This window comes from Heptranchias perlo, chromosome 20 (genome assembly GCF_035084215.1).
Source record: "Heptranchias perlo isolate sHepPer1 chromosome 20, sHepPer1.hap1, whole genome shotgun sequence".
NCBI lineage: Eukaryota > Metazoa > Chordata > Chondrichthyes > Hexanchiformes > Hexanchidae > Heptranchias > Heptranchias perlo.
The window spans coordinates 46,397,554-46,685,911 of record NC_090344.1 but is presented as its reverse complement, the minus strand read 5'-3'; the positions used below and the strand labels follow the sequence as shown (position 1 = coordinate 46,685,911).

General features: G+C 47.0%; 1 protein-coding gene across 19 annotated transcripts; it reads left to right on the top strand.

The window, feature by feature from the left end:
• The first annotated feature begins 51,081 nt into the window (after window positions 1-51,081).
• Window positions 51,082-284,821, top strand: LOC137335801 (ankyrin-1-like). 19 transcript variants are annotated; one of them, XM_068001226.1, is made up of 45 exons: window positions 51,082-51,239; window positions 100,797-100,898; window positions 143,321-143,419; window positions 144,533-144,631; window positions 155,305-155,403; window positions 158,437-158,622; window positions 161,554-161,652; window positions 174,772-174,870; window positions 176,393-176,491; window positions 194,034-194,231; window positions 196,454-196,552; window positions 197,342-197,440; window positions 199,466-199,564; window positions 201,906-202,103; window positions 203,153-203,251; window positions 205,133-205,234; window positions 207,396-207,593; window positions 208,282-208,380; window positions 209,704-209,802; window positions 212,087-212,185; window positions 213,086-213,178; window positions 214,991-215,063; window positions 218,502-218,607; window positions 219,054-219,141; window positions 221,209-221,324; window positions 221,525-221,605; window positions 221,807-221,881; window positions 227,948-228,172; window positions 229,391-229,545; window positions 232,122-232,333; window positions 234,441-234,645; window positions 236,373-236,469; window positions 236,880-237,108; window positions 239,779-239,904; window positions 241,385-241,504; window positions 242,214-242,298; window positions 243,430-243,504; window positions 245,767-245,898; window positions 247,390-247,533; window positions 258,209-258,770; window positions 259,878-260,289; window positions 268,289-268,381; window positions 271,597-271,680; window positions 272,534-272,683; window positions 282,589-284,821. In XM_068001226.1, the coding sequence occupies exons 1-45, from the start codon at window positions 51,216-51,218 to the stop codon at window positions 282,613-282,615; spliced, it is 6,060 nt and encodes a 2,019-aa protein (XP_067857327.1). In that variant the 5' UTR covers window positions 51,082-51,215; the 3' UTR covers window positions 282,616-284,821. The 19 variants fall into 19 exon arrangements, with proteins under 19 accessions (XP_067857327.1, XP_067857335.1, XP_067857336.1 ...); XM_068001234.1 differs by lacking the exon at window positions 51,082-51,239 and adding an exon at window positions 73,416-73,588 and having other exon boundaries at window positions 258,680-258,770; XM_068001224.1 differs by lacking the exon at window positions 51,082-51,239 and adding an exon at window positions 73,425-73,588 and having other exon boundaries at window positions 221,212-221,324.
• The last annotated feature ends 3,537 nt before the right edge of the window (window positions 284,822-288,358 follow it).

The window sequence follows — 288,358 nt, the reverse complement described above, 5'->3', positions numbered from 1 at the left end:
AGGGTCCATCGGGTGTGGTCGCCCAAAACGGACCCTGAACCAATTTTTCCCCCGAAATGTATAAAACACACAGTGTGAAGGTTGCATTCTTATTCAGTGAAGAAAGTAGGAGATTGGAAGAAAATCCGGTGTTGGTTTCTGTGCCTCATTAAGCACTACAGTTCTAATGAACTTCTTAATGATGACTGCACCCATGAATCGCGAGTTACTAAATGATTGGAGCAGGATTAGATTAATGTATTCCATTAACTGTTGATGGCTGAGCTTCACATCTCCAGTGAAAGGAGACCACTGTAGTGTTTATAACCTGGGTGCAGAAACTTATCCTATCTTGCTTGGTTTTGTACATAAAGTGCAGTTAACTTTAGGGACTTGGCAGTGCAGTGGGTGGTACACTGCCCTTTAACCTCTTGGACCTCGGTTCAAATCCAGCCAAGACTGTTGGGATGAAAGTTTCCTGTTATCTGGAAAGCTGCGACACTGAATGAGCTCGTGCAGTCTGAATCCATTTCATAATGGCCCGTGCCCATCACAAAGTGGATTGAGGTTGCACAAAGTGTATCTCTGATGCTTCAGCAGCAGCTAAAGCAAGTTCTGTAGTAGTTAAGAGTGTGCAACTCTGAGAGGAAAGGAATTAACCAAGTCTTCCTCCCTTTCAATGATTTGTTGCCACATTTTTTTTGCCTTTGATTCAATTTTCTGCCCTTGAGTCCTCTCCTCACCCGCAGATGATGGGGTCCAGTTCCGCAGCTGTGAACAGGCCTCTGTGCCTCAGTCAAGTGGTCATTCTGCATGTACGGGCTTGGACAATGTGCGTTGGCAGCTAATTGAACCCAGAGCTGTTAATATTGGGTAAACCCTATGTGTGAGATATTCAAACCCCTCTCATCAGTCACACACCTGAGGCTTCACTTTGGGGCTGGATCATTTATCCCACTCCCACGGTTGACTGAAATACCCAAATGAGAGGCCATTGAAAAGCAAAACAATCCAAACATTCAGGAGAATGGAAAATCCTGTTCCTTCACTGTGGGAGTTTGTTGAGCTTTGAGGGAGATTTTTGCTGCCAACATATCTTTAAATATAACAACTGTTACACAAGAATATTTGTAATTGTTTACGACTCTGCTAGTTTATTGAGAAATGGACTGGAGTTGATTCCCAGAAAATTCACTGTTCACTGTCAAATCGTATTCTCCATCATGCTGGATTCAAATCACTGAAACCTGAGGAAAGGCCACGCCTTCGTGATCTGTACTGTGTAATAACATGTGACAGCCCTGAGTTGGTTTATGTCTGTGCAAAGAAAGTACAAAGAGATACACTCTGATATTCATCTTTTAGAGGCGTTGGTCCAAATCCCTATTCTCCCATTAAAAGGTCATTCAGCAGATGGGGGAACAGACAAATGAACATTTCAGGTGTCGGCCTCTTGTCAGAACTGGCAGTTTTGATGGAGGGTTTCGGTTAACTTGTTTAATTAAAAGGGATAATTGGACTGGGACATGCAGATGTCATTCAGTTCCTATTTTATAGACACACATTCTGTCCTTATTTCTATTTTTCCATTTTAAATCCCTCCTCCCATATTTATAATGGAAGTTGCCTTTGTCAATTTGTCACGCTGCAGTGACACCCTCCTCCCAGTGGTCATGCTGCAGTGCCTCCACTGGGAGGAGGGTGGAATTCCAGCTTGAGAAGCTCACATCGGCTCAATTTATCGGAATTTCTAATTGGAAAAAGTTGACAGGAAGTGCTTCAGATTTGTAATATAGCAATAGATAATTTTGTTTTTGCAATAAAATTTCTTGTCTGTTCTTTGTCATCTCCATCAGGACCATTGTGCCTGTCTGCCACTTTTCCTCATCCTCATTGGTTCAGTCCACCTTCCTCTGGGTATTTTCTCCTTTCATTCATCACCACTCAGATTGCTCAAAATCTTTCTCCTCAATTTCAATTTTCTTACCAATCAAATTCCACCAGGAAATAATTCTCCTGGATAAGGCAGCCACTCACTCCACCATTTACCCTGAAAAATAAAATTAATCACAGAGCATTCACGGACAACAAAATTAAACAATTCAGCAAGAAATCCGAAACTGAAATGCTGACATCAATCCTTCGATGTGAAGTTACCTTTAGATGCCTCCGCTTAACAGTCGGAGTGAGATCAGAAAATCGATCCATTAAACTATCGCCCCCTCGATTTGCTGACAGTTTGAATGCCACATTGGGTCCTGTTTAATGCTGGTCGAGTTCTTTGCTCAGACAGATTTACCACAGGGCAGATTGCCATGTACCCCGAGCTAATAACTTGGAAGGGGCGTGCTTATGACCGCAGGTTACTGAAGAAGTGTCTGACTTGGAAACTGTTGCGTTGTCATTCCATGCCTTCGTCTGAGCAAGGTGAATATTTTGTGGAAGACAGAAAAAAAGGGTTCAAGACTGATGAGAATTCTCTCCCATGATGGGTGATCTTCTGCATACTGTGCAGAGCGATTGTGTTGCACCTTCGAGCTTCCTTTGGTGTCAACAAACAGTCGGCAGGAGGTTTCCGTGTCCTTCCAGTCGAGGGTTTGTTCACCAGGGAGAAGGAATTAGTCTGAGGTGAAACATGAAAAATAAATTGCGATTAAAAAGAGCCTGTTTATGAAAAAGGCACGGATTTGATGAGCAACAGCAGAAGCTTGTTTCTATTCAGATTCGTTGACGAGCCGTATCTGAGACTCGTGAGTTTCCCCTGGCAATGAATCGTCCCCTTCTGTACGTTATGCTTGTGATGTTGAACATGTGGCTGCAGCATTTATGAATGAGAGTATTACTACAGCCTCTGCACTGGGCGGGATGGACAGTATTACGCTGTTAGATTTACCTCTTCACTGCAGGGACCTCTCTCAGTTATTTGTATGCTTACTATCATTATCATTGACATTGAGAAGGACTTCAGGGGCACAGGGATTTGCCGTGTTTGCCTGCCGAAGAGGGACTGCTCTGAAGGGTTTTGCGATGTCCTGAGAGGCTAAATATAAATGCCAGTTATTTCTTTCTTCTGTCACGGTGCTGGTGAATTTATTGATCCTTGGACAGGTGCTAATAATTTAAATGGAGATGGTTTTTATTTCACGAATGTTCTGATGAATCGGAGTGAATTATTCCTATCTGAGCATGTCAGAAAAGTTCAATGGTTTCAGCCCCTCTCACCAGTGAGTTCCTGGACAGGTTCTCATGGGACCCACAGCACTCAACGTTAACAAAACGTGAGCAGAAAGGGCAGAAGGAAATACAACAATGTCAGAACGAATATTTTTCTACCTATTAGTTTTATGATGAAAAGAGTATTGATGCGGCCACTCAGTGTTCAAGCCAGATCTTTTACCAGATCATTTGATGTGCTCGAGTGTCAGAAAGTCAAGCAGACAGGGTTGGAAATCCAGATTTCACTCAACTTCCGCAACTTGTAGAAGATCCGAAACAAAAACACCCATACGGTTAGACACAAGATAGGTACAGATGAGGAAGGCCATTTCTCCCATCTTAGTGCATCCATCAGGAAAGATCCTTTGGCTCCCCCCCCCCCCGAATGGTGGTAAACTGGTCTTTAACCGAGTCCAAGGCTTTTGCTTCCACTAACCCATCCTGAAGTTCTTTCCATATGTCGGTCATTCTGTTGTGTGAAGAACCACTTCCCAACATCGATGCAAAGTTTGCCTTGATCCTGAGTTCTCTTGACCTACTGCTTGGTTGGAAGCAGTGTTCAGCATCTACCTTTTGTATATTCTTTCCTGTTGTTCTCTTTTAGAAGATCTCAATTGTCTCTTTCCAAGGCTGAAAAGCCCAAGTTTCTTCAATCTTTTGTCATTAACTCCATCTTTTCTTAAAATTTGTTCTCAGGGTGTACGCATGGCGGGCGAGGCTGCATTTATTGTCCATCCCCACTTGCCCTGAGAGGGTGGTCGTGGGCCCACTCCTTGAACTGTTGTTTGTGGGGCTGGTGCTCCAACAATGCTTTTCGGTAGGGAATTCCTGATTCCTAATAATAATGACTCAATGACGACAAAGGATCAGCAATGTATGCCCAAGTCAGGATGGCGTGTGACTTGGGGGGATCTTGGAAGTGGTGGAGTTCTGACAATATAGCTGCATTTGTCCTTCTTGCAGTTCGAGGTCACATTGAGGGCGTTGCTGTTGACATATCCTTCTTCAGTTGCTTCACTGCATCCTGTAGATTGTGCATAATGCAGCTACAGTATGCCAGTGATGGAGGGGGTGAATATTGAGTGCAGTGGCAGGAACACCGATCAAGCAAACTGTTCTGTTCTGTGTGGTGTTGAGTGTGAGCCACTCATGCGAGCAGAGTACCCAGACTCTGTCCTGCTCCTGCTCTTGCAGCCATGGTGTTGAGAAGGCTGTTGCAGTGCGGCTGATGTTGATGGAGGGGACTGTGCAATGGTGGCACCTTTGGAGGTCAAAGGAAGATGGGTCAACTTTCTCTTGTTCGAGGTGACCACTTATTTGGCACGAATGTTACTTGCCACTTGTCAGCCCAAATCAGGATGTTATCCAGGTCCTGCAGTTGGCTGGCAGGGGCTGCTTTATTATCGGGGGAGATGTAAATGGAGCTGAACAATGTGGAATTGTCAGCGAACAGTCCCACTTCTGACCTTAAGGTGAAGCAGCTGAAGTTGGTTGGGCTGAGGGCACCTTCCTGACTAGTTCCTGCAGTGATGCCCAGGAGCTGTGATAAATGGCCTCCCATACTGAAAACCATCTTCCTTTGTGTCAGGTATGAGTGCAACGAATGAAGGTTTTGCTTTTGACCTCCATTGTTCTCAGTTTTGCTCGGACTCCTTGGTGTCCTATTTGGTCGAATGTTGTCTTGAAGCTCTCGCCTCTCCTCTGGCATTAGTGATCAGTCTTGCTCATACCTTATCTCTTGCCAAATAAATAGCAGGCAATGCATTACACAATGTCTAACGTTAACTTGCTGAGTAAACATCAACTTTGTAAGGTTACACAATGAAAAACCCTGACCCTGCTGAGTAAACAGCAACCATTGAATGTTACATTGTACATAACACTCAACCTATTGAACAAACCAGCAACTTTGTAAGGTGACACGATGTATATCTCCCACCCTGTTGTAGTAAATCACTGCATCCCCTGCCTTGTAATCAATATTAAGGTAGTCATTGTTCTATCTGTATAATTAGCTGAGCTCATTCACTCATATCTACCCTTGGGATGTATTTTTCTCTGTTTGTTTAATGGGAAAGTAGGCAAACGTAAATAAATCAGCTTTATATGGAAGTCGACTTTTTTTGCTGAAATTAATGAAAAGAGGAAAATATCCCCTCATGATCACTCTCAGTATCCATTATTGCCGACACAATAAATATTTAATTTTCTAAGTGCTTGCTGCAAAAGATGGACTTTCCAAAAGTTTTATCCTGTAAATTATTCTGTCTATTATTCTGTAATTTTTGTAAGGTTGTGACATGAGACCTCTTGTGCCCATTCCGAGAATTTGGCCCTTTACTTACTCCTAAGTGCTTGTAATTACTTGCTAAATTTAAAGCTTTCACCATTTGACATGCAAGTTATTTTTATTCCTGATTGTTTTTAGATTAATTGTGTCTCTGGAGAGCTGCCTGTCGTGGTGGAGTTTGGAAACACATCACTTGCCAGCAGATGCAGTGCAATTGAAGTGTGGCCTCTCCTCAACTGATAGCTGCAGAGAACTCCACTATGTTCCGAGCAGACGAGGGTTGCCAACTCTCCAGGATTGGCCTGGAGTCTCCAGGAATTTAAGATTAATCTCCAATACACTGCTGCGAACAAACCTGGAGTAACAACATGGGGCAGTAAAAAAAAAATTGTGTTTTTTTTTCATTTTCTTTGAACACTTCTGTTTATTAGTTATAAAACTATTGGAGATGGGGAAAAAGACTGTTTGGCATCATCTAATTGGGTAATGAAGAATCTTTTCACTTTCCAATTGGCCATGGGAAGGCGGGACACTGCGAGGATGGACGTGTTGGGCGACCGAGGGTGGGAGTGTGGGGGCGGGAGGTCATGTGATGAAACCTCCAGGAATACATTCAACCAGAGTTGGCAACCCTATACAGACATAAGGATTTTTAAAAAAATAGGATTTCCCACTTAAGGAGTGCTGTTCTTCCAGACTCAGTCATTTTACTTCACAGTGCAAAATACTCTGGCTCCTGTCTCTAATGTCTGTGTGTGCGTTCCATACAGCTGTATCAATAAATGATACACAGAGAGAAGTTGTGGAGGTTGGACCTTTCATTCCATGCTTCTCTGCACTCACTGCACCCTGGTTTGAATTTGTTCCCTTTTGCTTATCCATTTAAAGAAAGTATGTAGATTACTGATGCACCATCCAGAGCTGGGTCAAAATCCTGGAACTCCCTTCCTAACAGCACTGTGGGAGAACCGTCACCACACGGACTGCAGCGGTTCAAGAAGGCGGCTCACCACCACCTTCTCAAGGGCCATTAGGGATGGGCAATAAATGCCGGCCTCGCCAGCGACGCCCACATCCCGTGAACGAATAAAAAAAAAACCATTCGGGTTGCCAGCCCTCCAGGATTGCCCTGGATTCTCCAGGAATTAAAGACTACGATCCAGGACACTGCCGTGAGCAACCGGGAGAAAACTAATAGGGACATTAACATTTAAAAAAAAAAATTCTTTAAGTACTTTTGCTTATCAGTTCTAAAAAATATTGGCTGTGGAAAAAAAGACTGTTTGACTGACGGTCAAGAATCATCCAATTGGGTAATGAAGAGTCTATTCACATTCCGATTGGCGTAGGAAGGTGATGCGCCACGAGGATGGACATGTCGGGCGACCAATGGCGAGAGCGTGGGGTGGGGGCGGGGCCGGGGCAGGTGGAGGCAGGAGATCATGTGATGAAACCCCCAGGAATACTTCCAACCAGGGTCGGCAACCCTGCAGCACAGGGAGTTCCCAATCCCAGCTGTGTTATTGAGGGAAGGAGCAGAGGAGAGTTGAAGTGCTTGCAGAACTTGAGGAAGGAAAGCCCACCATCCTGGATTTGGGTAGATTTCAGTGTCTGCTGAAAGCATTGCCCGAGAGCAAGGCCTGTTGTGTTGCCCAGTTTTCCTGAATTGCTGTGCTGAAGCAGTTCGATGTGGAGTGCTGGAAGAGCACCATCTGTTGTACAGGTGCAGCATTTCTTTTCTCGTTCTGAATATACAAGGTCAAGGATCAAGCAAGACACTGTCGTTATTTTCCAACCTTAAACAATTTAATTTGACATGCAACACGACAGTTTTTACCAGAAAGAAAGTAGTAACTTTTCTTGCAACCTTTTTTCTAACGAGTGCAACTCAGGGCGAAGAATTGATCAAATTCTTTGTCTTGGGAGAAATCGAAGGTTCTTTCTTGTCCTGACATTGCCTGTGGTGAAAACCCTTGTAGAATGGGGTCTTTTATCTGGTTTTCTTTCAAATCTGCTGTCTGATTAATCATATATTACATGGGTTGATTTAAACACCAAAGAACCTGATCAGATTGCAGGCTTTGCGTCCCGATGTCAGCATTGTTTCTTATTATCAGTTACTCAGGTTTTATCGCTATCGAAAGCTTTCTCCAGTCTTGCTGACATTTTCGTTTCTCTCCCCAAGCTTCCGAGACAATAAGCAAAGACCATCATGCATCCTGATTTTGGTCAAGCTGTTAGTTTTCTGTTCTTTTACCAAGAAATCGAGGGTTTCAAGTCCATTATTTTAGTCGTCTTCAAAACAAGTATCAAAAGTCCCGAATGAAAAGTCCAAAATGCTTGACAGGTTGAGGAATTACCTGTAGCGTTCCATGTATATGGCCTCAGTCATACTGTGAGCTGGATGCAATACCTCAGCCAACAGAGGATCTTGTCAATGATATGTTCTTGTTTGGACCTCAGCCTCGAACTTTTCGTTGATGATTTAAAGAACTGGTAAAAAAACTGGAAATGGTGTTTGGTACCAAGAGACTTAAAGAGGTGTCATGGAGCAAGAAAACCATCTCTCATCAGTTAAATGGGTAGGAAAGTGCAGAGAAAGTATTTTCTGTTCAAAACCCCCCCCACCTCCCCACTCCTATTTCTCTCTTAAAAGATACAGTAAGAAAGATATTTATCACCTCCTAAAACATCAGATTTGCTGCCGGAAGAGACCCTCTCATTGGGGAGGTCTCCTTTTTATCTTTAGCTGCTGAGTTCGAGCAGTGCATCTTTCCAGGGTCTGTCCAGAACACTATAGTGGTTGAGGAAGAAAGATTCCAGAATTGGAGGGGGGGATCACTTCATGAGTGAGCAGAAGAGGAGCTGGTGATCCTTTCAGAATAGATTGAAGGGGGGGAGGTGGACGTTACTCTCTGGAAACCTTGCTTCCACTCTCATTGTTAATGATCTTGCACCATTTAATAGTGTCCTTTGTCTGTGTACCTTTGGGTTTCAAACAGAGTATTATTTGAGCACGCCCTTAAAAGGGTGCAGTGACAGTTTGACTTTTCTTACTCTGCCTCACATTGGGAAGGTGATAGATAGAGACTGACTGACTGGAAATAATCTGATAAGCCTGTTCAAAGCTTTACCCCTGCCATATACCGAGCGACTTCTGACTCCAATCATACCTCAGTGCTGGCGTGTAGCTGGATGCCTTTCACAGCACAACTTATGTGCGATTGTGCAGCTTAATCATGCTGCCTGAAACTCCACCACGTTCTACATGATCTTCCTTTGAGCAGTGTGTTCCTCGTTGCTCGTTGACCCTCCCCACGTTTGTGTTCAAGGCTGCAACCCGAAGCACGCGATGGGTTTCTTTCTGTTTCTCAATTCCCAGTCCCTTATTGATCGGGGGATACAGTTGACCCACTGACACTGCTGTGGACCTGCCCACTGGGAGGTGTGGAGAACGGGCCCTTCGGGTGTTCTCTCTTCCCTACGATATGCCTGGGATGGGGAACTTAACGTACGAGGCAAACACTCGGGTTCGAATTCCACCACTTTGTCACGAGCATGCAAGAGAGATAAAATGGGTTGTAGATCGTTCGTTGCAGAATTATTTGCAAGAGGGAATAAAAAAGTTAAAAAGAGAAATGATAAAAAAGAGAAAACTTAGCATTTCACATTTGGATGAGTTGCAGTTTACGGGTGGGAGGCCAGCCAAGAGAACATTGAAAGAGTTGAGTCTGGAGGTGATTAAGGCATGGATGATGGTTTCAGCAGCATTCAGACTGAGGTAGGGGAAGAGACAGGGGATGTGTGGAGGTAGAAAGTAGATGGAGAGGATATGGGCAAAGCCTGGGCTGGGTGGGGGGTGTGGGATCTCCAAAATCCGACGTAGAGCACAAATAAATTGCTTGATGAATTTCATGGATTACTCTAAACTTCACAAGAATTAGATCCCACGAATGGTTACTTGTGGGACTGTTCCACTAGTGTCCCAGATGCCAGCAAAGAGTTAGGCCCATCGGGAAAGGATGAGGAAAAATTGGGAAAATAAATCTGTAAGCCTCTCTCATTCTTTTTGCTTCTGCCTTCCATCCTCTGAAAATGCAATACAGTGAGTCTTTCAGGTCTTGGGCGGTTTAAGCATGGATTTTCTTTTTTTGGCTGCTGTTGTTCAGTGAGGAACAAGACTCTGTCTGAGGTACAAATCTAATTCAAGGCAACGAGTCAGCAATAATCTCCCTGAAAACAATGTTCCCAGGTCCCTATTGACTGAGATGGTGCGGCAAGCTGCAAAACACCCACATCAGCATCATTTACATGTTGCCTTAAAGGGTGGTGACAGGAAAATCAATTTGCAACTATTGAAATTTTATTTTGACACAGACATATCTTTTCTTTCTGTCGAGTATGGCCAGGGACTTGGAATGAAAATAATACCGTCTTCGATTTGTCTTTTCTCAGCTGCGTTCCAGCGGGTGCTTCATGTTTTTCATTTCAGCGGTGTCTGCCCTTCCCTGTCTGCTCCTCCCTGTGTACAGGATGTGTCTGATGGAGGGTTAATATCTTGAGTGCTTGCTCCTAGCAGGGAGACTCAGCTCCCAGCCAAACATATCGGGAAATCAGAGGTGTAATGCCCATAATTTCCTGTCCGTGGCAGGTTGTTCAGTGGCGCAAACTCAGAAAAATGACACGAGCTTGTACAGGATCTGCTATAACCCATAATATGTGCAGGGTCTGAGATTACCAAACAATATATAAAATGTGTCCTGTCATCCTACAATGTATTCAGGGTTTGATATTTCCAATGATGTCTACAGTGTCTACGGTTACCAAATTATACAGACAGTGTCGTTGATGCCCTCTGATGCATGCAGTGCCTGCTGTTGCCTATAACGTATCCAGTGCCTGCTGTTGCCGATAACATATCCAGTGGTTCCTGTTGCCTATAATGTATCCAGTGCCTGCTATTGCCTATAACGTATCCAGTGGTTCCTGTTGCCTATAATATATCCAGTGATGCTGTTACCTGTAATGTATCCAGTGATTCCTGTTGCCTATAATGTATCCAGTGGTGCTGTTGCCTGTGATGTATCCAGTGGTGCTGTTGCCTGTGATGTATCCAGTGGTGCTGTTGCCTGTGATGTATCCAGTGGTGCTGTTGCCTGTGATGTATCCAGTGGTGCTGTTGCCTGTGATGTATCCAGTGGTGCTGTTGCCTGTGATGTATCCAGTGGTGCTGTTGCCTGTAATGTATCCAGTGATTTCTGTTGCCTATCATGTAGCCAGAACCTTTGTTGCCTATAATGCAGCCAGTGCCTGCTGTTGCCTATAATGTATCCAGTGCCTGCTGTCGCCTATAATGCAGCCAGTGCCTGCTGTTGCCTATAATGTATCCAGTGCCTGCTGTCGCCTATAATGCAGCCAGTGCCTGCTGTTGCCTATAATGGATCCAGTGCCTGCTGTCGCCTATAATGCAGCCAGTGCCTGCTGTCGCCTATAATGCAGCCAGTGCCTGCTGTCGCCTATAATGTAGCCAGTGCCTGCTGTCGCCTATAATGTAGCCAGTGCCTGCTGTCGCCTATAATGTAGCCAGTGCCTGCTGCTGCCTATAATGGATCCAGTGCCTGCTGTTGCCGATAATGTATCCAGTGGATGCTGTTGCCTATAATGTAGCCAGTGCCTGCTGTCGCCTATAATGCAGCCAGTGCCTGCTGTCGCCTATAATGTAGCCAGTGCCTGCTGTCGCCTATAATGTATCCAGTGGATGCTGTTGCCTATAATGTAGCCAGTGCCTGCTGTTGCCTATAATGTAGCCAGTGCCTGCTGTCGCCTATAATGCAGCCAGTGCCTGCTGTCGCCTATAATGTAGCCAGTGCCTGCTGTTGCCTATAATGCAGCCAGTGCCTGCTGTCGCCTATAATGCAGCCAGTGCCTGCTGTCGCCTATAATGCAGCCAGTGCCTGCTGTCGCCTATAATGTAGCCAGTGCCTGCTGTCGCCTATAATGTAGCCAGTGCCTGCTGTCGCCTATAATGTAGCCAGTGCCTGCTGCTGCCTATAATGGATCCAGTGCCTGCTGTTGCCTATAATGTATCCAGTGGATGCTGTTGCCTATAATGTAGCCAGTGCCTGCTGTCGCCTATAATGTAGCCAGTGCCTGCTGTCGCCTATAATGCAGCCAGTGCCTGCTGTCGCCTATAATGCAGCCAGTGCCTGCTGTCGCCTATAATGCAGCCAGTGCCTGCTGTCGCCTATAATGCAGCCAGTGCCTGCTGTCGCCTATAATGTATCCAGTGGATGCTGTTGCCTATAATGTAGCCAGTGCCTGCTGTCGACTATAATGTAGCCAGTGCCTGCTGTCGCCTATAATGTAGCCAGTGCCTGCTGACGCCTATAATGTAGCCAGTGCCTGCTGCTGCCTATAATGGATCCAGTGCCTGCTGTTGCCTATAATGTATCCAGTGGATGCTGTTGCCTATAATGTAGCCAGTGCCTGCTGTCGCCTATAATGTAGCCAGTGCCTGCTGTCGCCTATAATGTAGCCAGTGCCTGCTGTCGCCTATAATGCAGCCAGTGCCTGCTGTCGCCTATAATGTATCCAGTGGATGCTGTTGCCTATAATGCAGCCAGTGCCTGCTGTCGCCTATAATGTATCCAGTGGATGCTGTTGCCTATAATGTAGCCAGTGCCTGCTGTCGCCTATAATGCAGCCAGTGCCTGCTGTCGCCTATAATGCAGCCAGTGCCTGCTGTCGCCTATAATGCAGCCAGTGCCTGCTGTCGCCTATAATGCAGCCAGTGCCTGCTGTCGCCTATAATGCAGCCAGTGCCTGCTGTCGCCTATAATGCAGCCAGTGCCTGCTGTCGCCTATAATGCAGCCAGTGCCTGCTGTCGCCTATAATGCAGCCAGTGCCTGCTGTCGCCTATGATGCAGCCAGTGCCTGCTGTCGCCTATAATGCAGCCAGTGCCTGCTGTCGCCTATAATGCAGCCAGTGCCTGCTGTCGCCTATAATGCAGCCAGTGCCTGCTGTCGCCTATAATGCAGCCAGTGGATGCTGTTGCCTATAATGTAGCCAGTGCCTGCTGTCGCCTATAATGCAGCCAGTGCCTGCTGTCGCCTATAATGCAGCCAGTGCCTGCTGTCGCCTATAATGTAGCCAGTGCCTGCTGTCGCCTATAATGTATCCAGTGGATGCTGTTGCCTATAATGTAGCCAGTGCCTGCTGTCGCCTATAATGCAGCCAGTGCCTGCTGTCGCCTATAATGTATCCAGTGCCTGCTGTCGCCTATAATGTAGCCAGTGCCTGCTGTCGCCTATAATGCAGCCAGTGCCTGCTGTCGCCTATAATGCAGCCAGTGCCTGCTGTCGCCTATAATGCAGCCAGTGCCTGCTGTCGCCTATAATGCAGCCAGTGCCTGCTGTCGCCTATAATGTAGCCAGTGCCTGCTGTCGCCTATAATGTAGCCAGTGCCTGCTGCTGCCTATAATGGATCCAGTGCCTGCTGTTGCCTATAATGTATCCAGTGGATGCTGTAGCCTATAATGTAGCCAGTGCCTGCTGTCGCCTATAATGTAGCCAGTGCCTGCTGTCGCCTATAATGCAGCCAGTGCCTGCTGTCGCCTATAATGCAGCCAGTGCCTGCTGTCGCCTATAATGCAGCCAGTGCCTGCTGTCGCCTATAATGCAGCCAGTGCCTGCTGTCGCCTATAATGCAGCCAGTGCCTGCTGTCGCCTATAATGCAGCCAGTGCCTGCTGTCGCCTATAATGCAGCCAGTGCCTGCTGTCGCCTATAATGTATCCAGTGGATGCTGTTGCCTATAATGTAGCCAGTGCCTGCTGTCGCCTATAATGTAGCCAGTGCCTGCTGTCGCCTATAATGTAGCCAGTGCCTGCTGTCGCCTATAATGTAGCCAGTGCCTGCTGCTGCCTATAATGGATCCAGTGCCTGCTGTTGCCTATAATGTATCCAAGGATGCTGTTGCCTATAATGTAGCCAGTGCCTGCTGTCGCCTATAATGTAGCCAGTGCCTGCTGTCGCCTATAATGTAGCCAGTGCCTGCTGTCGCCTATAATGCAGCCAGTGCCTGCTGTCGCCTATAATGTATCCAGTGGATGCTGTTGCCTATAATGCAGCCAGTGCCTGCTGTCGCCTATAATGTATCCAGTGGATGCTGTTGCCTATAATGCAGCCAGTGCCTGCTGTCGCCTATAATGCAGCCAGTGCCTGCTGTCGCCTATAATGTAGCCAGTGCCTGCTGTTGTCTTTTACATATCCAGTGGTTGCTGTTGGCTATAACCTATCCAGTGGTGTTTTTGCCTATAATGTATCCAGCGGATGCTGTTGCCTATCACGTATCCAGCGGATGCTGTTGCCTGTAATGTATCCAGTGGGTTGCAGTTGCCTGTAATGTATCCAGTGGTTGCTGTTGCCTGTAACGTATCCAGTGGTTGCTGTTGCCTATAACGTATCCAGTGGTTGTTGTTGCCTATAATGTATCCAGTGGTTGCTGTTGCCTGTAACGTATCCAGTGGTTGCTGTTGCCTATAACGTATCCAGTGGTTGTTGTTGCCTATAATGTATCCAGTGGGTTGCTGTTGCCTATAACGTATCCAGTGCCTGCGGTTGCCTATAACGTATCCAGTGCCTGCGGTTGCCGATAACGTATCCAGTGGATCTATTACCTATAATGTATCCAGTGATGCTGTTGCCTGTAATATATCCAGTGCCTGCTGTTGCCTATAATATGTCCAGTGGATGCTGTTGCCTATAACGTGTCCAGTGATTTCTGTTGCCTATAATGTATCCAGTGGATGCTGTTGCTCATAATGTAACCAGTGGTTGCTGTTGCCTATAATGTATCCAGTGCCTGTTGTTGCCTGTAAAGTATCCAGTGGTTGCTGTTGCCGATAATGTATCCAGCGGATGCTGTTGCCGATAATGTATCCAGTGCCTGCTGTTGCCTGTAAAGTATCCAGTGGTTGCTGTTGCCTATAACGTATCCAGTGGGTTGCTGTTGTCCATAATGTATCCAGTGCCTGCTGTTGCCTATAATGTATCCAGTGCCTGCTGCTGCCTATAATGTAGCCAGTACCTGCTGTTGCTAATAACGTATCCAGTGGTTGCTGTTGCCTATAATGTAGCCAGTGGATGCTGTTGCCTATAATGTAGCCAGTGGATGCTGTTGCCTATAACGTGTCCAGTGATGTCTGTTGCCAAAAAGGTAGCCAGAACCTGCTGCTGCCTATGATGTATCCAGTGGTTGTTGTCGCCTATAATGTAGCCAGTGGATGCTGTTGCCTATAATGTAGCCAGTGGATGCTGTTGCCTATAACGTGTCCAGTGATGTCTGTTGCCAAAAAGGTAGCCAGAACCTGCTGCTGCCTATGATGTATCCAGTGGTTGTTGTCGCCTATAATGTAGCCAGTGCCTGCTGTTGTCTATAACAAATCCAGTGGTTGCTGTTGGCTATAACCTATCCGGTGGTGTTGTTGCCTATAATGTATCCAGTGGTGCTGTTGCCTATCACGTATCCAGTGGTACTGTTGCTGAGAATGTATCCAGTGGATGTTGTTGCCTATCACGTGTCCAGTGGTTGCTGTTGCCTATAACGTATCCAGTGGTTGTTGTCGCCTATAATGTATCCAGGGGGTTGCTGTTGCCTATAATGTATCCAGTGATTCAATTGCCTGTAATGTAGCCAGTGGTTGCTGTTGCCGACAATGTCGGCAGTGGATGCTGTTGCCTATAACGTATCCAGTGGTGCTGTTGCCCAAAATGTATCCAGTGGTTGCTGTTGTCTACAATGTCGGCAGTGGATGCTGTTGCCCATAACGTATCCAGTGGTGCTGTTGCCTATAACGTATCCAGTGGTGCTGTTGCCTATAACGTATCCAGTGGTGCTGTTGCCTATAACGTATCCAGTGGTGCTGTTGCCTATAATGTATCCAGTGGTGCTGTTGCCTATAACGTATCCAGTGGTGCTGTTGCCCAAAATGTATCCAGTGGTGCTGTTGCCCAAAATGTATCCAGTGGTGCTGTTGCCGATAACGTATCCAGTGGTGCTGTTGCCCAAAATGTATCCAGTGGTGCTGTTGCCTATAACGTATCCAGTGGTGCTGTTGCCCATAACATATCCAGTGGATGCTGTTGCCGAAGAAAACCCGGCCAAATTTTTTTTTTCACTGGAACATGAAGCGGCTGTAGTTCCCTTCTGCAAGATACAGGGTGTGCTGTTCATCACTAATGTGGAAGGTTTCATATTATCTCGGGGCTTGTGGAGAACCTACCCTTTCATCTGGGCCACATGCCAGCTGTCACCATTTGCCTCGGCTGACTGCTGGGTGTGGTCATTCCCTTGGGGCTGAGGTCGAGCTCTCAATGCGTACAGGGATAGCTTGTTATCTGTACTGGGCAATGAAATAAATGCTGACATCACTGCTGTTTAGATCACATGTTAAATACCTTTGCAGTTTAAGTCGTGTTGTTTTGATTGTAAAAGCTGCTGCCCCCGGTGTCTGATGGGTCCTTACTGTCAACAATTAACTGGCAAAAATACGGTAAATCCACTCCCCTAACCCCCACCCTCACCCCACCACTCACCAACACACATGCACTGACACACGTCCCCTTCAAAACCACTCACATTCTCACAACCACTCTCACACCAATAGATAAGTGTGAAAGGGAAACATCTGGGTTGAAGACTCAGCTAATTGCCCAAGGTATGAGATGCAACCAGATTGACTGGGAATCCAGAGACAGCTTCAGACTGCCACAAGACTTGGGCTGTCACAAATCCTTGAATTATTCTGTTTGATACAGCAACCTAAGTGATGAGATAAATATAAATGTCACTCAGTTTATCATCCTTTGATATCTAGCAGCCTGTGGCCTCTTCTCTCTGTGATACAGCAGCTGATCGCTTATCCTCTGTGTGACACACTGCAAACTCTGACCTACCCTCTGTGTGACACACTGCGACCTCTGACCTACCCTCTGTGTGACACACTGCGACCTGTGACCTACCCCCTGTGACACACTGCGACCTCTGACCTACCATCTGTGTGACACACTGCGACCTCTGACCTACCCTCTGTGTGACACACTGCGACCTGTGACCTACCCCTGTGACACACTGCAAACTCTGACCTACCCTCTGTGTGACACACTGCGACCTCTGACCTACCCCCTGTGACACACTGCGACCTCTGACCTACCATCTGTGTGACACACTCGACCTGTGACCTACCCTCTGTGTGACACACTGCGACATCTGACCTACAATCTGTGTGAAACACTGCGACCTGTGACCTACCCCTGTGACACACTGCAAACTCTGACCTACCCTCTGTGTGACACACTGCGACCTCTGACCTACCCCCTGTGACACACTGCGACCTCTGACCTACCATCTGTGTGACACACTGCGACCTGTGACCTACCCTCTGTGTGACACACTGCGACCTCTGACCTACCCTCTGTGTGACACACTGCGAACTGTGACCTGCCCTCTGTGTGACACACTGCGACCTGTGACCTACCCTGTGTGTGACACACTGCGACCTGTGACCTAACCTCTGTGTGACACACTGCGACCTGTGACCTACCCTGTGTGTGACACACTGCGACCTGTAACCTACCCTCTGTGTGACACACTGCGACCTGTGACCTGCCCTCTGTGTGACACACTGCGACCTGTGACCTGCCCTCTGTGTGACACACTGCGACCTGTGACCTACCCTCTGTGTGACACACTGCGACCTGTGACCTGCCTTCTGTGTGACACACTGCGACCTGTGACATGCCCTCTGTGTGACACACTGCAACCTGTGACCTGCCCTCTGTGTGACACACTGCGACCTGTGACCTACTCTCTGTGTGACACACTGCGACCTGTGACCTACCCTCTGCGTGACACACTGCGACCTGTGACCTACCCTCTGTGTGACACACTGCGACCTGTGACCTACAGTCTGTGTGACACACTGCGACCTGTGACATGCCCTCTGTGTGACACACTGCAACCTGTGACCTGCCCTCTGCGTGACACACTGCGACCTGTGACCTACTCTCTGTGTGACACACTGCGACCTGTGACCTACCCTCTGCGTGACACACTGCGACCTGTGACCTACTCCCTGTGTGACACACTGCGACCTGTGACCTACCCTCTGTGTGACACACTGCGACCTGTGACCTACCCTCTGTGTGACACACTGCGACCTGTGACCTACCCTCTGTGTGACACACTGCGACCTGCGACCTACCCTCTGTGTGACACACTCCGACCTGTGACCTACAGTCTGTGTGACACACTCCGACCTGTGACCTACAGTCTGTGTGACACACTGCGACCTGTGACCTACTCCCTGTGTGACACACTGCGACCTGTGACCTACCCTCTGTGTGACACACTGCGACCTGTGACCTACCCTCTGTGTGACACACTGCGACCTGTGACCTGCCCTCTGTGTGACACACTGCGACCTGTGACCGACCCTCTGTGTGACACACTGCGACCTGTGACCTACCCTCTGTGTGACACCCTGCGACCTGTGACCTACCCTCTGTGTGACACATTGCGACCTGTGACCTACCCTCTGTGTGACACACTGCGACCTGTGACCTACCCTCTGTGTGACACACTGCGACCTGTGACCTACCCTCTGTGTGACACACTGCGACCTGTGACCGACCCTCTGTGTGACACACTGCGACCTGTGACCTACCCTCTGTGTGACACCCTGCGACCTGTGACCTACCCTCTGTGTGACACATTGCGACCTGTGACCTACCCTCTGTGTGACACACTGCGACCTGTGACCTACCCTCTGTGTGACACACTGCGACCTGTGACCTACCCTCTGTGTGACACACTGCGACTTGTGACCTGCCCTCTGTGTGACACACTGCGACCTGTGACCGACCCTCTGTGTGACACACTGCGACCTGTGACCTGCCCTCTGTGTGGCACACTGCGACCTGTGACCTGCCCTCTGTGTGACACACTGCGACCTGTGACCTGCCCTCTGTGTGACACAGTGCGACCTGTGACCTGCCCTCTGTGTGACACACTGCGACCTGTGACCTGCCCTCTGTGTGACACACTGCGACCTGTGACCGGCCCTCTGTGTGACACACTGCGACCTGTGACCTGCCCTCTGTGTGACACACTGCGACCTGTGACCTGCCCTCTGTGTGACACACTGCGACCTGTGACCTACCCCTGTGACACACTGCAAACTCTGACCTACCCTCTGTGTGACACACTGCGACCTCTGACCTACCCCCTGTGACACACTGCGACCTCTGACCTACCATCTGTGTGACACACTCGACCTGTGACCTACCCTCTGTGTGACACACTGCGACCTCTGACCTACAATCTGTGTGACACACTGCGACCTGTGACCTGCCTTCTGTGTGACACACTGCGACCTGTGACCTACCCTCTGTATGACACACTGCGACCTGTGACCTTCCCTCTGTGTGACACACTGCGACCTGTGACCTTCCCTCTGTGTGACACACTGCGACCTGTGACCTGCCCTCTGTGTGATACACTGCGACCTGTGACCTACCCTCTGTGTGACACACTGCGACCTGTGACCTACCCTCTGTGTGATACACTGCGACCTGTGACCTGTCCTCTGTGTGACACACTGCGACCTGTGACCTACCCTCTGTGTGACACACTGCGACCTGTGACCTGCCCTCTGTGTGACACACTGCGACCTGTGACCTTCCCTCTGTGTGACACACTGCGACCTGTGACCTGCCTTCTGTGTGACACACTGCGACCTGTGACCTACCCTCTGTGTGACACACTGCGACCTGTGACCTTCCCTCTGTGTGACACCCTGCGACCTGTGACCTACCCTCTGTGTGACGCACTGCGACCTGTGACCTACCCTCTGTGTGACACCCTGCGACCTGTGACCTACCCTCTGTGTGACACACTGCGACCTGTGACCTACCCTCTGTGTGACACCCTGCGACCTGTGACCTACCCTCTGTGTGACACCCTGCGACCTGTGACCTACCCTCTGTGTGACACACTGCGACCTGTGACCTGCCCTCTGTGTGACACACTGCGACCTGTGACCTACCCTCGGTGTGACACACTGCGACCTGTGACCTACCCTCTGTGTGACACACTGTGACCTGTGACCTACCCTCTGTGTGACACACTGCGACCTGTGACCTACCCTCTGTGTGACACCCTGCGACCTGTGACCTACCCTCTGTGTGACACACTGCGACCTGTGACCTACCCTCTGTGTGACACACTGCGACCTGTGACCTGCCCTCTGTGTGACACACTGCGACCTGTGACCTACCCTCTGTGTGACACACTGTGACCTGTGACCTACCCTCTGTGTGACACACTGCGACCTGTGACCTACCCTCTGTTTGACACACTGCGACCTGTGACCTACCCTCTGTTTGACACACTGCATCTGTTGCTCACACCTTGTGTGAGATCCCACAGCCCATGGCTCATACCATATTTAAATTGCAGCCTCCTCTGTAAGTTGCATGCTTACATTAAAGAAAGAGAGATTGAAAATATCCATCTGTTTCTGCATACGCCGAATGTAACTTCAGTTTCCATAACTTTCGAAAGGACTGATGTAAAGGCCAGTAATTAGAATTGAAAGAGGGATCGCCTCACGTAAAGATAGGGTGAACTTGACCAAATGCCCAATGAGAAGGAAAGGTGAACTGGTGGAAGGGAGATTGGAGAAAAAGCAGACATCATTTCAGGAGCCGACAATGGAGGGGTCACATCGGGGCCTGGGGTCTTACTGGAGTCCACAGTACAGGATACAGATTATTTGGCTGAAATTTGAGGATGATCCTGATGCTTGAACAGAATGGAGCAATGAAGAGAGGTTCTTCACCAAGATCAACATCGCTTGAGTTAGAGGGGAAAAGTGAGCAAAGGAAATGACTTGCAGTTGAGGAGAACACCAACTGTCCCATTTAAAGAGGGTGGAAAGGTGGATTTGGATAAGTTAGAAGAGATTGTTTTGACAGGAAATTAGATGGACAGGTGATTGAAACCTTTTTTCCAATAAGGTTGGTTTTGTAACCTCTGATAATGGATTTACAGAATTTAACTGCAGGGGTAAAATTGGTTTGGACTCATCAGGGTGCCAGTTGTGATGGGCAGAATTTGTGGGAGGGTCAGCAGAATGGCAATTGCAATTGAATCAAAATATGGTGCCAGATATGATAAGAGGGGAAAGAATGAGATGTGAAACCTTCCATATTCTGGTGAGAACAATATCAGTTACTTACCTGAGTTGGAGAATCGGAGATCATGGAATTAACCCTTGCAGTTTCTTTAAATGAGGAGATCAACCGATGGTGATGGGGGAGAAGTCCATGACAGAATAATTAAAGAGGGACTCTGGGTCGATGAACCAAGCGAGCTCTTCTCGCTCCAGATTTGTTTTCATCTTCTTAAGTTAAGAGATAGTAAGAATGAGAATCCTTCTTCAAAAGGCACACCAATGACGAGACTCCCACTTCAATCCCTGCTGGTGAGCTGGGATTCAGACAGTTACCATATAGCAGGCACATCCAAAACGAAAAGTTCAGTTAACGATGGCTTTCAAAGAGATCGAATGGGTTTATCCACTTGCAGACAGCGTGATGGTTGATGCCTGGTGCTGAGATTCTCATTGATGAGGGCAGGTTTGGGTGCCCAAAGAGCCAGATGGTAATCTCGACTTTATGACTGAACCCAGAGAAAATGAGCAAAAGATCAATTGACTGCGAATTGATGAGAGTTTTAATGCACCTTTTGTGGATTGGCAGCTTCCCACCAGGCAGTGGAAGGTACAGTATAAGCAGCAATTAATTAGTCATTTGCCCTTGGTATATAGATTATGTCCACACTGCCTTTGGCTTTTCTCCAGACTCTGAAACTACACAAACAACTGGAGTCTGGGGCCAGGCCGCCAGCACAGTCTGAATTTGTTTCTCTGCCTGTAGTTCTAACCGCATCATTCTGAAATCCTACAGAGTGTATCATCATCCGACAATTCACCTGATTGTCATTCCAATGTAACAGCTATCATTCTGCTGCATGTTATTGCAGTTGAATATTATAGATGTCGCCAGGAGTGAGCTGCAGGGTTTGAACCCTTGAGGCTGAGCATTTGGGTGATATATCTCCCAGCGTGGAGCAAGAGCAGTTTTGACAGTTTTATGAGCCCCAGGAAGGTGTAAGGTGGAGTCTGACAGGAAGAGTGAATTTTACTGGGAATGAGCACGGTCTGTATTGCAGGAGTTAAAATGATGGTTATGTCTTGGAGATCCACTGTTATTTATTCTAATATAATGAAAGAAGAAAGAACTTGTGTTTCGATAGCGACCTTCATGACCTCAGAACATCCCAAAGCCCTTTACAGCCAACAAAGTACTTTTTGACATGTCGTCTCTGTTGCAATGTAGGAAATGTGGCAGTCAATTTACACACAGCAAGCTCCCGCAAACAGCAATGAAATAAATGACCAGACAACCTGTTTTTAGGTGTTGTTTGAGGGATAAATATTGGCCAGGACGCCGGGGAGAAACTCCCCTGCTCTTCTCCGAAGAGTACGATGGGATCTATTACATCCACCTCAGAGGGCAGACAGGGCCTCGGTTTAACATCTCATCTGAAAGGCGGCACCTCCGACCGTGCAGCACTCCCTCAGTACTGCAGTGGAGTGTCGGCCTAGATTTCGTGCTCAAGTTTGTGGAGTGGGACTCAAACCCACAACCTTGTGACTCAGAGGCGAGAGAGCTACCCACTGAACCAAGGCTGATAGCTTATCATATCAAAATAATAAAATCAGATTTTATATCATATTAGTCATCATTTTAATATATTGCTGCACTATTTTATTGAAGCATAAAGAATGATCTGATTCTGATCTCTTTGGGTACCTCTAATTTCCTGCTGTCCACCCTCCCACAACTCAGTATAAACGAGATCCACAACCTCAATGGACTGCTCCTTCCTCACCCCCAATGGAGATGAGGTTTCCAGTCTCACTGAACTATCCTTTATCCCACTGCTCCCCATATTACAATGTCAATGAGGTGGACAGTCTCAGTGGGCTTCCCCTCCCTCGATATTATAATGTACATGAAGTGCAAAGTCTCGCTGTGAGCTGGTCCTCCCACTGTCGTGGATTAACTCATCGGCTACCCCTTCCCCGTATCACAACAGAAATGAAGTGTACAATCTCACAGGGCTATTCCTCAGACCCGTTGTGTTCCCCTCCCCCCAACAGCACAACAACAACTTGCATTTATATAGCGCCTTTAACATAGTAAAAAGTCCCAAGGAACTCCACAGGATCGATCATCAAACAAAATTTGACACCGAGCCACATAAGGGGATATTAGGACAGGTGACTAAAAGCTTGGTCAAAGAGGTAGAGGTTTTAAGGAGCGTCTTTAAGGAGGAGAGAGAGTTAGAGAGGTGGAAAGATTTAGGGAGGGAATTCCAGAGCTTGGGGCCTCAGCAGCTGAAGGCACGGCCGCCAATGATGGAGCAATTTTATCACAAGGTAGATGAGGTGTAATGTTTTACTGGGCTCCCAATTGGAATAAATTTTGATTAAAAATGTCGAGTCACATCTCAATGTGACATCTGCCCTCGCCCACCTTCACCACCCCCATCCCCCATCGCCACTCCTCCCCATCAGTGACTCCAAGGCCAAATGTTTAGCCCCCTGTTCTTGTTGAACAAATTATGTCCCTGTTACAAAGATGGGCCGAAGGGCCTGTTTCCATGTTGTAAACTTCTATGTTTTTCATTTTTTAATTTAAAGTGGGAGCCTCCTGATCATTGAAAAATACAACAGCAAGGAAGAAGGCTCATCGAGTTGAGTGTCTCTGTGGGTGGTGCTCAAGCCATTTCTGTTGATTGTGAGTTGCAGCAACTTGAAACTGAAACCTTCCCTGGCTGATGTTCAACTCATACTTCAGCAGCCATTTCTCCTGAGCCCATTTTTGGTGCTCAAAGGGGAAAAAACATTGTTCAGGGGCAGGGCCAGGAGGAAAAGGTTCATTATCGTTCTTGGTACAGTTCAGTTTCTGGAAGAGCTTGCAGTATTTAATTATTCTTCGAGCTGCCCCTTGATGACTCAGTGGATTCATGTACCTCATCTGGCGCTGCAGTGCACAGGCCAGGGAGGCCACTGGTTCAATTCCTGATTGGTGCTGCTTTGCCCGAGTCCTGCTATATGGGTGATTTCATCAGCCTTCAGGACCCTGAGCTGGAATCACCAAATCTTGATCCCCCTTATGACTTTCAACAGAGCAATTGGGTACGGTAGCATCGTGGTTATGCTATTGGACGAGTAATCCAGAGGCCTGGACGAATCATCCAGAGTCATGAGTTCAGATCCCACCATGGCAGCTCGGGAATTTAAATTCAATTAATTAAATTTAAAAATTGTGGAATTTAACAAAAAAACCTGTATCAGTAATTGTGGCCATGAAATTGCCAGATTGTTGTGAAAACCCATCTGATTCACTGGTGTCCTTTAGGGATGGAAACCTGCCGTCCTTACCTGGTCTGGCCCACATGTGACTCCAGACCCACAGCAGTGTGGTTGATTCTTAATCACCCTCTGAAATGGCCTCTCACCACCACCTTCTCAAGGGCAATGAGGGATGGGCAGTAAATGCCGGCCTCGCCAGTGACGCCCACATCCCATGAACGAATAAAAAAAAATGAAAATTGCATTTCCTTCAATTCTTCAATGGTGAACCATTCTTCATGTTTCTCACTGTGACCTCTCACCTTCAATTCATCCACCTTTTAATCCTTTCGAATTCAGCATTTCCTACATTATAGCAGTGACTCCACGGAAAAGTACCTCATTGGCTGTAAAGCACTTTGGGACGTCCTGAGGTTGTGAAAGGTGCTATAGAAATGCAAGTCTTTCTTTATTTGTAGCGACACCACCTCCTCTGAACTTGAATGGAACTCACATATCTCATGCGTTATTAAAACTGATTCTCCGAGTCTCCAATCTTTCTCCCTCTATTTTGTTGATCATTGCTGCTCTGGTTCCTCCAAAGCCTCAAATACCATGTCCTGCACGCTTTTCCTCCTCCTCACATCATTACTGTGTTAAAATCAAGACTCAACGCCCCACTCCCTGCTCTCCATTCTCTCTTTCTCAGGACTTCAACACTTATCTCTCTGTCTTCCCTTCCTCATACAATCGATGCAGTTTAAACCCAAACTAATACGACTTAAATTCACCTGGCCTTAACTCAACAAAGTGAAATGGGGCAGAATTGGTGAGATTTTCCAAACCTGCACATTGAGACAGCACGTCAACAGAAGCTATTGTTAGCTGGGCAGCGTCAGAGGGCAGAGCATTGCATCCACACTGTCGCTGGATAATGAGCCACAGATGAAAAACGATCTTTGCCGTGTGCATTCGTCTTGCCAGATTGATATTTTGCCCCAAGGTGCCTGAGGCAGATTGTGCTTCTCGTTCAGTCTGTTTGTGTTTCTGCTTCGTACATGAGATAACACTGATTTCACTGTGTTCTGTGCTGCAGCCTCAGTACACTGCAAATCAGACCATGCACTCAGGCAATGAGAATAATGGAAGGGATTGAGAAGGGACTCTCACATGCACACATCCTTCCCTGAGATCATACTCGCTCACACAGAGTCCATCATTTTCACACACTCCATCTGGACTTCCCAGTCACCCATCCTCTGTTTTCTGTCTCTCCGGGCTCATTCTGACTTTGTGTGACGGTGTAAAACGGGTGGTGGCGAATCGGCAGCCCGTTTTGACATCTCTCCCGAGTTTTATTCCCACTGACTCGGTTGCTTCAAGATGTTAATGGAATGAGACAGGTTCACCCTGGATGGTGTGAGGTGCTGTCAAAGCATAGCCGCTGGGGAGGGACAACAGCTGATATTGTTCTGCAGTAACTTTTATCTGAGACACAAAAGCGTGTGCCATTGCTACACATGTTGATTTAAATTTTCTTTTAAAGCTGTGCAGGTTCTTCGGTGGGCCTCCGGCTGCTCCCTGTTTGCAGCCAGTGTAAAGGTGGTTTTGCTGTTTTGTTTCAGGACTTTGGTGAGTCCCACTACGGGCTGGCGCAGTGATCGACCACCAGCTTGTGTGGGCAGTGGGGGAAGCAGAAAATTCTGGGAAAATCTGCAGGACAGTGTGCCCTTATTCTCAAAAATAATCCAATTACACTTTCTGTCACAAAAAATACATTCGTCCTGTTGGTTGACCTTTTCTTTTTATTGAGACACTGGAACCTCTGTTATCTGCGTTACCTGTCGTTCTGATTATCCACCAGAATTATTGTGGGACACAGTCTTGCACAAAGTGCCAACACACTGCAAAACTCGGTAACACCAATAACCTCCTGGCTCACAGCACCCCCCCAAAAAAACATAAAATTCAACTCATGTGAGCGATATTGTACCTGCCTTCATTCCTGTGCCAGTGATGATGCTTCTCATACTGATGGAGAACAAGTCATCCTGCAGTGAAACCTTTCGGAACTGAAGGTTTCTGCAGGCATCGCGTGGCCACGGAACAAGGGACAAATTCCAGGTGTTACTTTGCCCAGTTGGCAAAGTGCGTCATGAGCACTCGTGCCTGCCTGGCTGACCAGGTGTGGGTCCTGAGAGAGCTGCCGTTAGTTTCTGTCACCAGTTTGTCTGAGAAGTGAAGGAGGATCCAGGACATGCAGTTGTGACCTCAACATTTAACAGACCTTGCAAAAATTTCTATTATTACAGCAGCACCAGCAGGTTCAGAGCTCGCAGCTGGGTTGGTATTTGTCCTGTTAACCACAAGATACTCATCCCAAGGTTGCTCTTTGTCAACCCTCTCACTGCAACACAATCTTTGACCAGTTCTCTCCCCTCCTTTCCTGAAGTCTCTGGCTCGTGCCAGGATACGGTTCTATGGGTGCTGGCTGCCAACTGGTATTTGGACTAAATGGCCATTTTTTCATCAGAGTACCTAGACACTGAGTGTCGGGCAATAGTTTAGTTGTGAAGGGGCCATCAAAGGCAAGCTTGATGCCATTGTCAGCTGACATCCATGCACTTTTCCGGCAGGGGTCACTGGGCAACAGTAAGATATGAAAACTCCAGCTCATCCCCTTCTTCAGCTTTTTTTTTTATTCGTTCATGGGATGTGGGCATCGCTGGCGAGGCCAGCATTTATTGCCCATCCCTAATTACTGGAACAGCTTGGCTAGAGGCGCGGCTAGTTCTGGAGCACAAGTCTTCAGCACTGCAGCTGGGATGTTGTCGAGGCCCATCGCTTTTGCTGTATCCAATGCACTCAGCCATTTCTTGATATCCCGTGGAGTGAATCGAATTGGCTGAAGACTGGCTTCTGTGATGGTGGGGATATCGGGAGGAGGCTGAGATGGATCATCCACTCGGCACTCCTGGCTGAAGATTGTTGCAAATGCTTCAGCCTTGTCTTTTGCACTCGCGTGCTGGACTCCGCCATCATTGAGGATGGGGATGTTTGCAGAGCCTCCTCCTCCCGTTAGTTGTTTAATTGTCTACCACCATTCACGACTGGATGTGGCAGGACTGCAGAGCTTTGATCTGATCCGTTGGTTGTGGAATCGCTTAGCTCTATGTATAGCATGTTGCTTCTGCTGTTAAGCATGCATGCATGAGTTGTAGCTTCACCAGGTTGGCACCTCATTTTTAGGTACGCCTGGTTCTGCTCCTGGCATGCTCTTCTACACTCCTCATTGAACCAGGGTTGATCCCATGGCTTGTTGGTAACAGTAGAGTGAGGAATATGCCGGGCCATGAGGTTACAGATTGTGCTGGAATACAACTCTGCTGCTGCTGATGGCCCACAGCACCTTATGGACGCCCAGTTTTTAGCTGATAGATCTGTTCTGAATCTATCCCATTTAGCACGGCGGGAGTGCCACACAACACGTTGGATAGTATCCTCAGTGCAAAGATGGGACTTCGTCTCCACGAAGACTGTGCGGTGGTCACTCCTACCAATACTGTCATGGACAGATGCATTTGCGACAGGTGGATTGGCGAGGACGAGGTCAAGTAAGTTTTTCCCTCGTGTTGGTTCGCTCACCACCTGCCGCAGGCCCAGTCTGGCAGCTATGTCCTTCAGGACTCGGCCAGCTCGGTCAGTAATGGTGCTACTGAGCCACTCTTGGTGATGGACATTGAAGTCCCCCACCCAGAGTACATTCTGTGCCCTTGCCACTCTCAGTGCTTCCTCCAAGTGGTGCTCAACATGGAGGAGGACTGATTCATCAGCTGAGGGAGGACGGTAGGTGGTAATCAGCAGGAGGTTTCCTTGCCCATGTTTGACCTGATGCCATGAGATTTCATGGGGTCCAGAGTCAATGTTGAGGACTCCCAGGGCCACTCCCTCCTGACTGTATATCACTGTACCGCCACCTCTGGTGGGTCTGTCCTGCCGGTGGGACAGGACAGACCCAGGGATGGTGATGGAAGAGTCTGGGACGTTGGCTGAAAGGTATGATTCTGTGAGTATGGCTATGTCAGGCTGTTGCTTGACGAGTCTGTGGGACAGCTCTCCCAATTTTGGCACAAGTCCCCAGGTGTTAGTGAGGAGGACTTTGCAGGGTCGACTGAGCTTGGTTTGCCTTTGTCGTGTCCGGTGCCTAGTGGTCCGATGCCGGGTGGTCCATCTGGTTTTATTCTTATTATGACTTTTTTTTAGCGAGATTTTACAACTGAGTGGCTTGCTCGGCCATTTCAGAGGGCAATTAAGGATCAACCACATTGCTGTGGGTCTGGTGTCACATATAGGCCAGACCGGGTAAGGACTGCAGGTTTCCTTCCCTAAAGGACATTAGGGGTCACTTGGAGGTCAAATGTGGTACCCCAACTGATGGTGTGACTGCGAACTCAGCACAGTCTGGGAATTGAACCTGGCACCTTTTGCCTGTGTCCTTTGCCCAAAGTGGGTCATGCAGTTACTAAATCTGTGATCTGTGAGGCATTGAGAGCTCACCAGGAGATTTCGAGGTCAAGCGAGGGTCATCTGTGGGTGTCATGTTTGAAGTGGGGCGGGGGGGTGGAATATTCGAACTTCCATTTCCCCAACCAGAAGGCTCATGGAATGCTGGCCTTTATATCTCGAGGACTAGAGTACAAGGGGGCAGAAGTTATGCTGCAGCTATACAAAACCCTGGTTGGACCGCACCTGGAGTACTGTGAGCAGTTCTGGGCACCGCACCTTCGGAAGGACATATTGGCCTTGGAGGGAGTGCAGCGTAGGTTTACTAGAATGATACCCGGACTTCAAGGATTAAGTTACGAGGAGAGATTACACAAATTGGGGTTGTATTCTCCAGAGTTTCGAAGGTTAAGGGGTGATCTGATTGAAGTTTATAAGATATTAAGGGGAACAGATAGGGTGGATAGAGAGAAACTATTTCCGCTGGTTGGGGATTCTAGGAGTAGGGGGCACAGTCTAAAAATTAGAGCCAGACCTTCCAGGAGTGAGATTAGAAAACATTTCTACACACAAAGGGTGGTAGAAGTTTGGAACTCTCTTCCGCAAACGGCAATTGATACTAGCTCAATTGCTAAATTTAAATCTGAGATAGATAGCTTTTTGGCAACCAAAGGTATTTAGGAATATGGGCCAAAGGCAGGTTTATGGAGTTAGATCACAGATCAGCCATGATCTTATCAAATGGCGGAGCAGGCACGAGGGGCTGAATGGTCTACTCCTGTTCCGATGTTCCTGTGTTCTTAACACTTCTCATGTAACAGAAATGTCTTTTAGCATTTAGCCGAGTGGAAAAGTAAACACTCAGCGGAAAGAAAATGAGGAAACATGGACAAAGGGTTTCGGAGACCTTGGAAACCAATGAGAGAAGAACTGTATCAAAGTATTTGTGGTAGAGAATTGCAGATATCACTGACTGAATGATCAGTCTTTAATGGCAGAGAGGAGGCAGCAAGGGAAAAAAAACATTCGTTCATGTACAGAGGAACAAAAGATGTGGGCAGGGTTGTATAGCTGGAGAAGATTATCGTAATAGGGTAGAGCACGAACGTGGAGGGATTTGAAAATGAGGACCAGGATCTTGCGGGAGGGAAGGTATGCTGCAGAAACCCATTCTGAAATCTCCATCTGTTTTGCATGCTCCCAATGCCTTTCTCTCTCTCTTTGCTCTGAAGATCTCTGGAGAGGAGGCTTGCAGGTGCGGTTTCCCTATGAGCTGTTCCTCAGCTGTTGGTGCCAGGGTGTATTTGCACTGCTGACATGCCGGTATCTCACAGAGGTATGAACAGCAAAAGCTCAAGTTCAAGCAGGCGTCTTTATCATATAACTTCACGACAGCGGTGTGATTATGACACTCCGTGTCTGTCGATGTGAAGGTTACATTCATCATATTGGACAGAAACTTCCATGGCTCTTTCTAAGATTAATGCGATGATCGCAAGGTGAGTTTGATAGCAATTTAAAGTTAAGGAGATAACAAATGTTGCAACGGGGATCATTTCAACATCTCTGTCCTTCTCATTTGTTACCTTTTGCACATTGTGCCCATTCCTTCAACATGTTTTCAGATTGCACTGAAATGTATGCATCAGACAGCAAAATATCAAGGCCAGACACAGACACAGACACAGAAAGAGTTGGTTATGGAGGAAGATGAAGTGCACGGCTGATGGAGGGAGAGCAAAACTGATTTAACCAGGCAATGATGTATACAATTGCGAACAAATTTATCTCAGGGTCACCTTGCTAGCGACAGGAAGGCACTGCTTCTTAATCACCATTTTGCTCAGAGCTGCAAGACATATGATGTTGCAAGGTTAGCACCTGTGCACTGGAACTGAAAACTCTCGGGGAGGGGGGGTGCGGTCGATAGTCATGGGGGGAGTGATGGAGTCTGTAAAACATAACTATTGCAATAATAATCAGTGAAGAATCTCAGAAAAGGCAGCACACAGAAGTGCCTGTGTTGGTATGAGCTCCATTTTAGAGTTATCTGCTTCCAATCTCATTTCCCTGTTTTTTCCATTTTAATATTGTTCTTCTTCAGGTTTTTATTTAATCCTCTCTTAATCTTTTTCTCTGATTGACTTGGCTTCAATAGCCATATTGCAGTTTTACTTCTGCATGAAAGAAAAACCTATTCTAACCTCTCCCTTTATGCTTTTAGCAGTAATCCCTTGTTACTGATTCATCATCCACTGGAAATAATGTTGAAGTATTTGCCCTTTCAAACTTTTTGATAATTGTAAATATTTCTATTAGATTCCCCTTAACCTTTCAGCTCCAGTGAACACAACCCGAGCTTTCCAAGTCTCTCATCGCAACTCTTATCCCTGGTGTCATCCTTTCCATGGATGCAATATCCTTTCTGCAATCGAGTGCCTAAAAATGGGGCTCAGTCCTCCAACTGTGTCAGCCGAGGCTCAATGGTAGCAGATCATGGGTTCAAACCCCACTCCAGAGACTTGAGCGCATAATCTAGGCTGACATGTTCAGTGCAGTACTTGAGGGAGTGCTGCACTGTCAGAGGTGCTGTCTCTCAGATGAGACATTATAAGAAATAGGAGCAGGAGTAGGCCAATCGGCCCCTCGAGCCTGCTCCGCCATTCAATAAGATCATGGCTGATCTGATCCTAACCTCAAATCTAAAGAACACAAGAAGTAGAAGCAGAACCCGGCCACTCAGCCCCTGGGCCCACTCCGCCACCCACAGGGCCTTGACCGATCCGAACTCAGCTTCATGTCCAATTTCCTGCCCGCTCCCCATAACCCCCAATTCCCTTTACTTCTAGGAAACTGTCTATTTCTGTTTTAAATTTATTTAATGATGTAGCTTCCACAGCTTCCTGGGGCAGCAAATTCCACAGACCTACTACCCTCTGAGTGAAGAAGTTTCTCCTCATCTCAGTTTTGAAAGAGCAGCCCCTTATTCTAAGATTATGCCCCCTAGTTCTAGTTTCACCCATCCTTGGGAACATCCTTACCGCATCCACCCGATCAAGCCCCTTCACAATCTTATATGTTTCAATAAGATCGCCTCTCATTCTTCTGAACTCCAACGAGTAGAGTCCCAATCTACTCAACCTCTCCTCATATGTCCACCCCCTCATCCCCGGGATTAACCGAGTGAACCTTCTTTGTACTGCCTCGAGAGCAAGTATGTCTTTTCTTAAGTATGGAGACCAAAACTGTATGCAGTATTCCAGGTGCGGTCTCACCAATGCCTTATACAACTGCAGCAATACCTCCCTGTTTTTAGATTCTATCCCCCTAGCAATAAAATCCAACATTCCATTGGCCTTCTTGATCACCTGCTGCACCTGCATACTAACTTTTTGATTTTCTTGCACTAGGACCCCCAGATCCCTTTGTACTGCAGTACTTTCCAGTTGCTCGCCATTAAGATAATAACTTGCTCTCTGATTTTTCCTGCCAAAGTGCATAACCTCACATTTTCCAATATTGTATTGCATCTGCCAAATCTCCGCCCACTCACCCAGCCTGTCTATATCCCCTTGTAGGTTTTTTATGTCCTTCTCACTCTCTACTTTCCCTCCAATCTTTGTATCATCTGCAAACTTTGATATGTTACACTCGGTCCCCTCCTCCAAATCGTTAATATAGATTGTAAAGAGTTGGGGACCCAGCACCGACCCCTGCGGAACACCACTGGCTACTGGTTGCCAGTCCGAGAATGAACCATTTATCCCAACTCTCTGCTTCCTGTTAGATAACCAATCCTCCACCCATGCCAGAATATTACCCCCAATCCAGTGATTCTTTATCTTGAGCAATAATCTTTTATGTGGCACCTTGTCGAATGCCTTCTGGAAGTCTAAATACACTACGTCCACTGGTTCCCCTTTATCCACCCTGTACTTTATGTCCTCAAAGAACTCAAGCAAATTTGTCAGACATGACTTCCCCTTCGTAAAGCCATGCTGACTTTGTCCTATTAAATTATGTTTATTTAAATGTTCCGTTACTGTCTCCTTAATAATAGACTCCAAAATTTTACCCACCACAGATGTTAGGCTAACTGGTCTATAATTTCCAGCCTTCTGCCGACTACCCTTTTTAAATAACGGTGTTACATTAGCAATTTTCCAATCTGCCGGGACCTTTGCTGAGTCCAGAGAAGTTTGGAAAATTATTACCAAAGCATCCACAATCCCTACTGCCACTTCCCTCAAGACCCTAGGATGTAAGCCATCAGGTCCAGGGGATTTATCCACCTTGAGTCCCATTAATTTACTGAGTACCAATTCCTTAGTGATTTTAATCATATTAAGCTCCTCCCCCCCAGAGCCCCCTGTTTGTCCAGTGTTGGGATATTCTTAGTGTCCTCTACTGTAAAGACTGAAACAAAATATTTGTTCAGCATTTTTGCCATCTCCATGTTTCCCACCATTAATTTCCCGGTCTCATCCTCTAAGGGACCTACGTTTGCCTTAGCCACCCTTTTTCTTTTTATATAACTGTAGAAACTCTTGCTATCTGTTTTTATATTTTTTGCCAATTTATTTTCATAATCTATCTTCCCTTTCTTAATCAATCCTTTAATTACTTTTTGCTGTCTTTTGAAGACTTCCCAATCTTCTATCCTCCCACTAGGTTTGGCTACCCTATATGTCCTTGTTTTTAGTCGGATACTATCCTTAATTTCTTTACTTAGCCACGGATGGCTGTCATTTCTTTTACACCCTTTTTTCCTCAGTGGAATATATTTTTTTTGAATGTTGTAAAATAACTCTTTGAATGAACACCACTGCTCAGGTACTGTCTTACCCTTTAATCTATTTTCCCAGTCCACTTTAATCAATTCCGCTCTCATACCATCATAGTCTCCTTTATTCAAGCTCAGTACGCTTGTTTGAGAACCAACCTTCTCACCCTCTAATTGGATATGGAATTCAACCATGTTATGGTCACTCATTCCAAGGGGATCCTTAACTAGGACGTTATTAATTAATCCTGGCTCATTACAAAGGACCAGGTCCAAGGTTGCTTGCCCCCTTGTAGGATCAGTTACATACTGCTCAAGAAATCCATCCCTAATACACTCAATAAACTCTTCCTCAAGGCTGCCCTGCCCAATTTGATTTGCCCAGTTAATATGATAGTTAAAATCCCCCATAATTATAGCTGTTCCCTTATTACATGCCCCGACTATTTCCTGATTAATACTTCTTCCAGCAGAGTTGCAACTATTAGGAGGCCTATATACTACGCCCACTAGTGTTTTTTTCCCCTTATTATTCCTCATCTCCACCCAAACTGTTTCATTATCCTGAACCTTTGTCCCATTATCGTTTCTCTGTATTACAGTGATTCCTTCCTTTATTAACATAGCCACCCCACTTCCCCTTCCTTCCTGCCTGTCCTTCCTGATTGTTAAATACCCTGGCATATTTAATTCCCAGTCGTTGTCACCCTGCAGCCATGTTTCTGTAATGGCCACAAGATCATACCCATACGTAGTTATTTGTGCGGTTAACTCATCCATTTTGTTACGAATGCTACGTGCATTCAGATAAAGAACTTTCAAATATGTTTTGTGACACTTAGTTCCTGCTTTTTCCTTTTTTAACCCTTTACCTTTTACTCCATACCTTCTGTCCCTTCCTGACACGCTTTCCTCTGTCTCCCTGCTTCGGTTCCCAACCCCCTGCCACTTCAGTTTAAACCCTCCCCAACAGCATTAAACCAAAAGCATCTGCCCTCTTAGGTGGACATAAAAGATCCCATGATATTTTTCGAAGAAAACCAGAGGAGTTCTCCTGGTATCCCAGCAACATTCATCCCTCACCGAGTGCCACCAAAAACAGATTATCTGGCTATTTATCGCGCTGCTGTTATTGGGACTTTGTTGCACATAACAGCAGTGGGGCTTGAATCCATGACCTGCTGCCATTGAACCTCGGCTGACATCGTTGGAGGACTGAGCTAACTTCAAAAGTAATGAATTAGTTGTGAAACACTTTGGGATGTCCTGACGACCTGAAAGGCAAGGTCTTTCATTCTTAACTGTTCGAATGCAATGTCTTGTCGAGACTCATTATCACCTCCTTGTTTTTGTATTCAGTGTCCATCATAGAACATCAGCATTTATATCGTGCCTTACACAATAAATTGCTTCTTTTGTTTTGGAGAGCAGTGCTGTTGTTATGCAGGGTAATTTGTAAGCTGCCCCTGGGATCTAACTTCCCGAGAATGGTGCAACATCAAAATCAAAAATAAATGAGCGTATACTTAAGAAAAGAATTCCCAGCATGTTATGAATTAAATATTTCTCTAATTTCACTTCAAAACATTCCTTCCTTGATTTGCAGCTGAGTCGAGAGGAGAAGTGATGCATTCCAGAAAATTTTTTAGCAAATATCCCTCAGCACTCTTTCGGGAAATGCAACAAATAAGACGTGTTTCAATGATTTTAAATTGTTTCACAAACCGTTTTGCCGCTGCTTTTGAACGGATCATTTTCATGTATTTTTTAAAACTCCAAATGTGTTGAGGATGTAAAAATCTAGGTCTCTGATCTATGGTAAAATGACTGAAAGTGGAAGTTACATTGGAACTCATTAGTTCGCTCAACGCCTGCTGGCCATTAAAACACAATGCAGGCTGTATAGTTTTTGTGGGGCTGGAGTGGTCCATTGGGTGCACAGGAACAGGAGTCGGCCACTCAGCCCCTCGAACCTGCTCCGCCATTCAATTAGATCGTGGCTGATCTGTACCTCAACTCCATTTACCTGCTTTAGGTCCATATCCCTTGATATCCTTACCCCATAAAAATCTATCGATCTCAGTCTTGAAAGTTTCAACCAGCATCCACAGCCTTTTCGAGGAAGAGAGTTCCAGATTTCTAATACCCTTTGTGTAAAAAAAAAATCCTTTCTGATTTCCCTCCAAAATGGCCTCGCTCTAATTTTAACATTATGTCCCCTCGTTCTTGATTTCTCCCATCAGAGGAAATTGTTTCTCTGCATCTCCCCTATCAAATCTTTTTAACATTTTAAACACCTCGATCAGATCACCCTCGACACTCAAGGGAATACATTGTGCAAAGCAGAAAGCTATGGTATCTGCAGAGTGATTGGACACGGTCTGGTGCTGGGAATCCCTCATTGATAGTCTTTTATGTCAGTTCCGTCTTATGGAAGGTGCCAAATAAAGAGGGGGAATTTCTCCATTCGGGGGAAAGTAAAATAACAAGGAACGGTTACTCTGGGCTGCTGGCCCATGCCTCCCATAAGCATGGTCTAGAACTGTGTGCCTGATTACTTGTCCTCCTTTTCTTCTGTCGATGTCCACTTGTTTTCTCCTCTCCTTCTCTACTTCAAAGTCATGAACTTCTGGCCACTCACCCAAGTGACCATTCTCCTCAAGACAGGGGGTCAGCCACATGGTCGTTGCAGCTCAGCCCAATGTCCAGACAGTTGCATTTCCAGCAGGGATTGCCGGATAGTAATCAGGAGCAGGGATGCTGGTTCATTGTCCACCCCATCACTCAGGGAAATAGAGACCAAATGTCGTGCCTCAACTGAGTCGCATTCAGCACCAGAAATCAATCCTGCTTCCATCACACAATGCCTTTTCCAACTGAGCCATTTTGAGGTGGGGGGGGGGGAAGCCTGCCCTTTTTAACCAGTGAATGATGTGGGTGACCTTAATGGAAAACATTGTGAATGAAACATTTTTTAAAATTCTAGTGGTCCTGGACGTTAGGCACCAACATGTGATGCCCATTGAGAGCTGGGTTGAGGTTGCCACAAACTCATTCTGCTTCGAGCCAACTCTGAGAGCAGACTTGCAAGCTTTGAGTCAGAATTCAAACTCTGGTCCCAGAAATGTGAGGACCGTGTGTTCATCCAGTCTCCAAATCTCAGTGCATTCGATAAATTGTTGTTTTTTGGAATGCCTTTATATTGTGTAGTAACTGTGTAAATTGTTTTTTCACTCCAACAACAGCTTTTTATATCACACCTCTAATGTCGAAAATGTCCCAGGGCAACTTCACAACAGTGATACAAATGCTGAGCTGAGGAGAGGTGGCTGAAAGCAAGGCTCTGAGCAGACTTTTATAGGCAGGGCAAGAAGCAGCAAGACGGAGGTGTTTAGAAAAGGAATACCAGAGAGTGGGGCTGAGACAGCAGACGGCTGTGCCACTGCTGGTGGATGCACAGGAGGACAGAATTGGAGGACTCAAGAGTATGGCTAAGACTGGATGAATTTGCAGAGGAAGGGGAGGGTGAAGTCACAGAGGATTTTGTAATTAGATCATGGCTGATCTGCACCTCAACTCCATTTACCCGCCTTTGCTCCATATCCCTTAATATCCTCACCTAACAAAAATCTATCGAGTCGTTGAGTATATTCAAGGCTGAGATAGACAGATTTCTGGACTCTCGGGGAATCAAGGGATATGGGGATCGGGCAGGAAAGTGGAGTTGAGGTTGAAGATCAGCCATGATCTGATTGAATGGCGGAGCAGGTTCGAGGGGCCATGTGCCCTACTCCTGCTCCTATTTCTTATGTTCTTATGTATCGATCAATCTCAGCTTTGAAATTTTCAATTGACCCCCAGCCGCAACAGCTTTTTGGGGGAAGAGAGTTCCAGATTTCCACTCCCCTTTGTGTGAAGAAGTGCTTCCTGACATCACTCCTGAACGGACTGGCTCTAATTTTAAGGTTATGCCCCCGTGTTCTGGACTCTCCCACCAGAGGAAATAGTTTCTCTCTATCTACCCTATCTACTCCGTTAATCATCCTAAACACCTTTATTAGATCACCCTTTAATCTCCCATACTTGAGGGAATGCAAGCCTGGAATTCAAGAATACAAGTTGGACGCAAGGAAAACATGATGAAAGTTTCAGCAGTGATGGGGGTGAGGTGGCGGAAAGAAAGAATGTTGTGGAGGTGGAAGTAAGCAGTCCAGGTAATGGATAGGATGCAAGGTTCGAAGTTCAGCTTTGGGTCAAACAGGACACCGAGGCCGTGCAAGATCTGAGCCGGCCGGAGGTAACAGCTGGAGAGGAATATAGAGCTGGGGTCAGGGTATGGATATATTTGGCGGGAGATGGATAAGATGGCTTCAGTCTTCCCAATGTTTGTTTGGAGGTGGTCGTTGCTCATCGGACAAACACTCTGCAACACCGACGTGGCCATGGAGTCAAGGATTGTGATGGAGAGTTGGAACTGGGTGTCCTCAGCGTGGCCTTGTATCTGCAGGTGATGTTACTGAGCAACAACATCTAAATAAGTACATTTCGGAATAATGTCAAGTCAGCAAGCACTTCTTCGTCCCAAACGTCATGAGTTTTATTGTAAGCTTGTTTTGGTTGGATTTGAGCTCAGGCCTCCAATTTTGAAGGAATATTTTGAACACTGTAGATGTATTCTTGGCACTCTCTGGTTTTCCCCATCCTTGGAGAAAACTGATCCGGGGAAAATCTTCCCTGAATGACTCAGAATCATAGAATTCACAGCACAGAAGGAGGCCAGTCGGCCCATCGTGCCTGTGTCGGCTCTTTGAAAGAGCTACCCAATTCGTCCCACTCCCCAGCTCTTTCCCCATAGCCCTGCAATTTTCTCCCCTTCAAGTATTTATCCAATTCCTTTTTGAAAGTTACTATTGAATCTACTTCCACCACCTTTTCAGGCAGTGAATTCCATAACCACTCGCTGCATTAAAAAAAAAAATTCTCCTCATCTCCTCCTGGTTCTTTTGCCAATCACCTTAAATCTGCGTCCTCTGGTCACTGACCCTTTTGCCAGTGGAAACAGTTTCTGCTTATTTACTGTATCAAAACCCTTCATGATTTTGAACACCTGGATTAAATCTTCCCGCAAGCTTCCCTGCTCTAAGGCGAACGACCCCAGCTTCTCCAGTCTCTCCACAAAACTGAAATCCATTACTTTCCCTGCTGAGGTCAGTGTAACTATTGAGGTCTCCCACCTTTGGCCGGGTTGGTTGAATTTGTCTCAGATCCCTCCGACACCCCCACCGCCCCCCAGGATGAAATAGGCCTTTCACCACCTTTGGCTCATTCGAGTGATTTCGGACAAGGATCTCGGGCTTTGTAACGCACCAAATCCACTCTCCAATCACACAAAAAGTCCCAGCCATCTTCCTACGGCTCATATTTTGCACTCAGTTGCACCAATGCTGCTTGAGTCCTTGTTTAAATATATTATGTGAAATTCAGTGGCTTCTCAGCGCTCAAGGATTAAATCACCATCAGTCACCGAGAGTCGGACAGGATCAGCCACCGCAGTGTGTTGTCAATACGATAATAAAATTACCCCAATTGCTATGCAGAGTGCGTGGCTGCTTCTACTGCTTCCGATTGAAAATTGTTTTTGATTCTGAAGGCGATGATGGAAAGTGCTTTAACCCCTCGAGGGCTTCTGCAGCATTCCGGAGCCATGGTGGAGGTTTGGAGGGATTGGACCACACTTGGAATTTTTTTCTGCTTGGCTTCTCAACATTGTACTCTGCCTCCAAAAAGGCGCATTGGAAAGTGTAGAAATGTCTCCCAGCTACCCTCTGTGCAGGAGAGAAGCAGGTGAAATTAACATTCAAGTGAGAAACAGAGCCATATGCTGCAGTGATGAACAGAGGCAGTTTATTACAACAGATCCTTCAAACAGTCAGCTCGAGTCATATTGTACTTCACTGAAGCCCATGCTGCCCCAGTGCATCTGCACCAAATTTGATTGGTGGGGTCCAGGTGATTCTTTTGCATCTTGAAGCCTCTGTGCGCCCCTGCAGTCAGATCCCAGACACAATGCCATGTGGTGTCCTGCAGCTTCATTATATATTCTCCCAGAGGGCCGTGAATCTTTGGAATTCTTCACCCCAAAAAGCTGTGGAGGCTGAGTCATTGAATACATTCAAGGCTGAGTTAGACACAATTTTGATCAGCAAGGGAGTCAAAGGATATGGGGAAAGGGCGGGAAAGTGGAGTTGAGGTAAAAATCAGATCAGCCATGATCTCATTAAATGGCGGAGCAGGCTCGAGGGGCCGAATGGCCTAATCCTGCTCCTATCTCTTATGGTCTTATTTGGGGGGGGGGGGAAGAAGGTTGAATTGGGAAGCTAGTGAGTGATCACTTGTGGACTACAACCTCAGCCTCTGCAGTGAAACCAGTCTCTGGACAGCCCTGGTGCAGGCCTATAGTTCCCCTCCGGCAATTGCTGGCATAAAAACACAGTCAAGAGAGAAAACAGAACCAGAAGAAGGAAGTCATCCCATGCCCTCAGTTTCATCCCTCTCTCTGCTGTTTACGTGGAGGGGACGTTTGCTGATATGGTGAGCCCTGGAGAGGTCATGCAATGCCCAATGTTTTTGCAATCGGAGAGTCACCACACTTGATTTATCTGGAACGTGGAAGATTTCTTTGCTGGTTGGAAGCTAATTGAACCTGATGGAACAGAGTGGTTTGTTTAATTTATGTTTTGACCTTTCCCAGGAAAGTTACTGAGTCGTTCTATTCCCTGTGGATCTGTGGATTCAGGTTTTAAAGACAGATTACAGGGATCGTTCCATTTTATCATTGATGCTTCCTCAGCACCTGTTCTGATCCAGACTGTGTGTAGGTTCACATTTCACCTCAACAGATTGATTGTAACATGGAATTTATTTACCAACGGCCCTTTGGGAAAAGTGCACTTCACAAAGAAGGGAAACAAAGCTGGTTCTTCGGATATTGGACTGGAAAGAGAGGCCCCAGATACATCGGTGTGCTCCCATTTGAACAACGAATTGGGAACGCCAGTGGGAATTTATAACATACGTATACAAGCGATGAGAAAAAGTCACTTGTCCCAGGGAAGCTCATCCTTGTACTGTATTAACTCTTTCATTGTTTTGTAAATCGCTTCATTGTTTGATTTAAGTGTTGGTGTTTCTGAATTAATGAGGTGGAACCTAAAACGCTCTTTGTGTGGCCTTGGGAGCAGAGTGATGGAGATTATGAAATTATAAACCTCAGGACCCTCAGGCCAAAGAGTCTAATCCTCTGGAGCAATAGGAGTCTTCGCCCCAGTTTCTCCTTTGCTGTTATGCTGCTGCAATTCGGAAGGTATGGTGGAGGGAAATCGAGCCCACTTCTTGTAGAGTGTGTCAAAACCTTTCAAGGAGGAAATGGACCAACTCCTGGTTGGGAAGAACAGTCCTGGAGAAGTGTGGCAATCAAACATTGACCCATTATGTAGGCACTTAAGCTGGAGTGAGGGGGGTAGATCAAGCTGCCAACGTATGAACAGACGAAAACACCGGGCAGGAAAGGACCAGCAGGTCCATCAAGCCTGTTTTTTTCTTGTTTCTACAAGCATGCCTCTATATGGACTGCATTTTAAGAATCGTATGTCAGGGATCTCAGAGTTCCAATGACATTCATACTCGATTCAGCCGTCACTCTGGCAGGCATTGACATCATTTGAGCCCCACAACATCTCTTTCTCCCAATATTCATCTTCAAATGAAGCCGTCTCTTGGTCCAAACTGGTAAGTGAGTGCAGTATAGTTACAGAGCCAAATAGAGAGCCCATTGAAAGGTTACTGACTGTAAGAATCCAATGCGGTGCAGTGTTCCGTAGGATTGAACCAATTTGACAAAGTCTTATCTTCCAAACGTTAAAGCTTGGGAAATGACTGAACAAAACACATTCTTTCCAGGGAATGTCTTTAAAATATTGTTTAGAGTGAGTGCTGAAAAGGTCAGTTGTTGGAGTTCTGGACTCGGGGCCATTTTGAATCCCAGTCGGTCTGACTCAGTTTCTCATACTTTTGAGCTGCACAGAATGAGTGGCATGCCCTGGAATATGGGGAGGAAACAGAAGACTGCAGAGACTGAGTCGTGCCTACCACACTGTAACAAGTACTGTCGACACACATTCTTAGCTGTTCCCTAGCCACCGACTCCGTCTCGCACCCTGGTCACTGTCTGAGGCTGGACCAGACCGTTCACAACCTTGACGTCCTATTTGACCCCGAGATGAGCTTCTGACCACATATCCGCTCCATCACCAAGACTGCCTACTTCCATCTCCATAACATCACCTGTCTCCGCCCCTGTCTCAGTTCATCTGCTGCTGAAACTCTCATCCGTGCCTTTGTTACCCCGAGACTTAACTATTCCAATGCTCTCCTGGCTGGCCTCCCATCTTCCACCCTCCATAAACTTGAGCTCATCCAAAACTCTGCTGCCCGTATCCTAACTCCCGTTCTCCCATCACCCCTGTGCTCGCTGACCTACATTGGCTTCCAGTCCGGGAATGCCTCCATTTAAAAATTCTCATCCTTGCTTTCAAATCCCTCCGTGGCCTCGTCCCTCCCTATCTCTGAAACCTCCTCCAGCCCGACAACCCTTCGAGATCTCTGCTCTCCTCCAAATCTGGCCTCTTGCATACCCCCGATTTTAATCGCTCCACCATTGGCGGCCGTGCCTTCAGCTGCCTCGGACCGAAGCTCTGGAATTCTCTCCAAACCCTCTGCTCCTCTCTACCTTGCTCTCCTCCTTTAAGATGCTCCTTAAAACCTACCTCTTTGACCAAACTTTTGGTCACCCGTCCTAATATCTCCTTATGTGGCTCGGTGTCAAATTTTGTTTGAAAATTGCTCCAGTGAAGTGCCTTGGAACGTTTTACTATGTTAAAGGCGCTATATAAATGCATGTTGGTGTTAATAAGAGAAATAAATATCAGGAGCACCTCACAATGCTCTGCTCTATGGACCTCAATGTGTGTTACATTCTAGCTCCATTTTTGTTAGGCAAGATGTGGTCCATATCAGTGAAGACAAGCTGGTGATGAGACCATCACTAATTCAGTGGCCAGAACAACGGATATGTTCTAATGGTTTGTATCTCTTCCGATCTCTGTAACCCCCTACAACCCTCCGAGAACTCTGCATTCCACCAACTCTAGCCTCTTGTGTATCCCCAACTTCCTTCACCCCACCATTGGCGGCCGTGCTTTCAGCTGCCTGGGCCCCAAGCTCTGGAATTCCCTCCCTAAACCTCTCTGCCACTCTCCCTCTCTCTCCTCTGTTGAGACGCTCGTTAAAAGCGACCTCTTTGACCAAGCCTGTCCTAATGTCTCCTTCTTTAGCTCAGTGTCAATTTTTGTCTGATGATGCTTCTGTGAAGCACCTTGGGACAAGGTGTGATATAAATGCAAGTTGTTTTTGTCATTGGCATCTGGTCTTGGAGCACTCAAACTTGGCAGAACTGTGCAAAGACTGCACTTACATTATCTTCTTAACACTGGGATAAAAAATTACCAACTTGCAAGCCTTTCGAACACAGTCAATTGAGGCATTCATTTAGTAATTAAAACAAGAGGATGTATTTTTAAAACATTTTACAGAAAGTTAGCAATTAGATTCTGAAATCTAATTGTTTCGGGGTGAAAATTAGCAGCAGTTTGGCTGTAATTAATCTTTTGAGCACTGAATGATGGATAATTGGGGTCAGCACTTAATGGTTTTTATCTGTTAAAGCACCATCAATATTCTTGGATCAGTGTCACTTGTTTCATGGTTGTCTATATTGTGTACACCAGTTGCTTTCACTCATGCAAACTACTCTGTGTTGCTCAGAACAGTGCCTAGCAACACGTAGCTAGAATGGAACACACGTTTTGAGGATGCATGAAGCAGAGTGGAGGGGTTGGAAATGATGTGCAGGGCCAAACAGCAGAGCAAGCAGGTAAGATGGCCTCTGTTGCCCTCAGCATTGGATAGCTCTTTCAAAGAGCCGGCACGGGCTCGATGGGCCGAATGGCCTCCTTCTGTGCCGTATCAGTGTGTGATTCTGCAACGTGGACGGTTTTGTGTCACCTGGGAAATTGGAAGGTGCAATGTGCATGCTCTCGTCTTGCTTGGTCTGGGGTTGGCCGGAAGTGTTAAGGGGACTGAGGCTGGTCAAGAAGGCTATCCTTGGTTGAGGTCTATTACAGAGACAGAGCAGCAGCAACAACAACAACTTGCACTTATATCATGCCTTTAATGTCGTAAAACGTCCCACGGCACTTTACAGGAGCGATTATCAAACAAAATCTGACACCGAGCCACATGGGGAGAGATTAGGACAGGTGACCAAGAGCTTGGTCAAAGAGGTAGGTTCGAAGGAGAGTCTTAAAGAAGGAGAGAGAGGTAGAGAGGCAGAGAGGTTTCGGGAGGGAATTCCAGAGCTTAGGGCTGAGGCGGCTGAAGGCATGGCCGCCAATGGTGGAACGATGAAAATCGGGAATGCGCAAGAGGCCAGAATTGGAGGAGCGCAGAGATCTCAGAGGGCTGTCGGGCTGCAGGAGGTTACAGAGATAGGAAGGGGCGAGGTATGGAGGGATTTGAAAGCAAGGATGAGAATTTAAAATCGAGGCATTGCTGGACCAGGAGCCAGTGAGCACAGGGTTTTGGATGAGCTCAAGTTTATGGAGGAAGCAAGGTGGGAGGCCGGCCAGGAGATCATTGGAATATTCGAGTCTGGAGGTAACACAGGCATGGATGGGGGTTTGAGCAGCAGATGTGCTGAGGCAGGGGTGGAGGCGGATGATGTTACGGAGGTGGGAGTAGGCGGTCTTGGTGAAGAATGAGAGGCCCTGAGCTGATGTTGCTTCTTTGAGGAACGAAATGTGAGAGAAGAAGCATGCGATTCATGTTCTTGATTTATTTTTTGTTTGGTCGCTGCGCTGCTCTTTCTTATTGGTTGGAGCTTTGTGATAGCTCATTGGTGGATTGATCTGTCAATCAAGTATCTGGGACCAATCAGATCCCAGAAAAAGGACACTCTTGACATGCACAGACACCAAACGTGCTGTTCCGTGGACCGATCGACAGAAAAAGACCCACAAAGGCAGGAAACCTAAATTAATGACTAAAAAGATTGAAAGCACGCAACAATTTGGTCAGCATTGGAAAGAGAAAGACAAGTTCATGTTTTTTGGTTCTTCTCCACAAAAGATTGAACCTGAACCATTAAAGAAAGAAAGACTTGCATTTATATCGTGCTTTTCACAACTTCAGCATGTCCCAAAACGCTTTACAGCCAATGAAGTACTTTTGAAGTGTGGTCACTGTCGTAATGTGGGAAACGCGGCAGCAATTAACCTGTCTTTATCGTTCAGATGCAAACTAATCTGCTGTGTTGCTCTGGAATTTTCTGTTTTGTATTTTTATTTTTCAGTGACTTTTCTTTTTTTGCTTCATTTTGGGTGCTATTCGATTTGGCATTTTTCTGCCCCGAATTTTTCCAAGCTGCTGCCAAGATGTGTGTCAACTTTTATCATGTGACAGGAAGAAAGAATTTACCGTAAAAACAATCCCTCTTTTTCGAATAGAGAACATTTATTTACGGGAAGGATGTTAGAATCAAAGTTCCGATTGGGATATATTGGTGCACAAGGCCATTAAGTGCGAGACGATAGAAAAGTTGATTGCAGACCATTCTGATGAGATTTTCTGTGCTGTGTTTGCTCCCCAAACTTGTACTGATCCATTCTGAAATGTGCCATGAATCTCATTATATTAAAAAATTAATTTGCTCTCAAAGCCAATGTTTTGATGGCTGGTTGTAGGCCAGCACTCCAGTGACTGCTTTTGTCGATCAGGGTGCGCTGATTGAGCAGCAGGGCACAACTGCACCCTGCCAATAATTCAAAACTCGCTGTGTTTCTCATTCGGTTTGTGTGTTTATCTATTGATGTGTTTGCACTCTTTGTCACAGAGTAGCTGTACCATTGGACTCTTTAGGTTTGCTGTCACAGTGATTGATGAGACTGGTCAGTGAGTTTAAAAATGAAAATCTGCACCGGATACCTGTCAGCATCACCCAGCCAGATCACTCCTCCCACTTGATATCAGCTGTCTGCTTCCTGCTTGAAATGTTGCTCCATCTGGTGGCTCAGTAAGTAAATGTGACATCTGGTAAAACGATACTGAGTCAAACAGATGCGAAAGGTCCCAGGTTTGATCCCTGGTCTGTGCTGAATTAGTAGGAGTCAGGCTGGGGAGTTGAAAAAATGGGTGGGATTGCTACATCCCTGCTGGAGAGCGCACATGTTCAGGAACCTCAAGCAGAATAAATCAGGGTACATTTTCAGCTTGCCACCCGGGCTTAAAACGAGCATTGCAGATCAGCTGCCCATTATAGAAACCACCAGATTCTCATTTCCCATTGATAATGGATATCAAGCAATTTCGATAACAGGCAGACAATCTGCCACGCCAGTTTTAAACATACCTTATCAACTCTTTCTCGTTTTGGCTCAAAAATGTCCCGTATTCTGATGCCTCTCATTGTTAAAAATGAACCCAGTTCCATTTGTTTTTCAGTCTCACTCTTTTTAATCAGAAATCTCAATCCTAACAGTTCCTCGATGCTGAGAATCCTGGGACAGGACCTGGCTGGGTCGTGATGAGCACAGCTTCATGATCAATAAGGACGTGGGCAAAGTACAGAAGGACTGTTAATGCCACTGTTCATACCCCCCCTCCCTCTCCCCCCACAATAGGTAATTTTCCTTCAAGAGAGGAGAGGGAAAATTGCAGGGACCAGAATAAGATGTGCACCTGTGCAGGAATGGGGACCGTGTTTGATGTAGCTGATGGGTTACCACAAGAGGGTGATGTAACCATTCAGAATCAAGTTAATTTTGCTCCTCTATTTGAGCTTCAGTGTTGCTCAGTTTGGTTTGTCATAGTGTCTCCACTTTATACAGCAGCAGGGTAGCAGTCATGGACTGAGGCGCCATTCCCAGGACTGCTGAAGGAGCCGGTTACTAATCAATGTGGCTGAGGACCAGGCCATTTGGCTAAGCTCCAAGCTCCAGTCTGCCTGACGCTAATAACACTCTTCTCCTTGTGGATTTTTTTGGACGATGATAAACTGTACATCATTCCAAATGTGTGTTTCATCAACTTAATGATGCTGTACAGTTGAACTTCAGTGAAGATAGTGTTTTGTCCACAGTAACAGGAGCAGATCATACTGAAAGCTTCAACAAAGAGTTTTATTTCACCGTGTGAGGCAAGCCGGATCCCAAGGGAGAGAGAGCGAGAGTCCGGCGAAGGAAGGTGCATCACCGTGGGTGGATTATTTTGCCAATTCCACCGATTGAAAGTTGTTTTATTTCCATTTGTGGACTGCAGAACAGTAGAAGCAATGACCGTGTTTGAAGGACCTGCAACGCCTGGGATTGGGTGGTGCAGTGTGTTTAGGCTCAGGCCTTTCATCTCTGAAACCTGGGTTTAAATTCCGCTCAGACTGCTGGGTGAAAGCCTTGTTTATCTGCTGTCAGGTTTGCAATGTGTAACGAGTGTGGCGTCTCAATCCAGTCCTGACCGGGCGTGGGCACACAGCACAAAGTTAACTCTAATTCTGCACTGAACTACCAATCTCACTTGGAGACAGGTCAGGATGGCTTGCGCAGGAAATGGAAAATAGGTCAGATTGACGCAGTGAGGGGGTTCTGAGGTGGAAGTTAAGGCATATTGTTGAGATCCAGCGGAACAAACTTTACTCTGCGTCTAACCATTGCTTATCTGGTCTGGTATAACATGGTCAGCATGAAGAGTAAAGCTCTCGCTGGGTGTCCAAAAGGGAAGTCCCTTACCTTAATGAGGTCAGGGTAAAAGTCATTTCAAAAATTCGGCCGTCTGTCATCATGATGCATTTTGTGGTCATGGGTGCCAGCTCCACAGTCTCGTTGTCTGTTTATTATGTGATGACATTTTCCCGTGTGTTCTGTGGAAATCTCTGAGGTCGTGCCACATGCATGAAAGTTATTTTCATGTCCATGTCAATCTCTCCCAGCTCAGTTATAGCATGGGTCAAGTGATAGCTGAAACCTCGTCCTCTGCAGCAGCATGCCTTCACTCCAGTCTCAAACACCCCCTGTTACACCAGACAGAGCTCCCCCCTGCTCACAATAATCATTCTGTGGCCTCTCTGAATGAGGCAACCAACTTTGTGCCAAATGATGCTCACATGTGTACAGATTAGCACGGTGGGTTGTAGACTCTTTTATCTCAGACTCTTGAAGTTAGACAGAAGAGCCTTCCATTCTAGATTTCCATCCCGGATCCAAATGGTGAAAGGACTCTCTGCACCAGGCAACCCCCAGGGATCTTGTTTCAACAGCAAAGGATTGAACAAATCCCTTCTTTACGAACTTTATTCTTTTGCTTGGTTGCTCACAAACATAGAATCATCGAATTATACAGCACAGAAGGAGGCCATTTCACCCAGCGCAGCTGTGTTGCTGCTAGATCCATAAATGGGACAATTTAAACTCATTCTGCTTCCCTGTCCTTTATACTCTTATGCTGTTCCCCATATGTTCTCCGATGGAGTACACCTTACTGTGGATGTGTGGAGCTCTGGTTGCTCCAGCCTTCCTGTGCGTCTCCTGGTGAGCCAGTGATGGAAGGTTATTCTGTGTTTTGTGGTTTGCAGCTGTGACAGTGCGAGGCAGAATGTTGAGTAGCAAAAATGTAAACACTATTCTGAGCTCTATGGTATGCTCAGGGGACAGAAGAAATATATATCTATATCTATATCTATATCTATATCTATATAAAACCAGACATGAATATATCACATCATGGTGAGGAGCATGAATATACCAGGACTCTCTAGCCCAGTGCTGGCCCAGGATGTACCAGGACTCACTGCCCCAGTGCTGGCCCTGGATGTACCAGGACACACTGCCCCAGTGCTGGTCTTGGATGTACCAGGACTCACTGCCCCAGTCCTGGCCCTGGATTTACCAGGACTCACTGCCCCAGTGCTGGCCCTGGATGTACCAGGACTCACTGCCCCAATCCTGGCCCTGGATGTACCAGGACTCACTGCCCCAGTGCTGGCCCTGGATGTACCAGGACTCACTGCCCCAGTGCTGGCCCTGGATTTACCAGGACTCACTGCCTCAGCCCTGGCCCAGGATGTACCAGGACTCACTGCCCCAGTGCTGGCCCTGGATTTACCAGGACTCACTGCCCCAGTGCTGGCCCTGGATGTACCAGGACTCACTGCCCCAGTCCTGGCCTTGGATGTACCAGGACTCTCTAGCCCACTCCTGGCCCTGGATGTACCAGGACTCACTGCCCCAGTCCTGGCCCTGAATGTACCAGGTCTCACTGCCCCAGTCCTGGCCCTGGATGTACCAGGACTCACTGCCCCAGTCCTGGCCCTGAATGTACCAGGATTCACTGCCCCAGCACTGGCCCAGGATGTACCAGGACTCACTGCCCCAGTGCTGGCCCTGGATTTACCAGGACTCACTGCCCCAGTGCTGGCCCTGGATTTACCAGGACTCACTGCCCCAGTGCTGGCCCTGGATGTACCAGGACTCACTGCCCCAGTCCTGGCCTTGGATGTACCAGGACTCTCTAGCCCACTCCTGGCCCTGGATGTACCAGGACTCACTGCCTCAGTCCTGGCCCTGAATGTACCAGGACTCTCTAGCCCACTCCTGGCCCTGGATGTACAAGAACTCACTGCCCCAGTCCTGGCCCTGAATGTACCAGGACTCACTGCCCCAGTCCTGGCCCTGGATGTACCAGGACTCGCTGCCCCAGTCCTGGCCCTGAATGTACCAGGACTCACTGCCCCAGTCCTGGCCCTGGATGTACCAGGACTCACTGCTCCAGTCCTGGCCCTGGATGTACCAGGACTCACTGCCCCAGTCCTGGCCCTGGATGTACCAGGACTCACTGCCCCAGTCCTGGCCCTGGATGTACCAGGACTCACTGCCCCAGTCCTGGCCCTGGATGTACCAGGACTCACTGCCCCAGCCCTGGCCCTGAATGTACCAGGACTCACTGCCCCAGTCCTGGCCCTGGATTTACCAGGACTCACTGCCCCAGCCCTGGCCCTGGATGTACCAGGACTCACTGCCCCAGTGCTGGTCCTGGATTTACCAGGACTCTCTGCCCCAGTCCTGGCCCTGGATTTACCAGGACTCACTGCCCCAGTGCTGGCCCAGGATGTACCAGGACTCACTGCCCCAGTCCTGGCCCTGGATGTACCAGGACTCACTGCTCCAGTGCTGGCCCTGGATTTACCAATACTCACTGCCCCAGTGTTGGCCCTGGATTTACCAGGACTCACTGCCCCAGTGCTGGCCCTGGATGTACCAGGACTCACTGCCCCAGTCCTGAATGTGTGAGGAGCAGACCTGGCCCTGAATGTACCAAGCAAACTGTTACTCCGAATCCCTTCAGTGCATTTCGAGGCCTAACAGGGAGTTTGTTGCCCCCAGCAGCATATCACAGGTAAGTGAGTTTCAGTTCGTGTCGGATGTTGAGGTGAAGTTGTTTACATTTCGGAGATGACAGCATCAGACCCCCGTGTCAACGATAAAAAGGCAGCTTAACAACGGTGCCTGAAGACTGATACTGAGTCCTCACATGGTTTTTAAGTAAGAGAATATTAATACTGATGCCATCTTGTGAAGAATGAACAGATCTGATGCACTGGATGCTTTGCCAGTCCGGATCTGTGACAACACAAGGAGGGCTGCCCTGGCGTTACGCATGCACACCCATGTTTGGCAAGTTCAGGGTCTTTGCTGTTGTTGGGGGGGTGGAGGTACAGAACAGAGGGGAGCTGCCTGCCATGGCGGGGGGGGGGGGGTGCAGGGGACGGGAGTGAGGGGAAGCAGGCAAGGCATGCTGCAAGCAGGTCTCTCATGGAATGATTGGTGACTTGGATGGGGAAGGAAACAAATGGAAAAAAAAGAGGGGGCAGTTCCGTGAAAAAATTAATGTGAAGGAAGTTTATTCCAACAATCTCGTTATAGTTTCCTACAAATGACTGCTGACAATACTGTGTGAGGCTCGTGTGGAGCAGAAACCAGTTGGGTCGAATAGCCTGTATCTGTGCTGTAAATTGGATGTAACACCGGCAGACAGACGCTTAGTGCGTACGTCTGATACCCCTGTCCGCTATCTCAGCGCACGTGTTAACTCATTTCAAATAAACGGATTATATTTGCATTAAAATAGCGGATAGTGGAAGGTTTCTCGAACAGGCCAAGCATCATCCAATCATACCACCATCAGTAACCTCTCGGTGTGGATGACAGGCCTTGCTTCAGGGAACACCAGCCATGTTCGAAAACTCTTCCTGTCTGGTTAAGTACAGTGTGGTCCCTTACTCTGGGCACTGTCAGGGTACACGGCCTCTGTTCCGTTTGGTAAGTTTCCCATTCCCTCCCCTGCCCTCCCCTCCCCTCCCCGAATGAATTTGAGCAGCATCAGTTTCTGATTTGTACAGTTGAGGAAGGGAGGCCCACGTCCCACCAGCTGGGGAAAGGTGTGGCTGAGGTGGATCATTGCAGGGCTGCTGGGAGCATCAATTAGGAGAAGTTTGATTCAGTCTGCAGGAATTTCTGTTCCTTCGGACTGTTTTGGACATGTCAGTTTTTTTTTGTTCTACTTGCTTCTGCGTAGGGGAGGGGGCAGATGATAAGCCCACTCAAACAGGAGCCTCCCTGTCGTAGCATGTGTGTAGTGATAGGACAGCAGCCCTATCACACTGATAAAGCTGAGTGTGCCTTCACTGGGCCACTAGATAAGACGGAAAATGTACTGAGTCCCTCCGTGAGTCCGTCTGTGCTGTGATGCACTTGTCCCTGCAGAACGAAGCCCGGAATAATCCTGTTGCTGGCCAGCATGTCTTTCATACTCTTCAGAAAAGTGAGTATAAACGTTTGTTCTATTGAGTGGGGATGAAATCCTGTGCGTCCAGTGAAAGAGGATGGAGGATTCTGGCAGGAAGTAGCAACAGACACCAAAACCCACAGCTCGTGAGGCTTTGGACTTGTTCGGCCATAAAAAAAAAACAAGGGCAATTTTAGAATAAATCATTGTGGTGTTCCTCAAACATTGTTTATTTAAAAATGAAGTGTGTTTAGTGGATTTGACAACGGTGAAAGAAGAGATTTGTCCAGCTAACAGTCAGCACTGGGAGGGACTGTAGCTGAGGAAGAAGAGAAACGGGACGTTTCACGAAAGTGGTGCAAAGATGTTTCTTCCCAAAAACAATTGTGCATTCTGTCATGAATTGCACTGTCGCACTGTGAAATATAACGAAGCAATTAAAAGGAGATTCACTGTCTATTCTCCCATGATAACACACTCCTTTTAATTCAGGTGGGCGTTTACTGTACTTTGTTAACAAATAAACCTGAAACAAAGGCACCTGCAGATTCAAGGGGTGCAGCTGGCAGCTGGCAGCACACAGGCGAGCCTGGTTTTCCCCTTGGTGCCATACTAGGTGCCAGTCGTAACCCATTTATTCTAAATAACGACGAACATAAAAATCCAGGCTGCGGCTGTGGCTTAGCATCGAAATAAGCTGGCCTGGAAAGAGCCCACCGAGTCGTGGACTCAGGAGGATCCCTCTCTGTTGCAGTAAAGTCAACCTGCACGTTTACACTGTCCTTGGAATCTCCGCATTTCGAGGAGGGGTGCCTGGCGACTAATGGAAAGCACAAGGGTGGTGCATGGGAGTCACTTTCCTGCTCAAGTGAAGTCATCTCATATGTGGATGACTAAATTTGTGTGTCACTTCCCAGCTGTATACTTGGAGCAGTAAATGGGCTGGATGAGATAGTAAAGTGGGGGGGCCAGTGACAACTCCTTCAAAAAACTGTTGGAAGAATTCCTGATTTTTACTTGTAAAAAACAGTCTGCGGAGCAGGGCTATGGTGTGTGCCATTTCGAACTGATATAATCAATAATACTTATATATATGAGACCTTCCTAAACCAAAGACATTCTTTAACAGATCGTCTGGCCATTTATTTCATTGCTGTTTGTGGGATCTTGCTGTGCGCAAATTGGTGCCGTGTTTCCCTACATTACAACAGTGACTACACTTCAAGAAGTACTCCATTGGCTGTAAAATGCTTTGGGACGTCCTGAGGTCATGAAAGGCGCTGTATAAAATGAAAGTTCTTTATCTTCTTTATACATTGAAATGTTCCAAAGAGCTCCACGCATGGTGAATTATTTTTGAAGTGCATTAACTGTTGTTATGTAGACAAATGCAGCAGAAATTCTACCCCAGCGACGTCTGCAGGTGGCAGCGAGATTAATGACCAGCCAATCTGTTTCTTGGCTCATTTTCAGATGGATTTTGGAACCATTTCCAAATACGTGCAAACCAAATTGGAGGAGCAGCATTTCACCCAGGAGGGGGGGAATAGGAAATGATAAGTAGGCAAGACCCAGGGTCCAAAGTGTGGAGACACAAACATTGTCAGAGTGAGGAGCAGAGGAATGGAGAATGAGTATTGTAAAAAAAAATCAGCCATACCCAGACTTTGCATTTCTCTTCATCCAACACGGAAGAGGAAGAAAATGATTTGATTTTCTCTTGAACTTGGCTCAGTGGTCGCACTCTTGCATCGCAGGCTTAAGCATATAACCGTGGCTGGCACTTCAGTGCAGTACTGAGGGACTTCTGCATTGTCACAGGTGCCAATTTTTGGCTGCGACATTAAATCGAGGCCCTGAATCTGTCTGTGTAACAGAGCCCACGGCACAGTTCGAACAGAAGCTGGGGAGTTTTGACCAATATTTATCGTTCAACCAACAGAGCCAAAAACAGATTAACTGGGCACTTATCTCATTTGGTGTTTCTGGGACTTTGCTTTGTACTAAATTGGCTGCTGCATTTGCCTGTACAACAATAGTGACTGCACTTCAAAAGTAATTAATTGGCTGTGAAGACGTCGGGGGACATGAAGGGTGCGATATAATTGCTGTTTTTTTCTTTGCCATGATCCATTTAATTTGTACATTTTTTTTCAGCCTAAATACTATTCGTTTGATTTTTTTTTTCTTCTAACTTTCTATTTGATCCTGGGAGATGCAAGTCCGGAGCAATTGTGGAGAGTGAAATGCTTGTTGCTGGTCTGTGTGTACAGAGTTGGACAGGGCACTGTTTGGTTCAGTTGTAACCCTTTACGATGAAGGTTGACAGAGAGGGCCATTCATTAAGGGGGAATCAGCGTTTTTGCCATCAGTCCTGTTGGAAGAGTACTTTCCAAGATTGTTGTTTCAAAATGACACTGAAACACCTTGTTCCCTCTAATTGTCCACTAAAGTGGAGTGCTGCCATGCAGAGAAAACATGTCCAAGATTGAGGGGCGAGAACAAGCAGGATTGGATATCTCCAGCACGGGCATTTCTTTACAGTTTCAAACTATTCACAGTCCCAAGCCCAAAGTTGCCTCTGCCTTGATACATGTATTGCTCCTGGAATCATATACAGCATGGAGACCAAGTTAATGTGGCATCGAGCTCTCCTGCGAGCACCGTGCCTGTGGTCAGTCGCTGCACAAAATAACGTATGAAAAATTAATATTATTAAAAAGGGGTTGGAGCAAGCTTCTGTTGCCATGGGACATTTTACTACATTAAAGGCGCTATATTGTTGTTGAAAATATATCCTGACAGTGAAAAGCAGACAGTGCAGTGGAGAGCAATTCATTGCCAGGACCCTCAATTTTTAGAGAGATTTTCACTGCCGGGACCTTCTTTTAAGAGGGAGTCTACTGTCGAGACCTATTTTTAAAAACAATCTCGACTGACTTAGAATTTTACATTTGAACAGAAGTTTTTGGGACCTTCTGGGAGAAATCACTGCAATAAACTGTCAAGCTCAGGCTGGAGAATTTACACAGAAAAACCCTGAAGTTTCAAGTAGTGTGTAACTATTTAATATCGAAAAAGAGCCCTCCTAAAGAAATCCCTGTGACACAATCCACCTTATAAAGCAGCTCCCGCAGGGGTGCGGCTCCCTCTTTAAAGGAATATCGTATAGCAGCAGCTGACAGCTGAAACTCCAACTGAACCAATGGTACAACAGGCAAACATATCTGAGGATCAAGGGAGCGGCAGTTTTAGTTACACAGAATTACACAGAGTTTACGGCACAGAAAAGGGCCATTCGGCCCAACTGGTCTGTGCTTCACACGAGCCTCCCTCCCTCCCGACTTCATCTAACCCTATCATCGTATCCTTCTGGTCCTTTCTCTCCCATGTAATATATAACTGTGCCATTCGCCTCAACTACTCCTTGTGGGAGCGAGTTCCACAATCCAATAAACACGTTCTCTGGGTAAAGAAGTTTCTCCTGAATTCCCGATAGGATTTATTAGTGATTATCTTACATTTATGGCCTCTAGTTTTGGTCTCCCCCACAAGTTAGGCTAAGCACATTTACTTTACTTAACTTGTCTCCTGCACCTGCACTCTATTGAGCAGTCTTTAGAAATAAAAAACAATTGACAGCACAGAAGGAGGTCCTTCGGCCCATTGTGTCCGTGCCAGCTCTTTGACAGTACGTTCATTCTGCACAAGTTTAGTGTCGGTGTGAAGTGACTCTGAAGAGAAGTGGAATGAGAGTCAATTCTACAGGGGAGTCTCGCCCAGCTTCATTTGGGTGTCAGGTTGGGCCCTGACTCTGGATTCAGGCTGCATTTGCACTGTAACTGCACTGTCAGAGTGAAGATAGACTGCTTTAGACCCATGCTGCAGTTATCGTGAGGAGGAAGCTATCCACCTCGTCCCATTCCCCTGCCCTTTCCCCTTTTACTCTTCAAAACTTTTCTTTTTCAAAATTTATCCACGTCCCTTTTAAAAGTTATTCTGGATTCTGCTTCCACTGTTGTTTTTGGCAGGGCATCGCATGTCCGAACAAATTGCATCAAGAGAAATCCTCCTAACCTCTTCCTTTGTTCTTTTGATGCTGATTTGAAATTTATACCTTTCATTACTAACAATTAGATTTCCAACACTCCGCAGTGTAACTGGCTCGAAAGCAAAAAACTGTGGGTGCTGGAAATCTGAAATCGAAACAGAAAATGCTGGAAAAGCTCAGCAAGTCAGGCAGCATCTGTGGGGAAAGAAACAGAGTTAACTTCTCAGGGCGATGACCCTTTGTCAAAACTGGGAGAAGTTAAAGATTTAACAGTACACAGCCAGGCAAAGGGGAGGGGAGGAAAGAACAAGAGGGAAGGCCCGCGATAGGGTAGAGGGCATGAGTGATTAAATAACAAAAGGGATGATGGTGCAAGGCAAGGAGGGTGGTAATGGAACAAGTAAAGAAACGAAAGATGGATGTGGAGGAGCTGTAAATGGCAACAGCAGAACCATTACCAGCACCTTCTGTACGGAAAAAATGGGAGCAGTGGTTATGATCTGAAGTTATTAACTGCTGCCTGACTTGCTGAGTATTTCCAGCATTTGCAGTGCAACTGGCACCTAAATGAAGACTGATGGGGTGTTCGAACAGTGTCCCAGAGTTCATTCGCCCTGCACAGGGACAGTGGGGAAGAGGCTGTGTAAAATAATTTTTTTACGCTGCAAGTTATATTAACGGTTGCTATTTGCCTTGCAGCTGTGTTTTGACTGTGCTGTAAGCTTTGTTATTTTGTAAGTACTTTGCGCAGATTAAGGTTCTGCACAAGTTATCAAGAGGTTCCCCTGGGCCTCATTAACTTAACAACATCGCATTAAATGTAAACTTGACAATAAATCTGTGTGCAAACAAAACTAATTCCACATCTTAGGAGGCGTTTAGACGTTCGCTAATTAATTGTTGGAGAAACCTGCTGCATTCCATGTCGTTTGAAGGTGCCATCGTCGCTGCTTGTGATGATGCAGGATTGGAAATGGCGTTGCCTGTTAAACACTCTATGCTGCAGGGGGCTTGTTTAATTCATCTGCTGAGACAGTGTGATCGATGTGCGATGAACAGAGTTTTGTCGATTTTTTTTTACATGTTTGTGTATTTCAGACAAATCATCCTTGGGGTGCCACTGGACAGGGGTGTCTAAGCTTTTCATTTTAGTTGGCTGCATATCAAGTTTAAAATCTAAAATAAAGTCTTGCATTTATATAGTGTCTTTCACGACCTCAGGACGTACCAAAGCGCTTTTCAGTGAATGAAGTGTAGTCACTGTTGTAATGTAGGAAACGCGGCAGCCAATTTGCACACAGCAAGCTCCCACAAACAGCAATTAAATAAATGACCAGAGAATTTGTTTCAGGAGTTGTTTGAGGGATAAATGTTGGACAAGTCAAGAACTCCCCTGCTCTTCTTCGAAATAGTGTCATGGGATCTTTAACATCCACCTGAGAGGGCAGACGGGGCTTCGGTTTAACGCCCGAAAGGCGGCACTTCCGACAGTGCGGCACTCCCTCAGTACTGCACTGGAATGTCAGTCGAGATTTTGTGCTCAAACCTCTGGAGTGGGTCTTGAACCCACGAACTTCTAACTCAGATCCAAGAGTGCTTTGACTGAGCCACCGCTGCACTCTTTACCCATTGGTTTGTAAGTATCTCCAGCTGCTGTTCTGAACAGAACCTGATGTTTGAAAATAGAACTGTACCAGCCAGTCACCAGTACTTCACAGCACTTCCAGCCCGCTGGCCCCTTGTTGGAGTCTGCTGACAAAAATCAGCGTGGATCGCACCCCTCTCCCCTCAACACCACTTCCCCCTGAGTAATTGAGTCAGCCATCAAGGCAAAGTAAAAATAACTTACAAACTCAAACATCACCAAGATGGGTTAATCATAATGTAGTTGTGGGACCTCAGTCAGTTTATGGAATTTCACTGCACTCAATCCATGGGGTCAGCAGCCTGCCCTCAGCCCCACAACATGGTTTGCATGATTAACCCTGTGCTCATTGTGTTTGTCTACCTTTTAAATCTGCCAATGGCTATAGCTGGAACCACGGACTGCTCGCAGAGTGGGCCAGCACTCAGCGACGTACTCTGATGGTTCACTGGCAACTTGAAAGACAAGTTTATTTTTTTTTAAGAAACGATTTGTCTTCCTCAATGGAGTGAGTTTATCCAGTGAATAACTGAGCTGTACAAACCAGCAGGGCCCTTGATATTACCCTTGGTCTGCACTGAAGGATTGCAAATGGAGACAAATGGGCTGAACGGACCTCACTTCTGTAAATGCACTGAAAGTCTGGTGACTGCGGGTGAAAGATGCTGAAGTCTCGGGCTGAGGGGTTGGACTCTCGGAGGTTTAGGTCAGTTCAGCTACACAAAGGTCAGTGATTGGGTTGATTTTAAACTGATCTGAAAGCGACAGACAGATCACTAGAGAAGCAATAACACCGCATTAATCCCCTCAGTGAGAGGCTGTGTGCCTGCGATGAGACCCCATTATCAGCAAGCGCCCTGTCCGATTCACCAAACAATGGCGCTTTTATTTTATTTTGGGTCTGGCGAATAAAACGTATTGTTGTATACTCCTGATGCTACTTGGAACACTCAAGCGTGACCCAACAGAACAAAGAGAACGAGACAAAGCTGACAAACTCACTCTGACACATGGAGAACTACTGTCTGTGAGCAGGGTGCTCACAGGGTATGAGGAGACAGGGGTTTGAATGGGAGCTCAAATTCTGCAGTGCCACTGTTAACCCTTCACTCTCTGCATGCGGTACAACACTGAGTACCAGATACTGGGGCCTTCACTGAGAGTTTCAGGGAATTAACTGACAAGTCCTGTATTTATTTTGCAAAGTGATCACATTTGCTGATGAACCCAAATTAGGAACAGAGAAAGCAGCTCAGAAATTACAGAAAGAGTTGGCCAACTATGTAAGTGGCCAGAACAACGGCACATGAAATTTAACGCAGACAAATGTAAAGTCCCAAACATAGGAAGGAAGAATAGAGAGCAAGGGTACTTCATGAGTGGTGATCAAATAGCTAAGGATGAAATTAAAAGAGAAAAGCTTTTGTGGACTTGATAAACATGCCCAACCAATGTAAGCCTGTACATTCACCTGAGGAAGGAGGAAGCCTCCGAAAGCTTGTGATTTTCAAATAAAATTGTTGGACGATAACTTGATGTTGTAAAATTGTTTACAATTGTCAACCAATGTAAAGCAGCAACCAACAAAGCCAACAAACAGGATGCTGAGCTACGCAGCCAAAACAGAAGAATATAAGTCAGAGGAGGTCACGATCAAACTTTCTCGTGCCCCAGTCAGATCACAACTTGAATACTGCATCCAGTTCTGGGTTGCCAAGAAAGGAAAGAGACAATTTCAGCACTGGAGGCGGAGCAGAGAGGCACCAGAATGTTGATTCTCCAGTGTCAAGGTCTGGGCTATGAGGAATGACTGGAGAAACGTGAGCTTTTCAGTCCAGAAAGGAGGGGTCTGGGAGATAATCTTACAGAGGGATATTAGATTGTGAAGGGAATGGAAAAAGTTAACCCTGAACATTACTTTACATTAAACTGTGGGAGCAGATCAAGGGCATGCAGGTTAAAACTAGAGAAGGGTATCAGTCGGACATTTTTTCTTCACACAAAGAGTGGCAAGATGTGGAATAAACTTCCAGATAGAGTCGTGGAGGCAAAAAGCCTGGAATCATTTAAGAAACAATTGGATGCTACAATGGGAGATATTAGGATCTCTCTGGATGGATGAGTCAAATGTGCTGAATGGCTTTCCACATCGATTATTCTCTTGTGTAATACATCCTATATATTGAATAATATAATGTGACTATCCCCACCAGTGGTTGGAAATTTTCAACCGTCTCAGTCTATTCTCTGGATCGCCCTACCTGACACTCTCCACCCTCGACATCACTCCCTGCATCTTTAGAAAGCTCTGCAAAAACCCCTCTCCACAACCAAGCTTTCAGTCACCCCTTATTATCTCTGCCTTTCTGACTCAGTGCCAGGAAGGGATGCTGACAGCCCATGGAACTCACTGGCTCTCTGTGTTTACAGTTTCAGTCTTGTTCGATTCTTTAAGCAGTCGGCGTTCACTTATCATTTTGTGTTCTTGTTCCTGGGTAACTTTCCTGGGGTTCTAATGATTATTACTGGTATCATGTTATTTCAAGAGGGCTGATTCTTTACACAAGCCTCAGTGGGAATTGCTCATGGCTAGGAAGTGTTAATTGCCAACGGTCTTTTGTTTGCTTTTGCACCCCGGACAGACCTTAAGCACATTTACTACGCTTCAGAAGTACTTCATTGGCTGTAAAGTGCTTTGGGAAGTCTTTGAGATCATAAAAGGTGCAGTTTCAATACAAGTTCTTCTTACTTTATTCAGTTCAAAGTACATTGAACAGTATAAAGAATTAAATTGGAGTAAAATGTCAATAGTTCAGAAGATGTTCCCTGGTACTGTGAGTGAGATAACTCAATGCAATACATTCATTGATCAGTGGTAAACTGGAACAGATCCACCAAACAGCTGATCCTGATAAGAGACCTTACTGCTGCATTGGGAAGTTTGGAGGCAGACTCAGTTCCCTTAACAAAAATGGTGTGACAAATAGTCGAGTTGAGAAATGGAGTGCTTTCCCATTCAGAGGAACTCGTGTCAGCCAGCCCTTGTGATCCACTCAGGAATTTTTCCAATTTTTCTAAGCTCGTATTTCTTGCAGGAAATCTGCAGTTTCCCAGATGAATCGGGAACATTAAAATCAAAAAGTTTTGCAAATCGCGGAGCACAGGAATGAATTGTGAGAGTTGGCAACACTGTGCACTCGCAAGTCAGGCACAGTCCAGGTTAGGTGCAGGGTAAAGCTTCCTGCCCCCAGCCCCAGCAACGTGCCGAGACCCCAATCTCAATGCGGCTTTTCCCTTTTGCTGGTTTTGTGCTGTGGATACTTTAGTCCGAGGAACTGGGTGTGAGTGTCCAAACTGAGGACTGCAATTCAAAAGTTAATCGTTACGTGGAGAACCTTCAGACAGTTCAATGAGATCAGATGTGATATAAGTTCAAGTACATTATTCTAAACTCAATTCACACAAGGCCCTCGGAGGCAGCAGACAGAGCAAACTTTCATCCCAGTCGAGGCTGGAGATCTTGGCACATTTGGAACTGAAACTGCATGTCACCAGTCTGGCCCAACACAGCGAAGATATTCCATGTTCCATTGTGAAATAAGCACGGTCCTTTCTCTCCAGTTATGTCTCAGGACACGCTGCATTGTGCATGAACAAGGTTTGGGTGAGAAGGCAAAGGCATCCTACCAAGCTGGGATGCCAAGAACATTTTTGAATGCTTGAATTGCTCATTTGCAGAATAGATTTTGCAAGGGACAGACCGTGGAGGCGAGCAGTGGAAAAAAAAAACACAAACCGCTGGGCTGTTTTATTGTGTTTCTAGCTTGCTTGTGAGGTTCTGTTAGTTCTGATTGATGCGTTGTGACACACTGCAGCCTCATTACAATGGCCTCTTTGAGTTCACAAGCCTTATTCCTGCCACAGAACAATTATTTTGAATTACCACAGGATTCATTATTTTTTTCTTCCACTCGAGAAATGAAAATTCTGGCCTTGTAGAAGAATGCGGCTGACGGTCACCTCCGAGTCCCAGGGGGCTTGGTCTTTTGTTTTGCAACTTTGGGATCATTAATGACCCACTAATGGGTCCAGTTCCTGACAAAATCCTCCTGAGATTGCTGAATGCCACTCAGAGCAACCATCTTAATTTTCATTTCTTTAAAAAAAATTGTTTCCCAACACAGCGATTGATTTAATCGCAAATTTAGTTCCACAGCTAATAAAGGGTGAGAGCACAGTAGTGGGAGGGGGGGCTCCATCTGGACTGAAATGGGTCTCAAATTTATCAGACCAGCTCTAATAGAGTGTGCTGGGTTTATTTACCGCGAATGTATCTTGTGGGACTGAAACAGGGCACTGTTAAAGAGATACGGTCACTTTTTAGGAAGTTCCCGTCCACTCTGAAAACTTAACTTTGCAGTCACAATGTTGGCTGTGGGTTTTGTAGTACAGGAGATGTGATCCCCAACCCCGTAGTGATAATTGTGATGCAATTTTCATGGCTTGCTTCTATATTTCAATAATCTTTTCTAAAAGCAAATTTTTTTCAGTACAGACAGCAGTCAATGATGCACAGACAGGTTGGTGGCCGACTTGTACCCTTTCACATCTCTGGTTATAACCCCCCTGCCCCCCTCCCCCCCACACCAGGTGACATGGTATATCTGATGATAGTGCCCCTTTAAGGAAAGCCCTCATTTAAAGGGGAAATATTCTCAGGAAACAAGTGATTAAGAACAGGCATGTTCACTCGGTTAATCCCAGGGATGATGAGGTGGACATATGAGGAGAGGTTGAGTAGATTGGGACTCTACTCATTGGAGTTCAGAAGAATGAGAGGCGATCTTATTGAAACATATAAGATTGTTCCCAAGGATGGGTGAAACTAGAACTAGGGGGCATAATCTTAGAATAAGGGGCTGCTCTTTCAAAACTGAGATGAGGAGAAACTTCTTCACTCAGAGGGTAGTAGGTCTGTGGAATTTGCTGCCCCAGGAAGCTGTGGAAGCGACATCATTAAATAAATTTAAAACAGAAATCGACAGTTTCCTAGAAGTAAAGGGAATTAGGGGTTACGGGGAGCGGGCAGGAAATTGGACATGAATTTAGATTTGAGGTTAGGATCAGATCAGCCATGATCTTATTGAATGGCGGAGCAGGCTCGAGGGGCCGATTGGCCTACTCCTGCTCCTATACCTATGTTCCTATGTGCCCAGCTACCAGTGGAGCCCAGTGGTATGTGAAGTGTGCATTGACTCACCTCACCATTCCATCCCTCACACCAGGGAAGAGTGTCTGCTGTATTTCTACACTCCCTGTCAGGCCATGAATATCAGAGGGGAACCCACATACATCACTTCTCCTCAGTGGCTACCTCAGAGTTTGTCCCCCAGTCACAGCACACTGTCATTTGACACTGAGTGCAGTTTAGTGAGATCTATCAGTCCCATTCATCTTCCTGTTTTGAACAATGCAGTATTCTCATCTGCCATATCAGCAACAGAGGTTGATCTTTTTCAATGTTGCTGTGAAGAGTTTTCTGCTTGGACAACTTGATTTGTGGTCAATGGAACCCAAACGTATGAACAGCACTCCATGGATACTAAAGAAGAATTTGCAAAAAAATCGAGGTTCACACACGTTGAACAAATAAACTTCCAACCGTTCCGCTGAAGTTTAATGGAGGGTCAAAGGTAAACTGAAAACAACAGTGGGACCTGTAACTTGACTTTTCCATTGTATAGTGCTGCTGACATCATTCTGAACCTTGAGTTGTGATGTGGTCCCTATCCTTTGATTTTTCTCCTATAACTATATCGTACAACTTGAAGGGGGGTGCAGGATCAGAGAGGCCTGCGGGTGTATGTACACAAATCTTTGAAGGTGGCAGGACAGGTTGAGAAGGCTGCTAAAAAAGCATATGGGATCCTTGGCATTATTAATAGTGGCATAGAGTTCAAAAGCAAGGACGATATGCTAAACCTTTATAAAACACTGGTTGGGCCTCAGCTGGAGTGTTGTGTTCAGTTCTGGGCGCCATGCTTTGGGAGGGATGCCAAGGCCTCGGAGGGATTGAGAGGAGATTTGCTGGAGTGGTGCCAGGGAGGAGGGACTTCAGTTGTGTGGAGAGACTAGAGAAGCTGGAGTTGTTCTCCTTGGAGCAGGGAAGGTTGAGAGGAGATTTGATGGAGGTGTTCAGGGTCATGAGTGGTTTTGATAGAGTGGATGGGGAGAGACTGTTTCCAGTGGCAGAGGGGCGGTAGCCAGAAGACACAGATTTAGGGTGATTTGCAGAAGAACCAGAGGCTATTTGAGGAAACTTTTTTTTACGCGTCGAGTTGTTGTGATCTGGAATGCCCTGCCTGAAGGGATGGTGGAGGCAGATTTAACAATAACTTTCAAAAGGGAATTACAGGGCTATGAGGAAAGATTGAGGGGAATGGATAGCTCTTTCAAAAAGCCAGCACAGGCATGACGGGCAGAATGGCCTCCTTCTGTGCTGTATCATACTATGAAACGATGAAACTCACCTACGTTGTCGGATAACTTGCCGCCAGGTTAAGGACATGGCAGTCCAGTTTTTGAGTGGTCTCTGTGGAAATTTCTATTGTGTAAACCGAATCGCAAAATGCAGGCTTGTTTTTTTTCTGGTCCCAGCACCAGATAAAGGTGTCACATCATCATCCAGATCTGTGCTAATCCCCGGTGACGGTATGGCCTGTGGGCAGGCTTCTTTAGGGTTGAAAGTGTCAGCCTCTGGCATATTTTACAACATCCTGGTGACCTCTCCTGAAGCCGCCTTAAAGGAGAGGCATGCTCTGCAGTCTTGAAGAAGTCACATTTGGTTGCAGATACTGTTTAAGGTGTTGCCTCCCCTCATCAGTGCCTTGTGATCATTGACCCTGTTGCTGTGCAGATTATGGTGTTTGGCGGTAGTTTCCTTTTTTGTTATCAGCACTGTGCAGGGCCTGACTGCCCATGCTTCTGTTTGACATAAATGACTTCAAGGTACATTGGTTGCTGAGAAGTTTGCACGCAGCATGTTGTTGATGCACTGTTTTCCCTCCAGTTAACCCTGAAAAGTTTTCAGAAATATTGCAACAACACACCTCTCAAAAATAGAGCCAATACTGCCCCCCTCCCCCCACTTCATTTCTCCAGCAGTTCTGAGAGTTCGGTCACACCCCTGAAAACTGGCTGTTCCTCCATCCTTGCTTGTAGCTCTCCTCTTCAACAAAACAAATCAGCAATCCCAGTTTACAGAAGTTACACGTGCTTCTTTTGAAAGCTGAGCAAAGATCTTCAGCCATGACTAATGAGTTAAAAGTCTCCTTTCGGGGAGTTAGTGTTAATGTCCTACCTGAAATATATTTGAACTGTCCCAACATAGTTCTTATTAGGTATAAATCTAAGGCACAAAACTGGCATAATTTGGCACAAAATTGTCATTAATTTGAATGATTAAGGTGGCTGATGTGAGTGTTGAAAGTATACAGTGCTCTTCTTACGTTGGGATTGAGGTACATTGTTGAGCATGAAATGGAGAGGATAAAAGGTTGGTATGTTGCCAAGACTTACCAAGCAAATGTAAGATTCACATTTACACTAGAATTGGGGCTGACCAAAGGTATCTGGGTATCAGATCCACTTATTGAGCCAGATCGTAGGGAGTAAGCGGATTCTTATTGAGGCAGTCAGATTTGCTCCGTTGATTGTCTTCTGAAGGGCTCATTGAGTTTGGAAGTGGTTAAAAGTGAATAACACGTTGCTCTATATTTTTTAAAGGTTGAAAGCAGTGCACAATATAGATGTAGTCTCCAGGAGATCGGTCCTGGAAAGTCATATCTTCTGACTGAATAGTCTTACATCTGTGGGGAGGGATTTGGTAGATCTGTTTCCAGCGCTCTGTTTCCTTAAATTTGAAAGGGCATTCAGCCTGGAGAATTTCATTAAATGTGTGTTTTTAGGTGACTGTTTGGATACGTAAAGTTGAGGAATATTAGTGTAGAAGAATGGATACTTTTGCAGTTTTTGCCACATTGAGTGTTCCCAGCACAGGATGAACACTGGAAGCATGCAGAGTCGAGCTCCCTCTACACTGCCCCAACAATGGCCATGGACCACTGCCTCAGAAGTTCGCCCTTCACTGCACCAATATGAGATTTTCATTTCCCACACCAACCATTCTTTGGTCTGATACTTGCAACTTACCATTAATTTTGGCCCATGTTATGCCATGGTCTCAATGCCCATTCAAAACTTGATAGAATCTGCTCCAAGTCTGCTGAGGACTTTATATGATGTGGAGATGCCGGTGATGGACTGGGGTGGACAAATGTAAGGAATCTTACAACACCAGGTTATAGTCCAACAGTTTTATTTGAAAATCACAAGCTTTCGGAGGTTATCTCCTTCGTCAGGTGAGTGAGTGAATGAGAGGTTCTCGAATCACATATCTTATATTAGGCTGGGAATCAAAGGTGTCGTTGGTGTTCAGACAGGTTAGCCACGGAAAACAGTAGGTCCCAGTATGCTGAATACACGACTTTATAGCCAGCAGACAGAGGTGACATTTAGCCTGATTGAACCCAAATCCTAGAGGTGAAAGGTTAGTGTCCAAAGCACCAACTCGTTCCCCTAGAGTTATTCATGAACAGAAATGCGGTGCCAGGATGAGCTCAGCTGTTTGACCCTGAGGTGGGAGGCTGCCATCTTGTGATAAGATTTTTTAAAAGCCGAGACTTTTATGTTCACAACGAGTTTCTGCAATAGTTTGGGACATTCAATGGAATGCAATAAAAATCAAATTTAAGCTAAATAGAAAATTCCAGACATACACAGCAGATCCATCTGTATCTCCAAAGAGTCAAGCGAGGTTGGCATTTTAGGTGTAGAACTGAAAACTCGGCTGCAGAAATGCTCCTGTCGTCCTTAGATTGGTGAACACAACCAAAAAATGTCCTTGATGGGTCACATTTAATTTGTAGCGCATTTGGAAATTCTCTGAAACAAATAGTCTTCAAATGTTATCAGCAATGTGCAGGCCTGTGGGGACTGCTCCCAGGGTGTGGTGTTGCAGCCATTACTAGATGTGACCAACAAGCCATCCATCAGGGTAACTGCAACACATTAACCCATAAACTACTGAGCTGGGGGAAGTTGTTGGAAATTGAACTCTGAAGTGCACCTCCGATGCCTCAGCAGTTAAAGGTACAGCCTGGTGTGTTTCGCGGAACCCACATAGTCCACGATGATCCCTCGTTCCATTCTTGTTCTGTTCTCAGTTAGCTGATCTCAGACAGGACAGTGGGTTGTGGGTGCAATGGGCTACAGCCTCTCTGCACTTGGGAGAGGAAAAAAAAAATCAGCCAGGCCTTGTGTTCTTGACAACGATTGAATGAGCTGTGCTGGAAAGTGCATGAGTGGATATTGGGCGAGAACAGGATTGAGCATGGCTGAGATGCTCCCCATGGGTGGGGACACTCACAGTCTTGGCTTGTACGTCAAGGTTGTCCACTTGGGATAGGTACTGAAAATCAATTGTAAAGGAGACTTCCTAGCTGTCCCGCATTCGACAGCAAAGACTGCAGCCTCCTGGTCTCCCACCTGAGAATGCCCCATCGCACACCCATGCTGTGATGGTAAATATCAGCAGTTCTCTTGCTTTCTTGCACACACTGCAGCAAAAGATAAATATACTCATACCCATTCCCACCCACAGCCAGGCTTGTTTTAAACTGGATAGCCAGGTGGTGAAGGATGAAATACTAGAGCCTGATCTTCAGTTGCTTCCAAGCCTTTATTCACAGAGATCAACATTACTCACTCCACACCCCAGATAAGCTCTCTGACAAATGGATACAAGAGAGAGTCCCCAATTGATACCCACCACCTGAATACAATTTACACTAATTGATATAAATTACATGAATACAATTAACAAGGCTCAGTGTGAAGAGGGAACAAGTTAGAGGGGAAAAAGAGAGACAGAGAGGTAAGGACATCGATGCCACTTTGCGTCTGTATTGAAGCAGACAGTCATCGTTCCGTATCCACGGTGATATAAGCAGGAGCCATGCTTTTGCTGCCTGTGGATGTTGTTGTGAAGTTGGAAAGGCAGGGCTTCAAATACATGGTACACAAACACGTAAAGAGAGCTGCTGACTGGCCTTCCCACTGCCAGTGTGTTCATTAATGACTGAAGGTAACTGACAAGCAGGCCCCCAGAGTTTGTTTAATTTGAAAAAGTTACCCTTTCTTTTGACGAGGCTTCGCTTTATACCAGCTGCTGTTAGCCAATGCCCACCTTTCCCAATGTGGAATCACCTCTTTCTGGTGATTAGCTTAAAGTGGCCCCTAGTTACTGAGGGATATGGTTGGGTGGCTCCAACATAGGAACGTAGGCACAGGAGGAGGCTATTCAGCCCCTCGAGCCTGTTCCGCCATTCAGTGGCTGATCTGTATTCTAACTCCATCCACCCTCCTTGGCTCCATATCCCTTAATACCCTTGGCGAGCAAAAGTCCATCAATCTCAGATTTAAAATGATAAATTGAGCTGGCAGCTCCTGCTTTTTGTGGGAGAGAGTTGCACACTTCTCCCACCCTTTGAGTGAAGAAGTGTTTCCCAACTTCTCTCAATCAACAATCTAACAGCGAGGTGAGTTATTCAGAGCAGCTTCACGGACTGTCCCTGCACCTGGTGTGAATGAAGCCACGTTTGATCCGCTTTCTGATTTCAGTGTGAGATGATGACTTGCTGACGGACCTAACTTCTGACTGGAATGTCCAGGATATGATGAGTGTTGACAAGTCCTGTACAAGGACAGTGCTGAACTTGAGCATTTGGGGGTTTTTTTGTTGATTTTTATCTGTTCATTTAGGTTGAGCATTTTTGTTGGCACAGATGTTGTTTTGACATCACTGGGGAACACAGACCTTGAGGTACCTTTACAGATTTGGACAATTTGTAATTGGGAGGCACTTTACTGTAAAATGCACGGAGACACAGAGAGGCACTTTGTCTTTGTGCGATCGTGTAAAACGGGTGACAGTGAGGCAGCAGCCCATTTTACATCTCTCCCCATTTTTATTTCCATTGAAGTCAATGGGCCACCGACTCGCTATTGCCAGTTTCACACGATCGACAACGCCAAGGTTTACCACCTTCATTTCTATGCAGCTGCCATTTTCTCTCTCCAGCACAAAGTTCCCCTCCATCATCGTTAGGACCTGCTGTGCCAGTCAGCCCTCTGTAAAAAAAAAACAGGTCCCCAAAATGGTCTGATCCCTGAGCATTTATCTGCACTGACCATTCCTCTTTGTTATTTTAAAATAAATGAACACAGCTGGGTCTCGAGGAAGCGATGGCCCAATTGGGCTGCCTGCCTTGTGACATTTCTGAAATGTCGCATTAGGTGTGTTTATGGCTTTGCTCAACTCCCAGCACCCTCTGCTTTCAGTTGAGGATGCTGGGAGCCGACGCAAGGCTAAGACATGTGATGTTTCAATGTGGTTGAGATGGCAGCCATGTTTGGGAGGCCACCTGCGAATCACGCACAGGGAGGGTACCTCAGACGCCAATACCATTATAAGGTCCTATCCTGTCGCATTCCTTCGGTTGGTGTTGTGGGCCTGTTGGATTAATATTTTAGCTCCGAGCCATGGGAGCTTTGTGAGGCTATATCTACTGGCAGCTGGAAAAGGTCGATGCAGGAAATTACTTCTAACTCAACCATGAGATCAGGACAGAGGCTCAAACTAATAAAATGCAAATTTGGGACTGCTCCGAGGAAGTTCTTCACACAATGACTATTCAATTCATTGAATGGACTTTTGGGTGGGATACAGGAGGTTAAAAACCCTGACTAATTTCAGAAACAATTGGATGCCATATACGATCATTCTGAATGGATGAGCTAAGATAGGCTGGATGACTGTCCTCATTTGTATTGACCTTACAATAAGGTCCTGCTTGTTGCAAGGAAGGAAAATCACCCCTTTGATTTGCAGTGTTCTTGCCTTCTTTGTCAGATTGGGAGCTGGTCAGTCAACGTACCCATCAGAATCATTACCTCCGGCCACAATGCAATTGTGGGAGGCGGGAACAGAACCATCATCAAACCATCCCTGGCTCGACATTGTAGTTTCATCCCAATGTGCTGTCTTGTTCAGTTCTCATTGTTCGTTGGCACGATGTGTGGAACATGTTTGGCTTTCAATCAAGCTGAAGGAGTAGTGTCCACGTTTAATATTGATGTTTGAAAGAAACTTCAAAGGTATTCGAAAATATACAAAATAAAGTTCCAAAAATCACAATTTTCAGTGTTGGGGGTGGGCTGCTCTTCAGACTGCACCTCAGAAACTAAAGGTCACACTTTCAACCCCTTCGCCCCCGCCCCCTGCACAAATCTCGACATCCACAAGGGTTGTTCTGATACCGCCCATAAGCTGTTGCTGTGATTGAAGGGCCTGCATTGACTCCAACATGTACCTGGTTTTATTTTATGACTTCTCTTGAGTAGGCGGGATTTCTTTTTGATGCTGTGTTAGATTTTTGGAACCTGTTGGTCAGCTTTCATGGGTCTCCAGATCAAGGGCCATCAACATTCAGGAACTGTTAGAAATAACGTTTGTAAGAGTGAGACTGAGCACAAGCCTACTTAAATAGGCAGAGCTTTGCTTATATTTGTAATATACTGAAATAGTTAATACTTGAACTTATATAGGGCCCTGTCATGTGAAAACATATGAAAACACTTAACACAATGAAATACTTTTGAAACGAGCGTGGCAGCCATTTTGTACCAACATTGTTCCACAAACAATATTCAGGTGAATGACCAGTTAATCTGTTTCTGCTGGTACTGCCCAGGGACTCGGAGAACTCCCTGCTCTTCTTCAAATAGCTTTCAATGTCCACCTGATCCAAGGAACTCATCTCAAAGAACAGCTTTGACAATGCAGCACACCCTCACTGGTGTGTGTGCTCAAACCCTGGTATGGAGCTCAAATCCATAACCTTCTGACCCAGGGGAGAGAGTGCTACCGACTGTGTTCAGAAGATAGAATGACAGAGACCAATCTTTTAACAGTGAGGCTTGAGCACGTAATCTAGGCTGGCACTTAAGTGCAGTGCTGAGGGAGTGCTGCATTGTCGGAGGTGCCATTAAACTGAGGCCCCGTCTGCCCTCTCGGGTCGATGTAAAAGATCCCATGGCATTTTCAAAGAAGAGCAGGGGATTTCTCCTGGTGTCCTGGCCAACATTTATCCCCCAAACAACATCAGTAAAACAGATTATCTAGTTATTTACCTTATTGCTGTTTGTGGGGCCTTTGCTGTGCGTAAATTGACTGCTGCATTTCCTCACATTATAACAGTGACTACACTGAAAAGGTAATTTGTTGGCTGTGAAGGGCTTTGGAACATCCTGAGGGTGTGAAAGATGCTCATATATATGCAAGTTCTTTTGTTTGGTCGACCAGTCCTGCCTTGAAAGGTTGGCAGCTGAATGCTGTCCATCATGTTGGACAGTTTCCATGTTTAAGAAGGGGAGGGAGCGGAGAATGAGAAAAAGCCACCCACTCGATCATTGATCCGACCACACCCATTCAGTCTCCGGAGGGAGAGCTCTGCATTTATATTCCCTGTCCCCCCACAGGTAATCAAGAATATCCATCCTTCTGAGATCTCCACTGTTCAGCCTTGGCCTGTTCCCCTCCACCAACAATACCTCCTCCCTCCCACCAGCTTCAGCAGTGTGGGAAGTATTGTGCTCAGTCCAGTATTTGATCTTGTCCATCAGTCAGTATCTTTCTGCCCGCTGGAACTGCCTGCTCAGTTTCCTCATCTTGACACCTCTCCTTCCCCCATCCGCCTTATCGAAACCCCTTCTCTTTGATCCCACACCCTAACTCTCTCCATCTTTCCCTCTTGACCATGCCTTTTGGACCCACACCCTAACTCTCTCCATCTTTCCCTCTTGACCATGCCTTTTGGTCCCACACCCGAACTCTCTCCATCTTTCCCTCTTGACCATGCCTTTTGATCCCACACTCTAACTCTCTCCATCTTTCCCTCTTGACCATGCCTTTTGATCCCACACCCTAACTCTCTCCATCTTTCCCTCTTGACCATGCCTTTTGATCCCACACTCTAACTCTCTCCATCGTTCCCTCTTGACCATGCCTTTTGATCCCACACCCGAACTCTCTCCATCTTTCCCTCTTGACCATGCCTTTTGATCCCACACCCTAACTCTCTCCATCTTTCCCTCTTGACCATGCCTTTTGGACCCACACCCTAACTCTCTCCATCTTTCCCTCTTGACCATGCCTTTTGCACCCACACCCTAACTCTCTCCATCTTTCCCTCTTGACCATGCCTTTTGATCCCACACCCGAACTCTCTCCATCTTTCCCTCTTGACCATGCCTTTTGATCCCACACTCTAACTCTCTCCATCTTTCCCTCTTGACCATGCCTTTTGATCCCACACCTTAAGTCTCTCCATCTTTCCCTCTTGACCATGCCTTTTGGTCCCACACCCGAAATCTCTCCATCGTTCCCTCTTGACCATGCCTTTTGATCCCACACCCTAACTCTCTCCATCTTTCCCTCTTGACCATGCCTTTTGGTCCCACACCCGAACTCTCTCCATCTTTCCCTCTTGACCATGCCTTTTGGTCCCACACCCGAACTCTCTCCATCTTTCCCTCTTGACCATGCCTTTTGGTCCCACACCCGAACTCTCTCCATCTTTCCCTCTTGACCATGCCTTTTGGTCCCACACCCTAACTCTCTCCATCTTTCTCTCTTGACCATGCCTTTTGATCCCACACCTGAACTCTCTCCATCTTTCCCTGTTGACCATGCCTTTTGGTCCCACACCCGAACTCTCTCCATCTTTCCCTCTTGACCATGCCTTTTGGACCCACACCCTAACTCTCTCCATCTTTCCCTCTTGACCATGCCTTTTGGTCCCACACCCGAAATCTCTCCATCGTTCCCTCTTGACCATGCCTTTTGGACCCACACCCTAACTCTCTCCATCTTTCCCTCTTGACCATGCCTTTTGATCCCACACCCTAAATCTCTCCATCGTTCCCTCTTGACCATGCCTTTTGGACCCACACCCTAACTCTCTCCATCTTTCCCTCTTGACCATGCCTTTTGATCCCACACCCGAAATCTCTCCATCGTTCCCTCTTGACCATGCCTTTTGGACCCACACCCGAAATCTCTCCATCGTTCCCTCTTGACCATGCCTTTTGGACCCACACCCTAACTCTCTCCATCTTTCCCTCTTGACCATGCATTTTGGTCCCACACCCGAACTCTCTCCATCTTTCCCTCTTGACCATGCCTTTTGATCCCACACCCTAACTCTCTCCATCTTTCCCTCTTGACCATGCCTTTTGGACCCACACCCTAACTCTCTCCATCTTTTCCTCTTGACCATGCCTTTTGATCCCACACCCTAACTCTCTCCATCTTTCCCTCTTGACCATGCCTTTTGGACCCACACCCTAACTCTCTCCATCTTTCCCTCTTGACCATGCCTTTTGATCCCACACCCTAACTCTCTCCATCTTTCCCTCTTGACCATGCCTTTTGGTCCCACACCCGAACTCTCTCCATCTTTCCCTCTTGACCATGCCTTTTGGTCCCACACCCGAACTCTCTCCATCTTTCCCTCTTGACCATGCCTTTTGATCCCACACCCGAACTCTCTCCATCTTTCCCTCTTGACCATGCCTTTTGATCCCACACCCTAACTCTCTCCATCTTTCCCTGTTGACCATGCCTTTTGGTCCCACACCCGAACTCTCTCCATCTTTCCCTCTTGACCATGCCTTTTGATCCCACACCCGAACTCTCTCCATCTTTCCCTCTTGACCATGCCTTTTGATCCCACACCCTAACTCTCTCCATCTTTCCCTCTTGACCATGCCTTTTTGGTCCCACACCCTAACTCTCTCCATCTTTCCCTCTACCCTTCCTATTCCACATCCACTCTTTTGTCTCCCTTAATATAAAGCCCTTGAGACATCTTCCTGCACACGAGAATGCAGATGGTTGTTGGGTCTCAGTCGATTCGTACCAATTAGAGGAAAGTTTGATGCATTTGGGTGCTTTGGATTTTGTACTCACTGGGAACTGGATTAATAGTGGCTGAACCTGGTGTTTCATTTCTAATCCTTGACAGCTGTCAGAGAGATGTGACTCTTTCAGCGGATCTGTTTGGGCTCTTGCCAAGCAAGGGCTCAGAGGGTGAAAGGGCAGTGTTTTTGAAAGGCAGAACAGCCCAGACCTGCTGCAGGACGAGTGAAAGTTTCCCAGTCTGAACGGAGTACTCGACAGTGTTACATTGGAGTCGAGCCAGATACTAGTGTTCCAGCATAGACCAGCCTCTCTGAAGTGAAATGAGCAGACTCCGTTGAACACAGCAATGGGCAGCTCTCAGCCCTATCTGATACTGTCATCTTGTTGAAGCAGGCAGCAAGGAAAAGATGGGTTGCTCCGTGCTGGGGTCTGGCTTGTATTTTTAGCTGGATTGCAATGTGACTGATTGTCAGCCTGCTTTTTTGTTTAAAAAAAAACCTGGAGGCAGCAACCAAAGTGTCAGGTTTCACCTTAGACTGCAGGGAATGGCGTTACGGGCAGAATCTGGAATGGACAAACCACACAGAGTGAGTACCGGATGAATGAAGTACAGAGAAGCTTGTTAAACATTTCGCTGCATTGTATGTATTGTGCTGAAGAAATCCATTGCAGAGGGGGCTGTGCGGTGTTTTACATTTAAAAAAAAATCTGTTAACCATAGATTGGACCAATAGCTTTCAGTGTCCCTGCCCTGACTGTTTCATTTTCTGATAAATTCTCTTGCGTTATGAGGGAGAGGGGGCGATGTGTCTTTTGCACAAGATGTCCAAAATAGTATTCCTTCAAATATGAAATCTAAAATTTAAATAAAACCCCCTGAAAATACACAGCAAGTGCACCAGCACCTGAAAAGAGAAAAGAGAGGTTAATATTGAGGTTAGAGACCGTCAAAACTCTTACTCGTTTGAAAAATGACTCAGATACGAAAGATTCCTCGAGAATCAAAATCACATCTTGTTCTTCGAAGGGCCAGCCTCGACCCATACGAGCTTCAAAAAATCAATTTGTGACAAGTAGCGTTAATTATTCGTACTTCATTTATCTTTCATCATGCCAAAAGGCAACAATTTCTCAAAGCATTAAAAAAATTTTTTTTGAAGGCCTTGAAGAATGTTTGGTTTTAATGTTCGGAATGTCAGAGATATCCATTTTCATTCGAGGTGGGTGCCTGATGACAGGAATGAAAGTTCCTTGCAGATGTTTCTCCCCCTCCCCCCCCACCCCAGATGTTGTTCTGCGCAGGCGAGGGGCTCCTGGTGCTGGCGAGCGGGTGATGTTTTTTCAGAATGCTGTGCTCTATTCTGCGCAGGTCATGCCCCAAACAGGGGGAGTCGGATTTGTAACGATTGATTTGTTTATGTTGTTGGACTGTTATGGGAGGCAGGGCAGCCAACTCTGTCGGGCGTCTAACAGGAGGGAGGTGAGGGTGGGGAGAGAGGGGGGAGCGCGGCCAGTGTGCATTTGCCCCATTTTAATGCTTGTTTGGAAAGAGTCGACGAATCATCTCTGTGAAGAAGGGGTGGAATTTTGGCGGTGGATAGGAATTTTAATCTTAGAAAACCGTGACAAACCATTTCAAATAAGCCACTTGCAGCTGAAGTTGCTTAACGGAGACACATTTCATTGCACTGGAAGCTTGTGCTGGCTGCCCTGCCATGCCCTTCCCCCCCCTCCCCGACAAAGCACCCTTAGTGATCTGCACAGGTTTTGGAGTCAAGAACCTCGTTATTACAGAAAGTGTAACTTTACACAAGGTGCTTTCCCACCACTTGTTCTCGATCTGATGACTTTTCCATGCTCTAATTCACAATTGGAATGTACAGGGCTTAATCTCTGGATTTACCGATTTGGGGGAGCTTGAGGAGATCAGTCGATTTTTTTTTAAAAACCTATCTTCCTCTACTTTCCTGTATCAGTGACTTATTACAATTTGTCAGCTTTATTAAGTCTTCCGCACATTCTTCATGCTGATAGGAGGGACCAGTAAAATTCATGTGGCATCAAACTCACAAGCGTAAAGCTATCAAACCATAAATATGTCCCACTGGGGCCTCTCCAGCAAGAGCAGGTCCACTGATGGAGTCGATTCTGACCCAATAGTTGACGACTAACTACTTAGTAGCCTGCAGACAGTCTGTTTTGGGTAGGTATGGCACGTGCAGGCAGATTGTACCCCTCCTTGCATGCTCAGTGCCCCTGCTTTGTGTAAAACCTTCAAAAGATGATTGACTAACTATGGGGGCATAACCCTAAAATTAGAGCTCGGCCGGTCAGGGGCAATGTCAGGAAGCAATTCTTGACACAAAGGGGAGTGGAAATCTGGAGCTCTCTTCCCCCCCCCCCCCCCCGAAAAGCTGTTGAGGCTGGGGGTCAATTGAAAATTTCAAAACTGAGACTGATCGATTTTTGTTAGGCAAGAGGATTAAGGGTTAAGGAACCAATGCGGGTAGATGGATTTAGGATACAGATCAACCATGATCTAAGTGAATGGCGGAACAGGCTCAATGGGCTGAATGGCCTCCTCCTGTTCCGATGTTCCTATTTATTTATTTATGCCACTGTGTGAATGTGATTATCAGTGGCACTTCAAGTTTTCGAGGAGCCTGATGCATCCAATCATGTGGCTGGTGTGATCTGGCTGGTGTTAAGTGGGCCTCCCCGATCAGAACAAGTCTAGGAGTCCTGAGAAATTCACAACTGAAACTGATTTATCAAGAAGAGCATCGTCCCCTTTACACCAGCATCATGCAAACCCAACCAATGGCTCCCTCCGGTCAAATTATTTGGCAGCAAATGATAATTGGTGCCGTTTGTCCCATGATGGACTGAAAGTCTTCAACTTACGTCGTAACACAGAGTTTACATAAGCTCTCCCAGTGGTAAATGTATTACCTGGTGTTATCCTGCCATGTAAATCAAGAAGGTCCTGTGTTTGATTCCTGGTTTGTGTTGTGTTAGATGATCTGTGTCAGGGTATCAGTTGGGGTGTTCCAACCTCTGAGTACAGTGGAGAGGTAAAAAATAATTGGCTCGAGTTCCGACTTCTGATCCGTTAAAGTCTGGGAAGTGCTTGAAAGAACTGGGCTGGAATGTACTGGACTGTACTAATACTTAGCCAATGAGTTAGATAAAAGGGTTGGAGACACAAACAGGCAAATAACTGCGTGTGGCCGTTTGGGTTCGATATCAGAGGGCTGCTGCCGGCTGCACAAATGGACCCCAGTGTGAGTCAGGACAAGGGGGCACAGCGGACCCATCAATGAATCTCAAGCCTGCAGGCCAAATGAAGAGTTCAGACACAGTCATAAACAGTGAGAGCAAGACTCAGTGGAGTTATTTTCTGAAGCCTAACATTCACTGTGAGTGACCTGGTTAGAATGTGGCTGGTGTTGTTTATCCTGCAATTTGTGGAAAATATTTTTCAGTGAAAGTACCTTGTGAACCCAAAATAAGAAAAAGGAAAAGAAAGAATTTGCATTTATATAGCACCTGTCACAACCCAAAGCCCGTTTATAATCAATGAAGCATTTTTGAAGTTCCGTCGCTGTTGTAATGTAGGGAAGTATGATGAGTAAATAGCCCAAATACTGAATTGTGTTGATTGCAGTGGAGGAATTGCCTTGTCGAGTGATACTTGACTTCCATGCGATCTCCAGAATAATTCTGCTCCGTCAGTTTCATTCAGAGGGATTTCTGTTATCATGAGGCTACTGTGTGTGTCTCCAAGCCTTCTATATAACTCATTGGCGAAGTGCTAATGGGGGATATTTTTCTCTGTTCTTGAAAGCCGGTATCAGAATAAAAGAAGAAAGCCCTTCCCCCCCTCATCCCAATGCCAACTTTTTCACTAACCTCACGAAACGGAGAAAATGTACCCCAACATGTCGAATCCACGCAAAGTGAACTTGGTCAGTTTTAAACAAATGTGGTTTTATTCTCTGCAGTTGTGTTTTGCAGTGGCTATCCCCCATCCTGTCTTGTTTTTCCCAACACGGACAGGTTACAGTGTCAGCTTGGCTCAGTTGGTAGCACTCTCGCCTCTCAGACAGAAGGTTGTGGGTTCAAGTGAAATCAAAGTTGACATCCAAATGTCATGTGGAGGGAGTGTTGCATTGTGAGAGCTGCTGTCTTTCAGATCAAACTTGAAGCAAGATGCTTCAGATGGATGTAAGAGATCCCATGGGTCTATTCAAAGAAGATCACTGCCTGGCCAGCATTCTTCCCACAACCAACAGCAACAGATCATCTAGTTATCCATCTCATTCTTGTTCGTGGGACCTCGCAGTGTGCAAAATGGCTGGAGGTAGAATCTTGTAGTAGGTTTGCAGTGAATGTTGAACCTGTTACACGATTCCACAGCTGTTGCAGGGCAGCTGTTGGATCGTGAGATGTGGGATTGGGTCGTGTGCTTGTTAGTTTATTGAGTTGGCCAGTGCTGGATCTGCTGCAATTGATTGGCACTGAATTTGGCAGAGCAGAGTTTTGGGCAGCCCTGGAACTCACCCACACATCATGCATTGTGAAGTGAGAATCCACACGACTTCAAAATATGTTCCGCACTTCATTCTGTAAAATCTGTGATTGAAACAGTGCCTCCCTGCACCCCCCAGTTACAGACATGGGAGTGAAAACCTGGTGTTTACTTACCTCTAGAATTGGGCAGGATCGGCACCGGAGGATGTTATCAGACTGCAGTTTGCGATTGTCTCCATACCCAGACCATTAACCAGTTTTGAGCACACACAGAATAATTTACCCTTCGGGTTTTTAAAAGTAAAGAATATTTATTTTCATTGCCAGGTTCCATTAAAATTTCATGCCAGAAGGAGAACATGATTTTTCTTTTAATTTGCCAGATTACCATGAGATGGTAAAGCTTTAAGCAACACAACTGCAGAAAGCAAGGTGAAAGCTGAGTCACTGCACAAATAAATGTATTCTGGCTTTGAGAAGTAGGACTGCATCTTTATTTTATTCAGAAGACACAAGGCCCAGAGTGCAGAACATCTTTTTATTTTCTCCAGACGTCTGACATATATCGAAACTCGTCACCACACTTCAGAGTTTGCAAACAAATGACTGAGAAATCCACACGGGTCGATTTTCTCTTTGCCTGATACGCAATGATCCAGGCTGACACTCCAGTGCAGTACTGAGGGAGCGCTGCATTTCCTTCCAGTTGAGATGTTAAACCGAGGCCCCGTCTGCCCTCTCAAGTGGACGTGAAAGAAACTCATGACACTATTTCGAAGAAGTGCAGGGGAGTTCTCCCCGGTGTCTTGGCCAATATTCTGGTCATTTATCTCATTTCTGTTTGTGGGATCTTGCTGTGTGCAAATTGGCTGTCATATTTCCCACATTACAACAGTGACTACATTTCATAAAGTACTTCATTGGCTGTAAAGCGTTTTGGGACTGAGGTTGTGACAGGCGCGGTATACATACAAGTTCGTTCGTTCTTTCTTTCTTTAATGGACATTTGTTCCCTGAAGGGACACATCCCACTTACAGTTTAGGCGCCTTTCACGAGGAACAAGAGAGGAGCAGTACTTAAGCAGTACTGATATAAAAAAATACAAGGGCTGTGGCAGAGAGATGAGATCTGAGAGATGAGTTTCCATTTTATGAAAGTACCGTCACTGAGGGCTTCTTTGCCTCCTCCAGCAATCAATCCAGAGGATGGTGTCTCTACTGACTGCTGTCCAAGCTGCTTTGTGATAATTGGACAGGGAGCTTGCTTGCAGGTGCAAAGGTACTGATAGGATAGTGGAGGGAGTGCAGTGGGCAGAGACACCAGTTTTCTGTCCTCCAGCACCAAATGCTTTGGTATTGCAAGGCTCTCCACACAAGGTGAACCCATCACAGCTCTGACAAGGTGATCCGAATGACAGGCTGCTCTGGAAGTCAAATCTATCAGCTGTGGTTGTGTTCTTTTAAAGGGCAAGTGTAAGGATTTACACTGTGAAGAAACAGTCATTCTCTGTGTATAACATGTCTGTATGTACTTTGAGGCCAATTCAGTCATTCTCTGTTCAGCTGCCATTTGGTTTCTCTGAAGCCATTATTGGCTTTGTTGTGCTCACCTTAACAGGGTGGCAGGGCAGTCATACTGTGTTGCAACACATCCATGTTCCTTAATGTAGTATAGGGGTGTTGTATAATAAAATACTTTGACTGGGATGAGGTAAGCACCAACTGTGTCTTACTGGAATGAATTTTAAGTGGCTCTTGTATGTAATAGAATACAATGTTGAGTACTTCAGTGACTTTGCTACGCATAAAATGGCTGCCTTGTTCGCTGACAGCAAGTGACTGCACTTCAAAGTAATTCATTGTATGTGCAGCGCTTTGAGGTCTCCCAAAGGATGTGATAAAGTACTTTAGAAACTCAAGTTCTTTCTTCATCTTTCTTCAGTCCAGCATTCTTCACTCTTGGCCTCTGCCATCTGAAATATCTGAGTTCAGATGTCAGACGGAAAGACTTAGTTATTCCCATTTGAAGACACCCAATTCTTTTTAACAGCCGTGCTGCTCAAGCTCAGTGTGAGATGAAAGAGAGAGTGGGGTTATTGGAAGTTGAAAAGGGTGCCCCAGGTAAAAAAAAGTCCAGGTAAGCACGAGAAAATGCTTCACTTGTATATTGTGTGTGATTTCACAAATGTACTCAAACGACAGGATGTTTGTCTTCCAAGCGGATCAAATTTGTCACAATGCCTGGGAGACTGAGATCCACATATCTTCAGAGCTCTGTGTACTATAGCTAACTCCAGTTAATAATTATATTACTAAATGTTATTAGCTTACTGGCTGCATTTAATAAGTTTATCAAACCCTCACTACAAGCAATAATATTTCTGTCTTGATTTATTCATTTATAACTTCTGATCAGTGCAGGAGAGCAACTAATACTCTGTGCATCATAAATCCCAGAATCCCTAATAATCACCATGCAAGTTGGAGGGAGGAACATAACACAGCAAGATTTTTTTTTAATGTAAGGACTTGCACAACACCAGGTTATAGTCCAACAGTTTTATTTTAAATCACAAGCTTTCGGTGCTTTCCTCCTTCGTCAGGTGAGTGAAGGGTTCTAAAAATGCAGAGCATAAAAAGTCACAGAACAATGCCTGGTGATTACAGATAATCTTTCCAACTGCCCCCGATCACACCTCGGCTGGGAGACGATCACATCAATCAAAGGTGTAGTTGGTGTTCAGACAGGTTCGCCACGGAAAACATTACATCCCAGTATACTGAAGACACAATGGGTCAGATCACAAAGACAGAGAGAGAAAGAGACCCGAAAGGCAGAGAGAGAGAGAGAATGTCCAGTTGTATTAAAAACAGATAACTTTTTTTCGCTGGTGGGGTTACGTGTAGCGTGACATGAACCCAAGATCCCAGTTGAGGCCGTCCTCATGGGTGCGGAACTTGGCTATCAATTTCTGCTCGACGATTTTGCGTTGTCGTGTGTCTCGAAGGCCGCCTTGGAGAACGCTTACCCGAAGATCGGAGGCTGAATGTCCTTGACTGCTGAAGTGTTCCCCGACTGGGAGGGAACAAGACTAATGGCTGACAACAAGACTAGCCATTTGCAGAACATAAGAAAGAAAGTAAGAATTATACTTATGTAGCAGCTTTCACAACCTCAGGATGTCCCAAAGCACTTTACAGCCAATGAAATACTTTTTTTAAAAGTGTAGTCACTGTTGCAACGTAGGGTATGACACCAGGACAACTCTGCAGCTTCTCATAAAGTCCTTTGGGATGTTTCAATTCCACGTGAGAGGGCAGGTGGGGACTCGGTTTAATGCTTCATCTGAAAGACAGCATGTCTGACAATGCAGCACCCGCTCAGTACTGCATTGAAGTGTTAGCCCCTAGATTTATCTTTTCTATGGTTCTATTGTGTGTGGTGCAGATTCACCAGAACGATACCGGGGCTAAAACGGCTATGAGGACGGGTTGCACAGACTAGGCTTGTATTCCCTTGAATATAGAAGATTAAGGGGTGATCTCGCTGATTAAAGGAATTGATCGGGTAGATAGAGAGAAACCATTTCCTCTGGTGGGGGAGTCCAAAACAAGGGGACAGAACCTTAAAATTACAGCTCGGCCGTTCAGGGGTGATGTCAGGAAGCACTTTTTCACACAAAGGGGAGTGGAAATCTGGAACTCTCTCCCCCAAAAAGCTGTTGAGGCTGGGGGTCAATTGAAAATTTCAAAACTGAGATTGATCGATTTTTATTAGACAAGGGGATTAAGAGTTAAGGAACCAAGGCGGGTAGATGGAGTAAAGATACAGATCAGCCATGATCCAATTGAATGGTAGAACAGGCTTGATGGGCTGAATGGCCGACTCCTATGCTCAAATTTATGGAGTGGGGCTTGAACTCATTACCCTTCTGACTTAGAGGCAAGAGTTCTACCCACTGGGCCAAGGGTGGCACCTGCAAGGATTTCCTATTTGGAAGCTCTGACCCATCTTCCAGACATCACTAAACCCAGGGAAGCATTATTCATACTCATGAATATTTTGGTACCTATGATTTTTTTTTTGTACAAGAACACGAATTTCTGAAATCTCTCTCCAAGATAAATGGCAGGAAAATCAATGTAATTAACTAGATAAAAGGGCACACATAGTAGTTATAAATGGACAGAACATTGCAACAGTAGAAGAATGAATGGGATGAATCTGGGACTTAACCCCTCAATTATAAGGCGAGACTGAAGAAACTGAGTTTGGATTCACAGAAGGAACGAGTGAGAGGAGACCTGATTTGAGTCCTAATGATGATGAAAGGAATGATAATTGCAATGGGAGTCTTCAGTTGTGATCACAAAACTGAAGGACCTGAACTGGAGACAAACAAACCCCATGTGAGGTTCGAGATTCGGAGAATGTTTCTTTTCTCACAGGGTGATTAATGGAATGGATGTGTGGAATGGATGTCCATCAGAATTGATTAGTGCTAATTCACTGAGCTCCTTTAAAAAGAAGTTCAATGGTTATCTGGCAGAAAGTGGAATTGAGGGGCGAAGAAAATAAATCCAGGCCAAGATGATTAAATGGTTTATGGAACACTTGGTGGTACATTTTTCAGCACATGGGCAGAATATGTGGAGCGAGTTTTTTGTTTCAATTTATTTGCAAGTTTTGCCCTCCTCAGGAATTTTTGGATTGGGTCTGGGCAGTGTAGTTATGCACGGCACATTGGATGGGATGAGTTGAATGGTCTGACTCCATTCCTGTTCCATGGTTTTTTATATTTCTTGTGTTCTTATCGTACCTCCCAAAATAACAGTTGCATCCGGTTCTCAATTTTATGCCGAATGCTTCAAGTCTTTTTTTGATGTTCCTGTAGTCCTAATTAATTCATTGCAGGGTTAATCCCTGTAAGTGCATTTGCCTATGTGATGCTTGTACGTTTGTACTTGTGACTGAATGTTGGAAAGTCCATTCTCCAGGATAAGTAACTAATGAGAGAACAGAGCAGCAGCGAGAGCACTAAAGGAGCTGATATTTGCTTAATAAGTTGCAAGGTCGACCTGATACTTCACCTGCAGTCTGGACCAAGCCCAGGAACTTCTACATTTCAGCTGCTCCACAACTTTCTTCACCCACAAAATATGTCACATATCCATCAGCCCGTGTCCTCGCCAACTCTACGGACTCCTGGTGTCCCAGTGATTCAACTTCATGATCCTCATGCTCATTTACAAATTCCTCCATGGCCTCGCCCCACAATGTTTGGGTAATCTTCAGGTACATATTGCAGCAGTACCCCCTGTTCCTCTGACATCAGTTTACTGCTTGTGCCCCACCCTCTGCTGTTCACTCTCAGAGGCCAAAACTTTCAGCCAATACAACTTAGCTTTCTGGAACTCTTCCCTCTCCACCTCATTACCTTTCTCCCCGGCTTTAAAGACTTGCTTAAAACTTACTTCCGTCCTTTGGTCTCCCATCTCCAGCCCCAGCCATTCCTTCATCGCCGTCCCCCGTGTAAAATGCTCTGAGACATTTTTGTTTACCCGAGTCCTGTTTGAATGTAGGTTTTCATTGTCGTAATGCCTTGCTGTGTGTTTTCTTGGAGCCTTTTTGACAGCAGTGCTGGGTGGGAATGGCAGCACTGGCAGGGTGCCCATTACACTGAATTTTGAAAGCTGGAACCTAAGTAGAATCAGTACCAAAGAGCAAAGTACAATAACCCAAAGACAGTGCTTGTTGAAACAGCTGTTAGTGTTTGGAAGGGGAGTTTGCCCTGGCGCACAGTGCTGACGGGTAATAGGAGGAGAGACTCTGATTCAGCGAGTCGGAAGCCAGACTCCAGCAGATTGGAATTTCCAGCCATTCTTCCATCCTGTTCACTGCTGTTTGTAAATATCACTTCCTACTTCCTGACTAGGCACCTCAATCCCAGCACGAGCTGCTGCCATCAAGTCAGTTTCATTTTCATTGAATAACTTCAGGTTCATGGGCCGCACTAACGGTTTGTGAAACTGACTTTGGAGAAAGTTATTTACCTGATGGAGTGGTGGGGCGGGGGAAGTCTAAACAGTTGCTGCTGTGTTCAACCCCTCTTCAAAAAATTGCTTCTCAATTGGTGTGTTGAATTGTATTGCGTACAGCTGCAGACAAATGTATCTTAAGAACATAAGAAATAGGAGCAGGAGTAGGCCAATCGGCCCCTCGAGCCTGCTCCGCCATTCAATAAGATCATGGCTGATCTGATCCCAACCTCAAATCTAAAGAACACAAGAAGTAGGAGCAGGACCCGGCCACTCAGCCCCTGGGCCCTCTCCGCCACCCACAGGGCCTTGACCGATCCGAACTCAGCTTCATGTCCAATTTCCTGCCCGCTCCCCGTAACCCCTAATTCCCTTTACTTCTAGGAAACGGTCTATTTCTGTTTTAAATTTATTATCTTTGGTTGCTCATTCTTCAATCTGCTTTTCGGCATGAATATTTGTGCTCATCAAGGTGAGGGTCTTCAGTGCTGGGGATTGGAACACTTTGCATTTCAGGTACCCACTGTCAGCATCAAGCATTCCCTGGTGAGGCACAGAACTGGTTAGATGCAGAGTAAAGTTCTTGATACTTGATCCCACCAGTGTGTCTCAGCCCAATCCTCAAGAAGATTACCTGCTGCAACACTATCCATTCACCACACCAGCCTCTCTGAGCGATTGTACCAAATTAGGATGGGCAGTGTCAAATCCATTCCCATTCCTGTACCATCCTCTGAGAATGAGATTAGCAATTATTGCCACATCCTGAACATTTCGAAGTTGTGGGTCCTCGTGCAATTGGAAATAGATTAAGACCGCCTCGAATTTATTTCATGTTGGACTCCCACAAATAGCAGAGAAATGAGACTTTGGTTGCCTCATTTTGCACTGGATTCCAACTCAGCTTGTTGTAGTGATACGGCCCCTCGAGCCCTACTCCGCCATTCAACGAGATTATGGCTGATCTTCGACCTCAACTCCACTTTCCCACCCGATCCCGAAATGTTCAAACCCAATACAACATCCATTCCTCCTCCCATCCTTTTTCATTCATTATACATCAGTTTCATTTAAAGTCTCCCATCTACCATGTCCAAAGGTGTCCCACCTCTCAAAGGTGTCACACTTCAAAAGCATCATGTGCCTCGAGTGTCAAAGTTGTGACTGGTTCGAGTAACCACAGCCTGTTAAGCTAGTCGAGCTGATTGTCTTGAATGTCCCATTTCCTGAATGAGAAGCAATCAAAACCAGTTCCGTTCACTTGACAAATAGGAAAGTTTCCAAACAGCTATGAGTGAGCTCCACAAACCACCTCATCAAATTATTCCAGTTTTTACTAATCCCAGCAATCTGCTCCCAGCAACGGCGACAAAATAAATTGCTCGTCATTTTTCACACTCTTTTTGGGGGAAATTTTCCTCCTTCACTTCAGTTAATGTGTACAAGTAAAAATAACATTTATAACAGAACAAACACAAAAACAATTACACAACTGTGAGTAAAATAACCAAACCGACTGGAAGTGCCTGCAAGAAGTTTCCCTTGCTTGGATTTGCCCTTCTCTCTCCGAGGTTTGGGACTTTCTTCTGGAAGTTTCTTCTGGGCCTTGATTGCTGGGATTTCCAGTTTCTGTGGATAAAGTCTGTACGAGAGAAACGCTTTGTGGGAGTTGCAGTTTTTGCTTTGCTCCAACACTGTGACAATCTGTGTCACATGAGAATCAGGAAGAAATTCCGCAAATTATAATAGTGTGGAAAAAAGGATATCAAAAATAAATAGATGCTTTTTATGCAGTTCAAGAGATTAAATAAAAAAATTGTCAGTAGTGGAGATGTTTGGGTTGAGTTTTGGGATGTCTGGGGCCAACAGGAGGTGGCCTGATGGTGAGATTGGACAGAGTGGACAGAGTGAGCGAGCCAAACCTAGACCACAGCAAATGGCCACCTGTTTAATGTGCTGGTTGTTGGAGGCTTGACAGTAGGAAACTCCAAGTTGCAGTGCTGCATCAATGAAAACCTCACCAAGAACCACAAATGCATCACGGAGAAGCAAAGGGGAAAAGAATGTACTTTATAGGAGATGGAACATCGGAACAGGAGTAGGCCATTCAGCCCCTCGAGCCTGCTCCGCCATTTGATAAGATCATGGCTGATCTGTGATCTAACTCCATATACCAGCCTTTGGCCCATATCCCTTAATACCTTTGGTTGGCAAAAAGCTATCTATCTCAGATGTAAAATTAGCAATTGAGCTGGCATCAATTGCCGTTTGCGGAAGAGAGTTCCAAACTTCTACCACCCTTTGTGTGTAGAAATGTTTTCTAATCTCACTCCTGAAAGGTCTGGCTCTAATTTTTAGACTGTGCCCCCTACTCCTAGAATCCCCAACCAGCGGAAATAGTTTCTCTCTATCCACCCTATCCGTTCCCCTTAATATCTTATAAACTTCGATCAGATCACCCCTTAACCTTCGAAATTCGAGAGAATACAAGCCCAATTTGTGTAATCTTTTATAATCATAGAAATAAATAAAATACTTAAATGCTAAGGAAATATTCAAGTGCATTGTGGGAGATGGAGAAAAAAAATATGAATAACCGGGGATAAGAGGTTTTATGGAGGGAAGAACAAAGTTATTTGCAAGTTTTATGAAGCAGTAGGTAAATTGTATTACAAATATTAATCTGTGAGGGCCTTGTACTTTTCACAGTCAATGAAGTATGTAATATTTTTACCTGGCGTCAGTTGCTTCAGTAAATTATCTGTATGACAGTGATGAGTAAACGGCTGTTGCAGGAAACAGTAGTCAGGTCTTGGACTGCCTGTGAGCATTGTCACAGAAGATCGACTGGGAATTTTACAAATTATTGCATCAAAGGTGCAATAAAAGAAGAGTTTTCTGCCATTCTCATATTGGTAATTTGTACCTTTCACGGCAAGCGTTCAGCTGAAGATCATGTTCTGAACTCTGGAGTGCAAATATAAATGGAGAGTCCTGCTGGAATTAGCTCAGAGTTGAGTAAAAATACATGATCCCGATATTTTAACCTTGTGAAACAGGAACTCAAATCCGACAGGTTTAGATATCGGATGTTTGCTGTCATCACTTTGAATATCAGATACAAACTTATCCTTTTATGTAATAGCCTCTCTCTTAAATACTGGTTCTAGGAGCTAAACATAAGTGTGTGCTGGCTCTGAGAGAGTTGTAATGTGTTTTGAAGAGATTGGCTTATGTTGTTTCTTTATTGGAGAGGGAACCATAAATGGTATTTGTTAAATCAGCGATTGTGCATTGAGGGGGGGATTTGGTATGGAATCTCTGCTGGTAAGGGAATTATAAACAGCGTGGGCGCTAAATTGGACCGTGCAGCGCCCATTGTTTCGGCGTTACACGGCCCCTCCAACATCCAAGATGGCGTCTTGGATGCGCACCCACGTTTCCTGCGTGACGTGCTCCAGACGCCATCTTGGTATAGGAGTTAGCGCATGTGCTAACCCCGAACGCTGGAATCATGTAAAGTAGGGAGAAAATGGCTGCAATCAGTGTGCAACACTGATTTAAAGTGATAGACACCATTTCCGACCTTAACGCTCAACTCGCGCACAGTCTTATCCCCGACCATCTAAACGTATCTTACAGTGCCTGAAGGACCCCCCCGACCAGGGCTATTTAAAGGGGCCATGCAGGCGTTGCAGGTTAGTTGCTGGATTATTGCTTCTGGCTGCTGGAGGAGCAGGAGGTGTTTTTTGAAGCTCTCTATTCTTATTGAGAGTCCCTACACTACTTTTGACAGTGCTTTGGCAGGTACTGCCTTACGGGTCGGGAAACTACAACTCTGGTGGAACAACATTCCTGCCAACCATGGGCGGTCTGCTGGGGCTCCCGCTGGGCATTGAGCATGACTGGGAGCATGCAGAGAGGCCACGCAGAGCAGGTCAAGCTGCGAGGAGACGGAGGATGCAGAGGTGCAGGGCACTGAGCAGGAGGCCCTACCCAATGAGGGCCTTCTGGGATCAATTCTCTTACCTCAACATGACCGAGGAGGATTGCATCCGACGCCTGAGGTTCACCAAGGAAGCCGTGACCGAGATCTGTCAACTGGTGTGGCCACAACTGCAGCCTCAGTGACAAGGGCTGTCCCCTCACGATGTGGCTCATGACACTGGTCAGGAACCCACGCACACGTGCACAGCAGGCCTATAATGAGAGCCATGCTGCCACACGCAACATCATGGAGCTCACCATAGGCCTCCTCAAACAATGCTTCCACTGCCTGGACCGGTCTGGAGGAGCCCTGCAGTACTCCCCTGAGCGGGTGGGCAGATTCGTGGTGGTCTGCTGCATGCTGCACAACCTCACCATCATGAGGGACCAGCCTTTGCCACCAATGATGGCAGAAGATCCTGAGCCAGAGGTGGAGGAGGAGGAGGCTGAGGAGGAAGAGGCGGAGGAGGAGCAGGGGGAGAGGGTGGAGCCGGAAGAGGAAGTGGAGGAGGACGCAAGGGTGCAGCAGGAACCACGTGCCTTTTCTGACTCGCCTGATCCGTGCCCACTATCAATAATTGGAACTACATCCCCCAACTCACCAACAGTCCTACACTCCCCACCTTTCCTCTCCCACAAGATAATCAAATCGCCCTCCATCACATTACACATTGGTGTCCCTCTCAGCTCATTGCATGAATAAAAACCACCACCAAATGCAAAATCAAACTCTTATTTATGGATTTTTTAAAATTCATTCATGGGACGTGGGCATCGCTGGCGAGGCCAGCATTTACTGCCCATCCCTAATTGCCCTTGAGAAGGTGGTGGTGAGCCGCCGCCTTGAACCGCTGCAGTCCGTGTGGTGAAGGTTCTCCCACAGTGCTGTTAGGAAGGGAGTTCCAGGATTTTGACCCAGCGACGATGAAGGAACGGTGATATATTTCCAAGTCGGGATGGTGTGTGACTTGGAGGGGAACGTGCAGGTGGTGTTGTTCCCATGTACCTGCTGCTCTTGTCCTTCTCGGTGGTAGAGGTCGCGGGTTTGGGAGGTGCTGTCGAAGAAGCCTTGACAAGTTGCTGCAGTGCATCCTGTGGATGGTACACACTGCAGCCATGGTGCGCCGGTGGTGAAGGGAGTGAATGTTTAGGGTGGTGGATGGGGTGCCAATCAAGCGGGCTGCTTTATCGTGGATGGTGTCGAGCTTCTTGAGTCTTGTTGGAGCTGCACTCATCCAGGCAAGTGGAGAGTATTCCATCACACTCCTGACTTGTGCCTTGTAGATGGTGGAAAGGCTTTGGGGAGTCAGGAGGTGAGTCACTCGCCGCAGAATACCCAGCCTCTGACCTGCTCTCGTAGCCACAGTATTTATATGGCTGGTCCAGTTAAGTTTCTGGTCAATGGTGACCCCCAGGATGTTGATGGTGGGGGATTCGGCGATGGTAATGCCGTTGAATATCAAGGGGAGGTGGTTATGCAAACATAACAGAACTATTCACCCTTTTGCATTCCCTTAGTGCCTGTTGTTCGTGTGCCTTTACCTGTCCTAGTGCTACTACGAGGTGCTTCCCCAGTGGCTGGAGCATAGATGGTGGGAAGCTGCTGGCCTTCAATTGAGGAGCATGCAGATGGCCTTGGAGGACAACCTCAAGCAGCTCTGGGCCTGAAGGGCCCGGCTTCAGACTGCACCATCTCAGCATAGGCTTCAGCAGTCTGGCCTGGCTGGCCGAGAAGCAACAACGGGGCACTGGCAGAGTGGCAGGGGTGAGAGCAGGAAGGCTGTCGTCCTGAGAGAGGACAGCAGGTCCGACTGCCATGGCGCCACTGCCACACTCCCGGGGCGGCGCCTCGGCAATCCTGGTGATCAGCTGAAGAACGGATTGCTGGAGTGCTGTGACGCCCTGGAAGCCTCATTCCACAGTGGTCCTCAGAGCCACACGAGCAGCAGTCTGAGCTTCCAAGGCAGCAGTCAGACCTTGGATGGCAGATGTTTGTGCTGCAATGGATGCTGTGACATCAGTCATCAGACGCTGCATCATGGTGAATTCCACAGGTGCGCTGATGGAGATGACCACCCGTTCCCATATTGGAAAGGATGGACTCCAAACTCTGCGCAAAGCCCTGCACCAAGTTGGAGCTGGACTCCTCCATGCCCCTTCTAATTGAGCGCAGGCTTTCTGGCAGGCTTTCCAGAGCCCCAAGCATTTGTTGGTGTACACCCATCAGCTGTCTTCTGTAGCCTGGCCCATCGCAGTCCTCATCTGACTCCTCTGCAGCAGAACAAGTGAGCGACCTCGCCCTTCAACGAGCTAGCACCTGTGGTATCCGTTCCCCCACACCCGCCCGGGCTCCTGCGCACTTGTGCTCGGTGTCTCACCACGTGCAGATCCCTCCTCTAATCTAACCTCTAAAGGACGCGCAGTGTCAGTCTCTGAGCTGGTGGAAGCAAGTGTCAGATGGATTGACGATGCGGCTTCAGTTTCCTCCTCCTCCTCCTCCTTCAAAGGGTGCCGTCACGTGTTCTTGGGTATCTGCAATGACAAAGGGAAACAGGTTTGAGTTGTGGAATGGGGAGAGGAGCAAGTAAGAGGTGTGTGCTGACAGCATGTACAGCTCGTGAGTCAGAAAAGATTATGGGAGGAGGGAGATGTGGAAAAGGAGAAGGAGCATTAGATATGCAGAGAACCCCTTCACCGGGACCTCCAGCGCGGCACATTGTGACGGCTGCAGCGACGGCCCGCCCAATGATCCGGAGCACCGTCTCCTCTAGTGGGGTGAGGACGTGCAAACGTGCCCGTCCAGCCTCAAGTCCCTCCTGCTGCCGGGTGTTATGCGCCACCTTCTCCTGCAAGACAGAGGACAGTGTGTCAGTGAGTGTCCTACAAGGTGTGTGGGTGATGTGCCTATCATGGTCGAATAGCTGCCAGTTTGTGCGACTTGAGTGGTGGTTGTGTGGCCTGCAAGTGTGGTGTTATGTGCGGGTGAGATGCAGCATTGCGTGTGGATGGGCAGTGTTTGCTGGTGGGTGGGTGGGTGACGGGAGGTGTCGTGCGTGGAGTATTGGTGCAGTTGGCGGGATGTGCCACTTGACACTTGCATTCACTCACCTTGACCACTCGTGTCAAGTCATTAAATTTCGTGCGGCACTGCACCCACGTGCGTGGTGCAATGCTCCTCGCCTTCACCTCCTGTGCCACGGCCTGCCAATGCCTACGCAGCTGTAGTCTAGACAGTCTCCGGCCACCCTGCGGGTACAGTGCTGCCCTCCTCTGGTCCACCCCTTGCACCAGGGCCTCCAGAGCATCATCCGAGAATCTTGGTGCCTGCACTCCTGCTGGTGCAGCTGCTCGTGATGCCATTCGCCCTTCTCCTCCTTGGCTGTACGTCTGCCATTAGAAATGTGCCTGCACCTTAAAGTAGTGCAGGCAGCTGATAACGTGCGCTGTCCACGCCCCGTTTTCAACTTCCTCATTCTCCGTGCAGCCTCTCAGCAGCGTGGGCTGTGCTTGCTGCACCGAGATTTCAGGATAAGTGGCAGGCGGCACGAATTTCACGTGCTACCTGCGGAGGGTCCGTTCGGTGCGGGGTGGTGCGTGCTGCCATCGTTCAGAACGGACCCTTCTCCAGCTTTTCCCCCCGTGTGTTATATCCGGTGTGCAGCATTCTGTAATCAGGATGTTCACCGTGACCTCCCTATTGGAACAGGAACCGTAAACCAAGTGTTTGTATTAGTGAGGGTGCATTCAGCCGTGCAATATCATGCCAGTGTCATGAAGAGCACTGCGCACTCCAAATGCTTTTGATCTCATCTTCAGCTCGAGTCAAAGGAAAAGAACCTGGCCTCCAAACGCAGCCACCTCGCTCTTTGTTCTTTTTTTTGCTTTGTAAAAATGTTTCCGATGTCTAACCTCTGCTGTTTACCCGAATCGTTCACCTGAGGAAGGAGGTAGCCTCCGAAAGCTTGTGAATTTAAAATAAAATTGCTGGACTATAACTTGGTGTTGTAAAATTGTTTACAATTGTTTACCCGAATGTGTGTGTGTGGGGGGACGGGTGAGGGGTCTCGATCTTCCAGCCTTCCAGCCCCTCCAGACTCTGGCCTTGGTGAGAGATCTTTCATCTGCCTTGGCTGTGTCCTTTGGAACTTCTTCCTGAACCTCCTCCACCCCTCTCTCTGCCTTCAAAAGGTTTTCGAAAGCCCATTTCTTCACTCCTTTTAACTGTTACACCAGGGCGCTCACCATCTGTTCCACCCTTCACCTGTGAAACACTGCAGGTTTTTCCATCGATGATCACGATCTGCTGCCTTGGACCGTTTTATTATCTCTGAAAAATGGCAACTGGCACAGCAGAAACATACTTTTACTTTTTGCACCCTCTTGGCTTTGGCTCTGAATCCAACACTCACTCTCTGAAAGGGTTGGATTGTCCCCCGTGTTTTCGACAGCTGACATCGTTGTGAAGTAATGATTGACACCTGTCAGTGAGTTTAAGGCTGTGATCCAGCACCGTGGGTCACAGGATGATGAGAACAGCTGATGTTTCATTCTCTGCTTCTGGCATCTTCTGAATCTCTCAGCGACATCACAACCCCTGTGATGAACATGATAACATGGTTGGCATTGAATTGTCAAGAAAATCTTGGTGTAATGATTGATACTGGATGCCTGATATGCAAGCAATCCTGTACTACACTCTTAACAGATTACCTGCTATCCATCGGCAAGTATCTCGTTCAGAGTCACCCATGGTTTCACTGACTACTTACCTGAGGCCTGCGACACACAGTTGTGATCCACTCAGCTGTGCAGGTGGAGCGGACGATCTGTTCACATTGCCTGTGATCTCAGACCCGATCAGAGCAGGGGTTGCAGTCTGTTCAGTCACACAGTGGGAACTCAGTACTGACGTGTTAGCATTGAAATCAGGATGGATTACTGCAGCATTTCTTGGGTCAGTTCTAAGTGTTGTGAACACAGCGCATTTTTTTAACGAAGAAGGGCAACCTTTTCAACAGGACGTCCTGTGGTACCTTTCAAAATTGGGTCCAGTTATCATCCCTGGTTTGGTGTTTGTCGGGGACCTGTCCAGCTGGTGGGTGACTGGCAGTACAAGTGATGTTTTAGTCACCACATCGTGATACATGCGGGAAGTGTGGACATTGTCAGGGTGCGTCACGGGATGCGTTTCACCACACATCAAATCCTTGCCTTAGCAGTCAGTAACATAGCTGCCAGGAGGACTCAGTTTGGAACTCGGGAGATGCCTTTGCATCGGAGGTCTGTCCTGATCTTTGAGCAGTGGATCAGTTAATGCTTGAATGCCGTGCTCCGGCTGTGTGAAGCATTTAAATGGATAGGTTGTATTAATGAAGCACTCATTCTTTGAGAGAATCCAGTCCATTGGTTGCTGTTAACACCTTGTTGGCTTTGTCTGTGCCTGGGTTACCTCCCGGCTTGTCAATGGGAACTGTTCGGTGGTTGCTGTGAACTCAATCACTGATTCCACAGAGCTGCTGTGGAGAAGTGTGACCAAGACCAGTACTGGCATTGCAGTGCTTCCAGCACATGGTGTCTATATATAGGGCAGAGAGAACAGAAATAGCCCTCAGCCCACATACTCACGTCGTTGGGATTCCTCACTGGCACAGACATAGATAGCAGGTCTTTCTCCTCTGTGGTCCAAGTTATTAAAGCAGTGTATGGAGATGCACAGAGTGGAGCCGCACAGCAGGGGATATGCAAATAGGATATACATTTTGAATATAGTGTCGGGAAGTGCAGAAGGAGGAATGCTGCCTGGGAATAACTGGGAACGTGCAGAGGAGATGGACAGTTAATTGCATATGTGGTGGAGAGATCTTAACAGAAGGAAGCATGGAATGAGAAACTGCCATTCCCCCATTCCTTCCGTAGATCATGTCCAATCTACCCGATTGTGGACTCCATCTTACCCATTTAATCTCCTCAGGAAATCTCCCTGGAAAACTCCCCAATCCCCGAAGGTAATCGAACAAAACTCCACAATACACATCGGCCTTTATATCTCCACGGCCCAGCCCTGGCCTGCTGCTCTCAGCCCACTGTTTTTCCCTCATGCCCTGCCCTGCCCTGGCCCACAGCAAGTGCCGTGTTGCCAGTGTGTGTTGTACTGCTGTTCAACCTTACTTTCGTCATCTCGTCCTGTTGGGGAGCAAGGAGGTGTCTGGTGTCATTCTCAGGCCTTTCAACCCGAGAGCTTTTCTGACGCTGTCAACTGAGCTAAATATTGACGGCGGGAGCCGGAGCCGAATTTGCTGTTAGTCCCGGAAGCTTGGGGTTGCCATGTACTCTTTACGTATTCTGTTTGACACAAAATATACACGAAACTCAGTGATAAGATAAATTCATGTATGTTTAAAAAGTGCAAGTCATCGATCAGAAGTGAGAGTGTTGCTCTTGTATTGAAGGTAAGCTTAAGGTTTGTTTCTTATTGGCGGACAGCCAGGCAACCTGCTCCTGGGAAACCTGCTCCCGGGAAACCTGCTCCCAGACAACCTGCTCCCGGGAAACCTGCTCCCAGACAACCTGCTCCCGGGAAACCTGCTCCCGGACAACCTATTCCCAGACAACCTGCTCCCAGGAAACCTGCTCCTGGGAAACCTGTTCCTAGACAACCTGTTCCCGGACAACCTGCTCCTGGGAAACCTGCTCCCAGACAACCTATTCCCAGACAACCTGCTCCCGGGAAACCTGCTCCTGGGAAACCTGTTCCGAGACAACCTGTTCCCGGACAACCTGCTCCCAGACAACCTGCTCCTGGGAAACCTGTTCCGAGACAACCTGTTCCCGGACAACCTGCTCCCAGACATCCTGCTCCCGGGAAACCTGCTCCCGGACAACCTATTCCCAGACAACCTGCTCCCGGGAAACCTGCTCCTGGGAAACCTGTTCCTCGACAACCTGCTCCCGGACAACCTGCTCCCAGACAACCTGCTCCCGGGAAACCTGTTCCCGGGAAACCTGCTCCCGGGAAAACTGTTCCCAGACAACCTGCTCCCGGGAAACCTGTTCCCAGACCACCTGCTCCCGGGAACCTGTTCCCGGGAAACCTGTTCCCAGACAACCTGTTCCCAGACAACCTGCTCCCTGGAAAACTGTTCCCGGACAACCTGCTCCCGGGCAACCTGTTCCCAGACAACCTGCTCCCGGGAAACCTGCTCCCAGACAACCTGCTCCTGGACAACCTGCTCCCAGACAACCTGCTCCCGGGAAACCTGCTCCCAGACAACCTATTCCCAGACAACCTGCTCCCGGGAAACCTGTTCCTCGACAACCTGCTCCCGGACAACCTGCTCCCGGGAAACCTGCTCCCAGACAACCTGCTCCCGGACAACCTGCTCCCAGACAACCTGCTCCCGGGAAACCTGCTCCCGGGAAACCTGTTCCCGGGAAACCTGCTCCCGGGAAAACTGTTCCCGGACAACCTGCTCCCGGGAAACCTGTTCCCAGACCACCTGCTCCCAGGAACCTGCTCCCGGGAAACCTGTTCCCAGACAACCTGTTCCCGGGAAACCTGCTCCCGGGAAAACTGTTCCCAAGCCTCTGTCAATGTAACTGGTTGCTCAGGGATGTGTAAGAACACCCTGAAAGTAACTGCGTCTCCCAATGTTTCTTCCTGCCCTGTGGAACGGCACTGGGAGTATTATTTCTTCCGGTCACTAATATGAGTGAAAACGTACCTCCCGACTCCCCACCGATCTTGACCCCTTCTCTGGACAGTGTCGCTGATATTGGAAACTTGCTTGATGGTTGATCGAACAAAATTGTACAATGCAGACTGGAGATCAATACGTTCCTGGACCATTGTCTGCAGCCCAGTTGCTACAGAGGGCTAGACACATGGGGGTCAATTTTCGGATGGCCGAGCGGGTGCGTTCGTGGCAGGGGTCGCTCCTAAAATTGGGGATTCCCGGAGCAGGCCCGGAGCCGGTGCGCGTGCAGCCCCCGCATGCGGGACTCCCACCGGCAATCAAAGCCGGCCGGATTCCACTTAACATCATTATCTGGGTACTTGAGGTCGTTTACAGACCTCATTAGTTGGAGATTTCAGGAGGATTCAGATTTTGGATTACCCAGAGCCTGTTTCCCATGCTGGGGGAAACACTCCCTGTTTAAACAGACGTGTTGCAGCCAGTGGCAGCTGCAAAGGTCCATTGAACAGGTGCGGGGTAAACCCTCATTCATTGCAACAGGGCACTCTGTCACCTCAGACAAAGTTTTGCCTGCTACACCGTTGTCTCCACACTCCAAATTATTAAATCATACCCTAAACTCTGCTGTCCAAACACATTTACTTACTTTATGGACCCTCACACTCACTCCGTCCGGATTGGGGGAGGGGGGGAGTCCATTGCTGCATTCATCACTCCATTGGAGGACGACCAACATCACCAGCCTCGCCAGGCATGCCATCCACCTCCACCACGTGGAGCTAAAGCAACACAGTGCTGCTCAACAGGTACCTGCACAAAGTAGTCGTGCAACTACACATACACCCACTGTAGGGTGACCCAATGGGTGGCATCAAGGGTGTTCATGGAGAACCTCATGAAAGGGCCTTATTGCACAAGCCAGTCAAAAATGGCCAAGACGTGGCAGTAGTGATGACAATATAATATGTAATGTGAGTTGATCAGAAATCAAATATAAGTAAAAACCATGACAAACCCTCAAACACCCTTGTGCATCCCCTTCATGCTCACGACACGTTTGCCTTATGCTTCCTACTACACATACATGATGCATGCCCTGTGGCTGCAGCACAGGTAGTGGCAGGTTGGGTGAGGCTGACCGTGAAAGAGATGCATGAGAGGGTGAGCATGAGACAGAGCCATGAGATTGTATGAGGATTGGGTTGAGTGGTAGTGGTGGGATGAGTACTGGCGAGGTGAGTAAGTGCAGGTAAGGTGAGGATGAGCTTTGAGTGGGTGTGAGGAGTGTTGTGATAGGGTAGTGTTGGCAGTGCAGAAGGAGATGTGGGGTGGGGGCGGTGATGTGGCAGATAGAGTGTAGGGGAATGAGTAAGTGTACTCACTTCGGCTGACCTGGTTAGATCATTGAAGCGCCTCCTGCACTGTATGCAGGTGCGTGATATGTTGGTGGTGCTGGTGACCTCCTCTGCCACCTCGAACCAGGCTTTCATGGTGGCAGAGGCAGGCCACTTCCTCCCATCCGCCAGGGAAAAAATCTCTGTCCTCCCCCTTCTCCTCACCCCATCCAGTAAGACCTGGAGTGAGGCATCATTAAACCTGGGAGCAGCCTTCCCCCTGGGCTGCTCCATGCTGTAATTTTGGTTCCTTTCTGCAGCATCAGTCAGTAGAGGACTGCCCCTTTAAATAGGGATCCTCCAGCTGACAGCCTATGATGCAGATGTGCAGTCCGCCCGCTGCGCAGCTTTCCAGCGCGAAACCCGGAAGCCAAGGTGAGTGGCTTCAGATTACTTACGATCGGGAGGGGAACCCACCGATTTTACTGGGCGGGTTACCCACGCGCCCAGTCGACCCCCTGCTGGCAACCAGCCTCCCTCCTAATATCGGGCCCATGTTTTAGTAAGCATGCAGCCAGTCTGTCTTGGTATAATGTCAGTATTTCAGGATATATGAATTTGTAGGAAGCAATGTCGGAATAAAGAAGACACAGAGCAATATTGAACTGAGTTATGAATAAGAGGACACTGAAGACACAGCCTCGTCCGACTACTGCAGTTTATTTCCATTATTTGAAGGCGCTGACAACCCATCTGTGAGCAATACTGGTGAGCAAATTCACCTGGGCCAGTTTCAGACAATTCAGAGTGATTTCACTTCAAAATAGTGAATCCTGACCAGGAGTTAAAACTGCAGTATTTTAAAATTCCCCTTATGTGATGCCATCCTCGTTATATCCGCACTGTTCAAAGCTTAAGAACCATGAACACTGCCCCTCCAATTTTCTACCTTTCGATTCTCCTCATCTGTCCGACAGGATCCCTGGGGTCTGTGTTGACTCTCGATGATGCAGGCAAACATTTACGGGGAGAGACTAGAGAAACTGGGATTGTTCTCCTTAGAGCAGAGAATGTTAAGGGGAGATTTAATAGAGGTGTTCAAAATCATGAAAGGTTTTGATAGAGTAAACAAGGAGAAACTGTTTCCATTGGCACAAGTGTCAGTAACCGGAGGACACAGATTTAAGGTAATTTGTAAAACAAACAGAGGCGAGATAAGGAGACATATTTTTACTCAGCAAGTTGTTCTGATCTGGAATGCTCTGCCTGAAAGGGCGGTGGAAGCAGATTCAATAATAACTTTCAAAAGGAAATTGGATAAATAATTGAAGGGGAAAAATTTGCAGGGCTCTGGAGAAAGGGCAGGGGTGTGGGTCTAATTGGATAGCTCTTTCAAAGAGCCAGCACATGCATGATGGGCTGAATGGCCTCCTTCTGTGCTGCACCGTTCTATGATTCTATGCAATCTCCACCCAGTACTGTTCCTTTGCCCCCTCCGAAGAAGTGTAGCCCTGCAAATTTTTCCTTTTCAAGTATTTGTCCAATTCCCTTTTGAAAGTTACTGTTGAATCTGCTTCCACTGCCCTTTCAGGCAGCACATTCCAGATCATTGCAACCAAGCAGCAAGAGGAGAAGAGGAGAGCTGACTAAAGACATGGTCAAAGAGGTAGGTTTATAGGAGGGTTTTGAAGGTGGGGAAAGAGGTAGCAAAAGGGGAAGAATTTAAGGGGATTATTGGACTGAAGCTGGAGTCGAAAGGGGGGGATGTAAAGGAGACCAGAGCTGGAAGAGCAGAGGGCGTGCACTGCCATCTCGGGCTCAGTGAGGTTGGTGAGGGAGGGAAAGGCCAGAATGTGACTGGGCGTGCAGACGAGGACGAGGATTTGTGCATTTCTATTTTGTGATCTTGCAAAAATGAAGTGAATGAAATCGAGTGAGTCCCTCTGACCAGCACTGTAATTCAGCCAGTAATGGAAGAGTACACTCCACTGATATTGGGATGATCCCAACAACATGTGCAGGCCGACAAATTCCAGGGATCCCTCTCAGGTCACTCGGATGCCTCACTGATGCACTAAAATGTTGTTTTCATCCAAATCAAACACTAATTTGCTTTTGATGCAAACACATTTTACACTGGCTGGAAATCACTTGAACACACTTCAGTCCTGAAGTTTGTATCCAATGTTCACTGTGTTTGAAGTAATCCACCCAAGTGAAAACACCCAACCGTTTGGCACAGTGTCTCACATTGATCCATGGGATGTGCTTTAAAATGTTGCTGCTGAGTCCCAAGGCTGACTACTGACCTTTTTTTGGCCAGGAGTCTGCGAATTTCGCCCTTCCTTGTTCAGGAGCTGGGTGATGGGCTTATCAGTGAGTTTGATCCTAACACTGGTGGTTAAAGTGGAAAGCTGTGTTCTGTTCCCCAGCATCGATATCCTTGAAACTGAGAAGGGCAAACCTCACTGCTGATAAAGCTGAATGTGCATCAGGGAGTGGTATTAAGAAGCTTTTCACCAACCCAACAATGAGTCGCTATGGAGAGGGTGCAGAGGAGATTCACCAGGATGTTACCAGGGCTGGAGTGCTTCAGCTATGAAGAGAGACTGGGAAGATTGGCTTTGTTTTCCTTGGAGCAGAGGAGGCTGAGGGGGGACATGATTGAGGTGTACAAAATTATGAGGGGCACAGATAGGATGGATACTAAGGAGCTTTTTCCCTTCGTTAAGGGTTCTATAACAAGGGGGCATAGATTCAAGGTAAAAGGCGGGAGGTTTAGAGGGGATTTGAGAAAGAACTTTTTCACCCAGAGGGTGGTTGGAGTCTGGAACTCACTGCCTGAAAGGGTTGTGGAGGCAGGAACCCTCACAACATTCAAGAAGCATTTGGATGAGCACTTGAAATGCCATAGCATACAAGGCTACGGACCAAATGCTGGAATATGGGATTAGATTGGACAGGGCTTGATGGCCAGCGCGGACACGATGGGCCGAAGGGCCTCTATCCGTGCTGTATGACTCTATGACTCGATGAGTCAACAACTGCTGTGGAGAAGGAGGGAATGAGAGGGGGGAAGAAAAGAATGTCGTCACTGACTGTGAGGCAGGACTTGATGATCTTCCAGCCATTCTGCAGTTCCACTCCATCAGGGTTGCTTGTACTTCATGCAGCAGGTATAACGTGTATTGATCCGTGCTGCCTACACAGCCTGCGACTGTTACTCATCCAAGCACACTGAACAATTGGATCACAGACGTTTTATGAATGGAGTTTGACACTGGGGCATCGACTACACACATTAACCATGCTCCAACACAATTTTATTGACAGGTGCTTGTCCAACTCGACTTGTAGCTTTGGCTGGTCGACAGCTGGCAGTACTTTTGTTAAACTGAGAAGCACAAATAAGGAACCAAGGCAGCGCTGTGCAGGACATCAGCAGTGTTTCAGAGTGCGGGACAAGACACAGTGAACCAAGAAGTATTTTAAGTGTGAGACAGAAACGATTGATGGGGGAATATGAGAGAGTAAAAAGACGCTCGCGATCACCACAGGACATTGGACCATCCAAGGAAAAGTCAGAAGGAACCAGTGAATACAGAATAAGAGTTGTCGACCTGTGAGATATCAAACTGTCATTGAATTCTTGGGTTCCAACAATGGCATAAAATGCAACAAAGACAATGGTGTCTTTTGAAGCTCATACTTAACGTCGAGGACAAAATTCAAAGCAGACATCCTATTCGAACTCATTCTGTCCTCGTGCCTTAAAACAATGGAACTCCCAATCTCCCTCACTCTTCCCTTTCTCAGACACACTGCAGAATTTTAAATCCAAAACTTGGCTTCATCTTATCACCATTTCCTGATTTAACTCTTCTCTTTTCCTGATTTAAGCCTGGGCTGTTGGGTATAGTCTTTCACCTTCATTTCTCAATTTTAAAAAATAAATACGAATGTCCTTCAATCGAATTATTTCAATGTTTATGGCTGTGGAGCTCGAGCGATGGTTGTTGGGATCAGTGAGCCTCAAGCTGGTGCCTGTCCACACCGAGATCACTGGAGCAAATTATCGGGATGCAAAGCATTCGACACTGTGGACCAATTGAACAGGGGTTTGTCCAGCTGCAGTACAAACTCGGGTTTGCAGTAATCGAGAGTCACCAGACTTTTAAGTAACACTTTGTCTTTCTGTTTCCACTTAGGCAGACGCTGCAACCAGTTTCCTCAGGGCTGCACGATCCGGGAACTTGGACAAACTCCTCGACCAGCTGAAGAATGGGGCAGACATCAACACGTGTAACCAGGTCAGTGCGAAGTGTTCATGTCTTTTGACCCAAGCATGTGGTTCAAAGGAAAACTGGAGCTGGGGCCGTGGTGTCTCAAGGTGGTTGACTTTGGCTGTTTAATGCAGACCAAAATGGTTTTGAAAATTTCAATCATTCTTTACCCATACTTCCACTGCTACAGATTTATCAGGGTGGTTCCATTTGTTTGTCCTGATTTCTGACTCAACTGTCTGGATCGCCCAATTTTATTTTGTTTTTGCACCTATTTTGGGTGCAAGCAGTGTGTTGGTACAGTCGCAGTGCAGGTACTGTGCATTACCTAATCAACATGTTTTATATGTGGCAGAATTTCAAAGGGTCATGTACGCTTCTGAATGACCTGCAGGTGACCCCGGTAGGTGTGAACCAACAGTTGATAAATTTTAGGTTTGTGCGTTTTTAAAAAAAAACAACTTGTCCTATCGTCGTTTTGTAAACAATAACTGCCTTCTCTTACTTTAATCTCCTCATGCATCATACTTCCTGCCCAAGCCAAGAGGATCAGTAGCCAACCCTTTTTGGGATCTGCCAGAGTCACACCTGAGCCAGCTGCTGGCAGTGTCCAAGAGACCCTCCTCACCTCCAAATTTTGATTCACCAATTCTTGTCCTGTGCGGTTTTCGACATCGCTGTTGAGAAATCCCGCAGGTAGCTTTCCAATGTTCCACCTCAAGGTTTGGCAGTTTTCATTGTCCTTCTGCACTGCTGGCTGGAAATAATGGCACCACAAGTGCTCATGTTTATACTGCCTAAAGCCACAATTAGCTGGAGCTGTCAACGTGAAGGCAGGGACTTTACTGTTTGCAAATTGACTGCCATGTTTGCCTCCATAACAACAGTGATTATACATCAAAAGCGATTGATTGGCTGTGAAGTGTTTTGTGGCATTCTGAGGCTGTGAAAGGTGCGATATAAATGTTAATTTCTTTCCGTTCTGCACCAATTTAGGTGCTGGATGAAGTGGGGTGGGAGGAGACTCGTGTGGAGCATGAGTGCCGGCATGGATCATTTGGGCCGAATGGCCTGTTTCTGTGCCGTAGGCTCCATGTAAGAAATGTTCGGAGTGAGATTTATCATTTTTTAAAAAATGAGTCAGCTCAAAACCCATTTAAACACGTGGAGCTGTTTTATTTTGAAAAACGAGATATGCTAAAACAGAAAACATTATTAATTCAAAATGAGTGACGGTCAGTGGGGCCTATTTTGACCTTTGGGAGGCCAGTCAGAAAACTGCCCCCAGGAAGGTAAATCGGGAGGGAGAGGGGGGCTGCGATCGCAGTGGATGGAGGTCCCAGGGCAGCAGTGGCCCAGATCATTATTGTGGGCCCCCGGAGTGCACTCCTCCTCCTTTCAAGCCTCCTCAAAAATAATTCAAGACTTATCTTTGGCCGGACCTCATCTCTTCCATCGCCCGTGGAACTGTTCAAAGCCTGCACGATTCAGGCTCCGACCAGTTCCTACCTAAAATGGCAATCAGGGTCTTATTTACATCATCGGACCCTGATTTTCATATTAAAAGGGGCCTGTCGCCTGAAACAGGTGGGTGCTTTGGGCCTCCAGAGGTAGGCCCCTTTCAAAATGGCTGGTGTTAACATTTTGAGGCTGTTACCATTCTGTTAACACCAGGTGAAGGGAGTGAAAATCAACCCCAATGGGTCTGGAGTTAGCTGGTGTCCAGCAGGATCTCGAACCTTGTGCGTTTGCTCGGTGCTGCACCAGGAAGACATGGTGGTGGTTTTGCTCTTTCAGTGACTGATGTGCATAACTTCCCTGTTCCCTTGTTTTTACTCATCATGTGAGGCATCACAGTTTCCCCCAGTTTCTGATTAAAAATAGTAAGCACTGGTCTGCTCAGGCTGACAACAGGCCAGAGGGATACTCTGTAAAAGGTGACAAAATACAGACCCAAACTGGTTTGGCCACATCTGGAGTACTGTGTCCAGTTCAGGGCACCGCACTTTAAAAAAGACGTGAAAGCCTCAGAGAGGGTGCAGAAGAGATTAATTGGAATGCTTCCAGGAATGAGAGATTTTAATTACGTGGATAGACTGGTGAGGCTGGGGTTGTTCTCCTTGGAACAGAGGTGGTTGTGAGGAGATTTGATAGAGGTGTTCAAAATCATGAAGGGTCAAGACAGAGTGGATAGAGAGAAACTGTTCCCATTGGCGGAAGGGTCAAGGACCAGAAGACGTGGATTTAAGGTGATTGGGAAAAGAACCAAAGGTGACATGAGGGAAAACTTTTTTACACAGCGAGTGGTTGGGATCTGGAATGCACTGCCTGAGGGGGTGGTTGAGGCAGATTCAATCATGGCCTTCAAAAGGGAACTGGATAAGTACTTGAAAGGAAAAAATTGCAGGGCTATGGGGATGGGGCAGGGGAGTGGGACAAGCTGATTGCTCTTGCATAGAGCCGGCGCAGACTCGATGGGCTGAATGGCCTCCTTCCATGCTTTAACCTTACAATGATTTTATGATTCTATGAAACTGAACAGGTTCAGCTTGATTATATTTATTATTAGACCGAGGATCATTCGAAATAATTTATTCACCCCATCAGGATCAGGAGCTCAAAGGAACATAAGGAACAGGAGGAGGCCATTCAGCCCATCGAGCCTGTTCCACCATTCAATTAGATCATGGTTGATCTGTACCTCAACTCCATATGCTTGCCTTTGCTCCATATCCCTTGATACCCTTACCCAACAAAACTCGATCGATCTCAGTCTTGAAAGCTCCCAGTTGTTCGAGCATGAACAGCCTTCTGGAGAAAGAGGTTTTTACGACCTTTTGTGTGAAAAAAACTTTAGTTTAAAGACGAAAAAAATTTTGAAGTTGAAACACTCAGATCTTATCTCAACCCCTCAGGACCCGCTGTGAGAATTAAATGATTGAAAAGAATCCCAAACAACACCTCAGTGCTGTTTTCTGAAAAAATATATCAAACATATCGTTTCACTTAGTTGATGGAGATGTGCTTGGGGAACTGTGTTGGAGAGGTCTGACTGTGTGAGGAAGCAGTATAATTGTTTAATTGTTTTAAGTGCTGCTATTAACTTGGCTCCTTTACACAATTAGACTCTGCACCATTCTCCTTGTGGGAGCACCAGCCCTCAAAACAATTCATCAAAATTTCACAGAAATTTGCCACAGTCCTAGTGGATAATGGCATTCCCCCGTGTGTAGCGTCAGAAGTCAAACAAACAGGTGGGCCCCGTGGTTTGATTTCTATTCTGGGCTGAGTTTGTTGATCTCAACTGGGGTAGAACTTAGGGGATGCCGCAACTAAGATCAGCACCAGAGAAGGGCAAGATCAACTGCTCCGAGTTGCTATCCAATGTGGATGTTAAGCAAGGGCAAGATTGGGCTCAGCTGTGATACCCCAATCCCATGGTCAAACAGCCTGACAATGCTCATTGTCTACTCTAGACGGACACATTAAGACGAGGGTGAGGTACCTGAGAACTGCCATCCTTGTGGAACTGTAATGCAACAAGAGTCAGCGCCTTCAGGAGTGGAGGGAAGAAGATAATCCACAGGAAACAAACCCAAAGTGTATTAAAGTTATCCCTAATCATTTCGAAACTGATCTTTAAGTATGAGGCACTGTTTGAGGAGTTACAGTGAGCCAAGAAGACAGTCTTCAATGCCAAGAATTTATTAGCTTTGGCTCTGAAATTAAAATATCGGATTAAGCTCTTTTGGAGCCAAACATATTTACAATTGACTCCAAATAATTTGTTTAGTGGGTGCTGCGTCCCTTCACATACTGATTGCAGCGATAAAGGTGGCAGAAACTTTGCACATGATTGGTTATTCACAGTGTCTGTCATGGCGCTCTCATTGCTGTTTGTTTGAAGGAAGGAGATGTTAAGACGTGAGTCAGTTTGGTTCCCTCCGTTCCCAGTACAGAATCCTCTCTTCAGCTCTTATGGCAAATTATTTTTCTTTAGGAGTCCATATTGATGTCCCTGCACCCAATACTGTCAATGCAAGAGCAGATGTTGTTCTTTGGCAGTTCTCAGAGGGGGTTCCTGAGAGTTGCTGTGCCACAGCCAGGACCCCAAACTCGGCTACGATGCCAAGTTTGAGCTGAAACCTACACCCTGAATTTGGATCAAATACAAAACAATTACCCCCTGCTCAGATTTTACATTGAAGTTTCTTCAGTTTTTTTCCCCCTCCTGTATCTTACTTTCTTTCCCTGTCTTCGCTACGCACCATTCTTTGGCTGGGTGAGCTGCAAGTCTGACTGCCAATAGTGCTACTTAGAGGTGCAAGGGTGAACTGCTACCAAGTCCCATTCTGTCTATCATGAGATGCCCCTGTTCATTGCTGTATTTGTATTTGCAGAGCAACAGCTGGGGAGAGTGTCAAACCCCCCCCCCCCACCCCCGCAGGCTTCCACCTCCATGCTGGTAAAGCCTTGCCTGTTGAATTGGCAGCCCAGTGAACATTGGTGCCTCCACATTCTATGCCATGGAGAAACTCTCAATGGTTACTGAAATGCCAACCTCCCAATCCCACCCTGACCATTTGTACCCTGTTCCTGTTCCTGTGGGTCCACCCTGACCAACGGAACATTGACAGAAGAGTTTTAAGGAACAAAGCCATGAAGGCCAACAAACCCATTCCTTTTCGATCGATCAGCAGCAACAAACCATCTTCTCACTCTGTCCCTCAATCCCTTTTCTCCCCAGAAACACATCCAATTGTCTTTTGACCCCATTTATGCAACCCATTTAAATGGCCTTCCCTGGTAACTGATTCCACAACTGTGTGAGCTTTTGGGCAGAAACATTCGACCCGACTTCCCTTCTTAATCCCAAACTCTGGATTTTTAAATTGCTTCCTCTGGGAAATGAACCCTTCATGATTGTGAAAAATTGCCTGGATCAGCTTTTTCAAAACCCTTAGTAATCTTGAAATTGCTCCCCCTTGCTCCAAGGAAAACAAGCCCACCTTCCAGAACTTACCCTCACAACTTAAATAGATAGAAAAGGATGCGACTGCACCTAAGGGTTTTAATCTGCCTCTTTCATGTGTAATGGAAAGCCAAGTGTGCTGTTTGCTGATAGCAGTTGGTGCAGCACAAGTGCTCAGAGCGGGGGTGGCCACTGAAGATGCAGAGTGCTGAATCAGTGACGTGCAGCTATGAACGTAGTGAGTGGGTGAGATAGTCAGCCCCTGTTGACAGAGAAAAGGCAATGTTGGATCAACATGTTCCAAATATGGTCCACTTCCTGCCAGTCCAGATATGCACCGTGGGACACTTCAACCTGCAGAAAAAAAGAGGATTGTGTTACACGGAGAGTTCTATCTTCTGAACCTGCTTCCACCCTGAGATGGTGCTTTCATTTTTCTAAAAGGGACCACACTGCGGGAGGGACAAAAGAGAGCTCACTGCCTTTACATAATGGTGACACCACTTTCAAATGATGTGATCAAATCAACATGATCTGATCATGTTGTCACTTTACACGTGTGATTAAATGAGAAATGGACAGTCCCCCCGTGTGGATCCTGGGTGAGAACAGGTGGGCTTGGTGGTGCTGCCCTTCCTGTTTTGGAAGTCAGTGACTTTTCTGCCTCACACCATTCCAATGGCAGGCAGGCCGTGCTCAGCCCTGTTTCCAATGGAGCCTCTCGCTGACTGCCCCACAGTTGAGGGCACACGGGTGACACCCTGAAGAAAGGAAATTCTAAAACAACAGCTCAGTGTGGGACAGGGAAATAAATGAACAATATCAACAATCTCCACACCAGGTGGACAGATATTTTCCTTCTCCCCTTTCCCGTTCTTTTCCCCTCACCCATCCAGAGACAATAACTTGTTCCTGGTTCCAGAGTGATTGAGAAATATTGAAGGGACCAGAGTGGATAGCTTCATTGTTGAGCTAGCCCACCACAAGCATGATGGGCCGAAATTTCGAGACACAAAAGGCAACAAGGGGTATGGGGAGAGAGTGGGAAGATGGTATTGAGATAGAGGATCAGCCATGATCTTATTGAATGGCGGAGCAGGCTCGAAGGGCCGAATGGCCGACTCCTGCTCCTATTTTCAATGTTTATCTGTTTCCATGTTTCTATGATCTCCTTCTGTGCTTACTTTATTCTATGAAATGGTCACTTGTGGTTCTGGACCTGAAGGACAGTGTTGAAGTGATGCCATTGAAGATGACAAATCAAGGATGTATAATGGATGGAAGGTTGGGGAGGTATTCTGGAGTTAGGCTTTATTTCACATCGGGGAGGTAAAGGCAGAGAAGAAAGATGCAGAAGCTTCTGTTAAACAGATGGATTTAATAAGGTAGAGTTGTGATGCAATGGATTGGACGTAGTCAGTGCTCAGAGTGGACTTGAGGTGATGCTCATTTCTTGTACCTTGCTTCCTGCTGCTCTTCAAAGGTTCTTTGAAAACTTCAAAGAGGAAGAGTCACATCTGAAATCTCCAATACATCAAACTTAATATCTGCAATTATCTGTATCTGCAAACATCTACATGGAAGGAACTGTACGTACTGTATTAACCTGCTTCCAACATGGCTCTGATCTCACTGTATGCAGGCATCTGCAGGACCTACATCGAGAAATCAGTGCATCTTCTGATTCACACATCATGCAGTGTCTTGAGACAGCAATTATAAACAGCACTGCAACAGGATGGAAAAAAAGGAAATGCAAATTCAATAAATGTGTCAATAATAAAATACAACAGAAACCAAACCGAACATTTAAAGGTCATCTGGTCTCAAGGGCCAGAGAATGAAACATCAAATCAGGTTCAAACAGGCCAATTTCTATTACGTGTATTCCTCGTATTTGAGATGTGAGTAGCACAAGTGTAACTGAAAGTATCACTCCCAAGATGTGAGAAGTAGCAGTGCAATTGAAAGTATCACTCCTGAGATGAGAGAAGTAGCAGTGCAACTGAATGTATCACTCCTGAGATGTGAGAAGTAGCAGTGCAACTGAATGTATCACTCCTGAGATGGAAAAAGTAGCAGTGTAACTGAATGCTTCACTCCTGAGATGTGAGAAGTAGCAGTGTAACTGAATGTATCACTCCTCAGATGTGAGAAGTAGCAGTGCAACCGAATGTATCACTCCTGGGATGTGAGAAGTAGCAGTGTAACTGAATGTATCACTCCTGAGATGAGAGAAGTAGCAGTGTAACTGAATGTATCACTCCTGAGATGTGAGCAGTAGCAGTGCAATTGAAAGTATCACTCCTGAGATATGAGAAGTAGCAGTGTAACTGAATGTATCACTCCCGAGATGAGAGAAGTAGCAGTGTAACTGAATGTATCACTCCTGAGATGAGAGAAGTAGCAGTGTAACTGAATGTATCACTCCTGAGATGTGAGAAGTAGCAGTGTAACTGAAAGTATCACTCCTAAGATGTGAGAAGTAGCAGTGTAACTGAATGTATCACTCCTGCGATGAGAGAAGTAGCAGTGTAACTGAATGTATCACTCCTGAGATGTGAGAATTGGAATGTAACTGAATGTATCACTCCTGAGATGTGAGAAGTAGCAGTGTAACTGAATGTATCACTCCTGAGATGTGAGAATTGGAATGTAACTGAATGTCTCACTCCTGAGATGTGAGAAGTAGCAGTGTAACAGAATGTATCACTCCTGTGATGAGAGAAGTAGCAGTGTAACTGAATGTATCACTCCTGAGATGAGAGAAATAGCAGTGTAACTGAATGTATCACTCCTGAGATTAGAGAAGTAGCAGTGTAACTGAATGTATCACTCCTGAGATGTGAGTAGTAGCAGTGTAACTGAATGTATCACTCCTGAGATGTGAGAATTGGAATGTAACTGAATGTATCACTCCTGAGATGAGTGAAGTAGCAGTGCAACTGAATGTATCACTCCTGAGATGTGAGAAGTAGCAGTGTAACTGAATGTATCACTCCTGAGATGTGAGAAGTAGCAGTGTAACTGAATGTATCACTCCTGAGATGTGAGAAGTAGCAGTGTAACTGAATGTATCACTCCTGAGATGTGAGAAGTAGCAGTGTAACTGAATGTATCACTCCTGAGATGTGAGAAGTAGCAGTGTAACTGAATGTATCACGCCTGAGATGTGAGAAGTAGCAGTGTAACTGAATGTATCACTCCTGAGATGTGAGAAGTAGCAGTGTAACTGAATGTATCACGCCTGAGATGTGAGAAGTAGCAGTGTAACTGAATGTATCACTCCTGAGATGTGAGAATTGGAATGTAACTGAATGTATCACTCCTGAGATGTGAGAAGTAGCAGTGCAACTGAATGTATCACTCCTGAGATGAGAGAAGTAGCAGTGTAACTGAATCTATCACTCCTGAGATGTGAGAAGTAGCAATGTAACTGAATGTATTACTCCTGAGATGAGAGAAGTAGCAGTGCAACTGAATGTATCACTCCTGAGATGAGAGAAGTAGCAGTGTAACTGAATGTATCACTCCTGAGATGAGAGAAGTAGCAGTGTAACTGAAAGTATCACTCCTCAGATGGAAAAAGTAGCAGTGTAACTGAATGCTTCACTCCTGAGATGAGAGAAGTAGCAGTGTAACTGAATATATCACTCCTGAGATGGAAAAAGTAGCAGTGTAACTGAAAGTATCACTCCTCAGATGGAAAAAGTAGCAGTGTAATTGAAAGTATCACTCCTGAGATGTGAGAAGTAGCAGTGTAACTGAATGTATCACTCCTGAGATGAGAGAAGTCGCAGTGGAACTGACTGTATCGCTCCTGAGATGAGAGAAGTAGCAGTGTAACTGAATGTATCACTCCTAAGATGTGAGAAGTAGCAGTGTCAGTGACTGTATCACTCCTGTGATGAGAGAAGTAGCAGTGTAACTGAATGTATCACTCCTGTGATGAGAGAAGTAGCAGTGTAACTGAATGTATCACTCCTGAGATGTGAGAAGTAGCAGTGTAACTGAATGTATCACTCCTGAGATGTGAGAAGTAGCAGTGTAACTGAATGTATCACTCCTGAGATGTGAGAAGTAGCAGTGCAATTGAAAGTATCACTCCTGAGATGTGAGAAGTAGCAGTGTAACTGAATGTATCACTCCTGAGATGAGAGAAGTAGCAGTGTAACTGAATGTATCACTCCTGAGATGTGAGAAGTAGCAGTGTAACTGAATGTATCACTCCTGAGATGTGAGAAGTAGCAGTGTAACTGAATGTATCACTCCTGAGATGTGAGAAGTAGCAGTGCAACTGAATGTATCACTCCTGAGATGAGAGAAGTAGCAGTGTGACTGAATGTATCACTCCTCAGATGGAAAAAGTAGCAGTGTAACTGAATGCTTCACTCCTGAGATGTGAGAAAGGGGAGTGTAACTGAATGTCTCACTGCTGAGATGTGAGAAGTAGCAGTGTAACAGAATGTATCACTCCTGAGATGTGAGAAGCAGCAGTGCAACTGACTGTATCACTCCTGAGATGTGAGAAGTAGCAGTGTAACTGAATCTATCACTCCTGAGATGTGAGAAGTAGCAGTGCAACTGAATGTATCACTCCTGAGATGAGAGAAGGAGCAGTGTAACTGAATGTATCACTCCTGAGATGTGAGAAGTAGCAGTGTAACTGAATGTATCACTCCTGAGATGTGAGAAGTAGCAGTGTAACTGAATGTATCACTCCTGAGATGTGAGAAGTAGCAGTGTAACTGAATGTATCACTCCTAAGATGTGAGAAGTAGCAGTGCAACTGAATGTATCACTCCTGAGATGAGAGAAGTAGCAGTGTAACTGAAAGTATCACTCCTCAGATGGAAAAAGTAGCAGTGTAACTGAATGCTTCACTCCTGAGATGAGAGAAGTAGCAGTGTAACTGAATATATCACTCCTGAGATGGAAAAAGTAGCAGTGTAACTGAAAGTATCACTCCTCAGATGGAAAAAGTAGCAGTGTAATTGAAAGTATCACTCCTGAGATGTGAGAAGTAGCAGTGTAACTGAATGTATCACTCCTGAGATGTGAGAAGTAGCAGTGTAACTGAATGTATCACTCCTGAGATGAGAGAAGTAGCAGTGTAACTGAATGCTTCACTCCTGAGATGTGAGAAGTAGCAGTGTAACTGAATGTATCACTCCTGAGATGTGAGAAGTAGCAGTGTAACTGAATGCTTCACTCCTGAGATGTGAGATGGAGCAGTGTAACTGAATGTATCACTCCTGAGATGAGAGAAATTGCAGTGTAACTGAATGCTTCACTCCTGAGATGTGAGAAGTAGCAGTGTAACTGAATGTATCACTCCTGAGATGAGAGAAGTAGCAGTGTAACTGAATGTATCACTCCTGAGATGTGAGAAGTAGCAGTGTAACTGAATGTATCACTCCTGAGATGTGAGAAGTAGCAGTGTAACTGAATGTATCACTCCTGAGATGTGAGAAGTAGCAGTGTAACTGAATGTATCACTCCTGAGATGTGAGAAGTAGCAGTGTAACTGAATGTATCACTCCTGAGATGTGAGAAGTAGCAATGTAACTGAATGTATCACTCCTCAGATGTGTGAAGTAGCAGTGTAACTGACTGTATCGCTCCTGAGATGAGAGAAGTAGCAGTGTAACTGAATGTATCACTCCTGAGATGTGAGAAGTAGCAGTGTAACTGAATGTATCACTCCTGAGATGAGAGAAATAGCAGTGTAACTGAATGTATCACTCCTGAGATGAGAGAAGTCGCAGTGTAACTGAATGTATCACTCCTGAGATGAGAGAAGTCGCAGTGGAACTGACTGTATCGCTCCTGAGATGAGAGAAGTAGCAGTGTAACTGAATGTATCACTCCTAAGATGTGAGAAGTAGCAGTGTCAGTGACTGTATCACTCCTGTGATGAGAGAAGTAGCAGTGTAACTGAATGTATCACTCCTGTGATGAGAGAAGTAGCAGTGTAACTGAATGTATCACTCCTGAGATGAGAGAAATAGCAGTGTAACTGAATGTATCACTCCTGAGATGAGAGAAGTCGCAGTGTAACTGAATGTATCACTCCTGAGATGAGAGAAGTAGCAGTGTAACTGAATGTATCACTCCTGAGATGTGAGAAGTAGCAGTGTAACTGAATGTATCACTCCTGAGATGAGAGAAGTAGCAGTGTAACTGAATGTATCACTCCTGAGATGTGAGAAGTAGCAGTGTAACTGAATGTATCACTCCTGAGATGTGATTAGGAGCAGTGTAACTGAATGTATCACTCCTGAGATGAGAGAAATAGCAGTGTAACTGAATGTATCTCTCCTGAGATGTGAGAAGTAGCAGTTTAACTGAATGCTTCACTCCTGAGATGTGAGATGTAGCAGTGCAACTGAATGTTTCACTCCTCAGATGTGTGAAGTAGCCGTGTAACTGAATGTATCACGCCTGAGATGAGAGAAGTAGCAGTGTAACTGAATGTATCACTCCTGAGATGAGAGAAGTAGCAGTGTAACTGAATGTATCACTCCTGAGATGAGAGAAGTAGCAGTGTAACTGAATGTATCACTCCTGAGATGAGAGAAGTAGCAGTGTAACTGAATGTATCACTCCTAAGATGTGAGAAGTAGCAGTGTAACTGAATGTATCACGCCTGAGATGAGAGAAGTAGCAGTGTAACTGAATGTATCACTCCTGAGATGAGAGAAGTAGCAGTGTAACTGAATGTATCACTCCTGAGATGAGAGAAGTAGCAGTGTAACTGAATGTATCACTCCTGAGATGAGAGAAGTAGCAGTGTAACTGAATGTATCACTCCTGTGATGAGAGAAGTAGCAGTGTAACTGAATGTATCACTCCTGAGATGAGAGAAGTAGCAGTGTAACTGAATGTATCACTCCTGTGATGAGAGAATTAGCAGTGTAACTGAATGTATCACTCCTGTTATGAGAGAAATAGCAGTGTAACTGAATGTATCACTCCTGAGATGTGTGAAGTCGCAGTGTGACAGAATGTCTCACTCCTGAGATGTGATTAGTAGCAGTGTAACTGAATGTATCACTCCTGAGATGAGAGAAATAGCAGTGTAACTGAATGTATCACTCCTGAGATGTGTGAAGTCGCAGTGTAACAGAATGTCTCACTCCTGAGATGTGATTAGTAGCAATGTAACTGAATGTATCACTCCTGAGATGAGAGAAGTAGCAGTGTAACTGAATGTATCACTCCTGAGATGAGAGAAATAGCAGTGTAACTGAATGTATCACTCCTGAGATGTGATTAGTAGCAGTGTAACTGAATGTATCACTCCTGAGATGAGAGAAATAGCAGTGTAACTGAATGTATCACTCCTGAGATGTGTGAAGTCGCAGTGTGACTGAATGTCTCACTCCTGAGATGTGATTAGTAGCAATGTAACTGAATGTATCACTCCTGAGATGAGAGAAGTCGCAGTGTAACTGAATGTATCACTCCTGTGATGAGAGAAGTAGCAGTGTAACTGAATGTATCACTCCTGAGATGAGAGAGGTTGCAGTGTAACTGAATGTATCACTCCTGAGATGAGAGAAGTAGCAGTGTAACTGAATGTATCACTCCTGAGATGAGAGAAATAGCAGTGTAACTGAATGTATCACTCCTGAGATGAGAGAAGTAGCAGTGTAACTGAATGTATCACTCCTGAGATGTGTGAAGTCGCAGTGTGACAGAATGTCTCACTCCTGAGATGTGAGTAATAGCAGTGTAACTGAATGTATCACTCCTGAGATGTGAGAAGTAGCAGTGTAACTGAATGTATCACTCCTGAGATGAGAGAAGTAGCAGTGTAACTGAATGTATCACTCCTGAGATGAGAGAAGTAGCAGTGTAACTGACTGTATCACTCCTGAGATGAGAGAAGTAGCCGTGTAACTGAATGTCTCACTCCTGAGATGAGAGAAGTAGCCGTGTAACTGAATGTCTCACTCCTGAGATGAGAGAAGTAGCCGTGTAACTGAATGTCTCACTCCTGAGATGTGAGAAGTAGCAGTGTAACAGAATGTCTCACTCCTGAGATGTGAGAAGGAGCAGTGTGACTGAAAGTCTCACTCCTGGAATGTGACTGGCAGAAACGTAACAGAATGTATCACTCCTGAGATGTGAGAAGCAGCAGTGTAACTGAATGTATCACTCCTGAGATGTGAGATGGAGCAGTGTAACTGAATGTATCACTCCCGAGATGAGAGAAGTAGCAGTGTAACTGAATGTATCATTCCTGAGATGAGAGAAGTAGCAGTGTAACTGAATGTATCACTCCTGAGATGTGAGATGGAGCAGTGTAACTGAATGTATCACTCCCGAGATGAGAGAAGTAGCAGTGTAACTGAATGTATCACTCCTGAGATGTGAGAAGGATCAGTGTAACTGAATGTATCACTCCTGAGATGTGAGAAGTAGCAGTGTAACTGAATGTATCACTCCTGAGATGTGAGAAGTAGCAGTGTAACTGAATGTATCACTCCTGAGATGTGAGAAGTAGCAGTGTAACTGAATGTATCACTCCTGAGATGAGAGAAGTAGCAGTGTAACTGAATGTATCACTCCTGAGATGAGAAGTAGCAGTGTAACTGAATGTATCACTCCTGAGATGTGAGAAGGATCAGTGTAACTGAATGTATCACTCCTGAGATGTGTGAAGTAGCAGTGTAACTGAATGTATCACTCCTGAGATGAGAGAAGTAGCAGTGTAACTGAATGTATCACTCCTGAGATGAGAAGTAGCAGTGTAACTGAATGTATCACTCCTGAGATGTGAGAAGGATCAGTGTAACTGAATGTATCACGCCTGAGATGAGAGAAGTAGCAGTGTAACTGAATGTATCACTCCTGAGATGAGAAGTAGCAGTGTAACTGAATGTATCACTCCTGAGATGCGAGAATAGCAGTGTAACTGAATGTATCACTCCTGAGATGAGAGAAGTAGCAGTGTAACTGAATGTATCACTCCTGAGATGAGAGAAGTAGCAGTGTAACTGACTGTATCACTCCTGAGATGTAAGAAGTAGCAGTGTAACTGAAAGGTTTCACAAGAATGATACAAGCATGTGCCTTTGGGGTAGCACAGTGAAGGGAATTTGCGAACTAAAGCTGGCCAAGCAGTATCCTGAGCCTTTTAAAGCGGGTAAGACTTCTCAGGTCTGGATGAACGAACACCTCGCGGCTGCACAGCAGACCCATCACCTGTCTGTGTTTGTTGGAGATAAGGTATTCCCATTGCAATCAATGGCTGGATGTTGACTGTCCGTCCTTCAGGCCGACAACTCATTGACAAATGGTAACTCAATAATCCAGGTAGCAGGCTGCAGATTGGGTCTGGGGAAATGGTTCAGGACTTCAATATTTGAATAGTCATTGTCTCTGTGAGCTCAGGACATAGTTTGCATTGGTCACAATCAAAAAAAAGGACCTTCTCATTTTCGGGTTAAAGCTGCTGGATTGCAATAATTACCCCGAAAAGGTGAATCCCAAAATCTGCATTAAACCCAGTAAAACCCACACCACAAATCTCATCCTCAAACTGAGTAACTACCAATCTCATGATTCCACACTTGCTTTTCCAAACAGGAGAAAAGGCTGACTCGTGTCACACAGCACTGCCCCCTCCCCTTACCTGTTCATCCTTTCAGTTCATCACATGCTCTTCTCCAGAGCAGCTGGTTGTTTCCTGATTTGCTGTGATTTGCCAAATAATTCCCAAGATTTCTGATTCTTTTTTGTCCGATTAACTCTGTGAAGTGCCTTGGGATTTTTTTATTTCAAAGGATATTTCAATGCAAATTGTCGCTGATTAAAAATATTCTGTTTCATTTTTATTGCTGAAGAAACACATATTTGCTCACAGTTCATTACATCGAGTTAAATAAGAGCCGAGAGCACAGAAACAGGCCACTCCAGCCCAACAGGTCTCTCTTCAAACTCCACACAAGCCTCTTCATCTAACACGATCACCATATCCCTCTCGCCTCCCTAGTTTGACGCAAATTCAGGAATAAAATCAAACCCAAATGTCTGAAGGCTGAATGAAGGTCGTTCATTCCGTGCCACAAAACAGAACAATCAGTCTCACTCATTTTTTCATTACTTCCCACTCTGATTTTTCTTCAGAATTCATTCCATAATTTAAACAGTGGAACACACCAGTGGATTACTCAGGATTTGCTCAACACCAGCTGCTTGGGGCTTATCGCTGGGAATTGACCTTGGAAGCCATGTTTTGTGCTCTCTGCTCTCTATAGAGTCTTTGGTTTTGGAATCGTGTATTTGGACAGGGATTCTGCTCTCATCTCATCCTGAAGTTCACTGACTACCCTGAGGCCACCAGCATATTATCCCAGTGGAACGTCAAGAAATCGAACTGAAAGCTGGAGTAACGTTCCATGCTGGGTATAATTAGAATGATATTGAAGAGTAATTTTGCAATTGCATTTCCTCCATTCCCCCTCCCTAACCAATTGTGCATCCAACCCTCTCTTCCCTTTAGTCTCTTGTCCGGTGCACCATTTCCCAGGTGCTGGGAGGTGTGCAGGATGACCCCTGCTTTGATTTCCCCATCCACCTTGTGAAAGAGCTGCCAAACTTCTGCTTAGCATCTCCTTGGAGTAACAGCACAACCGAGACTGGGAACTCGTTGTGTGACTTGACAATTTTTGTGTTGTTCCAGTTGGACTGTGTGACCTTTGGATTTGCTGTTGGGTTATGTGTCGGCCTGTGGCCTGTTTCTCATTTGCTTTCAAACTGGACGGGTTTTGGGAATTGGCCACTCGATTTTCAGAAACAAAAACTGAGCAGAAACAAGTCAATTTTATCCAGTGTTTGATTTATAAAAAGACTGAACATGTGTGAAATTTTCCATTTAACCTTATGTGACTCGATGACTGAAGATATGGAGATTAAAATGAAACAGAAAAAGGGGTCTGATGATAAATGTCAGATCCAGAATGCAGTCGAGAACCAAGCAGAATGGAGAGAGTGAAAAAGGAAATGAAAGGGGCAGAGATGGAGGAGGAGAAAAGGGATCACTTTAGTCTTTTATAAACAAATAAACAGTAAAAGGACAGTCAAAGGAAGGGTGGGGCTGATTGAGGATCGAAAAGGCAATCTGCTTGTGGAGGCAGAGGGCATGGCTGAGGTTCTAAATGTGTACTTAGCATCTGTCTTCACAAAAGAAGAGGATGCTGCCAATGTCACCGTAAAGGAGCAGGTCGTAGAGAAATCGGATAGGATGAAAATAGATAACGAGGAGGGACTAAAAAGGTTGGCAGCGCTCAATGTAGAAAAGTCACCCGGTCCGGATAGGATGCGTCCCAGGTTGCTGAAGGAAGTTAGGGTGGAAATCGCGGAGGCTCTAGCCACAATCTTCCAATCCTCCTCGGATATGGGAGTGATGCCAGAGAACAGGAGGGTTACAAATTTTATGCCCCTGTTCAAAAAATAGGAGCGGGATAAACCCGGTAACTACAGGCCGATCAGCCTAACGTCGGTGGTGGGAATAGACAATAATCTGGGACTAAATTAATTGTCACTTGGAAAAACATGGGTTAATAAATGATAGCCATCATGGATCTGTTAAAGGCAAATCATGTCTGACAAACTTGATTGAGTTCTTTGATGAAGTCACGGAGAAAGTTGATGAGAGTAGTCGGGTTGATGCAGTGTTCATGGACTTTCAAAAGGCGTTTGAAAAAGTACCACATAATAGACTAGTTAGCAAAATTGAAAGTCATGGGATTAAAGGGGCAGTGGCTGCATAAATACATAATTAGCTCAGGGACAGAAAGCAGAGAGTGGTGGTGAAAGGTTGTTTTTCAGACTGGAGGGAAGTATCCAGTGATGTTCCCCAAGAGTTGGTGTTGAGACCACTGCTCTTTTTGATATTTATTAATGACCTGGTCTTGGGTGTACAGGGTATAATTTCAAAGTTTGTGGATGACGCGAGACTCAGAAATGTAGTAAACAGTGAGGAAGATAATAGCAGACTTCAGGGGGACATAGACAGACTGGTGAAAGGGGCAGACACATGGCAGATGCAGTTTAACACAGAGAAATGTGAAGTAATGCATTTTGGAAGGAGGAATGAGGAGAGGCAATATCAACTAAATGCTGCAATTTTAAAGTGGGTGCAGGAACAGAGAGATCTGTGGGTTTATGTACACAAATCTTTGAAGGTGGCAGGACAAGTTGACAGGCGATTATAAAAGCATACGGGATCCTTGGTTTTATAAATGGAGGCATCGAAAAGCAAGGAAATTCTACGAAACCTTTATAAATCACAGGTTAGGCCTCAACTGCAGTATTGTGTCCAATTCTGGGCACCACACTTTAGGAAGGATGTCAAGGCCTGGGAGAGGGTACAGAGAAGATTTACTAGAATGGTTCCAGGGATGAGGGACTTCCATGATGTGGAGAGACTGGAGAAGCTGGGATTGTTCTCCTTGGAGCAGAGAAGGTTAAGGGGAGATTTAATAGAGGTGTTCAAAATCATGAGGGATTTTAATAGAGTAAAAAGGGAGAAACTGTTTCTACTGGCAGGAGGGTCGGTAACCAGAGGACACAGATTTAAGATAATTGGCTAAAAGAACCAGAGGGGAGATGAGGAGAATTTTTTTATACAGCGAGTTATTACGATCTGGAATTCGCTGCCTGAAAGGGCGGTAGAAGCAGATTCAACAATAACTTTCAAAAGGGAATTGGATAAGTCCTTGAAAGGGAAAAATTTGCAGGAGTTATGGGGAAATGGCAGGGGAGTGGGTCTAATTGGATAGCTCTTTCAAAGAGTCGGCACAGGCATGATGGGCTGAATGGCCTCCTTCTGAGCTGCATCATTCTCAGATTCTATGAAACCTCCGCCCAAAGAATCATTGGTGGATGTGGATGGTTTATGGAGATGACTGGTGTATGTCGATGGTCGATGAGAATGACCATATATTATTGGGATATGGAAATGACTGGTGGACATTGATAGTATATGGGAATAATTGTCAATGATATGTGGGACTGATCGGCACATGGGAACAAATGGTGTATGTTGATTCAATATGGGAATGACTGTATATCGATGGTATATGGAAATGATTGGTGTCAGTTGATAGTATATGGGAATGACTGTATCCTCGTGGTGTGGGAATGATTGACGCTTGGTATGTTGGAATGCCCCCCAGACTGTCACTGACCTTTGTGAAACCCAGTGAAAACTTTTCTGTTTCATGTTGTAACCCAAATTTAGTTGTTTCAAATAATGCAACATTATTGCTCATACCAGCTGATCAATATTTTGAAAGAACAAAAGGCTCATTGAACTGGAAATGAATGCCCTTGATCCAGACAGGCTTGGCTGGATTTCACATTACAATGTTATGATGTATCTGAGGACCAAGACACTTATATTAAGTACTCAAGAGAAGACATACAGGATCCCTCATCATCACACTCCCTGTTACACATTGATCTTTGTTCTTATCGTCCAATATCCCCCTCATCTCTGCTAGAACATACTACCGCCCATATAGCAACATTATGTGATACACCACAGCACTCACTGATATACCACAGCACTCACTGATATACCACAGCACTCACTGATATACCATAGCCCTCACTGATATACTACAACCCTCACTGATATGCCACATCCCTCACTGATATTGCACAATCTTCACTGATATACCACAGCCCTCACTGATATAGCACAATCCTCACTGATATACCACAACACTCACTGATATACCACAACCCTCACTGATATACCACAGCACTCACTGATATACCACAGCCCTCACTGATATAGCACAATCCTCACTGATATACCACAACACTCACTGATATACCACAACCCTCACTGATATACCACAACTCTCACTGATATACCACACCCCTCAGTGATATACCACAGCTCTCAGTGATATACCCCAGCCCTCAATACAACATTGTATAACACCACAGCCTTTACTAACACCGCATCGTTCCACAGCCCTCACTGATATCCCACAGTTCTTATTGATATGCCACAGTCCTCACTGATATACCACGGACTCACCGATATACCACAGCCCTCACTGACACATCACAGCTCACTGATATACCACAACCCTCACTGACACACCACAGCCCTCACTGATATACCACAGCCCTCACTGATATACCACAGCCCTCACTGATATACCACAGCACTCACTGACACACCACAGCTCTCACTGATATACCACAGCCCTCACTGATATTGCACAATCTTCACTGATATACCACAGCCCTCACTGATATTGCACAATCTTCACTGATATACCACAGCCCTCACTGATATACCACAATCTTCACTAATATACCACAGCCCTCACTGATATAGCACAGCCCTCACTGATATACCGCAACCCTCACTGATATACCACAACCCTCACTGATATACCACAGCCCACACTGATATACCACAGCCCTCACTGATATACCACAATGCTCACTGATATACCACAGCCCTCACTGATATACCACAATCTTCACTGATATAACACAGCCCTCACTGATATACCACAATGCTCACTGATATAACACAGCTCTCACTGATATACCACAACCCTCAGTGATATACCACAACCCTCAGTGATATACCACAGCTCTCAGTGATATACCCCAGCCCTCAATACAACATTGTATAACACCACAGCCTTTACTAACACCGCATCATTCCACAGCCCTCACTGATATACCACAGTTATTACTGATATACCACAGTCCTCACCGATATAGCACGGACTCACCGATATACCACAACCCTCACTGATACATCACAGCCCTCACCGATATACCACAGCCCTTACCAATATACCACAGCCCTCACTGATACATCACAGTCCTCACTGATATACCACAACGCTCACTGATTTTGCACAACCCTCAATGATATACCACAGCACTCACTGATATACCACAGCCCTCACTGATATACCACAGCCCTCACTGATATACCACAGCCCTCACTGATATACCACAGCACTCACTGATATACCACAACCCTCACTGATATACCACAACCCTCACTGATATTCCACAACCCTCACTGATATACCACACCCCTCAGTGATATACCACAGCTCTCAGTGATATACCCCAGCCCTCAATACAACATTGTATAACACCACAGCCTTTACTAACACCGCATCGTTCCACAGCCCTCACTGATATCCTACAGTTCTTACTGATATACCACAGCCCTCACTGATATACCACAGCCCTCACTGATATACCACAGCCCTCACTGATATACCACAGCCCTCACTGATATACCACAGCACTCACTGATATACCACAACCCTCACTGATATACCACAACGCTCACTGATTTCCCACAACCCTCACTGATATACTACAACCCTCAGTGATATACCACAACCCTCAGTGATATACCACAGCTCTCAGTGATATACCACAGCCCTCACTGATATACCGTAGCTCTCACTGATATACCACGGCCCTCACTGATATACCACAGCCCTCACTGATATAGCACAGCCCTCACTGATATAGCACAGCCCTCACTGATATAGCACAGCCCTCACTGATATACCACAGCCCTCACTGATATACCACGGCCCTCACTGATATACCACAGCCCTCACTGATATAGCACAGCCCTCACTGATATAGCACAGCCCTCACTGATATAGCACAGCCCTCACTGATATACCACAGCCCTCACTGATATACCACCGCCCTCACTGATACACCGTAGCTCTCACTGATATACCACAGCCCTCACTGATATACCGTAGCTCTCACTGATATACCACAGCCCTCACTGATATACCGTAGCCCTCACTGATATACCGTAGCCCTCACTGATATACCGTAGCTCTCACTGATATACCGTAGCTCTCACTGATATACCGTAGCCCTCACTGATATACCGTAGCTCTCACTGATATACCGTAGCCCTCACTGATATACCGTAGCCCTCACTGATATACCGTAGCCCTCACTGATATACCGTAGCCCTCACTGATATACCACAACCCTCACTGATATACCGTAGCCCTCACTGATATACCGTAGCCCTCACTGATATACCGTAGCCCTCACTGATATACCGTAGCTCTCACTGATATACCGTAGCCCTCACTGATATACCACAACCCTCACTGATATACCACAGCCCTCACTGATATACCACAGCCCTCACTGATATACCGTAGCCCTCACTGATATACCACAGCCCTCACTGATATACCGTAGCTCTCACTGATATACCACAACCTTCACTGATATACCGTAGCTCTCACTGATATACCACAGCCCTCACTGATATACCGTAGCTCTCACTGATATACCACAGCCCTCACTGATATACCGTAGCTCTCACTGATATACCACAGCCCTCACTGATATACCGTAGCTCTCACTGATATACCACAGCCCTCACTGATATACCGTAGCCCTCACTGATATACCGTAGCCCTCACTGATATACCGTAGCCCTCACTGATATACCGTAGCTCTCACTGATATACCACAACCTTCACTGATATACCGTAGCCCTCACTGATATACCGTAGCCCTCACTGATATACCGTAGCTCTCACTGATATACCACAACCTTCACTGATATACCGTAGCTCTCACTGATATACCGTAGCTCTCACTGATATACCGTAGCTCTCACTGATATACCGTAGCTCTCACTGATATACCACAACCTTCACTGATATACCGTAGCTCTCACTGATATACCACAGCCCTCACTGATATACCGTAGCTCTCACTGATATACCACAGCCCTCACTGATATACCGTAGCTCTCACTGATATACCGTAGCTCTCACTGATATACCACAGCCCTCACCGATATACCGTAGCTCTCACTGATATACCACAGCCCTCACTGATATACCGTAGCTCTCACTGATATACCACAGCCCTCACTGATATACCGTAGCTCTCACTGATATACCACAACCTTCACTGATATACCGTAGCTCTCACTGATATACCGTAGCTCTCACTGATATACCGTAGCTCTCACTGATATACCACAACCTTCACTGATATACCGTAGCCCTCACTGATATACCGTAGCTCTCACTGATATACCGTAGCCCTCACTGATATACCGTAGCCCTCACTGATATACCGTAGCCCTCACTGATATACCGTAGCTCTCACTGATATACCACAACCTTCACTGATATACCGTAGCCCTCACTGATATACCGTAGCTCTCACTGATATACCGTAGCCCTCACTGATATACCGTAGCTCTCACTGATATACCGTAGCTCTCACTGATATACCACAACCCTCACTGATATACCGTAGCCCTCACTGATATACCGTAGCCCTCACTGATATACCGTAGCCCTCACTGATATACCGTAGCTCTCACTGATATACCGTAGCTCTCACTGATATACCGAAGCTCTCACTGATATACCGTAGCCCTCACTGATATACCGTAGCCCTCACTGATATACCGTAGCTCTCACTGATATACCGTAGCCCTCACTGATATACCGTAGCTCTCACTGATATACCGTAGCCCTCACTGATATACCGTAGCTCTCACTGCTATACCGTAGCTCTCACTGATATACCACAATCTTCACTGATATACCGTAGCTCTCACTGATATACCGTAGCTCTCACTGATATACCGTAGCTCTCACTGATATACCGTAGCCCTCACTGATATACCGTAGCTCTCACTGATATACCACAACCTTCACTGATATACCGTAGCTCTCACTGATATACCACAACCCTCACTGATATACCGTAGCTCTCACTGATATACCGTAGCTCTCACTGATATACCGTAGCTCTCACTGATATACCGTAGCCCTCACTGATATACCGTAGCCCTCACTGATATACCGTAGCCCTCACTGATATACCGTAGCTCTCACTGATATACCGTAGCTCTCACTGATATACTGTAGCTCTCACTGATATACCGTAGCTCTCACTGATATACCACAACCTTCACTGATATACCGTAGCTCTCACTGATATACCACAGCCCTCACTGATATACCGTAGCCCTCACTGATATACCGTAGCCCTCACTGATATACCGTAGCCCTCACTGATATACCGTAGCCCTCACTGATACACCATAACACTCTCTGTACCACTGCAGCATTTAACGCTCTTCACTGTAACACTGTAGTGATTCCTCGTCCTCACTGTCACACTGATAAACCAAAGCCCTCGTTACAATGCTCTGATATACTGCAGCCCTTACTGTAATGCTCTGCAACATTCTCTGCTCCCTGTCCAACATGCTGATGTACCAGGCATTGAGTGTGATCATGTCTCTGACATGGACCGTGTAAAGCACTCGCTCGTGATCGCACTCTGTGTTGTATCTCGTGCATTGTGATCGCCTGAATTGAGGTACCTTTAAGGTTCGTTCGTTCGAACGCCATTGCACTGTTTTTATATGATAGCTTACTCTGTCGGGCTGAGCATGCTTTGCTTCTCCTGCAGCGTTTAGCAGTGTGAGCAGTCCCCTGGGACAGTTAAAAATCAAATCACAAAAAGCAATCACATTACATGGGGAGAGGGAGAGAGTTCGAGCTGGAAGATGAGCATTTGAAGCATCAGGACAAGATTTGAGACTTAAATCTTGACAAATGTAATCAGTGGCCTGGTTTAGTGCTGTTCAATAGATACATGATGTTGATCACCATTCGATCTCACTGCAGTAACTGGAGAAGGCTGGAACAGTTGCTTGACACTGATGATTGTGACAATCATTGGGTGTTCCCATTGAACAGGGCTCTTCATTCAATTAAACATCATCTCAAGGGTCTGTTGACACGGTGGGTAATCGAGGAATGATTGGACTGAGTCTAGGGAAGCAGCTTCTGAACTATGTCTGGCAGCCTTGGGACTGGGAGATTAATTTTGGATCTCAGAATACTCCCGGGTTCTCGGATTCTCTTATCAAATGGGAATATCAAAAACTTTGTGAAACCAGGTGCAATGTATTCCCACGTGTACACACGAGTGAGAGATTGTGACTTATCTGGCAATTCTCACTATCGATCGGTGGGACCCGGTTATGATGGATAATGGGGGATTTTAACTATCATATTAACTGGACAAATCAAATTGGGCTGGGCAGCCTTGAGGAAGAGTTTATTGAGTGTATTAGGGATGGATTTCTTTAGCAGTATGTAACTGATCCTACAAGGGGGCAAGCAAACTTGGACCTGGTCCTGTGTAATGAGCCAGGATTAATTAATCATGTCCTAGTTAAGGATCCCCTTGGAATGAGTGACCATAACAATTAAGGATAGTATCCGACTAAAAACAAGGACATATAAGGTAGCCAAACTTAGTGGGAGGATAGAAGATTGGGAAGTCTTCAAAAGACAGCAAAAAGTAACGAAAGGATTGATTAAGAAAGGGAAGATAGATTATGAAAATAAATTAGCAAAAAATATAAAAACAGATAGCAAGAGTTTCTACAGTTATATAAAAAGAAAAAGGGTGGCTAAGGCAAACATAGGTCCCTTAGAGGATGAGACCGGGAAATTAATGGTGGGAAACATGGAGATGGCAAAAATGCTGAACAAATATTTTGTTTCAGTCTTTCCGGTAGAGGACACTAAGAATATCCCAACACTGGACAAACAGGGGACTCTCGGGGGGGAGGAGCTAAATACGATTAAAATCACTAAGGAATTGGTACTCAGTAAATTAATGGGACTCAAGGCGGATAAATCCCCTGGACCTGATGGCTTACATCCCAGGGTCTTGAGGGAAGTGGCAGTAGGGATTGTGGATGCTTTGGTAATAATTTTCCAAAATTCTCTGGACTCGGCAAAGGTCCCGGCAGATTGGAAAACTGCTAATGTAACACCGTTATTTAAAAAGGGTAGTAGGCAGAAGGCTGGAAATTATAGACCAGTTAGCCTAACATCTGTGGTGGGTAAAATTTTGGAGTCTATTATTAAGGAGACAGTAGCGGAACATTTGGATAAACATAATTTAATAGGACAAAGTCAGCATGGCTTTACGAAGGGGAAGTCATGCCTGACAAATTTGCTTGAGTTCTTTGAGGATATAACGTACAGAGTGGATAAAGGGGAACCAGTGGATGTAGTGTATTTAGACTTCCAGAAGGCATTCGACAAGGTGCCACATAAAAGATTATTGCTCAAGATAAAGAATCACTGGATTGGGGGTAATATTCTGGCATGGGTGGAGGATTGGTTATCTAACAGGAAGCAGAGAGTTGGGATAAATGGTACATTCTCGGACTGGCAACCAGTAGCCAGTGGTGTTCCGCAGGGGTCGGTGCTGGGTCCCCAACTCTTTACAATCTATATTAACGATTTGGAGGAGGGGACCGAGTGTAACATATCAAAGTTTGCAGATGATACAAAGATGGGAGGGAAAGTAGAGAGTGAGGAGGACATAAAAAACCTACAAGGGGATATAGACAGGCTGGGTGAGTGGGCGGAGATTTGGCAGATGCAATACAATGTTGGAAAATGTGAGGTTATGCACTTTGGCAGGAAAAATCGGAGAGCAAGTTATTATCTCAATGGCGAGAAACTGGAAAGTACTGCAGTACAAAGGGATCTGGGGGTCCTAGTGCAAGAAAATCAAAAGGTTAGTATGCAGGTGCAGCAGGTGATCAAGAAGGCCAATGGAATGTTGGCTTTTATTGCTCGGGGGATAGAATATAAAAACAGGGAGGTATTGCTGCAGTTATATAAGGCATTGGTGAGACCGCACCTGGAATACTGCATACAGTTTTGGTGTCCATACTTAAGAAAAGACATACTTGCTCTCGAGGCAGTACAAAGAAGGTTCACTCGGTTAATCCCGGGGATGAGGGGGTGGACATATGAGGAGAGGTTGAGTAGATTGGGACTCTACTCATTGGAGTTCAGAAGAATGAGAGGCGATCTTATTGAAACATATAAGATTGTGAAGGGGCTTGATCGGGTGGATGCGGTAAGGATGTTCCCAAGGATGGGTGAAACTAGAACGAGGGGGCATAATCTTAGGATAAGGGGCTGCTCTTTCAAAACTGAGATGAGGAGAAACTTCTTCACTCAGAGGGTGGTAGGTCTGTGGAATTTGCTGCCCCAGGAAGCTGTGGAAGCTACATCATGAAATAAATTTAAAACAGAAATAGACAGTTTCCTAGAAGTAAAGGGAATTAGGGGTTACGGGGAGCGGGCAGGAAATTGGACATGATTTTAGATTTGAGGTTAGGACCAGATCAGCCATGATCTTATTGAATGGCGGAGCAGGCTCGAGGGGCCGATTGGCCTACTCCTGCTCCTATTTCTTATGTTCTTATGTTCTTATAATTTCACTGTACTTTCATTGTCAGTGCACTCAAATAAAAATTAACAGCATAATACGAGTAAAATGGTTATGGCGTTGCGCCTAGTCAGTTGATGAATATAATTTTTTTATACACACAAGCTGGCAATGGAGTTGGGAGACTTCAGAAACTTGCTCGATGGAGCCACTTAATGGACACAGCCTGCAACTACATCGTGACAGTTGACATAGCAAACTTGAATGAGAAATGTTGACACAACGCATGACCCAAAGTGATGACAACAGGAAGTATTGTTTGTGGGCAAGAAAGAAAGACTTGCATTTATGTAGCGCCTTTCATGACCTCAGGTCGTCGCAAAGCACTTTACAGCCAATGAAATACTTCTGAAGGGTAGTCACTGTTGTCATGCAGGAAACGGAGCAGCCAATTTGCACACAGCAAGCTCCCACAAACAGCAATGTGATAATGACCAGATAATCTGTTTCAATTATGTCAGTTGAGGGTTAAATATTGGCCAGGACGAGTGGGGAGAACTTCCCTGCTCTTCAAAATGGTGCCATGGGATCTTTTACGTCCAACCGAGAGGGCAGACTGGGCCTCGGTTTAATGTCTCTTCCAAATGACGGCACATCCGACAGTGCAGTCAATCCCTCAGCACCACACTGGGAGTGTCAGCCTCGATTTTATGCTCAAGTGAGACTTCGAACCCGCAACCTTCTGACTCAGAGGTGAAAGTGCTCCCGCTGAGCCACGGCTGAGACGATGAAGATTTTTTAATAAAGTACAGATGAATAGCGAAGAGTTAGATCTGAGTCGAAGCTCCATGCCCACTCTGTATTTTACAGTCAGGATCAGACATGATGCAAAGTGAGTGTGCAGCTGTTTATTGTTGCTGCATTGGGGAGTGGAGCTGGAAAGTGCTAACCAGCCACAATTTTATCTTATGCCTGAGGTGCTCTAAAGACCTGCTGTCATCCTTGGCACAGCTCGATAGATCACAATCATCAGACAAGCTGCAAGGCTGGTGTGAGCATATCAGAGGCACAAAAACCCAACAATAGAAAGCTTAGTCTTTTCAGTCAGAATGACGAACACGCAACGCCCTCGTCAGGCCCAGGGGAAAAGTCAGCATACCATCAGTGCCAGTTCCAGTGGGGAACTGCATCGGGCTGGGTGGTATTGCAGATCAGGAGATGGATGCCAGGTTGATTTTTTGGTCTGTGCCGAGTTCGTCGATCGCTGCCAGTGAGGCTTCCACTCCCCTGGGCTGTGGAAGGGAAATATCAGCCAGGATTCTTGCTCCTGGTCACAATCCAGTGAATCCTGCCTGTGGACAGATGCCCGGTGATAACAGGATCAGGCTTAGCTGTGATGCCTCCCGCCATAGAATAGCCTGATCCCACTTACAGTCTGGGCCCACAGATTAAAAATGACGATCTGTCCAAGGTGGTGAAGGACGACCAGTGTGATGAGTCAAACTGTGTTTGAAATTTTGCATTGCTTGTTTACGGCACTGTGGGAGAACCTTCACCACACGGACTGCAGCGGTTCAAGAAGAAAGCCCATCACCACCTTCTCAAGGGGCACCTGGGGATGGGCAATAAATGCTGGCCTCGCCAGAGATGTCCACATCCCAAGAGAATGAATAAAAAAGACTTTGTAGTGCAGTCTGAATGGTTGGGGGTGGCTGAATCTCTTTTCTTTATGTATGTATCAGAGAGAACACACAAACAAGAACAGCAGAGAAAGGGTTAACTCAATGGCGGGAAGTCCTGGACAGACTGTGTCACTATCTGAGTGAGGAGAGGATGACTGAAGAAGAGCTCTGCTCTTTGATACAATACATAAACAGGAACCCTCCAGTGACAACAAGTCCTGTTCAATAAAGCAGGAAAGTTGCTCGGTTAACAGCTTTTGGGTTATTGATTTTCAGTTCACCCTCCGGCCCAGTGCAACAGTCCACGTATTTGATGATTGTCGGTTCGACCAAGATTGTACTCTCTCTCTCCCTCACAGACCCTTCCTGCAATTATTTCATTGCCACTCACTGCCCAAACAAGAATATGGATTTTAAAAAACACAGAGAGATAGAAATAAACTATCTGAAGATGTTTAGTCTGCGGCAACTCTTTATGGTTGCATTGTTTTCATTTCAAACGCTCTCCTGTGACGACACGACTGCACCTCATCAAAGTACTCCTTCTTTAAATTGCATTTCTTGCTTGCCCCATGAGACTCCTCCCATCTTGCACTCTAATGCTGCTCTGTCGTCCACCTCTGGGGGTGCATCATAGGCTGACCAGTGTGTAATGAACTGGATCGCCCGGTGGTGAAGGATGGAATACGAGAGCCTGGTCTTCAGTTGCTTCCAAGCCTTTATTCACAGAGATCCCCATTACTCTGATAAATAGATACAAGAGTTCCCAATTGATACCCACCACCTGAATACAATTAATACTAATTGCTACAAATCACATGGATACAATTAACATGGTGGACACCATCCCATTTCTCTCCCGCCTATTTAGAAGGTGATCCCCTTGACTCAGCACCTCCCTCATGGCTGCCATTGAGATCAGGTACGATGTTTGTCTGCTGCAGTGTGGCATCATTCTGCTAATGAACTGCAGCACCCGAGCGACTCTGCTTTCTTTTTTCTGCAGTCTTCTCCCCACCGCCCCTTCAGGTGCTGATTCATACTGGGAGTGCAGAGATCTTGGAGGGTTGTCGGGCTGGAGGAGGTTACAGAGATTGGGATGAGCGAGGCACTGGAGGGATTTGAAAACAAGGATGAGAATTTTAAGATCGAGGTGTTGCCGGATCGGGAGCCAATGTAGGTCAGCGAGCACAGGGGGTGATGGGAGAACGGGACTTGGTGCGAGTTAGGATACGGGGCAGCAGAGTTTTGGATGAGCTGAAGTTTACAGAGGGTGGAAGATGGGAGGCCGGCCAGGAGAGCATTGGCTTTGGATCAGGAGCAAGAACCCTGACTCCTGGCCAAGGCACATGGAAGCCCCAGCTACTGTCCAAGCTGAGATCAGTAGTTCAGCACAGATCAAGGTTGGAACCTGGGGAACCCCATGGTCTGAGTGGCCCAGGACCAATCATGACAGTGTCTTTATCTTTTGAGCAAGTCCAGAAGGCATGGCAGACTTGGCTTCCAAAAGATTGTACTCAGGGCACGGGGTAAGTGGGATAAAAATTGGACCTCATTGCGCCTGATTTCCAGGCTGAAGACGGAGACAAAAAGGACCAATTTCACGCAGTTATTTACCACACCCGAAATGCATTCGACCCCATATTGGTTCGGGCGATTCTTCAGGCTTCCCCGCGGACGCCTAAGGCAGGCGTAAGGCCTCTTGCATATGCCGTTGATGGGCCCAACGTCAATTTTGGGAACCCTTCCTGAAATTAGGCTGCCCTCAGCGGAACAGGTGCCGGGTCTGGTCCGATTAGGAGTTTCCTGCCGTGAATGCGAAACGCAAAAGCAGCCGCCAACGAGAAAGAAAAGTACGTTTCTTTGAAAGAAGACTTTTAAAGCCAGAGTGCTGCTCCCGACTCCACAGCACTGTTGAGGGCCGCTGCGGCCGCGATCTCCCCCCTCCTGTTCTCCTTCCTCCCCAAACCCCACCTCCCCCCTTCCAGGATTTACCTGAGGGCCGCTGCCGGCGAGATAGGCAGCACAAACTGGTTTGTGGAAAGGCGGCGAGCTGCCAAAGGCCCAATTTCGGGTGAGCCTGGGGCCTCCCAGTTCAGGTGCGCGCTGCATCGTCCCCGTCAGTTATGGGCCTAAAAAAAGGGCCACAATGAATTCTCCCCCCACCCCCCCCCCCCGCCCCCTGACTGTGTTCTTTTTTTAACAGTGATTTTTCCATCAGGCATCAGTGAAATGATTCAATCACATTGAGTCATGACACTTATTAAGGAAACATTATTGTTCGACGTTTTGCCAGAAACTGTGCTTCTAAACCACTTAGTAATTCCAGATGACACCAATATTAATTGCAGTTGAGAACTGTCAGGCACGCTGTTAATCCCAAATCCTCCACAAATGAAGACCGAGGGCTCTTGGGGTAACTAAGGGCGGTCAACACATTTCATCCACTGCTTACTTGTACAGCCGCCAGTTCAGAGCTGTGTTCGAACGCACTGATAGTTATTTATTTGACTCCCCATATCTTCAATCCAGTTTTGTGCTGGGCTGCTCACCAGAATTTGGAAATCGGGGAAAGATAATCATCTTTCATTGACAGCATGTTCATCAGAATTTAGATTTAAAGCAATTATTTCAATAACTTCTATTTGTACAGCACCTTACATACAGTGAAACACCATCCCAGGTGGGTTACAGAGCCGAGCAGGAGTAAAGGAGACGACAGAAAGCTCTGTTTAAGAGGTAGGTTTTAAGGAGATGGATCCCAGCAAAGCTGAAACATTTCGGGAGGAAGGAGTTGGGTGGGGTGGCGGGGGGGGCGCAAGATGGCTGAAAGCCCTGCCACTGATGGTAGATTAAGAGGGAACCTGGACTGCACCAGGATCTGAAGAGCAGAGGGTGGAAGCAGGGGACCGAGGGCTGGAGCAAGTTACAGAGGGCGGGTGCAGTGAAGCTGTGGAGCGACTCGAGGTCATAAAGCCAATGGAGATCATCGAGTACAGGTCCACAGAGACAGGTGTGCAGGATTGGATGAGAGTGGAGAGTTCTGGATGAGTTAAGAGTGTATGCTCCCTCGTTACCAGTGGAGATAAGGGCTGGTCTTTTTAAGGACTGTACAGATCCCAGAAAATTTCCAATCAGCAGAAATAACTCCCTGCCCCCTCAAGAAAAGAACCACCTGAGGCTGATATATGGCCATGCAACGAACACTGGAGTCATTTTACAAATTTGTGCTCCCAGTGCGGAGTTTTGCCTCCTGGGAGCGTGTATTGAGAATTCAAGTGTGAGTTTCCCACAATATCCCATCCATCGTGGAAGGCATACAACTCAATTCCTCATCAGGAAAAGTTCAGTGCAATTTCAAAACATGACCACTCTCTTGTCACAATATACATTGCCACTTTGCTCCAGTAGACACACAATGGTTGCCTTTAATGCCGCTGGTTACACTGCACGTTCCAGATCAAGTCTTCTCTGAAGGGTTGGCTCTCTTTCAGTTTCCTGTGTCTGCTCCTTGAAACATCTCCCATCAAAGCTTGTGATGGGAGATCAGTCTGTGTACACTTACACCAATCACTAATTTCTGTTTTCTCACAACACTGTACGTTTCCAGCAAGGATAATTGTACGGCAATTAGGAGCAGGAACCCGACCTGATTCCCTTCCCTTCCCTAACCTGAATCTCATTTGAATGCTGGAAGAGCATTTAATTCAGCACAGACCGGCAATCCAACCTGAGACTTTCCTGGTCTGCGTGGCACAGCTGTTCACTGCCTTAACCAGTCGATCCATCAGGGAATCACGGCACCAAGTTTCGTTATTTAAGCTAACCTTCCAGTGAGAACATTTCGAGAACTTTGGTCGTCGGCAGGAGCTGTGGACCAAACAACACTGATCGACAACTTGGTCCACTTCAAGCTATTTTCTCGCTGAGAAAGGGAGAGACAGGTTTATTGAGGAGCAGGTAGGTGCTTGGTACCAGCAGAGAAATCAGACACACCTCACTCAACATCTGAATATTTCTAAACTTAGCCAAGTAATGCAGCCAGGAAAGTCTCGAATGGCATGAATTTCTTTTGCCACCTCTATAAAGTTGGGACTGGTAGAAGTGGCAGCTCACCTGAGGAAACATTAGCGGTTCTTCTACAATCTCCGTCAGGTTAGATGGTAAATTTTGGTCTGAATACGGAGGAATATCAGACTTTTGGGAAAGGTCCAACCTCATATGTCCTGTATTGATTAAGGTGGGATGTATGTGGTTAGACCTATCCCAGAGGTCATGTATTCTTACATGCCAAGACCTTAATGTGCCATCTGACTCCATCCAGGATCTCCACCATTCTACTACACACAAGTCAAAGTGTTTGCAGAATGAAAAGGACTAGAACACTCATTAAAGGAGCACCGTCTTCATGGAAAATCGTTAGGAAATCCTCTATTGCTTGATCCCCATTTGGACTACGTGTCGAAGTCATGTCATTTGCAGGTAATATCGTCTTAGCAGAAAAGATTCCCGAGAGTCCTGGCTTTTTTTTCCTCTCCAGCCAGAAATGAAGTTTATCTCGAACTTTCTCATGAAGACAATGCCCCTTTAATCATGTAACATGAAGATTCAACAATTGATTTCTCTGGGGTTGAATCAGCTTCCAAGTCTCCATTGGGATTTTGACACCACAATAAATGAACTGAATTTGCACATCGTACGGCCAGTAGATATTTTCCCCACTGAATCTCAACTGAAAGGCACAAGTTACGAACGGAACAACATTTCTGATTAATATTGGAATGATGTGACACTGAAAATGCTCGAGTTTGGAGTTACACAAAAATATGGGAAAGCAGGGACCAAGAAAAGGGCCATTTGGCCCCTTCAGCAGACAATTTACATTCTGTCACATTGTGCACTTTGCCGCCTGCAGGAAAGTTCGACAGCAACAATCCCTGAACCCCCAAAGGGAATGTTTATCCACCTTCACATCACCAATGTCTAACTCTGCAATCCAAAGGCATCAGATTGTCCATCTCCTCAGAGGACTAAATACTTTGGAGAAAGTCTCTCAGAGTGCAGTGGCGTGGGTCGCACTGTGAGTCAGGAGATTGTGAGTTCAAGCCCCTCTCCAGAGTCCCGGCGATTGGAGGCTGGAGCTCCAGCTCGAAAATGAGATCCTCAAGTCTGGTGGGTGTGGGTGGCCCCCCCATCATCGTATGGGTTGTGAGAGCCCAGAAAACCCTCCCGCAGCGTGGCTCTAACCACCCTATTGGCTGGTATAAAGATGGTTACGGCCATGGAGGGAGCGTTTCATGTCACGGCCTGTCTGACTGTTAATCATTCCACTACTTCAAACTATTCTCCAAGGGAAGAGTGTGAAGATACAAAACAACAACCATGTGAGACATTCGGCCAAGTTTGTATTGAGTACTTGTTGATTCAGTGATTTGATGCCATTGCCAATCATGTCTGCCACTGCAGTTTATTCTTGTTGAAACATGCCTGTTTCAGCAGCTGTTTCTGCCACTCCACACACTTTCCCAGACAGCTGACAGGGCGTTTTGAGGGACTGTCCCAGGACCTGCGCCTGACTGAAGGTGTCAGCCATGGCTCAGTGGGGAGCACTCTCGCCTCTGACTCAGAAGGTTGTGGGTTTAAGTCTCACTCCAGAGACTTGAGCACATAATCCAGGCTGACACTTCAGTGCACTGAGGGGAGTGCTGCACTGTTGGAGGTGCCGTTTTTCAGATGAGAAGTTAAACCAAGGCCCCGTCTGCCCTTTCAGGTGGACATAGAAGATTCCATGGCACTATTTTGAGGAAGAGCAAGGGCGTTCTTGCCAGTACCAAGAAACAAAACAGATTATCTGGTCATTATCACATTGCTATTCGTGGGAGCTTGCTGTGTGCAAATTGGCTGCTGTGTTTACTGCATTGAAATAGTGACGACATATCAAAAATATTTCATTGGCTGTAAAGCACTTTAGGATGTCCAAAGGTAGTGAAAGGCTCTATATAAATGCAAGTTCTTCATCTTCTTGACCTGGTGTTGCCTATTGCTCCTTAAGTTATTGCCAATAATTGGCACACGGAGAGTGGTCACATGAGACACAAAAAACATTGCTGCTGAGAATCATTGCAGCCATAAATTCCTGCTGTGAGGAAGATCACCTGCTCGATGAAAAACAACCTTTTCAATAACGTGTTTAAACCTTCCGGCTCGACAACTCCCAAGGGCTCTCTGTTCCTCCGACTCTGGTCTTTTGTGTTTCCCGCCCTTCACCCCACCATTGGCGGCACCTGCCTTCAGCCGTCTATGGTGCACACTCTGGAATTCCCTCCCTACAACCAGCTGCCTCTTTACCTTCTATCCGACCCTCCTTGAAACCCACCTCTTTGACCGATCTTTTCGTCAATCCTCCTAATATCTCTTTCTTGGGCTTGGCACCCATTTTGTCCAATTACACCTCTGTGAAGCATCTTGGGATGTTTTTTCTACATTAAAGGTGCTCTCCAAATGCAAGCCGTTGTGAAGACGGAACTTTTAAGCAGTGACGTCACCACACGGAAGCTTCTCGGTGATGATGGCATTTTTTAAACTCAGTAGAAAAGATGCAGTTGAAAGAATGGTGCAAAACTATCAGCCGCCATGCTGCAAGTCACTGAGTGGACAAAAGGGACGGTGAGAGGCATCGGCACCGGCATTGAGGGGCATCCATTTTGTCAGGTACGTTCACATTATAAAAGGACATAAATGGTTCACATTATATAAAGGACTTTAAGGTAATTCCCAAAAGAACCAGAGGCGAGATGAGGAGAAATCTTTTTACGCAGCGAGTTGTGATGACCTGGAATGCACTGCCTGAAAGGGCGGTGGAAGCAGATTCAATAGTAACTTTCAAAAGGGAATTGGATAAATACTTGAAGGGGAAAAATTTGCAGGGCTGTGGGGAAAGAGCGGGGGTAGTGGGACTAATTGGATCGCTCTTTCAAAGGGCCGGCACAGGCACGATGGGCCGAATGGCCGCCTCCTATGCTGTATCATTCTATGATTCTGTGAAATCATGCTATCGTATCTCCAGCTGACACGTGACCCATGTTTTGCTGCTTGACGTCACAAAATTCAGGAATGTGCAGTGAAGAGCAATGGGAAGAAAATTTACAAAATTGATTAGCTGCATCGGCAGAATTAATAAACAGAAACTGCTGTCAGCATCTGCAGAGTAAAAAGACAGGTGATGGCGTTTTAGAGCTGTACCCATCTTTGGTAGAGGCAGGGTGAACACACAAATAGCACAAAAAAAAGAAAGAATTTGATTTTAAATGGCACTCATCACATCCGTCAGATGCACCACAGCACTTCACAGCCAGTTGTGAAGTCACTATTGTTGGACAGGCAAATGAGGCAGCTATTTTGCACACAGCAAGGTCCCACAAACATCAAGTGAAACAAATGGCCAGTTGATCTGGTTTTGGTGGTATTGGTTAAAGGACAGATGCTGGCCAGCACAAGAAAGCTGCAGAGTAGTTGCAACCTGTTGTGTTGTGTTTGGATTATCTGCAGGAACTTCCCAGTGTTCAGGAGAACCTCCCCCCACCCTGGAACGACCTCGGGCCACTCATGAGCTGCACCTTCACTTCCCTGCTTACTGTCAGGCGAGGTTCCCTGAACCTTCATCACACTGAGAATTGCTGCACCCACCACCCTCGGTGAATTGTACCAAAAATACAGGAGAAATACAAATTAACCGTGCGGGGGGATTGATCACTTTGTTGGTTGGTGACACTGGGATATGTTCATTTTTTTTTTTCTTTTTCGCTCAGCTCAGGAATGTGGAGTTGAAGTGCAGCCAGGTTTGTTTCTTAGCGGTTTTTTTGTGTTTTAGGCCCCCCTTTTTATAAGGTGGGGTGGGGTGGTGAGGGTGTGTTCATGTGCAGTAAACCAATAAACCCAAACCAAGTGTCAAATTATAATTTTATTATCTCGGTCCAGGATGCACTCCAGTCCCTGCGGGGCCCACCGGTCGCGGAAAGCCTCGAGCGTACCGGCAGACACCGCGTGCTCCCTCTCCAGGGCCACCCGGGCGCGGAGAATGCCGCGGAAGAGAGGCAGGCAGTCGGATCCACCGCCCCCCGCGGGCCGTGTCTAATCTGGACCTGTGGATAGCCACCTTGGACAGGCCCAGGAGCAGGCCCACGAGGACGTCCACCGAGGGATTTGTTAATTGTATCCATGTGATTTATATCAATAAGTGTTAATCGTATTCAGGTGGTGCGTATCAACTGGGGACTCTCATGGATCCATTTCTCTGAGGGCTGATCGAGGCTGTGGTGAGGATAATGTGGATCTCTGTGAATAAAGGCTTGGAAGCAACTGAAGACCAGGCTCTCGTATTCCATCCTTCACCACCTGGCGATCCAGTTTATTACAGGATTTTCCCATGTGCACAATGCTGATCCACCATGTATTAACAAATCGAGGAGAAAAGGTTTGCCTGAAACTGTTAAATTGGGCTGTTGATGCTTTTTGAAGAGTATCGAGGCTGGACCGGTTGTTAAAAATAAAAATGTCTGATGCTGAATGACAGGTCACTAATTCAATCTCAGGGGCCTACTGAAACCATAAACTGTCTGACCAGCTCTCTGACGTCTTGTAACGTGAAGACTGTTCACTTGAATCATTGCTTTGTCACGCTAACTCCCTGGCAGTCATGACTTTGTAGAGTGATGATAAAGTCTGTGTTTGCCCTCTGCTGGTTGGAGTTTGCACGATGAGTTCAGCCCCTCTATTTTCAGCAGCCTTTGAGTGGGATGATGGGCCGAATGTGAAAGGTGAAGGGGGTGGGGGAAGGGTTTGGAAGAGGAAGAAAAGGCTGCAGAGGAAAGGGCAGTTGTCCCTGGTTCTGTGACACAGTGCGAGAAAGCGATGGATATAAAGATTTCTCAATGTTCTGTAGCTTTATTTTAGTGACTGCTTCGAGTGTCTTTCATGTGGATGATGTTTGAGCTCCTCCTGCCCACGTGAGCAGTCATGAGTTGGATGTCAGCAGATACCCGGCGTACTCTGCTCCCGGTGAAGTACAAAATGCAATGAAAGTTTACTTTTGGAATATTGGAGTGCAGTGATCTGTTCATTTGATGTGGAGGTTTTCTTTTTGTTTGTTGGAGGAATCAAGTTGATGAGGAAAATTCCTGGGACCTGCTGTTCTGTTGGATTTCGGCTTCGGACTTGAAGGGATGTTGGGTTAGACTTTGGACTTTGAGTGAGAAGGTGGAGGGTGAAGCTGCACTGCAGAGTGGGAGGGGGGAGCATGGAGTCGTGGACAGCAATGTCCGTAACTCAGCTATGCTGATCTGTCGAGGTGCCAGGTGCTTTTCCATGCAAAACTAAATCAGAAGAGAGGCCGCACCAGTTTCTCTTGTGCATCTCCTATAGTCAATCCACAAATAGCATGGCAGAGAGCTGAGACGATCTGCCCTCTCTTTAGCACATGTCACCTCTGAGTCACAAGGCTGTCGATCCCAGCCCCACTCCAGGACTTGACATAATCTAGGTTGGCGCTGCAGTGCAGCACGAAGAAAATGCTGCATTGTTGGAAGGGCCATCTTTCAGACAGGACCTCAGATCAACGTCCCGTCTGCTTGTTCAGCTCCAGGCAGATGTAAAAATCCCATGCCACTATTCAAAGAAGAGTAGTGACTTCACTGGTGTCAGGATCAATATTCTTTCCTCAACCAGCACCACCAATAACAGGTTAATTGGTTGTTCATCTCATTTACTCTTTGTGGGACCTTGCCGTCTGCAAATTGACTGCTGCATTTGTCGACATAACAGCAGTGATCCATTTGGATGCCCTTAGGATGTGATAAGATGCAACATAAACGCACGTCCTTTCTTTGTCTCAGTTGCAGCTTAAAGAAAATTGTGTCACAGGACAAGATATGCTACCAGGATAGTTTCTATTACTTGAACAATTTTCTCTGTTCCTTTTCTAAAGGGGCTGATATATTTCTGGGATAAGGTCACTTGGATACTAGCATCCAAACTATTTCACCCAAGTATTCATGTATGAGTGTTGACAGCGAAGAATGGCAGACGATCCAGTGGAAGGCGGAACAGCGAAGTCCAGCCCAGTCCTTAGCCAATGTCCACACATGCACTTTCTTGCAGGGGTTGTTTCGGAGTGGGAACTCTGAGTGATTTTCCTCTTCCCTCGCCCAGGGTCACTGAGGCCAAATATATAGCTTGCCCCCCTGTTAGTGAAGGGTGTGGAGTTCGTGCGAATTGTCAGAATGATTGTGAGAAACGCCGAATTTTCGGAACAGGCATTGAGTCACTGTAAAAGGGAAATTTGAGCACCCTTTTAATGGGGAAGGATGGCTCACAAACATGTGAAGGAGACAACTGGTGTGGCAGTGGGTGATGAAAAGGGGCAACTTGGTGTTCTTACTGAGAGGAGCTGGCTGGAGAAGAAGTAGCACAGCTTAAACCAGAGATATTATTGTAAAGCTCCAGCACACAGCGTATTTGGATGGTGAAGGAAATCTGTATTCAAAGATCTTTCTCTGCTTCTCCCTCTTCTCCGTCACCCTCTCCTCTCTCTCTCTCTCTCTCTCTCCTCCCTCTTTCCTTCTCTCACTGTCTCTCCCTCTCACCTCCGTCTCCTTTGTCTCTCTGTCTCTTGATTTCCCACTCCCCCTCTCCCTTTCCTATTTTGTGAAGTCCGCCTGAATTACCTTTTGGGAAGACAGTCGCTTGTGAGGATTAAGTTTTTGTTTGGCTCAGTACTGACGTCGGGAGAGCTGAGATCAGCTCCGAATGCTCTCATGCCATCCTGTCCCACGTTTGATTGTTGCACTGCTCCAAAAATAGGAGCAAATAAATTGTAACAGCCACAATGACATAAGCACCATACATAAGATTGATTGGAAAACTAAAATAAAAAACACAATGAACAGGACAAATCGAACCCAGCCAAGTACCTCCCTCAGCTTCCTCCCAATCATCAGTAAAAAGATGGAAGGAGTCATCAATAGTGCCAGCAGTTCGGTTCAAATTCTGCCAGAATGATTGGGCTCCACATTTCATTGCAGCCTTGATCCAGACTTGGACCCAAGAGCTGAATGCCCGGGGAGAGAGTCGTTGTCCTTGATATCAAGGCAGCATTCGACCAAGTATGACACCAAAGAGCCCCAGCAAAACTAAATTCTATGAGCTTCAAAAGGAAAATCTTCCAATGGCTGGAGTCATACCTAATGGTTGGCCCCTTAAAAACTGAAAGTGGGGATATTGTCATTGACAATGGGGAAATGGCGGACATGTTGAACGATTACTTTGCGTCAGTATTTACAGTCGAAAAAGAGGATAGAATGCCGGAAATCCCAAGAAAACTAATATTGAATCGGGGACAGGGACTCTATAAAATTAACATAAGTAAAGCAACAGTAATGTAAAAAATAATAGCACTAAAGAGTGACAAATCCCCAGGACCAGATGGTTTCCATCCCAGGGTTTTAAAGGAAGTTGGTGAGCACATTGCAGATGCCCTAACTATAATCTTTCAAAGTTCTCTAGATTCAGGAACTGTCCCTCTCGATTGGAAAATTGCACATGTCACTCCGCTTTTTAAGAAAGGAGAGAGAGAGAAACCGGGGAATTATAGACCAGTTAGCCCAACATCTGTTGTGGGGAAAATGCTGGAGTCTATAATTAAGGATAGGGTGACTGAACACCTTGAGAATTTTCAGTTAATCAGAGAGAGCCAGCATGGATTTGTGAAAGGTCGGTCGTGCCTGACAAACCTGATTGAATTTTTTGAAGAGGTGACTAAAGTAGTGGACAGGGGAATGTCAATGGATGTTATTTATACGGACTTCCAGAAGGCATTTGATAAGGTCCCACATAAGAGACTGTTAGCTAAGATAGAAGCCCATGGAATCGAGGGAAAAGTACAGACTTGGTTAGGAAGTTGGCTGAGCGAAAGACGACAGAGAGTAGCGATAATGGGTAGGTACTTACATTGGCAGGGTGTGACTAGTGGAGTCCCGCAGGGATCTGTCTTGGGGCCTCAATTATTCACAATATTTATTAACGACTTAGATGAAGGCATAGAAAGTCTCATATCTAAGTTTGCCGATGACACAAAGATTGGTGGCATTGTAAGCAGTGTAGATGAAAACATAAAATTACAAAGGGATATTGATAGATTAGGTGAATGGGCAAAACTGTGGCAAATGGAATTCAATGTAGACAAATGTGAGGTCATCCACTTTGGATCAAAAAAGGATCGAACAAGGTACTTTCTAAATGGTAAAAAGTTAAAAACAGTGGATGTCCAAAGGGACTCAGGGGTTCAGGTACATCGATCATTGAAGTGTCATGAACAGGTGCAGAAAATAATCAAGAAGGCTAATGGAATGTTGGCCTTTATATCTAGAGGACGAGAGTACAAGGGGGCAGAAGTTATGCTGCAGCTATACAAAACCCTGGTTAGACCCCACCTGGAGTACTGTGAGCAGTTCTGGGCACCGCACCTTCGGAAGGACATATTGGCCTTGGAGGGAGTGCAGCGTAGGTTTACTGGAATGATACCTGGACTTCAAGGGTTAAGTTACGAGGAGAGATTACACAAATTGGGGTTGTATTCTCCAGAGTTTCGAAGGTTAAGGGGTGATTTGATCGAAGTTTATAAGATATTAAGGGGAACAGATAGGGTGGATAGAGAGAAACTATTTCCGCTGGTTGGGGATTTTAGGAGTAGGGGGCACAGTCTAAAAATTAGAGCCAGACCTTTCAGGAGTGAGATTAGAAAACACTTCTACACACAAAGGGTGGTAGAAGTTTGGAACTCTCTTCTGCAAACGGCAATTGATACGAGCTCAATTGCTAAATTTAAATCTGAGATAGATAGCTTTTTGGCAACCAAAGGTATGAAGGGATATGGGCCAAAGGCAGGTAAATGGAGTTAGATCACAGATCAGCCATGATCTTATCAAATGGCGGAGCAGGCATGAGGGGCTGAATGGCCGACTCCTGTTCCTATGTTCCTAATGCAAATGAAGATGGTTGTGGTTGTTGGATGTCAGTCATTGAAGCGTCAAGATATTGCTGCAGGAGTTTCTCAAGGATACATCCTTGGCTCAACCATCTTCAGCTGCTTCATCAGTGACCTTCCCTCCATCGTGATGTCAGGAGGGGCTGTTTGCTGATGATTCCACAGTGTTCAGCTCCATTCACAACTCCTCCGATAATAAAGCAGCTTATGCCAGTTTTACAGCAAGACCTGGATAACATCCAGACTCGGGCTGACAAGTAGCAGGTAGCATTTAGAACAAGTAAGTGCCAGGCAATGACTTTCGAACAAGAGAAGGCCCAGCCACCTCCCTGACCTTCAATGGCAACACCATTGTCGAGTCTCCCACCATAGACATCCTGCAGGTCACCATTGACCAAAAGCTGAACTGGACCAGCCTTATCAACACAATGGCGACAAGAACAGGACAGATGCTGAGTACTCTGCAACGAATGGCGCACCTCCGAACCCCTCAAACCCTCACCACCAACAAAAAGGCAGACGTCACGCGATGGAAGACTCACCAGTCATTCAAGAGAGAATTAGATGAATTTCTGGAGACAGAAGGAAGTGAAGGATATGGTGAGCAATGTGCTTGATGGATCAAAAAGGATGGGCTTGTTGGCATCTATGATTCCAGAAGGTGAAATCAGTGTTAAAATAAATCCTCGTGCACAAGAACAGTCATAATCAGTGGAGATGGATGGAGAAACGATACACTCAGCCATTAAGGCGCAGCGTGTGGTGAAGAAAATGGTGTCACTGTGTACGCTGTATCTGTAAAGATAAGTTGGGTCCAAATAACCAACTGAGATTTGATGGCCAGCTGCCATGTTAAAGGATGCTGGTCACCGTTTCAGGGAACCGAGAGACGTCAGCTGAAAGTGATGGTGTTGTTCAAGGCGAGTTATGCCATTTTATCATCTGTTGACAGAAGAGCGCAGGCTTGCCAAACATGTCTTCTTGTCAGCCGTGCCTCCTGCATTCCCGCTAACAGGCAAGGAAGTCAGCAAGCACTGCTCCTACAAAGAGCTCACTCACACATGCTGAGCAACAATGGAAATAGCAGCTGACATTAAAGAAAAATATTGGAAAGACTCTGCTGTCGAATTCATTCAAAATGGTGTTGCTTTGAAGTTATAGCGGGCTCTGTGTTGTTGCTGTCTTTACTGTTAGCCCACATGTTGGTCTGTCAACAGTAAGGGACGGACGTGCCTTATTGTTTGGTGGTGAAAGTTTCCTGCAGAGAGATGGTATCCACCAGTCGCAACTTTTGACTCTCAGGTGACCGCGTTCTTCCCACTATCAGGAGGTTTCCTTCCGATGTCTGCGTTGAGATTGGCTTTGTGTGTTTTTTTCTCTATGTTTACCCAATTGTTCCAAAGTTTGCAGTTCCCTCAAAAATTATAAACTTGCCTTTGTGTTTGATAATTCGCAGAATGGGCTTAACGGCCTCCATCTGGCCTCCAAGGAAGGGCATGTCAAGGTGGTGTCAGAGCTGCTGCACAATGGCATCATTCTGGAGACAGTGACAAAGGTGAGAAATAACGGTGTGGGATCAAACTGCACGTGCAGCACTGAGTGGAAACAGTATAATGTAAAAAGGGCCAACACCACTCAGCACATGTCATGCAATGATTGCAGCACATTATGTTCAGTCTCACTGCTGCAATATGTATAGTGCAGTGACACTACTTCACTGTGTATAGTGCATTGACACAACTGCAACATTTACAATGCAGCCACTGCTACACTGTGTATAGTGCAGTGTCATTACTGCAACATCTATCGTGCATGTAGTGCAGTGAGACTACTTGGTGTGTTCGGGGCAGTGAAACTATTGCAGCGTATGTAGTACTTGAGACTACTGCGCTGTGGATCGGGCAGTGACACAATTGTAGAGTATAAAGCACACTCAACTGAAACTACAACAGATACACAGAGCAGTGATATTGTGAAACATGCAGTGTACGTGTCGTGAGGTTAAACTGCCACAGGATATCAAGTACCGTACAATCTAAGGGACGGGGCCAATTTCTGGATCCCTTTTCGGATCGAACACTAAAATGAAGAATAATTAACTTCAGCACACTTTAACTTCGTTTTTTGCAAATTTTCTCTTCCCATGAAGGTGCTGACCAGATTACGTTGCAGACTATTCAACAGTGGGGGGCATCAAAGCCCAACTCAAGCCTGTTGGGCTTGACCTGACCTCCACATATCTGCCCTTTGCAACTGAAGAGACTGGACAATGATCAGGAGAGGAAACCTCTGGCTGATGTTTTTTTTATATATTCGTTCATGGGATGTGGGCATCACTGGCAAAGCCAGCATTTATTGCCCATCCCTAATTGCCCTCGAGAAGAATTTCCCCTCTCTCTAGCCCATGTTGAGCTGAGACCAAAAGGAGCAGCCAAATTGCTGCCCTGGTCAAGATCAGTTAACTTGGCACTGACTGGGAATTCAAAGCTGGGACCTTTCAGTCCAGATGGTTCAGTACTGCACCAGGTGCTGCCTTATCCACAAGGCCACTGGAGAACTGATACCTATTTCTGGCTTCCAAAGGTATTTTGTTGGTTGGTATAGTTCTTCCCCACTGAAATCTTTGTTTCATTGATGAGTAATTGTTTGTGGAACTTTTGCGTTGCAGAAAGGGAACACAGCCCTGCACATTGCAGCTCTCGCTGGTCAGGAACACGTGGTGAAGGAATTGGTCGATTATGCAGCAAACATCAACGCTCAGTCCCAGGTAAGAGGCAACTGGTTGAAAAGATACTACGAAAGCCCAAGGAGGACATGTGCTCACTCTCATGTCCAATTCTTTTCCAACTGTTGGCACTCAAACTGGGGACAAGCCAACTGTTTGTACTTCACCCAATATCTCACCGCATTACCTCAACTCACCATTCTGGCAGCTCAACTGAGATCGGGAACCAAACCACATCCCACTTCTTCCCAGTGCACCACCTTGGTAAATGAGCAAAACACAGGTCATAGATTGCAGGACCTGGCATATTCATCTCATTGACGAGTTCAGGTGATCTCATAAACTACGAGAGGCAAACTCTGAACTCCCAGACGAGATTGATGCCTTGTGTACCTTTATCTTGTTTATAATGTAAGTTGTGCAGTTACTGGGGACACATCCTATCCTTTAAGCTGGAGCAAAGCATCACGCCAGATACTGAAGGCTAAAATCCTCCAGGAAACACAAGACTGATTGCTGGCGAACAACCCACAGTTTATTACTACACACAAATACATCGAAATTACGACACAGAAACAGGCCATTCAGCCCAACTAGTCTGGTTTGGAATTTGCCCTCTGTTCTAATCTCCCTTTTCCTTCATCGACCCAATTAATCTAACCTTGAACGTTGACACAATTTCTGCCACAACCACGAACCCTGGAAGTGAATTCCACAGCCTCACAATTCTCTGTGTAAAGACGTTTCTCCTGCTCCCTGTTCTAAATCTCTTCCATTTAATCTAGTATCCATGGCTCCTCATTCTTCACCCTGCAATTACCACCCTGTCCCATCCTTTCATCATTTTAAACACTTCCATCATATCACCCCCCTAATCTACATTGTTCCAACAAAAAAGACCCAATTTTTCAAAGTGTATTCTTATCTCCTCATACCAGGCAGCATCCTAACAAATGTGTGTTGTACCCTCTCGAGAGCCCCACTATTCTTCTTACGGTGTGAAGCCTAAAACGACACATTGTACTCCAACTGGGGTCTTTAGGTTTTATATTGGCTCACATTATCTTTTATATTCCATACCTTATGATAAAACTTGAAATCTATCAGCTTTATTTTTATAGACTTATCCACTTGAAGTGCTGCCTTCAATGCCCTGTGAACCGAGATCTCCAAATCCCTCTGCTCTTCTCCACCATCGAGCATACTTCCATTCACAGTCTAATTACTGCTGGTATTTTATTTACTAAAATGCATCACCTCCTGTTCACTGACATTGAATCCCATCTGCCACTTTTTTAGCCCATTGCTTGTTCACTACATCATCAATCATATATGAGATTCTTTTAGTTTATGGGGAATTATTTTGTATTTTCAAGTGGAGGAAGCATCCATTTGATTGTTAGTGATCCGAAGGCAGCATCTATCATAACCACAGTGATCAAGACTCGGCCTCTGAGCTGTTAAAGGAAGTTTATTTATCGTTAAAAATCCATTAAGTTCGATCAAGAGCCTGCTCATGTGTTCTGTCAGTCTGTAAACAACGTATTAATTGTTTAGAAGAGACATGTAGTGAGAAAGCAAGAAGAAGTAATGCTGTTGCTGGAAAGCTGAACTTGTCAAACCTAAAGTTGCTGAGTTCTGGAATTTCTTGTCTTCATTTCATCCCAGAACTGTTCTGCAGGGATGTGTTGTCTCCAGACCACATGCCTTTAACCAGGGAAATTTGTGAATCCAGCGTAGAGTGCTTTTCAGGCAATTGGGGGTAGGTGCTGACGATGTGCGATTGTGTAAAACGACCTGCTGACTTGTTAGCACCTGTTTTACACAATTGCACAAAGTCAAAATACACCGCGTGTACTTTAAAAGAGAGCAGCTGACTGCAGACAATCAACCAGTTCCATCAGAGGTAAAGCCCCCTCGACATTATCCCATCAGATATTACCAGAATTAGTACATGATGGGTTAGATACAGGGTAAAGCTCCCTCTACATTATCCCATCAGATATTACCAGAATTAGTACATGATGGATAAGATACACGGTAAAGCTTGCTCTACATTATCCCATCAGATATTACCAGAATTAGTACATGATGGGTTAGATACAGGGTAAAGCTCCCTCTACATTATCCCATCAGGTATTACCAGAATTAGTACATGATGGGTTAGATACAGGGTAAAGCTCCCTCTACATTATCGCATCAGGTCTTACCAGAATTAGTACATGATGGGTTAGATACAGGGTAAAGCCCCCTCTACATTATCCCATCAGGTAATACCAGAATTAGTATATGATGGGTTAGATACAGGGTTAAGCTCCCTCTACATTATCGCATCATGTATTACCAGAATTAGTACATGATGGGTTAGATACAGGGTAAAGCCCCCTCTACATTATCCCATCAGGTAATACCAGAATTAGTATATGATGGGTTAGATACAGGGTTAAGCTCCCTCTACATTATCGCATCATGTATTACCAGATTTAGTACATGATGGGTGAGATACAGGGTAAAGCTCCCTCTACATTATCCCATCAGATATTACCAGAATTAGTACATGATGGGTTAGATACAGGGTAAAGCTCCCTCTACATTATCCCATCAGGTATTACCAGAATTAGTACATGATGGGTTAGATACAGGGTAAAGCTCCCTCTACATTATCCCATCAGATATTACCAGAATTAGTACATGATGCGTTCGATGCAGAGTAAAGCTCCCTCTACATTATCCTATCAGGTGTTACCAGAATTAGTACATGATGGGTTAGATACAGGGTTAAGCTCCCTCCACATTATCCCATCAGGTAATACCAGAATTAGTACATGATGGGTTAGATACAGGGTTAAGCTCCCTCTACATTATCGCATCATGTATTACCAGATTTAGTACATGATGGGTTAGATACAGGGTAAAGCTCCCTCTACATGATCGCATCAGGTATTACCAGAATTAGTACATGATGGGTTAGATACAGGGTAAAGCTCCCTCTACATTATCGCATCATGTATTACCAGATTTAGTACATGATGGGTGAGATACAGGGTAAAGCTCCCTCTACATTATCCCATCAGGTATTACCAGAATTAGTACATGATGGGTTAGATACAGGGTAAAGCTCCCACTACATTATCGCATCAGGTATGACCAGAATTAGTACAAGATGGGTTAGGTACAGGGTAAAGCTCCCTCTACATTATCCCATCAGATATTACCAGAATTAGTACATGATGCATTCGATGCACAGTAAAGCTCCCTCTACATTATCCTATCAGGTGTTACCAGAATTAGTACATGATGGGTTAGATACAGGGTTAAGCTCCCTCTACATTATCGCATCATGTATTACCAGATTTAGTACATGATGGGTTAGATACAGAGTAAAGCTCCCTCTACATTATCGCATCATGTATTACCAGATTTAGTACATGATGGGTTAGATACAGAGTGAAGCTCCCTTTGCATTATCGCATCATGTATTACCAGATTTAGTGCATGATGGGTTAGATACAGAGTGAAGCTCCCTCTACATTATCGCATCATGTATTACCAGATTTAGTACATGATGGGTGAGATACAGGGTAAAGCTCCCTCTACATTATCCCATCAGATATTATCAGAATTCGTACATGATGGGTTAGATACAGGGTAAAGCCCCCTCTACATTATCCCATCAGGTATTACCAGAATTAGTACATGATGGGTTAGATACAGGGTAAAGCTCCCTCCACATTATCCCATCAGGTATTACCAGAATTAATACATGGTGGGTGAGATACAGGGTAAAGCTCCCTCTACTTTATCCCATCAGGTATTACCAGAATTAGTACATGATGGGTTAGATACAGGGTAAAGCTCCCTCTACTTTATCCCATCAGGTATTCCCAGAATTAGTACATGATGTGTTAGGTACAGGGTAAAGCCCCCTCTACATTATCGCATCAGATATTACCAGAATTTGTACATGATGGGTTAGATACAGGGTAAAGACCCCTCTACATTATCCCATCAGGTGTTACCAGAATTAGTACATGATGGGTTAGATACAGGGTAAAGCTCCCTCTACATTATCCCATCAGGTATTACCAGAATTAGTACATGATGGGTTGGATACAGAGTAAAGCTCCCTCTACATTATCCCATCAGGCATTACCAGATTTAGTACATGATGGGTTAGATACAGGGTAAAGCTCCCTCTACATTATCCCATCAGGTATTACCAGAATTAGTACATGATGGGTTGGATACAGAGTAAAGCTCCCTCTACATTATCGCATCCGATATTACCAGAATTAGTATATGATGGGTTAGATACAGGGTAAAGCTCCCTCTACATTATCGCATCAGGTGTGACCAGAATTAGTACATGATGGGTTAGATACAGGGTAAAGCTCCCTCTACATTATCCCATCAGGTATTACCAGAATTAGTACATGATGGGTTCGATACAGGGTAAAGCCCCCTCTACATTATCGCATCAGATATTACCAGAATTAGTACATGATGGGTTAGATACAGGGTAAAGCTCCCTCTACATTATCCCATCAGATATTACCAGAATTGGTACATGATGGGTTAGATACAGGGTAAAGCTCCCTCCACATTATCCCATCAGGTATTACCAGAATTAGTACATGATGGGTTAGGTACAGGGTAAAGCTCCCTCTACATTATCGCATCCGATATTACCAGAATTAGTATATGATGGGTTAGATACAGGGTAAAGCTCCCTCTACATTATCGCATCAGGTGTGACCAGAATTAGTACATGATGGGTTAGATACAGGGTAAAGGACCCTCTACATTATCGCATCAGATATTACCAGAATTAGTACATGATGGGTTAGGTACAGGGTAAAGCTCCCTCTACATTATCGCATCAGATATTACCAGAATTAGTACATGATGGGTTAGATACAGGGTAAAGCCCCCTCTACATTATCGCATCATGCATTACCAGATTTAGTACATGATGGGTTAGATACAGGGTAAAGCTCCCTCTACATTATCCCATCAGGTATTACCAGAATTAGTACATGATGGGTTAGATACAGAGTAAAGACCCCTCGACATTATCCCATCAGGTATTACCAGAATTAGTACATGATGGGTTAGATACAGAGTAAAGCTCCCTCTACATCATCCCATCAGGTATTACCAGAATTAGTACATGATGGGTTCGATACAGGGTAAAGCTCCCTCTACATTATCCCATCAGGTAATACCAGAATTAGTACATGATGGGTTAGATACAGGGTAAAGCTCCCTCCACATTATCCCATCAGGTATTACCAGAATTAGTACATGATGGGTTAGATACAGGGTAAAGCCCCCTCTACATTATCCCATCAGGTAATACCAGAATTAGTACATGATGGGTTAGATACAGGGTTAAGCTCCCTCTACATTATCGCATCATGTATTACCAGATTTAGTACATGATGGGTGAGATAGAGGGTAAAGCTCCCTCTACATTATCCCATCAGATATTACCAGAATTAGTACATGATGGGTTAGATACAGGGTAAAGCTCCCTCTACATTATCGCATCAGGTATGACCAGAATTAGTACATGATCGGTCAAATACAGAGTGAAGCCCCGTCGACATTATCGCATCAGATATTACCAGAATTAGTACATGATGGGTTAGATACAGGGTAAAGCCCCCTCTACATTATCCCATCAGGTATTACCAGAATTAGTACATGATGGGTTCGATACAGGGTAAAGCTCCCTCTACATTATCCCATCAGATATTAGCAGAATTAGTACTTGATGGGTTAGATACAGGGTTAAGCTCCCTCTACATTATCGCATCAGGTCTGACCAGAATTAGTACATGATGGGTTAGATACAGAGTAAAGCTCCCTCCAAATTATCACAACAGGTATTACCAGAATTGGTACTTGATGGGTTAGATACAGGGTAAAGCTCCCTCTACATTATCGCATCAGATATTACCAGAATTAGTACATGATGGGTTAGATACAGGGTAAAGCTCTCTCGACATTATCGCATCAGATATTACCAGAATGAGTTCATGATGGGTTCGATAAAGGGTAAAGCCCCCTCTACATTATCCCATCAGATATTACCAGAATTAGTACATGATGGGTTAGATACAGGGTAAAGCTCCCTCTACATTATCGCATCAGGTATTACCAGAATTAGTACATGATGGGTTAGATACAGGGTAAAGCCCCCTCTACATTATCCCAACAGATATTAGCAGAATTAGTACATGATGTGTTAGATACAGGGTAAAGGTCCCTCTACATTATCCCATCAGGTATTACCAGAATTAGTACATGATGGGTTAGATACAGGGTAAAGCTCCCTCTACATTATCCCAACAGATATTAGCAGAATTAGTACATGATGGGTTAGATACAGGGTAAAGCTCCCTCTACATTATCCCAACAGATATTACCAGAATTCGTACATGATGGGTTAGAAACAGGGTAAAGCCCCCTCTACATTATCCCAACAGATATTAGCAGAATTAGTACATGATGGGTTAGATACAGGGTAAAGCTCCCTCTACATTATCCCATCAGATATTACCAGAATTAGTACATGATGGGTTAGACACAGGGTAAAGCTCCCTCTACATTATCCCAACAGATATTAGCAGAATTAGTACATGATGGGTGAGATACAGGGTAAAGCTCCCTCTACATTATCCCATCAGGTATTACCAGAATTAGTACATGATGGGTTAGATACAGGGTAAAGCTCCCTCTACATTATCGCATCAGATATTACCAGAATGAGTACATGATGGGTTAGACACAGGGTAAAGCTCCCTCTACATTATCCCAACAGATATTAGCAGAATTAGTACATGATGGGTGAGATACAGGGTAAAGCTCCCTCTACATTATCGCATCAGGTATTACCAGAATGAGTACATGATGGGTTAGATACAGGGTAAAGCTCCCTCTACATTATCCCATCAGATATTACCAGAATTAGTACATGATGGGTTAGATACAGGGTAAAGCCCCCTCTACATTATCGCATCAGGTATTAGCAGAATTAGTACTTGATTGGTTAGATACAGGGTAAAGCTCCCTCTACATTATCCCATCAGTTATTACCAGATTTAGTACATGATGGGTTAGATACAGGGTAAAGCTCCCTCTACATTATCCCATCAGTTATTACCAGATTTAGTACATGATGGGTTAGATACAGGGTAAAGCTCCCTCTACATTATCCCATCAGTTATTACCAGATTTAGTACATGATGGGTTAGATACAGGGTAAAGCTCCCTCTACATTATCCCATCAGTTATTACCAGATTTAGTACATGATGGGTTAGATACAGGGTAAAGCTCCCTCTACATTATCCCATCAGTTATTACCAGATTTAGTACATGATGGGTTAGATACAGGGTAAAGCTCCCTCTGCATTATCCCATCAGATATTACCAGAATTAGTACATGATGGGTTAGATACAGGGTAAAGCTCCCTCTACATTATCCCATCAGGTATTACCAGAATTAGTACATGATGGGTTAGATACAGGGTATAGCTCCCTCTACATTATCCCATCAGATATTAGCAGAATTAGTACTTGATGGGTTAGATACAGGGAAAAGCTCCCTCTACATTATCCCATCAGATATTACCAGAATGAGTACATGATGGGTTAGACACAGGGTAAAGCTCCCTCTACATTATCCCATCAGATATTAGCAGAATTAGTACTTGATGGGTTAGATAGAGGGTAAAGCCCCCTCTACATTATCGCATCAGATATTACCAGAATTAGTACATGATGGGTTAGATACAGGGTAAAGCCCCCTCTACATTATCCCAACAGATATTTGCAGAATTAGTACATGATGGGTTAGATACAGGGTAAAGCTCCCTCTACATTATCGCATCCAGTATGACCAGAATTAGTACATGATTGGTTAGATAAAGGGTAAAGCTCGCTCTACATTATCCCATCAGATATTAGCAGAATTAGTACTTGATTGGTTCGATACAGGGTAAAGCTCCCTCTACATTATCCCATCAGGTATTACCAGAATTAGTACATGATGGGTTAGATACAGGGTAAAGCCCCCTCTACATTATCCCATCAGGTAATACCAGAATTAGTGCATGATGGGTTAGATACAGGGTAAAGCTCCCTCTACATTATCCCATCAGGTATTACCAGATTTAGTACATGATGGGTTAGATAAAGGGTACAGCTCCCTCTACATTATCCCATCAGATATTACCAGAATTAGTACATGATGGGTTAGATACAGGGTAAAGCTTGCTCTACATTATCCCATCAGGTATTACCAGAATTAGTACATGATGGGTTAGATACAGGGTAAAGCTCCCTCTACATTATCGCATCAGGTATTTCCAGAATTAGTGCATGATGGGTTAGATACAGGGTAAAGCTCCCTCTACATTATCCCATCAGGTATTACCAGAATTAATACATGATGGGTTAGATGCAGAGTAAAGCTCCCTCCAAATTATCACAACAGGTATTACCAGAATTAGTACATGATGGGTTAGATACAGAGTAAAGCTCCCTCTACATTATCCCATCAGGTATTACCAGAATTAGTACATGATCGGTTAGATACAGGGTAAAGCCCCCACTACATTATATCATCAAGCACATATGGATCAGCGTTAAAGCAGGATAAAGGTTATGCAACCTAATATGCCAAGGCCAGGTTCAGCGCAATTTTGATACAAGATCATGCCCACCACATTGCTTCATGAGGCATTCCCAGGACAGGTGCAGCCTTCCTGCCCTTGCTCCGGGGTGCAGTTCAGCAGGCACTGGGCACTCTTCAGTACCTCACCCTGAAGGGTGAACCTGATCCTTGACAGTCAACGTTGGCAAACTATTAGACCTTGGATGGGGAGGGTGGAGTTGACAACCCAGCTTCATCTGATCCTCACCTGATGTCCACCCATGCACACTTTCCAGTCGGATATCGATCAGGAGTAGGAACCATGGCCAACTTTAACCCCCTTCCCCCAATCCAAAGGCACTGAGGCCAACTGTAATCCCCCCAACAGCTGTCCTGGATGGGATCAGGAATAACGAGCAGAGGGAATCCGTCTTGTTTGCAGTGTCGCTCACACAGAGGGACCAGAGGAAGCTACATTGATGCTCATTGCTGTTACTCTCCCTGTAAGGAAGAAAATGGGTGTAACTAAGTACTCAGGGAGTGTGCTTTTTGTACTGATCGGTGAAAACCAGTCCAATTCACACTGGAAACGCACAGTGACATCTGATGCAGAATGAAAGCTGGTGGTTTTTGCATTATCAGAACGCTGTGACTGTGAGATTCATCACACGAGCAATCGCTAAATATCCCACTTTCAGTCAATCATCTTTCCTATATTTCCACATCCTCTACTCCCTGTCTATTGGAGCGTGGCTCCCTCTGACGGGCTCTGATGGATGTTTCTGCAGTGTTAATGGGTTCCTGAAGTGAGTGTGACGTGCTTTGTTCCTGAAGTGCTCTGCTTTAGTTCTGCAGTGTCAGCTCGAATTTCTGGCTGCGAGCCTGAATTTCCTGTGCGCAAACAGCAGCACATCAGGTACTGCTCCTCAAAACCGGTCTGCTGTCAATAAAAAAAAAAGGTTTTTCTTCTTCTTCCTCCCCAAGCTCATGTATTTGCAAGTGATTCCATTGAGTACGGTTCTAGCAGACTTCATTTCCTGATCTCCAGCATGTCCAATGCTATCCTGGGACCTCATCTGCTATTTAACCAAGCACAAGATGATAGAAGAGAACATTAGGACATCAGTAGCACCCCCCCCCACCCGCCCCCTCTCTCATACTCACCTTGCCTCAGGTTACTTTGAAGGCAGAATTAGAGTACGGCTGCGTTTCTCAGTAATGAATCACCTGCTAAGGGAATTGCAGGAACATGTGAATTTGAAATGCACAATGTCAGAGAATAAGATTTAATGGCGAGCAGTTAATTATAGAAGGAATCAAGCATTCTCTGGTTTTCATTAAGATAAGAATTTCACCTCCCTCCATCTCGCCAGCGTTGTGACCTGTGTGTTCTTTTTTCCCTCTGTATCGTCGGCTTTTAAAACAGGCAAGAGACTTCCTCAGTGCACCTGGGCATTGGCTTTCTCTGACCCTGCTGTTTGTGCGTGACGAAATGCTGGTGATGAAGTGTTTTTAATGACAGCCTTATCAAACTGCCTCACGTTGAATGATATGGTCTCATCTTGTGACACTGGGAGCACTGACTGGATGAATCATTGCTGGAATTGTACTGTGTGCCTTTACCTCTAATGCCCTGTGCATGTACAGAAGTTAACACTGAAGGAACACAGCCAGCTGGAGACTCAGTGGTCAGTTTTTGCCCTGTCTTTATTGTCAGCTGCTGTACATGTACAGTACACACTATAAAAGCTGACCACTCATTCTCACCCAGGCTTGTGTGTGTGTCTCGTTGACAGCTCCTGTACATGCACTGCACACGCTGAATAAAAGGGAACCATTCGCTCACAACTGATGATGTAAACCTCATTTATCCACATATTGTAAAATGGGCAAATTGTACACTCCCCGTTGCAGCGGAACTCACAGTGGTGAAGAGAACAGGTGATTTATCCGACAGTCCCAATGGACAGGCTCTCAAACTGTGACTGTTGAATGTTGTAGAGGTTCAGCAATATCCTGGTCCTGATCTTTTCTGCATCGATTGTGTCCACACAGAAAGGATTCACTCCACTTTACATGGCAGCTCAGGAGAACCACCTGGAAGTTGTTAAGTTTTTGCTTGAAAATGGTGCCAACCAAAATATTGCAACAGAGGTGAGTCCTGATGTTCCACCCACAGACAGCCTCCCTCCCTGCCTCTGGGAAAGTGTTTGCATTCTTCTTGTTGCACCCTCGACTGGGCCAATCAACAGGTTACCTTACTCTACAAGTCCTCTTCTCAGTCCCAATACCTTCTTGCGTGTCAGCTTGGTAGAACTCTTTGCCTGAGTGTGAGAAAGTGGTAGGTTCAGGTGCCATGCCAAGACTTGAACACACATCCCACAGTGCGGTACAGAGAGAGAACAGGCTCTTTTACATCTCGTCTTGTGTGATGAGACAGGGTTAATTAGTAATCTCATTGTAAAGGATCCTCCGGGGAAGAGTGATCATAATATGATAGAATTTCACATTGAGTTTGAGAGTGACATCTTTAAGTCCAAAACTGGAGTCTTAAACTTAAATAAAGCCAATTACATTGGCATGAGGGGCGAGTTGGTGAAGGTAGATTGGGAAATTAGATTAGAAGGTATGATGGCAGATAAGCAATGGCAAACATTTGAAAGAAATATTTCAAAATTGCCAACGAATATACATTCCATTGAGAAATAAAAACTCCATGGGAAAAGTGATCCATCCGTGGCTAACCAAAGAAGTTAAGGATAGTATTAGATTAAAAGAAGAGGCTTATAATGTTGCCAGGAAGAGTCGTAAGTCTGAGGATTGGGAGAGTTTTAGAAACCAGCAGAGGATGACCAAAAAATTGATAAAAAGGGAAAAAATAGAATATGAGAGTAAACTGACAAGAAATATAAAAACAGATTGTAAGAGCTTCTGTGTAAATAGGAAGAGAGTAGCGAAAGTAAACGTAGATCCCTTAGAGGCTGAGACAGGAGAAATTATAATGGAGAATAAGGAAATGGCAGAGATGTTAAACAAATATTTTGTACCTGTCTTCACAGTAGATCACACAAAAAAATGCCAGTAATAGTGGGAACCAAGGGACTAATGAGAATGAGGAACTTAAAGTAATTAATATTAGTAAAGAAAAAGTACTAGAGAAATTAATGGGATTAAAAGCCGACAAATCCCCTGGACCTGATGGCCCACATCCTCGGGTTCTAAAAGGGGTGGCTGCAGAGATGGTGGATGCATTGGTTGTGATCTTCTAAAATTCCTTAGATTCTGGAACAGTCCCAGTGGATTGGAAGGTGGCAAATGTAACACCGCTATTCAAGAAAGGAGAGAGAGGAAAAACAGAGAACGACAGGCCAGTTAGCCTGATATCGGTTGGGGGAAAAATGCTGGAATCCATTATTAAGGACGTGATAACTGAGTACTTAGAAAATCATGACATGATGAGGCAGAGTCAGCATGGTTTTATGAAAGGGAAATCATGTTTGACAAATCTATTAGAGTTTTTTGAGGATGTAACTAGCAGGGTAGATAAGGGGATGTTGTATATTTGGATTTTCATAAGGCATTCAATAAAGAGCCACATAAAAGGTTGTTACACAAGATAAGGGCTCATAGGGTCAGGGGTAATTTATTAGCATGGATAGAGGATTGGTTAACAGAAAGAAAACAGAGTGTTGGAATAAACGGTCATTTTCAGGTTGGCAGGCTATAACTCGTGGGGTGCCACAAGTATCAGTGCTTGGGCCTCCGTTATTTACAATCTATATTAATGACTGAGATGAAGGGACCGAGTGTAATGTATCCAAGTTTGCTGACGATACAAAGCTAGGTGGAAAAGTAAACTGTGAGGAGGACACAAAGAGTCTGCAAAGCGATATTGACAGGTTAAGTGAGTGGGCAAGAAGGTGGCAGATGGAATATAATGTGGGGAAATGTGAGGTTATTCACTTTGGTAGGAACAATAGAAAAACAGAATAGATTATAAATGATGAGAAACTATTAAATGTTGGTGTTCAGAGGGATTTGGGTGTCCTTGTACATGAATAACAGAACGTTAACATGCAGGTACAGCAAGCAATTAGGAAGGTAAATAGTATGTTGGCCTTCATTGCAAGGGGGTTGGAGTACTTGCTGTAATTGTACAGGACTTTGGTGAGACCACACCTGGAGTACTGTGTACAGTTTTGGTCTCCTTACCTAAGGAAGGATATACTTGCCTTTGAGGCAGTGCAACGAAAGTTCACTAGATTGATTCTTGGGATGAGAGGGTTGTCCATGAGGAGAGATTGATTAGAATGGGCCTATACTCTCTGGAGTTTAGAAGAATGAGAGGTGATCTTATTGAAACATATCAGATTCTAAGACGGCTTGACAGGGTAGATGCTGAGAGGATGATTGCCCTCGCTGGAGGGTCTAGAACTAGAGAGTTTTGCCTCGGGATAAGGGGTCGGACATTTAGGACTGAGATGAGGAGAAATTTCTTCACTCAGAGGGTTGTGAATCTTTGGAATTCTCTGCCCCAAAGGGCTGTGGATGCTCAGTCATTGAGTATGTTCAAGACTGAGATTGATTGATTTTTGGACTCTCGGGAATTCAAGGGATATGGGGATCGGGCAGGAAAGTGGAGTTGAGGTTGAAGATCAGCCATGATCTGATTGAATGGCGGAGCAGGTTCGAGGGGCCGTATGGCCTACTCCTGCTCCTATTTCTTGTGTTCTTATATTCTTAAAGTGAGGCACTTTCTGGACGTGGCATTTTTCACTTCTCTTCCGTGAAACATCTGGGGATGTTTACTCACTAATGGCGCGAATATAAATCCAAGCTGGTGATTGCCTCTTGGGGAAAAGATCCTCCATTATTATGTAGAGTGAAATCATAAACGCACTTTGCATAAATGGTTTTAACATTTCATTACAGATAGCACAGGGAGACTGTTTTCCCCATGGGATCATGCATGATAACTTCTGATATCTGTCCATCACTGGGATCGCAATATGAAAATAATTCTTGTCTGAAGGTATTGGTTAAAATAAAATGTAGCCAATCTGCGTTACCCATAAAAGGTCGCAACGATATATATCCAACATATGAGCTGTTTCTGAACTCTGCACGAAAAGCCCCTTGTATGAAAATCCCCCACACAGTGAGCTAATGGTTTGTTTTGTGTCCCAGGATGGATTCACACCGTTGGCCGTTGCACTACAGCAAGGACACGAGAACGTAGTGGCGGTCCTGATAAACTACGGGACGAAAGGGAAAGTGTGTCTCCCTGCCTTGCACATTGCGGCTCGGAATGATGACACCCGGACTGCAGCAGTACTCCTGCAGAATGACCCCAACCCTGACGTGCTGTCAAAGGTAAATGTAGAGGTGCCAAGGGAGAGCAAGAATGGTCTTTGATGCACTTATTTTCACAGAGAGCCCTTGACCTCTGGAATAATTTGCAGGCATGTGCAGTGAGTGTGGACTCTGACTGCAAGCATTGAAAAGCGAGCTGGGGTGGGTTCCTGAGTATGGCTAATAGATCGACAAATGAAATGGAGCAGGTCAATGGAGGTTGTTCCCCAGTCACCATGGTCTCCCGAAGTTTGCTTGATTGCCTTCAGGGGTTGAAGAGGAATTTCCAAAACTTTTTTCCTAAATTGGCCTACCTTTTTGTTGCCTCTCCCAGGACATTGTGGGAGGGTTTCAGGAAATGGGGGTGATGGTGTGCAGGCGTTACACTATACCAGGATGGGACACACTCAATTGACCACCTGGTCTTCACCTGTCCTCCTTTCTCATATCTGGACGACAGTTCAAACGATGCTAACAGAGCAGGAAAGTCTCCCGTATTTGATATTTCTGGCGAGAAAATTCTCATCCTCGTTTTCCAATCCCTCCATGGCCTCACCCCCTCCCTATTTCTGTAACCTCCTCCAGTCCGACAAGCCCCCGAGATCTCTGCACTCCTCCAATTCTGCCCTCTTGCGCATCCCTGATCTTCATCGCTCCAGCATCGGCGGCCGTGACTTCAGCTGCCTCGGCCCTAAGCTCTGGAATTCCCTCCCTAAACCTCTCCGCCTCTCTACCACTCTCTCCTCCTTTAAAACTTATCTCTTAGACCAAGCTTTTGGTCGCCTGATCTAATATCTCCTCATGTAGCTTGGTGTCAAATTTTTGTTTGATGAGGCACCTATGAAACACCTTGGGGCATTTGACTAAGTTAAAGACACTGTATCAATACAAGTTGTTGTTGTTGTACACTAGGGCCAGGTTCAACACAATTGAGATACAAGATCCCACCGACCACACTGCTACGTTAAGGTGCTATATAAATGCAAGTTGTTGTTGAGATTGTGAAAGCATGCTGTGATTATAATTTTGGTTAATAGAACTTGCGATCGGGAGAAATCCCCGCGCTCCTCCCTATGCTCAAACACCCACTGGATTGTTCACACATCATTCAGATACAACAGAAAGGATCCCAACAGGACAGACTGTTAAAGGGCCAGATTGCTTGTGGGAGATTATTTCATTGTAAAGTACTTCACTCACTGAGAGGGTCTGTTCTCTTAACTCATTGGACAAATCTCTTTGCTTGCACTGGCCAGGGCTGCAAGCCCACCATTCTCAGTCTCAAAGCTGGAAGTGAGCCACTCGGCTCCTCTCTGCCAAGGGATGTGTGTACATATGAGTGAGTGGCTCTCAGAGAGTGGATCTGCATACTTCCCTCTCCTGGTTGTGCAGCGGTATCCTTAAGGAGTGTGATATAACTGAAGGAATGGGATTGAACGAGAAGTCAGAACAGGCCAGTCACGTGACTACCAGTTGTGACTTGTTTGGGTCAATTGTCGTTTGCCTCTTCCTGTGTAATTTATTCTCAGAGTGTTTGGTGATATATTTCCTTTCCTTTTAGTTTCCTGCATAATCATGTTCGAATGAATCACATTGCGAAGCTCCCCTGCCTAATCTCCCCAGCACACCTCAACCCCATCCCAGATACTGGTGTTCCCACTCCGGGATTCACTGTTTCCACACCATCCACACATGGCATCAGATTTCCAGAACTGGGCCAATCAGTGTTGAATTATGGGTACTTCTGTGCTGTGGACTCATGTCAATCAGGAGGGAAAAGGATAAAGTGGTTTTACTCTCTGTATTTCAAGTGATTGGATGGAGGAAATAAAGAATTGTTGAGATCACAGTGAATTGTTGCATTAGATTGATGATAAAGTTAGTTCCGAATGGAAGTGAAAAGTTGCGTGTATTATTCTGGGCACCGTGCATTGCTGTTGCTTGCCACTGATGCCCACTCTTAATCTTGTGTCTTTTGGTTTGACAGTGTCAGTTTGGCTCAGTTGGTTGCACTTTTGCCTCTGAGTTAGAAGCCTATAATCTCAATCCCCACTCCAGGACTGGAGCACATAAACTGTTCTGACACTTGTGCAATGCTGAGGGAGTTCTGCATTTCCATTTATTCTACGTTAATTCGAGGCCTTTGGATGGATGTAAAAGATTTAAGGGACCACTCAAAGAAGAGCAGGGGACTCCTCCCGGTGTCCCAAGCAACAATTCCCCCTCATCCAAAAACAGACAACTGGCCTTTTATCCATTTGCTGTTTGTGGGATCTTGCTGTGTGCAGATTGGCTGCTACACACAAAACAACGGTCAATTGTATTACAAAAGTAACTCATTGGCTACGAAGCACTTTGAGACATCTCAAGGACACAACAAAGTGCGATTTAATTCCAAGTTCTCTCCATCTTGGTCTGTTTCTGAAACCATTTCTGGGCTGTACATGGAATGAATGCATTGTGCTGTTTTTGCCTCAAGACATAGCCAGTTGCACCAAGTCAAGACTGTTGGGTGATTTTGCTTCATGAGCTCGTGGAGAACAGAGGAGAGGTTGGAATGATTGTGTTGGTGATGAACACTTGTTTCTGATGGGTTAGTAATGTTAATGGTGTTCAGTCAGTCATTTCAAAGGATTGATGGAATTGATAATGTTCCAAAAGAAAAAGCTTTTCCAATTCCTGTGTTCTTTGTGGTCTGTGCGGACCATCAGCATTCCACAAGATGCACGCAAGGCCCAGATACCTATTTCCTTGATGCCAGTTCGACACTCGATAAAGACGAGAGTGGATTCTTTAAAGGATCAGTGAGGTTAATGGGACCATTATGTCTAATTGAATACATAGCTGTGCAGTAATGCACTGCTCAGACAGACGAGAACAACCAACTGAAGTGTCTCTCTGCTTTAACGGTCCTCACAAGGTACTGAGCCCTGCTTATTCTCCTCATTTCAGACTGGATTCACTCCACTCCACATCGCAGCGCATTACGAGAACCTGAATGTGGCTCACATGTTGCTGACCCGAGGGGCCAATGTCAACTTTTCACCCAAGGTAGGTGCAAATGAGAGTTTGAAGGAGTTTGTGTTCGAGCCGCTTGGGTGAAGGTTCTCCCAACTGTTTCCCTGGCAGCTCCCATTGGGTCACACGCCTCCCAAAAACCAGGGAAACGGTCCCAGCAGCTTTCTTGGTACCCGTCGCGAGGAGGGGTGAACTTGCAGCCTAATGATGGCTCTCCCTCTCTGCCTCTTGGGAGCCCCCTGTCCTGATCTTGGCGTTTCCATGCTGCAGTGTAACTGAGAGCAGCAACTGAGCAGTCGAGGGCTGATTCAGTGGCTCTTCAGTCCAGGCCACTGCCGTTCAACAAACAGCTTCTCTTTGTTTCTTTTGAAACCTGGTGGAATTCAGAGATAGTCAGGAAACGTCAGGATCTGCTGTGCCACATGTATTTTGTTGATCAAGGTCTCAACGGGTTGCCCACCCTCGGTGTGGTGAACGAGGGTATGGCAGCACTGATTTGTAAATTTCTAAAGAGATCTCTCCAAGCATGGCACCCAGTGTTTTCTGATTGAATCAGGAGGGAGGGGGGCAATCGAGGGGAGGGGCGATGGGGAGGGAGGGGGCCATGGGGTGGGAGGCGGTTGTGGGGAAGGAGGCAGCAGTGGGGAGGGAGGAGGCGATTGCGGGGAGGGACAATCGGGAGGGAGGGGAACAATCGGGAGGGAGGGGGCGATCGGGTGGTGGGGGCAATGGGGAGGGAGGGGACGATGGGGAGGGAGGGGGTGATCGGGAGGGGGCAATCGAGAGGGAGGGGGCGATGGGGAGGGAAGGGGCAACGGGGAGGGAGGGAGGAGGCGATTGGGGGGAGGGGAACAATCTGGTGGTAGGGGCGATGGGGAGGGAGGGGACGATCTGGTGGGAGGGGGCGATCGGGAGTGTGGGAAGCGATGGGGAGGGAAGGGGCGTTGGGAAGGGATGGGGCGATCGGGAATATGGGAAACGATGGGGAGGGAGGGGCGATCGGGAGTGTGGGAAGCGATGGGGAGGGAGGGGGCAATGGGGAGGGAGGGGGCGATCGGGAGTGTGGGAAGCGATGGGGAGGCAGGGGGTGTCGGGGAGGGAGGGGCTGATCGGGAGTGTGAGAAGCGATGGGGAGGGAGGGGGCAATGGGGAGGGAGGGGCGATCGGGAATATGGGAAACGATGGGGAGGGAGGGGGCAATGGGGAGGGAGGGGGCGATCGGGAGTGTGGGAATCGATGGGGAGGGAGGGGCGATCGGGAGTGTGAGAATCGATGGGGAGGGAGGGGCGATCGGGAGTGTGGGAAGTGATGGGGAGGGAGGGGTGATCGGGAGTGTGGGAATCGATGGGGAGGGAGGGGCGATCGGGAGTGTGGGAATCGATGGGGAGGGAGGGGCGATCGGGAGTGTGAGAATCGATGGGGAGGGAGGGGCGATCGGGAGTGTGGGAATCGATGGGGAGGGAGGGGCGATCGGGAGTGTGAGAATCGATGGGGAGGGAGGGGCGATCGGGAGTGTGGGAATCGATGGGGAGGGAGGGGCGATCGGGAGTGTGGGAAGCGATGGGGAGGGAGGGGCGATCGGGAGTGTGGGAATCGATGGGGAGGGAGGGGCGATCGGGAGTGTGGGAATCGATGGGGAGGGAGGGGCGATCGGGAGTGTGAGAATCGATGGGGAGGGAGGGGCGATCGGGAGTGTGAGAATCGATGGGGAGGGAGGGGCGATCGGGAGTGTGGGAATCGATGGAGAGGGAGGGGCGATCGGGAGTGTGGGAATCGATGGGGAGGGAGGGGCGATCGGGAGTGTGGGAATCGATGGGGAGGGAGGGGCGATCGGGAGTGTGGGAATCGATGGGGAGGGAGGGGCGATCGGGAGTGTGGAAATCGATGGGGAGGGAGGGGCGATCGGGAGTGTGGGAATCGATGGGGAGGGAGGGGCGATCGGGAGTGTGGGAATCGATGGAGAGGGAGGGGCGATCGGGAGTGTGGGAATCGATGGGGAGGGAGGGGTGATCGGGAGTGTGGGAATCGATGGGGAGGGAGGGGCGATCGGGAGTGTGGGAATCGATGGGGAGGGAGGGGCGATCGGGAGTGTGGGAATCGATGGGGAGGGAGGGGCGATCGGGAGTGTGGGAATCGATGGAGAGGGAGGGGCGATCGGGAGTGTGGGAATCGATGGAGAGGGAGGGGCGATCGGGAGTGTGGGAATCGATGGAGAGGGAGGGGCGATCGGGAGTGTGGGAAGCGATGGGGAGGGAGGGGCGATCGGGAGTGTGGGAATCGATGGGGAGGGAGGGGGCGATCGGGAGTGTGAGAATCGATGGGGAGGGAGGGGCGATCGGGAGTGTGGGAATCGATGGGGAGGGAGGGGGCGATCGGGAGTGTGGGAATCGATGGGGAGGGAGGGGCGATCGGGAGTGTGGGAATCGATGGGGAGGGAGGGGCGATCGGGAGTGTGGGAATCGATGGGGAGGGAGGGGCGATCGGGAGTGTGGGAATCGATGGGGAGGGAGGGGCGATCGGGAGTGTGGGAAGTGATGGAGAGGGAGGGGCGATCGGGAGTGTGGGAATCGATGGGGAGGGAGGGGCGATCGGGAGTGTGAGAATCGATGGGGAGGGAGGGGCGATCGGGAGTGTGGGAATCGATGGAGAGGGAGGGGCGATCGGGAGTGTGGGAAGCGATGGGGAGGGAGGGGCGATCGGGAGTGTGGGAATCGATGGAGAGGGAGGGGCGATCGGGAGTGTGGGAATCGATGGGGAGGGAGGGGCGATCGGGAGTGTGGGAATCGATGGGGAGGGAGGGGCGATCGGGAGTGTGGGAATCGATGGGGAGGGAGGGGCGATCGGGAGTGTGGGAATCGATCGGGAGGGAGGGGCGATCGGGAGTGTGGGAATCGATGGGGAGGGAGGGGCGATCGGGAGTGTGGGAATCGATGGGGAGGGAGGGGCGATCGGGAGTGTGGGAATCGATGGGGAGGGAGGGGCGATCGGGAGTGTGGGAAGTGATGGGGAGGGAGGGGCGATCGGGAGTGTGGGAATCGATGGGGAGGGAGGGGCGATCGGGAGTGTGAGAATCGATGGGGAGGGAGGGGCGATCGGGAGTGTGGGAATCGATGGGGAGGGAGGGGCGATCGGGAGTGTGGGAATCGATGGGGAGGGAGGGGCGATCGGGAGTGTGGGAATCGATGGGGAGGGAGGGGCGATCGGGAGTGTGGGAATCGATGGGGAGGGAGGGGCGATCGGGAGTGTGGGAATCGATGGGGAGGGAGGGGCGATCGGGAGTGTGGGAATCGATGGGGAGGGAGGGGCGATCGGGAGTGTGGGAATCGATGGGGAGGGAGGGGGCGATCGGGAGTGTGAGAATCGATGGAGAGGGAGGGGCGATCGGGAGTGTGGGAATCGATGGGGAGGGAGGGGGCGATCGGGAGTGTGGGAATCGATGGGGAGGGAGGGGCGATCGGGAGTGTGGGAAGCGATGGGGAGGGAGGGGCGATCGGGAGTGTGAGAATCGATGGGGAGGGAGGGGCGATCGGGAGTGTGGGAATCGATGGGGAGGGAGGGGGCGATCGGGAGTGTGGGAAGCGATGGGGAGGGAGGGGCGATCGGGAGTGTGAGAATCGATGGGGAGGGAGGGGCGATCGGGAGTGTGGGAATCGATGGGGAGGGAGGGGCGATCGGGAGTGTGGGAAGCGATGGGGAGGGAGGGGCGATCGGGAGTGTGGGAATCGATGGGGAGGGAGGGGCGATCGGGAGTGTGGGAATCGATGGGGAGGGAGGGGCGATCGGGAGTGTGGGAATCGATGGGGAGGGAGGGGCGATCGGGAGTGTGGGAATCGATGGGGAGGGAGGGGCGATCGGGAGTGTGAGAATCGATGGGGAGGGAGGGGCGATCGGGAGTGTGGGAATCGATGGGGAGGGAGGGGCGATCGGGAGTGTGGGAATCGATGGGGAGGGAGGGGCGATCGGGAGTGTGGGAATCGATGGGGAGGGAGGGGCGATCGGGAGTGTGAGAATCGATGGGGAGGGAGGGGCGATCGGGAGTGTGGGAATCGATGGGGAGGGAGGGGGCGATCGGGAGTGTGGGAATCGATGGGGAGGGAGGGGCGATCGGGAGTGTGGGAAGCGATGGGGAGGGAGGGGCGATCGGGAGTGTGAGAATCGATGGGGAGGGAGGGGCGATCGGGAGTGTGAGAATCGATGGGGAGGGAGGGGCGATCGGGAGTGTGGGAATCGATGGAGAGGGAGGGGCGATGGAGAGTGTGGGAATCGATGGGGAGGGAGGGGGCGATCGGGAGTGTGGGAATCGATGGGGAGGGAGGGGCGATCGGGAGTGTGGGAAGCGATGGGGAGGGAGGGGCGATCGGGAGTGTGGGAATCGATGGAGAGGGAGGGGCGATCGGGAGTGTGGGAATCGATGGGGAGGGAGGGGCGATCGGGAGTGTGGGAATCGATGGGGAGGGAGGGGCGATCGGGAGTGTGGGAATCGATGGGGAGGGAGGGGCGATCGGGAGTGTGGGAATCGATGGGGAGGGAGGGGCGATCGGGAGTGTGGGAATCGATGGGGAGGGAGGGGCGATCGGGAGTGTGAGAATCGATGGGGAGGGAGGGGCGATCGGGAGTGTGGGAATCGATGGGGAGGGAGGGGCGATCGGGAGTGTGGGAATCGATGGGGAGGGAGGGGCGATCGGGAGTGTGAGAATCGATGGGGAGGGAGGGGCGATCGGGAGTGTGGGAATCGATGGGGAGGGAGGGGCGATCGGGAGTGTGAGAATCGATGGGGAGGGAGGGGCGATCGGGAGTGTGAGAATCGATGGGGAGGGAGGGGCGATCGGGAGTGTGGGAATCGATGGGGAGGGAGGGGCGATCGGGAGTGTGGGAATCGATGGGGAGGGAGGGGCGATCGGGAGTGTGGGAATCGATGGGGAGGGAGGGGCGATCGGGAGTGTGGGAAGCGATGGGGAGGGAGGGGCGATCGGGAGTGTGGGAATCGATGGAGAGGGAGGGGCGATCGGGAGTGTGGGAATCGATGGGGAGGGAGGGGCGATCGGGAGTGTGGGAATCGATGGAGAGGGAGGGGCGATCGGGAGTGTGGGAAGCGATGGGGAGGGAGGGGCGATCGGGAGTGTGGGAATCGATGGGGAGGGAGGGGCGATCGGGAGTGTGGGAATCGATGGAGAGGGAGGGGCGATCGGGAGTGTGGGAAGCGATGGGGAGGGAGGGGCGATCGGGAGTGTGGGAAGCGATGGAGAGGGAGGGGCGATCGGGAGTGTGAGAATCGATGGGGAGGGAGGGGCGATCGGGAGTGTGGGAATCGATGGGGAGGGAGGGGCGATCGGGAGTGTGGGAATCGATGGGGAGGGAGGGGCGATCGGGAGTGTGGGAATCGATGGGGAGGGAGGGGCGATCGGGAGTGTGGGAATCGATGGGGAGGGAGGGGCGATCGGGAGTGTGGGAATCGATGGGGAGGGAGGGGCGATCGGGAGTGTGAGAATCGATGGGGAGGGAGGGGCGATCGGGAGTGTGGGAATCGATGGGGAGGGAGGGGCGATCGGGAGTGTGGGAATCGATGGGGAGGGAGGGGCGATCGGGAGTGTGGGAATCGATGGGGAGGGAGGGGCGATCGGGATTGTGGGAATCGATGGGGAGGGAGGGGCGATCGGGAGTGTGGGAATCGATGGGGAGGGAGGGGGCGATCGGGAGTGTGGGAATCGATGGGGAGTGAGGGGGCGATCGGGAGTGTGGGAATCGATGGGGAGGGAGGGGGCGATCGGGAGTGTGGGAATCGATGGGGAGGGAGGGGCGATCGGGAGTGTGGGAATCGATGGGGAGGGAGGGGCGATCGGGAGTGTGAGAATCGATGGGGAGGGAGGGGCGATCGGGAGTGTGGGAATCGATGGGGAGGGAGGGGCGATCGGGAGTGTGGGAATCGATGGGGAGGGAGGGGCGATCGGGAGTGTGGGAATCGATGGGGAGGGAGGGGCGATCGGGAGTGTGGGAATCGATGGGGAGGGAGGGGCGATCGGGAGTGTGGGAATCGATGGGGAGGGAGGGGCGATCGGGAGTGTGGGAATCGATGGGGAGGGAGGGGCGATCGGGATTGTGGGAATCGATGGGGAGGGAGGGGGCGATCGGGAGTGTGGGAATCGATGGGGAGGGAGGGGCGATCGGCAGTGTGGGAAGTGATGGGGAGGGAGGGGCGATCTGGAGTGTGGGAATCGATGGGGAGGGAGGGGCGATCGGGAGTGTGGGAATCGATGGGGAGGGAGGGGCGATCGGGATTGTGGGAATCGATGGGGAGGGAGGGGCGATCGGGAGTGTGGGAATCGATGGGGAGGGAGGGGCGATCGGGAGTGTGGGAATCGATGGGGAGGGAGGGGCGATGGGGAGTGTGGGAAGCGATGGGGAGGGAGGGGCGATCGGGAGTGTGAGAATCGATGGAGAGGGAGGGGCGATCGGGAGTGTGGGAATCGATGGGGAGGGAGGGGCGATCGGGAGTGTGGGAATCGATGGGGAGGGAGGGGGCGATCGGGAGTGTGGGAATCGATGGGGAGGGAGGGGCGATCGGGAGTGTGGGAATCGATGGGGAGGGAGGGGCGATCGGGAGTGTGGGAATCGATGGGGAGGGAGGGGCGATCGGGAGTGTGGGAATCGATGGGGAGGGAGGGGCGATCGGGAGTGTGGGAATCGATGGGGAGGGAGGGGCGATCGGGAGTGTGGGAATCGATGGGGAGGGAGGGGCGATCGGGAGTGTGGGAATCGATGGGGAGGGAGGGGTGATCGGGAGTGTGGGAATCGATGGGGAGGGAGGGGCGATCGGGAGTGTGGGAATCGATGGAGAGGGAGGGGCGATCGGGAGTGTGGGAATCGATGGGGAGGGAGGGGCGATCGGGAGTGTGGGAATCGATGGGGAGGGAGGGGCGATCGGGAGTGTGGGAATCGATGGGGAGGGAGGGGCGATCGGGAGTGTGGGAATCGATGGGGAGGGAGGGGCGATCGGGAGTGTGGGAATCGATGGGGAGGGAGGGGCGATCGGGAGTGTGGGAATCGATGGGGAGGGAGGGGCGATCGGGAGTGTGGGAATCGATGGGGAGGGAGGGGCGATCGGGAGTGTGGGAATCGATGGGGAGGGAGGGGCGATCGGGAGTGTGGGAATCGATGGGGAGGGAGGGGCGATCGGGAGTGTGGGAATCGATGGGGAGGGAGGGGCGATCGGGAGTGTGGGAATCGATGGGGAGGGAGGGGCGATCGGGAGTGTGGGAATCGATGGGGAGGGAGGGGCGATCGGGAGTGTGGGAATCGATGGGGAGGGAGGGGCGATCGGGAGTGTGGGAATCGATGGGGAGGGAGGGGCGATCGGGAGTGTGGGAATCGATGGGGAGGGAGGGGCGATCGGGAGTGTGGGAATCGATGGGGAGGGAGGGGCGATCGGGAGTGTGGGAATCGATGGGGAGGGAGGGGCGATCGGGAGTGTGGGAATCGATGGGGAGGGAGGGGCGATCGGGAGTGTGGGAATCGATGGAGAGGGAGGGGCGATCGGGAGTGTGGGAATCGATGGGGAGGGAGGGGCGATCGGGAGTGTGGGAATCGATGGGGAGGGAGGGGCGATCGGGAGTGTGGGAATCGATGGGGAGGGAGGGGCGATCGGGAGTGTGGGAATCGATGGGGAGGGAGGGGCGATCGGGAGTGTGGGAAGCGATGGGGAGGGAGGGGCGATCGGGAGTGTGGGAATCGATGGAGAGGGAGGGGCGATCGGGAGTGTGGGAATCGATGGGGAGGGAGGGGCGATCGGGAGTGTGGGAATCGATGGAGAGGGAGGGGCGATCGGGAGTGTGGGAAGCGATGGGGAGGGAGGGGCGATCGGGAGTGTGGGAATCGATGGGGAGGGAGGGGCGATCGGGAGTGTGGGAATCGATGGGGAGGGAGGGGCGATCGGGAGTGTGGGAAGCGATGGGGAGGGAGGGGCGATCGGGAGTGTGAGAATCGATGGGGAGGGAGGGGCGATCGGGAGTGTGGGAATCGATGGGGAGGGAGGGGCGATCGGGAGTGTGGGAATCGATGGGGAGGGAGGGGCGATCGGGATTGTGGGAATCGATGGGGAGGGAGGGGGCGATCGGGAGTGTGGGAATCGATGGGGAGGGAGGGGCGATCGGGCAGTGTGGGAAGTGATGGGGAGGGAGGGGCGATCTGGAGTGTGGGAATCGATGGGGAGGGAGGGGCGATCGGGAGTGTGGGAATCGATGGGGAGGGAGGGGCGATCGGGATTGTGGGAATCGATGGGGAGGGAGGGGCGATCGGGAGTGTGGGAATCGATGGGGAGGGAGGGGCGATCGGGAGTGTGGGAATCGATGGGGAGGGAGAGGGCGATGGGGAGTGTGGGAAGCGATGGGAGGGAGAGGCGATCGGGAGTGTGGGAATCGATGGGGAGGGAGGGGCGATCGGCAGTGTGGGAAGTGATGGGGAGGGAGGGGCGATCTGGAGTGTGGGAATCGATGGGGAGGGAGGGGCGATCGGGAGTGTGGAATCGATGGGGAGGGAGGGGCGATCGGGATTGTGGAATCGATGGGGAGGAGGGGCGATCGGGAGTGTGGGAATCGATGGGGAGGGAGGGGCGATCGGGAGTGTGGGAATCGATGGGGAGGGAGGGGCGATGGGAGTGTGGGAAGCGATGGGGAGGGAGGGGCGATCGGGAGTGTGAGAATCGATGGAGAGGGAGGGGCGATCGGGAGTGTGGGAATCGATGGGAGGAGGGGCGATCGGGAGTGTGGAATCGATGGGGAGGGAGGGGGCGATCGGGAGTGTGGGAATCGATGGGAGGGAGGGGCGATCGGGAGTGTGGGAATCGATGGGGAGGGAGGGCGATGGGAGTGTGGGAAGCGATGGGGAGGGAGGGGCGATCGGGAGTGTGGGAATCGATGGGGAGGGAGGGGCGATCGGGAGTGTGGGAATCGATGGGGAGGGAGGGGCGATCGGGAGTGTGGGAAGCGATGGGGAGGGAGGGGCGATCGGGAGTGTGGGAATCGATGGGGAGAGGGAGGGGCGATCGGGAGTGTGGAAATCGATGGGAGGGAGGGGCGATCGGGAGTGTGGGAATCGATGGGGAGGGAGGGGCGATCGGGAGTGTGGGAATCGATGGGGAGGGAGGGGCGATCGGGAGTGTGGGAATCGATGGGGAGGGAGGGGCGATCGGGAGTGTGGGAATCGATGGGGAGGGAGGGGCGATCGGGAGTGTGGGAATCGATGGGGAGGGAGGGGCGATCGGAGTGTGGGAATCGATGGGGAGGGAGGGCGATCGGGAGTGTGGGAATCGATGGGGAGGGAGGGGCGATCGGGAGTGTGGGAAGCGATGGGAGGGAGGGGCGATCGGAGTGTGAGAATCGATGGGGAGGGAGGGGCGATCGGGAGTGTGGGAATCGATGGGAGGGAGGGCGATCGGGAGTGTGGGAATCGATGGGGAGGGAGGGGCGATCGGGAGTGTGGGAATCGATGGGGAGGGAGGGGCGATCGGAGTGTGGAATCGATGGGGAGGGAGGGGCGATCGGGAGTGTGAGAATCGATGGGGAGGGAGGGGCGATCGGGAGTGTGAGAATCGATGGGGAGGGAGGGGCGATCGGGAGTGTGGGAAGCGATGGGGAGGGAGGGGCGATCGGAGTGTGGGAATCGATGGGGAGGGAGGGGCGATCGGGAGTGTGGGAATCGATGGAGAGGGAGGGGCGATCGGGAGTGTGGGAAGCGATGGGGAGGGAGGGGCGATCGGGAGTGTGAGAATCGATGGGGAGGGAGGGGCGATCGGGAGTGTGGGAATCGATGGGGAGGGAGGGGCGATCGGGAGTGTGGGAATCGATGGGGAGGGAGGGGCGATCGGGAGTGTGGGAATCGATGGGGAGGGAGGGGCGATCGGGAGTGTGGGAATCGATGGGGAGGGAGGGGCGATCGGGAGTGTGAGAATCGATGGGGAGGGAGGGGCGATCGGGAGTGTGAGAATCGATGGGGAGGGAGGGGCGATCGGGAGTGTGAGAATCGATGGGGAGGGAGGGGCGATCGGGAGTGTGGGAATCGATGGGGAGGGAGGGGCGATCGGGAGTGTGGGAATCGATGGGGAGGGAGGGGCGATCGGGAGTGTGGGAATCGATGGGGAGGGAGGGGTGATCGGGAGTGTGGGAATCGATGGGGAGGGAGGGGCGATCGGGAGTGTGGGAATCGATGGAGAGGGAGGGGCGATCGGGAGTGTGGGAATCGATGGGGAGGGAGGGGCGATCGGGAGTGTGGGAAGTGATGGGGAGGGAGGGGCGATCGGGAGTGTGGGAATCGATGGGGAGGGAGGGGCGATCGGGAGTGTGAGAATCGATGGGGAGGGAGGGGCGATCGGGAGTGTGGGAATCGATGGGGAGGGAGGGGCGATCGGGAGTGTGGGAATCGATGGGGAGGGAGGGGCGATCGGGAGTGTGGGAATCGATGGGGAGGAGGGGGCGATCGGGAGTGTGGGAATCGATGGGGAGGGAGGGGTGATCGGGAGTGTGGGAATCGATGGAGAGGGAGGGGCGATCGGGAGTGTGGGAATCGATGGGGAGGGAGGGGCGATGGGGAGTGTGAGAATCGATGGAGAGGGAGGGGCGATCGGGAGTGTGGGAATCGATGGGGAGGGAGGGGCGATCGGGAGTGTGGGAATCGATGGAGAGGGAGGGGCGATCGGGAGTGTGGGAATCGATGGGGAGGGAGGGGCGATCGGGAGTGTGGGAAGTGATGGGGAGGGAGGGGCGATCGGGAGTGTGGGAATCGATGGGGAGGGAGGGGCGATCGGGAGTGTGAGAATCGATGGGGAGGGAGGGGCGATCGGGAGTGTGGGAATCGATGGGGAGGGAGGGGCGATCGGGAGTGTGGGAATCGATGGGGAGGGAGGGGCGATCGGGAGTGTGGGAATCGATGGGGAGGGAGGGGGCGATCGGGAGTGTGGGAATCGATGGGGAGGGAGGGGTGATCGGGAGTGTGGGAATCGATGGGGAGGGAGGGGGCGATCGGGAGTGTGGGAATCGATGGGGAGGGAGGGGCGATCGGGAGTGTGGGAATCGATGGGGAGGGAGGGGCGATCGGGAGTGTGGGAATCGATGGGGAGGGAGGGGCGATCGGGAGTGTGGGAATCGATGGGGAGGGAGGGGCGATCGGGAGTGTGGGAATCGATGGGGAGGGAGGGGCGATCGGGAGTGTGGGAATCGATGGGGAGGGAGGGGCGATCGGGAGTGTGGGAATCGATGGGGAGGGAGGGGCGATCGGGAGTGTGAGAATCGATGGGGAGGGAGGGGCGATCGTGAGTGTGGGAATCGATGGAGAGGGAGGGGCGATCGGGAGTGTGGGAATCGATGGGGAGGGAGGGGCGATCGGGAGTGTGGGAATCGATGGGGAGGGAGGGGCGATCGGGAGTGTGGGAATCGATGGGGAGGGAGGGGCGATCGGGAGTGTGGGAATCGATGGGGAGGGAGGGGCGATCGGGAGTGTGGGAATCGATGGGGAGGGAGGGGCGATCGGGAGTGTGGGAATCGATGGGGAGGGAGGGGGCGATCGGGAGTGTGGGAATCGATGGGGAGGGAGGGGCGATCGGGAGTGTGAGAATCGATGGGGAGGGAGGGGCGATCGTGAGTGTGGGAATCGATGGAGAGGGAGGGGCGATGGAGAGTGTGGGAATCGATGGGGAGGGAGGGGCGATCGGGAGTGTGGGAATCGATGGGGAGGGAGGGGCGATCGGGAGTGTGGGAATCGATGGGGAGGGAGGGGCGATCGGGAGTGTGGGAATCGATGGGGAGGGAGGGGCGATCGGGAGTGTGGGAATCGATGGGGAGGGAGGGGCGATCGGGAGTGTGGGAATCGATGGGGAGGGAGGGGCGATCGGGAGTGTGGGAATCGATGGGGAGGGAGGGGCGATCGGGAGTGTGGGAATCGATGGGGAGGGAGGGGCGATCGGGAGTGTGGGAATCGATGGGGAGGGAGGGGCGATCGGGAGTGTGGGAATCGATGGGGACGGAGGGGTGATCGGGAGTGTGGGAAGCGATGGGGAGGGAGGGGGCGATCGGGAGGGAGGGGCGATCGGGAGTGTGGGAAGCGATGGGGAGGGAGGGGGCGATGGGGAGGGAGGGGCGATCGGGAGTGTGAGAATCGATGGGGAGGGAGGGGCGATCGGGAGTGTGGGAAGCGATGGGGAGGGAGGGGGCGATCGGGAGGGAGGGGCGATCGGGAGTGTGGGAAGTGATGGGGAGGGAGGGGGCGATTGGGGATGTGAGAAGCGATGGGGAGGGAGGGGCGATCGGGAGTGTGGGAAGTGATGGGGAGGGAGGGGCGATCGGGAGTGTGGGAAGCGATGGGGAGGGAGGTGGTCAATCAGAAGGGGTTCGAGTGGGAGCCTGCAACAGTCTTCGGCTTTGCAGTGTTGTCGGGAGGAGCACGCCTTCACCTCCCGGATCCACATTCAGAAATATTCTTCAACATACTGACCTTTTTGGGGGCAACCTCCAGTGGTCCCTTTAAGGACCATATGAACCACTTTTTCCTGAACATACCTGGCCCAGTGCCGGCAGTGTTCAGAGCAGCACAATTTTGGACAGGGCTCCTCAAACGGCTTTCATTCCCTTATTTGAACATGCAAAGGACCGAACTCCTGTTTCAGGCGCCTCTTTTTCTGCCTTTTCCAATGTCGAGGGCAGCATGTTTCCGGCACAGAATGTTTGCACGCATGCACGCCGCGAATCAGATTGGATACTCCAGCCCCCGCTTTGCCTGGAGTACCAGCCACGGCTTCAACCAATTTCTAGTTCCTCTGTGTCTTTAGCATGAGAAGGGGAAGCTGAGGCTTGTCAGAACTGAAGAGTTGGCCTTTCTGGTGGAGCCCGACATCTGTCAGCATTGAAAGGAGCACGTTTGTAAATGAAGGGGTCTGAGCCCCCATGGCAGGAAAGTGTGGATTCGGGCCCATGATTCCTGTCACAGTGGTCACAGTCCTCATGGGGGTTGACAGTGATGGCATCAACTGAGCTGAAGTTAGACTTGCCACATCCATTATTCATTGAGTGACCCAACATGAATGAAAGACAGTGGGCCACCTTCGAGATGCTGAATGTGAAACTCGAGGGTTTTTTTGAGTTTTCTATTCTGTTCATTTGTTGTGTTCAGAATGGAATCACTGCGCTGCACATCGCCTCCAGAAGAGGGAACACCAATATGGTCAGGCTGTTGTTGGATCGAGAAGCCCAGATCGATGCACGGACAAAGGTGAGCAGAGTGCAAGACTGACGGGTCCTTTGAAAATCCAAATATATTACATCTACTACATTACCCTTGTCTAATTTTTCTGTTATGACTTCAAAGCATGACCTTCCCTTTTGAAATCCATGCTGACTATTCTTCATTATATTTTTGGTTTCTGGATGTATTTCTATGAGATCTTTGAGTAAAGATTCCATTATCTTTCCTTCCACTGATGTTCAGATAACTGGTCTGTGTTGCCTGGACTTCAACTGCAGAAAATACAGTTGTCAGCACCAAAGATTCTTCTGCCTGACCCACGAACAGAATCATAGCATTCCCCCACATACTCCTGAAGCATGGAATTTATGAGAACGGCATTTCATTTATGCATTGTTCATTAACAGAAACATTGAAATAGAGTGGGCGACTCGGCCCTTCGGGCCTGCTCCACCATTCAAATTGGTCATGGCTGATCGTCTAACTCAGTATCCCGTTCCCACTTTTTCCCCATATCCCTTGCTCCCTTTAGCATGAAGAAGAATTTCACCCTAACTTTGTCATTTTTTAAGTTGCGCACATTCAATAATTAAATTAAAATTTTTCAAATGTTTTTCAATTCAAAATCCCACAATGCACAAAAACACATCGGGGGTGATTTTAACTCATCTTGACTGGTGTTAACAGGGGCGGTATCGACCTCAAAATGGGGTCTGTGGCCTTCCCGCCCATGAAACCCCAGCGATGTGGCCAGCCCGATTCAGAAAGGGGCCTACCGCTGGCTGCCTGAAACAGTTGCTCCATTTCGATCTGCAAATCAGGGTCCGAGGCTCCCGATTGACATTTTCAGATGGAAACGGTTGGAGCGTGCACTGTGCAGGCGCCCGAAACTCAAAATCAAACTCGAAATATAGAGAACATGAGCTGACTTTCCCAACAAGTACCATTCTTCCTTGGTCATCATTGCTCCTCTGCACTTGCCTTTCGTGTGACTGCTGCCCCCTCCCTCCAATGTCCCATCCTTTTGCTTTTCCCTGCATCCTCACTCCAGCCTCACCACGTCACCTGACATATTCTTTTCCTTAGAACCGGAGAACTGCTTCACTCCCTCAGTCATCTCTTCCTCCTGCAAGCTTGGGGAAAAAAAAACCCAAGCTTTGCCGTCACACAACCATTACTTCTTATTTTCTCGCTCACTCCTCTCAAAACTTGGTGGAGTTCCAAGGTTTCTCCTTAATATGCAGTTGTCACCCTGGTCCTGGTGTCCATCTGAGTTCTCGGGTGGCATAGTTCCGGGATGTCCTCAGTGCTACCTGTTGATCAGCTTGCCAGAGGGGTTGACCACCTCTGCTCCAAGGCAATTTTCCTTCCCTCTCATTGACAATCTAACTGACACAAGCGACGTTCAGAGGACAGACTTGCCCACGAGTGACCGTTGAGAAATGCAGACCCTTCTTTCCCTGTTACGTGAAGGTTCTCTCTGCAGCTGTTGACTGAACCTTCTGTTTGCTGAGATTGTCAGATTATGTGTGTGCTTGTTGTTTTTCAGGATGAGCTGACGCCCCTTCACTGCGCAGCTAGAAATGGCCATGTGCGGATCGCTGAGATCCTGCTGGACCGCAACGCTCCTATTCAGGCAAAGACCAAGGTAGATGCAGGGCACGTGTGTGTGAGTGACACAGGGAGAGGTTGGTACGAGCTTCTCCGCTCCCCCACCCAAACCCCAAACTTCAAATACATAACGGTGCCAAGTACAATCCCACATCCGAAGCAACCCCAAGAGTTTCCAATGCCCACACCACGCTATGGCAAAACTGCTTGCTCATGATTCCAGTTACACTTATTATTCTACACCCAGGATGGGAAATGACACCAGTACCTGCACCATTCTAGACCCAGACTGGGAATTGTCACCAGTACCTGCACCATTCTAGACCCAGACTGGGAATTGTCACCAGGACCTGCACCATTCCAGACCCAGACTGGGAATTGACACCAGTACCTGCACCATTCTAGACCCAGACTGGGAATTGTCACCAGTACCTGCACCATTCTAGACCCAGACTGGGAATTGACACCAGCACCTGCACCATTCTAGACCCAGACTGGGAATTGTCACCAGTACCTGCACCATTCTAGACCCAGACTGAGAATTGACACCAGTACCTGCACCATTCTGGACCCAGACTAGGAATTGTCACCAGTACCTGCACCATTCTAAACCCAGACAGAGAATTGACACCAGTACCTGCACCATTCTTGACCCAGACTGAGAATTGACACCAGTACCTGCACCATTCTAGACCCAGACTGGGAATTGACACCTGTACCTGCACCATTCTAGACCCAGACTGGGAATTGTCACCAGTCCCTGCACCATTCTAGACCCAGACTGGGAATTGACACCTGTACCTGCACCATTCTAGACCCAGACTGGGAATTGTCACCAGTACCTGCACCATTCTAGACCCAGACTGGGAATTGTGACCAGTCCCTGCACAATTCTAGACCCAGACTGGGAATTGTCACCAGTACCTGCACCATTCTAGACCCAGACTGGGAATTGTGACCAGTCCCTGCACCATTCTAGACCCAGACTGGGAATTGACACCTGTACCTGCACCATTCTAGACCCAGACTGGGAATTGACACCAGTACCTGCACCATTCTTGACCCAGACTGGGAATTGACACCAGTACCTGCACCATTCTAGACCCAGACTGGGAATTGTCACCAGTACCTGCACCATTCTATACCCAGACTGGGAATTGACACCAGTACCTGTACCATTCTGGACCCAGACTGGGAATTGTCACCAGTACCTGCACCATTCTAGACCCAGACTGGAAATTGACACCAGTACCTGCACCATTCTATACCAAGAATGAGAATTGACACCAGTACCTGCACCATTCTGGACCCAGACTGGGAATTGTCACCAGTACCTGCACCATTCCAGACCCAGACTGGGAATTGACAGCAGTACCTGCACAATTCTAGACCCAGACTGGGAATTGTCACCAGTACCTGCACCATTCTAGACCCAGACTGGGAATTGTCACCTGTACCTGCACCATTCTAGACCCAGACTGGGAATTGTCACCAGTACCTGCACCATTCTATATCCAGACTGGGAATTGACACAAGTACCTGCACCATTCTATAGCCAGACTGGGAATTGACACCAGTACCTGCACCATTCTAGACCCAGACTGAGAATTGTCACCAGTACCTGCACCATTTCAGACCCAGACTGGGAATTGATACCACTACCTGCACCATTCTATACCAAGAATGAGAATTGACACCAGTACCTGCACCATTCCAGACCCAGACTGAGAATTGACACCAGTACCTGCACCATTCTAGACCCAGACTGGGAATTGTCACCAGTACCTGCACCATTCTATACCAAGAATGATAATTGACACCAGTACCTGCACCATTCTAGACCCAGACTGGGAATTGACACCAGTACCTGCACCATTCTAAACCCAGACTGGGAATTGACACCAGTACCTGCACCATTCTAGACCCAGACTGGGAATTGACACCAGTACCTGCACCATTCTATACCAAGAATGAGAATTGACACCAGTACCTGCACCATTCCAGACCCAGACTGAGAATTGACACCAGTACCTGCACCATTTCAGACCCAGACTGGGAATTGATACCAGTACCTGCACCATTCTAGACCCAGACTGAGAATTCACATCAGTACCTGCACCATTCCAGACCCAGACTGGGAATTGACACCAGTACCTGCACCATTCTAGACCCAGACTGGGAATTGTCACCAGTACCTGCACCATTCTAGACCCAGACTGGGAATTGACACCAGTACCTGCACCATTCCAGACCCAGACTGGGAATTGTCACCAGTACCTGCACCATTCTAGACCCAGACTGAGAATTGACACCAGTACCTGCACCATTCTGGACCCAGACTGGGAATTGTCACCAGTACCTGCACCATTCTAAACCCAGACAGAGAATTGACACCAGTACCTGCACCATTCTTGACCCAGACTGAGAATTGACACCTGTACCTGCACCATTCTTGACCCAGACTGAGAATTGACACCAGTACCTGCACCATTCTAGACCCAGACTGGGAATTGTCACCAGTACCTGCACCATTCTATACCCAGACTGGGAATTGACACCAGTACCTGCACCATTCTGGACCCAGACTGGGAATTGTCACCAGTACCTGCACCATTCTAGACCCAGACTGGAAATTGACACCAGTACCTGCACCATTCTATACCAAGAATGAGAATTGACACCAGTACCTGCACCATTCTGGACCCAGACTGGGAATTGTCACCAGTACCTGCACCATTCCAGACCCAGACTGGGAATTGACAGCAGTACCTGCACAATTCTAGACCCAGACTGGGAATTGTCACCAGTACCTGCACCATTCTAGACCAAGAATGAGAATTGTCACCTGTACCTGCACCATTCTAGACCCAGACTGGGAATTGACACCAGCACCTGCACCATTCTATATCCAGACTGGGAATTGACACAAGTACCTGCACCATTCTATAGCCAGACTGGGAATTGACACCAGTACCTGCACCATTCCAGACCCAGACTGAGAATTGTCACCAGTACCTGCACCATTTCAGACCCAGACTGGGAATTGATACCAGTACCTGCACCATTTAATACCAAGAATGAGAATTGACACCAGTACCTGCACCATTCCAGACCCAGACTGAGAATTGACACCAGTACCTGCACCATTCTCGACCCAGACTGGGAATTGTCACTAGTACCTGCACCATTCTATACCAAGAATGATAATTGACACCAGTACCTGCACCATTCTAGACCCAGACTGGGAATTGACACCAGTACCTGCACCATTCTAGACCCAGACTGGGAATTGACACCAGTACCTGCACCATTCTATACCTAGACTGGGAACTGATACAAGTACCTGCACCATTCTAGACCCAGACTGGGAATTGACACCAGTACCTGCACCATTCTAGACCCAGACTGTGAATTGACACCAGTACCTGCACCATTCTATACAAAGAATGAGAATTGACACCAGTACCTGCACCATTCTATACAAAGAATGAGAATTGACACCAGTACCTGCACCATTCTAGACCCAGACTGTGAATTGACACCGGTGCCTGCACCATTCTGTATCCAAACTGGGAATTGACACCAGTACCTGCACCATTCTAGACCCAGACTGGGAATTGTCGCCAGTACCTGCACCATTCTAGACCCAGACTGGGAATTGACACCAGTACCTGCACCATTCTAGACCCAGACTGGGAATTGTCACCAGTACCTGCACCATTCTAGACCCAGACTGGGAATTGTGACCAGTCCCTGCACCATTCTAGACCCAGACTGGGAATTGACACCTGTACCTGCACCATTCTAGACCCAGACTGGGAATTGTCACCAGTCCCTGCACCATTCTAGACCCAGACTGGGAATTGACACCTGTACCTGCACCATTCTAGACCCAGACTGGGAATTGTCACCAGTACCTGCACCATTCTAGACCCAGACTGGGAATTGTGACCAGTCCCTGCACAATTCTAGACCCAGACTGGGAATTGTCACCAGTACCTGCACCATTCTAGACCCAGACTGGGAATTGTGACCAGTCCCTGCACCATTCTAGACCCAGACTTGGAATTGACACCTGTACCTGCACCATTCTAGACCCAGACTGGGAATTGACACCAGTACCTGCACCATTCTTGACCCAGACTGGGAATTGACACCAGTACCTGCACCATTCTAGATCCAGACTGGGAATTGTCACCAGTACCTGCACCATTCTATACCCAGACTGGGAATTGACACCAGTACCTGTACCATTCTGGACCCAGACTGGGAATTGTCACCAGTACCTGCACCATTCTAGACCCAGACTGGAAATTGACACCAGTACCTGCACCATTCTATACCAAGAATGAGAATTGACACCAGTACCTGCACCATTCTGGACCCAGACTGGGAATTGTCACCAGTACCTGCACCATTCCAGACCCAGACTGGGAATTGACAGCAGTACCTGCACAATTCTAGACCCAGACTGGGAATTGTCACCAGTACCTGCACCATTCTAGACCAAGAATGAGAATTGACACCGGTACCTGCACCATTCTAGACCCAGACTGGGAATTGTCACCTGTACCTGCACCATTCTAGACCCAGACTGGGAATTGTCACCAGTACCTGCACCATTCTATATCCAGACTGGGAATTGACACAAGTACCTGCACCATTCTATAGCCAGACTGGGAATTGACACCAGTACCTGCACCATTCTAGACCCAGACTGAGAATTGTCACCAGTACCTGCACCATTTCAGACCCAGACTGGGAATTGATACCAGTACCTGCACCATTCTATACCAAGAATGAGAATTGACACCAGTACCTGCACCATTCCAGACCCAGACTGAGAATTGACACCAGTACCTGCACCATTCTAGACCCAGACTGGGAATTGTCACCAGTACCTGCACCATTCTATACCAAGAATGATAATTGACACCAGTACCTGCACCATTCTAGACCCAGACTGGGAATTGACACCAGTACCTGCACCATTCTAAACCCAGACTGGGAATTGACACCAGTACCTGCAACATTCTAGACCCAGACTGGGAATTGACACCAGTACCTGCACCATTCTATACCAAGAATGAGAATTGACACCAGTACCTGCACCATTCCAGACCCAGACTGAGAATTGACACCAGTACCTGCACCATTTCAGACCCAGACTGGGAATTGATACCAGTACCTGCACCATTCTAGACCCAGACTGAGAATTCACATCAGTACCTGCACCATTCCAGACCCAGACTGGGAATTGACACCAGTACCTGCACCATTCTAGACCCAGACTGGGAATTGTCACCAGTACCTGCACCATTCCAGACCCAGACTGAGAATTGACACCAGTACCTGCACCATTCTAGACCAAGAATGAGAATTGACATCAGTACCTGCACCATTCCAGACCCAGACTGGGAATTGACACCAGTACCTGCACCATTCCAGACCCAGACTGGGAATTGTCACCAGTACCTGCACCATTCCAGACCCAGACTGAGAAATGACACCAGTACCTGCACCATTCTAGACCAAGAATGAGAATTGACATCAGTACCTGCAAAATTCCAGACCCAGACTGGGAATTGACACCAGTACCTGCACCATTCTATATCCAGACTGGGAATTGACACAAGCACCTGCACCATTCTATAGCCAGACTGGGAATTGACACCAGTACCTGCACCATTCTAGACCCAGACTGAGAATTGTCACCAGTACCTGCACCATTCCAGACCCAGACTGAGAATTGACACCAGTACCTGCACCATTCTATACCAAGAATGAGAATTGACACCAGTACCTGCACCATTCTAGACCCAGACTGGGAATTGTCACCAGTACCTGCACCATTCTATACCAAGAATGATAATTGACACCAGTACCTGCACCATTCCAGACCCAGACTGGGAATTGACACCAGTACCTGCACCATTCTAAACCCAGACTGGGAATTGACACCAGTACCTGCAACATTCTAGACCCAGACTGGGAATTTACACCAGTACCTGCACCATTCTAGACCCAGACTGGGAATTGACACCAGTACCTGCACCATTCTATATCCAGATTGGGAATTGACACCAGTACCTGCACCATTCTATACCTAGACTGGGAACTGATACCAGTACCTGCACCATTCTAGACCCAGACTGGGAATTGTCACCAGTACCTGCACCATTCTATACCCAGACTGGGAATTGACACCAGTACCTGCACCATTCTAGACCCAGACTGGGAATTGACACCAGTACCTGCACCATTCTGTACCTAGACTGGGAACTGATACAAGTACCTGCACCATTCTTGACCCAGACTGGGAATTGACACCAGTACCTGCACCATTCTAGACCCAGACTGTGAATTGACACCAGTACCTGCACCATTCTATACAAAGAATGAGAATTGACACCAGTACCTGCACCATTCTATACAAAGAATGAGAATTGACACCAGTACCTGCACCATTCTAGACCCAGACTGTGAATTGACACCGGTGCTTGCACCATTCTGTATCCAAACTGGGAATTGACACCAGTACCTGCACCATTCTAGACCCAGACTGGGAATTGTCACCAGTACCTGCACCATTCTAGACCCAGACTGGGAATTGACACCAGTACCTGCACCATTCTAGACCCAGACTGGGAATTGACACCTGTACCTGCACCATTCTAGACCCAGACTGGGAATTGTCACCAGTCCCTGCACCATTCTAGACCCAGACTGGGAATTGACACCTGTACCTGCACCATTCTCGACCCAGACTGGGAATTGTCACCAGTACCTGCACCATTCTAGACCCAGACTGGGAATTGTGACCAGTCCCTGCACAATTCTAGACCCAGACTGGGAATTGTCACCAGTACCTGCACCATTCTAGACCCAGACTGGGAATTGTGACCAGTCCCTGCACCATTCTAGACCCAGACTGGGAATTGACACCTGTACCTGCACCATTCTAGACCCAGACTGGAAATTGTCACCAGTACCTGCACCATTCTTGACCCAGACTGAGAATTGACACCAGTACCTGCACCATTCTAGACCCAGACTGGGAATTGTCACCAGTACCTGCACCATTCTATACCCAGACTGGGAATTGTCACCAGTACCTGCACCATTCCAGACCCAGACTGGGAATTGACAGCAGTACCTGCACAATTCTAGACCCAGACTGGGAATTGTCACCAGTACCTGCACCATTCTAGACGAAGAATGAGAATTGACACCGGTACCTGCACCATTCTAGACCCAGACTGGGAATTGTCACCTGTACCTGCACCATTCTAGACCCAGACTGGGAATTGTCACCTGTACCTGCACCATTCTAGACCCAGACTGGGAATTGTCACCAGTACCTGCACCATTCGATATCCAGACTGGGAATTGACACAAGTACCTGCACCATTCTATAGCCAGACTGGGAATTGACACCAGTACCTGCACCATTCTAGACGCAGACTGAGAATTGACACCAGTACCTGCACCATTTCAGACCCAGCCTGGGAATTGATACCAGTACCTGCACCATTCTATACCAAGAATGAGAATTGACACCAGTACCTGCACCATTCCAGACCCAGACTGAGAATTGACACCAGTACCTGCACCATTCTAGACCCAGACTGGGAATTGTAACCTGTACCTGCACCATTCTATACCAAGAATGATAATTGACACCAGTACCTGCACCATTCTAAACCCAGACTGGGAATTGACACCAGTACCTGCAACATTCTAGACCCAGACTGGGAATTGACACCAGTACCTGCACCATTCTATACCAAGAATGAGAATTGACACCAGTACCTGCACCATTCCAGACCCAGACTGAGAATTGACACCAGTACCTGCACCATTTCAGACCCAGACTGGGAATTGATACCAGTACCTGCACCATTCTAGACCCAGACTGAGAATTCACATCAGTACCTGCACCATTCCAGACCCAGACTGGGAATTGACACCAGTACCTGCACCATTCTAGACCCAGACTGGGAATTGTCACCAGTACCTGCACCATTCCAGACCCAGACTGAGAATTGACACCAGTACCTGCACCATTCTTGACCAAGATTGAGAATTGACATCAGTACCTGCACCATTCCAGACCCAGACTGGGAATTGACACCAGTACCTGCACCATTCTAGACCCAGACTGAGAATTGTCACCAGTACCTGCACCATTCCAGACCCAGACTGAGAATTGACACCAGTACCTGCACCATTCTAGACCCAGACTGGGAATTGACACCAGTACCTGCACCATTCTATACCAAGAATGATAATTGACACCAGTACCTGCACCATTCTAGACCCAGACTGGGAATTGTCACCAGTACCTGCACCATTCTATACCAAGAATGATAATTGACACCAGTACCTGCACCATTCCAGACCCAGACTGGGAATTGACACCAGTACCTGCACCATTCTAAACCCAGACTGGGAATTGACACCAGTACCTGCAACATTCTAGACCCAGACTGGGAATTTACACCAGTACCTGCACCATTCTAGACCCAGACTGGGAATTGACACCAGTACCTGCACCATTCTATATCCAGATTGGGAATTGACACCAGTACCTGCACCATTCTATACCTAGACTGGGAACTGATACCAGTACCTGCACCATTCTAGACCCAGACTGGGAATTGTCACCAGTACCTGCACCATTCTATACCCAGACTGGGAATTGACACCAGTACCTGCACCATTCTAGACCCAGACTGGGAATTGACACCAGTACCTGCACCATTCTGTACCTAGACTGGGAACTGATACAAGTACCTGCACCATTCTTGACCCAGACTGGGAATTGACACCAGTACCTGCACCATTCTAGACCCAGACTGTGAATTGACACCAGTACCTGCACCATTCTATACAAAGAATGAGAATTGACACCAGTACCTGCACCATTCTATACAAAGAATGAGAATTGACACCAGTACCTGCACCATTCTAGACCCAGACTGTGAATTGACACCGGTGCTTGCACCATTCTGTATCCAAACTGGGAATTGACACCAGTACCTGCACCATTCTAGACCCAGACTGGGAATTGTCACCAGTACCTGCACCATTCTAGACCCAGACTGGGAATTGACACCAGTACCTGCACCATTCTAGACCCAGACTGGGAATTGACACCTGTACCTGCACCATTCTAGACCCAGACTGGGAATTGTCACCAGTCCCTGCACCATTCTAGACCCAGACTGGGAATTGACACCTGTACCTGCACCATTCTCGACCCAGACTGGGAATTGTCACCAGTACCTGCACCATTCTAGACCCAGACTGGGAATTGTGACCAGTCCCTGCACAATTCTAGACCCAGACTGGGAATTGTCACCAGTACCTGCACCATTCTAGACCCAGACTGGGAATTGTGACCAGTCCCTGCACCATTCTAGACCCAGACTGGGAATTGACACCTGTACCTGCACCATTCTAGACCCAGACTGGAAATTGTCACCAGTACCTGCACCATTCTTGACCCAGACTGAGAATTGACACCAGTACCTGCACCATTCTAGACCCAGACTGGGAATTGTCACCAGTACCTGCACCATTCTATACCCAGACTGGGAATTGTCACCAGTACCTGCACCATTCCAGACCCAGACTGGGAATTGACAGCAGTACCTGCACAATTCTAGACCCAGACTGGGAATTGTCACCAGTACCTGCACCATTCTAGACGAAGAATGAGAATTGACACCGGTACCTGCACCATTCTAGACCCAGACTGGGAATTGTCACCTGTACCTGCACCATTCTAGACCCAGACTGGGAATTGTCACCTGTACCTGCACCATTCTAGACCCAGACTGGGAATTGTCACCAGTACCTGCACCATTCGATATCCAGACTGGGAATTGACACAAGTACCTGCACCATTCTATAGCCAGACTGGGAATTGACACCAGTACCTGCACCATTCTAGACGCAGACTGAGAATTGACACCAGTACCTGCACCATTTCAGACCCAGCCTGGGAATTGATACCAGTACCTGCACCATTCTATACCAAGAATGAGAATTGACACCAGTACCTGCACCATTCCAGACCCAGACTGAGAATTGACACCAGTACCTGCACCATTCTAGACCCAGACTGGGAATTGTAACCTGTACCTGCACCATTCTATACCAAGAATGATAATTGACACCAGTACCTGCACCATTCTAAACCCAGACTGGGAATTGACACCAGTACCTGCAACATTCTAGACCCAGACTGGGAATTGACACCAGTACCTGCACCATTCTATACCAAGAATGAGAATTGACACCAGTACCTGCACCATTCCAGACCCAGACTGAGAATTGACACCAGTACCTGCACCATTTCAGACCCAGACTGGGAATTGATACCAGTACCTGCACCATTCTAGACCCAGACTGAGAATTCACATCAGTACCTGCACCATTCCAGACCCAGACTGGGAATTGACACCAGTACCTGCACCATTCTAGACCCAGACTGGGAATTGTCACCAGTACCTGCACCATTCCAGACCCAGACTGAGAATTGACACCAGTACCTGCACCATTCTTGACCAAGATTGAGAATTGACATCAGTACCTGCACCATTCCAGACCCAGACTGGGAATTGACACCAGTACCTGCACCATTCTAGACCCAGACTGAGAATTGTCACCAGTACCTGCACCATTCCAGACCCAGACTGAGAATTGACACCAGTACCTGCACCATTCTAGACCCAGACTGGGAATTGACACCAGTACCTGCACCATTCTAGACCCAGACTGTGAATTGACACCGGTACCTGCACCATTCTAAACCCAGACTGGGAATTGACACCAGTACCTGCAACATTCTAGACCCAGACTGGGAATTGACACCAGTACCTGCACCATTCTAAACCCAGACTGGGAATTGACACCAGTACCTGCACCATTCTATATCCAGATTGGGAATTGACACCAGTACCTGCACCATTCTATACCTGGACTGGGAACTGATACAAGTACCTGCACCATTCTAGACCCAGACTGGGAATTGTCACCAGTACCTGCACCATTCTAGACCCAGACTGGGAATTGACACCAGTACCTGCACCATTCCAGACCCAGACTGGGAATTGACACCGGTACCTGCACCATTCTAGACCCAGACTGGGAATTGATACCAGTCCCTGCACCATTCTAGACCCAGACTGGAATTGACACCAGTACCTGCACCATTCTATACCCAGACTGGGAATTGATAACTGTACCTGCACCATTCCAGACCCAGACTGGGAATTGTCACCAGTACCTGCACCATTCTAGACCCAGACTGGGAATTGTCACCAGTCCCTGCACCATTCTAGACCCAGACTGGGAATTGACACCAGTACCTGCACCATTCTATACCCAGACTGGGAATTGTCACCAGTACCTGCATCATTCTAGACCCAGACTGGGAATTGATACCAGTACCTGCACCATTCTGGACCCAGACTGGGAATTGTCACCAGTACCTGCACCATTCTATACCCAGACTGGGAATTGATACCAGTACCTGCACCATTCTAGACCCAGACTGGGAACTGATACCTGTACCTGCACCATTCCAGACCCAGACTGGGAATTGTCACCAGTACCTGCACCATTCTAGGCCCAGACTGGGAATTTTGACCAGTCCCTGCACCATTCTAGACCCAGACTGGGAATTGACACCAGTACCTGCACCATTCTATCCCCAGACTGGGAATTGTCACCAGTACCTGCACCATTCCAGACCCAGACTGGGAATTGTCACCAGTACCTGCACCATTCTAGACCCAGACTGGGAATTGTGACCAGTCCCTGCACCATTCTAGACCCAGACTGGGAATTGACACCAGTACCTACACCATTCTATACCCAGACTGGGAATTGTCAGCAGTACCTGCACCATTCTAGACTCAGACTGGGAATTGATACCAGTACCTGCACCATTCTGGACCCAGACTGGGAATTGTCACCAGTACCTGCACCATTCTATACCCGGACTTGGAATTGATACCAGTCCCTGTACCATTCCAGACCCAGACTGGGAATTGTCACCAGTACCTGCACCATTCTAGACCCAGACTGGGAACTGATACCAGTACCTGCACCATTCTATATCCAGACTGGGAACTGATACAAGTACCTGCACCATTCTAGACCCAGACTGAGAATTGTCACCAGTACCTGCACCATTCTAGACCCAGATTGAGAATTGATACCAGTACCTGCACCATTCTAGACCCAGACTGTGAATTGATACCAGTACCTGCACCATTCTAGACCCAGACTGTGAATTGACACCAGTACCTGCACCATTCTAGACCCAGACTGGGAATTGACACCTGTACCTGCTCCATTCGAGACCCAGACTGGGAATTGTCACCAGTACCTGCACCATTCTAGACCCAGACTGTGAATTGATACCAGTACCTGCACCATTCTGGACCCAGACTGGGAATTGACACCAGTGCCTGCACCATTCTAGACCCAGACTGTGAATTGACACCAGTACCTGCACCATTCTATACAAAGAATGAGAATTGACACCAGTACCTGCACCATTCTATACAAAGAATGAGAATTGACACCAGTACCTGCACCATTCTAGACCCAGACTGTGAATTGACACCGATGCCTGCACCATTCTGTATCCAAACTGGGAATTGACACCAGTACCTGCACCATTCTAGACCCAGACTGGGAATTGTCACCAGTACCTGCACCATTCTAGACCCAGACTGGGAATTGACACCAGTACCTGCACCATTCTAGACCCAGACTGGGAATTGACACCTGTACCTGCACCATTCTAGACCCAGACTGGGAATTGTCATCAGTCCCTGCACCATTCTAGACCCAGACTGGGAATTGACACCTGTACCTGCACCATTCTCGACCCAGACTGGGAATTGACACCTGTGCCTGCACCATTCTAGACCCAGACTGGGAATTGTCACCAGTCCCTGCACCATTCTAGACCCAGACTGGGAATTGACACCTGTACCTGCACCATTCTAGACCCAGACTGGGAATTGTCACCAGTACCTGCACCATTCTAGACCCAGACTGGGAATTGTGACCAGTCCCTGCACAATTCTAGACCCAGACTGGGAATTGTCACCAGTCCCTGCACCATTCTAGACCCAGACTGGGAATTGACACCTGTACCTGCACCATTCTAGACCCAGACTGGGAATTGACACCAGTACCTGCACCATTCTTGACCCAGACTGGGAATTGACACCAGTACCTGCACCATTCTAGACCCAGACTGGGAATTGTCACCAGTACCTGCACCATTCTATACCCAGACTGGGAATTGACACCAGTACCTGCACCATTCTGGACCCAGACTGGGAATTGTCACCAGTACCTGCACCATTCTAGACCCAGACTGGAAATTGACACCAGTACCTGCACCATTCTATACCAAGAATGAGAATTGACACCAGTACGTGCACCATTCCGGAGCCAGACTGGGAATTGTCACCAGTACCTGCACCATTCCAGACCCAGACTGGGAATTGACAGCAGTACCTGCACAATTCTAGACCCAGACTGGGAATTGTCACCAGTACCTGCACCATTCTAGACCAAGAATGAGAATTGACACCGGTACCTGCACCATTCTAGACCCAGACTGGGAATTGTCACCTGTACCTGCACCATTCTAGACCCAGACTGGGAATTGTCACCAGTACCTGCACCATTCGATATCCAGACTGGGAATTGACACAAGTACCTGCACCATTCTATCGCCAGACTGGGAATTGACACCAGTACCTGCACCATTCTAGACCCAGACTGAGAATTGTCACCAGTACCTGCACCATTTCAGACCCAGACTGGGAATTGATACCAGTACCTGCACCATTCTATACCAAGAATGAGAATTGACACCAGTACCTGCACCATTCCAGACCCAGACTGAGAATTGACACCAGTACCTGCACCATTCTAGACCCAGACTGGGAATTGTCACCAGTACCTGCACCATTCTATACCAAGAATGATAATTGACACCAGTACCTGCACCATTCTAGACCCAGACTGGGAATTGACACCAGTACCTGCACCATTCTAAACCCAGACTGGGAATTGACACCAGTACCTGCAACATTCTAGACCCAGACTGGGAATTGACACCAGTACCTGCACCATTCTATACCAAGAATGAGAATTGACACCAGTACCTGCACCATTCCAGACCCAGACTGAGAATTGACACCAGTACCTGCACCATTTCAGACCCAGACTGGGAATTGATACCAGTACCTGCACCATTCTGGACCCAGACTGAGAATTCACATCAGTACCTGCACCATTCCAGACCCAGACTTGGAATTGACACCAGTACCTGCACCATTCTAGACCCAGACTGGGAATTGTCACCAGTAGCTGCACCATTCCAGACCCAGACTGAGAATTGACACCAGTACCTGCACCATTCTAGACCAAGATTGAGAATTGACATCAGTACCTGCACCATTCCAGACCCAGACTGGGAATTGACACCAGTACCTGCACCATTCTAGACCCAGACTGGGAATTGTCACCAGTACCTGCACCATTCCAGACCCAGACTGAGAATTGACACCAGTACCTGCACCATTCTAGACCCAGACTGGGAATTGACACCAGTACCTGCACCATTCTAGACCCAGACTGGGAATTGACACCGGTACCTGCACCATTCTAAACCCAGACTGGGAATTGACACCAGTACCTGCAACATTCTAGACCCAGACTGGGAATTGACACCAGTACCTGCACCATTCTAAACCCAGACTGGGAATTGACACCAGTACCTGCACCATTCTATATCCAGATTGGGAATTGACACCAGTACCTGCACCATTCTATACCTGGACTGGGAACTGATACAAGTACCTGCACCATTCTAGACCCAGACTGGGAATTGTCACCAGTACCTGCACCATTCTAGACCCAGACTGGGAATTGACACCAGTACCTGCACCATTCTAGACCAAGATTGAGAATTGACATCAGTACCTGCACCATTCCAGACCCAGACTGGGAATTGACACCAGTACCTGCACCATTCTAGACCCAGACTGGGAATTGTCACCAGTACCTGCACCATTCCAGACCCAGACTGAGAATTGACACCAGTACCTGCACCATTCTAGACCCAGACTGGGAATTGACACCAGTACCTGCACCATTCTAGACCCAGACTGGGAATTGACACCGGTACCTGCACCATTCTAAACCCAGACTGGGAATTGACACCAGTACCTGCAACATTCTAGACCCAGACTGGGAATTGACACCAGTACCTGCACCATTCTAAACCCAGACTGGGAATTGACACCAGTACCTGCACCATTCTATATCCAGATTGGGAATTGACACCAGTACCTGCACCATTCTATACCTGGACTGGGAACTGATACAAGTACCTGCACCATTCTAGACCCAGACTGGGAATTGTCACCAGTACCTGCACCATTCTAGACCCAGACTGGGAATTGACACCAGTACCTGCACCATTCTAGATCCAGACTGGGAATTGACACCGGTACCTGCACCATTCTCGACCCAGACTGGGAATTGATACCAGTACCTGCACCATTCTATACCAAGAATGAGAATTGACACCAGTACCTGCACCATTCTAGACCCAGACTGGGAATTGTCACCAGTACCTGCACCATTCTAGACCCAGACTGGGAATTGTGACCAGTACCTGCACCATTCTAGACCCAGACTGGGAATTGACACCAGGACCTGCACCATTCTAGACCCAGACTGGGAATTGTCACCAGTACCTGCACCATTCTAGACCCAGACTGGGAATTGTGACCAGTCCCTGCACCATTCTAGACCCAGACTGGAATTGACACCAGTACCTGCACCATTCTATACCCAGACTGGGAATTGATAACTGTACCTGCACCATTCCAGACCCAGACTGGGAATTGTCACCAGTACCTGCACCATTCTAGACCCAGACTGGGAATTGTCACCAGTCCCTGCACCATTCTAGACCCAGACTGGGAATTGACACCAGTACCTGCACCATTCTATACCCAGACTGGGAATTGTCACCAGTACCTGCATCATTCTAGACCCAGACTGGGAATTGATACCAGTACCTGCACCATTCTGGACCCAGACTGGGAATTGATACCAGTACCTGCACCATTCTAGACCCAGACTGGGAACTGATACCTGTACCTGCACCATTCCAGACCCAGACTGGGAATTGTCACCAGTACCTGCACCATTCTAGACCCAGACTGGGAATTTTGACCAGTCCCTGCACCATTCTAGACCCAGACTGGGAATTGACACCAGTACCTGCACCATTCTATACCCAGACTGGGAATTGATACCAGTCCCTGTACCATTCCAGACCCAGACTGGGAATTGTCTCCAGTACCTGCACCATTCTAGACCCAGACTGGGAATTGTGACCAGTCCCTGCACCATTCTAGACCCAGACTGGGAATTGACACCAGTACCTGCACCATTCTATACCCAGACTGGGAATTGTCAGCAGTACCTGCACCATTCTAGACTCAGACTGGGAATTGATACCAGTACCTGCACCATTCTAGACCCAGACTGGGAATTGTCACCAGTACCTGCACCATTCTATACCCGGACTGGGAATTGATACCAGTCCCTGTACCATTCCAGACCCAGACTGGGAATTGTCACCAGTACCTGCACCATTCTAGACCCAGACTGGGAACTGATACCAGTACCTGCACCATTCTATATCCAGACTGGGAACTGATACAATTACCTGCACCATTCTAGACCCAGACTGAGAATTGTCACCAGTACCTGCACCATTCTAGACCCAGATTGAGAATTGATACCAGTACCTGCACCATTCTAGACCCAGACTGTGAATTGATACCAGTCCCTGCACCATTCTAGACCCAGACTGTGAATTGACACCAGTACCTGCACCATTCTAGACCCAGACTGGGAATTGACACCTGTACCTGCTCCATTCGAGACCCAGACTGGGAATTGTCACCAGTACCTGCACCATTCTCGACCCAGACTGTGAATTGATACCAGTACCTGCACCATTCTGGACCCAGACTGTGAATTGACACCAGTACCTGCACCATTCTGGACCCAGACTGGGAATTGACACCAGTACCTGCACCATTCTGGACCCAGACTGGGAATTGATACCAGTACCTGCACCATTCGAGACCCATTCTGCCCATCTGTGATGTGAGAACCTGGGTTGTAAACTACCTATGAACTACCTGGATGAACTATCTGCACACATGTACTGTTCTCCATCTAACACAAGACACAACAAGGATGAAATTTGTCTCACATGATAGCGCAAAAGAGGCTATAACCAATCAGCAGCCCGTTTTACATACCATTGAAGTCAAAATCGGCAGTGGGGGTGTGTATGGTGACACCTTGCATAAATGAATGATCCTATTTATCTCTGGTGTGAAGTGAAGTCGCAGATTCCGAATGTTTGGCACGGCTGGAAGTCATGTCTCTGTCTTGGATGAACTGTGTTCTTGCAATTACTCTTTTCCTTTTTTTCCCCTCTCCAGAATGGCCTCTCTCCCATTCACATGGCAGCACAGGGTGACCACCTGGACTGTGTCCGACTCCTGCTCCAGTACAAAGCCGAAATCGATGATATCACGCTTGATAACCTGACACCGCTCCACGTGGCTGCTCACTGTGGGCACCACAAAGTGGCCAAGGTCCTTCTGGACAAAGGGGCAAAGCCTAGCGCCAGAGCACTGGTTAGTCTCTCAGCAATGTACAATATGTCTCTGAAATAAGTACGTGATGGAAACATAGAAAATAGGAGCAGGAGTAGGCCATTCGGCCCTTCGGGCCTGCTCCACCATTCAAAATGATCATGGCTGATCGTCTAACTCAGTACCCTGTTCCCGCTTTTTCCCCATATCCCTTGATCCCTGTAGCATTAAGAAATATATCTATCTCCTTCTTGAATACATCTAATGACTTGGCCTCCACTGCCTTCTGTGGTAGAGAATTCCACAGGTTCACCACACTCTGAGTGAAGAAATTTCTCCTCATCTCTGTTCTAAATGGCATACCCCGTATCCTGAGACTGTGATCCCTGGTTCTCGACTCCCCAGCCATCGGGAACGTCCTCCCTGCATCTAGTCTGTCGAGTCCTGTTAGAATTTTATATGTTTCGATGAGATCACCTCTCATTCTTCTAAACTCTGGTGAATATAGGCCAAGTCAACCCAATCTCTCCTCATACGTCAGTCCTGCCATCCCAGGAATCAGTCTGGTAAACCTTCGTTGCACTCCCTCCATGGCAAGGACATCCTTCCTCAGATAAGGAGACCAAAACTGCACACAATACTCCAGAAGTGGTCTCTTGCAATGAAGGCCAACATACCATTCGCCTTCCTAACTGCTTGCTGCATCTGAATACTCACTTTCAGCGACTGGTGTACAAGGACACCCAGGTCTCGTTGCACCTCCCCTTTTCCCAATCTATCACCATTCAGATAATAATCTGTCTTTCTGGTTTACAACCAAAGTGGATAACCTCACATTTATCCATGTTATACTGCATCTGCCATGTTCTTGCCCACTCACCCAACTTGTCTAAATCACATTGGAGCCTCTTTGCATCCTCCTCACAGCTCACATTCCACCCCAGCTTTGTGTCGTTTGCAAACTTGGAAATGTCACATTTAGTTCCCTCATCCAAATCATTGATATATATTGTGAATAGCTGGGGCCCAAGCACTGATCCCTGCGGTACCCCACTAATCACTGCCTGCCACCCGGAAAAAGACCAGTTTATTCCTACTCTCTGTTTCCTGTCTGTCAACCCATTCTCAATCCATGCCAGTATATTCCCCACAATCCCATGTGCTTTAATTTTGCACACTAACCTCTTGTGTGGGACCTTATCAAAAGCCTTTTGAAAATCCAAACACACCACATCCACTGGTTCTCCCCTATCTATTCTACAAGTTACATCCTCAAAAAACTCCAGTAGATTTGTTCAGCATGATTTCCCTTTCACAAACCCATGCTGACTTTGTCCAATCCCGTTAATGTCCTCCAAGTGTTCTGTTATCACATCTTTTCTGATGGACTCTCGCATTTTCCCCACTGCTGATGTTAGGCTAACTGGTCTGATTGGAAATAAGTTCAGGATTCTGTTTCATGAGAGTAAATTTCAAGGGGAAGAATGTTATGAAGATATGTAAAAGAATATACCAGTTAGTATTCCCTCCCTCAACCTCTCCACTTTGCTACCTCTCTCTCCTCCTTTAAGACGCTCCTTAAAACCTACCTCTTTGACCAACCTTTTGGTCACCTGTCCTAATAGCTCCTCATGTGGCTCGGTGTCAAATTTTTTTTGATAATCACTCTTCTGAAGCGGCTTGGGACATTTTACTAAGTAAAGGGTGCTATATAAATGCAAGTTGTTGTTGTACACGAATCAATAATCTCGATCTGTACACCCACAATTTCTCCCACATGTGCCGCTCCCTTCCCCGGGAGTTCGAGATTATTGAATCACCCCTAAGACCAGAAGCATGTGTAGAATGTCCTCGGTGTAATGTGGGTCGGGGAGGGTGGACTTGGTTATTTCGGACTGTGCTTAATTTCTAATTTTTAGCTTCATGTTCCCGCCCTCTCCCCATTTTCTTCAAATTATATTTTTTAAAGCCCCTTGGACGGCTCGTTTTATATTATTCCCCAGCAGGCAGGAAGCCAGCCAGCCACGAGGAGCTCAGTCAGGTGTGTGACACAACACCCTGAGTGACTCCCCTTTCCTCCGACCCAATGGTCCAGTTGTGATCCAGACCTTACTCAGTGGCACAGTCCATTGTTGCTCTGACCCCCCCACACTACCTCCCCCTGCTGTGCCATGGGATCATCCAGTGGTGAGCTTGTCCACGTAGGTTAGATGGTCAGTGGAGCTTGCTTGCTCTAATGTGTCGTGTCACTCCCTGTTTCCTAGAATGGGTTCACTCCTTTGCACATCGCCTGTAAGAAGAGTCACATCAGGGTGATGGATCTGCTGTTGAAACACGGAGCCTCGCTGGAGGCTGTAACTGAGGTAAGGTCACGGTGACATTCACGCAAATAATTCACGCTGTAATAATCACTGAATAATAAGCTGTAATAAAGACACTGATGATGACACATTGTTCGTCTTCGACAGTCTGTGTTGACTTATCACTCCCAGAGTGATGAAGGATCTCACCTTCCTTCCTCTGACGAAAGGAGACATTGCCTGTTCTTCTCTGTAATTACATTGGAAGAGCTGCTTTCCTCCATGAGGTGGAGAGCACCCAGAGAATTTGTTCGTAGTGGTCAGTCTTGGAATAAAACTGTCTGTTCCATTCCTCCCCATGAACTGATCTCTGGATCATCTCACGGGATAGAAAGGGATTGTAGCCTTGGTTTTACACTCTTGGCTGTGGAGCGATACTTTCTCTGCACTGTGTCATGACCCTTTCAAAAATGTCATAACTGAGCTGAAGTTGCAGCGGTTTGAGAAGGAGGCCCACCCTCACCACCTCAAGGGCAACTAGGGATGGGCAATGAATTTTGGCTTTGCCGGCAATGAATTTTGGCTTTGCCAGCAATGCCCACATCCCCAGATTGAATTTTAAAAAGTGAAAGAGTCTGGCCCTGACAGACCCACGTTTTAGACAATTGATTCACTGACCACAAAACATCTCAAAGCTTGAGATGTCTCACTGAATCATTGCAAATATGAAAGGAAAGTGTCCTCTACCTGCAGAATTCCTGCTGAGTCTGTCAGACAAATCTCTTGTGACTTTTAATGGTAACCCACCTCTCTCTTTCTCTCTCTCTCTCTCTCTCTCTGCTTGCATTCCAGTCAGGATTGACACCACTGCATGTGGCTGCCTTTATGGGGAACCTCAATATAGTCACCAAGTTATTGCAACATGGAGCCTCCCCTAACGTGTCCAATGTGGTGAGTGATTTGCAGGGGCTATGGAGAAAGAGCAAGGGCACAGGCACGATGGGCCCAATGGCCTCCTTCTGTGCTGCATCATTTTATGATTCTGTGATTGTACTGAGAGACTGCTTGTGGCACAAATCTCGACTTTGCCTCTTAACGTCAGTGGATAAAGATGCGTAATTTCAGTGGGGTTTCTCATTTTCAAAAAGTGGGATGAATTTGGGCAAGTCTCAAACCAACTCGTGGTAAGAATGGACCCACAGCACAAATCGTCCCCAACTTGACCTTAAACTGGAAATCTCACTCGGACAGAACACGAGGACGGCTGGTGTGGGAAATGGTTAGAAAACACTGGAGTGGTGGATGCTGTACTGAGGTATCCATGCCCACTTGCTGTCTGTTCCAGTTGTGAGAAAACTGTATCTGAGATCAGTCATATCCCTGCTGAGGTCTCCGCCTCCACTGATGTTTGGGTGTTAAACTTTGGCGGGGATTGTTCTGATTGTCTGCTGTAGCTTCGGTAAAATACCAGTCCTTGCACCATTCGAAAATAAATGGTTTCCACCATTTCCCCAGAGTTTCTGCAGGTCTCGGACAATCAGTGTTATCGCTCAGGTTCATCAGAAACCTGCACTTTCATCCTCTCTCATTCAGTTCTGGGCACCGCACCTCAGGAAGGATACATTGGCCTTGGAGGGGGTGCAGCGCAGATTCACCAGAATGATACTGGGGCTAAAAGGGTTAAATTTTGAGGACAGGTTGTATGGACAAGGCTTGTATTCCTTTGAATACAGAAGATTCAGGGGTGATCTAATTGAGGTGTTTAAGATGATAAACAGATTTGATAGAGTTGATGGAGAGAAACTATTTCCTCTGGTCGGGGGAGTCCAGAACAAGGGGGCATAACCTTAAAATTAGAGCTCGGCCGTTCAGGGGTGATGTCAGGAAGCACTTCTTCACACAAAGGGGAGTGGAAATCTGGAGAACTCTCCTCGAAAAAACTGTTGAGGCTGGGGGTCAATTGAAAATGTTGAAACTGAGATTGATAGATTTTTGTTCGGCAGGGGCATTAAGGATTACGGAACCAAGATGGAGTTAAGTTACAGATTAGCCGTGACCTAATTGAATGGCGGAACAGGCTGAATGGTCTACTCTTGTTCCTATGTTCCTCTCCAGGGCATTTGGTACAATATTGTGTTAGTCTGGCAAGAAACTGTGCAACAAGCAGCAAGTGTCGAGATCCCCAGGAGTTGCCTTGCCATGCCAAGTCACCGGCCTGAATCACATCACAAACCCTCCTCAAATCCAATAGATGGACTCAGTATCACTTTTGGAGCTGGGAGTTTGTTCACACTCACAGTCCCAACTTTCCACATTGGATTCGGGGAGTCAAAGAAAAAAAAATTCTCCCACAGGTTTTAACAAAGATTACAAAGACTTCCACATATTTGTTAGTTCTGTTTCAAGTCCGTTTGAACTCAACTGAGGGTTCAGGTATATTTTTTAATCTACCTCTGCTTCCCCTTTCCCTTTTAAGCTTCTTTGTTTAAAGCTTTTGCTCCGACTTCTGCTTCTCTTCTCTATTTTTGCTCCTCTTACAAATGTTATGAAAACAGAAGAGGATGGAAAAAACAAATGGACCATTCAGTCCAACCAGCAAGGCCCATTCAATTTCTCAGCAAGCGAGCTTGAACTGGAGTGTTTGTACCTCAGTTATTGTTGGGGGGGTAGCCGGGCACTGACTCACTTCTCCCAGATCACAAGTATGAGAACAGAGTGGTTTTGGCCTCTTGTGTTGGGGGGGAGCAGAGACCTGTCTCTTCTCCAGTTCCTCTGTTGACAGTGAATTCTTGGTGGGAGAGAGACAGCTGCTTCCTCGTCTGGTCCTGCTGTGCAGGGGTAGGACTGGGGTCACAGTAGGAGATTGCAAGGTGCCAAACGGAGAGTCTCGTTTCAGCCTCGGCATGCTTCTTAGTTTTCTGTAAGCCATTTCTTTGGGGTAAATCTTCTGTTTCCTCTTTTTTTTATTTGCTGCAGAAAGTAGAGACTCCGTTGCATATGGCAGCCAGAGCCGGGCAGACTGAGGTGGCACGCTTTTTACTCCAAAACAAGGCCCAAGTTGATGCCAAAGCCAAAGTGAGTCGAACAGACGAGATCTTTTTGTCCAATCAGAGGAGAATGTGTGTGTGCGCGACTGTGAGTGTGCGCGACTGTGAATGTGTGTGGGACTGAGTGTGTGCGCGACTGTGAGTGTGTGCATGCATGCGTGTGTATGCGACTGTGAGTGCGTGTGTGTGTGTTTGCGAATGAGTGAGTGTGTGTGAGCGAATGAGTGAGAGTGTGTGTGTGTGTGCGCGAATGAGTGAGTGAGTGTGTGTGTGTGTGTGTGTGTGAGTGTGTGCGTGTGTGTGTGTGTGTGTGCGTGTGTGTGTGCGTGTGTGTGTGTGCATGTGTGTGTGTATGTGTATGTGTGTGTGAGTGTGTGTGTGTGAGTGAGTGTGTGTGTCGACAACATTAGAGCTTTTATCTACAAGGCCCTGAGTTTTAAATCTCTGATTCTCTGATGCAGCTTTTTTTTCCACATAATTCTGTTTTTTGTTTCAAACTGGAATCCTCTGGGAGTGTCTGGCCACCGCCCTGTTTTAAGTTCCTCACGTTTTCCTTTGAACGCACGCAATGCGGCATCAGTTGCATTTTATCCTTTCTTTTTATTTCAGTTTGGAGGGGACAAAGTTGGAAATTGAATTATCCTTGCTCTTCTCTCCCCCCTCCATACCCCCATGAAAGGAAAAAATTTGCAGGGCTACGGGGATAGGGCTGGGGAGTGGGAGTAGCTGGATTGCTCTTGCAGAGAGCCGGCACGGACTCGATGGGCTGAATGGCCTCCTTCCTTGCTGTAACCTTTCCATGATTCTATGATAAAAAGAGAGTTCTGGAATCACAGAGAGTTGAGGATATTTCTTTGGGTCCTTTTTGAAATGTCTGAGTCTGGCACTCGCCTTTCACACATCTACTTCCCCCAATCATTAAAACACACCACACAGGTATACTTTTCCACAAACTTGTGAAAATCGAGGGCCGTTAATATTTTTTTCTTATCTCGAGTCAGCGTCAGATGCCTGCATGGAAGCACTTTTCTGGTTTTTACAAGGCATTGCTGGCAAGCTGTCATGTCCCAGCGCATATCCTGTGCTGAGCAGCCACGGATGCACCAATCACTCAAAGGACAAGCCAAATTGTTCTTCAATCAACCATTGGCCTTCTCTGAAAGGGAAGTAATCGGCTGACAAATTGAATTACAATCCGAAATGGGGGGAAACTGAGTTCTCAATCCATTTATTTGTGTCTTTCATTCAGCCATCATTTCTATCCTTAATTCTTTGAGGGAGCATGGGGGCAGACATTCTGTGCAGAATCACCTCTTATAAATAGAAGAGTGGATAGCTGGGAGTGAGTTGCAGCCTGAAATCCAATCGGGGGGTTCAGATGGTTTATCCATTATTCTATATATAAACCATCTGAACCCCTCGATTAGATTCCAGCCTGAAACTCACTCCCAGGTATCCATTATTCTATATATAAACCATCTGAACCCCTCGATTAGATTCCAGCCTGTGACTTACTCCCAGGTGTCCATTATTCTATATATAAACCATCTGAACCCCTCGATTAGATTCCAGCCTGTAACTCACCCCCACCTATCCATTATTCTGTATATAAACCATCTGAACCCCTCCATTAGATTCCAGCCTAATCTAGGTTACAGGCTGGAATCTAATCGAGGGGTTCAGATCATTTATACATAGAATACTGGGTCCCTGGGGGTGAATTGCATTTTGGAATCTAATCGAGGGGTCCAGATGGTTTATATGCAGAATAATGGATACCTGGGAGTGAGTTACAGGCTGGAATCTAATCGAGGGGTTCAGATGGTTTATATATAGAATAATGGATACCTGGGAGTGAGTTACAGGCTGGAATCTAATCGAGGGATTCAGATGGTTTATATACAGAATAATGGATACCTGGGAGTGAGTTACAGGCTGGAATCTAATCGAGGGGTTCAGATGGTTTATATATAGAATAATGGATACCTGGGAGTGAGTTACAGGCTGGAATCTAATCGAGGGGTTCAGATGGTTTATATATAGAATAATGGATACCTGGGAGTGAGTTACAGGCTGGAATCTAATCGAGGGGTTCAGATCATTTATACATAGAATGCTGGGTCTCTGGGAGTGAGTTGCATTTTGGAATCTAATCGAGGGGTATGTCTGGTTTATGTTTAGATTAATGGATACCTTTGAGTGAGTTACAGGCTCATTCTGGAATGATACAGATTACTTTTGATGCTGTCTAACGGGCACCTTGCCTATGCTTATAGTGCGATGTATTCCCAGGTGGAGCCAGCATTGGGTGAGTTATAAGCCGACACAATTTCTTCTAACACGGCCCTTTGGCCTCTCTACCCACACAGGATGATCAGACTCCCCTGCATTGCGCTGCTCGCCTCGGTCACCTGGAAGTCATCAAGCTCTTGTTGGAGAACGGAGCCTCTCCAAAATCGGCAACCACCGCAGGTCACACACCGCTGCACATTGCTTCCCGGGAGGGACACCTTGAAGTAGCAAAAGTCCTGCTGGAACATGGGGCTTTACAAACTCAGATGACAAAGGTACGCCAATGATTTATTGAGCAGTGAATTCATTCAGTGCAAAGAGATGGAATGGCCCTTCCAGTGAGAATGCACAAGCTCCCCCAAAGACCCAGTGGGTAAAGACATTCGCCATTAGGGCACTGGGCCACACAGACTGGATCCAGTTACTGGCCTACACTCACTCAGCTGATCTCAGCTGGCGGCAGCCACTGAAGTGCTGCAATTGGTTTCAGCATCCCCAGGCTCGGAAGGAAGAAAACTCAAACAGAGTTCCTGGAAAGGGTGCTGGAAAGTAGACAGTTGTAGGTGTGGGGCACGGCAGGATTGGGCTCAGCCAACAAGCCTTGGTTGAATAATCTACTGACACTCTCTTGCCTCACACCTAAAAAATGACCATTTGTATCGAATTACATAGAATTTACAGCATAGAAACAGGCCATTCGGCCCAACTGGTCTCCGCCAGTGTTCAAGCTCCACGTGAGCCTCCTCCCACCCCATTTCATCTAACCCTATCAACATATCCTTCTATTCCTTTCTCCCTCGTACTTATTTAGCTTCCCATTAAATGCTATGCTATTTGCCTCAACTACTCCTTGTGGTAGCATGTTCCGCATTCTGTTTCTCCTGAATTCCTTATTGGATTTATTAGTGACTATCTTATATTTATGGCCCCTAGCTTTGGTCTCCTCCACGAGTGGAAACATCTTCTCTCCATCTACCCTATCAAACACTTCGATAATTTCAAAGACCTCTATTAGGTCACCTCTCAGCCTTCACTTTTCCAGAGAAAAGAGCCCCAGCCTGCTCAATCTTTCCTGATAGGTATAACCTCTCGGTTTTGGTATCATCCTTGTGACTCTTTTTTGCACCTTCTCCAGTGCCTCTATCTCCTTTTTATAATATGTGGACCAGACATGTGCACAGATGTTCGAGGGGCAGCTGACACTGGAGGGATGAAGAATCGTCAATGCCTTCGGGAAAGCAGGAGAGAAAACTGGAAGATAAGAAATTGTTGGCTTCTGCAGATGAGTTGAAAGTGGTTTGATTTTCTGTCTGTTCGTTCACAGAAAGGGTTCACCCCTCTCCATGTCACTGCGAAGTATGGGAAAATACAAGTGGCGGAACTTCTGCTCCAGCAAGGTGGCCAGCCCAGCGCAGCGGGAAAGGTATCTTTGATCTTCCACTCAGCCCAGGTCCCAGTTGTTTTGGGTTTGGGCCAGCTACAGATATTCTCAAAAGAAGTCTACAGGAGAAGCAGGAATAGTAGTGATATATACTGTGCTGGTTTAATTATTACCGTTACCAGATTGTAGAGTAAGTGGTTGGGGATTTGCGAAGGCAAAGACAGCTCTCAGTAATGGGTAAAGAATATGCCAGGATATATAATAAAACTGCTCCAAATTTGAGATGATATCTATTATGGAAAAACAGCATTGTTCATATTTTAAAATAACTTCGGAAAAATCAGGGATGAGGAAAGGCCATTTTGCCCACCAAAGCTCATTCCTTCAAGTACATGAACTCGTCCATTGAGGCATCACCCAATTTTGGCATCAATCACCTGAACATCTTTACCTGTTAAAAGCATGAAAATGATTGTTATAGCTGTGATGTGAATCACTGTCCTGAAGCAGCCAGGTTATAGATTTACTCTTGAGTACAGAGCCAGTTAGAGCACAGGCTGAGCAATCGCCCTTATTGTATAGATCTCGGTAGAGCAACTGGGAGAGTTGGAGGACAAGGAGTGAGTCAGCGGGCCTCTTACTTTGTAAATAAAGGCCTTAGTTTCAATTGCAGCCTGTGGATCATTGACTGAGCCAGCGAGGTGAAGGGCTCATCGTCCTCCAACCAACAGTGGACTCGAGCCACTCTTGCAATGTACTGCATGGAGCATGCTCACTGCACACAAAGTGAGAGACGGGTGGAACTCTCTCCCACGAAAAGCAGTAGTTGCTCGCTCAATTAATAATTTTAAATCTGGGATCGATAGATTTTTGCTCGCCAAGGGTGTTAAGGGACATGGAGCCAAGGCAGGTGAAAGGAGTTCGGATACAGATCAGCCATGATCTCACTGAATGGAGGAACAGGCTCGAGGGGCTGAATGGCCTGCTGTCGAAAACTTAATTACCTATTATACACAATGCATTAACTCCAAACACTTAATTCAGACAAGTAAGAATTTATTAAGAAACTTGTACAAGTTGGAAGTGTATCTCAATCAAGGGTTGAGACTACGACTTCAAAAGACAAAGGAATTAGCTTTCTTTTATACACTTAATTCAGTAATGTCTGTCTATCATTGAATATGGGCGTACATGTACACTCTCAGTGGTCAAGTGGTTCGTCAATCAAAAAATAGGGACCCACCCTATGACATTCATAGCTCATTCCTGCTTTGGCACGTAGGCTTTACAGGCATGAGAGAACACTAACTCCCTAAATTCCGAGCTGGTTAATCACAGAGCTGAAGTCAGAATCAAGGCTACATGGCCTCTCAAGAAGCTGTATTCTCATTATATTATAAGCCAGCAATACTCTTATCTACATGGGGGGAGGGGGGGAGGCTAGACAGTACCAAGCACCTGGACAGCCTACTTAATTATCAACGTACCAAGGACAATTGTGTCTTTCTGTGTGTGTGTGTGAAATTGTAACTACTCTATGTATGGGAGTCAAGGAGTTAACATTGGTCAAATACCCATCATGCTTTTCTCTTTTATGGTCAAGTAACTGTTCACGTATTTCTACATTAATGTGGTCTTTATAGTTTTCCACACTGCTCCTGTTCCCATGAAAAACTACAGCACCCCAGCCTGGCAACTGGAATCTCGTCATCTGATTGGATCGGCAAATCTAAACCATCCAATCAGATGATCAGAGCCAAAAGCCCAATTTATTCTTTTGGCATGACACTGCAGCCGACGCCATTGTATTTGGTATGTACGGATACTTGGGAACGCTTTTCTTGGGGACGATACTTCTTTAAGACATAGCTGTGTAAAAAAGAGACCATCTTCTCCTTGTATATTTACCCTGTTTGTGCCCAGCAGAATGGACTGACCCCTCTCCACGTGGCCGTCCACCACGACAACCATGACATGGTGAAGCTCCTCCTCAGTCAAAACGCCTCTCCGTATGCTACAGCTCGGGTAAGTGCTGTTTAGCCAAAGTGCAGGTGAAGGTGCCAACTGGCCTGCACAGCTGGAGGGCAATGGGTTTGACCAGTCAATCAACAGCAATCAGCAGCGGTGAGGAAGGACATCATTGAAACTCATCACCTGACATCATCAGGCCTGATGACATTGGCTGGAGCAATGCCCTGGTTACTCTCGTCCAGTTGAGTAGCAGACCCTTTAGCATTGTTGAGATGTAAAGCGATGATGCAACTCTGAGACACACCGTGTTGGGATAAGGGATCTAATCCCCTTCCTCCCGAGATTCCCAGCTGGAATACCCCGTGGGAGGTGATGAGCAGAATGAAGGAATTTCCCCACAAAGAGGAGTGGAAAGCAAGTCTCCTGCACCATCCAACATCTGTCTGCAGTGATACTGGGAGGACCCGGGAAACAGGTCAACCACCTCCCCTTCCACTCCCCCCGCCCCCCCCCCCCCTCCCCCCCGCCGGTTGGCATGGTGCGGGTGGGGCTTGGTGTAGAGGGTGAGGGGGAGGAGGAAAAAAAACCCTCCCAAGAAATGGGGGCAGCAAGCTGCAAAATATATTTTCAGCATTAAAACAGCAAATGCTGGAAATACACAGCTGGTTAGTCAACATCTGGAAAGGGAAAAGACAGACTTAGGTCTTGGTGTACATCCGTTCTCAATCTGATGAAGGATACACACCTGAAATGTCGGAACGTGACCGAGCTGTAAGCTGAGAACATGGGGTCGGCCTGAGAGCAGACTTGGAAGAAGCAGTGGTGTCACCATGAGCAGCTTGTGGAGTTCTCTGACCTGCCCCAGAACACCAGCCAATAATGTGGTCAGTCTCCAAAATACAGTCTGACCCTCTGGACTGAATCCTGAATGGGTGAACGCTCCATATTTTTTAGATTTCTTTCCAGACCCATTTGGTTCACTCTTTTCTCTGACTAAGATTTGCTCTTCACTCCCGTTCAGCAAATTTGTTTCTTTTGCCAAAGAACACACATTTCGCTCTGTTTGCAACCCAAGTGCACAAATACTTGTTGCACAAATTCTGTTATCAAAACAATCTGCTTAATGACACAGCAAGTTCACAACTAATAACCGTGTGAAATATTCATCATTTCACACCCACTGCACTGAGTCAGCGTGACGGGGGAGGTAGAGATAGCCTTAACCCCACCCCGCGATGCGTTTATGGTCATCGAGTGAAGTGCAGGATCGGGGATGGTCTTGATGTCCTCCGTGGTCAAGTAACCAGCCAACATTCTCTGCCTACACTCACCAATGAATAGTCTCCACTTGTTTGAGGTAGGAGGAGGCTTCTGGAGCCCAGCACGAGACCCCAACCCTACCGCACCCGCTCCCCCCAACTTACCAACTCCTCAGGAAATGAGGTGAGGTAAATCGGGAGTTCAGGAAGAAAATTCCAAATCTATGACACTTGGAACTTTGGTGAACAGTTTGGTAGGAAAAATAGAAAAAGTTTAAGGAAGTCAATTATACAAGGCTTTGGTGAGAGCTCACCTGGAATACTGTGTACAGTTTTGGTCTCCTTACCTAAGGAAGGATATACTTACCTTAGAGGTGGTGCAACAAAGGTTCACTAGATTGATTCCTGGGATGAGAGGGTTGTCCTTTGAGGAGAGATTGAGTGGAATGGAGTTTAGAAGAATGAGAGGTGATCTCGTTGAAACATATAAGATTCTAAAAGGAATTGACAGGGTAGATGCTGAGAGGATGTTTCCCCTGGCTGGAAAGTCTAGAACGAGGGGACATAGTCTCAGGATAAGGGGTCGGCCATTTAGGACTGAGATGAGGAGGAATTTCTTCACTCAGATGGTCATGAATCCTTGGGAATTCTCTACCCCAGAGGGCTGTGGATGCTCAGTCGTTGAGTATATTCAAGACTGAGATCAATAGATTTTTGGACCCTAAGGGACTCAAGGGATATGGGGATCAGGCGGGAAAGTGGAGTTGAGGTTGAAGATCAGCCATGATCTTAGCGAATGGCGGAGCAGAGCTCGAGTGGCCGTGTGGCCTACTCCTGCTCCTGTTTCTAATGTTCTTATGAACGCGCTGATTGATTTAGTGTGACTGGACCAGCGCCGAAACTACCCTGCTCTAAACCAGAAGTCACAGTTGACTCTGTCTTGGTGTTGATTTCAGAATGGCTACACACCGTTGCACATCGCTGCCAAACAGAACCAGACTGAGATTGCAAGAAGCCTGCTGGAGCACAGAGCATCTGCCAACACTGAGTCCTTCCAGGGAGTGACGCCTTTGCACCTTGCAGCCCAGGAGGGCCACACTGACATGGTGACCTTGCTCCTTGACAATGAAGCCAACGTTAACCTGAGCAGTAAGGTAAGACTGAGCAGGTGCACACAAGCTGTGAAGTGTGTTGGACAGCTGATGTCTATTAACCCTTGAAGAATGGGACACCCTCTCCATCTTTCACAAGATCAATGTGATTTTATCAGATCAGGTGTCAGCCATGATTCAGTGGGCAGCACTCTCGCCTCCGAGTCAGAAGGTCGTGGGTTCAAGTCCCCACTCCAGAGACTGAGGGAGTGCTGCACTGTCGGAGGTGCCATCTTTCAGATGAGACGTTAAACTGAGATCCCACGGCACTATTTTGAAGAAGAGCAGGGGAGTTCTCCCAGTGTCCAAGCCAATATTTATCCCTCAACCGACATCACTTAAAAAAACAAAGACTATCTGATAATTTATTTCATTGCTGTTTGTGGGATCTTGCTGTGCACAAATTTGCTGCTGTGTTTTCCTACATTACAACAGTGACGACACTTCAAAAGTACTTTCTGGCCTATAAAATGCTTTGTGATGTTCTGAGGTTGTGAAAAGAGCTGTACGAATGCAAGTTCTTTGTCTCAGGGTGAACTGTATCAGAGGTGCGTGGGCTGTTGTTGGGACTGAGCAGTGGTATGTGTCCTGTTCGATTATGTCCCCCTCTGCTGACAGGGGCATTGTAGAATGTATTAAAGTGGTAGATGATGCTAAATTATCAGCCAATGTTTTCTCTTGTTTGTCACAGAACGGCCTGACACCTTTACATCTTGTGGCTCAGGAAGACCGAGTTGCTGTAGCCGAAATTCTTGTCAAGCACGGAGCAACAGCTGAACCAACAACGAGGGTAACAGCAAAACCTTGCTTGCTGATTCATGCTAAGGCTGAATTTCAGAACTGGTGCAGCAGGCTGCATTTTGGCACTGGAACGGATTACTGGCTTTCAGACTAAGTGTAGTGATTTCCACCTCTAGTATGTTTCACCCACCCACAATGGGGAAATATACAAAAACATTTGTCTTTGATCTCATATTATTTCTGGGTGTACTGAGCATTTTGCTGGTTGGCAAAATGTGCTTTCACCTCTCGGGCCTGGGTTTAAATCCAGCCCATTATGATGAGATGAAAGTTTCATTTATCCATTGGATGTGGATTTGGTCAGTCTCAATCCAGTTTCAACTGAACTGCCTCTAATTCGGTGTGAATTGCAGTAAATTGGCATTCCCACTCAGAGAGGCTACAGGATGGGTGGAGTGGGAAGTGGGATAATGTTAGAATAATAGAACAGCAGAACTGGTGCAGGAGGAAATGCTGTGAGGAAGTTGGGAATGAGGGACACGGTTGGGTCAGAGAATAGTCACCTTCACTCCATGCCTCCGAACCGAAGAGTGCTCGATGCTGACATCGGGCGCCCGAAACGGAGAGTGTTCCAATCCCCAGCATCAACATCCCGCAAATTAACAAGTGCATAAAGATTAACCATTTGCCGTTTTACAATGTTCTCAGTTCATCATTAAGGGTGTGGGAAGGGGAGTTCCTTTCTGGCCCAATATTCAGCACTGGCACATCCATTTTTTCTCACTGCGTAGAGAGGGCCATCGCCTCCGAGGGATGTGTCAGTCTATGGATACAGCGCGTTGCTGGAAGTTTTATTGCGTGACTTTTTTTTTTGATCGGCAGTGTGTTTCCTTGGTGTGACACACATTGATGAAAAGCTGTTGACATCATAAGCTGGCATCAAAAGGATGTGAGTAATATGAGACAGCTGTGGCACAGGCACATCAAGCCATGGGTTCAGACTTGTGATTCTCTGCACCACCAGATCCCTGATCTTGAAGGTCAAAGCAGGAAACTGGCTGGTTCAGCACTGGGATAGAAAAGAGCTTGTGTCCTCCCTGCCGTTGTTCAGTACTCCCTCACGGTGATTTAGCAGGGCCTGGCGAGCAGGTGTCCCACCAAACGCTCAGTTGGGAATCGCACATGGCGCCAGGAACCGAAAAGCACAGGAGAAAAAAAAAAATCGAGTGCAAAAGCAAGGAGTGGTGCGGGTGTTTTTTCTGTTAGGCAGGCACTAATCCGCAGATTGTCCACGGTCAGTCGCGTTTGGGTGTGACTCGCTTGTGTTTGCAGTAACGCTGTGTAAAAGGAGTGGCTGTTTTGTGTATTACAGACTGGATACACCCCGCTGCACATGGCTTGTCACCATGGTAACATAAACATGGTGAAATTTCTACTCCAGAACAACGCCACCGTCAATTCGAAAACAAAGGTACTGACACATTTCTGACCGGGCCTTTCATCTTTTGGGCAGAAGGTGGAGTTAAATTTTGTATTGGTTTACACACAACTCATTCATGGATTGTGAACAGTTTTACAACACCAAGTTATAGTCCAACAATTTTATTTTAAAATCCACAAGCTTTCGGAGGCTTCCTCCTTCCTCAGGTGAATGTGGAACTGAAATCCTCGAACCTCTCGCATTTATAAATCACAGAACAATGCCTGGTGATTACAGAGAGTCTTTTCAACTGCCCGTTGCCAAGGCAACCAAAGTGTTCAGACAGATAGGTGTTACCTACAGGCCCACCGAATATACAAACGGCCAGAACTAAAAAAATTTCTGCTCGACGATTTTGCGTTGTCGAGTGTCTTGAAGGCAAAATCGTCGAGCAGAAATTGATAGCCAAGTTCCGCACCCATGAGGACGGCCTCAACCGGAATCTTGGGTTCATGTCACGCTACACGTTACCCCACCAGCGAACAAATGTTATCTGTTTTTAATATAACGGGTCAATTGCTGTTTTTTCCTTCCGGACGTTTCTATGTTTCTACCTCTCTCGCTCTGTTTTTTTAATTGGCATCTCCACATCATCTGTTTTTTTAGTTCTGGCCGTTTGTATATTCGGTGGGCCTGTAGGTAACACCTATCTGTCTGAACACTTTGGTTGCCTTGGCAACGGGCAGTTGAAAAGACTCTCTGTAATCACCAGGCATTGTTCTGTGATTTATAAATGCGATAGGTTCGTGGATTTCAGTTCCACATTCACCTGAGGAAGGAGGAAGCCTCCGAAAGCTTGTGGATTGTAAAATAAAATTGTTGGACTATAACTTGGTGTTGTAAAACTGTTTACAGTTGTCAACCCCAGTCCATCACCGGCATCTCCACCTCATTCATGGACAGAGTGGTGAGGAAATCAATGCTGTGTCATCGCAACAGGGACAACCTCTTTCCAAATCACTGAACGCAACCATCCAAACATGGGCGCATTTCATGTTTCAGAGGCAAGCAGTATATTTAATCCTAGTCTTGAGTTAGCTGAAAAGGGGGAAAGATACAACATTCCCCGTAGCACTACTGGTAGGAGGAAATGTCAATACAAAGAAAGACTTGAAAATAAATTGGGTGTGTTTTCTTCAGAACAGAGAAGATTAAGGTGAGATTCGATAGAGGTGTTTAAAATTATGGAGGAATGATACAGAGTAGATCGAAAGCAACTGTTTCCAGTGGCTGAGGGGTCTGGAATGAGGGGACGTAGATATAACATTAAATGTAAGAGATTTGAGAGAGAAAGCAGGAGCAAGTTTTTCACACAGAGGCAGTGGAATACACGACCAGAGCTGGAGATTGGAGCAGACAGAAGAGGGTGGGCACATGGGATCAAGAATATTTCTCGTGTGGTGGATGAACACCAACAGGGGACTGGTTGGGCCAAACGGCCTGTTTCTGTGTTGTAATTTCTGTGGAATTCTCCTCTGTAAGGAAGGTAGGATATGCCTTCAGAATGCAACCCAGTCCTGCCATTTCCTGCTGTCCTCCAGCAGCACTCCCTTCTGGTTGGGAGAGTCCAACTGTATGAAGCATCTCTAAGATGACCAGGAAAGGAAAGGAGAGAGACAGCCTGTGTCAGGTTGGTACAAGTCAGCCTCTGAGGTGGGGGAGGGTCTTTGAAGATGGATATTTGTGGGCAATGGGATTGAAATTGAGATCTGTCTTCAGGGCTGTAGATTCAACACTGAGCCTCCAGTCAGAAGTACAACTGCAACAAGTGCCAGGCTTAAAGGGGGCAGCGTCATTTGGAGCAGGTTCAGTTTCAGGGGCAGCCCACTCACAGGGATAAACTCAAGCTCCACCGTCCTGGCTTCTGATTTCTCCTCCACTCGTTTGTTCAAATGAACTTTTATTTTTTTTTGGAAGAAGACATGTTCACAGCGGATGCGGTCAGTGATGTGAAGGCACTGAGTCACCATGGATACGAGACTCGACATAGTCGGTGCCTGATCTATCCAGAGCTCACTCGCTCGCTCCCTTGTGTGGGGGGAATGGGACGGGAAGGTCACTTTGCATTATTGAGGTGCACCATTCATCAGCGGGTGACATGGGGACAGAACTGGAGGCCGTTGCCCACCTTCTCAGTGGGTGTTTAAGGTGTCAGGGAAAAAGGAACCAGATGGAAAATCAAAGCGAGATGGTCACAGCGGGTGCCAGGGTTAGGCGACAGTTCCCATGTATAATGTACACGAGGTGTGTTTAATTACTCTGTCTCTTTCCGTAGATCGGATACACTCCCTTGCACCAGGCTGCACAGCAAGGTCACACGGACATTGTTACACTCCTCCTAAAACACGGAGCCTCTCCAAATGAAATCAACACGGTGCGTTACGAAGCCAGAAATCTTTCCTTTTTTTTTGTGTTATTTAAACAGAGTACCAGTGACGACACTGGGCAGCTGGTTGGAATGTGTCTGCAGGAGGGAGCTGGATTGACACACACAAGGTGGCTGAATGGCCCTGGGAGATGACTGTATCTGTCACTGTTCATTCAGTCCCCTCACCTTCTCAGAGCTCAATAATTCCTATCAGTCATGTCCGACAGCCATTCACTGTTTAAACAGAATTATTCCAAATTCTTGGATAAAAACAGTCAGGAACAAAAAATGTTTCAAATCATTTCAATACTTTGTGCTTTCCTGACACCTCAGCCGGTTACGACAGAGAGCAGCTGGGCTGCAAAGACCAGAAGGCACGAGTGCCGATCCCTTGTCTCTGCTGAGGTAGCTTGTCTCTGCCAAGTGACAGTACAGTTAACCTCAGCACTCCTGGATTAACAAAATAAATATAGTCCAGGATTCCGGCTCCTGATCGCTCTCCAGCGACCACTGCTGGATGTGTATGTGTGGTGATGTGAGATGAGGACAGGATTGGGACCATCAGTGACCCCCCCGCCCCCCCCCCGCCCCCACTCCCTAAGTTGAATAAGCTGGCAACAGTTACAGAGAAGGCTAACCCATGAATGGTGGCCACTCGAGTGAGGTACTAGGGGTGTCTCGAGCCCATGGCACCATACCCGAGCCATGAGTCAACACCCACCAAGGGAGCAGAGGAGATAACGTGGAAAAAAAGTGAGAGGGAAAAAAAATCCAAATTATCTTTAATGGTTTCGGTTTTTAATGAGATTTGTTGGCAGGTGCCCAAGCAGAGGGGAGCTTGTTTTTAATCACTCGTTCTCTGTGTGGCTGATTCTGATGCCAAACAATGTCCTGATCCATTTTCAGAATGGCAGCACAGCGTTGGCTATTGCGAAGCGACTGGGCTACATCTCTGTAACGGACGTGTTAAAGATTGTTACCGATGAAACCGTGACCATGGTGAGTGTGATCAGCAATAACCAACGCGTTGGTGAACTCAACCGGAATCCCACGTTCATTGCCCGCAGCCGACTTCTCTGCACGGATGCAATCGTTCATCCCGTCACAGTTGCGCGGAGCATGTGATGGAGAAAACAATCGGTCTGGCGAAGCAAGGCCAAGCTGCAGCAGATTCTTGGGGTTTGTTCGAACCCTGCCTGCCTGGTGGGCAATTAAAAAGAAGGGGGTTTATTTCTGCTCGTAACTCAGCCCTTTATTGACGTCAACGATTTTAACCATGTCGGATTTTTTGCAGGTGTCTAAAGCAGGGCTCAGGGAGTAAGTGCACTGCTTGGTTTCAACCCTGGTCTCCTTACCGAAGGAAGGATATACTTGCCTCAGAGGCGGTGCAACAAAGGTTCACTAGATTGATTCCTGGGATGAGAGGGTTGTCCTATGAGGAGAGATTGAGTGGAACGGGCCTGTACTCTCTGGAGTTTAGAAGAATGAGAGGTGATCTCGTTGAAACATGCAAGATTCTGAGAGGGCTTGTCAGGGTAGATGCTGAGAGGTTGTTTCCCCTGGCTGGAGAGTCTGGAACTGGGAGGCACAGTCTCAGGATAAGGGGTCGGCCATTTAGGACTGAGGTGAGGAGAAATTTCTTCACTCAGAAGGTTGTGAATCTTCGGAATTCTCTACCTCAAAGGGCTGTAGGTGCTCAGTCGCTGATTATATTCAAGACTGAGAGTGACAGATTTTTGGACACTAAGGGAATCAAGGGATATAGAATCGGGTGGGAAAGTGGAGTTGAGGTAGAAGATCAGCCATGATCTTATCGAATGGCGGAGCAGGCTCGATGGGTATATGGCCTGCTCCTGCTCCTTTCTCTTATGTTCTTATGTCTGTGTTGATATTGGCCGGGGCACCAGTTAGGAAGCTGGAGCTCATCACCCGTGGGCCAGGAAGAGGCAAATCAGCCAAGGCCCTTCCTGACTGCATTGATCCCTGCTTGGACGCTGTGTGAGGCCGGGCTTGGGCTCAGTTGTGAAACATGCTGCAGTCAAATAGCCCAGCGACACAACACGGTCTCACCTGAGCTGAGCAGTAAGATGCCTGCTGACACCTGAAAAACTGTTCCCCCGACAAAAGTCGGCACCTTCAGGAAGCAGGGCACTAAAAGTCAATACGTTCTCCTCAACCTGTAACTCCCAATGATGTCGTGAGCACCTGCAATTCAAACGTAGGTCAGCTCAAAGTCAGCAAGAGTAAGTGCAGGGATCCAAGTTAGTCAGACTCCTTTGTAACTCTGCGGAATTATTTCCCTCTTTACAATACAAAATAAAACAAAAGAGGAAAGCATCAAACATTTAGTCAAATTATAAACGTTTTTTACAGAACTCTTGCGAGAATGATTGTACAGTTGTTTCTGAATTGGTGCAGTTGTAGCCTTTCTTAACACTACATTGATGGTATAGTTGTACACATCTGTGCAGTGGTTTTAAATGCTTCAAGTAGCCTTGGGGTGAGGGGTACTCAGGGACATAGGGACTATGCTTCCTTTAATGGAGGCAGAGTTCCATCGGGTCAAAGTTCTCTTGTACCTGCTGGTGATGGGTGTGCTCCTATTTTCCATTGGAGATCAACCATCTTTGGTTTTTAGGAAGAATTGAGGAGAGTTGGACTCCCAATAGATGAACAGGGAATGGGAATGGTTGGAGTGAACAGGCAAGCTGCACTCTGCGGGAATGTGTTTCCTGGCCTGAGAGGAAGTGCTCAGGATGGAGTGAGATAATCCAATTGGAATAACACCGCGTGTCCGTATTTTCCTGACAGACCATTACAGAGAAACACAGGCTCAGCTTTCCTGAAACCGTTGACGAAATCTTGGATGTTTCGGAGGATGAAGGTGAGTGACACAATCAGACACCGACATCTCTCAGTTCGACTCATCACCTTGTTCACTCAATCATTTCAGGAGAGAAAAAGGTCTCTTCTTTAAAAATAGCCTGACATACTGACATGTTCTGTATGGGTTACTTGTGGAGATTTACCCACAGATAGAGATGGAGACGGAGCTATTTGCATATTTAACTCTTTTTGAGATGAACTCAGCATGTACAAATCTGATTTTTGTCCAATCTGGCCTCACCAGATCAGTCCTGCTCCCAGTTCTGCTCGAAAAGAAAACCAGCATTCCGAAAAGAATAGTTTATTTGTGAAGTTTGAACGATAATCATTTGTATTTATATAGCACCTTAAAATAAAGAACGTTCCCGTGGTGTTTCACAGATAGGTGGAGGGGAATGAATGCTGAGCCAGGAAGGCAGAGGTAGAGGCAGACTGAAAGCTCGGTCAAAGAGGTGGAGAGGCAGGGGGTTTTGGGGAGTGAGTTCTAAAGAGTTGGACCAAGCCAGTTGAAGGCTCTGCCACTGTTCGTGAGACAAAGGGAGGAAGAGATACCCAGAAGGTGAGAGACAAAGGGACAGAGAAAATATGGGGCTGGAGGAGATTGCAGAGATAGTCTGTGAAAAGGCCATGGAGGGATCTATTGGCAGGGTCAAGTATTTTCAGTGTAAGTCACGTCTTGCGTGTTTTAATGGTGTTAAGTATAGGTGAGCAGCCTCAGTGCTGATAAATGGACAAATGGCAATTCTAAAATAGGGAAATAGTCAATGTTTCAGACAGAGCCCTGGCTTTTGTGGTGATTCGGATAATTTTGCACAAATACGTGCAAAACTAATTCCCCAAAAATGAAAATGATGTTTGAAATCCATATTGGAGAAATCATGAGAAATAACCATGTTGTGAAACAGACTGAAGCTCTCTGCAGCTTCTTTTCCTTTCTGCCTCTCTAAATCTGTACTCTCCGGGCTTGAAATTTCTCTCTGAACATGACGCTGCCCATTTTACTCAATAATTAATGAGCCATTAAAAGGATTGTGGCTTTGAAATGTGAGAGTGCAATTTTGTTTGTGGGTTGTTATTTATGGAGAGTCCTTCCCATTGCGTCGAGCACTTTGGGACTTTTTAACATGATAACCCCATAGAACTCCAAGTATTATTTGAAAAAAATTGGAAGACACCATAAATAGCAACATCCACAAGACAGATCCTACTGTTCCTTACACTGCAGTGATGATTATCGAATATTATTCAATGGTGACCTTTGAATAATGTTTCAAAATAGCAGAAAAATTACACACTGTGAACGAGTGATAAAATTCTCAAATATGAATGTATTAAAATATCTGTGTTTGTAGATATGTTCATATATTGTGCGAATAGACAATACAAATGAATGTTAATCATCGATTCAACGAGTTCTGGGAAATATCTCCTTCCAACATCCTGTTTGGTCAGTGAAGGTGAACCTTTGTCCTCAAACTATGGGGTGAATGGCATCGTCAGCAGACACTGAAATCCTTCACGTTCAATATCTCATGTTGAGAGTCACATCTGACAATTATTTGTCATTCCCCATGATGATGTTTCTTCAGCGGTGAAGTGGTATTTATCAAGTGGAATACACTGGAAGTGGGAACAACTCACAGGCTGGAAAAGTGTGTTTAGTAATTACTCACAGCTTGGTCAATACAAGTTAGAGAGAAAACCAAATAGAACGGGAAAGTGTGTGAGAGGCCCCACAGAGAGAGTGGGAAACACGTGGAAGAGAAGGGAGATCGTGGGGAGAGTCCGACAAAAAGAGGGAAAGTGGAAAAAGTCAGGAAGAGTTGAAGACAAACAGATACGGGGATGACAAAAGGAGAACATATGTGGGAATGGGAAACACTGGAGTCAAAAATGAGATGATGAAAATATGCGAGAGGCACACAGAAAGTAATGGAGACAGAAAAACGCAAACAAGGACAAAACAGGGCAGGTGGAAAGAATTCAAGTGGCAGACAAGCAGGCACACAGTTAAGGGGAAAGAGACATTTTAAAAAAAATTTCCGTAAGTAACTTCGCAGGAGACAAAGCTAGTTGCAGCTTTGCAAATGCGAACTGTTTGTCAACTGACCCGAATTAATTCTTAACTTGACCAAAACACTTTTAGAGTTTGAGCCGAAAGTAATTAGACAGTAAGGTGGATTTGCAGCAACAAGTACTCAGGGATCAGAGGGAGGTTGAGCAGTGTGTGAGTTGAAAGCTGCCAAGTTATTTCATTCTTCACCCTTTCCCCAATATTTGGTCCCAGGCATGGTGTTTCGCAGCCCTTGGGCTGTGCCTCTCGGTCAGTCGCTGTGACTGACTCTGTGCTGCAAACATGGCTAAAATCACACGCCTGCTACAAGAGAACCAATGTAAGGAGTCTTACAACACCAGGTTGTAAGACTCCTGACATTTGTCCACCCCAGTCCATCACCGGCATCTCCACATCACAAGAGAGCCAGTAATTGAGAGTGGTAGTGAGGGCGGAGCCGTTGTGCCTTTCACAACTATTGTGGGTGGCTGGAACCCGGCTGTGGAGATGGCGGCCTGTGAGACTCTCGCTCTGCTCCTCTTTCACAATGAGTCAGTGTCTGTCTTTACACCTCTAACACTTGTTGCACCTCTCACAATATGTGCTGAATATGGTAATGTGTTCAAAAATAAAAGCACGGGGCTGTGTGTGCTCTGATTGCCTTGGTAAAGGTCTAAATGTTGCTTCTCTTGCTTTCTAGGAAATCCCCACACTATCCTAGGTATGAGTATGCTTTTTGCTTCAAGTACCTAATCTAATTGGGGCAAAATCCCATTCCAGGCTGCCTCATGCATACAGGGCATTGAAACAAAATGAGAACATAGCATCTGCGTTCCCCTCCATTTCCATCTCTCAGCTGTGTTCACATCACCTTCTCACTTTTACTCCAGCTTTGGGGGCCAATTGAATGTCCGAATGTGCCGCTTCCATTCCAGCTTTGGGGAGGAAGGGGGTTATGTAGCTGTTTCCTGAAGCTTTATCATTCAGCTTTTGTGGGGGAGGTGGGGAGGGTTTCAGTATTTTCGAAATTCCTCGGCAGTAATTATACGGTGGTCTGAAAGCCACGTCCACCATTAAGATCCATGCCAGCCCAGCTGCTACTCCACTTTGTGCATATTTACCGTCTCCGCTCGTCTGGAGAGGAGGGGGACGGTCTCTTACCGTCAGCTGATCTGTTGCCTTGGCAGCTCATTGGAAGGGTTTATGGGATGCCAAGTAAGCGGTGACATTTGCAGCAGTCTGCTTGCCTAGCTGGCTCAGGGAACGCAGCACAGCATGGATGGGGTCTAAAGAGGGAAAGGAAAAACAAACATGGAACATTTCTTTTCACTGCAGAAATATGAGAGCAATGGTTGGTGATCTCTTGACCTCTTTGATTTACAGGGGAAGATGTCCTCGGAGGGGACTCAGGCAAATATCTGAAACTGGATGACTCGAAGGATCAGGAAGATGACTTCTTGTCTGCCAAGAAGACCACTGATTTTGACGTGTAAGGTTCATTGTGTCTGTGCATGGAGGTGCTGAAGACTGCTTGGTGGGGGTGGATACTGCACTACTTGTTACACTGGTATCTCAGTAGGTCAATAAAGCAATGGACAGTGAGTTTATCTCCCAGTTCTCCACAGTGGTTCAAGGGACACATGTCACCATGTTGAGTACCTTTCACATTGTTTACATTCTGGTCCCTTTCAGCTGTTTTGAAGCCGGCCGAGCAACCTAGGGAAAGGGCGAAGGCCAAATGCAGGACACTACCAAGAGGTCCTGGCAAAGAATGAATTAGAGCAGGTGCAGTGAGTCTTGATTCCAACACAGTGAGGATATTAAGAAGAGGAAGGACATGCATGACAGTGTAGTTGGAGCTGAGGAAGGAGCAAAAGAGGAATGTTAAGGGGAAAATGGTGTGAGTTTTTTTTTTGTGTTTATCATTCTTTCCAGGTCATACTCTCCTGCGATACACAGAATGCCATTTGCTGCACCGGAAACCATAGTTGCAAAGGAGCAGGCCACAGTCCAATTAGAACAGGTATGGATACACCGTGCAAAAGCCAAGTATTTCCAAGGCATACTTGTGCTGGGATTTCAGTAGCTATAACATCGAGTTGGAAGTTGATCACAGGGCAGGAAAGGAGCCCTTACAATTGTGACCTCACATCTATCCCCTCTCCCAGCTCTTCTTGTCCCTCCTCCAGTATTTTCATCCTGAGTAATTGCTGATCACTGGCAGTGTCAATCCTCAATCCCCACAGTAATGAGATCCAAAGTGAGCTGCAGCCTCACTGAGATTCTTTAGCCAAATTGACACTTGTCATGGGAGGGAGGGTGGTGGGTGGGGAGGGGGTTTGCTGGTTTCTGGATGAGGAGCCCGATTCAATTCGATGTTCCCATTTGAACACCCAGACCTAGATATTAATGTTGCCGATGTTACTCCAATTTGACGAATCATTGCTCATGCATACAAAGTATGAGAGCTCAGGGTCTTCACAGAGGCCAGTGGCACTGAAAAGCCTTGTCCAAGACCTCAACGTTTAAGGTGGACATAGCATCTTGCCCAGAAACCCAACATTTGCATAATTGATATTTGCATTGAGCTATTTGTCTGGTTTGCTGCTTGTAAGCTCTGGTCCACGTGATCCACTTGTGGAATGCAGATATTGCAACGAAATGCTTTGTCAATCAGATCGACATTTAAAACATTCTTCACACTGAAGAAACTGAGCAGTCGCGTCTATGAACCACATTGGAGCTCCAAATCCTGCATCACAGAGAGGTGGGTCATAGGCTCACACTGCATGCTCACTGGGGCCTCAATGATGCTTCTGTTAGGAGCTGGTAGGCAGGGGTCAGACATGTTCCCATTGGCAGAGAGGAAAAAGAATCAGAGGGTCATTCGAATCCACTCTCAAACGCTTCGTGGCTGGATATTGAACAGTGTTGGTGGAAATTCCCATTTTAAAATTCTCATCCTTGTTTTCAAATCCCTCCATGGCCTCTCCCTACCCTATCTCTGTAACCTCCTCCAGCCCCACAACCCTCTTACATCTCTGTCGCTCCTCTAATTCTGGCCTCTTGTGCATCCCCGATTTTAATCGCTCCACCATTGGCGGCCGTGCCTTTAGCTGCCTGTGCCCTAAGCTCTGGAATTCCCCCCCAAATCTCTACGTCTCTCTACCTCTCTCCTCCTTTAAGACCCTCTTTGACCAAGCTTTTGGTCACCTGCCCTAATACTTCCTCATGCGGCTCGGTATCAGGTTTTGTTTGATGACGTTCCTGCGAAGCACCTTGGGATGTTTTACTACAAGGCGCTATATAAATGCAAGTTGTTGTTGTTATTGAAGTCTGCTGGTGTGCAGCATGGTGGAATTTGAAGGGGGAAATTAATCACAAATAGAATCCTGCAGGACATTGAACCGATTGAGATGTAATTCAGATCTCTGAGCTGACAACAGAACTCACCTCATCTCATTGAGAGAGTATCCCCAGTCACAGTGCAACTGCTGTGTGGAGCATAGAGTCAAAATAAGGCACCACGTTGAGAAAGGAAGAATCCAAAGCACCAGTCACCTCTGGAAGGAGAGATAACTAAAGGGTCCTGTCCCACCCACAGAACTCTCCATCTTGGGTCAAGACCACTCGAAGCACACAACGGTGGCCTGCTTACTGGTTCACCATTGCTGCTGGTCGTGTGGAAGTTATGGCCACAGATATGTTTGGGAAGATTCTGCCCGTTTCACGACTCATGCTTCAGCTCGCGCGTCTCCCGTTTTTTTTTATGAAAACAAAAACATCAGTCCTAAGAACTGGTCATTTGTGGGTGCCTCAAATACTGCCTGGAACACACTGGCCGTTGTGACCAAGGGAGTGTCGTCTGTGGGAAACAACCAGCCAAGGTTGAACGGTGGACCGTGAGGTCAGCAGACCCTGAGACGTCTGAGAGAAAGGGAGCTGAATTCTCCCTCAGGAGATTGAAAGGTGGATGAAGTCCATCGGGGCGGGGGCGTTGCACATTGGAGGAATGGGATGGACTTGCTGGAATTGCCTTGTCTCGTTTCACACCACCTTAATCTCTCCTCCTCTTGCATTCCTTGTGCAGCAGCAGCCGTCTGTCTCAGTGTCCAAGGACTTTGATGAAGATTCCTTCACGCCCAGCAGCCCAGCGACGGAGACTTCTGACAACATCAGCCCGATCGCCAGCCCCATCCACACAGGGTAAGCGGGAGTGGAGGGGGCGTCTGCGTTTGATTGCTCTCACTTTATTTTAAATTTTACTTCCTGCGTTTGCCTTGCCTTTGAAACAAAAAAAAAATATGTCCACATCTGCTCCCCAATCAGTGCTGGGGAAATGGGGCTGGAGGAGACTTTATCTGGAGTACCTCATGCAGTGTCTCTCTGGTTTTATTTTTTATCAGTGAACCCAACAGTCCAGCTCCAGAAATGTCCGATAGTTCAAGCCCGACTGACAGTCCCAGTGTCAGCATTGTCCTCCCTGGGTAAGTGGGACTGGAGAGGAATTGTGCAGGTTACCTTGTGCAGTCTCTCTCTCTCTCTTCCTCTTTTTACATTTCATTTTCTTATTGTTGAAATGCTCGATGTAAACGTCAGCTCCTCCCCAGCCTGGGGAAGTGGGGCCCGAGAGAAAATTAGCAGATGACATCATGCAGCCTCTCTCTATCTCTGTTTTATGTTTTTAGTAGCATATCCACCAGCAGTCCAGCTGTGGAAACATCCCATAATGTCACTCCTGTTGCCAAACCTATCCGGTCCGGGTAAGTGAGGACAGAGAATCTGCAGACGGCTAGTCGAAGTCGTGCCTTCTTTTTTGTTTTTTTTTCCATAAACCACTTGCCTATCTATGCAGCTCCACTTCTCCTGCCTCTGTCTCACACACCTCCAGCTACAGGCATTACCCTGCTCTGAGACTGCATCGCCTTGTGCCAAATCCAACACTGCACGGCGTCAAGGACAGGCGATGCTGAGGGTCATGTCACAAGACAGACTAGGGATACAGGGGCTAGGGTCATGAGACAGATTAGAGATACAGGGGCTGGGGTCATGAGACAGACTAGGGATATAGGGGCTAGGGTCATGAGACAGAGTAGGGATACAGGGGCTAGGGTCATGAGACAGAGTAGGGATACAGGGGCTGGGGTCATGAGACAGACTAGGGATACAGGGGCTGGGGTCATGAGACAGACTAGGGATACAGGGGCTAGGGTCATGAGACAGATTAGAGATACAGGGGCTGGGGTCATGAGACAGACTAGGGATACAGGGGCTGGGGTCATGAGACAGACTAGGGATACAGGGGCTGGGGTCATGAGACAGACTAGGGATACAGGGGCTAGGGTCATGAGACAGAGTGGGGATACAGGGGCCGGGGTCATGAGACAGACTAGGGATACAGGGGCTGGGGTCATGAGACAGACTAGGGATACAGGGGCTGGGGTCATGAGACAGACTAGGGATACAGGGGCTGGGGTCATGAGACAGACTAGGGATACAGGGGCTGGGGTCATGAGACAGACTAGGGATACAGGGGCTAGGGTCATGAGACAGAGTAGGGATACAGGGGCTGGGGTCATGAGACAGACTAGGGATACAGGGGCTGGGGTCATGAGACAGACTAGGGATACAGGGGCTGGGGTCATGAGACAGACTAGGGATACAGGGGCTAGGGTCATGAGACAGAGTAGGGATACAGGGGCTGGGGTCATGAGACAGACTAGGGATACAGGGGCTGGGGTCATGAGACAGACTAGGGATACAGGGGCTGGGGTCATGAGACAGACTAGGGATACAGGGGCTGGGGTCATGAGACAGACTAGGGATACAGGGGCTGGGGTCATGAGACAGACTAGGGATACAGGGGCTGGGGTCATGAGACAGACTAGGGATACAGGGGCTGGGGTCATGAGACAGACTAGGGATACAGGGGCTGGGGTCATGAGACAGAGTAGGGATGCAGGGGCTGGGGTCATGAGACAGACTAGGGATACAGGGGCTGGGGTCATGAGACAGACTAGGGATACAGGGGCTGGGGTCATGAGACAGACTAGGGATACAGGGGCTGGGGCCATGAGACAGACTAGGGATACAGGGGCTAGGGTCATGAGACAGACTAGGGATACAGGGGCTAGGGTCATGAGACAGAGTCGGGATACAGGGGCTGGGTTCATGAGACAGACTAGGGATACAGGGGCTGGGGTCATGAGACAGACTAGGGATACAGGGGCTGGGGTCATGAGACAGACTAGGGATACAGGGGCTGGGGTCATGAGACAGACGAGGGATGCAGGGGCTGGGGCCATGAGACAGACTAGGGATACAGGGGCTGGGGTCATGAGACAGACTAGGGATACAGGGGCTGGGGTCATGAGACAGACGAGGGATACAGGGGCTGGGGTCATGAGACAGACGAGGGATGCAGGGGCTGGGGCCATGAGACAGACTAGGGATACAGGGGCTGGGGTCATGAGACAGAGTAGGGATACAGGGGCTAGGGTCATGAGACAGAGTAGGGATACAGGGGCTGGGGTCATGAGACAGACTAGGGATACAGGGGCTGGGGTCATGAGACAGACTAGGGATACAGGGGCTTGGGTCATGAGACAGATTAGAGATACAGGGGCTGGGGTCATGAGACAGACTAGGGATACAGGGGCTGGGGTCATGAGACAGACTAGGGATACAGGGGCTGGGGTCATGAGACAGACTAGGGATACAGGGGCTAGGGTCATGAGACAGAGTAGGGATACAGGGGCTGGGGTCATGAGACAGACTAGGGATACAGGGGCTGGGGTCATGAGACAGACTAGGGATACAGGGGCTGGGGTCATGAGACAGACTAGGGATACAGGGGCTGGGGTCATGAGACAGACTAGGGATACAGGGGCTGGGGTCATGAGACAGACTAGGGATACAGGGGCTAGGGTCATGAGACAGAGTAGGGATACAGGGGCTGGGGTCATGAGACAGACTAGGGATACAGGGGCTGGGGTCATGAGACAGACTAGGGATACAGGGGCTGGGGTCATGAGACAGACTAGGGATACAGGGGCTAGGGTCATGTGACAGAGTAGGGATACAGGGGCTGGGGTCATGAGACAGACTAGGGATACAGGGGCTGGGGTCATGAGACAGACTAGGGATACAGGGGCTGGGGTCATGAGACAGACTAGGGATACAGGGGCTGGGGTCATGAGACAGACTAGGGATACAGGGGCTGGGGTCATGAGACAGACTAGGGATACAGGGGCTGGGGTCATGAGACAGACTAGGGATACAGGGGCTGGGGTCATGAGACAGACTAGGGATACAGGGGCTGGGGTCATGAGACAGACTAGGGATACAGGGGCTGGGGTCATGAGACAGACGAGGGATGCAGGGGCTGGGGTCATGAGACAGACTAGGGATACAGGGGCTAGGGTCATGAGACAGAGTAGGGATACAGGGGCTGGGGTCATGAGACAGACTAGGGATACAGGGGCTGGGGTCATGAGACAGAGTAGGGATGCAGGGGCTGGGGTCATGAGACAGACTAGGGATACAGGGGCTGGGGTCATGAGACAGACTAGGGATACAGGGGCTGGGGTCATGAGACAGACTAGGGATACAGGGGCTGGGGCCATGAGACAGACTAGGGATACAGGGGCTAGGGTCATGAGACAGACTAGGGATACAGGGGCTAGGGTCATGAGACAGAGTAGGGATACAGGGGCTGGGGTCATGAGACAGACTAGGGATACAGGGGCTGGGGTCATGAGACAGACTAGGGATACAGGGACTGGGGTCATGAGACAGACTAGGGATACAGGGGCTGGGGTCATGAGACAGACGAGGGATGCAGGGGCTGGGGCCATGAGACAGACTAGGGATACAGGGGCTGGGGTCATGAGACAGACTAGGGATACAGGGGCTGGGGTCATGAGACAGACTAGGGATACAGGGGCTGGGGTCATGAGACAGACTAGGGATACAGGGGCTGGGGTCATGAGACAGACTAGGGATACAGGGGCTGGGGTCATGAGACAGACTAGGGATACAGGGGCTGGGGTCATGAGACAGACTAGGGATACAGGGGCTGGGGTCATGAGACAGACTAGGGATACAGGGGCTCGGGTCATGAGACAGACTAGGGATACAGGGGCTGGGGCCCTGCCTTGTTTTCTGATGGTAGGTGTTGATGCGAATTCAAAAATCTTTATTATGTAACAGCAGTCAGTGTTTTATTCGTTTTTCCACCACCAGTCCAGCTGTGGAAACATCCCAGAATATCACTCCTTTTGTCAGAATGATACTGGGCCGGAAGGGTTAAATTATGAGGACAGGTTGCATAGACTCGGCTTGTATTCCCTCGAGATTAGAAGATTAAGGAGTGGTCTCATTGAGGAGTTTAAAATGATTAAAGGAATTGATCGGGTAGATAGAGAGAAACTATTTCCTCTGGTGGGAGAGTCCTTAAAATTAGAGCTCGGCCGTTCAGAGGTGATGTCAGGAAGCATTTCTTCACACAAAGGGGAGTGGAAATCTGGAACTCTCTCCCCCAAAAAGCTGTTGAGGCTGGGGGTCAATTGAAAATTTCAAACCTGAGATTGATCGATTTTTGTTAGGCAAGGGGATTAAGGGTTATGGAACCAAGATGGGTCGATGGAGTTAAGATACAGATCAGCCATGATCGAATTGAATGGTGGAACAGGCTCGAGGGGCTGAATGGCCTCCTCCCATTAGTCTAGAAGCGGCTCTTAGCCACTGTATCCGTTGACAGTAACTGCTCTCCCTCCGTCAGAAACAGATCGGTGCTGTGAGGAGTAATTGTTAATTTCTGTGTTGCCCCAGACGTACGACTTATCTAGTCTACAGTGCACATCTACGAGTGTTGACATTGTGACGTAGTCAAGCCATACATTCGCAGAGAGGAGAGAAAGGTACCATGTTCATCCTTTACCCCGTGTTAGAATACACTGACAGGAATTAGCACGGAGACACACCCAAGAGTTGTGCAGGATCACACACGAGTGGAGTTGTTCCCTTTTATCTGGTGTATGCTGAACATGCACAGAAGCAGAAATGGGAGGACAAGCTCCACAGGACTCGATTGGGAAGTACTGCCCGCCTTCACCGAGTGTGTGCTGATTTTACACAAGACTTGGTACAAAATCTCCACACACAATATAGTGCCCAATCGGGGTGAACGACACAGTGTGTGCTGAACCTATACAGAGACATACACAGGCCATACAGTTGTGGATGGGGTGAGCTGCCAGCTTTTATTCAGTGTGCACTAATGTCTTATAGCTATATTAACACACTCAATGAGGTGGCAACCTGTTGAAGAGTCAGCAGGCAGGCTTTTAATTGCTGAGCTGTAATGCAAATCCTAATAAATATTCCGAATCTCCTGTGTTTGGGGCATCTCATTCTCTCCTAGCTTCATTTTAATGACTTTCTTAATGAGTCTGCTGACAGGATCTGTGCTTCTTTAAAAATTGATTGCAAAAGCTTTAAATTATCAATGTGATCTTCAGTTGAAGCATCACAGCTTAAAATAGCTCTCTTCCATTTGCGAGAAGAATTGTAATCAAAATGAAGTTTTTAATTTACACTGCAAAGTAAGTAAAATTCATAACCAAACTGGTATGGGGGCAGGGGCGGGGGGAGACAGAGCAATGCAAAAATGAGAAGGAAATGACCCGAATGAGGGGTCTTTCTTAGTGGCTGCAACACATTGCAGCACTGGGTGAACAAGGTGGGATTTGGGGATCTGTTTTTGATGCAGTGCTTGTTGGGTCTGCAACAACTGGAGCTGATCCCACTGCAGTCAGGGCCTGGAATGATGAGGTGAAAGTCAGGACTGCCCTGGGAGAATTATCGGGATGTTCAGGAATGGTGGGGCAAGCTCCGTGCCTTCAAGAACAAGGGGACATAATCTTAAAATCAGAGCGAGGCCATTCAGGAGCAAAGTTGGGAAACGCTTTCTCACACAAAGGGTAGTGGGGGTTTGCAACTTGGATGCTGGGACAGTTGGAGCTTTCAGGACTGAGATCAACATATTTTTGTTGGCGAAGGGTGTCAAAGGATATGGAGCAAAGGCGGGTAAATGGAGTTGAGGTGCAGATCAGCCGTGATCTCATCGAATGGCGGAGCAGGCCTGAGGGGCTGAAGGACCAAGTCCTGTTCCGAATGTTCCGACCACCATCGATCCATGGCGGATCTTCTGGGCTCAACTTTTTGGTGGGCTCCCAGCTGTATTTGTGCCACTGCTGTGTCACCTGCCTTGGTTGGAGGGGGCGACAAAAGGAGCTGTGCCACTTGCGACAGCAACCCCCGGGGGCTGGAAAAACTCCGCGCAAAAGAATAACAGCTTGCCTGAAATAAAAACGGGAAAGGAGCAAAGCAAAAAATCCACCCCTTAAAGTCACAACAGTGAAGATCGGAAGAAGTGAAGAGCTCAGGAATGGTCCTGGCTCCAGATTGGAATAAAAATTACAAATGGCCTTCTTGAAAACAGAAGCGCCCATGAGATTGAAGTGGTCAGTACAGAAATATGCTCAATCCTCAATGAGTTTGGTGTGGACTTGAAACATTGATTCAACTCATACCTGGAGCATTGGTCCACCTGTTACCAACAAAGGGCATTAATTGTTTGGGAAGATACCATAATGGCCAATGTAGATCACTCAGAAGAACACAAAAAATCATGGGATGGCTAGTCCATTTGTCCCATCAAGATTGCTCCAAAGACAGGCCAGTTACAGCCTGCTGTATCATGGACTCCACCCAAACTATGGAAGTTGCTCCATACTGACCCATGTCACATCCTCTCTCTTTGGCAGATTTCTGGTGAGTTTCATGGTGGATGCGCGCGGAGGCTCGATGAGAGGAAGCCGACACAATGGGCTGCGAGTCATCATCCCACCACGGACGTGCAACGCTCCGACACGCATCACCTGCCGGCTGGTGAAGTCTCAGAAGTTGGTCAGCCCCCCACCGCTGGTGGAAGGAGAAGGGCTGGGAAGCAGGGTGATAGCGCTGGGACCGGCTGGTACCCAGTTCCTGGGGTACGTACCTGTGTGCAACATTTAATGAATGGTGAATGGAAGTGGGGGCTGCTTTGTCAAGTCGAGAATGGGCAGGATAGCTGGGCAGGGTGGGGTCGAGTCTTTCAATCTTCCAGCCAACTTTCAAGCGCATGCACAAAACGAAATTACATTGCAATAGCAATTTGGTTGTCTGTCCAATTCAGCATAGAAATGATCCAGAACAAGAATCTACAGACTGTGTCAAAAGTCTTGCTTATAGACTGTGTCCAGCGACTGAGGGATCTGGAATAAGGAGACTTCTTCATTCTAAATAAGGAGAAGAACTGGCCTGAAGTCCCAGGCTACCGGTCAAAGCAACACAAGTTGCACTTCAGATAGAAATCTTGACACATCCTTTATCAAAATAGAATTAAAACATAAGTTCAGGTGTATTCTGGGTTGAGAATCTCGTAACACAAAGTTCTGATTCGAACTCCATTAATTTTCACAATTGGAAAAGTGTTCTGTGATTGCATTCGCCTTCCAAATATTTGGTGTTTGTGTGTCTTAAAAAGTCAACAACAATTCCTCCATGTTCAGCCTCCATGACATCGTATAACAATACCCAAACTGGGGCTGATAACGGGTAGTGTCCAAGATCGCAGCCAATGTTCTAGATCATGGCCAGTGTACTGGATTACGGGCAGTGTTCTGGATCACGGGCAGTGTTCTAGATCACGGGCCGTGTCCTGGATTGCAGACTTTGTTCTGGATCATGGCCAGTGTTCTAGATCATGGCCAGTGTTCGAGATCATGGGCCGTGTCCTAGATTGCGGACTTTGTTCTGGATCATAGGCAGTGTTCTAGATCACGGGCAGTGTCCTAGATTGCGGACTTTGTTCTGGATCATGGCCAGTGTTCTAGATCAATGGCAGTGGTGGAGTTCAGATGCTTTACCCTCCACACATTGCCCTTGAACTCTGCTGGGAATCCATCTGTTCATTATGGAACTTTCTCTTCAAAGACTTGTGAGAATCTTCTATGTGAAAGTCCCAATTAAAGAATTTTGGCCCTTCAATTCAGAAATAAATCTGAAAATTGAATGCTTCTCTTTGTCTCTGCCTTTCTTTCTGTCTGCCTTGTTTCTTTCCTCACTCTCTCTCTCTCTTGGTCTTTGTCTCTCCTGCCCATTGAATCCTTTTCTCTTTCTCCCAATCTCTCTCTTTCTCCCTTTTCTCTTTTTCTCTCTTTATTTAGGCCTGTCATTGTGGAAATTCCGCATTTTGCCTCAGTGGAACATACTGACCGGGAGCTCATAGTCCTGCGGAGTGAGAATGGATCAGCATGGAAGGACCATCGCAACCGACCTGAAATGGAACAGTTGGATCAGCTCCTGAATGGAATGGATGAAGGTGTGTGTGTGTGTTTGGGGGTGGCACCGGGGGGGTTAGAAGGGGGTGTGACATGCTGTTCAAATACATCTCAACACGAGTTGGCTTTGACCAATTCACAGTCAAACTGCAATAGCCTTACATTAGTTTGTTTTTCACTTTATGGTACCGGCAGCTTCGAGATTCATTTGAGTAAGAGCAGGTTACAAGGGTCCAATTTCGAGGGTTATTTGTGGTGCCAGGATTCAAATTCACCTCAGACTGGATAAACACCCCCCTTTCTCTACTGGATAAACGCCCCCCTTTCTCTACTGGATAAACGCCCCCCTTTCTCTACTGGATAAACGCCCCCTTTCTCTACTGGATAAACGCCCCCCTTTCTCTACTGGATAAACGCCCCCTTTCTCTACTGGATAAACGCCCCCTTTCTCTACTGGATAAACGCCCCCTTTCTCTACTGGATAAACGCCCCCCTTTCTCTACTGGATAAACGCCTCCCTTTCTCTACTGGATAAACACCCCCTTTCTCTACTGGATAAACGCCCCCTTTCTCTACTGGATAAACGCCCCCCTTTCTCTACTGGATAAACGCCCCCCTTTCTCTACTGGATAAACGCCCCCCTTTCTCTACTGGATAAACGCCTCCCTTTCTCTACTGGATAAACACCCCCTTTCTCTACTGGATAAACGCCCCCTTTCTCTACTGGATAAACGCCCCCCTTTCTCTACTGGATAAACGCCCCCTTTCTCTACTGGATAAACGCCCCCCTTTCTCTACTGGATAAACGCCCCCCTTTCTCTACTGGATAAACGCCCCCCTTTCTCTACTGGATAAACGCCTCCCTTTCTCTACTGGATAAACGCCCCCTTTCTCTACTGGATAAACGCCCCCCTTTCTCTACTGGATAAACGCCCCCCTTTCTCTACTGGATAAACGCCCCCCTTTCTCTACTGGATAAACGTCCCCTTTCTCTACTGGATAAACGCCCCCTTTCTCTACTGGATAAACGTCCCCTTTCTCTACTGGATAAACGCCCCCTTTCTCTACTGGATAAACGCCCCCTTTCTCTACTGGATAAATGCCCCCTTTCTCTACTGGATAAACGCCCCCCTTTCTCGACTGGATAAACACCCCCTTTCTCTACTGGATAAACGCCCCCCTTTCTCTACTGGATAAACGTCCCCTTTCTCTACTGGATAAACGCCCCCCTTTCTCCGCCGGACAGACGCCCCCCCTTTCTTCGCCGGACAAACGCCCCCCCTTTCTCCGCCGGACAGACGTCCCCCCACTTTCTCCGCCAGACAGACGCCACCCCTTTCTCCGCCGGATAAATGCCCCCCGCTTTCTCCGCCAGACAAAGGCCCCCCCCCTTTCTCCGCCGGACAGACGCCCCCCTTTCCCCGCCGGACAGACGCCCCCCTTTCTCCGCCGGACAAACGCCCCCCACCCTTTCTCCGCCGGACAGACGCCCCCCTTTCTCCACCGGACAGACGCCCCCCTTTCTCCGCCGGACAGACGCTCCCCCCTTTCTCCGCCGGACATACGCCCCCCCTTTCTCCGCCGGACAGACGCACCCCTTTCTCCGCCGGACAAACGCCCCCCCTTTCTCCGCTGGGTAACATGTTTACCAGCACTGATTATCCCTCACCTTGGTGGGCACGGTAGTCTACCAAAGGATTGTGGGTAAATAACATGACCAAGGAGAGCAACCAACATAACTTCAAAACCAGATTGGTTTACAGGGCTATGGGGAAAGAGCAAGGGAGTGGGACTAATTGGATACATTTTTCAAAGAGCCGGCACAGGAACGATGGGCCGAATGGCCTCCTTCTGTGCTGTATCAATCCATGATTCTATGATGATTGGATCCAGGTTTGATTTAACTGTAAATTAATGGTGCTGGTGAGCATGTTGGTTCGATTCTGATACCAGCTGACTCTGTTTCATCCATCGCCCCTCCCTTTGCTCTGTGGGAGCTGCTGCCGCTGCTGAGAATGTTTTATGAATCCATTCTCGGCGTGTGGACGTTGCTGGCAAGGCCAGCATTTATTGCCGGTCCCTGGCTACCCTGGGGTAGCGGTGAGTTACAACTGAGTGGCTCGCTAGGCCACTTCAGAGGGTAGTTAAGAGTCAACCACGTTGGTGTGGGACTGGAGTCACATATAGGCCCAGTCCGGGTAAGGACGGCAGGTTTCCCTCTCCAAACGACATCAGTGAACCAGTTGGGTTTTTTATGACAATCCAACAGGTTCAGGGTCACTTTAGCCAATTACTAGTCTTTTAATTCCTGATTTTTATTGAACTGAATTCAAATTCTGAGATAGATAGCTTTTTGGCAACCAAAGGTATTAAGGGATATGTGCCAAGGGCGGGTATATGGAGTTAGATCACAGATCAGCCATGATCTTATCAAATGGCGGAGCGGGCTCGAGGGGCTGAATGGCCTCCTCCTGTTCCTATGTTCCGAAATTCTCAACCTGCCACGGTGGGATTTGAACTCACGCTCTTTGGATTATTAGTCCCGGTAACGGGAGCCGTTACTAAATGCCGTGTCGGACACGGCTTTGTGCTGACCGTGGTGTTGATGTTCACACAGACCTTGACTGCCCGGAGGAGCTGGAGCGGAAGCGAATCTGCCGCATCGTCTCCATGGACTTCCCGCTTTACTTTGCCGTCGTCTCTCGTATCAGGCAAGACAGCGAGTGGATTGGGCCAGAGGGGGGCGTCCTGAGCAGCACGCACGTCCCAAAGGTGCAGACCTCCTTCCCTGCGTCCGCAGTGATCAAGAGAGTCCGGCTGGGCCTTCAGGTAACGTCAGCAACTGGCCCATTCCATTCGCAATCACAGAACCTTCCCACGCTCTATAATTAATAACACAAGCCCGCCCCTGCTCTCAACTTGGAAACCAGCGGGAATAAAAGGCCTGCAGAAGGTGTTTTTCTCTTGAAGCTGAAGTTTTGAAAATAGATTGAGGATGTTTCCGAGCAACACTGTCCTGTCGCACACCATCCCTGGTTCCTTTTATTGACGAAATATTATTGTCCCCCACTCCAGCTGTCTCAACCCTCAGTGACTTCCGTTGAGGGAGAGTTCCGCTTGCCCAATTGGCCATTTGGTTCTGGTGAAAGTTCACCTCAATAACCTGTCTTTCCTCTTTCCAGATGCTTGTTAAAATTAGACAGTCATGTGGTGAAGGAGGGAATACTGGAGCCTGGTCTTCAGTTGCTTCCAAGCCTTTATTCACAGATAGTCCCCTTACACACACACACCACACCCGAGATAAGCTCTCCTATAAAAAGGATACAAGAGAGTCCCCAATTGATACCCACCACTTGAATACAATGAACACTAATTGATATAAATTATACAATTTACATTGCTGACTGACCTGCTGTGTATTTTCAGCTGTATTTGGCTCTTGCTGCACATCAGCTTAGATCGTGAATGTCAGCCGATGTTTGTGCACAGGGAGAATCACAGCGGAGCTGTTTGATCATGGGGAGAATCACAGCGGAGCTGTTTGATCTTGGGGAGAATCGTAGCCGAGCTGTAGCTGTTCTCACCTGACATCCACACGCCTGCACATTCCAGCAGGGCATTACTGGAGAGGAATCAGGAGCCGGAACTCAGGCTGAGTCTCTCTTCCCCCTCCCAAGCATGGGGTCGCTGGGGTCAGCAATGGAGCTCCAAACCTGCTAACCCAGCACAGACGGTGGACTGAGATTCTGATCTTCCTGATCTTTGTGTCTCAGTGCCACACCACTTGGTGCTTTTACCCACTCAGCCAGCAGGAACAGTGTGTTCAGAAATAACTGGAGGTATCGGTACATTGAAACTGTGCAAAAACTGATGGTTGGATAATCCTTATACTTTTTAATAACAGATTTGTGAAAGCCAGAGACAGTAATATGTCCAATAATTTACCACATTTATGATTGTTTCAAAACATTCACCTGAAGACCACATTCCAGAGTAGTACACATCAGTCCTACTCACGTGTAAAGAACTCCCCGGGAATCGTGAACTATCGCCTATCCACGGTACCTCTCCTCAAAGGCAGCTAAAGTTCACAATGAGTTTTGCTTTGTATCTCTCTTTTATACTGTTTTAGCAAACAAGCATCCCATATCGCTGGTTCCTCAGCAACCTCCACGGCAGCCGATTCCAAAAGTTGCCTCAGGTTGCATTCTCACCATCAACTCGCACATTGTCTAATTCTCGCTGAGTTTTCATGTTATCTTCCGATTCCAATGTTATCTCCCCATTTTCAGGGAGAGGGAGCGGTGGGAAAAGAGAAATCTTCCTGTGCCAGAGTCCGTACCTCCCAGATTGCCTCTCAGAAAAGGCTCAGTCAGGGGACGTGGACAATGATTGTCCAGCCCTGTGTGGGACCCAGTCTGAGTGAAGGGCCAGGAATCTAAAAAGAGAGTTTTAAAAAAATTACCGATAACAGTTGAAGGAGGGAGGGGCGGTGGGGAGAGAGAGAGAAATTCCAAGACACCACCTTCACAAAGTGTTTGTCATCAGGATGATACATTTGGCTCCAATCCTGCCCAAAACAAAAAAAAAACAATCTCATAAGGACAGCGAGATGAGCAGAGGCTGGAATCTTGGCTCAATTCCTTCAGTTGACATTGATCTGTCCCCCGTTTTAACAGAGGCACAAACCTGTTCATTATAAATGGGGCAGCAGAATAATGTTGAGCTTCAAGTGCCTATTGGCGAATGTTTCCTGCCCTTGAACATCTAATGGAGATTGTTAAACCCTAATAATACGTTTCTTCTTCTGCCAACATTGTCTGAAGTGAACAGGTGCCCGAGTGTTTCGAATTTTGGGACGAGGACCGTTGAACTGTTGAATCATTTCTTTATGTTTTGGCTTGGACGCTCTCTTACCATTCGTTCCTTCCCGCAGGCTCAGCCCGTTCCCGACGAACTGGTGACAAAGTTAGTGGGTAACCAGGCAACGTTCAGTCCCATTGTTACCGTGGAGCCCAGAAGGAGGAAATTCCACATCCCGATAGGTCTTCGCATCCCACTGCCGCCGTCCTGGAGGAATAATGCGCGGGACACCAGCGAAGGGGAGTCGACCAGCCTCCGACTGCTGTGCAGTGTTATAGGTCTGAGAATTAAATGACCCTCTCCTACCCATTGTCTGCACTGACCTACACTTAGCCCAGCAAGTGCGGGCGTCAGAGTGCGGGTTCCCACTTGCAATCCTTCCTCATGAGTTCCCGATCTCACTCAGGAGGAGCTGCAAGTGCAGGGAAGAAGATAATGTGCGAAACCGTAAGAAATCACGGCTTAGGTCCCGGCTGGAGTAGAACCTTAGAAAGGTTACAGCGCGGAAGGAGGCAATTCGGCGCATCGAGTCCGCGCCGAGTATTGTGTCCAATTCTGGGCACCACACTTTAGAAAGGATGTCAAGGCCATGGAGAGGGCGCAGAGGAGATTCACTAGAATGGTACCAGGGATGAGGGACTTCAGTTATGTGGAGAGACGAGGGAAGCTGGGATTGTTCTCCTTAAAGCCGAGAAGGTTAAGAGAAGATTTGAAAAAGGTGTTCCAAATCATGAAGGGTTTTGATCGAGTAGATAGGGAGAAACTGCTTCCAGTGGCAGGAGGGTCAGTAACCAATGGACACTGATATAAGATAATTGGCAAAAGAAACAGGGGTGAGATGAGAATTTTGTTTACACGGTGAGTTGTTACAATCTGGAATGCGCTGCCTGAAAGGGCGGTGGAAGCAGATTCAATAATAACTTTCAAAAGGGAATTGGATAAATACTTGAAAGGGAAAAATTTGCAGGGCTATGGGGAAGGAGCAGGTGAATCGGACTAATTGGATAGCTCTTTCAAAGAGCCGGCATAGACACAATGGGCCAAATGGCCTTCTGTGGTGTCTCATTCCATGATTTTATAAGATAAAAGATTATACAGCAAACAGCCCGAGACCATTCTCAGACGGTTCTGTTTGTAAATTCTTTTCCTTCCATTTTCTCCTGGTACATGCACCATTCTCCACCCAGTGAGGTCTGGGCTTGCTCCTAACTACATGCTGATACTCCTCTGTAACCAGTCACTAGGATGTGGGGCTGCTCATCCACCAATTTTGTTTCTTGCCCCTTGGGGGAAGTGTTTTGTAACCACTCAGGATTTCCCCTTCAGAGGAGAGATTGGAAACTTATCACAACAATGCAAGGCAAAAGTGCAAGACAAAAAAAGGCTGATTACCTCAGCCAACCTTTTCATTCCAATATCTTACATACCATTTGCATATTTTCGACTGTCCTGTCAGAGTTTTATACAGTTACATTTTGAGCAGTGGTTTAATTTCTGTTGTGATTTCAGTCCCGAGTTATGCAGGATAAGAGTAAAGCCTTTCAGGGTCTGCTCAGATTTCCTGGACATCCATCCAGTTCTTCAGTCGCCTTGTTATTGACGGATGAGCTTGATATTTTTTGCCGACCAGCAATCCAACCCAAGCCTTTTTCCTTTTCCACCTGTGCCATTTCGTCCCACTCCCTGCGAGTGCTGCCAATCTGCCCTGACACCAGTCACCTGGCCAGAGCGCTTAGTGTCATCAACAAGTTGAACAAGAATGCTTGGTGTACACCCCTCCATATTGTTAAACTGTCAAAGGCCCACGACAAACCCTCAGAACTCTGCTAGTCGCTGGTCGCAAAAAGCAGAGCCTGAGGTGGTGGCATGTTGCTAAGGCAAAGGAGCTCATTTTAAAATAATTCAACGGCTCGCCCAGTGGTGACAATTTGTATGAACCAATTGTTGTGTGAATCTCATTGGCCTTTGTCTGATTTAACCTTGGATTGCTGTGGTTATCTGACAGGAGGAACTGGCACTGCCCAGTGGGAGGATATCACAGGGACCACCAAACTAATCCACGCAAATGACTGTGCCAACTTCACGACCAATGTATCAGCAAGGTAAGCAGATAAACTCCCTCGGCATAGGATTGCAACAGACCAGGCCCTTCCCATTCACCCCCATTGTGTAGACAGGACCCCTGTCTGTGTAACTCCTGATTCAAACACAAACGTCTTCAACTGCACAGCGTTTCTTGCTCAACCTTGCATTGACCAGCTCATTTGAACTGTTGATCAGTAAGTCCACTCCCACGTTGCCTGCTCAGTGACGCTTGCTTAGCTTTTGCCTGAGTTTCTGAATGAACGAGTCGGAAGGTTTACTAATTGAGTGTTCTTCACCTCCGCTTTATCAGCACTTGTAACGGAAATCGTGATTGAGCGTTAATCCTGGTCCAGTGTCCCATCTCTCCACATTCGGTCAGGATTGCATCGTCCGGCTTGGTGATAACTCGGCCTCCTTTCTCCTGCAGGTTTTGGTTGGCTGACTGCCCACGGACAGCAGAAGCAGTAAACTTTGCCACCCAGCTCTACAATGAGTTGATGGCCGTACCGTACATGGCCAAGTTCGTTGTGTTTGCCAAGATGCATGATGGGAGGGATGGCCGACTGCGTTGCTACTGCATGAGCGATGACAAGGTGGACAAGACCTTGGAGCAACACGAGAACTTCACTGAAGTGGCAAGAAGCAGGGATATCGAGGTGTGACTGCTCTGCCACTTTTACTTTCAAGGGTTGATTGAAATTCGAAATCAATTATTGAGCGATCGGCCAGCTGGCTTGCCTCATTTTGGATTGGTATATAAAAAAAAGAGGGCAGCAAGCGTAAAGTTCTCATCTCATTCACCCCTTGCAGTAAGAAGGCATTTTATTCCCACTTAAAGAAGTGTTAGCAGAGGGCTCCTTTTAAAGAGTGAGACTCAACATCCAAGCCCAGTTTAAAGAGGGTGGTTCAGTTACAGTACATTTTAAAAATGGCGTCAAAAACCCCTTTTAGAAACCCATTACGAGTAATTCTGATTGATTTTAATGTCCCTTTCGATATTATATTTTGACACACAGAGTGTTGTTGGGTTTGGAATTACTGAGTCCCACGGTGCGAGTGAGTCAACTGTCACTTCAGGAATGGGGCAGATACTGAATCGGTGGGTTGGACATTGAACAGGTGCAATCTCGGCAATATCCCTACAACACCCGCCCAACACGGCAGTCTCAGGCTCGAGTATCATTGACGTTTTGTCAACCACCAAACAGAAAGATGGAAGAGAAAAAAAAAAACCAGAAGAGTAGTAAAGTAAAGATAATTCTTTGTAACTGACGATGACGTCTGGCTATCAAACGAGGGACAATCGTCCTTATTTCTTTCTGTGATGTAAAAGCGGGAATGTGTGTTCCTCGAGGACTTGTCTTCAAACACAGGCCTTACACTGCAGGTCACTTTGTTAGCACTGTGCTTTAAAGAGGCGAGATATTGTTTTATTAGTGTGGACAAGCACCCTGACTTCAGAGCGGTAAGTGACCTCGACATGAAAAGAAGGGAAGAGCTCACATTTACACAGCTCCTGATCAAATCCTCGGGACTTACAAAGCACCTCACAGTCAATGAATTGCAGTCGCGCTGCCTTCACTGTTGTTTTGTCGGTGAAGGTAGCAACCGATTACACACAGAAACATCTCACAAACAACAAATGAAATGAATGACCTGTTTTTGGGGAGCGTTGATTGAGGCAGGCATCTTGCCCAGGACGTTGGGAAACTCGCCCCTCTTTTTCGAATCGTCCCATGGGATGCTTTACATCCACCTCAACAGGCAAATGGGGCCTCCATTTAATGTCTCAGCCAAAGGACAGCGGCTCTTTACAGGGTAGTCTGGATTATGTGCTCAGGTCCTGGAGTGGGGCATTAACCTCCAACCTCGGACTCTGAGGCGAGAGTGCTACCAACTGAGCCTCATGTCCTTGTGATTGTGAGCATTCAGATGTAAAGAAATTCCGTACAACAAAGAGTGAAAATGTACTTTTGAGGGAATGTTTGCACATTTTTCCACACATTAACGGTCCTGTGTATGTCACGCAATGTGTCCATACTATTTAAATATTCTTTTGCGGGTATCGTGCTGTTTTTACCCACCAGGAAGCACCATTGTGCAATTTTGCACAGAGCAACATTGCCATCTGCTTTGGGGGAACGAACATACCCCACTATTAGCACCCACCTCAGTCAGCTCGGTGTCCAGTGTGCAGAAATCTGTCTGCATGTTTAAGTCTCCGCACCAAGCTACCGAGAAACCCACCTCGGTCGAGTCTCTATGCCCAATCCGCAGTGTACACTCTCTCCCCGTCGGGACATAACTACTTTCTCAAGCCCAGAGAGCTTGGTGCAGGTTGGCAGAGCCCAAGCTCAGAGACCCCCCCCAAGTATGCACGGGGGGACTGCCAGAGTTTAACCAGCTGAGCTGACTCCAGTGCAGCACTGAGGGAATGCTGCATTGTCGGAGGTGCCGACAATGCAGCATTCAGATAAAAGGTTGTAGTTTGGGCCTCTTCTGCCTGTTCAAGTAGATGTGAAAGATCCTATGGCACGATTCGAAGAAGAGCAGAACGTTCTTCCAGTGTCCTGGCCAACATTTCTCCTTCGACCAACACCACCAAAAACAGATTAACTGGTCATTCATCACATTGCTTCTTTGTGGGAGCTTGCTGTGCGCAAATTGGCTGCCGTGTTTGCCTCCATAACAACAGTGACTACACTTCAAAAGTAATTAATAGGCTGTGAAGCACTTTGGGACGTCCTGAGGATGTGAAAGGAGTGATATAAACCCAAGTTTGTTTCTTCCTTGCACATCCAGGAAGCTGTTTAATGCTATTTTCCTGCACAGTTAAATACTAAACGCAGAGATCTCTTTGTGAAACTTTGTAAACCTTCTGAAATGCTGCTCCCTTTGCTTATGTGGATCCCTGGCTGAGACTGAGGACAGCAGATCGCCTGCTCCAAGGGCAGCAATTGTGCCACAGTTGGCCTCCAGTAACCCCGGGCGATGGAGGGAACCATTCCAGCCCGGGTTCTTGCTCCTGGTTGGTATCCAGCCACCCCTGCTGGAATGTTTAAGTATGTGCACAATGGGGGAGGGCAGCATTCAGCTCGGCTGTGACGCCCCAGGCAGTTAAATAGCCCGCTGACATTCACTATCTCGCCTCACACACCGAGGGGGGTTGGTGCTTGTGAAGCTTCACGACCCGTTTAAGGCACGTTGCGAGAGGAAGGCAGAAGGAACGAGAGTCTAGTTTTCTCACATTTCCTGATCCTACAATTCAAAACAAATCTTGTGTTTGCAGCATGTCAGCACCGCACTTGTGTTTTTCTCTTACTCAGGTCCTAGAGGGAATGCCGTTGTATGTGGAATGTTCCGGCAACATCGTGCCCGTGAGAAAAGCAGGACAGCAGCGCTGTTTCAATTTCCATTCATTTAAGGAAAACCGCCTTCCCATCACCATTAAGGTCAGTGGGAATGGACGTGCTCTGAGAACCTGTGCAGGAAGGCTGTCATTGTAACGTGTTCAGCTATGAACAGTATTGTACTAACAATAGTGTACTAATAGTGGTGTATAAACTAGTAATGTACTAGCAGTAGTGGATTAACAGTAGTGTATTAGCAGTCGTGGATTAACAGTAGTGGATTAACAGTAGTGTGTTAACAGTAGTGGATTAACAGTAGTGTATTAGCAGTAGTGTATTAGCAGTCGTGGATTAACAGTAGTGTATTAGCAGTCGTGGATTAACAGTAGTGTAGTAGCAGTCGTGGATTAACAGTAGTGTATTAGCAGTCGTGGATTAACAGTAGTGTATTAGCAGTCGTGGATTAACAGTAGTGTATTAGCAGTCGTGGATTAACAGTAGTGTATTAGCAGTCGTGGATTAGCAGTCGTGGATTAACAGTAGTGTATTAGCAGTCGTGGATTAACAGTAGTGTATTAGCAGTCGTGGATTAACAGTAGTGTATTAGCAGTCGTGGATTAACAGTAGTGTATTAGCAGTCGTGGATTAGCAGTCGTGGATTAACAGTAGTGTATTAGCAGTCGTGGATTAACAGTAGTGTATTAGCAGTCGTGGATTAGCAGTAGTGTATTAGCAGTAGTGGATTAACAGTAGTGTATTAGCAGTCGTGGATTAACAGTAGTGTATTAGCAGTCGTGGATTAACAGTAGTGTAGTAGCAGTCGTGGATTAACAGTAGTGTATTAGCAGTCGTGGATTAACAGTAGTGTATTAGCAGTCGTGGATTAACAGTAGTGTATTAGCAGTCGTGGATTAACAGTAGTGTACTAACTCGTCAACTAACAATGGTGTACTAGCAGTGGTGTACTAGCAGTGGTGTACTAACTGGTGTGCTAACAGTGGTGTACTAACTGGTGTACTAACAGTGGTGTACCAGCAGATGGACGTGCTGGGTGAAACATTAACATTGTGATGTTTTGGTAGAAGACCATTGCCCCATCTCGCCTAATCTTGCAAACCTCCCATCAGTTTCCTTCCCGTGATTCTGGAACTCATAGCCCCGTATCCCCTTCCTAATCGGAATTCATCCTGTCCTTTTTTTCTAACCTGCCCTTGGATTTCTGCTCGACTGCCCTTGCGAGTAATTTGTTCCACAGTTCTTCACACCCTGTTACTAAAAAAAAATACACTGCCTAAATTTCCGATTTTCCTTTGACACTCTGAACTTTAAACTGTGACCACGAGTCCTCGACTCATGTATCCACTCGAAAACCATTCCTGGATCCAAATTCTCCACAGCTGTAAAAACCTTAAGGATCCCAATCAAATCCCTTCATCTTCCTTTTCTCCGCAAATGAAGTTTTCTGATTTTTGGTGGATTGGAGATTGGAGCAAAACTTGTGAGACCAGATCCAGAGCTTTGGGGAAATGATATTTACCTGTTTGAACTAACCTTTATTCACATTCTTCTCTTGTCTATGAAGGTGAGAGATCTCAATAAAGACCAGACCGGCTACATTTCCTTCCTCCGGAAGCCAACAAAATATGAAGATCTGCAGCACATTATCTGTAACCTGAATATCACCATGCCTCCCTGCATAAAGGTAATGTACAATGTCGACACACAAGAGATGTACAATGTAACACGCAGAGTGTCACAGCTTGAACACACAATTCCGAAACGTGGCCAGTGCAGCACCTGCAGTTGGCTCAGTGCACCTGGGCCAGGAAATGGAATAATCAGCCTGATTACTATCCCTGCCCCCTGGGGGAATGTGGACGTGATGCCTCCACGGATGAATAGCCACACATGAAGGAGGGTCACTGGGGCTGTTGGTATCTACGGCATTGTACCTCAGCATGAATCAGGAGAGGGAGCTGCTCAGAGTTTGAAATTCCTTAACTTTGCACATTGCCCACTGTAAATGAAAATGACAGCCATGCAAAATGAAACTGTACCTCCTTGAGTAGGAGGGTACCTGTAAAGGAGGAAGAAGAGGGAGGGGGATAGCACAAATGGATGAAGAGTTGAGGAAAGGAAAAGATGAGGGAGAAAGAAATCCATAGCTTGAGATCCTGGTGGTGGTTGGCATGGCCTCGCTATCACTCCGTGAAGCAGTCGTACCTTGAATTGCAGTCACACAAGAAAGAAACGAACACAGCCGTGAGCCTGTAAGAATTTGACCTTGCTGACTGCATGCACTTGGGGGCAGCCATCATGGGTGCTAGTTCCCCCAACAAATTACAATCGTCACACATGGCCGACATATTGGAAGTCTGCTGCTTTTCAAAACAAATTCTTTCTCCCGGCAGATCGACGGCAGTGAGGAAAGGCGACGGAACCTGACCCCCCTGGCGCTGCGTGAACGATACAGCACACTGAACGAGCCAGCAATGGGTACGGAGCCAGCTTATCTCACCCCCGCCCCCACCGCTAAAATAAGAGCAGCGCGCGGTTTGGAAAGTATTTGGAAATGAGCATCCCGTGGGTTTGTACGTAGCCTCGCCATGTTTCGGGAACCCACTCTTTAGGATACAACGGTCACTTCACGGTGCCATCACACTGTTGGCAGGGCACGGATGGCATGAAGGTTTGCCCTTTCCTCTTTCTATTGGTGTCATTTTGACGTTGGGCGATAGAGTAAAGGTAATTAAAGTCAATTGAACTGTAAATCGGGAGAGATGTATAACTGGAGGCCGAAACAATATCGCCGCAGTGTCCAAATTACCCCCAGGTCTCCAAACTGTTCCTCGTCAACGCTGGGAGGTTTGTGAGGAGCACAGATTATTATAAGACAGAAGTTTAACTTCGTTCAGTCTATTGTGAAACCTGACTCAGTTTCTCACTTTACCCTCCGTCTTTCTTCCTCTTTCTTTTCTCTCTCCTCCCTTCCCCTCCTTCCTCTTCCCAATCTCTCTCTCTCTCCCCCTTCCCAATCTTTTCCTTCTCCCCACCTTTTCCCCCTCTGCAGGCCTCTCACAAAAAGTGATGGGCAAACTGTTTTTTTCATTTGTTTATAAATGCACGAGTAAATTAATGAACCTCAGCATCGTGTCACAGCCACCATGGAGACAGTGCTGGACTCTCTTCCTTCTCAAAGAAAAGATTTGCCAAACACTATTTCAAGATAGCAGTACTTTTATCTATTTTAGAAATGGCCGAGACTCACCGGAATGAACACCCCAATATTACTTTGCAGCCCCTGCACTAGCCAGTTGAAGATCATAAGCACAAGTGTTGGACAGATAGGTACAGATCTCATGAAACGAACAGACGAAGCACCTTCGGGATAGCCACCTCCATGATCCTGGCTGAATTTTACAGCCAAGCTCCTGAGAGCTCTTGCTTTGTACACTGTGTGGTCTTGATGGAAGAACATCAAGGTGGGGGGCGAAAACCATCGGAGCCTCTGTGAGAGTCAACAAAAGTGACTAATTCCTCACTGAAGTGCATTGAAAAAGAGTTGAGATGTTCAATGAGGAATAAAGGTTTTAGCGGGCCTGTAACGCTGTGTTTGAAATGTTCCAGCTTCTCTGAGTGCTCGAGAACGCGCGGAGATGAAGATGTCCCTCATCGCTGAGCAGCTTGGCCTTAGCTGGGCCGGTGAGTACAAGTTCAAGATTATTAATATCTGAAGGACTGAACTAGTTACACTTTCCCTGATCCTTGACGCTCAATCCTTTCATTGACTTGTGCTTTTTGTGGTCTCAAACCTATTGATCATATTTCTGTCATTTTGTGAGGATGGCCTACTGAGATTTATTAAGGTGGGAGCACAGGTAGAAAAGGCAAATACAATTGTGGATTTTGGATATAAAAGCAAGGAAGTGATGTTGAATTTGTCCAAGACATTGGTTACGCCACAGTTGCAGGCAGTTCTGTGCACCCTATTGTAGGAAGGATGTCCGAGTCATATCAAGGGGTACAGTCAAGATTCATTGGAAAATTGCCAAGGATGAAAAGTTACAATCATCAAGAAAGGCTCAGAAAAAAATCTGCTGTTTTTTTTTTCCCACTGGAACAGAGGAGGTTGGAGGGAAATCTATTGCAGGTTTCCAAAATAATGAGAGGGTTGGTGAACGGGTGAAGAGGAGCATAGTGTCAGGATTATCACTGCAAGAATGAAAGGGGAAGTAAGAAGATTCTTCTTCACACAGTGGGTGATGAGAAATGATTACTGAGGCAAAGGTTATAGCCCCGATTTTAGGAGAATGGCAATATTGGAGTTGAGCAAACTCATGGCACAGCCTCCCTGCACGAGCAGCTCGAGAGGGCAGGCTGCACTGAATTTTGTGATGAAAGAAAGAGGGACTTGCATTTATATAGTGCCTTTCATGACCTCAGGACCTCCCAAAGCGCTTTACAGCCAATGAAGTACTTTTTGAAGTGTAGTCACTGTTGCAATGTAGGAAACGCGGCAGCCCATTTGCACACAGCAAGATCCCACAAACAGCAATGTGATAATGACCAGATAATCTGTTTTTTAGTGATGGTGGTTGAGGGATAAATATTGGCCCCAGGGAGAACTCCCCCTGCTCTTCTTCAAAATAGTGCCGTGGCATCTTTTACGTCCACCTGAGAAGGCAGTCGGGGTCTCGGTTTAATGCCTCATCCGAAAGACGACACCTCCGACAGTGCAGCACACCCTCAGTACTGCACTGGGAGTGTGCTCAAGCCTCTGGAGCGGGACTTGAACTCACAGTGCTCTGACTCAAGAGGCTAACGTGCTGCCACTGAGCCACGGCTGACACTTGATGAGTTCACACCCGCCCCCCACCCCGCCCCCGTTCTGAATCGGCAACTGGCGCCTGAGAAAAGTTTCCCCTGAGAGCTTGGCCGACGGCATATCTGGCTGGGGAGTGTCAGAATCTGGCAAGATAGCAGCTTTTAAAGGGCTGCGGCTCACTTTTGAAGGATAAATGGTACCGATGGCCAGGAAGTGGATCACTTCTTCATCGCGGCACAGTGGGGACGTGTGCACGACACTGTTCCCGATGGTTGCTGAAGAGTTGGAGGTCCTGCCGCAGGAGGTGCTCCGAAGGAGAGTTGGCCCTATTTGGGAGTTGACGTAATAGCACAGGTGCAAGCCATATGGAGGGAGGTCACCGACCGAATCAGGGCAGAATTCCAGGTTAGTTTGTCCAGCTGCAAATGGGGAAAAAGTGTGCTGGTGTCAGGAGCAAGGCGAAGGTGAGTGTGCTCGTTTTTGCACACATTTCATGCGGGGGTCATCCATCCTGGCACAAACCGAAGTTGGGAACTCCTGTGCATCCTCTGGAAGATGTCATTTAAAGCAGTGTGAGCAACCATTGCCCCTCTTGCGCGCACTTTTCCAGTGCGCCACATCTGCACGGCCCACCTCTCCTGGAAAAGCAGCTAGGTGGTGAGGAGGTACATCCCCTGTTGGGTGGGAGGGGAGTCATCCATCTTAAAACACTTCTTCCAGCAGAGGAAATGAAAATAAAAACAATGAACGCTGTAAATCTAAAATAAAACAAGAAAATCCTGGGAATATATGGCGCGTCCATCATCAATCATCTGAAAAGAGAAAAGAAAGGTTTTTAACAGAGCCATCTGTCCTGAAGATGAATTTCCCTCTTCTCAGATGCTGGTGGACCCGCTAGCATTTCCTGTTTTTATCTGAGTTGAAGAGCCTCCAGCGAGAAGCAGAGAGCCTCTGCATTCGTTCCTTTGGCCTTGAGCCAACGTCCCATCGAAAATACCTCCCTCCAGCCTCTCTGTACCTCTTCTTGATAACACAATCTCAGCAAGTTTCTCCGAAAGGGCTCCCAGAGACGGTGGTCACTGCGGTTCCTCCGTATGCCGCTGTAACTAACTGTTGATCTCCTCCTTGTCGGTTTTCAGAGTTGGCAAGAGAGCTGCAATTCTCAGTGAACGACATCAACAAGATCCGGGTGGAGAACCCCAACTCGCTGCTTGAGCAGAGCGCTGCACTCCTCAACCTGTGGGCCAGCCACGAGGGAAAGAGAGCCAAAAGTAGGTGCAAAAATATAACCTGGGCCACCGCTATGTTCGCCGAAACCAAGTGGCATAAAAAGAAACAAACTTTTAAAAAAAGGTACAAGAGCATAATTTAAAAGAAATGTATTTTTCTGGACAAAAGTAAGAATGTGAAACAGACTCCCAGCTAAAGCAGCTGATGCTGTTTCAAGAGAGGAATTGGATAGATGTTTGGTTGGGAACTGTATTGATGTCCAAGTGCAGACTTACATACTCCACAGGATACATTGGTGCTTGTCCTGCTGGGCTCGGGATGGTAGGGGGTCTATGAGCCATGGCATTAGTCAGGTGCAGTCGTTCTGCTGTCCGGAACCAGAGACCAGGGCTGAATAGTAGAGATGTGGGGACTGATGAATATTCCGAAGTTTTGCTTGGGTCAGGAATCCTTGAAGGGGTTAAATGGGTTTGGGAGAGTCCTTGGCAGGTACGAGATAGATGGGCTTGTCTGGGGAATCATGGGCATTCAGTTTCAGCAAAGATCATCGTGCCTGTGCCAGTGTGAGCTCCCCGTCAGAGCTCTGCAATGCCACAGGCTGGATGGCCTCTTCTCATTCCATGTGTCATGATATTTTGAAGGGCGTTGAACAGAACCATGAACAAACAATGTGAGGCAATTGAACAAGGAGTTCAATACAATTATGCCGATATAATATATCCAGCCTGCTGTTTCCCATTGAATCAACTGCAAACGATTTCTGAGAAGAATGAAGGAATCTTGTCCCGGTTATTAATCGTTCAGTGGGCGGTATCTGCCACTGACAACACAGAATACAATGGCAACCATTGTCCATGTTCATACTTACCACCAGCATAAAGTTGCAAACTAAAGTGAAAAAATCTACCTCGAAAACTTAATGGTGCATTTATTTATATATATGTAATAAAAAACACAGCTGTATCGGAGCGATTGGAAAGGTCACAAGGATGGCTCGTGTTGGTCATACAAAAAGCATACTTGTGTAGTGAGGGATGGCCTTCTCAGGTTAGGTTAGAGGGAGCTTTACTCTCCACATAACCCATGTTATACCTGACCTGGGCATGTGTTCACCATGAAGAGCCATCACCTGGATGGGTGCAAATGAGAGAAAAGAACATGGGGTGTTATTCTGAAGAGTAACGATGGGGATTTAGGTGGTGAATGTGCACTGGAAGGGAAGAAGGGCTGGCAACTCGCAGGAAGTTCGGAGTAACACGGAAAGTCAGGCAGAACTTTTTATTCCGTAAAGTATAAAGTTTATGAATACGACCCAGAGAAAGCCATCGAAGTGAACAGTGCAAATTGGCTCAAGAATGTGTTTGCGGAGAGAGAAGGGACTGAGGGATCTGGTGAGTAAGTGTGAAAAGAGATGGGCTTTTTCTGTCCCAAAAAGTTCTTAATGTTCTGAACTCTGTTTTTCAATGAGCACAATGAAAGGACGAGGTATTGTTATCATTCACCATATTGACCTGATGCTTCTGTCTTGTCAGTGGAAAGTTTGCATTCAGCCCTGAAGAATATTGACCGGAATGACATAGTGAGTATGCTGGAGGGGTCCAATATAAACAGCCGTACTCTGAAAGGGAATAAAAGGCATGCAGAAAGAGACCACAGCCTGTCTCCTGCTGTAAATGGTAAGTATGAACTCCACTGTTTTTGGTCCCTCTTGACCTGTCCTTGGCTTGCAAGCCAGAAATTCTTGACACCCCTATAAGAAAGGTTACGTAACACATGGAGGCTGTGTTATCATTTAAAGGTGCACAGTGAAGTCAGCCATCCATAGTACTCCAAACAATTTAATCCCCAATCTTCAGTTGCCTGCATATTGTCTCCATATGACTGCGTTGAAACCATAACTGTGTTTTAAAAAAGGAAATTAAAAGCCCGAAAGAAGCAGCAGCTCATGACAGTCTCCTGCAATGTTCCAGCCGACTTGTGGACTGGACTCAGATTCTGGTCCTGCCAAGTGATAAAACATGGATGTGAGCCCATGTTCTGATTCTCGATGATGTTTTGTGTGTTAGAACACTACCCGACACTCCCACCAGGTGGGGAAAAACAGTGTTGAGCAGACCTGACAATTCATTGCTTTAAGATCCTGATTTGGCAAATCAAAAATAGGATGCGTTCTCTTCAAGCAATGAATTATTGCTGCCTTCCAGTTAAAATCCAACTCAGGTCGATTGAAACCAATCAATCTATTTCACTCTGAGCAGTGAATGTCACCGCTGTAACAGGTTAACCAGATCATCTTATAACCTAAACCCAACTAGCTGGATTTTGACCGATTATCAACACCCACTCGTTATGGGCACATTGATTATTAAAAGCATCTGCAGGCAGGAGTGTAACTGAGTAAAAGGCCTGATGTTCAGTGTGCTTGTATGCAGTCGGGATGTTGTGGAGTATCCCACATCCCACTATCTTTACTGCAATAAAAACCTTGCAACATGAAATTGTTTCCCCTTCAACTCGACATGCACTTGATGTTGCTGGTTCATGGGGTATTAAATAGTTGGAGCATGTGCAGATGCTTCATGGGAATCCGAACCACTCTGGACTGCCCTCTGCTGTCAGTCTATCTCACTGCGACCTAAAGCAGAATCACATCCATGCACGGTAAGATAACTCTGTGTTTCGAGCTGAATTCTTATTGTTCTGTGTTTGTCAAACATTTTTCTTCTGGTTGTCAGCAGTTTACTTCCTGTGCCAAAGGTGAAACTATTTAAACTTTCTGTCACCTCTCTACTTCTGACCTCTGACCTCATGTCGATATCTGGCTTTGTGCCATCTTCTGCACTGCATGTCCACTGTCTCCATCTCTACATCTCAGTTTAGATAGTATTTTCCTAGGGAATTATGAGATAGCAGATTGCACTCCCAATATTGAAAGCACAGAGTGGGGTCAATAAGCCTTTCATACCAAACTCTAGCATTGTTGATATTTACGGCTTTTAGTAATCCTAAAAGTACACGAAAGATTTCCCATAAAAACTTTCTTGGCCTTTTCCTTCATGGAGCCTCTTTCACTCCACAAAGTATAACAGCAATACTCGCATTTTATACAATGCCTTATCATGTCGAAATGTCCTTTAGGTGTTTCACTTTTGAAGTTCACTGACTGTTGTCATGTCGGCCAACACAAGTCCACTGTGACTCAGGAATTCCCGGCAGACAGCAATCGCTAGCTGGGACTGTCGACCTCTCCATTACCCAGGGGATGGTGCAAGCCAATTAGCTAATGACCAACTCAGACACCTCCTATCAACTCCAAATGGGCTCGCTCAGACTGCGACTGCCTCCTTGACTTCCATGACAACTGTTTCAGCTGCCATGTCACTCCATTTTTAACATAAATTTGCCCAGCAGCGCACACACAGGGAAACATGGAAGGATTCCACATGCTCCCAAGCAAGAGTTGGGATGTCTTGTTGAAGTTGTACAGGACATTAGTAAGGCCACACTTGGAATACTGTGTACAGTTCTGGTCACCCTATTATAGAAAGGATATTATTAAACTAGAAAGAGTGCAGAAAAGATTTACTGGGATGCTACCGGGACTTGATGGTTTGACTTATAGGGAGAGGTTGGATAGACTGAGACTTTTTTTCCTGGAGAGTAGGAGGTTTAGGGGTGATCTTATAGAAGTCTATAAAATAATGAGGGGCATAGATAAGGTAGATAGTCAAAATCTTTTCCCAAAGGTAGGGGAGTCTATAACGAGGGGGCATAGATTTAAGGTGAGAGGGGAGAGATACAAAAGGGTCCAGAGGGGCAATTTTTTCACTCAAAGGGTGGTGAGTGTCTGGAACGAGCTGCCAGAGGCAGTAGTAGAGGCAGGTCCAATTTTGTCTTTTAAAAAGCATTTGGACAGTTACATGGGTAAGATGGGTATAGAGGGATATGGGCCAAGTGCAGGCAATTGGGACTAGCGTAGTGGTATAAACTGGGCGACATGGACATGTTGGGCCGAAGGGCCTGTTTCCATGTTGTAAACTTCTATGATTCAAGAATATCATTTCATACCTTGTACCAGTAAAGAACAAAAGCAACTTGCATTTCTGTAGCGCCTTTAATGTCGCAAAACATCCCAAGGCGCTTCACAGCAGCGATTATCAAACAAAAATATCCATCAAGCCAAAGAAGGAGACATTAGTATTGGTGACCAAAAGCTGAGTCAAAGAGATAGGTTTTAAGGAATGTCTTAAAGGAGATGGAGAGGCGGAGAGGTTTAGAGAGGTTCAGAGGTTAGGGATTAGACAGCTGAAGACAAGCTGGGGAGGCACAAGAGGCAAGAATAGGAGGAGCACAGAGGGTTATAGGGCTGGAGGAGGTTACACAGATAGGGAGGGGCGAGGCCATGGAGGGATTTGAACACAAGGATGAGAATTTTAAATGCGAGGCATTGGTAGACCGGGAGCCAATGTAGGTCAGCGAGCACAGGGGTGATGGGTGAACGGGACTTGGTGTGAGTTAGGATACGGGCAGCAGAGTTTTGGATGAGCTCAAGTTTATGGAGGGTGGAAGATAAGAGGCCGGCCAGGAGAGCATTGGAATAGACGGGTCCGGAGGGAACAAAGGCACAGATGAGGACTTCAGCAGCAAATGGGCTGAGGCAGGGGCAGAGATGGGCGATATTACAAAGGTAGAAGTAGGTGGTCTAGGTGATGGAGAGGATAGAAAGGTTTCCATTTCATCTGATGTCAAACAATCCCTCGATCAGACTGTCATACACCAGTATCGTCAATAACTGTGGAGCAGCCCATGGCCTTGCCTGCACAGAAATTCCTGCTGTCTATCCAACTCTCGGTGATGAAGAAAGCTCCATGTAGGCAACAGGTCTTGGAGGGTGGGGAAAGGGGATGGTTTAGAACTAGAGCCGGCCATAAAATTTGTCCAAGGAGTTGTAGTTCAAAAAATACAGATTGGGAACTGATCTGAAGGTGATCCTCATGCCTTGGATAAATGGGATGGATTCATTATCCCAATGCTATATTTTACATTACATAATTTCCCTAGGAATACTGAAAGAGATGTTTCATTCATTCAGTGAAATTAATGTTGGAAGCTGAAAGTTGCTTGCACGTGACTGAATTGTGCTTTAATGTGAACATCATTTCGAGTGGGCAGCCATCAAAAATAAATCATCTGTAAAATGTAAAGCCGAGACTTAAGCAGGAATCCAGAGTGATAGACATACTTTGTCAGATTGTCCCCCCGTCACATGGCACATCTTCCTGGGGGATTGAGTGTCTCTGCCCCATTCGGTCCTGCACCACAGCAGGAAGGAATTCGGTTTCCAGAGTAGCTCATCACATTGATTGTGAAGGAAGAAAGCCTTTGGAAACTCAAAAGTCCTGAAAAGCAAAGATTTTTCTTCTCTCACTCAAAAACCGTTGTTGTGTTTGCTCTGTGCCCGCTGTGCTGCTTGTTGTTGTGTCATTTCACATGTAGCTGTTCCTTCTTTATGTCATTGAAGTAGAAAATAATGTGTTTTTTAAATTAAAGCATCTTTCACAAGCACCATGTAAGTCAGGTCATAGGTAAAGACAGGAGACATCATCCTTAGGATGCCGTTCCGTTTTATCAGACATTGGGGTAGACTTTGACCTTTGGGCAGCCAATCAGTGGAGCGCACCGAACGACCGCCCACCCATACCGGCGGCAAAGAAGCCGCTGTGATTTTGAGGCCCCGAGCCTCAATCGAATCCGACCGGTGAGCTGCGGACTTCAAACGGGTGTCCTGAGGCAGCTCGGTGATTTTGGGCCACAGAAATGTTGGTTAGTTGAGGCACCAGAGACAGGTAAGTCCTGAGGCAGGGATGAGGGGAGGCCGAAGAATGTTGCCACAGGCCTATTGTCAGGATGACCAGTGCGGTAAAGCTACCAACCCCATTTTGAGGCCATTACCTCTCCGTTAATGCCGATTTTGGCAATTTAAATCCAACCCCATTGTGTCCTGAGTCCTCATGGATTTCCCTTCCTGTATCCCATCTTCACTGAGCCACACGGCCTATCCCTTTTCTCCTACGATCTACAGTAATATCGCTACTGATGTCAAGGCCAAAAAACACAGTAAGTCATTCTTAAGTTCCATGATCTTTCTTAAGATGCTGTTCCTCTGAAAAATATTAGCCCTTGTGGCTTCCTCTTCCTTGTGGTCCATTCTTAGCCTTTACTGACTCATTAAAGGTGTTAATTTTGGAATTGTAGCGTAATTGTAAATGACTGCCTCCAATTTTTATTACTTTCCACTATGGACAAAAGATTTTGCTGAAATAACTTTAGGCACAGATGTGCTTGTACCACTAAAATGAAGGCTGTAAACATTGAGACCAAACCATTGAGATGCAAGTTGCACCAAACAAAATACCGACAATTAAAAGCCTCAATAAGTTATCAATAGTTGTGTTTACGGACACACCTTTAGGCCTCTCGTGGTCACCTGTTTTACATCCAGTGGTTGGTCAGATGTTGTGGACCGTGCAGTGTTGAACTACATATTGCAGGGGCTCAGTCAGCTTCTTTTCATCCATCACAAGGATCCTCTAGGTTTACTGTGCAAAGTAAGTGCCTCCAGATCAGCTTTGATATTAGCCAGTTGCAGCTGAGAGCTCCTTTCTCTCCGCTGTTAGCCTCTGAATGCACCTCAGTCCAAGTCCGAGTTAGGGCACTGACTGTTATATTTCCCATTGTTTCCTTTTGTCTTTCTGAGGAACATTGTCAAAGGAGTGGCATCTGACATTGAGTCTGAGGTTATCTTTGTCCTGTGTACATGGATTGACAGGGGCCAAACTCATTTTATCAGGATCTTTCACGGTCAATAAAATGAAGACTGTATCAGGGTTTTACTGGATCAGTGAATGCTGTGGACTGAGAACGTCCCATAATTGAAAGGAAGCTCAAGATACCAATGGAGTGTTTGCGCCCATCCCGATAGGAGTATCCAGCCAGGATCTTTGAGACCAATTTAGCGCTGGGCATCTTTAAGCGAGCTTATTCTCATCACTTATTGAGAGCGGCAAGCCAGTCTACACGTGCACAGTTGTGGACAATTTTTGTGTTTCATTTGGGTGACGGAGGAGTGTGATTCCCATTGGTTTTGGCACAGCAAGGGACAGTACAGACATGAGGTGAGGCGAGGCAGAGTGCCGAAAGGAATGATGGTGTGTTAGAAAGCATTCCATTGATTTGTTTATTGCTACTTGATTGAATATGGGTATTTTTTCACTGCAAATTAATAAATATATCTCGAATATATCTTTATTTGTTCCCTATAATTCTATTAACCACAGCAGCATGTCTGACAGGTGAAGCAGTAATTGACTAACCAGAGCCTTTTTCTGCTCCACCTGTAATATTAGCTGCAATTACCCATCCCTTCCTTGAATTGTGTCACACTTTGTAATGTATTACTTCATATGCTTGTAGTCCTGCCAATCCGAGTGAAATCAGTGTTAACATCAATGCTAAAAGGAGCTGTAAACTCAGCACCAGAAAAATTTCGTAGCGTCAAATTGCATATCCTGAGAAGCTGAGGGCTTCTGGTATGATGCTCGCAAGCTAGCTACTCCCTCATGTCTGGGACTGTATTTCTTAACACCAACTTCATTATATGAAGGTTGAGAGACCGGCACATTGTGTGCCCGCTGTAGTCCGGGAAATAATACTCGAGAGCAAGACGAGCAGTTTTGCTGATGGAGAAAGATATATTTGCAAGTCAAGTGAATGTTGCAGCTGTACAGATTTGATCTTTGAGCCACTGTGCACTTGTGCCTGGTGTATGCTATTGTTATGCTGGGTACCTGGTGTTATTGCTGAGGAAACCAAGCTGAGAGGCATGAGGATGCTGCTCTTTGCAGACTGGTAACAGATGAAGCATTGACCTCCTATACTTGTTCCGGCTCACCAATGGCCACCAAGCTTCCTCGCAGTCGGAAACATAATGATCACTTGGGCTTTGAAACAGCCTGATAAGCAAGTGCTGAAGGTCCAACCTTCTCAACAGAGCGTTGGATGGTGGATTCTCAACACTGCCGATCTTATCTCAACACAACTGCTCTTCCTAGAACTGATGATGGCAGCTTCCAGATCGAAAATTCTTAAACTCATTTTATTTTTAGTGGCAGATGATTAGTAAAATCCCACCCTTCATTTTGTGGCAAAGTAGTCCAATTTGGACAGTTTAAATACCTCTAGTGATATCCGGTTGAAGTGCCAAAGGTTTGCGATGGAACTTAACTCGATTGGATGACAAGATCCTTTTCCCTCAAAAACCAGAGTTCAAAGCTCCAATTAAAAAGGATTACAGGTCATCTGTCTGTTTATCTCTCGGCGCATCACATTTACAATCCTTCTTGCCAACTATAAATCCCTTCATGGCCTCACCACGCCCTACCCTTAAAAGCCTGCCCCAGCCTCAGTCCCCTCCAGTGTCCTCTGGTCCTCTGACTCTGGCCTTCTTTGCATCCCTGATCCCGCTGCTCCATCACGTCCTGGCAGAACCTTTAGGCCTGTTAGCCCTACTCTCTGGCACTCCTTCCTTAAACCTCTGCAACTCTCAACTCTCTCCCTACCTTCGGAAGCATTCTCAAAAACCAGCTCTTCCACCAAGTGGCTGCTCACCTCTCCTAACTTTCCCACAGTGCTCCCCTTTTATCCTCAGTGAAGCACCTGAGACCATGTTTCTATGTGAAAGGTGCTCAATAAATGCATGTTTTTTTTGTAGTTGTATATGTTGTCGTGATGGCAAAGATTCTCAGTGTAGAGTTTGGCCACTTATCCATTTATCAGTGAACACAATCCCACAGCACAGAGCTACCCTCAGAACACATCATTCATAATTGGAACAGAAAGGTACAATTGCAAGTTATCCCTCTTCACAGAGAATTGACTGGCCGAATCCCCCTTCTCCTGAACTGCGCGTAGAAATCTGTAATGTGATATCCAGCAGAACCCATGTGCATGCACACACTAATACAACATTTTAATTAACAACAATTTTAAGGTTCACAGTAAGGTCAGCTGAACCAATCCTGCATGTCGGTCTGAAATTCTTTCAGTATTTCTTCCTGGCAATGCACGTAATTCTGGAGCTTGAATGCCATTCCCACCCTTTTCAAAGCAGTGGAATTCAAACGCACTGGGTAAGACGTGTCTTAAGTTATGTCTGTGAAGAAACCAGGGCACTTGGTGTTAGAACTGAACCGAACCTGTCTGATGTGTTTGCTTCTTGTTTTGTTTTCTCACAGAATGGAATGATTTTGTACCAGCTTTGCGAGCTGTTAATTCCAGTAGCGCCAGGAAGATGGACCACATCCACTCACAAAGTTACTGTTTCCTTAACCAGGCCAAAAAAAATGGATCCTACGTTTTGCTGGAGTCTGAAAAAAAAAATCCCTTTATTTAATTGACTGCTTTAATTCCCCCAAACCCTCATGGATTTTTTTTCTTAAATTACGAATGCATCGTGATCGGTTTCAATATTTTTGTAAGTTGGCCTAAATCTTTTGATCATTGAATTTTCTGCCCTGTGCCTCCCCAGTTTCTATAGGGATACATTTTTTACATGATTGATACAGGTTCTTGATCAATACTCCAGCAAAATTAATGATCCTATTCCAAAGGACTTGAACAACTGGCAAGCTAATTCTTCAGGCCATGAGAACACTCAAAAATTAATCCATTGTTTCTCAGGATCGCACACATTCTGAGTCTGTTTGAACAAGTCCTCTGTGTGCTTTTGATGTGCAAAAACAATTGGTGGATTGGGCTGTGAATAATCCTCCCTCACACGATTGGCTTCAGTCATGGTCAGGCTGTGTGTCCAGTTTCACCAACAGCACCTAATACGAGTCACACAGTTGACAGGTTGGTAACTGCATCAAAACAGGAACAATAGAGGACCCATGCATTCCAAAACTACCCAACTTTCACAAGAATTTGGTCGAGTAGATCCTTTTCAGTCATTAATAATCCGTGATATCACCCTTTGTGCACCTCAAAGACCTGCTGATGAAGTGGTGTCACTGGCGGCCTTTACCCTGGCAGCAAGTATACGAGAAGCTCGTCACTCCACATAGTTTAGGAGTAAGAAAGATGAACTAGGGATAAGAGAGATTTAATAGACAGCTGGGATAGGTGTAAATTCAGAGGCACACTTCTTTAAGGACAATGGGATGAATACCTTCAGGACCAGAGGTTTTAATGGAGTCCAGAAAATCCAATAGACCTGGTGTGGATATAACTTGGTATCAGTTATAACGGCCCAACAGGATGGATTAGTTACCATGATCATCGAGGCTGGAGTTGGAGTTAAAAAAATGAGTCCAAAAGGTCAGAGAACTAGCAACTGTACCATGATGAGTGGAAAAGGAAAGCAAAGTTATGTGAATAGACTGGAGAAGCTGGGGTTGTTCTCCTTAGAGCAGAGATTTGACAGAGGTGTTCAAAATCATGGAGGGTCTGGACAGAGTAGATAGAGAGAAACTGTTCCCATTGGCGGAAGGGTCAAGAACCAGAGGACACAGATTTAAGGTGATTGGCAAAAGAACCAAAGGGAACATGAGAAAAAACTTTCTTACACAGCGAGTGGTTCGGATTTGAATGCACTGCCAGAGTGGGTGGTGGAGACAGATTCAATCGTGGCCTTCAAAAGGGAATTGGATAAGTACTTGAAGGAAAAAATTTGCAGGGTTGCGGGGAAAGGACCGGAGAGTGGGACCAGCTGGATTACTCTCGCCCGAGAGCCGGCATGGACTTGATGGGCCGAATAGCCTCCTTCCGTGTTGTAACCATTCCATGATCCTAAGAAGGATTTATAGAAATTGCTAGAGACAACTTTGGCCATGGACCAGAAGAGTGGCTATGAGCATTGCAAGAAGATAATCAGTTCTTTTCAATTAAATTATTTTTCACGACGCTTAGTAAATTTACAGATGTTATGAGCAGAGATAAAATTAGCTCAGGATGCTTCAGGTTGATCAAGATGTGTCAGGCGGAATGATTGGCCCATGATATAGTGCCAGATATGACAGAAGGGGAAGAGCGAGAAATGAAACTTGCCATACCGGGTAGAATAACCTCAGTGACGTAACAGACACAGTTAGAAGGATCAGAAGAGTAAAGGGAGCCATTGGATCTGGGAAGAATCTTGAAAGTACATCCCAGTTGGCTGACTTATGGTGCCAAACAAGATGGGACTTCCTTCACAGGCTACTGCCCATGGTTCATCCCCCAGAACCTGACTGTTACCACATTTCCACCTGAACTGCCTCAAAACGCAGTTTCCCTCCATTGAAGATGTGAAGTTAATAAACCGAGAAAAGCTCTTAACCCGATCTCCAGCACAAACAGAAAGCTAATCAAGATTCAGTGCTGTACTTCAACAAGCCTGTTAGAACTTGTGTCTAGTCGAGTCCTTGGCTTTTGAGTGTGTTGCTATTGTCATTGGGATGTTAAAACCAACAAGCAGCAAGGGGCCTTGAGGCCGTTGGCTGTATGATTAAGGTCATACGTTCCATGTCTTGGGTGGAACACAAGGTCATGGATATTTGTTAGATACAGGGAATAAAATTGGCAAGAACATCTCGCTTGTTACAGACAGAAGAAAAACATGAGACCAGCAGGCAAGAGAAGGGAAGAGAATATGTTGAGATTCTCACTGGTTAGTTGTGCAGTGGAGTTGATTTTGATCCTTTATTAGAATATAAATGGAAACGAGGTTTATCCTTTATTTTATGTGCTTCTTTTAAACTTGTATCGGGGAAAAACAGAGTTTTCAGTGATTGATTTCAGCCATTTGTATGGGCTTGATCTCCCAGAGAGAAATTCTAGTCACCCTCCCCTGACTTCTCCCTCCGGCTCAGTATCAACTCACTACCCTCCACCCTGTAAAGCTCATTGAGACTATGTATGTGATGAATGCCATCGAAATGGAATGTCTTTAATTTGTTCCCGTAATTGACAGTTTTCCCTGACTGGGTTATAACCCTTTGCACTGGACAGTTCCCCCCCCCCCCCCCTCCTTGTATATTTTGCATTTTGTGCTTTTGTTTTGAAGCCTGAACTCAAAGCATGACCGACAAAAATTTGAATGGCCAATTTACCGCCCAAAGGTAGTCCCATGCCCTGCAGAGTTCAGCCTGTCCCACAGCTGCCAATGAAACCCACTGACATAATAGTATTGGTTGAATAAAGCCTCGTGGTCTAGGAGGCCTCCGGTGGTCCATCTTTCCTGCCCTCCTCTCCCAGTGTAATGAGTTATTGCAGGGTATGGCTTCTGCAGATGTGCTCTGTCTGCTTGTGTAGGTTTCACCTCAGTGCAAGATGAGATGCTTTCACCTGCTTCGCTTCAATACACGATGCCATCTCCACTTCAAGCTGACCAGTTCTGGAACGATGTCACAAGCCTGGACGTTATCCCCCTAGCACGCACTGACAACGATTCCCTGATGGAGATCTCAGATGTCAATGTTTGGTCATCAGGTGGTACGCCACCTCTAGTGGTAGCAGAAGACTCTTCACTGGACTGTAGCAAAGCTGATGAGTCAGACTCAGTAGACAAGCAACGAGATGAATCATTCCCTGCTGAAGGATTGAGTTCCTTGCATCTCACTGAGGAGGACACAGTGGATTCAGATGCCATCAATGGGCTGATGGATTTACTCGACAATGAAGGAGGTCAGAGGTCAGAGAGCAAAGCAGAGATGACAGAAGGAGAGAGTCCGGCCAAGCCGGCAGAGGAACTGAATACAGAGAATGGCATTTCTGTAATTGCAGGGCAACCAAAGGCACATGATAGATGGACAGGATCACCAACCTTGAGAAGAGAGACCATAGACTCCAAATGGCCAGACCAGAATGCAGACAGGTAAATAGGAACCTTACTTGGGATATTGAAATGTGCAGGCAAGTTCCAGTAATGCACATAAGGGAAACTCTAGCCCGCTGTATAATGCAAAGAGAACGTTTTGACAAAGTAATATGCAGACTTGCTTGTAATTCCATACAGTTGGTCCTTTTCACTTTCACATCAATGATCTTGTTTTGCATCCCTGTGGGCCGAGATAGAACATGCCGCCTGATTCAGTAGCTGAATACTGACAACACTAACAACCCTCAACCCAGCCCAGTAAATGGCAGCGTGACCAATTACCAGGAGTCACATCCCCAGCAGGGGCCTGAGATAACTGCTGGCTGCCTCTACAGGGTTGGGCAGTGTTGGCTGGGACATGTTGAGATTTATTCAGATTGCAAAGAGCCAGCTTAACAGATACAGTTTCCATTTATTTAACCTGAATGGGCCAATTTCCATCTTGTTGCTTTTTTTTAGGAGGGAAAGGGCTGTTTTCTTTTTAAGATTTTCCTTCCACTCCTCAGATTTCCCCACAGCATGTTCCATCTCCTGGCCGATAGAGAGTGTAAATAATCTGACCTCAAGCCTCTGTCCCTATTGCTCTGAACTTCTTAAAACCAAAAGCAGCAGGACTGCATATAAGTCGGTCTCAGACTCCACCTCCCCGCCTCAGAGGAAGAGTCTCAGTCCACTTGTCTTCTTTATCTTTGATTAGTTGAAGTTTTGCTTTTCATTCACATTTTCCTGTCTCTTTATTTTTCCCTGGAGATCAGAACCCAGACAGAATCCTGTCATAAAAGGTTTTAACATTTGAATATTGAAATTAGCCCCTTCCTGTGCGTGCCTCTTCACCAGGAACCGGATTGAGACTGTCTGCACAGAACGAACCCGTGACCAAGGTGGAGCAATAGGAATCTTGTGTCTCCTGGGCATGAAAGGGTAAAGCTCCAGCAAAATCTATCACCTAGTTTCTCATTATGAAGTAGCTCCTTTAACCCCTTGCTTGTGCTGATTTAAAGCCAGTTCTGAGATCCAGACCCATCCACGTACCTTACAACACCCTTCGCATCTCCAGAAAGGGGCTAATTTTGTACCAATGTGTTTTTTTCTTCCCCCCCAAAGGTCTCAGGCATTACCTTACAGCTCCATTGTGTCATACCAAACAGTCCACGAGGAGAGAGCAAGGGTGCCTGAGTTTGAAGGGACCTCTGTAGCGACCTCAATAGCGGAGTCCTGGAAGCCTGGTTTCATCACATCACAGAAGGAGGCTTGGGCTGAGGTGCTTGAACAGAGGCCTGTGGAGATTTTGCCTCACATTGGAAAGCTGGAATCAAGCAGACTGAGGGTGACTGAGGAGAGGCTGCTGCAGCCAGTGGAAGACAGGGTGCAGCTGCGGTCGCTGCACTACTTTGATCTGGAAGATATGGAGAACCCCCTTTGTTTGTCCTCGGGGGGCACGGAGTTTCAGCGTCGCATTGATCCGCGGAGCAGCTGGATAACCGTGGAAGAGGAAGAGGTGAATTCAAGTGAGGAGGTGAGAGGCTTTTTCCTTATCTTTGACCATTAGACATACCTTAGCAACACGGACTGGGGGGAACTCGAGAGAGAACTCCATAATTGCTCAAACCGAAAAACTAAGAGTGTTGTGCGTTGCCAACATCGTAAAGTGGTTGGGTTTAAGTTAGATACTTCGCCCTCAACCACCCAACCAGTCCTTCACCAAGTCCACTGCACACCTTTTAAATCAAGATATCACTGGATATCAGAGTCTTGTGAATCCCCTGTCTTCAATGCCTCTGAATACCACACATCATTCCCCATCTAACAATGTGGGCACAGGGCTTGCTGACAAGTTTCTGCCAGTGTCACAAAATATTGAACCGAGAACGGTCGCATAGAAAAGCAGCCGGGAAGAGAGTTGACCGCAGATCTTACTCTTCCGCTGAGGGAAATTCCGAGCTTTTGCTAAGAACTTGCTGCGTCTGGAATCACCCTTCAAGCTTGTGTCGTACCCTGCGTGCCGCTCGACTTTCAAAGTGACCGGTGCTGAATATTTAAAAGCGGGTGAGAGTTGTGCACTATGCTCGCAGTACTCGCGGATAAAAAGTGCAGCATTAACCCCGACAGACTGGAAGCTCCCAGGATTCATTCCCCAGTCTGAGCTGTGTTAGCCAATCTCAGCTGGAGCAGGAGTTGGGGAGCTACAATTGGCCCAACCCCCTAGGGATAAGGAAGGGTTCATGCTCCTCAGTATTATGCATCGATTCCTCCTTGTGTGTGTGGATGCCAAGTAAGGACATGGTCAGGATTGGCTGCGTTGCTTGCCCCCATCCTGTGCAGTTGAATAGCCCACCGTCATTCACTGTCGAGGCTCACTCAGGCAAAGTACCAAAGGCCCCTGTAGCACCAAACCTTAGCAGGAATCAGTGCCTTCAGGAAAGGAGGGAAGAGAAATATGGATGCAGGGTGGGGGTGAAGGAAAAAGTGAAAGCCTGGTTCCTCCAGACTGGGATATTATTTCATATCTTCCCACAACCGGTTATATTAATAGCATCAGTTCCAGCAGTGTGGGCAATTTTAAATTCTTTTTACCAGTGGGAGATTTTCTTCAAGGTGCTTTGTTACGCCCCTGATAAGGTTTCTCGGCCATGTGATCTGGCATTATTTCAAGAGCATTGCATTCGCTTCAATCACTGGAGTGAACCGAGTCCCGCATTTACCGTTCACAGCAGATAACAATTCCCCTTGCATTCGGAGGAGAGGGGGGTTCAGAGAAGTTATTCCCTTGCCGTTCCTTGCCTTACGTGTGTCTGCCGAAAGGGCAGGGGTCAAATTCACGTCACTGATACGAGCGTCTGTGAAGCCAACCTTGACATTAACAGAACACGCAACCACTAACATTGAATTTGGCCTGATGCCCGAATAGACTGGAGTTAAGAGAAAAGACAAAAAAAGCATGGCATTCAGGATTGGACAGGGTGCAATGGGCACAGTGAGCAGTTTTGAACAGTCCGAGATGACAACGTATATTTCTGCTATCGCACCGTTACTGTAAAGCAGACATTTCAAACTACAGCAGAGGTTGCTAACGAGCAAGGGGGCTGGGTTTTTTTTTTGACTGTAAGCTCGTGTCAGCCAGTCTGAGTCATTAATAGATTGAGCGGTAGCCAGGGCCTGTGAACCAGGCCAAATCAGGAGTTGCCCTGCTCTCACACCTCAACATGAAGGGTAAAGTGACAGGCAGAAACGTGAGCTGAGTTCCAGCCAATCCGATCCTCCCCGCTGTAATGTGCACAGACAGTGTTTCCAAATATAGCCTCTAGCTGACGCGCTGGCTGTCTTTTACTGTCCCCTCCCTGATAAACATTCTGAAAGGATGCTCATGGCACCTCCATGTAATTTCACCGGAGAGAGTGAGAACGGATAGTTCTGAAGGTGAAAATCAAAGGACCGCTGGCCACAGATGCTACGTGCTGAGAATGCAAAACAAAGCACACCCGAAGATTGAGAGGAGATAATCAGGCAACTCCGCCTTCGCAATAGGCTCAGACAAAAAAAAAAGGTGACGGGAAGTGATTCTGGTCTGTCCAACAACAACAACAGCTCACGTTTATATAGCGCCATTAACACAGTAAAACACTCCACAGGAGTGATTATCAAACCAAATTTGACACCGAGTCACATAAGGAGGTATTAGGACAGGTGACCAAAAGCTTGGTCAAAGGGGTAGGTCTTAAAGAGCGTCTTAAAGGAGGAGAAAGAGAGAGAGGGGGTTAGGGAGAGAATTTCAGAATTTAGGGCCGAGGCAGCTGAAGGCACGGCCGCCAATGGTGGAGCGACTAAAATCGAGGACGTGCAAGAGGCCAGAATTGGAGGACCGCAGAGATCTCGGAGGGTTGTACAGCTGGAGGAGGTGACAGAGATAGGGAGGGGGCGAGGCCACGGAGCGATTTGAAAACAAGGATGAGAATTTAAAATGGAGGCGTTCCCGGACCGGGATCCAATGTCAGCGAGCACAGTGGGTGATGGGAAAACAGGACTTGGTGCGAGTTAGGATACGGGCAGCAGAGTTTTGGATGAGCTCAAGTTTACAGAGGATGGAAGATGGGAGGCCGGCCTGGAGAGTAGTTCATGGGATGCGTCTCATCAGGGTATCTGACGATCTTGATTCGCCCAGCGGGTGCATGGTCATCCTTGTGGGTGCTTTTGTTCTGCCAGTTGGGTGCTGGCGAAGAAGATCTGGTTAACCAGAACCTCTTGGGGGTCTTAGAACAGTTGGTCAATGGCTCCAGGTTGGTCTGTTCACGGATAGTGGCATTTGGGAGGAAGTTGAAATGAGTTACCGATATCAGTTGTACTGCACACAGCTAGGTTTTCAGGGGGGACTTGTTACTGGTACTGCAGACAACACCATTCTCCATGGCAGGGCCCACGTGGGAAGATTAATGTTTGTGATATTCCACAGTTGATGACTGGGAAATAGCACAGTTCACATGTCTTGTGTCTAATATTATACAGCTGGCTGTCGAATGGTGCTGCCTTTTGCTCAATGCCAATTGACCTGGTGATTCATTCAGTTCCTTCCTTCTATAAAAAAAAGAATTTGCATTTATGTAGCACCTTTCACATCCTCAGAACATCTCAAAGAGCTTTACAAACAATCAATTATTTTGAAGTGCAATCACTGTTGTCTTGCAGGCAATCATATCAGCCAACTTGTGCACAGCGCGATCCCACAAACAGCAATGAGATACTTTTTTGCTGTTGGTTGAATATAGTAATGTGTTCATGATTCTTTAAAAGTAACTAAAAGTGGTTCAGTCTCGTAGGGCTGCTGGTGTTCCTCAACTGGGTAATAGAATAACTATTTTGTAACTCATTAATACATAACTAGCGAGTGTAACACGAGGTAATATTACAAGCCTGAGGTGCCAGTGCGGGGAGTGGGGTGGGTTTGCCTGCTAGCAATGCATATCGCAAATTCAGGTGCACACTGCCCATAATTTTCCAACAAATGGGAAGGGCATGCCCAAATTTCCAATTTGCACAGCTGGCTTGAGTGGTTAACAGACAATAGTGGCCTGACACTGACCAATGCTGGAATGTGGAATGGTTGCAAACTGTTTCAAAGCTTACCTTATCTGAGCAGCCATTCCTAATTCTGTGGCACCTCCTCCCTATAAAGTGTCAAGTCCTTCTTCAACATGTTTTGACTCTTTCACTAATGTCACTTCAATCAGTGGTGTAAGATATAAAGTGGAAACTTGGCCAATTGCTCCAAATCCCTCCAGAGGATCAGGAGCTCCATTTTGTTCAATCTGATCTAAAGCCAACCCCACCAAGCCAGGGGCCTAATCCCAGCTGATGCTTCTGGCTCAGTCACAAGGGTTAGATACAGAGTAAATCTCGCCTTTCCACAAAGGAGGCACTTTGCACCACCATCTATGAAAACAGGCAGTCCAGAAAATATCTGGACTATAACCTGGTGTTGTAAGATTCCTTACATTAGAAAATATCTGCAAGAGTACATTTGCGGACGCTGTGCTTTCACTTCTTGGATTTTAGACACCCATCCCTGACATGTTACTTGTTCGGAAGGCGGCACTGCTGCTCTGGACCCGACAGCCCTGAAGGACTCTCCTTCTGATCCTCCCTGCACAGTCCAGTTCAAGTAGGCATCTTGTCGAGAGCAAGGGTCAGGATCCCACTGCTGTGTAGCATGGCGCTACATGGCTCATGGTGCTTAGGATTCCTCGGGTGGTATCTAACTCAAATGGCGAGCTGGATGCATTAATTTTTTCCAGTGAGATTGATGAATATATTTTTAGCCGTATGGGGTTCCACTGATTAACACTGTGATTGATAGCGCACAGAGATTTATATAGCTTAGGGATATTTTGGTACAAAAAATCTTTACCCATTTATAAATGTGATAAATTAGGAACAACTATATGTGGACCTTTGGTCTGTAGACAGCACTGTAAATGGTGAGGTCCACTGTACATGAAGTCTGAAGCAGAACCCGGCTTAAAATCCAGTTGCACCCAACTTTCAGAACCACGCACACAGGGAGTTCTTCCTACCTTTCCTGTGCAAACGCTTCATGTTCAGGACACGCCTTCACAGCTTTGAGGAATTCGGGAAAATCAGGGATATTTGGGACCGCCAAGCTCTCAGCAAAAGACATTGGCACAATTTAAAAATATACAACTGGGAGAAGGGAACCAAGACCCAGGCACGGGATCCTCGGATTAGTTCAATCCAACTCTGATAAATTGAACTTGAAATGCAGAGTGTTCTTTCCCCGTTCATTGCTGCTTTTGGCTTCACTCTGCACATGATGGCAGCAGCCCGGCTCGCCCTGAAAAACTGCACCGAACACACATTGGTGTTTTAGGGGAATTGTAGTATCAACCCACTATATCTTGACTGTCACAACACCCATGGTCACTTCCCAGTCTTATTAAAAGTTCAAAACAAAGATAGGAGACTTGTCCACCGACAGAGGGGAAATTGGAGAATGTTCCAGTGCTCATTCACCCTTGGATCCAGGTCTCGACCAAATGGCACAACTTAAATTGGGAAACTGGCAGTTGATTAACTGCAGGTGTAGTTTCTCTATCGCTGTGTGTGGCACAGTGCAGTAAACGCCACTGAATGGGGACTGAATTACGCCATCCGTCCTTGGTCCAATCTTTTCCCCACCCTCTAACCCTGCTGCACCTGAAGACTGCACTTGATCTTGATTCCCTTTGTGCAACGTCACGGGACATTGGTCAGTAATATATTAATGAGACTTGTGTAGAGCATGCACTTCCTGCAAGTGTTACTCCCTGTAACACTTTCCCCATCACAATAACATTCTGCTTGTTGTAAAACAGTGTATCCTCCCACTGACAATGATCAATGCCACAGGAGACCTGCTAGTGTGTAGTTATATATAATGAGGCTGTGCACGTGTGTACAACATATCTATGGGAATAACAGATGGTTGGGAGCAAGTTTTAAGGTCCCAAAATCAATGATTCGAGGTCTTCACAGAGAAATAGACTGAATGATGGGAACATGGAATACCCAAAAGATCGGATAAAATCCTGGAATCCCAAATAATAAAAACAGAATTTGGTTTATTCAGTCACCTGAAACTAGCTTCCCTAATTATAAATGGATGAAATTCCAGACTGAGATCCCAAAATACCAGGACAAATTCCAGAACCCTATGTAATTAACATGGAATTTGATTCAGTCACTGTGAACACTGTCAATCAGATCTCACAGTTTGATGGCTGAACTCAGTGCAGTAAAGGTGACATGATGTGAAAGTAATACAAGGATCACACCAAGGATGTGCAATCACAGAGTGAGAGGGTGATTGAGAAAGTTCACTGCCATTCAACTTATAGTATCCATTAAAATGACTGCTTTGCCACATTGACTAATGATTGTACAGTGTTCAGTTCCATTCGCAACCCCTCAGATAATGAAGCAGTCCGTGCCGACATGCAGCAAGACCTGGACAACATCCAGGCCTGGGCTGATAAGTGGCAAGTAACATTCGCACCAGACAAGTGTCAGGCAATGACCATCTCCAACAAGAGAGAGTCTAACCACCTCCCCTTGACATTCAACGGCATTACCATCGCCGAATCCCCTACCATCAACATCCTGGGGGTCACCATTGACCAGAAACTTAACTGGACCAGCCATATAAATACTGTGGCTACAAGAGCAGGTCAGAGGCTGGGTATTCTGCGGCGAGTGACTCACCTCCTGACTCCCCAAAGCCTTTTCACCATCTACAAGGCACAAGTCTGGAGTGTGATGGAATACTCTCCACTTGCCTGGATGAGTGCAGCTCCATCAACACTCGAGGAGCTTGACACCATCCAGGACAAAGCAGCCCGCTTGATTGGCACCCCATCCACCACCCTAAACGTTCACTCCCTTCACCACCGGCACAATGTGGCTGCAGTGTGCACCATCCACAGGATGCACTGCAGCAACTCGCCAAGGCTTCTTCGACAGCACCTCCCAAACGCGCGACCTCTACCACCTAGAAGGACAAGGGCAGCAGGCACATGGGAACAACACCACCTGCACGTTCCCCTCCAAGTCACACACCATCCCGACTTGGAAATATATCGCCGTTCCTTCATCGTCGCTGGGTCAAAATCCTGGAACTCCCTTCCTAACAGCACTGTGGGAGAACCGTCACCACACGGACTGCAGCGGTTCAAGAAGGCGGCTCACCACCACCTTCTCAAGGGCAATTAGGGATGGGCAATAAATGCTGGCCTCGCCAGTGACGCCACATCCCGCCAACAAAAAAAAAATTCAAGTCTTCATCCAGCAATGGAGATAAAGCGTAAGAAATGAGAAATGATTGGGTGCAATATTAGCATATCACATCTTCATGTGGCTTTGTCCACTATTTTAACAAAGACTTTAAGCAGCATTCCTCCTTCAAAGCACCACCAAAAACAGGTTAATTCATCATTCTTGTCTTTTATGTTTGTGGGATCTTGCTGTGCACAAATTGTCCGCTGCCTTTGTCTCCATAACAACATGGACTGCATTTCAAAGTAATTTGTGATATGGGAAAGTTACATGAGATATTTCTGAGAGATGTGATAGGCTGTATAAATGCAAGTCTTTTTTTTTCTTAGGTGAAGACATTTAGCATTCATACATTGATATCTATAATTTTTTTGAAGAGGGGTTGGGGTACTCGATCTGTGTAAATACAATAAGGAAGCAAAGTCCAGGGAATGTTTGTACAACGGGAGGTCTGTATTTGAAGTTGTGACTGCATCGCGCTTAATGGCTGCATGTAACAGGTTATATAATAATATCAATTTTCCAATTAATAACAGCAGATTAGTGTGCAATAACCATGTTTAGAAGCAAAACAGGAAAGTGCAAACACCATAAATCTGAAATAAAAAAAAACAGAACAGTGCTGGATCTTCGTGGCGAGTCGGTCAGCATCGAAAAGAGCAAAGCAGGGTTCACATTTTGGGTGGAGACAATTTCTGGTCCTGACAAGGGATCCTGTACAAAATGTTAACTTCACTTTGTCTTTCAGCTGCTCACTGACCTGGTGTGAGGTTCCGATATTTGCTATCTTTTTTTTATATAGATCAGTCTTTCTGACACACAGTATTGATATTCAAACTGAGCATTCCCTGTATTATCTGAAGGGCTTCTTTCTGTAATTTAGACTGACGGCTGTGCAACAGTTGCTCCCAGGGATCAAATGTCCTGGGAACATTTCCCATGTGCTGACAGGGATTAAGCATCGAGGGTGAAGCTCCGAGCCAAAAGGGCTGTTGGTAACAAGCACCTAAAATTATCCCATGTAGTTGCAGCCGACCTGCCTCTGATTTCAGTCGCCATGCAGCGGGACAATGCTCACGTTGCTCAGTGAGTTCCTCATCGGCCTGGTGCTGCTTGGGTTTTTCCTTGTCAGCTGTCAGAATGTCTTTCAAATTGTGTCGAACACCTTGCAATTTGTGCTGAAATACATCCACCAGGAGCTGGACAAGGAGCTGGGAGAGAGCGAGATCAGCTCCGACGATGAGGAGATTGTCACCACCAGGGTCATTCGCCGGAGGCTCATCGTCAAGGTAGTGCCTGGGTTGCAGTGGCTGCCCTTGTCCTTGGCCTGGGCAGGTTTGGGAGTGTGCTCTGCTTAATCAGTGCGAGGAGACGAGTGGCTGCACTTTTACTTTGTACGCCTGCACTGAGTATGGTCGTGAATTGTGCTGATGGAACCTGGTCTTTATATAGCTTGCCTTTTATGAGTTGTACTGCATGACTTCACTGTAAGTGAAAGAGCAGGTCCGCAGGCGTCAGCTGGCAAAGCCCTCCCCTGTATAGACAGTAGCTAATTAGAATTGGCATGGCTAAGCACTAATAGAAATGGGTGGTTTGGAGGGTATGGTGGACTGGTTAATGGATGATTTTGTGCGTGTGGGAGATGGCTGCTTACACTGGCAGTATGCAGTTGGCAGGACCCAAGTAGTCGTTTCACTGGCGAAGGCACACTGCACTTCACAGGACCCCAGACATGAGAGTTCTTGTAAACCCTGATGACTCCTGCTGAAGGAAGTGTGAAGTCCGGACCGATGTCCCGATGGGATTTGCAACAAACCCGTATTGGGACTGGCAGCACACAGCAAGGAGAAACTGAGACAGCAGGTCGAGACCTGAGAGCCACTCTCCTGGTGCTGTAACATGGCTGTTGGGTCACGGTCTTTAAAATTCAGATTAACTGCACGCGGCCCATGAGCTCTGGTTTAATTGTGATTCGCAAGACGCTATGAGCAGGTAACATGGTGTCAACAGTCACGCCTCTTGGTGTAACCATGGCAACTGCACGCTGGCTTTATGCTGTAGTTTAATTGTGGTTCGCAAGACGCTCTGAGCAGATAACATGGTGTCAATGATTACTCCCTTCAGTGTGACCATGGCAACAGAGACCTCCTGGTGTGTTGATTGGCGGACTCCACCTATGATGTTATGCTCTCCTCAGACAGACTGCATTATAACTGCAGTGCATTAATGTTCGTTCTGGTCCAGAGAAATATTTTTCCTTCATTGGTACACCCACACTCTTTAATGACAACAAGTCCCACCCATTGCTTTTTTAAAACTTTGCATCCCACATTGCCTAAATACCCAGGCTGGATCCTCACATCACACATGGTAAAACAGCCACTGTCATCACCTCACATCCCAGCTGCAAACACTTTATGAGATGGACCCATCTGGTGAGTCGTTATCATCTAAAGTGAGGGGTTTCTTGCACAGGGGACACTCAGGGCACCTCCCTTCTCCCTCCCCTCCTCCTGTAATAGTTGAAGTCTAACAACACCAGGTTATAGTCCAACAGTTTTATTTGAAATCACAAGCTTTCGGAGGCTTCCTCCTGTCATAGTTGGGTGCAGCTTTGTAACCATGATTTATCCAGACGAGTTCCTGATCGCAGTTTTCAGATGGCTGCACGAATTGGAAAGTAAGTGATTCCCATGAGAAAAAACTGCTGATTGCAGAGCATCATTGGCCATGAGCCGAGAGCCTTCTTGTTCTTACTCTCAGGGATATTGCAAGACAACATTTGACACAAAAATGCAAATATTGAATCTGCTTTGGCAACTGAAGCCAACATGGTGTTAAAGTCCTTTGGAACTGCAGCGAACAGCATCACATGGTGATGGTCCCAGATCATAACTCAGCCATGTTGCTAAGAGAAAATCCCAAGTGGAAGCGAGACCCGATGAGGAAGGATGATCAATGGACTCCTGTCTTTAATGTGAAAGTGCTGGCTTAGAGCCACTGATGCCTGGAATCCACACGATGCTGCTCAAGAATTACCCTCACAGTTGTTAACATCATCTGAGTAGGAAATGTCTTGGTAAAGGGCCACGGATGAACCTTCCAGAAAGAGCTCGTGAACATTCCCTTACTTAATGAGATAAAACTCCTCAACCAGCCGAGCTCCTTTAGGGTACAGTTACACTGTAGCTATAGTGTCGGTGCAGTTATTGTGGCGGTGCAGCTTGAATTCAGTGTCAGCGGCTGAGCCCACAACTGGAATAAGACTCCTTGGAGAAAGGACTCTCACTCCACTTCACTCTGGAGTCTATTTTGGGCCTTAACACTTGATTTACATGACACACGGTTAGAATTGCGGCAAAGACAAAACCGCTTTCCGGCAATGCTAAGCTTGTGCTGTAAATGAACGCTGGGATTGTCCCCTCTCAAACCTGGGATAAAGTAGAGAAGATAAAGAAATGACTGTGAACACTGCAGAGATGTAGAAAGAGAGCAGGGGGGAGTGTGCTTAGTTTTGGAATGTTTTAGCTCAGACACAAAGGGCTGAATGGCCTCTATTTGTACTGTAAACTTCGATGGTTCTCTGATAGGTTGACTATGAGTGAAAATTATTTGGAATTGTGCATTTCTATGCACTGGATATAAATAGTAACCATAAAGGAAATGATTCCAGCTGACAGTTTAAAACTCAGAATTAGAATTCCATATTGCTAAATTTTATGTTGTAAAATAAATAGTGATGTATTTTTGGTTTGCTGCAGAAACAACACAACTGTTAAAATTGGTGGATTGTATGAAGATGAATTAAGTATTGCTTAATTAATCACATTGTAGAATTTCAACAGTGAATTCATCAATCAGGCAGGTACCTGAGAGTATTGAAAATAATGATATCAGTCGTTCTGCCATCTCCCCCCAGACTGATGGCACTATGATGTATTTGGTATGCTTTTCCAATGTGCAATACAAGAGAAAGCAATGAGGGGAGAGAGATTAGGTTGGATTTGGATTAATCTGCAGCTGGGCCAAGTGTTCGAATTTGCACCATTCACATTGCACAGCCATTTGCTGCATACTCTTCAGATAATGCCCAATTTTACCATCTCGTAGCTGTTATATCATAACGCAAGTTGTCTTGTATCCTTGTCAGCATCTCTGATGAACGTACAGTGCACTCCAGACACCCCTCTACAATTAGCACTGGATTAAAACAAGATAGGGACCTGTCGTTCAGTGTTGAATTTCTGCAAGTAGGGACAGTGTTTCAGTAACACACACAATTTGGCAAGTTGTGCGTGTACGAGAGGGTCACAGGAACCAGATTGGGAATTGCATTACAAGCGTTTGATGGTGAACGAGTGCCAAAGCTCTGTTGTTTTGACCTTTAACCTATAGCGGGCTGTTGTCTTGTGCTACGATGGACAGACTCCTGGGCGGACGTGCGGGCGAGGTGCACAGTTTGGGATTAACGTCTCACTGACTTTTCTTTCGTTCCAACGCACAGGGCGAAGAAGCAAAGAACATTCCGGGAGAATCGGTGACAGAAGAGCAGTTTACGGATGAAGATGGCAACATCGTCACTAAGAAAGTAATGAAAATGTTGAATATTCTGTAGGGCATGACTTTCATGTATTAAAGGGGTATCACGCTATATGGGGAATGGAAAGCACCCAGAAAAGCCAAGCATCACAGACAAATATGTTTCTGCAACACAGAAGTATTTGTGTCACACAATAGGAATGATGTCACTGCATCGAAAATAAAGAGAAAACTTAATGGGTGACAATGACCCTTTAATTGATCGAATTGTGAAAGGACACCGTGGACATCAGCCTGAAGCTTCCTCTGAAGTGGTGGCCTGTGGGTCACATCACAACCGAGCCTGTTGATATGGGGTTTGGAATTGTGGTGTTGACTGCTGTTAAATTCAGCCTTCCCATATCGAGCAGTTTGCTTTTTTCAGCAGGGTCTTCTCTGGAAGGGAAAACTAACTGGTTCGGGAACCCTGTCAGCATCTGTTGGTGGGACCTGGAGGGTAATTTTGACTTCCATGAAAATCGGGAGAGATGTATGATCCAATATCGGCCGTTTTACACTGTCACCCAAAGTCAAAATGACCCCCCCCACCCCCTCCCCGCCGGAGACTGAACCAAACCGTGTCCCTTCTGCCCTTTCACATTGGGTGGGGAAAGGCAGCAATTGCGGGAGAATCGGCCAAGATAATTTCTACCCCAATACATCACATTTGGACACTCCTGAGCCCCTGGCCACAATGGTGCATTAGCACAGGTCTGGGGAGCAGATCCTGGTGAAACCTGTGCCCAGGGAATTCATTCACAAATGTATGAACAGATTCTGTTTTTTGTTTATGGTCAAAATATATAGTTGGGAAGTTAATCTACGAGTATAAGTGATCATGTTGTACCTTTTCTTTTTTGTAGATTGTTCGAAAGGTTGTTCGAAGAATCACCCCCGCTGAAGGGAAGGGAGAGACGGTGGAGGTGTTATACCAAGGGCCATCAGGGTTAGAAAGTGAGGCAGACCACTTCACAAAGTACAGCACATTAACGAGAGACACCACAAACAGCAAGGTAAGGCTGTCTTCAACATACGGACCACGGGCGGGGAAGTACTAACAAAACTGGAGGCACCTCGTGCTAATGAACCCCAAAACGATATGTGGGTTCACACCAGAATTCACCCATGTTTATTGGTGTGATGCATTGTTTTCAAAAAACCTGCACTCTCCCAGGTCTTTTGAGTTGGTAGCAGTGAGTTCCCAACACTGTTGAATGCTTCTATGGTGGTGGTGTGACATTGTGTTCCCATCCCTTTTGAAGTGATGATCCAGAGATGTGCTGGGCACCTTTGATGCCTTTTGGCTCCAGCAGTCTACATACTGGAGCAGGCCACCTAAGAGGAGGTGGTAGACATAGCACCAGAATATGGGATTCCCACCTACTACTGTGCAAGCTTCACAAAAAACAAATGTAAACGTCCACCAAATATCACACCGATCCTTCTTAATATCCACCAAGTAAATTGTGATTATTGTGTAAAATGGAGCATGTCAAACAGACTAGTTTCAATGAACTCTTCTCAATATGTTCAGTGTGTATATTACAGGTGCTGCCGGACATTCAGATAGTTGAGAGCAGCAACACTGGTTGCTTAATTGCACAAGATTAAGTTCAGAAGAGCTGAATTCAAAGCGGGAGGGAGGAAATCTGAGGGGAAATATATGTGCATCGAAACAGCATTGTCAGTTTTTTCATAGAGACTACCGTTTCACATCTCCCGTTCCTCTCAGCTCCAATCTTTCATCCCCTTGAAGGGAATAACTCAGAAACCCGGATCGATTCTGAATTTGCAGGGAGAACAGTCAAAACGACTGGCCAGCGGTTGGGTTCAGTGAAGGAGAGCTGCCAGTGAGGAAGCCAGTCGCGGGAATTCTCTGCAGCTCCGTGCTGATGCAATTCCCGTGTGCTGGTAATGAATTCAATATGATGATCAAAACAGACCATATCCCAACAAGTCTTGCTAATGAATCTTCCCCCAGGTTAGCATAACGCAACCAGGAGAGATGGTGAGTGCGCCAACCATGAGTAGCCTGGTGCAGAGATGCTTGAGAATAATTTGTGTGTCTGTCTTTGACTCTGCACTCTGTATACTTAACTGGGATTGAGGTTTTCAAGCCTCTGGTCTGGCCTCTGTATTGCCGATACTTAAAGTTCAGGGATGATTGGTACCAGTTAAGTGATTGCTAAATGGCCGTCCCACAGCTGGTTGGCGTGTCCAGGTCACACAGATATAAGACCAATAATACATTTGTCTCAGATGAACCCCAACAAGGGTCTCAAAACTGAGCTGAACAGTTATTCTGACATTGTGACAGACACAGACAGGGTGCATGAACAGAATATGCTATCTTGCCTGGTTTTTATGGGTATTTTTAAAAATCTGCTCATCCTTATCATCGTAACTGGGTCTGAGACAATTTCTCACATGTGCATTGTAAATAACCAATTCAGAACCATCCACTACAGTATCACCAAAAGATGGCATGTTTTTGTTGGATTTGGGATGACAGGTTGTGTGCATGTGTATATGTGTGTGTATACTGCTCTGTGTGTATGTATACTGCTGTGTGTGTGTGTGTGTGTGTGCGTATACACCGATGTGAGTGTATGTAAACTGCTGTGTGTATGAATCTGTATACTGCTGTGTGTGTGTATATCTGTATACTGCTGTGTATATGTATTCTGCTGTGTGTATGTGTGTGTGTTATACTGCAGTGTGTGTATACTGCTGTGTATGTATGTATGCTGCTCTGCGTGCATTCACCACTGTGTGTGCATGAATATTGCTGTGTATGTGTATGAAAATTGCTGTGTGTGTGTATGTATATTGCTGGGTGTATGGATCTGTATACTGCAACGTGTGTACATATGTACACTGCAGTGTGTGTGCACTGCTGTGCGTGTGTGTTTAGATTCATTTTTCTCTTTCCTTCATTCTGTCTGTCTTACCCATTGTGATTTACTCTCTCTTCCCATTCATTCTCTGTGACTGTGTTTCTGTGCTGTCAGACACTGTTGTCTCCACTGTCTCACACTCAGCTGGGAGAGAGGGATAGTGCCTTTTACAATGAGTGGACTCACGGTCGAATGGGCGCACAGATTGTGAAGAGAATCAGCCGGCACGCGAATACGCCAAAGCAATGATTTAGGGATGATTACAGAAAGGTAACTTGAGTGTAACTGGAATTCTAAGAAACCTTAGAGATTCCTGCCCCCCTGATATCTCGTTTAATTCTTTTGTGTAGCCAAAAATAGAAGTTCGTTACTCCCATAAAGATACAGGGGTTGAACATGTCGTCACAGAACAAAATTCCTGCAACTCTCTTGTGCAGTACATTCTCTCCTGTAACTCATGATGCTTTCTTCTCCTGTTTTAAAAGAACCCACATGAGATGGTCTCTGTGTACCATCTCATATGGAAGGCTCCCGAACACAAACATTATTTCAAACACTTGCTGGAACGCTGTATTTGCACAGCGTCTACAAGGGGAGAAGCTCATGTATTTGTGAAATCACAGATCCAGAGGGCTGCAAGGTGCCTTTGTTAAAACAGTAAAGTTGAATGGGAAAAATTCATTCTCTTAAAAGTCACCTCTGGCTTTTGCCCTTTGACATTTCCTTCAAGCTCTGCCAAAGTTTATTTCTGTACATGTATGGTACATCTGTATAAAATTAGAATGTTGCTGTCATTTTCTGTTTAATCAAATGGAGCAGTCTAATGCACCACTGATCCATTCTGTGTACAGTTTATTAACAGTGTTGGTCCCTGGAAATATTTGATGCAACCCCTGAAAGTTTCAGGATATGTCGTTTGGTATAACAATTTGTGGGTTCAGATATTTCCTCAAGAGTTCTGCACAGACTGTTCCATTGAGTGGGATGTGTCAAGTGTGTTATAACTGGGACCCTTACACTAAGAGTGAGGGTGTAACAGAGAGAGTGTTATATCTGAGCCTAAAACTGAGGGTGAGTGTGTAACAGAGAGAGTGTTATAACTGAGAGCCTTATACTGAGAGTGAGGGTGTAACAGAGAGTGTTATATCTGAGAGCCTTACACTAAGAGTGAGGGTGTAACAGAGAGAGTGTTATATCTGAGCCTAAAACTGAGGGTGAGTGGAACAGAGAGAGTGTTATAACTGAGAGCCTTATACTGAGAGTGAGGGTGTAACAGAGTGTTATAACTGAGAGCCTTACACTAAGAGTGAGGGTGTAACAGAGAGAGTGTTATACCTGAGCCTAAAACTGAGGGTGAGTGTGTAACAGAGAGAGTGTTATAACTGAGAGCCTTACACTGAGAGTGGGATGTGTAACAGAGGGAGTGTTATAACTGAGAGCCTTACACTGAGAGTGAGGGTGTAACACAGAGAGTGTTATAACTGAGAGCCTTACACTGAGAGTGGGATGTGTAACAGAGGGAGTGTTATTACTGGGACCCTTACACTAAGAGTGAGGGTGTAACAGAGAGAGTGTTATATCTGAGCCTAAAACTGAGGGTGAGTGTGTAACAGAGAGAGTGTTATAACTGAGAGCCTTACACTGAGAATGGGGTGTAACAGAGAGAGTGTTATATCTGAGAGATTTACATTGAGAGTGAGGGTGTGACAGAGAGAGTGTTATAACTGAGAGCCTTACACTGAGAGTGAGGGTGTAACACAGAGAGTGTTATAACTGAGAGATTTACACTGAGAATGAGGGTGTAACAGGGAGAGTGTTATATCTGAGAGATTTACATTGAGAGTGAGGGTGTGACAGAGAGAGTGTTATAACTGAGAGCCTTACACTGAGAGTGAGGGTGTAACAGAGAGAGTGTTATATCTGAGAGCCTTACACTGAGAGTGAGGGTGTAACAGAGAGAGTGTTATAACTGAGAGCCTTACACTGAGAGTGAGGGTGTCACAGAGAGAGTGTTACAACTGAGAGCCTTACACTGAGAGTGGGGGTGTCACAGAGAGAGTGTTATATCTGAGAGCCTTATACTGAGAGTGAGGTGTAACAGAGAGAGTGTTATAACTGAGAGCCTTACACTGAGGGTGGGGGTGTAACAGAGAGAGAGTTCTAACTGCAAGCCTTATACTGAGAGTGGGAGTGTAACAGAGAGTGGATATAACTTTTCTCAAATCTTCATGCCTGTCTCTCTTTCCTTTCCATCTTCTGTTCTCTTATGCTTCCAAGAGTCATGTCTTTAAGTCTTGTATTTTCTCTGTATGATGGTGTATGCTCAATGTCAGGTGGTGCTCAGGTACAGTATCATTGACCCTGTCGCTACTCCTCAGTGTGACGTCTGTTACTGATCTATCCACGTCTAGCTATATGATCTGGAGATCAGGTTCAACCTCAGGAAGAAATTCCCAGTAATTTGACACCAGATCAGCTTAACAAATCAGTGGGAGAAATGGCTAGCATGTGACTGAAGGAGATTCATAGAGAAATTAGTCACAATTAGATCAAATCAGGTTCAAAGCCAAGAGAAATTTTAAACTGAGCATTTTATGTTGGGTAAATGAAAAAAATCCAGGTGTCAGTATTGGAAATTTTCTGCTGTTTACTTATGTCCGATTTTTTTTTAAAAAGACAAACCTGGAAATTGAGCTGAGCTCTGCTGTGTTGGTATCAGATTCCTTTGTCCATTGTTTTAATGGGTTAAAGTCTCTTAAAATAATTGAAACAGGAATTTGACCCAAAATGTGGCCATTGTACAATAATCTCACTCAGAATAATCTCTCCTGTGCAGAGTAAGACCAACCAAATGTACTTACTTCACTGCAGGTGGGGTATGGGGGTAAAAGAGACCTTCCTCAAGTCTGGACTGGACAGGTCCCCAGCCTCAGTGTTGAAAGGACCGTAGAGGAGACTTCACCACCTCTGTAATATCATAGTCGAGTATCCAGCTGTGCTCCAGAGGTGTGGCCCACTTTAACCTGCAGTCACCCCTCACCAGCCACCATCATTATTTGCAGTTGGATTTAAGACAAGATGTTTGGACAAATGGACACTTTCCGAGCTGTTACAGAATTGTACATTGGAACTGGAGTACGCCATTCAGCCCCTCAAACCTGTTCCGTCATTCAGTTAGTTTGTGGATGATCTGTACTGTATTTCTCGACCTTTGCTCCATATCCTTTGATGCCCTTACCCAATAAAAATCTCAGTCTTAAATTTCAATTGACCCAGCATCCACAACCATTTAAGGGAGCAAGTTATGGGTTCCACCACCCTTTGCACGAAAAGTGCTCCCTGATTTCACTCCGAAATGGCCTGGCTCGAATATTGTGTCCTCTTATTCTGAACTCCCACCTGAGGAAATAGGTTCTCCAATCAAATCATTTTGTCATTTTAAACACCTCGATTAGATCATCTCTCAACCGACCAAACTCAAGGGAATACAAGCCAAGTTTATGGAACCTGGCCTCATAATTTAACCCTTTACACCCTGGTATCATTCTGGTAAATCTGCTCTGTGCTCCCTCCAAGGCTTGTATATCTTTCCTGAGGTTCAGTGCCCAAAACTGAATGCAGTATCCAGATGGGGTCTGACGTAGGTTCTATATCAATGAAGCACCACTTCCTCTCCTTTTCATTCCATCCACCTTGAGATTAAGGCCAACATTCCATTGGCATGTTTGATTAATTTTTGTCCCAGTGCGCTATCTTTTAGTGATTTGTGTACCTGGACAAACACATCCCTTTGTTCCTCCACAGCACCTGGTTTCTCACCATTTAAAAAAAATATGCCAGTCTGTCTTTCTTGGATCCAAAGTGGATGACCTCAGCCTTCCCCACATTGAACTCCATTTGCCACAGTTTCGCCCACTCACTTAGTCTATCTATGTCCCTTTGTACTATCGACACAACTTCGTGTCATCTGCAAACTTGGGTTTGCAACTCTCTGTTCCTTCATCCAAGTCATTAATGCATATGGTGAAAAGCTGAGGCCCCAGTCCAGATCCCTGGGGAACACCTCTTCTCACAGCCCGCCAATTAGAGAATGTTCCCTTTATCCCTGGACCATTGATTCCTAGTGAAAAGTGTACACGTGTGGATAGGAGCAGAGGACAGGTTGCAATCCAACTGCAATGCCTCCCATGGTAAAAGAGCATGCCAATACCCATTGTCCAAGTTTGCACATGAAGAGTGGCTTCTTAGTTAAGGTGCAAGAAAGCAGTTGGTGGGTGTAAAACCGTAACCCAAAAGAAGTTATACATTGAGATACGTGTATAAATACAGAATGATACCAGGGCTAAAAAGGTTAAATTATGAGGGCAGATTGCATAGATTAGTTTTGTATTCCCTTGAGTAATGACGATTGAGGGGTGATCTAATTGAGGTGTACAAGATGATTAAAGGATTTGATAGGGTAGATAGAGAGAAACTATTTCCTCTGGTGGGAGAGTCCAGAACAAGAGGGCATAACCTTAAAATTAGAGCTAGTCTGTTCAGGGGTGATGTCAGGGGGCACTCCTTCACACAAAGGGGAGTGGAAATCTGGAACTCTCTCCCCCAAAAAAGCTGTTGAGGCTGGGGGTCAATTGAAAATTTCAAAATTGAGATTGATAGATTTTCGTTAGGCAAGGGGATTAAAGGTTATGGAACCAAGGCGGGTGGATAGAATTAAGATACAGATCAGCCATGATCTCATTGAATGGCAGAACAGGCTCGAGGGACTGAATGGCCTCCTTCTGTTCCGATGCTTCTACATAGAATCATAGAAAGGTTACAGCATGGAAGGAGGCCATTCATCCCATCGAGTCTGTGCCGGCTCTTTGCAAGATCAATCCAGCTAGTCCCACTCCCCTGCCCTATCCCCGTAGCCTTGCAATTTTTTCCTTTCAAGTACTTATCAGTTCCCTTTTGAAGGCCCTCGGGCAGTGCATTCCAGATCCTAACCACTTGCTGTGTAAAAAAGCTTTTCCTCATGTCACCTTTGGTGCTTTTGCCAATCACCTGAAATCTATGTCCTCTGGTTCTTGAACCTTCTGTCGATGGGAACAGTTTCTCTCTGTCTACTCTGTCTAGACCCTTCATGATTTTGAATACCTCTATCAAATCTCCTCACAACCGTCTCTGTTCCAAGGAGAACAACCCCAGCTTCTCCAGTCTATCCACATAACTAAAGTCCCTCATCCCTGGAATCATTCGAGTAAATCTCTTCTGCACGCTCTCTAAGGTCTTCACATCTTTCCTAAAGTGCGATGCCCAGAACTGGACACAATACTCCAGCTGTGGCCAAACCAGTGTTCTATAAAGGCTCATCATGACTCCCTTGCTTTTGTACTCTATGCCTCTAATTATAAAGCCCAGGATCCCGCTTTCTCAACCTGCCCTGCCATCTTCAATTTGTGCACATATACCCCCAAATCTTGCTGTTCCTGTATCCCTTTTAGAATTGTGCCCTTAAGTTTATATTGCCTCTCCTCATTCTTCCTACCGAAATGTATCACTTCACATTTTTCTGCATTAAATTTCAACTGCCATGTGTCTACCCATGCCACCAGTCTGTCTATATCCACTATCCTCCTCACTGTTCACTACACTTCCAAGTTATGTGTCATGTGCAAATTTTGAAATTGTGCCCTGTACACCCAGTCATTAATATATATCAAGAAAAGCAGTGGTCCTAGTACCGACCCCTGGGGAACACCACTGTACACCTCTCTCCAGTCCGAAAAACAACCGTTCACCACTGCTCTCTGTTTCCTGTTACGAAGCCAATTCTGTACCAATGTTGCTGCTGCCGCCTTTATTCCATGGGCTTGAATCTTGATAACAAGCCTATTATGCAGCACTTTATCAAATGCCTTTTGAAAGTCCATATACACCACATCAACTGCATTGCCCTCATCGACCCTCTGTTCACTCATCAGAAAACTCTATCAAGTTAGTTAAACATGATTTGCCTTTAACAAATCTGTGCTGGCTTTCCCTAATCAATCCACACTCATCCAAATGACTGTTAATTCTGTCCTGGATTATTGTTTCTCAAAGTTTCCCCACCACCGAGGTTAAACTGACTGGCCTGTAGTTGCTGGGTTTATCCTTACACCCTTTTTTGAACAAGGGTGTAATACTTGCAATTCTCCAGTCCCCTGGCTCCACCCCCGTATATACGGATGTTTGGAAGATTATGGCCAGTACCTCCGCAATTTCCACCCTTACTTCCCTCAGCAACCGAGGATGCATCCCATCCGGACCGGATGACTTATCTACTTTAAGTACAGCGAGCCTTTCAAGTACCTCCTCTTTTATCAATTTTTAGCCCAGCCAGTATCTCAACTGCACCTTCCTTTACTAACAGAGCTATGAGCTCTTCGAAGTATCAGGGTCTTTCTGCCGTTTCATATGAACAACTATTTCTCTGTAAGTCTCAGAGAAATAAATTTGCATCAGTCAGCTGCCCCGAACGCAAGTTCGAATGAAATGTAACCACTTGCAGTTTGGCCTGCATTCTAAGACAAATATATAATTCTGCTGAGTTTTGCTGCATTGGCCATCATGATCTATGCAGTTTGGCAGCAGAGAAAATTAACTTCATGGGTCTGTTTGAAAGGTCTCAGGGGGAGGCCACTGAACTCTTTGTAATTGTTGCAAGTGCAAAAAAAAAATTGATGAGTCTATATTTTCGATAAAAGTCCGACAAATTGCTAATGAAGGGTTGAGTTCTTCTGAGGCTCCAGGTACATTGTATTTGAATCAGAGCTGAAGTTGATACCTCTCCCTGAAGTGATATTTGTGAGAAGCATTTATCAATACAATTGTAAGCACCTTCTCCAATATCCCAGGGGCAACCTGCCAGCCTCTCAATGGGAAGCTCCTCAAAATTCTCAAACAAACATCAGATGCAAAAAAAGCACTGATGCTGAAAATGAGTCCCTGAATGTCAGCAAGTTGTGTCGTTTGGTGTGCGTGTCCATATGTGCAAGACTGAACTCCCAAAGTCGCCGGTGTCAGAGTTATGTCCTCATTAACTTTCTGAGCCTCCAGTCACTGCTTCCTTATGGGTGGAGTTTAAAGATACTTCACAATGCCCTATTACAACCCCATTCCCTCCCCCACATACTTACCCCCAAAAGGTTTGGAAGATGAGCTTGCAAGCTTTGTCGAATCCATCCTCGGTAACAAGGTGCTCGTCTCAGCGATGGAACTGCCTGTGTTGCATTCTCTTCTTCCCACCAGAGCCTTGTGATCGAATGCTCGGAGCTCAGACTGAAACCCACAATCATGAAGCTGTCATGCTGCCCCCCCTCACCCCCCCCCACTACACTATCACGGTGGAGGAGCACGTGGTTTCCCCCAAATCAGCGCGAGGTCGGACTCCTCTTGTTAGTTAGAGCCCAAGAACGCCAGAACCCCTGGTTCTCGCAACCCAACTGGAGATCCCATTCACTTCGGCTCAGGCTTCACAAGGATTACAATTATAGTTCTCCCTGATGGCTTGGTGGGTATGTGAGCCAAAAATACCAGCAAGGCCCCAGGGTCAAGTTAGCTGATCTCAGCCAAGATGGTTGTTTGCAGTTTGCCAACGATAGGGAGGGAGAAATCAGCCAGGGTCCCCACTGCTGATTGTCCAGTAACCACTGCTGGGAAGATTCAGATTGGGTTGTGTTCCCTTCTCTCCTCCCCATTCTTATGACGAATGATCCCTTGGTGAGGTACTGAAGGGCGGCCGATGTCCAAGAACCAGTGCCTTTAATAAAGAAGAGGAAAACTGGGAGGAAGGGAAGGAGAATATTTTCACTGAAAGGCTTATTTAAAAACCTTTGATTAGGTTAAAACTGCTTCAAACTACAGGAGAAGTTGCTGATCTTTGACATATATTACTGTCAAACGCTACGTTAAAAGCATGGGGGTGGTGTTCATCATCTTTTCTTTCTTTATCTTTTCTTAATCCCCTCCACTAATTCCTTTTCTTTCCTTTTCAGGGTTCTGTATTCACAACACAGCCTTGAGAGGAAGAAGCAGAGGAACTGGGGGCTGTGAGAGAAACAGACTTTACATTAGGCTACAGGCATGATTTCTATAAGAGAGTTACTATTATCAATTAGCATGATTGACTGCCAAAGCATGTACTCTATCGTACCGCCTAAGGGACTGAATGATTACTATTGACACACAGCTGGGAGGCACCCTTCCAACGGAATAAGAAGGAAGACACCCCAGGAAGAGGGCTGCGTCAAACAGCAATATCAAAAAAAAAAATTCAGTCGCTTTTACCGCTCACATTTTTAATTGGGTTTGAACTAGCGTCTTGGAGTTTTTAATACAGTTGTTTTGCTGTCTATGGTTAACTTAATACTATGCAAAAACAGCAATGCACAGCAATATATTCAACAGCTGTCAGGGTCGGTACCAGAGCAGCTGACTAAAAGACAACTTTAGTTTGCATCAGTGCTTTCTTGTTTTTTTTTTAAGAGTAGATCAGCGCTAATCCTTTGAGTACTGACTGCGCTTTGCAGCTTTTAAATTCTGTCACTTTTTTTTTAAAAGAATTTTGTGTAAAATTTCTGTTTGGTCTGAATATTGACCCACCACATTATGAATTAACCGGAGGGCCGCTTTCTATATTCTCTGTATTAAAACAGTAAAGTGCCACCTTGTTGGTTTCTATGAACCCTTGAAGTTAAGGTTTGCCGTCTGCTCAGTATTGGACGAGACAGTGTGGGTTTTTGAGCAGACTCTCTGGAAACCTCAAAGTTGTAAACCAAATGCGAGGAGGCTTGGTTTCCTCTGTTCATGCACTGATTGGGTGCCCTTGTGTAAAATTCCTGCATGTTATTTTCGTGCAGCTGTTGACCTTTCAGAATGAATGGGTTAACAACTCCATTCAAACAGCGCAGAAAGACATTTAACTCAAACACTTGAACCAGATGTCATTAAACCCCAAAAGTCTGCTTTTCAAAACAAAAGCCCATTTTTTTCCCCCCCCCATTTGATTGTTGTACCCCTTGGAGTCGAATCATTCCCAGTTATCAAGGTTTTCAATGATTGCTCATCAGCAGCAAAGCAAGCTTCCGAACTCAAAACCATGGCGCCTGCTCAGTCTGCCTGGAATCCTTTCAAAACACACCTGAGTTATCTTAGTCCAAACTGATTTCCTGTCATGTTGCAGGGTTGAGGGGATCTGCAGACATGACCTGGTGCCGACTGCACGTTATTCCCAGAATAACTTGAAAAGGTTTAACCCTGTTCACAGCGCTTTATATTGGTGCTAATAAACCACCACGGTCCTGGAAGGGTTTTTTAAAAATTATTCATTCTCGCGATCTGGGTGTTGCTGGGCCAGCAAGGCCAGCATCCATCGCCCATCCCCAGTTACCCTGAACTGAGTCACTTACCCGGCCACTTCAGAGAACAGTGAAGAGTCAACCACATTGGTGTGGGACTGGAGTTACATGTAGGCCAAACCAGTTGGGGTTTTACGACAATCTGACAGCTTCATGGTCACTTTTCCTGATGCCAGCTTTTTATTTCCAGATTTCTTTTAAACTGAATTCAAATCCTCATTTATTATTATTATGAATATGAGGGTTTACTGCACAAGCATCATTGAATGCCTGAATGAATGCTGAACTTCCCAGGAACTTTGCTCGACCAGGTTCTGCTTCTTTTTTCTCCAATCAGTTGGAGGTTTCCTCGCTCTTCCCTCTCCGGAATACTTTGCTCTCTCGTCTGCTTATTGACGCACAGGTGTGCAGCTGCCTTCAATGAGGGCTGAGGTGTGAGTTTTAAAAGCTGCAGCGTTTCATTTCACACTGGGGTCCAAATGTTCTGGAGTGGCAGCCTTGGAAGCTGGAGGTGAACGACGGAAACAACAGTCGGGGTCATGTCGACGATAGTGCGAAATGGGCGATATCAGACCAGCCGGGCATCGGACATTCCTCCCGATGACTTCGGTGGAAATGAAAATCGGGAGAGATGTACAATGGGCGGCTGATCTCATATTGCCCGTCTCGTACTATCGTCCAAAGTCAAAATGACACCCAGTGTGTTTTTAAAGCTGAGCAATGTGGTTTTTGAATGCGGTGTAAAGGTGAAGCTGGGCGTGTTATTCGGGCACACACTCTGTATTCAGGCAACGAATGGACGCGTAGTATGCTTGCAGTATCGCGTGCCGTGTGGCATTCATTACACACTCAATAAACACACCAGATTAGAGCATTCTTCTCCAACTGGTTTGAAATGGTGTCACCGTTCAGACGACCGCAGAGTTCAGGAATGGCTTTGTACTGTGACCCACTTAGTTTAGCCACACCGACACACAGTGGCAATAGCCCCACGTGAAAGGGAAAGGAGTGGGGGTTGGGAGGAGGGTGGTGAGCATTACAACACAGAGGAGCACATCCACTGGCCATCAGTAACAGCTTAATGTCACCATATTTTTGCATTGCTCATTTCAAAGGATGTTTGATTAAAGTGAGATTAAGTCACCACGGCTGGGAGTGGGTGTGGGGGTGGGGGATCTCACGGGCAGTGCAAGGGAGATCCCAACAACTGGGCCTCAAATGTAGCCATGTTGGCTTCGAAGGTAAGGTTGCCCTGATGGATGAAACCAACTTTCTGTTCTTTTTGTAAAGATTAAATTGCAATTATTTCTCAAGGCAGACACTATCAGTGATGTGATGGTGCCAACAATTCAGTGTCCGACCTTGGAGGAGTGTCTCATTGGACACTCGATGAGATGGTGGTGTTCCTTTTGACACACAAAGTGTAGCAGTGAACGTGGGTGAAACCCCCCACCCTTCCCTTTGCGCACAGTGGACAGCATCAAGACCTTGCTGGAAACAGTACAGCAATGAAGCAGCAGTTGCACTGTGTGCGACACATGAGCCACCACAATGGACTTGATCCCGCCCTGCCATCCGACAAAAGAGGCGACAGATACCTCAGCCCAAAACCGGTACTTCAAACGGCCCAACACCACAGGCTCACAATCATCACTCCATCTGAAAAGCGGACAGTTGTGCTAAACTCACTGTTGATTTCCTTCCTGTCCAGAGGGAAATGGTCGTCTCGACAAGCTGCCCCAGCGAGCATGCATGTCCTCTTCCTCACCAGTTTGAAAATGACTCCCCACGAATCTCAAAAATTCATGCAACCTGGTCCTGAACACACGATATTGTACCGGTGGTCACATCACTAAATGCGGCAACCCCCTCAGTTCACAAGTGTCGCACACATTGAGGCATTGAGACTGTCTACGTCTTTAATGAGTAGAAGGAATTTATGATTGATCACCAACTGCCTTGACATCCCACGCTCCTTTTTGTACATTTTATTCTTTCTCTTCCTGCAATTGAACTGACACAACAGCCCGTGACACACTCTCTTGTGCAGGGCACTTTGTTCTGTTCTTCCACCTGTGGGAAGAGTCATCAAGTCCAAGATGACATTGCTATTGACCAACCAATGAACCTTGGGTGACTCAATGCAGGACAATTGCCATTGAATGATCAGCAGACTTCAATTGTTTTACAACCCTATCGTTGCGACTACGACATTAAGTTAGTTCACCTATTATTTCTGTGCACGTGCAGTTCAAATGGAAGGAGGGATGGAAACTGTCAGTATGCATGAAGGAAGCCCACCTTCAGAGGACAAACAACATGTCCCCCATTCCTTTGAACTTATTGGGTTGCGCAATCTTGACTGCTTTATACATAGATTTCAGGTTGCCAAATGGACCTATTGAATATATTTTGAAGAGTTTCCTTTCAGGTGCACATTTTGTGAAGCCAGTCGAGACTTTCTTTAAACGGTGCTTGCTGCAAGACGACACTGAGTTGCTGCTTTGGCTGTGCAGATGCTGCGAGAGATGCATGTTCAGAGACTGAAACAATTCACTGAGTGTTGCACTTGACGAGAAGAGGACGGACCTGCCCAAATTAGCTGGAGGTCCTGTTGGTGGGGGGCCTACCCTTGCCTGCCTTCAGGTGGGTCGCTGAACAAGCTGTTGATGGCTTGTTTCCCTTTCGCTGCTGAACCGCTGTCTCCTCCTGGAAGCAGTTTGGGTGCTGGCAGAGAGCTTTCGTGGCCCGTGTTCCTTGTCCAGTTCTCTCCAGTGGAAAGTTACACAGCTGAGATCAGACTTTGCACAAACATTCAGAAAGGTATCGAGAGAGTTACAGGCAAGTCACTGTTTCCTTCAACAATGCTGGGAGACGGGGCAGTGTCCTCATGAGAAATTGTTGGACAAACTTGTTCTTTGCTTTTTCAGCACAATAACATCCATTGCATCTGAATGTGCCATGTGTGAGTTTACACATGTGTCCCCCTAAATACTTTTTATTAAATGCAGTGCACCAGTAAAACCACAAGTTTTTGACTTTTCCTTGATTGCAAGCAAAACAAATGACAGGAATGGATTGGTGTTGATGTCACATCACTGTCATAGTTCAGACTGTTGACCACCCCCCGTCCCCCCACCCCAACCCCTCCCCCACACCCCGGCAGGCCAGTTTACCATTTGCTCCAATTCATTTTTTATTTTTCAACCACCTGGAGTTTGTCCAACTCCATCTCCTAAGCACACCTCCTGCTAAAGAATCTCAGTGCAACCCAGTTCAAAATACTCCCCTTGGTACTGAGAATGTAGAATTCTTCAGAGCCTCCGAAGGTCTCAGAAACGTTCAATGAACCAAAGGGGTACGGGTGATATAATAGCTTTCAACTTGGTGCAGAATTACAATTCTGATTCTTCGTGTTTTATTGTCCAAACACAAATCTGAAATTCACTGAGTTGACATTTAAAATCTCAAACAGAAGCCAAGGGTCATAATGGGGGAAAGGACACGAGTTAAAATCCCCTCGATTTAAAAAAATATATTTTCTCTCTCGTGTGGCTACGTCGTTCTTGGCATAAAATGGTGAGAAAGGAAGACTTGCATTTATATAGCGCCTTTCATGACCTCAGGACGTCCCAACGCGCTTTACAGCCAATGAAGTACTTTTGAAGCGTAGTCACTGTTGCAATGTAGGAAATTAACTGTTGTTCAGAACACCATTTATGTGACGTAATTACAGCTTGCCACTTCCAGACTAATCTTTCACTCAAGCACTCTTTGATGGATCCCAAGTACCATGTTGTAATGGGTTATTTGCAGCAGTAATCTGATCTCACTGGTGTGATTCCAGTACACTCATTCCCAGTCCCAATCTGAGCTCTGGCCGATGAAATCCAATTCCATAAGAACATTCGAAGGGTGCCAATGCAAGTCCCCACAGAGGTGTGCTATTTCCTGGGAGATACCTGGCAAAAGGCAAGGGCAGACTCCAGTCTAACCTGAGAGACTGCATTTCCACATTGCCAACCATTATAACACCAATAAGAAGCCAATCACCAGATGGCTGAGTTTGGTGTCAGTGTGCCTCTTAATTGAGAGTGGGTTTACACTATAATGTGCACCATGGAGTGGGTCCCTTTGAGATTGACTACAACTTAACCATACAGTGTAGATGGGACGTCCTCTCGTCATCAAGTACCAGGTGCAAATTTTCCTCCAACACAGCATGAGACTTATGGATTATGTCAACAGAGGTATCACATTTTTTTTCTCTTTCTTTATTTAGTTTCCCCCCCCCCCCCCCAAACACCCCACTCCAAACAAGAGGATGGGCAAGTCGTCTGCACCCAGATCTTTTAGCTGCTCAGAGATCTATAAGTATCATCCATTTTCCTTTCTCTCCCGTCTGGGG

Coding starts and splice junctions, on each gene's coding strand:
- LOC137335801 (XM_068001220.1), top strand. CDS start 73,547: ATGGCGTTACGGGCAGAATCTGGAATGGACAAACCACACAGA. Junction 209,803..212,086: donor CCGTCAATTCGAAAACAAAG/GTACTGACACAT, acceptor CTCTTTCCGTAG/ATCGGATACACTCCCTTGCA. Junction 242,299..243,429: donor ACTGAACGAGCCAGCAATGG/GTACGGAGCCAG, acceptor GAAATGTTCCAG/CTTCTCTGAGTGCTCGAGAA.